At 48.6% G+C, this 220,148-nt stretch overlaps 4 protein-coding genes, 1 long non-coding RNA gene and 2 pseudogenes across 13 annotated transcripts; 5 read left to right on the plus strand and 2 right to left on the minus strand.

Moving 5' to 3' along the window:
• The first annotated feature begins 59,619 nt into the window (after positions 1 to 59,619).
• RNF169 (ring finger protein 169) lies at positions 59,620 to 109,466 on the plus strand. 3 transcript variants are annotated; one of them, XM_073334204.1, is made up of 7 exons: positions 65,766 to 65,845; positions 71,822 to 71,970; positions 79,201 to 79,277; positions 95,690 to 95,836; positions 97,677 to 97,789; positions 98,982 to 99,081; positions 102,625 to 109,466. In XM_073334204.1, the coding sequence occupies exons 1-7, from the start codon at positions 65,781 to 65,783 to the stop codon at positions 103,834 to 103,836; spliced, it is 1,863 nt and encodes a 620-aa protein (XP_073190305.1). In that variant the 5' UTR covers positions 65,766 to 65,780; the 3' UTR covers positions 103,837 to 109,466. The 3 variants fall into 3 exon arrangements, with proteins under 3 accessions (XP_073190296.1, XP_073190305.1, XP_073190315.1); XM_073334195.1 differs by lacking the exons at positions 65,766 to 65,845; positions 71,822 to 71,970 and adding an exon at positions 59,620 to 59,964; XM_073334214.1 differs by lacking the exons at positions 65,766 to 65,845; positions 71,822 to 71,970; positions 79,201 to 79,277 and adding an exon at positions 87,347 to 87,927.
• On the plus strand, positions 89,511 to 89,626 carry LOC140905637 (5S ribosomal RNA; annotated as a pseudogene).
• Positions 109,467 to 111,730: 2,264 nt separating the features above from the next.
• Positions 111,731 to 166,485, minus strand: XRRA1 (X-ray radiation resistance associated 1). 4 transcript variants are annotated; one of them, XM_073334151.1, is made up of 18 exons: positions 166,277 to 166,485; positions 159,723 to 159,832; positions 156,306 to 156,484; positions 143,528 to 143,599; positions 142,435 to 142,507; positions 138,869 to 138,966; positions 136,725 to 136,858; positions 130,566 to 130,667; positions 128,084 to 128,343; positions 126,764 to 126,804; positions 123,724 to 123,861; positions 122,288 to 122,381; positions 121,191 to 121,309; positions 118,523 to 118,834; positions 116,919 to 117,096; positions 115,141 to 115,256; positions 113,869 to 113,974; positions 111,731 to 112,751 (listed from the first exon to the last, which is right to left on the minus strand). In XM_073334151.1, exons 1-18 carry the CDS (start codon positions 166,387 to 166,389, stop codon positions 112,480 to 112,482), a joined length of 2,517 nt encoding a protein of 838 aa, XP_073190252.1. In that variant the 5' UTR covers positions 166,390 to 166,485; the 3' UTR covers positions 111,731 to 112,479. The 4 variants fall into 4 exon arrangements, with proteins under 4 accessions (XP_073190252.1, XP_073190261.1, XP_073190271.1 ...); XM_073334160.1 differs by having other exon boundaries at positions 166,308 to 166,398; XM_073334170.1 differs by lacking the exon at positions 156,306 to 156,484 and having other exon boundaries at positions 166,308 to 166,398.
• Positions 166,486 to 166,559: 74 nt separating this feature from the next.
• SPCS2 (signal peptidase complex subunit 2) lies at positions 166,560 to 181,957 on the plus strand. Of its 2 annotated transcripts, XM_073334270.1 has the most exons (5): positions 166,562 to 166,694; positions 173,719 to 173,802; positions 176,910 to 177,069; positions 178,265 to 178,400; positions 180,967 to 181,957. In XM_073334270.1, exons 1-5 carry the CDS (start codon positions 166,656 to 166,658, stop codon positions 181,151 to 181,153), a joined length of 606 nt encoding a protein of 201 aa, XP_073190371.1. In that variant the 5' UTR covers positions 166,562 to 166,655; the 3' UTR covers positions 181,154 to 181,957. The 2 variants fall into 2 exon arrangements, with proteins under 2 accessions (XP_073190380.1, XP_073190371.1); XM_073334279.1 differs by lacking the exon at positions 173,719 to 173,802 and having other exon boundaries at positions 166,560 to 166,694.
• Positions 179,919 to 203,707, minus strand: LOC140907713 (uncharacterized). The gene is made up of 5 exons (XR_012157589.1): positions 202,616 to 203,707; positions 193,048 to 193,109; positions 192,841 to 192,920; positions 180,523 to 180,579; positions 179,919 to 180,376 (listed from the first exon to the last, which is right to left on the minus strand). It is a non-coding gene; the product is annotated as an uncharacterized lncRNA (long non-coding RNA).
• LOC140907703 (sialidase-3-like) lies at positions 194,691 to 200,728 on the plus strand (annotated as a pseudogene).
• Positions 203,234 to 213,892, plus strand: LOC140907693 (sialidase-3-like). Of its 3 annotated transcripts, none has more exons than XM_073334227.1 (4): positions 203,234 to 203,914; positions 206,772 to 206,904; positions 207,335 to 207,565; positions 208,399 to 213,892. In XM_073334227.1, exons 3-4 carry the CDS (start codon positions 207,362 to 207,364, stop codon positions 209,485 to 209,487), a joined length of 1,293 nt encoding a protein of 430 aa, XP_073190328.1. In that variant the 5' UTR covers positions 203,234 to 203,914; positions 206,772 to 206,904; positions 207,335 to 207,361; the 3' UTR covers positions 209,488 to 213,892. The 3 variants fall into 3 exon arrangements, with proteins under 3 accessions (XP_073190328.1, XP_073190337.1, XP_073190345.1); XM_073334236.1 differs by having other exon boundaries at positions 203,234 to 203,891; XM_073334244.1 differs by having other exon boundaries at positions 203,234 to 203,647.
• The last annotated feature ends 6,256 nt before the right edge of the window (positions 213,893 to 220,148 follow it).

Here is a 220,148-nt window from a genome sequence, read left to right on the forward strand (position 1 = left end):
CCCACGCTGTGTTGCCAGCAGCACTGCCAGGATAAGTTGTCAGGCAGAGAGATCTGAGACGGCTTTAGTGTTACAGTCTGGGAAACACGTGGCCAGAACAGAGTCAACTTCAGAGGGTCACAGCTTGCAGGACATGCAAGGGTTAATCCAGACAGTGAGTGAGACGCAGTGTTGCCAACTCTCATGATTTTGTCATGAGACTCAGGATAATTATTGTTTTCCTTAAAGCCCCAGCTCCTGGAGTCAAGTGATAAGTGATGATTTCAGCCTTCATTCTTAAAGAAAAAGTAAGTTTCTAGCCCTCGCAGCTGTGGAGAAAGCTTCAAAATGTGACCCAGTGCACCCTGAAGTGTCAAAAAGCAGAAGGCAAATAAAAAGAACCCAAATCAATTATTTTCACATAATCTCATGATTTCAAAGCCAATGTCATGATATTTGATGAGCCTGACTCATGATTTTTGAACATTTGGGGTTGGCAATCCTGTGAGAGAAAGAAAGGGACGGAGGGCAGATGAAGAAGCAAGACAGGAACGGACGAGCCAGCTGAAAAAAAAATTGAGGGGTTTTTTTTGCAAGAAATGTAGACAAAAATGAAAATGGTTTTGTTTTCATTGAAATTTTTCCTCCAAAAAATTCAGGTTTTCCTTGAAGGAAAAAAAATCAAAAACTGAACATTTTTCAGGTTTTTTTGGTTCTGAACATTTTGGGGGTTGGGGGGATTTTTTTTATTCTTTATTTTTGTGGTTTCCTTTTTAGGGTTTTTTGGTCAAAAATCAGAAAATGTCGAGGACACAATGTTTTTCAGAACGTTTTTCACTTTTTTAAAAAAGCCACTTTTTGAAAGAAAAACTTCAGCTGCCCCAGCCTCCACTAAGAACGGGTGCTGTGCCGCTACGAAGCGCTGGACAAGCAGTTAAGGTCTCCAGACACACCCTCTGAGGTAGGTGGATATAATCGCTGACACACTGGGAACAAAAGAGTCCTGACTTGTAGCCCCCTGCTCTAAACTCAAGAGAATTCTCCCAGCCCCTTTTCAGTAGCAGTCGCAAACCACTGGGACCGTCTCAGGACGGTGTACAGTGCAGACCTTTGTCTGATCCTTTCCACCATACGCGCCCCCAGCAGAGACAGGCCTTACCAGGGATCAGACTGGCTCTTCAGTCAGGAGAGATTTGTTCCATCCCCCCAAGCATTCCTAAACAGAGCCAGCCAGTCTCTGCCACTGTGGACGTCTGTGGGAGCGTGAGCTGCTGAGATTGGGAAACTGCTTTCTCGCTCCATCCCATAACATGCTGTGAAGTCGCTGTAGATTTAAATGTAGTGAGCCAGACCCATCCCTGGCATCACTCTAATGACTTCACTGGAGTTGGACCAAATTCATCCCTGACGTCACTGAGTGCAGGTGAATCTGGCCCAGCACTTGTCTCCGTGTAAAGAGAATTCCGTGTTGTGGGATGGTAAAAGGAGCCTTGCAGCTCGTGGGACCGTTACTCAGCATAGCCTTCTAGCTCGTGACTGCTTCACATCAGTAGGGCTATCTGAAACCATTTTTAGCTGAAGGTTGTTACGTTTCAGCTGTGTCTTGTCTCTTTCGATGGGCTCTGCCTGGGAGGTCATACAGTAGCGAGCACAATGGGGCCCTGATCTTAGCGAGGGCATCTAGCCGCTGCTGTGACGCAAATAATAATCATCGTAGTAATGCACAAGGCTAAATGGTGTTAGCGCTCCAGGATACCACAAGCGGCAATGGTTCATTTACTGTCCCCTGACATTTTCAGGGAAGCATTTTCCCTTATCAGTGTTTTTTTAGAAAGGGGCTATATTCCGACCCCCTTGTGCGTGTGGATTTCCTTGGGACTAGTAAGGTTTAATGTCAGCAACAAACAGGCGTCACTTTCGAGTAGCTGCAGTGACTCAAACTGGGCTCCTGCAAATTGAGACACTCACAAGTAAAGGCCCCTTTTGAACAAGTGGGCCTGAGTCTCTGTGTTCCTCGGTTTCCATGGGCCTGGTTTTCAGAGACGCGGAGCCCACACCGCTGCCACAGACCTCAAGCAAAGTCACGAGTCCCCCAGTACGAGGGGAAATCAGGGAAAGCTGGCCTAAGAGATAGTGAGTCAGTGGCAGAGCTGGGACCCCAGGACAGGCTGCCCAAGGGCCACGCTGTCATTGCCTTTTTCACATGCTAAGGACTCTACTGAGGCTTTTCCTGCTAGCCATGCTGCAAGGGGCTCCGGGGAGAGGGGGGACCACAGCAGCAGCTGCTCCCAGAGTCCCGGTGCGCTTTGGAGGGCCAGCAAGCGTTTCCTCCTTCCCAGCCCTGACCCCCGAGCCTGGGTGGCAGGGGCATAGCCATGGTCCGACATCCCCCATGTCCGTTGGCTGCGCAGCCCCACTCGCAGTGCTGATCCCTGCTGCTTGGGCGCAAGGCGCTGGGCCTCTTCCCTGCAGGTGCACAGGAAGGGGGAGGTGGCGTCCTTTCTGCTCAGGAGCATCCCAAATCTGGGTTTAACCCCTTAACAGCTGCCGTAGGGAACCAGCCAATGGATAAGGGAAAAGAGCTGCACTCACCACCTGGCACAGTCAGACCTTGGACTGAGGCGCCCTCTGGATTCACTCCAGACTTCTAGACCCAGCACTGCAGCCTCCCTCGTGCAGGGGGAGCACACTGGAGGGGGCTCCCCACATTGCACCTCAGCCTCGCTCCAGCGTTGGCTAGCGGGATGACCATTGAACAGCGCAGCACACTGAGACCCACTCCCACAGCGCTCCTGAGCTCTGCCAGCTTGGGAAGGGAGGAGGCCAAGGGATCAGACACTCGACTGAGCTCAGTGCTGCCACTAAGTCACAGGCCGGGAGCCTCGTCCCCTCATCTTTACGGTGCCACCAAGGACGCTTTGTCAGCAGTTACAGCAGCTACATTTGGGACAGGATAACCTGAAGGATACGTGCAATGGGCCCGATTCACTGACATGTGATGGCACCTCCTTGCACCACATGGCTCCCCGCACCCTTTCCACTATTACCCTCGGTTCCCACTGCAGAGGGGCCTTTCTAACTCCATAGGACTTCTTCAGCGGGACGCCGAGTCCTGAATAAGCACATCCACAGACTTCTTTCCCTGTTTGATGTTCTGCCACCAGGGCCCTCTGCCACGACCGAGGCTGATGGGGTGTTTTCCTGGGTGGATCCACCCAGCCCGGAACTGTCTGGCCTCTAGGAAAGCAGCACTGAAGATTCCATTTTGATAGATCCCAGCGACTTGAATGGGATTCTCTTTCTTGTACCCTGAGCCGCTGCCCTGTTTGAGCCCAGCTGACAACAGACATGAACAGTTGCTCGCAGAAGAATTCAGCAGGGCTGATAAGACTGTGCGGGCCAATTGCAAGCAAGGCTGGCCATGATCCTGGAGAAGAACTTGGCTACAGAACAAGCTGAGTTCGGACACACATGTAAGATGGAGACTAACCTCAGGAGGAGAAGACAGCTAAACAGGCTAAGAGACAGTGCCAGCAAAGAGTGACCTTTGGTCCATCTTGGCCCAATCCTGCAAGGTGCTTAGCTGACTTCAACTGAGGCTGAGGAGGCTCGGCCCTTTGCAGGAATCACTCTGCATCGAGCCCTACGGGACAAAGCTGGATTATAAAAGACATATGTGGAAGCGATGAGTGAAACTGAATGAGATAAAGCAAAGGATGGAAAGGACATGGAAGGGAAAACAGAAAGGACCTAAACTAGGAGTAACTCCACTGAAGTCAAGGGAGCTAGATTGATATAAATGGGATCAGAATCAGGCCCAAAACGTACACAGGTAAAATTACTGTATTCCAAAAGAGTTACAGTCATAGAACCATAGACATGTAGGGCTGCAAGGGACCTCGAGAGATCATCTAATCCATCCCTCCACAGTGAGTCAGGACCCAGTATACCCAGACCATCCCTGGCAGCTGTTTGTCCAACCTGTTCTTAAAAACCTCCAGTGAAGGGGATTCCACAACCTTCCGGGGAAGCCTGGTCCAGAACTTAATTATCCTCATAGTTAGAAAGTTTTTCCTAATATCTAACCTAAATCTCCCTGGCTGCAGATTAAGCCCATTACGTCTTGTCCTCCCTTCCGTGCACATGGAGAACAATCCATCACCATCCTTTTTAGAACAGCCCTTAACAGATTTGAAGACTGTTATGAAGTCCCCCTCTCAGTCTTCTTTTCTCAAGACTAAATATGCCCAGTTTTTTCAACCTTTCTTCATAGATCAGGTTTTCTAAACCTTTTATTATTTGTTGCTCTCCTCTGGACTCTCTCCAGTTTATCCATGTCTTTCCTAAAGCCTGGCACCTAAAACGGGACACAGTATTCCAGCTGAGGCCTCAACAATGCCAAGTAGAGTGGGACAATTACTTCCTGTATCTTATATATGTAACCCTTCTGCCAGGTGGAGCCGGCAGCAACCAGGTTCGGGTTCAATACCTAGGGGTTCCTTTTCAACATTACAACACAGAACCGGCTCAAGCCCCACGCCGTAACCTGGGAAAATTACACACCATTCCAGGGCGCCTCTGAGAGGCCATACTTCCCCACTCGCAAGCACAGAGACTGAGTGTAGAAAAGAAACTTTTAATGAAAGGCGGGAAGTCACCCGACGTTAATTAGGGGAAATGCCACAAGCAGGATTCATAAACATAGAACTGTGAGCAGGACGCCCACCCCAGAGTGCGTGGGGCAGAGCCTTACGCCTCGTGTTCTTGAGTCCTACAACCAAAAGTTCCTTTTCAGTGCCCCTCTCTGCTCCCTCACCACACCCCACTCACAGTGGTTGTCCGTGGTCAATGAGGATTCAGGGTTCAGAGGTGCATTTGTGTGAGTTCACCTCTCGCCCGGGAAGAAGGCACCTTGCTCACTCCACTATCTTAGCACTTGCTCTGGCTGGCCGCCCTGTCAGCTGAAGTTCCTCTCCACTAGCTGCCCCACCAGCCACTTGTTCCACTCCCACCGGCCGCTTGTTAACCACTACGGTTAGCTGCTCCTGCCTGCTGCTCATGCCGGCTGATTGTCAGTTACCTTCTGCTACTACCTGCCTCTCTGCTGCGACCTCTGCAGGTCAGTCTTTTAGTGGTTGTCAGCTCCTAGTGATTTTCAGCTTTTAGCCAGCTGGGCAAAAATGCTGTCCCACCGCAAGTGATTTCAGCTCTCATTTGAGCACTTAAAATAACAAAGGCTCCTAATGGAGCCTATTTAGCTCTATCTTTGAACAGTGAGGAATAAGAAACTGGTTAAACCAGACTTAGGGAGATTCCACACCTCCTGGCTGGGACACCTGTCCCCACCCCTCTTACTTTCACAGGACTCTGGCATTTGAGCCCCTGGCTTAACAAGGTCCTTTCAGCTGAGGGTGACCCCCTCATTTGGGACAGGTTAAGCACAGTTCTGCTCCCGTTTATTCATACAATAAAGATAACAACACTGATAACAGCATTTCACTACCCCTGCATTCAGTACTAAAGTGATTTGTAATCCAACACCAGCCAAAGTCGATCACTTTGAGCAACACCACTCTATCTGCTGGATATCTTGGCACAGTAGGTGTGTTCATTTTACTGTACATACAGTAGGTGTGTACAGTTTACTCCTGAAGTCTCTCCCCACTCCCAGCTAGCTGGCAGGGGAGAACTCATTCAGACCCTGCTTACAGATACAACACAATAAACCAAAGTTAAGGGTGTTCTTGGGGTTAGGCATTGGAGTAGGACATAGGTGGGCCCACATGCAATTCCCAGCTCTGCCAAAGAGTTCCTGAGTGACCTTGGCTGAGTCACATATAAGCATCTGCGCTTCAGTTCCCTGTCTGTAGGGCCAGCAATTCTGTCTTGCGTACTTAGATTGTAAAATGATTCTCAAGTACAGGGGGGAATCATCAGCAGTTCTCTCATACCAGGTTTGCAGCCTGTCTGCACTGCTAGAGCGTGGCTTAGAATCTCATCTACTTTTTTCCACCCAGTGTTTCTTCTTAGATTTCAATACAGGAAACAGAGCACAGGAACATCACACTTTTGTGCCAGTGTCTGAAATGCCCACTTTCATACACCCTGAAATAATAATATTCACAGCAGGGCTGGCCAAAAATGTACTGACAGAAAATTGGGTTTTTGACAAAAAAAATTTGGGTGGAAAGTGTCTGTTTTCCTGGAAACTTTTCCTTTTTTAAAAAAAAAAAAACTGAAAATCAAAAATGTTCCAGTTTTGGGCCAAACATTTTTCTGTTTTGGGCAATTTCTGGCTGTAAAATGTAAGCCAAACCCCCTGAAAAATCAAACATTTTTTGACGGAGAATTGCTGAAAACCAAAAACATTTTCAGGTTTTTGACCGAAAGTTGAAATTGTCCTCAGGAAAAAAGCCATTGTCCAACCAGCATTAAAATCACAGGTCTATATATTGCAGAAACCTAAAAGCTAGGGCCCAGATCCTGCTTCCGTTGAAGTCTATGGCAAAACTCTTATTGACTTGAACGGGAATTTTCCCCAAAGACAGACATATTGGTTGGATAATAGTATGTATGAATGACTGAAAACTGACTCTTGCATATAGTGTAGTAAAAGATACTACACATGTGTGTGTGTATGTGTTGTTTGATATGGTCACTTAATCCGAGCCAGACTGATCTCAGTTACACCTGTGTAAACCTGGAGTTTCTCCACCAGAACCAGTGCAGGTGCTCCGGATTCACATTGGCGTAACTGAGATCAGAATCTGGCTGGAAGCATGCCCACTTCAATGCATGCCAACAGGCAGCTAGCAGTCCTAGAGACTGAGTGGCTTATGCTCTGTCATCAATAAGTACACACTTGTCACTGTACGTTATTAGCTGTTTAAAAGTGCTTAAGCCACCCTAAATATTTCAGGTGATTAAACAGATTATGTCATCAGGAGGATTTAAGGTCGCTCAGGTGATGATGTTGCCATAAGGCAGCTGAAATTCTTATGCCACCTTAAGGATTTACAGTGCTTTAAAATCTTACCCCAGTCTGGGGCTGTCCCGTGGTTCCAGGCAGTACTGACTGGTGTCTTCACTTTCAAAGCCGCAGTGCCCAACCCCCATTGACTGTCAGTGGGAGCAAGGTGCCTTTGAGCACTTGGGGTGAAATCCTAGCCCACTGAAGTCAATGGCATTGACTTTGCCAGGATCTCACCCTTATGCTGCAGCAGGGACCTTTGGAGGATAGAAATGGCTCAGCTCTGGTCCCAAAGCCCAGCTGCTCAGAAGCCAGCCTCCCTTTTTGCGAACAGAGGTGAGCTGCCTGGCTGCTTCTTCTTCTAAAACATCCTAGCGGCTGTTCCGCCATGAGGTGCCCTATCGTCTGCTGGAAGCTCCTCTGCTCCACAGCACACGACACACATGCTGATGTAACACCCCAACCGCTCCTTTAACCTCCCTGTGGAACAAACATCCGTGCAGTCCGGAGAGCTGAGCCAGGGTAGCTGCCTTGTACATGGAGGGATGTGTCACATCTTGTAGGCACATTCCCCTACCAGCTGAAAGCAAGATGAGCTCAAATCTTGCCACTTTCAGCATAAAGTGTATAATCATTTCCCTGCTTAGCCATCCCCCTCAAGACCAGTATCTAGAGAAAGGTACCTGCCCGGAAGCTGCTGCCATAGACGCCGACTCAGTGGGTGCTCCGGGGCTGGAGCACTCATGGGGAAAAATTGGTAGGTACTCTGTACCCACCAGCAGCTCCCTGCCCCACCCCACCCTAGCTCACCTCCACCTCCTCCCCTGAGCGCACCGCGTCCCCACTTCTCCTCCCAGGGCTTGCTGCCATGAAACAGCTGTCTGGGCCCCCCCGCCCCATTACTGCACAGTTGGCTCAGCATGGGAGCATGAGCTGAAGGCGGAGCTTGGGGCAGAACTGGGGAGGGCGAGGGAACTGGAGCAAGAGGCAGAGCTGACCTGGGGGTGGAGAGGGAATGAGGGCAGAGCTGGGCTGTGAGCGGAGTAGAGGACAGAGTGGGACTGGGTAGTGCTCCTACCCTGCCTCCTGTGGGGCTGGCTCAGGCCCCACTACACGCCCTCCCCCCCGAAATGTTCCTCCATGCCCCCCTGGGGGGCATGCCCCACAGTTTGAGGACCACTGGTCTAGATGATACTTAGTCCTGCCATGAGTGCAGGGCGCTGGATTAGATGACCTCTCAAGGTCCCTTCCAGTCCTATGATTCCGTCAGTCTATGAATTTCACTTTGGCAGCGGAAGGCCAGGTAATGTGGTGGAGAGGCTGCTGGTCTGGTACTTGGAAGGACTTGGTTCATGTGCCAGCTCTGCCCATGACCTTGGCCAACTCACTTTACCTCTGCTTCTCTTCTAACCCTTTGTCTGGTGGTCTATTTGGAGCATAAGCTCTTCAGGCCAGGACAGTCTCTCATCATATCTTTGGCAACTGCATCATAATGGGGGCTCCAGACACTTCTGTGACACGTAATAACAACCAGTTAGTAAAGCAGTCGAAGTCCATTCTGACTGAATCTTGCTGTTCTAGGTATAGCATTTGGCATCTTGGTACCGATGGGTAAAAGTGGATGGATGACATCTATCCATTGCACTGAACCTTAAAAATAGAGGCAGATATTGAGCCACAGTTGCCCTTAATTCCTTGAACTGAACTGGGCCATGGAGATACCTGGTCTATACAGCACTGTAATTACACAGGCAGGAGTAGAACCAAACAGAGTTGCAATTCAGTGTGGTGAAAGAGGGTTACGCTGTGCTTGTAGTCCATTTTAAAACCCCACTTCTGTCTCTATTTCCATCTGAATGCGTCTCCGCAGGAGCCATAGATTTTAGAGCTTCCTGAGGATTAAACCCACCTCTGTGTTAAGACCACCTTTTGTTAGTCCCTTAAGTGACTGCACAAAAAACAGGCTTTACGTTCCATGTTTAATGTGATACAATGGCTGCATTGTCAATTACAGCAGAAAATTCCATTACAAACAGAATGGCATTCAGTGTTGATGTAGACGTTTGCATTGCATTCTGGGTGGATCCATGGGGGTCTCCATTCTCTCCAAGTCTGTGGTCATTCAGTTCCCAAAACCACTCACGTAACTCACGCCAAACCAGATAAATCAACAAACTCATCTTTCCCACCCCGATGGTTCGGAGCGACGAGGTCTTAGAGCAAATGACCAACGGCACAAGGACTGTGTTTATCTACGCAACTGCAGGAAACTAGTAAAAAAATAATAATTTTCAAAAGGGTGAATAATGACTTCATTTTTCCCTGCTTGCAGCATCTTAATGAATTATGCCGAAGATGAAGAAATATAGTTACCTTAATATGACATAGCTTTGCTAAGCTAGCAGACTCCCCATGCCAGTTGGCTGGATGGTTTAAATGTTTAATCACTCGTCTTTCACAAGTGGAACTCTGGTTTGAATCCAGCCCTAGAAAGCAAGCCTGATTAATGTCTGCAAAGGTCCTGCCATTAAAATTACAAAGAACTGGTAGTTTCAGGCACCCGTAGACACTTGTCCGCATCTCAGCAGCACTCCAGTGCATAGTTGGCACCAAGCGTATGGTTGTTTGGTTAAAGGTGATCCAGAGATGTAATGAAGGAGGAGGCTTAGAAGCTTCAGGGTTCAGATCATTTTTTCCCATGCCAGTATAATAATTTCATTTTCATAGGTCAAATGTTGGACATCTTCCCAATTTGCTCTGAGCGAAAAGCCATTTGGGGCTGTAAATTGCCACTTGGGCTCCAGTCTCCTTATTTATTGCCGTCTTCAGCAATAACATGCTCACAAATGTCATGTTGTTTTATAAAAAGAGGATTTTCACGGTGAAGACTTTCAAATATTAAGTACCAAATGAAAAACCATACCCTGGCTTCCCATTCCAATGGCTTTCACTGGTTTTCCTTACGGCGGCCCACATGTCCCCCTCTGAAGGAGGAGAAAACAAGACAGCCTTCACCCCTTAAATCTGCACAACTGGGAGCGCCACTATGGGCCTCCCTCTGATGATCTGTGGAGCTGCAGAGGTTTGGAGGTGGCACTTCAGGGTCTGGAGCTGGAGAGCAATGGTTGGACGGGCAAGCTCCCCTTTGCAGCTGAGGACGTCTCCCCTCTATGCTCACAGCCCAGCTGGGAGAGAGGGTAGAATGATAAGGTCCTGGCAGCTAAAGCCAATAGGACTGTGCAGCAAGGGGAACAAGAATAATACTTAGCAATTATCCTCCACAGATCTCAAAGCACTTTGCAAAGGAACATCATTAGTCCCATTTTACAGATGAGGAAACTGAGACTCAGAAGAGTTAAATGACTTGCCCAAGCTCACACACTGAGCTCTCACGATTCCCAGTCTCCCTAATCCCAAGACCTCGCGGTGAAGTGAGGGTCAGAGACCCATCAGGGGTACACCAGGGTCCACATTGTTCTGTGTGGATTTCTCAGCAGATTCACTGGTGTAACTGGCACAAAATCCTCCCTCCTCACAAGCAAGGAGAACCTGTGTCTTTATGTGATACCTGCTACCTTACTGCATTTGGGGTGCTTGTTTTATGCTTCCGCGGGAGGGTAGCATGTGGTTGAAGGGATGCTAATTCCCAGTGTGGCTAATGTTTAAACAAGGTCTTACTCCAGCATCCTCCTGCAAGGAAGTCCCAATGCTAAATCTGCGATGTGCCCAGATCAGTGTCCATTTGCTGACACTAGAAGGCAGGATTATGATAACAGGGCAGGATCCAGCAGAAAGAGAGCTTGAGTTGCGAGGATGACAACTCTTCATGAAAAACAAATAGTTTGGGCCAGATTCTCATCCCCGTGCTCATGTCAAGTAGCACCATGGATAGCCACAGAGTAGCCACATTATGTGAGGGAGCATTTTACTCCTACTTTGTGCCAGTGTAAACAACTCCACAAGGTTTAAAGCAATGGCCGTTCAAGCCCCTTCGTCTTTGCAGGCAGTGATAACAGCAACGGTGACTCTCTTCCTTCCATTTTCATCAGCTTTACTTGGTGTTGTTCAGTGGAGTTACTCCAGATTTACACCAGTGTAAGAGACAGCAGAATCAGGCCTTTAGCATTTACAGATCACCTTACGAGCAACAGGTCCCTTCCCTACCGCTGCTCCCATTGGCTCCAATGGACATGCCTTGCATAGACTAGCAAGACTCAGCCAGTGATTCCCCACCAAGCCCCTCAGTCCATCAGAGATGAGATTTGTTAATCTTACAGAATCATAGAATTTCAGGCCTAGAAGGGACCTCAAGAGGTCATCGAGTCCAGTCCCCTGCACTCATGGCAGGACTAAGTATTATCTAGTCCAGTGGTTCTCAAACTGTGGGTTGGGACCCCAAAGTGGGTCATCACCTCATTTTAATGGGGTCGCCAGGGCTGACTTGGACTTGCTGGGGCCCAGGGCCAAAGCCCAAGCCCAAGCCCCATCACCTGAGGCTGAAGCCTGAGGGTTTCAGCCCTGCCTGTTGGGACTCAAGTTACAGGCCCCTCTGCCCAGAGCTGAAGCCCTTGGGCTTCAGCTTTGTTCCCCACCCCGCATCAGATCAATAAAGCTCAGGCTTCGGTCCCCCCTCCTGGGATCATGTAGTAATATTTATTGTCAGAAGGGGGTTGCAGTGCAATGAAGTTTGAGAACCCCTGATCTAGACCATGCCTGACAGGTGTTTGTCTAACCTGTTCTTAAAAATCTCCAAGAATCTCCAATCTTCCACTCGTCTTACAAACCCCAGGCATTTTGGGCATGGAGGGGGGTTTGTTCACTGTTGGATCCTGAGGGGAGGTGGTGGTAGCTATTTATTTACTATGGATGGAGCGGCCTGCTATTCGTGCCATGGGACAATGATTCCAGGTGGTTCGCTTTACCTATTGTCCGGATGCCCAGTAGAGGGTGTGCTAGGTAGAATACATTTTTCAGTCCATGTTGAAAGGATAATGTAATAAATAAGCAATGTCACAGCCCTGCAAGGCAGATAAGTACTGGCAGCCCCACCTTACTGCTGGGAAGACCAGAGGCAGGAGGAAGCCAAGGCACCTGTGGAAGCCAACACAGAAAGGGGCTATGTCTGCTCCAGGTAACACACTCAAGGAGCTGAGAAGCTTCAAGAAGAGCTGTAGTGGTCAGGTTACCTCCCAGAGCCTCACACGAGGCTTCCTTGTTGCAGATGATAGAAATGAAACAAAAGAATTAAAGTGGCACTCGCACCTGTTCCCCATCATAGAGGCCTGGACTCGATGACCCAGGAGGCCACTTCCAGTCCTATGTCCTTCAACCATCTTCTTAATCAGATCATGTGGTTTTTTGAGAATGATCCTTTGGGGCCACATAAAGGCCTGTACCATCCCTGCATGCCACCTTGATTTACCCAGATTGGGCAGCAATGGGTTCACTTTAACAGCCTGTGGGAAGGAGAAGCCACCACACACTAACAAAACGGCATGGCCCCTTTTAATGGAGGCTCAGGACAGGAGCAATCACAATACACAGTCATGAGGGCTTCACCTAAGGGCCCTGGTTCAGAGCTCTCACACTAAACGTCCACCAAACAAAGTCTCTGAGTTGGATCAGGCTGGTCTCTGGGAGCCGGAGAGAGAACCCACCACCCACTTCTACTGCCCTCTCTCTCTCGCTCAGCTGCCTCTTTAAATAGCCCAGCCGTAGGGCAGGGCGGGGCCTCCTTCGTTCCACACCAGGCTGTCGTGGTGGTAAGCTCCAGCCTGTCCCTAAAGGGGCAGTGCGCTCCTTCACCAGCCCATTGATGATCCCAGTGAAGTCAATGGCAGTTTTGTTACTGATTTCCCTGGGAGCAGGTTAGAGCTCCTTGTGCTGGGAACAGCACACAGAAGTTGGACCTTTTTAGTCATCCTGTGGTAGCTTGTGAGATGAGTGTCTGACTCCATCAAAGGCCTTTGCCGCTCTCCCAAGATGAAAGTCTATCCGCTACAAGACGGAAAAAGTTCTTCAAAACATAGTGCTCACTGACTGCATCATAGAATCATAGAATCATAGAATATCAGGGTTGGAAGGGACCTCAGGAGGTCATCTAGTCCAACCCCCTGCTCAAAGCAGGACCAATCCCCAATTAAATCATCCCAGCCAGGGCTTTGTCAAGCCTGACCTTAAAAACTTCTAAGGAAGGAGATTCTACCACCTCCCTAGGTAACGCATTCCAGTGTTTCACCACCCTCCTAGTGAAAAAGTTTTTCCTAATATCCAACCTAAACCTCCCCCACTGCAACTTGAGACCATTACTCCTTGTCCTGTCCTCATCTACCACTGAGAATAGTCTAGAACCATCCTCTCTGGAACCACCTCTCAGGGGTAGTTGAAAGCAGCTATCAAATCCCCCCTCATTCTTCTCTTCTGCAGACTAAACAATCCCAGTTCCCTCAGCCTCTCCTCATAAGTCATGTGTTCCAGACCCCTAATCATTTTTGTTGCCCTTCGCTGGACTCTCTCCAGTTTATCCACATCCTTCTTGTAGTGTGAGGCCCAAAACTGGACACAGTACTCCAGATGAGGCCTCACCAATGTCGAATAGAGGGGGACGATCACGTCACTCGATCTGCTCGCTATGCCCCTACTTATACATCCCAAAATGCCATTGGCCTTCTTGGCAACAAGGGCACACTGCTGACTCATATCCAGCTTCTCGTCCACTGTCACCCCTAGGTCCTTTTCCGCAGAACTCCTGCCTAGCCATTCAGTCCCTAGTCTGTAGCTGTGCATTGGGTTCTTCCGTCCTAAGTGCAGGACCCTGCACTTATCCTTATTGAACCTCATCAGATTTCTTTTGGCCCAATCCTCCAATTTGTCTAGGTCCCTCTGTATCCTATCCCTGCCCTCCAGCGTATCTACCACTCCTCCCAGTTTAGTATCATCTGCAAATTTGCTGAGAGTGCAATCCACACCATCCTCCAGATAATTTATGAAGATATTGAACAAAACCGGCCCCAGGACCGACCCCTGGAGCACTCCACTTGACACCGGCTGCCAACTAGACATGGAGCCATTGATCACTACCCGTTGAGCCCGACAATCTAGCCAACTTTCTACCCACCTTATAGTGCATTCATCCAACCCATACTTCTTTAACTTGCTGACAAGAATACTGTGGGAGACTGTGTCAAAAGCTTTGCTAAAGTCAAGAAACAATACATCCACTGCTTTCCCTTCATCCACAGAACCAGTAATCTCATCATAGAAGGTGATTAGATTAGTCAGGCATGACCTTCCCTTGGTGAATCCATGCTGACTGTTCCTGATCACTTTCCTCTCGTGTAAGTGCTTCAGGATTGATTCTTTGAGGACCTGAATGGCAAGCCTGGGGAGAGCACTGTTTTCTGATTCTGACCAATGCACTGTGCTGGATGGAAACCTCTTTCAGACCTTGAGAACTGCCACCAATGTGATCCCATGTATCCCCATGTTTTAGACGTCCTACGTACACACAGGCCATCCCAGATCTCAGTCATGCCTGTGCTTGTCCCTGTGCCCTTCAATGAATAATAATTAACCATAGGGGAAAAACAAAGACAGCATAACCACAGTCTATTTCAGACCCTGGCTTCCTGGATAGATCTCTGATTAGAAACCAATTCTGGAGTTAGACTGTAGGCAATGGCTAATCAAAGTCATTTAGACATTGTTGCTGCTTTCTAGGGGAGGAAGGCTGATCTTGTGGTTCAAGCCCAGCCCTACAAGTGAAGAGCCCTGTGTTCTAATCCCAGTTCTACCAGAGGCTTTCTGCGTGACCTCACACAAATAACAGCCTTGGTCCCCCATCTCTAAATTAGGGGAGTTACAAATCCTAATTCCTTAGCGTTGGTAAAGTGGTTTTGATCTTCAAATAGAAGGCACTAGAGAACTGCAGAGTAAACAATGGCCTCCCTAGACCCAGATAAAGCTGTCAGGAAAATACCTCTACATATTCAGTGCTGACTAGCCCCTGCAAGGTACATAACAATAGCCTATGAGGTCTGAAACGGAAATATCAAAAGAGGGGAAGCTCTCCCTGCTGTTTCCCATGTCCATGACAGACAATACAGCAAGCAGAAATCAGCACTGACATTGAAGACGATCCTGTACTATGTGAATGTTCAGATCAACGTGTCTGGTCAATACTTGCTATTCTAGCCATTCAGGGTGCGTCTACACAGCAAGCGGCTGCGAGTCTCAGAGCTTGGGTCAACAGACTTAGGCTACGGTGTTAAAAATAGCTGTGTGGACATTTGGGCTGGGGCTGGAGATCAGACTCTAAAGCCCACGCCTCTCCCTAGGCTTCCAAGCCAAAACATCTACAGCTGGTTTTAGCACCATAGAGCAAATCTGTCCACCCAGGCTCTGAGACTCACTCGCTGAGTGGGTGCTTCTGTCAGCATAGCTAACGTCATTCAGGGACATGATGTTATGACACCGGTTGAGCTATTGCTGTTGGCATACATTGTATCTACCCCCGGCGGATCTGTCTCTAGAACTATACCCATAAAGCTGGATCCGCAGAGCCCATGTAGCGTAATCACGGCCTGTGTTGGGAAAGACTGCCTAATTCAGTAAGGGATGTTCTCAGTGACAAACCATTCAAATACGGGGGTGGAAAAGAGCCTTCTCTAAGCTTAACCTGGTCGTCAGTCACAGATATGATGCTCATATTTCTAATAAGGAAAGAATCTGATTTGCTTTTTTCCTCTCTGTCTAGTGCAGACCTGAGTTCTACGTGCTGCTTTCTTAGGTTGCTGGAGGTCATACATTCATCAGGTCTACAGCTGATGCAATTTGGCATGATTCATTGACTTCACCAGAGCTGAAGATCTGGCCCTCAGTATTGCCTCTCTTTCAGGGGCAACAATCTCTTGATCTAAGCTGAACCTACAAAGCAAATAATCCTCTTCATTTCATCCCCTAAATCGTCATCTGCAGTTAAATGTGAACCTAGCTTTCGCCTGTGAAATATGAGCAGATCCCAAAAAGCTCAGTGTTGCTGACCGAGCTGTGGTGGGCAGGCCTAGTGGTTGAAGTGAGAGTTCGGCCTCCCAGTTAGTGTTCAGGAAATAAGCCAAGGGTCAGTACCAGAGCAACAGGAGCCAAATGCCAGAGCTGGGGGTTAAACCAGTCATAAGGCAGAGGTGGAGCCAGGGATCACTACTGGCGTGACAGAAGCCAAATGCCAGAAGCAGAGGGTCAAGTACAGTCATAAGCCAGAGGCAGAGACAGGGATCAAAGCTAGCAGTCTGAGGCTGGAGGGGAGCAGGGGCTGGAGGGACTGGAACAAGGGCAATCACAGGTAAAGGCATGGTACTGATCTGGTGTGGACGCCCGGCTTATAAGCAGGACTGCTAAACCAGCAGCCAGTCAGGGGCTGGGCCATTCTGTCAATTCCAAGGCAGTGCAGCAAGCAGGGGAGTTAGTGGAAACAGGCCAGCAGCTGGTCCTGGCTGGTCTGGTCCCTGACACTAGGTAAATCTGTAGTAAAGCTTTTGATACTATCTCACATGACCGTCTCATAAACAAACTAGGGAAATATAACCTAGATGAACCTACTATAAGATGAGTGCATAACTGGTTGAAAAAGCATTCCCACAGAGTAGTTATCAACGGTTCACAGTCAAGCTGGAAGGGCATATTGAGTGGGGTCCTGCAGGTATTGCTCCTGGGCCCATTTCTATTCAGTATCTTCATAAATGATTTGGATAATGGCACAGGGAATACACTTATAAAGTTTGCGGATGATACCAAGATAGGAGGGGTTGCAAGCATTTTAAAGGATAGGATTATAATTCAAACTGGACAAACTGGACAAACGGTCTGAAATAAACAGGATGAAATTCAGGAAGGACAAATGCAAAGTACTCCACTTAGGAAGGACCAATCAATTGCGCAAATACAAAATGGGAAACAACTGCCTAGGAAGGAGCACTGCAGAGAAGGATCTGGGGATGATGGTGGATCACAAACTAAATATGAGTCAACAATATAACACTGTTGCAAAAAAAAGTGAACAACGTTCTGGGATGTATTAGCCGGAGAGTTGTAAGCAAGGCACAAGAAGCAATTCTTTAATTCTACTCAGCACTGATAAGGCCTCAACTGGAGTATTGTGCTCAGTTCTGGGCACCACATTTCAGGAAAGATGGGGACAAATCGGAGAAAGTCCAGAGAAGAACAGCAAAAATGATTAAAGGTCTAGAAAACATGACCTACGAGGAAAGACTGAATAATTGGGTTTGTTTAGGCTGGAGAAGAGAAGACTGAGGTGGCACATGATAACAGTCTTCAAGTAGGTAAAAGATTGTTATGAAGAGGAGGGAAATAAATTGTTCTCCTTAACCACTGAGGACAGGATAAGAAGCAATGGGCTTAAATTGCAGTAAGGGAGACTTAGGTTAGGCAATAGAAAAATCTTCCTAACTGTCAGGGTGGTTAAGCACCCGGACAAATTGCCTAGGGAGGCTGTGGAATCTCCATCACTGGATGTTTTTAAGAACAGGTTAGACAAATGCCTGTCAAGGGGGGTCTAGATAATACTTAGTTTTGCCTCAGTACAGGGGACTGAGTTTATGACCTATCGAAGTCCCTTCCAGTCCTACATTTCTGCGAGTCAGACCCTAAACATTTTGTAGCGTCAGGATCCAGCTAATGCTGGGGCAGCAATCCAACAATCCTACATAATGGACCAGATCTTCAGCTAGTGTAAATGGCATTGCTCCATTGATTTCAACGGATCTTCATCAGTTTACATCAGCTCAGGCTATGACCCAAAGCATGTACAATGCAGTGCATCCATTTCCAATACTGCTTCTGTATTCAGCGAGTTCTGGACTGGGCCAGCCAAATGAAAGAGACTGTCTAAGAATGTGCATTTATTGGTCAGCTTGTCAGTCACTGTAGCAAGTGCTGAGTTGACAGTGGCATTGTTGGACTGAAAGTCCTTAGACACGGCCAGGCAGTTAGGGGAGAGGCCTGTTGGGCAGGTTCCCAAGCCCACATGTGTGCGTAGCTGTTATTGAAACATAATGTTATGGCTATAAAAAGAGTCAACCTACTCAGGGTGAGCTATGTTTTCATTTTACTTCTGTCGGGGCATATTAAATGATCAAGGATAAAATTTACTGAAGGTCCACATCACCCACACATACACGCACAACCCCTTGATTCTGGTTCCTCCAAACACGAGCAAGGGGATTGGCTGGGACACGTGAAATTCTATATTACACTCCCAGCCCCTCCTGTATCAGATTGCGGAGAAGTCTCGTGCTCACTCGCAGGTAAGTAGGCCTGAGTCTCCTCTCACGCCGGGGTCACGTTGGTGTGACCCTGTGGGGTTACCCCAGGGTGAGGGAGAGGATAACTGGGCTCATTAAACCCATCATCCACACAAAGGGCACCAAAAGAACAGACTTTTTTCTTGCTCTTGCAAAGGGATTAGACCTATCAGAATACAAGGGAGCTCCTGACTTGGGCGGGGGAGCCCTTCTTAGCCAACAGGTCCATAAATTCTACATGGAGATCAGCTCTTCCCTCTTCCACTCATGTGGCTGAAAATGTTTCACTGGGCAGCTGTTCCCCCCCTCACCCATGTCCAAAATATCCCACGGGATTACCCCACCTCCACCCCCAATTTCTGAAATAGAATGTAGTAATAATCTCTTACATTTTTCTTGTCCCTGTTCATCCTGAAGTGCTTTACAATCTATTGTAGCTACAAGGTTCATTTTCCCCACCACATGCAGCCACTTCTGGGGAGAATCACAGCAGCCTTTAAACAGTGGGCAGCTACCCCACACTAATGTGTAGCTGAGGGACTGAAGAAAAATACTGTATCCAATGGAAAAGAGATGGGGAATTTTAGGTAAGCAGGCTATTAGAATTTAGCTGGGGTTCATACTCTTGTGAAAAGTGCTATGGAATCTCTAAGGACCATAAAATTAATATTTCATCTGAAATCAATGGAGTTCAGCGGCAGTACGCTGGGGCAAACCCAGAGTAACTGTGAACCAGATCCTGCTCCCGTTAAAATCAATGGACACATTTCAACTGACTGCACTGGATCGGGCCTTATATTCATGTATATTTCAATATTCACAAAGAATCCATCCTCCTCTGGGCCTTTTCAGGCTTTTGTGTCAATCCTTGTTATGCCCATAGATTGTAGATTCATGTAGATTTCAGATTAGGGTACAAATGAGCAGGGGTTTAGTTGCCATAGGCTTTGATCAGGGTCATGCCCCTCACCAGCTAACCTTGTTCTGCGTGTGTGTTAATCAGCATCAGTGTTTCAAGCACAGTTGTAAATAAAAAGTAAAAAACGACACCTGGTATAGAAAGTCCAGGAGCTGATCTGGCAGCCCTGTGTTTATGAAGGGCTTTGAAGGAAGAGTATAGAAAAAGCTGTGAAGGGGACTTGTTAAAACAGGCGGGGTTCTTGGCCTGTTGCATCTTAGCCACTCTTGTATCAGTGCTGACTTCTACACGTGCACCAAGTCCTGGTGCTAAACAGCACCATTGGGCTTCTAGGGGGTTGTAGCTACTGCACATACATGGAAATAATTTCCCTTTGCACTTGTACACAGCACGTCTCATTTGAGGATCTCAAAGCACGTTAATGAGGCCTCATGACCTGCTCCCCACCAGACATGGAGGCGTTAGTGTAAAGTGAAATCTTCTTAACTGGAGCACTCCTTGGACAGCCCCATTAAAGGGTCATTCCCAGCTGATGGCCTAACCCGGTATCCAAGGCAGTCATTGGGAGTTTTGTTGTTGACTTTAATGGAAGCTGGATCAGGTCTAATGGAAAGCGGTCTCTAAAAAAACATGTCAAGATGACTTCAAGGCTCACTGGTCAAATAATTGTTCCTGGATTCTCCAGTGACACTGATGTTTCCCTCTACATTAGCAAAGTGCATGCGACCACAATCACATTCTTGTTGAGTTCATGGTCTCAATGATATCCCAGGGCAGTGGGTTCCACAGGTTAATTGTGCATTGTGTCAAACAGTACATCCTTTTATCAGATTTATCATCCTTTTATCATCCTTTTATCAAAAAACTGGGTGCCTCCTTGTTTTTGTGGATTGAGGAAGGATAAATCCATGTTCCTCATTGACCTCCGCTAGACCAGACATCAGGAGCAGCGGAAGCACCCTAAAAGGGGGGAGGCACAGGCATCCGAACCGTGGCCCCGCCCCGCTGTGCCATGCCCCCAAGGCCCCGCCCCCACACCACCCCTTCCCCCCAAGCACCTTCCCTCCCGCTACCCATTCCCCCAAGACCCTGCCCTTGCACTGCCCATTTTCCCCAAGCCCCCGCCCTCACACCACTCCTTCATGCAAGACCCCACCCCCGCACTACCTCTTCCTCCCAAGACCCTGTCCCCCACTCACCACCCCCTCCCCCTGTCACTCGGCCTTACGGCGGGTAAAAAGTGACAGAGTCATGGCCCCTGGCTCCCCCTGGTCTGGTGCCCCTGCCAGCATTACAGTAGCATTTAGAAGCCCCAGCTCTAGGCGCGCTGTACAAACACACCGTACCGGACAGTCCCTGCCCGGCAGACCTTACAATGTAACTAGACCAGACAAAGGGAAACAGAGGGGAAGTAACTTACTCAGGGTCAGGTTACTGCAGGTCTGTGACAGAGTCGACAATACAACCTGCTAACTCCCAATCTAGTTGTCACTGGACCACTCTGCCTCTCTGATTTCATACACCTCTTTCACATCAGCTTTTATTTCTCTCCTTGGTATTCTGAACTGCCCTAACCATTACTGCCTCTCCCCCCCGGGGGGACTCTTTCCATGTCTTTTATTGCTTTTCACTGGACCATATCTAGGTTTGCTACGTGTTCCATTAAAGACTTGTGCCAGCACAGATTACAATTCTTGCACCAGGCCATAGTTAACTACAGTGGTGTGAGCAATACTTCGATGACAATGCGCGTGGACATGTGATCTTGTCAGTTCTGATAGTTTGGCCTGGATCTGGACCAACCGGAAGACGACTAAAGAAACCCAGAGCACTGCAGGAAGCAACGCTAGAGTTTCATTAGTTGGTCCGTTCCTCCTTGAGTCAACACTGAAGCAATATCCTGGCAGGGTGTTGGGGGCACTGTGTTTCTGGGGAGGTGTCACCCTTCAAAGGAGGACTAAAACTGTGATCATGACCACATGAGGTCATTATAAATCTCGTGGCACTTTCTGGAACAACACGGATACAAATCCTGGTGGCCTGCGCTAACTTCATAGAATCACAGAAGATCAGGGTTGGAAGGGACCTCAGGAGGTCATCTAGCCCAACCCCCTGCTCAAAGCAGGACCAATCCCCAACTAAAACTTCTCTGCAGGTAACTGCATTCTGCTCAGCTGCCGGTCCTCATTTCTAATGAATAAGTTACTCTGCACCTCTTGCCTTAAACGGCTGTGAACTGTTTGTGATGTATTGATAAATAATTACCATGCTTGAACCCTGTTTCAGTAATGAGTGCTCACCATCTGGAATGCCTTCCGTCAACCTGCGGTGTCTATCATGGGGCTTTGGTTGGCTTAATTAGTCTCTCGGGATTTTTCACACCCTGAGCCACATAGCTAGGTCAACCTACATTTGAGGTGTAGCCCAGGCTAAGGGCACATCTACACTTGGAGCCAGAGGTGTAAATTCCAGCTTTGAAGCTAGTTCTGACTGATTTATGACCTCAGAGGCAGGCTACCCCAAGTAGGTACCCCTCTGAAATCCTAGCTACCTCCACAGGGCAGCCAGCCCCTCCCACCTCTGCAGTGACTCTGTAGTGCATAGGAAATTGCACCCACTTGGCCTGAGTCCCAGGCCAGCACCCTAACACCTGGCCCATCCCTCCCGTTCTGTACACATCCCCAGGTTATTTGTGCAAACTCTGAGGGGTTTCATTTCCCACTACAAACCTCCATTCCAGTCAATCTAATATTTCCCAGTTTGGAGAAATCTACAAATGCCAGCTCAAGGAGCCACAGACATGCTCCCTCTGATTGAGCACGCGCACTAAAAACGGGTCTCTGCAAGATCAGTTTCCACCAGGATCTTTATAGAGTCGCTAGCTACTAACCGTATGTATTTGACTGATTTTGTTATTATTGGGTTTGTGCTAGCGTGGAGTTTACATTATATAAGGGGGTGCAATGCTTTGGGCTGGGCTCTTGAGTCATCACACTAACAGCCAGACCCACCACCCTTACACTGAGTAATACCTCACTTTTCATGCCATCCCATTGTTCTAGATCATCCCAGCTAGATCCATGCACTGATCCTCCTTCCTTCACGAGGAATTGATCTAGCTAAGGTGCTTATATGGCCCCCAACACTGCAGTATCTGAGCCCGTCTCAATCTTCAGTGTATTTATCCTCCCACCAGCACCCCTGTGAGGCAGGGCAATGTTGTTCTCTACATTGTACAGATAAGGAACTAAGAGGCTAAGTGACACAATCTGTGGCAGGTCAGGGACTTGATGCCTGGTCACCTGGACCCCAGACTAGTGCCTTAACCACTGGACCATCCCTCCTCTCAGAAGAGGGGCTCAGGGACTCAATGCACTGTACTCACACTCAGAGACCTCTCTGTGCTGTCTGCGATCCTTACTGGAGAGGAGATGGAGTCAGGGTGGGCCTGGGAGCAGGGGGTGGGCCAGGGACAGGATTCGCAGAGGATGTGCTCTGTCCACATTCCAACCCCACGGATCTACACTCTGAAGTTAATAAACTGCCAGGTTTGCTCTGGATAATCACCGGTAGCAAAGCTCCAGTAGTGCCAAATTGGTGGGGTGGAGGTCAGGAGGGGACAAAGCTGCTGCAGAGGTACAAGGCTTCATGCAGATCCCAGGGACAGCTTCTCCGCAGGGGAGCAAATCTCTACTACCCCATAAGAGGATGATTCAGGGAAATCTCAGCTAGGAAATTCCCATGTAGGCTTCCTCCCAAGCAATCCCCTCCGACTGCTTTTCCCCCGGGAAGGAACAATCTAAGCCACCGATTTCACTGGGATAAGGGTGGCAGAATCCGGACCTACACGAGTGAATCCACAGCACACATAGCCACAGTAAGGTCTGGCACACACAGGGTGTCTATACGCTCAGACTAAAATCTACCAGCCTCTGCTGCCACTGAATCACTTTTGAAGCCCTTGGCTAGAACAACATCGAACCCTTTGGAACTTGCTCGCTGCCCGACAGCTGAAAGCAGACAAGTTAACAGGTGCAGGAGCTGGAGTAGCCGCTGTCTAGCTGTGTAAAAGAGAGACCTCTTCTGGTCGAAGAGGGGAGAGTTATGTCTACAGTCAGCCCTGCTTTCTTTTAGCTCACCAGCTAAAGGCTCCTACTTCTACCTTTTAAGATCCCCAGCTAGCATCGCCCCTCCATCTTCCCAGCCCTGTTAAATCATTGCTCCCTGGGACAGCCCTCAGCTGAGTTAGCACTGATCTCAGAGATGTAGTTTTGAATTGCCATGTGCCTTGCAAAATCAGCTGTAAAGCATGTGTGAAGTGGCTCAGCTGATTTGAGCAACATCTACTCACACAACTCAGATCAGGATTAAGCCCTAACACTTTTATGTGCTGGGGAATAGGAAGACGAAGAAGCAGATGACGCCATAAACTTTGGCCACAACACTCTATTGTTTCAATATGATAAACTGCATTACCAATAGTTTACCAGTTTCCAAATCGCATGTTGGGATGTTATTGCATCTGGTGAATAAAAACCTGTGAATGAAATAATCTCCTGACTCCCTAGCCAGAAACATCCCCTACCAGCAATATCGCCTGTCTCACTGAAACTCAGAGGTAAAGCGAGGAGCTGCTGGGGTTGGAGGATAGGGCTTTCCCATGTCAGTGGACCAGATGCCAAAGAAGGAACTCCTGCATCATGGCCAGCAGAAAGATGTCCATGCTTATGTCCCACTGCAAAACAACCTCCCTGATAGGTTTATGAAGGCACAAAATAGGCTTGCTGTATAGCATGAGCAGAGAGGAAAGGTGAAGAGAGCAGACTAGAAAAAGAAGCCAACCATGCCCTTGTTCTTAAATCAGGTTGTTAGTAGTGAAGGACAGCCAGGCAATTGACCAGGCTGAGATATATACTTCCAGTCAGAACTATTGCTCCGAAAAAATATCTTCTTTGGGGGAGCTGGTGGGAACAGGAAGTTCTGCAAGGTAAGTAACAGAATCGTATATGTGCCTGGTACCATTGTTTCTAAAGGATATTCCCCAGTCAGTGGAAATCTGCAGCTCCTACCTGCCACTGAGAAGCAAGAACAAGGTAGGGATTGCCAGACTGGATCAGTTCCGAGTTCTAGCTAGACCAGATCCTGCCTCTGACAATGGCCAGCACCTGATGCGTCGGAGGAAGGTGCAAGAAACCCCACAGTGAGCAGATGTGGGAGAACCTGCCTCCCGTGAAAATCTCATCCTAATCCCTAATAGGTAGGGAATGTCTTAAACCCTGAAGCATGGGGCTTCAAATACCTTCCCAATCCCTTTGGTTAGTATCAACTATCACAATACTAGGAATTGGTTCTGTTAGTGATACGTTTGCCTTCTGATTAGCTCTCTCAGAAAGTGGAACGATTCTCAGTTATCTGGGCTTGCCTTGGAAAACTTTTCTTACAGCCTTGTCTGCCATGAGAGGAAGACCCAGGCATGGAGGATATTCAGCATAAGCAGCGAGGGTGAGCATGAGGCTATTGCTAGGGGAGATATCAGAAACGCTTGCAGGTGGACCAGAAGCATGTGGGTTCTCAAAACAAGACTGTCTAGAAAAGGAGCATCCATAGCTCACTGCACTTAAAGAGAGCCTGCACTGTACTCACTTCGGACGGGAGGGAGAGAGAAGAAATTATAAACAAAAGCTTTACTGGTAACAACTCCCTTAGAAGCTAGGCAGAAGAGCATGCATCCACACCAGTTTTCAATGCAAATACTTCTATCTGTTTATTAACAAACCTTTCAACTTTGTTAGCACTTCTGTTATAATCACTGATGCCTGCATGCAAGGCACTTTATGGTCAAGTATGAAGCCAATACCCTAAAGACAGGATCTCTAAGCATTTTAGAGACTGTAATGACTTATACCTCAAACACTGAACACCACAGTGTTATTGGCCCCATTTTACATATGGGGAAACAGAGGGGTTAAGAGACTTGCCCAAGGCCACATACAGCAAGCCTGTGGCAGTGCTGGGAACAGAGGTCAGATCTCCTGCATTCTAGGAATGCAATCTAATCAGAAGAGCATCTTTTTTTCTCTGTAGCTGAAAGGACAAGCCTCCCAGCGTCAATCCATTGGAACACCGGGCTCTGCGTTCCTTACTACAGACTTGCCACAAGCAGGGCTGCTGAAGCATTGCTCGTTTCTCTTTGGAACACCACTGGAGCAAAAAGCAGATTGCTCAAAAATCATAACTCCCCGCACCTGAGAGTCTCTTCTGGGGCAAGAGGTTCACTGACATGTTACTGACACTGCATTCTGTCACCTGAGTACGGATGTCTGGTTAGTACAATCCGGAGCATCAATCAGTAGCTTGCGCTCTTTAAGGCAAAGCTGTCTCTAGCAACTGAGCTGTTCACAACCTCGTGACTCAGGTTCAGTTCTCGGCTACACCAGTGGAAAGCAGTAATAGAGCCAGTGAAGAGAATTTACACAGGTGGGACCCAGGTTAGAATCTGACCCTATGTTTTCATACCTGGTACCCACTGCTGTCAGCATAAGGGAGACCACATGCTAGCGATACATGCATCTCTGCACTTATTCCTGCCAAATGCAGCCTTTCCTAATTATCATTAATTATCCATTATGATCGTTCCTTCCAGACACAGAATCTCTTGAGGAAAAATTCCCCAGCAGACAACTGCACAGTCCTGGTCCCCATCATTCAATTCCTTCCCTCCCCTACTTCTCATCCTTAATCATTCCTTTATATCTTATTTTTTAATCGCTCTTTACTTACGAGCTCTGGCTTCAATCTCAGAGGCAATAAAAAGCAGCAAAAATCCCAGGAAAAAGGAAAGCTCTCTGATTTCAGGAATCATTCTTCCTTTCAAGGGGAGGAGGGGGGGAAAAACCAAAACCCCAAACACTTTCTTTGCAGAGTGCTTAAAAAGGACTCAATATCCAAAAAGCTACTTAAGAGAAGGCAGCAAGCAGCCACAGAGTCAGCATATGAGACACACGCACGACACAGCTAATTCCTTCTTTACACAGAGCTCCCGCCAGCAGTTTGTTTTAGTCTCATCAAAGGCGCCTCCTTTGGGGGAAAGCGAGGAACTCTGTTAGTTGTTATTTAAAAAGAAAAAAAAAACAGCACTTTTTATTTTTTTTATTCCCCCCCCCCTTTTTTTTTAAGTTTTGTAAAATTCCTCTGCTTCTTGGCTGCACTAGGGGAGGGGCTTCAGTGAGGAGGATTTGGAAAGAGTGGAAACATATTAACCCCTCCCTGTCTGCAGCCTTCCCAGGAATATTCTCTCCCCCCGCCCCCCCCCCAACCCCGTCACGGTGAATAACATTCCTTGGATTTTTTCCCCCACCCTGCAGTTTTCTCCCTTCCCCCCAAATACCTTATCCCTTCTGTAGAAAAAAAAACCATACTGAGGGATTCTTACAACACATCAAAGGCTGTATCGTCAGTTTCACATCTGATATGTCCCCAGTCGGGGAAACATATCCTGCTCCCAGGGTATGTCTTCACTGCACTTTACCCAAGTCCAGGCAGCCAGGTGAGCCAACCCTGGGTGTGAATGTACACCCTGCTAAGCCAAGCTCAGGTCATACCCATGTAGCTGCGTCCAAGCTGGCGCTGCATTAACCTGGGTCAGGTGCTAGGATTTCTGAGGCGTAGCCCATGGTTCTTAGTGCTGTATAGAGCTGTGCCGTGTTTTGTGGGAGAACTTGTCTGTCTTTCCCAGGCCCTTGTGCGGAAGTGTTCTTAGCCTGCCAACACAGCAAACTAAAGTACTTGTGGCTCAAAGATTCAAAGCCAGAAGGGACCATTAACACTATCTAGTCTGATGTTCAAAGCCAGACAGGACCATTCTGGCTATCTAGTCTATCCTAGGCCATAATTTTACCCACTAGCTCCTGTATCGAGCCCAAAGATTCAGGTTGAGCTAGAGCATATTGTTATGATGGAGGTTGGGCAATCACAATAAGCGCTGACTTCCCCTCTGCCTGGTGGGTGCCTGCCCCGCCCTGCCCCTGGCCCCGCCCCTGCACCGCCTCTTCTCCACCTCCTCCCCTGAGCATGTCGCATCCCTGCTCCTCCCCCTCCCTCCCAGAGAGTCCTAAGCACCACCAAACAGCTGTTAGGCGGCGGGGGGCGGGAAGGGCTGGGAGGAGCAGGGATGTAGCGCACTTGGGGGGGGGGAAGGAGGCAAGGAGAGGGGAGCTTGGCTGCTGGTGGGTGCGGAGCACCTGCTAATTTTTCCCAGTGGGTGCTCCAGCCCTGGAGCGCCCACGGTGTTGGCACCTATGGCAATCACACCACCACCTTGTTGGAACTGCTGAGCAGGATAGCTGCCTTCCATTCATGCTAAATGCGGGAGCAATTAAATGCCTGTGTGTTTAGTGATAGCTGAAACAATGCAAAACCACTGCCCATGGACTAGACCACATATAAACCAGGGCAATGGCTGAGCCATGCAGTCCAAGTGTTTTTCTGGGAGTCTGTTAACAAATGATAGGATGGAGGATTGATTTAATTACAACTGTGTGATTGTGCATGTGAGAGAGAAGCAGCAGAAATCCAAGAGGACAGCCAGAACAAGCATAGGAAATGGGGTCTAAGAAAAAGCCTAGAGACAGAGAGAACTTTTTGGGTGGAGTGCTGGCTGAAAGAGGCTTGGAACTGTGAGCAAAAAAACTGTCTCCTGCTGTTTGATTCCTATTGTGCTCAGGGAAACAAAACTTTGTACATTCTTTGTAAATATTCAGGATTTCATCAAAGAAATACCTGACTCCATCATCAGTTTCTCCACTTCACTGAAATAACCTGCAAGACTCCTAATATTGGCTAAACACTCAGGTCAAAAGAGGTAATATCTTTTAGAAAGACATCCAGTCATGCTTTAAACACTTCAGGTGATGGAAGTGATTGTACGAAAATACACCATATCTCTAGGTAAGTTGTTCCAATGGTTAATTACCTTTGCTTAAAATAATGCTCCTTATTTCTAGTCTGATTTTGTCTAGCTTCAGCTTATAGAATCATAGAATCATAGAATATCAGGGTTGGAAGGGACCTCAGGAGATCATCTAGTCCAGTGGTTCTCAAAGCCGGTCCGCCGCTTGTTCAGGGAAAGCCCCTGGCACACCAGACTGGTTTGTTTACCTGCCACGTCCGCAGGTTCAGCCGATCGTGGCTCCCACTGGGCACGGTTTGCTGCTTCAGGCCAATGGGGGCTGTGGGAAGGGCGGCCAGCACGTCCCTTGACCTTTGCCGCTTCCCGCAGCCCCAACTGGCCTGGAGCGGTGAACTGCGGCCAGTGGGAGCCGCGATCGGCAGAACCTGCCGACGTGGCAGGTAAAGAAACGGGTCTGGCGCGCCAGGGGCTTTCCCTGAACAAGCGGCAGACCAGCTTTGAGAACCACTGATCTAATCCAACCCCCTGCTCAAAGCAGGACCAATCCCCAACTAAATCATCCCTGCCAGGGCTTTGTCAAGCCTGATCTTAAAAACTTCAAAGGAAGGAGATTCCACCACCTCCCTAGGTAATGCATTGGATCTTCTTATGCGTTTGTCTGCTAGATTAAGGAGCCCTTAAAGCATTTTTGTAGGTCTTTTCTGAACCCTCTCCAATTTTTCAATAGCCTTTCTGAAGTACAGACACCAGAAATCCAGTATTACATTAATAATCTTATTAATGTCATATACTAAGGTAATACCACCTCCTTAACCTTACTCAATATTCTCTTGCTTATATATCCAAAGATAGCAAGATAGCATTCGCCATCTTCAAAACACCATTGCACTGGGAGTTCATGTTCAGTTGGTTATTCACCATGAACCCTATGTCTTTTTCAGAGTCCCTCATCCTGTAAGTGTGACCTACATTCTTTGTTCATATATATAGGCTTTGCAATTGACTGTATAAAAACATATATTGTTCAAGTGAGCCTAGCTTACCAATGATCCAGATCGCTCTGTATAACTGAACTGTCATTATTATTTACCGCTCCACCAATTTTTGTGTCATCTGCAAGCTTTCCCAGAAATGATTTGATATTTCTTCCAGATCGTTGACAAAGCTATTGAATAGCTTTGGGTCAAGAAAAGATCCACTAGAGACACCCTCTGCCTTATCCTCTGAACTGTTTTCCTGAAGACGGCAGCACTGACGTTTGAAAACATCTCTAATGTGTGTCTGCTGACAAGGTTATGAAAATACGTATCTTAGAGAGAAGAGAACTGATCATATACAAAGTCTGAGACAATGCAGTTATTCTGGTTCTCCACTGCAACGATAGCCCCTGATGTCAAGGGATACTGACCCTGGCCATGTGACAAAGGTATAACCTGATGTCAGGTGACAGAGGCAGGAAATAAAAGTCAGTCTGGCATCAAGCACAGGTGTTATTCCAGGGTGTGGAGACGGTTGGGTGCTGAACTGAATTAAAGTTAGTTTATGTTAGTTTAGGGGTTGTGGGAAGTAAAACCTGCAGCTGGATGTGAGATGCTGATGTGACTTCTGAGGACTCTGAAGTCCATTGGGCTGCAAAGAGTAACCATGGCAGGGGCGACGGACTCTTCCCACACGTGGGGAGGCTACGAGGTCCCACCCCCTCCGTGGCTCCATCCCTGTCCCTCCGCTTCCCCCCGAGGCCCCACCCCCTAGCCAAGCCAGAGCCAGTCTGGGGAGCTCGGGCCCCTCCGCCTGCTCAGGGTGCAGGGACCCGAGAGCAGCCCCCAGCCTGTGTCCCCGCCCCCTGGACCTCCCGCCCAGGCAAGTTAGAGGGTCTGCAGCTCCCCACAGCTGCCCAGGCTCCCCGGGCTGCTTTTACCGAGGCCAGGCTCCAGCTTCCCCTGGCCCCTGACAAAAAATGGATGGGAGAATCATGGCCCTTTCAAAAGTGGGAGAGCCATGGCCCTCGGCCACCCCCCTCTCCCCGTTCCAGTGCCCCTACACCATGGGATGCTCATTCAAATGCTGGCAGTTGGGCAACGACTGTTAGAAGAGAGAGCTGAGACTTGCCGGATAGAGATGGGTTGTTCCAGGACCTGGCTGAAGGTGCCAGGAATGGACTCTCAAGACACCAGAGACTAGTTTCATTGGGGACTGTGTGGGTCCAGGTTACTGAGAAGGAGGCAGGAAGACCAAGTCTGGAGGATGTAGGACCCAGCAGCTTTTGAGAACGATGTCTGAACTGGGATCTGTAATAAGACTTCACTGTGCTTGGGAGGATAAAGAGAGCACCTCTAGAGGAACATTCATGGGTTTACTTGTAATTAATAAAGACAGAATTTGTTAACTAAATCTGGATTGGAGCTAGGGTTGCCGAACCTCCAGGATTGTCCTGGAGTCCCCAGAATTAAAGTTTATGTCACGTGACGAAACCTCCAGGAATAAGTCCAACCAAAACTGACAACCCTAAGTGGAGCTGTGGTGACTGGGATTTCCTGCAGTGGCCTTTGAAAAGCACTCACCATATTTATCAGTGACCACCCGGTTCCTGTGACGAGCCGGGCAGAGTGAGGGGTGACATGACAGAAATTTTATAAGTGCAAAGCTCAGAGATGGCAGCAATTATCCACGCTCAGGGCGTAGGATGAGTTTTCTACGTGCTGCTCCTTTACCAAAATAAATAAATAAATCCTGCTTTTCCCTCCATTCAGCCAGGCAGGGAGGTGCGTCACTATCGCAACTTGACACAAATACTGAACTGGAAAAATTCTTATGGAGGCTGCCTGAAAACCCATTAAAATAACATGACAATTTGTTGTTACACAAACGTTCAATCCTCCATATACTCTTCTTTAAGGAAAGAAACCGCATCCCTGCTTTAGCGGAATAGTTCTTAAAATTCAGGGTCCTGGCAGTAGCATTGGCAACAAGAGAGACTCTGCACTCACCCGCCATCCTGCCCTCCTAAAGTAAGCACCCAAAGTGCCACACCCTGCCCAGGTGACCCATGCGGAGGGCACTGTTCACAATCTACATGTTCAGCAGATGTTTCCTCTCTGTGACAGGAATGCACCTCAGGATTTAAAAGCTCCCTCATTCTGCTTCCACAAAGAGATGCAGGCTAGGAAGGGATCTACTCCCAAGACCATTTTAAATGCAAGGCAGTTTATTCCGTTTCTAAAGCCTACAAACTGCTAAACCCACATCACTGGCAGGCTACCAGCATCATTCACTGTAATGAAGACGTGCTATTTCATGGGGGAAAACATCAAATTCAGGGCACCACTGAGACCCCTTTTTTCCCCCGGGGGGCTCATTTCAGCCATGTACTGTCTTCCATGACCTGATCTCTTGCACCAATACTGGAGAAATTCCTCCGACTCCATTTTGTGTCCCTGGCTTCGATTTTGAACAAGCAAAAGTCACTCCACCATTGGAAGCTGCAGGTCACATGATATTTCTGAGCATGTGCAGTACAAAAATAGGCTAAAGGTCACATAGCCACTGAATGCAGGTAAAAGGTCACAGCATGCTGTGTGCAAAGGTCACAGAAAGTAGTAAACAATGATGATTGACCGACAACGGCCCTCGAGGGCTGACGGTTAGTCAATAGGATGTGAACAAGTAGGATGATGTAACAATTAGCCAATGGAATGCTTGGAATGTTGGAATACGAATATGTATAGAAAGATCTGATAGCTGACAGGACAGTATAACGGACAGGGAGGTTAAGAGCTGCCGAGAAGGAAGAGAGCAGAGAGGAGAGGAACAGCTGGAGAAACAGGAGCTGAGGAAAACAGAAAAGACGCAGACCTGGAAAAGCAGCAGCAACAGAAATCAGTGGACAGAGTAAACCTGCGAGATTTAATTATAGCATAGCACAGTATGTCTGTGTATAGGTTAATAAAGATGCATGAGTGGGTGTTAATCGTAACTTATATATGTTAAACTTAAAGTACAATTTAAGAACTGCTGTCAGTGATCTGTAACAGACTGGCCACCTGTTCCAGAGCGCATCCACTTAGAATCATTTGAACTGTACGTTATTACAGCTTGAAAATGCTCTTTAACTGGCAATAAGGGATTTGTGTTCTCTTTAGATTTTTCAGGTATTACCATATTAGGGATTATTAGTTACATTCATAAAAAGGTGTCTTGTTTTTGGAAAGAATCCTGATTCTTTCAATGTGTCAATCATTTATCCGTGTCCTTCAAGTATATCCTTAACTACCCTGGAGACCCATATCTTAGGAAGACAGATTAAGGGGGCAATAGGTAGGTTATTCTAGGGGTGCTCTGAAACCTGTTTTTTGGGCTAATCGTTTGACCTGCATTCATGGACCCAGCTCTGCTTTAGGCCTCATTAGAGCAGTCTGATTGTAAAAGACATGTCACTGAGCTATGAGATTCCCCCAGAAAACCACCCCCAAAGTGCATCAGCAACAAGCTTCTTTGGAAGCTGAGCATGGAGCTGAAGGAAACTCCTTGTCTCAAGGCAATCAGCACCTGTATGTGGATCAGCAACACAGAAGCTTGAGGGAGGGCACCCCAGGCTGTAAGTTTTAGTACACATTGCTCTGCCACCTTCTTTCCTGTTTCCAGTTCCATTTTGATGAGTGGCCAAATGCAGGTAAGAGCAGAGCAGTCCATTGAGGGTGACTCTCTACGGAATACTGGATGAAAATCAGTGTCTGAGCATCGCATCGCACATGTTCACAGGGAAACGATCACTGAGGACATTCCCTCTCTATTGTGATAGATCACACCCAATGGAAGATCCCAATAGCTGTGTGAAGGCATGTATCTTAGTCTCAGAGGAGAACCTCAGTAGGGTCTTCCAGCCAGACACCCAACCTGATAAATTACTCTATCCCATTGCTCCCAACTGATATGTTTCACTGACATCAGAGACTCGGGAAGGATGGTATGTCAGTCATACTTACTCTAGTACAGTGCTAGATCACTGAGAAACAGGGAATGATGTACTGTGTGTAACATTATTTATAACAACTTCTTTAATGCAAAGTGTATGCCGAAGTGCTTTATAAAGTTACACATGGTACATCATTCCCTCTTTCACAGTAAATTAAAGCCAAAGTTGGGGAATGTCTGTTCCTCGTAAAAACAGCCATAATCTCTTGCAATCAAAAGTATCTATGTGTGAACATGAATCTTAGAGAGGATTTCTTTTTAACTAAAAAGGGCTATAAACCCTCACTTTTCAGATCATGAGGCAGCCATTAGCTGATGAGGGTTAAACAGAAACTTTTCCTATGGAAAGGTTATTTCATAATTGTCCATTATCAGGTTTTTGGCATGTTCTTCTGATGAATCTGGTGCTGGCCACTGTCAGACATAGGACTGCGGACTGGATGGACTACAGGTCTGATCCAGTCTGGGAATTCCTGTTATTTGTCAATGTCCTGTTTCAGAATTTCATCCATTCCAACCAGGAAGCAGAAACAAATCTATTAACATTATTTTTTGTATTGTGGTAGCACCTAGGAGCCCCAGTCATGGACCATGGCTCCGTTGTGCTAGGCACTGCACAAACAGATCATAAAAAGACAGTCCCTGTTTCAAAGAGCTTACAATCTAAGTATAAGATTTAGGTGGATCCAGACAAACAGATGGAGGAGCACAAGGAAACAATGAGATGATAGTGGTTAACACAACAGGCAGAGATCACAGCACACCAGCTGTTGAGCTTTCTGTAGGCATCACAGCAAAGGAGAGTTTGAAGGAGGAATTTCAAAGGGGACAACGAGGTGGTTTTTGGGATGTTTACAAGTGGGAGAGGCAGCATGGGAGAAAGTGCAAAGATGCTTGTTTGACAATGTAACAAGCAAGCAATGAAATCTAAGTGGGCTAGGTGGCCAGTCACAATAGTTAGGAGGATCTAATACTTTTTCAGAAATCAGGATCAGTTTGCTAAGGATTCATGAGCAGAAAAAGGGCTAAGTTCCCAACCAATATAATTCACCACAAATAATTTAACCACCTCTAGTTACAGTGTTGAAGTCAAATAATCTGTGGGAGATGGAGGTAAGGCAGGAACACTGTGTTTCAGATGATCCACCAAAATAAATGGGGAGTCTGAATGATTTAATCTGCGTCTGATTTAGAAGTGAAGACCTTGAAGAAGGGACTCTTATCTTCCTATGCCTGAATATGTTGCCAAGCACAATGTCAATACTCAAATAATCTATAATCACAATGAGTCAGTGGCATGGAGAGGCACAGGTGGGATGTTCCAGACGACAGGAGCTTCAAGAAGAGAGATGAGGTTCTCTGAAGGGAGAGAGGAGGACAGCATTGGATGAGCAGGGAGGGAAGGAGAGATAAAGGCCTGTTAAATCACGTAGAACAAGTCTAGGGAGGACTTTAAAACCAAAATGAGCAGTCTTCTAATGGATCCTGAAATAAGATGAGAATCCAGTGGCGTGGGCTAAGCGTGGGAATGACATGGTTGTGTTTATTTGTGCAAAGGTGGGCAGCAGCATTACACACATGCAGGAAATTGGAGAGGTGGGAATTGCAATGCAAGAGGAGATGAAGGTATGGATAGGCTTTCAGCTGGAGTCCAGGCAGTGGCATTACACAGAAAATGATAGGGAGGTGGTGATAGGCAGACGGCAGACATGGGAGGTCCAGGGGAGGAAAAGTCAGGGACAAGGAGGACACCAGCATTATGGACAGAGGAAACAAATTGAGTATATTACAGTACAATGCCTGCATAGTGACCAGGGTGGGGTTGATGCCTGATGCAGTACAATGTTCATGTCAAACATCCAAGCCGTACTGTGAATCATCTACACAAGCCCCCTGAGTGGGACTATTGTGATCCAGTAACCCATCTCTTGATCTGAATTTAGGTCTGCAGATGTTGCTGTGAAGGTTGAAGAGCTTCAGAAGTGAAATAATGTTACCTTCTATAGAGAGGGGAAGAGGTAAGGGCTTCTCACATGCTGGAAGTGTTCTTCTACTGATTCAGTAAGTAAACAAGTTCAGTACATTTGGCTGCACAGGGCAGCATGAGTTCAGTATAGAGTGCTCTCCAGTCTTAGGATGTCATCTGTAGCCTAGTGCTGTGCTATATAACTTCCTTTATCTCAGGTAACCGGGTATCTCTAAATATGATTATATAGACATAGTGCTCGTGACACTGAAATAAAGTCCAATCCAGGTTCTGACAGAAGGGTTCAATCAGTGTGGGCAGTATATGTTGGAGAGGCCCACAAAATCCTGTTCTCAATTCATTGGAATGATACGGGTTAAATAACTGTATGTAAGTTTCCCTCATATGTGCACACTTGGTGGGTAGCAATTGCTGACACCCCCGCCCCGCCCAGCATGCCCTCCAATGCAATGCAATGCACCACCACTACCAGTCTTCTCTCTCTGCTCCAGGGGCAAGGTTTAAAAAGCAGAATCAGTGAGTGAAAGACAAGAGGAGAGAGTGCAAGCTATCAAACTGCAGCAAACAGAAGCTCTGAGCCACAGCAATGGAAATGTCCTAGTAACTCTACTTGGAATAGAGGCCAGGTTTTGATCACAGTGACTTTGGTGGATTTCTCCAGATTCCCACTAGTGTAGCAGATCCAGATCTGGCCCACCACGGCTTTGTAAATGTGAAATGTTTTGCTTTTTGGGAACACGTTACCATCTGCAGTAATAACTAGAGCAAAGCCTGGCTCTGTATAACAGAGACATCTACTGGAGACTTTCTTTGAATGCATGTACTGCAGCTCTGGCTTTTGGATTGAGTACATACCAAGTATTAATCCTAAAATTTCTTCTAATTTAATTTTACCATTGTGCATAGTAAAAGTCATAATTATGGTCCTTTTTTTTTTAGCAAGTTCTATTTTTTTAACCTGAGTGGCATTCTGTGAAACAACAGAGGCTAAAACAAACTCAATGTAACAGTATAAAATTACAAAAACAACAAGGAGTCCAGTGGCACCTGAAAGACTAAAAGATTTGGGCATAAGCTTTCGTGCATAAAAACCCCTCTTCTTTGAAGCTTATGCCCAAATAAATCTGTTAGTCTTTAAGGTGCCACTGGACTCCTTGTTGTTTTTGTGGATACAGACTAACACGGTTACCCCCTGATATAAAATTACAATCACTCAGATCACACAATTAGGATGCAAAGAGGACAACTGGGGGGCGGGGAATGTGAATAAGCCAGTGGGCAGCGCACACTGAGCAAGGCTTCAGACCACAGAAATGGGCATAGACTTCTCTATCCACACCCTTCTGAGGGAGCTGCACTCCATGGGGACACCAGGGGGTGAAACCAATGACATCCCTTGCAGGGACTGACATGGAGCATTCACAGAAAAGGGCCCTTCTTGGCTATGGAATTTCCATTTCCTTCAACATTCCAATATCCAGATTGCCAAGCGTGGTCTTTCAGGTGACACGGATGTCATGGCAACTTCCATAAGAGCAGGGATTTACTTGCAAGGCTTGAACGCTAAGCACTGAACAGGAGGAGCTGCCCCCTTCCTTTTCTTTTCCATCCTCTCAATCTAGTATCTTATTTTAACCTCTCTAGTGCTAGTGGTTAGCTAAGCGCCTGGTAATCACCGCTGGGGGCTTGTGTGTACACAAGCTGTACTGCTTGACCTATACCAGTATAGCTAATGCAGTACAACCCTCCCCCCATGTGGTTAGGTTTTGTACAGGCATAACGGTATCGGTAAACAATCACACCCCTAACTGGCGCAGCTGTTGGAGTACAAAAACTGTGTGTGCTCCTCCTCTTTTCTAAGGACCTTCTCTTGGTGGGGGATAGAATAAGCACAGCTTTGGCGGTAGAAGTTGCGTCCACACTAGGAATGCTTTGCCGGTATAGTTTATCTATGCCGGCAAAGTGCTCCTAATGTAGACGCGGCCTCAGCTGGAACACTGAGGCCATGTCTCTGCTAGAGAGCTTACAACAGCACAGCTGTACGAATGCAGCTGCGCCGCAGTAAGATTTCCCATGGAGCCACTCTATTCTGATGGGAGAGACCTCTCTCATCGATATAATTAAATCACCCCCAATGAGTGGCGGTAGCTATGTTGGCGGGAGAGCGTCTTCCGCTGACAGAGCGCTGTGCACACCAGGGCTTCTGTCAGGGTAACTTGCGTTGCTCAAGGGGGTGTTCTTTCACACCCCTGAGCGACATCAGTTATGCCAACAAAAGTGCTCGTGTAGACATAGCCTGAGTAACTCTTTGCCTGTTTCAAAGCATTATTATAGGCTCGTATAGGCTTTTTAGAGCAATTTCATCGGTGTGTTGAACCATGCCAATGATGAGCTTGTCCTGGCACTGATCTTCAATCAGATAAATTCAGGGGATTGTTTAAGCTTAAAAAACAAACAAACAGGCTGTATCATAAAGGATGCAAATGCTTCGCTATTTCTCCACTGGACCTGTACTAAGGATCTAAGCTACATTTTGACTTTCTTTGTTCGAGTTGGGGGGGCGGGGGGGGGGTTAAGCCATTTCAGGATGTGGATGGAACAAACCCTTCGCAAGTGAATAGAAAACATGAGGGTTAGAGTGAATTCAGTGACCAGATCACCTACTTTTCCTCTGTTTCTCTCGAACCACCCTGAACTTGCAAACCAGTAGGTGCCCCTTTAATCAGGTTCTCCAGAGCTGAGGTCATACCTCATACATACAGCTGTGATGACAGAAGCTGAATTGACCAAGACATTGGTGAGAAAATATTAAAACTCCTTCGACTCTGTAAACTGACTTCTGGCACTCTTGGACCGACAGTTCGAATTCTAGCTTAATTTTGCCTGTTAATGTTTCTGAAGATTGTTTGATACTTTTTTACTATTCTGCAAGAAACCCTTTTTTTACTTGTGGTACTACAGTATCTTTGGCCAGAATTTCCCCTTACTTGTGTCCGGTGCACTGGTGTTGGCGGACACCTTCCATCAGTGGGGAAATATGTAGCCAGCTAACAAGGCATATTAAAATAAAGTTGGTTTAGACACTCTGTTTTCAGGTATTTAGATTAAAAGCATCAATGTTTCTCTTATGCTATTTCTCAGTCATAGGCTGGGTCCTAGGGTCTGCCACCCCCTCGTGGCCAGTAGTAGCTCTGCAGTGGCCTGCCTCAGGTTTCCCCAGGTTTTCCTACATAAACAGAAGGGTTTTCACGAGACCAATAATAGCCCTTCTTGGGGCCTGGTTTTATTAATGCTAAATTCAAAATAAACACAGCCTTCCAACCTAGCCTTAAGCTGAGCACAATCCCTCCTCCCAGAGGTATTGTATCTTTGTGATCTCTGAGCCGCGGGAGACACAAGGCCAGACCTGCCTTCTTTGCCTTCTCCCCAAAAGGAAAATAAACCCCCCAGCCAGGGCTTTCTATCCAGCCACAACTCCCTACATCTGGGACTGTGCAGAAGACTCTCATCCTGCCAGCTTCACTCTGCAGTCCCCCCTTTGGCTGTCCACTAGGGTGACCAGGTGTCCAGTTTTCAAAGATACAAAAAGGGACCCTGGCGGCTCCGGTCAGCACCACCAACCAGGCTGTTAAAAGTCCAGTCGGCGGTGCTGTGGAGTTAAGGCAGGCTAGTCCCTACCTGACCTGGCTCCGCACTGAGCCCCAGAAGCAGACAGCAGGTCCAGCTCCTAGGTGCGGGGGCCCCAAGCACCAGCTCCGCAACTCCCATTGGCCAGGAACTGCAGCCAATGGGAGGTGCGGCGGCAGTGCCTACTGAACCTGCTGGCTGCTTCCGGGGCGTACCGCGGAGTCAGGTCGGACAGGAAGCCTGCCTGAGCTCCCCTGCTGACCAAGAGCTGGCGGAGGTAAGCCCATGCCCCAACACCCTGCCCCAGCCATGACCCCCCCCCAAACCTGAAACCCCCTCCTGCACCCCAACCCCCTCATCCCCAGCCCCACCTTAGAGCCTGCAACCCCAGATGGAGCCCTCACCCCCACGGCATCCCAACCCCCTGCCCCAACTTTGAGCCACCCCCCACACCCTGAACCCCTCTGCCCCACCCCCCAGCCTGGAGCCCTCTCCTGCACCCCAACCCCCTCATCCCCAGCCCCAGCCCAGAGACCACACCCCCAGACAGAGCCCTCACCCTCTCCTGCACCCCAACCCCGTGCCCCAGCCCAGAGCCCTCTCCCACACCCTGAACCCCTCTGCCCCACCCCCCAGCCTGGAGCCCTCTCCTGCACCCCAACCCCCTCATCCCCAGCCCCAGCCCAGAGACCACACCCCCAGACAGAGCCCTCACCCTCTCCTGCACCCCAACCCCGTGCCCCAGCCCAGAGCCCCCTCCCATACCCTGAACGCCTCTGCCCCACCCCCCAGCCTGGAGCCCTCTCCTGCACCCCAACCCCCTCATCCCCAGCCCCAGCCCAGAGACCACACCCCCAGACAGAGCCCTCACCCTCTCCTGCACCCCAACCCCGTGCCCCAGCCCAGAGCCCCCTCCCATACCCTGAACGCCTCTGCCCCACCCCCCAGCCTGGAGCCCTCTCCTGCACCCCAACCCCCTCATCCCCAGCCCCAGCCCAGAGACCACACCCCCAGACAGAGCCCTCACCCTCTCCTGCACCCCAACCCCGTGCCCCAGCCCAGAGCCCTCTCCCACACCCTGAACCCCTCTGCCTCACCCCCCAGCCTGGAGCCCCCTCCTGCATCCCCAGAATTTCTAAGATGGCGACTTGGCAAAAGGCCAAATGTGTGTGTACAGACTGGCAGAATCATAACTCTGCGGTAATCAACAGCAGTGAGCATGTGCAAAGTTAATAGCTACTTTGCATGTGTGGTACGGGGTAGAGAGAGAGGTCAGCTAGCTGGCTGGTCATTGTCCACTCATAACTTGTTCTAAAGGTCAGAGCTGTCAATCATAGCTCTGAGGTAAGCGTTGATATTGAGCATGTGCAAATGAGGTAATTGCTTCTAAGAACGGAAAGTTATTGCAGGAGAGAGAGTCAGAGTGCAGCTGCCAGGAGGCAGAATTTAATTTGGAGAGAGAGAATGCAATCGGGAAAGGACGGGTAAGGGGGAGCTGTTGCAGAGAAAAATAAAGAAGACTGGAGCAGAGCAAAACCGAAGGACAAGAGCGAAGCTGACTGATCAGAGCTGAGGAGCAGTGGCAGGCAGCAACTGTGATTTAAAGGGATACCAACAGATTGATAATTAAGCCTGCTATTTTTAATTGTAGTATAAATATAGTGGAGGATAGTATATAGGATTAGCATGTGTGTGTGTGCTGATAAGAATGCATAAAATTCTGTTATTAATTGCAACTTAATGTAAACTTTATAGCAAATTTAAGAACTGCTGTCAGCGACTTGTTGCAAACTGGACATTTGTAATAAAGCGCTTTGGTTAGAATCATTTAAATTATATGCTGTTGTGAACGCTCTTTAAACTCGCAGTAAGGGGTTTGTATAAGGGATTTTGTGCCGCCTTTTGGGTTTTTAGACCATACCGTATTAGGGATTACTAGCTACATTAATAAAAAGATCCTCTGTTCTGGGAAAGAATACTGCCTGTGTCAATTACTTTATCAGAACGTTATATCTGTGTCCTTTAGGGTTTTCCTTAACAACCCTGGAAATGTATATCTCGGAAAGGACAGATTAAAGGGGGCGAGAGGCAGGTCATCCTAGGTGCACCCAAAACCCATTATTCGGAGTATCACTACAGTCTCTCGGGGAGGTGGACTACTTGCATAGCCAAGAGAACCTCTTGCGTTGGCCTAGGTAGCTTCTTCACTGAAGCGGTACAGCAGCACAGCTGCAGCGTTTTAAGTGTAGACAAGCCCTAAGGGGGCAAACGCTGTGGAGATCAAGGCTGCTATGATAGGGTGGTAGCTTTCCTAGGGCTGCCAAGTCAGGAAAACCAAGGCTGCCATCTCACAGGGCACAGGGAGGTTGTACTCCTTCCCCTTTGCTTCTGTTTAACTTTGCCCCCGCTCTTTTCCCTCCCCTAATCATTCTCTAACCCAGTTGTCCGTTGAAACCTTCTCAACCTGCCCTCCCTTTTCTTCTGAAACTCCCTGTCCAAAAGCAACTGCTAGGGAAACAGACTGACATTCCCAGCCACCCAGGTCCAAGCCCTGCCTGCAGCAGCAGACTAAACTTCACCAGGCTAGCAGCCATTTTAACTTCATCTGGCTGTTTATCTACAGATTTGTGATTAGGCTTGTTCCTGTGTGTCAATATAAATGGTATTTGATACACTACGCACAGAAGATTAGGCCGCTCAGTTGTTGGCAAGTGCCCCAGAGCTATGGATCAATCAGGCAATCCTATGCACGAATCCTATGCATAGGATCAGGCAATCCTATGCTGTAGCTCACGAAAGCTTATGCTCTAATAAATTGGTTAGTCTCTAAGGTGCCACAAGTACTCCTTTTCTTTTTGCGAATACAGACTAACAGGGCTGTTACTCTGAAACCTGTCATTAGAACTTTTAGTAAGTAATCTAGCTAGGCATCTGTTAGATTATGATTTCTTTAAATGGCTGAGAAAAGAACTGTGCTGAATAGAATAACTATTTCTGTCTGTGTATCTTTTTTGTAACTTAAGGTTTTGCCTAGAGGGGTTCTCTATGTTTTTGAATCTAATTACCCTGTAAGATATCTACCATCCTGATTTTACAGGGGGGATTTCTTTATTTCTATTTACTTCTATTTTTATTAAAAGTCGTCTTGTAAGAAAACTGAATGCTTTTTCATTGTTCTCAGATCCAAGGGTTTGGGTCTGTGGTCACCTATGCAAATTGGTGAGGCTTTTTATCCAACATTTCCCAGGAAAGGGGGGGTGCAAGTGTTGGGAGGATTGTTCATTGTTCTTAAGATCCAAGGGTCTGGGTCTGTAGTCACCTAGGCAAATTGGTGAGGCTTTTTACCAAACCTTGTCCAGGAAGTGGGGTGCAAGGTTTTGGGAAGTATTTTGGGGGGAAAGACGCGTCCAAACAGGTCTTCCCCAGTAACCAGTATTAGTTTGGTGGTGGTAGCGGCCAATCCAAGGACAACGGGTGGAATATTTTGTACCTTGGGGAAGTTTTGACCTAAGCTGGTAAAGATAAGCTTAGGAGGTTTTTCATGCAGGTCCCCACATCTGTACCCTAGAGTTCAGAGTGGGGGAGGAACCTTGACAGGAACCTACGCAGAACACCTACAAGACAATCCCAAAACCAAGAGTTGAGACACCTGGTTATAAACTGGAGAAGATCAAGGAGGAGACTTCAGATGTGCAAGGAATCTTTGCACAACTCATCCAGTTGTACATTTTTGCAGGGTGATCCTGACCCAGGCAGGTGATTGTGCTGAACTTGAGCAGTGCCCAGCTGTTCTGAGAAAACATGATCAAATATGGTATGTTGGTGGATCCAATACAAGACAGAAAAAAAAGGGAAAGGATTGAGTTTCCTGCCCCAAATGGCACTTTCCCAACTCTAGCTGCTTTTCTGGACACAGGAGTGGTCGGTTTTATACCTCACTATTCAGAAACATAACAACTGGCCCTTTTCATGACAGCTTTTTTGTCCTAGAGGAGAAACAGCAGCATAAGCTGGGCCTCTTGGTTTGGGAGATGACTGGTCATATCTCCTTTCTCCAGCACACAGTTTAGAAGCGCTGTTGGTGAAAGTAAAATGCTTTTGTGTTCTTGGCTGAAATAGAGGTGTATGTGACAGCGATGGAAGATGCACTGGTAAAAGATGTGCCCTTGAAGAAGACCATGATATCTTTGTTGATACAGGTTTTGAGACCCAGTTAAATCAAATGGTAAATTTGCCACCTGATTACATTGTGATGTCTCAGGACATTTTTTCTGCCTCCTTTTCCTCCTGGCAACCCCTTCGTTTAAGCCAAAGAAGTGGAAATCCCCTCTTGATTCGCTGTTGAATGCGTAAGAACAGTCATAAGAAAACTGAAGACCACCCATCCACTAGCAGACATTAAGTAAAAGTATTTGGAGATGTGCGCTTTCTAGCATAAACTGTCATCAATAATGACAGGTTTCAGAGTAACAGCCGTGTTAGTCTGTATTCGCAAAAAGAAAAGGAGTACTTGTGGCACCTTATGAGCTTTCGTGAGCTACAGCTCACTTCATCGGATCCGTAGCTCACGAAAGCTCATGCTCAAATAAATTGGTTAGTCTCTAAGGTGCCACAAGTACTCCTTTTCTTTTTGTCATCAATAAATGCATGTAGAAAGGCAATACATATTTTTTAACTTGTACAATACAGAATAAACACACACATACAGTTTTATTCCCTAATCTAACCACACATTTATAAATCTATTAGGAATAAATATACTCAAACCAAATTAACTGCAATAAATAATGCTAAAAGGTCAAGTTCATTATGTTTAAGGATAACTACCAATTAATGTTTTAGGGCTGATTGGTTTGTAATGATATTAACATTTTGAAACTCTGGGTCCTTTCAAGACAGAGTTGGTAATGGATGGATGTGACAGAATTGACCCCTACAGTGTTCACCCCCTACACACTACTGTAATTATGTTTACACAAAGTATGCCTTCTGAGGTATCATTTAAAAACTCATAATTTGCTGATCAATCATATCATGGCAAATGCACATAGCAGCATTCTATGTGAAGTTATAATCTGAAATCATGACCAAAAGTATGTTTTTCAGATACATCTGGGGAGTGGCCAGACTAGTTCCTCAGAGATGAAGGGCACACTGATGCCTCAGCCAGGTGTAAGCAAGGCTGGTGGACCATTACCAGCTAAGTGGCCATTCTTTGGCAGGGGCAAAAAATCTACATCTTGGCAAAGAAACAACATGGACTTCCACACAGACTGCCTGTCGCCATGCTCCCAGCTGGAAATGTTTTTCAAAAGGGGAACTGAAACTATAAAAAGTAGGGGCAAACACCCCAAGACACCCATTTCTCTCTCCCTGCCCATCACATTCAATGCACCTGGAGAGACAAAGGAAGCACCACTGGACTCTGGGTCAGAGGTCCTGACCTAAAGAGTTGGTCAGTAGGATTGCTGAAAGCATGTGGTGAGAAAACTTTGCTTTGAATCTAATATAGTTTGATAGGTGCTAGTAAGCATTTTACCTTAATTTTTCTTATAACTATTTCTGACTTTTATAGCTCATTATTTGTACTCACTTAAAATCTCTTTGTGGTTAATAAACTTGCTTTATTGTTTTATCTAATCCTGTGTGTTCAAGAGTCTGGGTAACCCCATTTGGGGTAACAAGTTGTGTGCATATTATTCCCTTAAAGGAATAACTGACTTCATATAATTGTACTGTCAAGGAGAGGGCTGGGCAGGAGAGAACATATGTTTCTGGGGGAAAATCTGAGACTGGGAGTGTGTTGGGGTGACCCTTTGGTAATCACCAAGGCTGGTAGAAGCCAAGGTATGACTGACACACACACACACACACACACACACCGCTGAGAGTGACTTTACATGCTGGAGGCTACAGCAGCAAGGCATTGTGAAGGGCACCCCAGGGTAGAGGGCAGGGATGACACAGCTACTCAGTTAGTCTGGATTGTACTCTGATATTTCACCATAGTGTCTTTTTTAAAGTAGGTGTTTATAATGATTATTTATATTACAGTAGCACCAAGGGGCACCAATCAGGGACTAGGTGCTATATGGAGACAACCCCTGCCCTAATGTGCTTACAGCTTCATAGATATGTTTTGTATTTGTTTGCCATAAAGAAAAGTTAATTTTTTTCTATTACCATTTATGCCAAAAATATATTTTATCAGCTCTTCCATATGGGAATTAAATCATGTGAATTCTAATAATTATATAAGGGATCTTCCCAAATCTGTGAATAGCCCCTAGAGAGAGGGATTTATGTAACTTTGCGCAATGCTCAGATTCTACAGGGATAAGTGCCGCATCGATAGATTGGATTGATTCCTACTGTGTGTTTGAAAACTAATCCTGGAATCGGTCAGCCTAAATATAGGAATAAATGAGTGAATTTGGCAAATCATCACAAAATAGTTCTGTCTTGAAAAAACAGTCCATGATTATGTCCCCAACAGCCGCTGATGGGACAGTAGATGGGGAAGGCTCTGAGTTAGTACAGAGAATTCTCTTGCAGGTATCTCCCTGGTGGGTCTTGCCCACGTGCACCGGGTCTAATTGACTGCCATATCTGTGGTCGGGAATGAATTTTCCCCAAGGTCAGATTGACAGAGACCCGGGGGTGGGGGGACATTGCCTTTGTCTGCTGCATGTGGCATGGGTCATTTGCAGGTTTAACCTAATGTAAATGGTGGATTCTCTGTAACTTGAAGTCTTTAATTCATGATCTGAGAACTTCAGTAACTCAGCCAGAGGTTCTGAGTCTATTACAGGAGTGGGTGGGCAAGATTCTGTGGCCTGCAATGTGCAAGAGGTCAGACTAGATGCTCATGATGATCCCCTCTAGCCTTAAAGACTGTGAGTCTATGATTACACTCAATTCACTAAGACCTGGTGAGAATAGGGCATCTTCCTACTGAGTTCATTGCTTGTGTCTAAAATAGCTGATACTATCCTATCCCTGCTCCCATGTTCTCCACAGACAGGCAGGTTAGCACATCACACAGGTAGACTCGGGTAAACAGGCAACGTCTGTAGTGGCTAGTTACAGCAGGCTAAATTGTAGCTAGGCCCAGGAGCCAGCAGGGTTCCTATCTCCTCCCCCCTTGACCCTCCACCCCTGCTGGCCATTCCCACAACTGCCATTCCCAAATGTCATGGAGCCTTCTGGTCCTCTATGTTCCAGCTCTCCCAGTAACCGTTCAAACTAGCCCCTTGCACCTGAGCTCTACGCCCCCTGCTGCGCTCACCAGCAATCCTCCCGTGGATCTTAAAACCCGATCCTCACAGAACTTAACCTTTCTGGAGGTGTATGGACCAGCTGACCTATGTGAGATTGTCTCCCTCTGGAACAGTCCTAGGGGGGTATATGAGACAGCACTTCTTTGTCTGTAGATCTCCCTCCCTACAAAGCATGCCCCTATACTCCTCCTAGTTCAAGTCCAGTTTCCTCCTCAGGCTTCAGGGGAGTTGTTTGATGTAAGATTTAGCTAGAGACGGTGCAATGGCCATAAAGAGTTTTGGGCAGACAGAGGCTGAGGAAAAGGCATCCTTGACGGAGTTATTGCCTTCCCATGAAAAACGTCGTGTCTGTGGCTATAACGACAATACCCAAGAGCAGAGACCGTTCAGTAAAGTTTTGCTTATTATTTGTTACCAGGGCTGGAGTAACTCAGCGCTCCTAAAGCAATGCTCTCCTTAATGCAAGAGCGAGTTTCTTTATGCTCTCTGTCCAGCTCAACAACTTTTGAACCTTGCACCAAAAACAACTCTGCTAGGGGATGTCCCATAAGCACGTGTGGGATGATGGCTAAAGTAAATGAGAGCACAGATACAAAATGAGTTCAATTCTGCATGGGGGCTTGTTTATCCCAAACCACTTAAGAGACTACACCATACACCCTGCTGGGGGAAGGAGCTGCTCCATGCTCTAACCTAGCAGCTGCTGGTTGCAGGTCCAGAACATGAAGTGTTTATGGGTTAGAGACAATCTGTTTCTCTTGCTATATTTAACTGGGTTTTTTTTAAAAAAAAAAATCTTGATAGCAATATTGAGATTCTGTTGGGGGAGAAAAGTCAAACCTATGCTTTAAAGCAAACCAGTTTTAGGTTCAACTGGGAGAAGAAATGGAACCAATTTATACAATTAACAGTTTTGCTGAAATACATCTGAGGACATACTCAGCTGGATTGTCAAAGCATGTTCCGTCCTACTGTTCCATTCAGGGGTTTGTACTTGATGGAAATGAGCTCCTTCTATATGACTTATTGGAGCAGCCAGGAGATGTAGAGCTCCCTAGAGCAACCAGGGACAAATAGATTCATTTTAGGAACCTCACGTGCTGAGGTTTGTTAGTCTCTAAGGTGCCACAAGTATTCCTTTTCTTTTTGCGGATACAGACTAACACGGCTGCTACTCTGAAACCTGAGGAGGATGTGGAATTCAAACAGATAATGGGTGCAATTTTGAGATTTATAATAATAATCCCTAGGTTCTGTATAGCACTTTGCATCAGCAGATCTCAATGCACTTTACAAAAGAGGCAGTATCATCCCCAATCTGTGCCTCAGTTTCCACATCTACAAAATGAGGAAGTAACTTGCCCAAGGTCACCCAGCAGTCAGTGACAGAGCCATGAATGGAACTAGGTCTCCAGAGTCCCATTCCAGTGCTCTATGGACTAAGCCATACTGACCCAATTTGCACTAGAAGGGCAGAAATTAGGCTTAACCCTAAAAAACCGCTATTTTTCACAACTTGTTCAGATATCCCTTTGCTTTCTTCCCATCATTTATGTAAAATTCCCACTCCCACTGGTTTTGGGGCTTGCATTACAGCTGCCAGTGTTTCTGACTGTGGGGCTATATCTCTGCTCCCCCCATACTACATATGAATGAAAAGGCCCAGATAGTTCAGTAAGGGGATTTATTAACCCTCAGCCCTTCCCTTCAGACTGGGGTGAAGGCAGTGGTGCAAGCAGAATTTATTTCTTACTGGTACGCTGCGCATAGGCGACTCATGGGAGGGACACAAAGGGGGGGCAGCAGCTAAACGGGGGGCACGTGACCCCCCCACATGACTCCTTCCCACCCCACCCCCAGCCTGGGCCCCCAATGCTCTCTCTGTCTCCTCCCCATCCCATGTTACCTGGGGGTGGGGCTCTGTCCTCCCACTGCGCCAGATACAGACTTCTGTACCGCAGGGCTCTCTGGAACTGCAGCGGCAAAAGGAGCAGAATGTGGGGCCGCCTGGCTCACAGTTCCTCTGGTGTGGCTGTACCACCCCCAGCCCTGTCTTCGGGCAAGGCTGTACAGACCCCAGATAGGAGATGCAGCTGCATGGAAGGGCGGGGCTGGGGGTGGTACAGCAGCGCCAGAGGAGCTGGGCGGCCCCACCTTCTGCTCCGGTGTCTTTCTGGTACGGCGTATCGGCAATAAATATCTTAATGGTACGGCGTACAGGACCGCCCTACTTGCACCCCTGGGTGAAGGCAGCCATTGCATTTTTCAGCTGAGCGGGCGTATCTCTCCCCATTAACAAAAGGTTAAGTAATGTATAAGCCCCGCTATGCTCTGTAGCACTTGATCCATAGGCCTTTCAGAACTGGCCACAATGCTGGCCTTTCTTTATAATAATCAAACATATTGTACCAACTGTGTACAAGTGTGGGGCATCATCTACAACCCGGGTTCCCTTCGTGTCTGAGCAGCTCACAGGCTTTAATTTATTTATCCTCACAACTGCCCATGAGATAGGGCAAGGCTGTTATCCCCATTGTAGAGATGGGGAACTGAGGCCCAGGGAGGCTAGGTGACTTGCCCAAGGTCACACAGGAAGTTGGTGGTGGAGCAGGGAACTGAAGCTTGGTCTCCCAAGTTCTAGGCTAGTGCCCTGATCACTGGACCGTCCAGTAGTTTGATGGGCCATCACAGAGATTCAATGAGCAACTAGTGTGGCCATACAGCCCAAAGAGGGGAAAGTCCCAGATAACTCCCCAAAGCAGCAGTTTACTGCTATATTAATCCTCCCTGAGTCTTCACTGGTAGATTAATTAGCACCCATCCAGAAGCACAGGAAGTCTATGTCGGGCATTTACTGTGTGATTCATTTAGGCAGATCTGGTAGCCAGCAGGGCCCCTCTTCCCCCCCCCCCCCCCCGCCCCACATTGGCTACATCCATAACCTACCTGGAACCTTCTGTCCCCATGTAAACTAGTCAGAACAGCCCCTCCCACCTGAGCTCACAGTTTTCACCCACATTCACCCCATTGGTAGAGCCCTGTAAATAACACTTCTGTGAAGTAAGGAACTATTATCTTCATTATTTGGCAGAGAAAGAAACTGAGGCAGAGGGCTTCAGATGCATACCCAAAGTGGCAGAGGGAATTAGTCAGAGCTGGGGTTAGAATTCAGGAGGTCGTGGTTGCTAAACCCGCACTCAAGCCTACTGCTCTTTGCCTACTGCTTAGATACTTGAAACAAATCACTGTATATTTTTCTGGACTGACCACTGCCAAGGCTCCGAAATATCCAAAATTGCCACTCCACCCACAATTTATATTTAGACATTATGCAAAACCTTCCTAAAAGGGAAGGGGTGTGGGTAGAATTGTAGCTAACTGCCTAAATGTTAGGACTGTATTCAAGGGCAGACAAGCAATTAATTAGTCAGTAAACACTTATTATTTTACTGAGCACTTGGTGCGCTCGGTCCTGTACAAACATCGCGGTGGAGACAGTTTTGCTCTGATCTTATGATTTAGCCTAAATTCAGCTTTGAAAAGGCCATCAGAGCACCTGGCTGTTACTGCTGATCACTAGTAAAATGCAACAGCTGATGTAGTTATTCTGCGGAACTTCTCAATGGGCCAGCTCCGTCTGCAGGAAACGAATACCAGGCCAGACAGAGGGATAAATAGGCCCTTTTGATTTCGTGCATAAGGCAACAAACGATCTCCTTAGGGGCGTACAATATCAATAGCCTGTAACCAAAGTAGTGTCGTGAATTAGAGTGCCCTCTGCGATCCAGACCCCTGTACTTATCCCTCTCTGGCCAGAAACAGACTCCTTGTCTCAGATACAGGAAGAGGGAGGCAGGTCAACATTTCATGGAGCAGTTCTGGCCCCTGCTGGCCATGGGGATGAACCACTAAACACTTGTTCAAGCTGAACTAGCGTCAGTTACAACAGGGGAGCAAGTGAGCATGTGGTGGTAGTTCAGAGCACAGGTATTAGGATTCCCTCTGTTCTATAAATGGGTCTCCACTGGTTGTATCAACCTGCGAGCTTCATAACCTCCCTGTGACTCAGTTTCCTTTTCTGTAAAATAAGGCTAATGATGCTATTCTCACCTAGTGTTTCAGATTCTTCAGTGCACATCACATTATAAAGGCATAGCATTAATATTAGTAATTTACACACGGCCTGAGACTGCTGTGTCCTCACTGACAAAGGAAAGTCACAGCTGGATTTCACACTTCCATGATGAATGTGATGTGTTGCTCTGTTCAAAAGTGCTACCTCAAGCCAAGAGTCCTCATAGCACAGACCCACCAAATTTTCATAATAGCCACATCATACAGGCATTTATAATCAGTAACTTTTTTCTTTTCTTCCACCATTGCACTGAGCTACAGGAGTCCATTTTCCCCCAGTTAGGGCCTGATCCTGAGGGGAATGGAGGACACACAAGTCCCTCTGAAGTCAATAATTATTATTATTATTTATTACTTGTATTATTGTGGTACCTAAACATACCAGTATTGGACCAGGATCCCACTGTACTACGTGCTGACCAAACAAACCAAAGAGATGGTTCCCCACCGCAAAGAGTTTATTAGATCAATGAATAAGTAACCATACTCAGCACTTGTATGGGGAAAGGACTCAGAGTGGACCCCATGTGATGGGATTAATGCAAGGAAGAAGACGACAATACTTCCACAGTGCTTTACACTGTAGATCTCAAGGTGCTTTACAAAGCACCAGGGGCATGTGCAGGAATTTAAACTGGACCCCTTTTGAAAGGGCACATTCTGTGACCCCCGCACCCATGAGCTTGCTCTACCCCCTCCCCACCCGGACCTGGGAGGAGTTCGCTGCCCCCCACTACTCCTGAAACCTGCTTGCGGCCCCACAGGGGTCTCAGACCCCCCCCCGCCCCAGCTGAGAACTGCTGATTTAGAAGGCTCTGCCCCTTTAAGGGCACCCTACTATGCTTAGAGCATCAAAATATCCAGAGCCAACCCTGGGATTGAGTTGGGAAGTGTTCTCTTTCTACAACTAACGCTACCCTGCCAGGACAGCTCGGGGGTATTTTTGCAGTTAGGCAGACTGGCAAATGAATGCCCCTCACTAGCCACTAAGAACCAGAGTTTTAAAGGAATCAATCAATCAATGGAAGTGCAATCAATGGAAGTCGGACACTTAGGTGCTTTTGAAAATCTCACTAGGCACCTACCTGCATGTTTGGGTTCCTAAATACCTTTCCAAATCTGGCCCTAACATCTTCTCATCCCAGGCCATTTGCTGTTCTGACGGCATGGCAAAGCCAGCCACATGGCCTCCATGGACTGAGCCTTAAAAATGCAAACTAGTCAGTGCAGCCCTAATGATGCCTAGAGTTCCAAGGTGCCAGGAGAGATTTGCCTCCCCAGCTTGTCCTTCGGGGGGAGGAAATCAGGTTCTGAGCTGTCATAATCAGCCCATCCAAGTGATCTAACCACAAGTTCCTTTTCCAAAGTGTGACAGGCAGAGACATCAGGTTGCAAGCTGTTTGCTTCCCCCTGTAGTTCCAGTTTCAGGGAGATTAGGCCAGACCTGTTCTTTTGGGTACCCTGTATCCAGTACAGATTGTTACTCACCAGCTGACCTTATATCAGTCATGAATGGGACCTGAGAGAAGGAAGCATTCTGATCCTCCCAGCCCTTCCAGTAACAGGCCAGATGGGAAGGCAATTCACAGGCTGATTCCTCCTCTTCCAATACCTTAGGGTCCCTATAAATCATTAGGCCAGTTCTTGGCTGGCCCATGATTTGTGCCGGGGCAGGGTCCCTTTGTACCTTGCTTGTGTTTTACACCACATGGATCTGAAGCTACAAACAGTGTTCGTGTAGGTAACCAATTGTCTAGCTTCTTTTCTCCAAGCTACTAGTCCCGAGAGATTAGACAAGGCCTACATGTCCCTGATTCCTGGGAAAGGCATGTGAATCTGGATTTCACAGACTGTCTCCTTTAACCTTCTCTCATTCAAAACCACCTGCTCTTACCCTGGAGCTGATTTTTAAACACCTCTTCAAATCCTGCACAGTGCGGAAACGTTTCTACTGCAATGTCCCCAAAGATCTGCTCTCGGGCAGCTGGAAGCAGCGGCAACACTGAATTGCAGGGGCTTGTGTGGCAGCGGCAGGGCACGCACCCGCGCTCTGCTGCACACGCCCACTCCCAGATGCCTGAGCCGGAGTTGTTTACTTTCCAAGCTATTGGCTGTGCTCTTCTCCCTACCCAGCAGGCTGGCACTTGCAGCATCCGCAGAGTTCTGCTAGCAGGAGGGGTCTTTGCACGAACACTCACTGCTCCTCAGCCATTATTCTGCAACCCCCGCCTAAAAGTATCTGAAAAGCATTTTGCTTTCCTCATCCCAACAAACCCCTTTAATTTCACACCTTCCATGATTAAAATACTTAAAAGCTAGCCCCCCCCATTAACTTTTGTTTGTTTAACCAATGAGCAAGGAAGGCCCATCTGCCCCGTTTTCTTTTTACTTTGCTTCTAGAGGCCAAATCTTGCTTGCCTTATTCACACAAGGATTATTATTGTTAAACATCTGTTAATTATTTCTATTAGTATTAATACAGCTAAATATCTAATACTCAACACTGATCTCAAGAGGCACACAGCATTGCACCCTCCCCCCCCCCTCCGAGTCACTTGCAAGACTGGGAACTTATCCAACAGTAAAAAGAAAAGGAGTACTTGTGGCACCTTAGAGACTAACCAATTTATTTGAGCATGAGCTTTCGTGAGCTACAGCTCACTTCATCGGATGCATACCGTGGAAACAGTGTAACTAAGCCTGTTGCCTTGCAGATTTTTAAAATGACAAGATCCCTGCCTCCACCCCCTGATCTTAGACTCTAAATTAGTTAATTTTAGAGCCTCATTCTCCACCATCTTGCGTCCTCACTGAGGAGAAAGTTTTGGGGCTGTGGATGAAAAAGGGGTGGGAATCCCTGGGTGAAACCAGTGGGGAAAGATTGCCTTTTGGAAATGCTTGAACTTCATGGGACCCAAGAGTGGAGCTCTGAGCAGCCCAAGCTCTGTGGTGGGTTATTGTGATGCTGGGAGACTGAGGTTTCGAGCAGTCTTCCTAACTCTTTGGTAGTGTTGGAAGCATATAGTGATCCCTGGAAAGAAAATTCACTACCCCGCTATTTACTGCAGGGGTATATCCAGCTCCAGCAAGAGTTAAATCATAGGGTTTGATTACCATTTGGCCCTTTTTGCCTGGCCAGTTAATCCAGCAGGAAGTTTATAACCTACTAATCTTACCTATGGAGCTCCCCTGAGTTTATAGACACAAGCCAGAGAGTTTGGAGTGAGAACATAGATAGTTGGGAGAGTGGGTTATCTAGGGCTTAGCACAGTGGTTCTCAAACATTTTTTTTTCCATGGACCACTTGAACATTGCTGAGGGTCTCGGCAGATCATTTAATGATCTTTCCAAATGTTGTTTGTACCGCTAGCTAACTATTGTAAAGCACTTTGGATAAAAGCGCTATATTTTTAAAAAAAAACCTTAATAATTAACATTTTTTATTCTACAAATAAAAGCACACCACTCATATTTTAATACCAGTAGTCTTACCTTTCTAATGCAATGGGTATGCCCTCTCTCCCGCACTGCAGCAGCCCCTGAGGTGGGGCTGGGAAGGAGGGGGAGGGTCTGTCCCCTGCCACAGCACTGGGGCTGGGGAGTAGGGCCGTCTCTCCCTGGCAGCCAGCCACAGCCCTGAAGCTGGGGAAAGTCACCTCCTCTGGCCACCGCAGAACTGCATGTTCCAAATTCCCCCGCCCCCTTTTCACCTCACTGCCCCTTCCCACCTACCCCCTATTCCCCCAAAGCCACCACCTCACCCTTATATGTGTATCTTCTCCAGGGTCCAGGCAAGGCGTGGCTCCACTAATTGGGTGGATGGCCCTTCATTCTCTCAAGTGCAGCTGCCCAGGCATGCACCTCAGAGGGAACTATCCACGGACCACCTGAATGGAGCTCGCGGACCACAGTGTGAAAACCTCTGACTTAGCCTGTTTCTGTTTAATCAGAATTGTATTTAATTGTTGCTATTTAAAGACTTTAAAAGAAGTCAGAAGCTTCAGATCCATGTGGCTTTAAAAGAAGCATCTGGCTGGATCCTAGAAAGAGAATTTGTAAATAACCACAATAGCCTTGGCAAATAGAGAAGAGTCTTGTTAATAACAAAGTATCTGGCATCTTTTTAAAGAGAAGGAAACATGAGCTTTGTTGGGGGGGGGGGATTAATAATGATGTGAAGAATGGGTTTTGGGGTAGCTCAAGTTTTGTGGTGGGTTAATGTGGGCCGGGAGTGGGGGAAGACGGTGCTGTAAGAGAGGCCTGAGCTGTATGGTTTAGATGGAGGCAGCTTGAGTTCTATGGTAGATGAGAGCAAGAGGAGGCTCTTAAGGACCCTAAAGAGCCTTGGGAATTTAAAGCAGATGGTTAGCTGACAACAATAGAACGTTATACTGTCTGCTCACTGTGGTATCTGCAAAGGGAGGAGGATTGTTACCCTCAGCCTGTGATTTTGTTGCTGTCCATTCCAGACTTGGTGGTGATGTTGTCCCTCTGTGTCCCTAGTTTTATTCATCCATGTTTTGTTTTTCTCATCATTTACTAATGGAAAGTCCCTTTACATTTCAGCTACTGTGAGGTAATTTCTTTCACGCTCCCTCCTATTCTGGACACACGAATAGAAAGTGTCTTTCAATTGCTCCTCTCACCCCATGGCTGCCACGCTCACCTCTCTGGATTTATACAGTGGTTTCTCACTCCATCTCTACCTCTTGTTTATGGTCCCTGAGTCTGTATTTGAGAGCAAGCTGTAGCCGTGTAGCGTGACAGTCTGTTAACCTGCCAGTTCTGGGCAGGGATTTGTAAGCCTAGCTTCTTTTTCATCTGGTTATCCTAGTGATCTGTCTAGTGGTGGCTCAGCCTTTGGTTTAGTGTCTTAAGCATCAACTGGCAGTGGGTAAAATTGTTTGCTGTTGGTCTTGAGCAGGTGGGAGCAAGGCCCAGAGGCGGCAATGAGGGTTGGCCTGGCTCTTGGGGTGTACTGAGGTGACGGCCTGAGAGTGTGGACATGAAAGGGGCAGAAGCGGAAGAGACAGTGGTGCCTGATGTCATGTGCCGCGTTAGGCATTGACCAGACCTGCTGCATCTGCAACAGGGATCATGCTAAGGTCTGGTCTACAGTATGCAATTATGTCGAATTTAGCTGCATTAGATCGAATTCAAACTAAAACCGTCCACACAACCAACCCGGTTTTGTCGACTTAAAGGGCTCTTAAAACCGGTTTCTGTACTCCACCTCGGCAAGGGGAGTAGCGCTAAAATCATAGAATCATAGAATATCAGGGCTGGAAGGGACCCCAGAAGGTCATCTAGTCCAACCCCCTGCTCAAAGCAGGACCAATTCCCAGTTAAATCATCCCAGCCAGGGCTTTGTCAAGCCTGACCTTAAAAACCTCTAAGGAAGGAGATTCTACCACCTCCCTAGGTAACGCATTCCAGTGTTTCACCACCCTCTTAGTGAAAAAGTTTTTCCTAATATCCAATCTAAACCTCCCCCACTGCAACTTGAGACCATTACTCCTCGTTCTGTCATCTGCTACCATTGAGAACAGTCTAGAGCCATCCTCTTTGGAACCCCCTTTCAGGTAGTTGAAAGCAGCTATCAAATCCCCCCTCATTCTTCTCTTCTGCAGGCTAAACAATCCCAGCTCCCTCAGCCTCTCCTCATAACTCATGTGTTCCAGTCCCCTAATCATTTTTGTTGCCCTTTGCTGGACTCTCTCCAATTTATCCACATCCTTCTTGAAGTGTGGGGCCCAAAACTGGACACAGTACTCCAGATGAGGCCTCACCAATGTCGAATAGAGGGGAACGATCACGTCCCTCGATCTGCTTGCTATGCCCCTACTTATACATCAACATCGCTGTTCCAGATTTGAGGTACAGTGGACGCAATTTGATGGTATTGGCCTCCGGGAGCTATCCCAGAATGCTCCATTGTGACCGCTCTGGACAACACTTTCAACTCAGATGCACTAGCCAGGTAGTCAGGAAAAGCTCCGGGAACTTTTGAATTTCATTTCCTGTTTGGCCAGCGTGGCGAGCTCATCAGCATGGATGGAACAGGAGGTACTGGATCTGATCGCTGTATGGGGAGAAGAATCCGCCCAGGCAGAACTCCGTTCCAAAAGATGAAATCCCAATATATATGCCAAAATCTCCAAGGACATGGATGGAACCCCAGGCTGGGCTGAGCGGGGCCAGCGCCCGGGACCCCAGCTGGCAGGAGGCGGTGGCCGGAACCCCAGACCAGCAGCAGCAGGCTGAGCCGCTGAGCCCGCTGCCGGTCTGGGGTTCTAGCTGCTTGCTCCACTCAGCCCGCTGCCGGCCTGAGTGAACGGAACAAAAATCGGCACGCGTGCCGCCGGTTGCCAACCCCTGTGTTAAATGAGCGCGATGAGGGGAGGCAGGATGCAATGCTGAGGCTAATGGGGGAGCAAACTGACATGCTCAGGAGTCTGGTGGAGCTTCAGGAAAGGCAGCAGGAGCACAGACCGCCGCTGCGGCCCCTGTGTGACCGCCCGCCCTCCTCCCCAAGTTCCATAGCCTCCTCACCCTGACGCCCAAGAACGTGGCGGGGGGCCCCCCTCCGGGCACCCAGCCACTCCACCCCAGAGGATTGCCCAAGCAACAGAAGGCTGGCATTCAATAAGTTTTGAAGTGCAGTGTGGCCTTGTCCTTCCCTCCTCCCCTCATCCCCCACCCCAACCAGTGCTTCCCTCCTCCCCCACCCCTCCCAGGCTACCTTGTGAGTTTTCCCCCTATTTGTGTGATGAATTAATAAAGAAGGCATGATTTTGAAACAACAATGACTTTCTTGCCTCTGCAAGCGGTGATCGAAGGGGGAAGGCCGGTTGGCTTACAGGAAAGTAGAGTGAACCAAGGGGGGCGGGTTTTCATCAAGGAGAAACAAATAGAAGGTTACACCATAGCCTGGCCAGTCATGAAACTGGTTTTCAAAGCTTCTCTGATGCACAGTGCACCCTGCTGTGCTCTTCTAATCGCCCTGGTGTCTGGCTGTGCATAACCAGCCGCTGGGCGATTTTCCTCAACCTCCCACCCCACCTTAAACGTCTCCCCCTTACTCTCACAGATATAGTGGAGCACACAGCAAGCAGGAATAACAATTGGAATATTAGTTTCGCTGACTTTTCCTTTCACTGTTTAACCATGGTCCTTGTATGATTCTTACAGAGAGTAAGAGATGGGGAGAAGGGAGGTAAAGAAAGTGTGGGAAGGGGACAGAGGGGAAAAGGGAATGGGAAACCACCTGAAGCTTCTTGTATAGCACTAGGGGCTCAGAGTGAAACTTCCCTAGGAGTGGAGGGCTCTCAGCCTGCCCCTGCTGAATCCTTGGTCTAGGACTTGCTATGACAGTGTCCAGCTCTTTGAGACCTAACTCTTTCTGCAGCCCCTGAGATTGGGGATTGCGATTCCTGCCCCCTACTGCAGGCTTTAGATCCTGCTCTGCTGTCCTCTGATCACTGCTACACCATCCCCAGCGGCTTCTCGCAATAAACAGCTGCTGGGTCTGTGCTTTGAGAGAAGTCTGCATCCATGTCCTCATCACTATCGTGATCGCGCTATCGTCTCCTCCTTGCCTGCTTTTGCAGGTTCTGCACATACTGCAGGATAATGCATGAGGTGTTTACAATGCTCACAACTGCAGCAGTGATCTGAGCAGGCTCCATGCTTGCAGTGCTATGGCATCTGTGCAGGCAATCCAGGAAAAAGGATGCAAAATGATTGTCTGCCATTGCTTTCACGGAGGGAGAGAGGGAGGGGTGACTGACGACGTGTACCCAGAACCACCGTTGACAATGTTTTTGCCCCATCAGGCATTGGGAGCTCAACCCAGAATTCCAATGGGCAGCAGAGACTGCGGGAACTCTGGGATAGCTACCCACGGTGCACCGCTCCAAAAGTCGACGCTAGCCACGGTACTGTGGATGCACTCCGACAACTTAATGTACTTAGTGGGGACACACACAATCGACTGTATAAAATCGCTTCCTAAAAATCGACTTCTATAAAATTGACCTAATTTCATAGTGTAGACGTACCCCTTCCTAGGGAGTTTCCCCTTCCTAGGGAGCACTGTAGTATTGGGGTTTGGCAGCCCAGAAGCGGAGCGCAGAGGTGAAAGCTGGCTGAGGGGTGAGATGGGGAAGAGTGGGGGCTTAGAGAGGATGAGAAGTGGGCTGCTAAAGGGGAGGGAGGTGGGATTGGTGAAAGCTTCCTGCATTTCTCCCCAAGCTCACCAAGGCGCTCACTCCCACCCTCATCACAACAACCCTCATAGGCATGGCTTCCCCTCACCCCAGCCCTCCTCTGGGCTCTCTCCTCAGGCTGTCCCCTACATGCTTCACTAACCCCCTTGCTCCAGCTCTCCCCCAACCCTTTGCTTCTGAGGTAAATGAGGAACAGGGCTCCTGCTTCCCCTACACCTGCACTCTAGGCTGGGGCAGAGACCCTGTGGTGGAATAGGGAGAACCCAATGGGGGGGTTGGGAGAGCACACGAGGGGGGCAGTGGGGTAGGGCAGACTGGTGTAACCATAGTACAGGTGGGAGAAGTCAGGAGAGCAGGGGGGTGCTGGGGGGTAGGGCAAGCTGGGGTAACCCTGGCCTGGGTGGGATAGGACAGGGGGCCAGTAGGGGGCTGGGGGGGCAGGACAGGCTGGGGTAACCCTGACCCAGGTATGGATGGTGGGGGGGGGGACGGGACAGTGAGGTGCTTGGGAGCAGGGCAAACTGGGATATCCCTGGCCCAGGTGGGGGAGGTCAGGAGGCAGTGGGGTGCTGGGGGGGGCAGGACAGGCTGTGGTATCCCTGGCCCAAGTGGGTGGGGGGCCTTGGGGAGCAGTGGCATGTTTGGGGACAGAACAGGCTGTAGTATCCCTGGCCCAGGTGGGGGGAGGTCAGGGGCAGTGGGGTGCTGGGGGGGGAAGGCAGAGCAAGCCGGGGTATCCCTGGCCCAGGTGGGGGGAGGTGCTGGGGCAGTGGGGTGCTGGGGGAGGGGGGCAGAGCAAGCCAGGGTATCCCTGGCCCAGGTGGGGGGAGGTGCTGGGGCAGTGAGGTGCTGGGGGAGGGGGGCAGAGCAAGCCGGGGTATCCCTGGCCCAGGTGGGGGGAGGTGCTGGAGCAGTGGGGTGCTGGGGGAGGGGGGCAGAGCAAGCCGGGGTATCCCTGGCCCAGGTGGGGGGAGATGCTGGAGCAGTGGGGTGCTGGGGGAGGGGGGCAGAGCAAGCCGGGGTATCCCTGGCCCAGGTGGGGGGGGGGTGCTCGAGGAGCAGACCAGGCTGGCCCGGGTGGGGGAGGGGCATGGAGGCCAGCTGCGCACCCCGCCCCCTGCGGGACCAGCCTGGAACGTCAGGGATCTTCACGCGAGGGGGCGGGGCACGGCGGCCCCGCCCCTGGGGACGATTCCCGAGGGGGCGGGGACACTCTGCGGGGCCGCGCGGGCTCATGAATATTACCCGCCCTGCCCTGCTGAATATGGATGAGGTGGGCGGCGCCGCGGCCTAACGCTCCGCTCCAGTCCCTGCCAAGGCTGAGAAGATGGCGGCGGCGGCGGCGGGCCCTGGCGGCCGGGCCGCGGCCCCGGGGCGGCGGGGCCGGCGGCGGCGGGCGCCGGCCGAGGAGGAGGCGGCGGCGGCGGCGGCGCGGGCGGAGTGCCCGCTGTGCCGGGAGGCGCTGGTGGAGGCGGTGACGCCGCCCTGCCGCCACTCGCTCTGCCGCTCCTGCTTCCAGCGCTGCCTGCAGGGCCCGGGCCTCTGCTGCCCGCTCTGCCGCAGCCGCCTCTCCACCTGGGCCCGCCGGCAGCAGAGCGGGGCCGCCGCGGGAGGAGGCGGGGAGCAGCGAGCGCCGGACGAAGGTGCGGCCGCCTCCGGAACCTCGCCTCAGCCGGGGGGGGGCGGGTTACATGCCCTGAGTGCGCGGGGCTCAGCCGGGGGGCGGGGCGCTGGGCTATGGGAAACACCCCCCCCCCCCGGGATCGGTGACACACAGTGCGGGGGGGGGTTACATGCCCTGAGTGCGCGGGGCTCAGCCGGGGGGGGGTTACATGCCCTGAGTGCGCGGGGCTCAGCCGGGGGGGGGTTACATGCCCTGAGTGCGCGGGGCTCAGCCGGGGGGGGGGGCGCTGGGCTATGGGAAACACCCCCCCCCCGGGATCGGTGACACACAGTGCGGGGGGGGGTTACATGCCCTGAGTGCGCGGGGCTCAGCCGGGGGGGGGTTACATGCCCTGAGTGCGCGGGGCTCAGCTGGGGGGGGGGGTTACATGCCCTGAGTGCGCGGGGCTCAGCCGGGGGGCGGGGCGCTGGGCTATGGGAAACACCCCCCCCCCCGGGATCGGTGACACACAGTGCGGGGGGGGGTTACATGCCCTGAGTGCGCGGGGCTCAGCCGGGGGGGGGGGGGTTACATGCCCTGAGTGCGCGGGGCTCAGCCGGGGGGCGGGGCGCTGGGCTATGGGAAACACCCCCCCCCGGGATCGGTGACACACAGTGCGGGGGGGTTACATGCCCTGAGTGCGCGGGGCTCAGCCGGGGGGGGGGGGTTACATGCCCTGAGTGCGCGGGGCTCAGCCGGGGGGGGGGGTTACATGCCCTGAGTGCGCGGGGCTCAGCCGGGGGGGGGGGGTTACATGCCCTGAGTGCGCGGGGCTCAGCCGGGGGGCGGGGCGCTGGGCTATGGGAAACACCCCCCCCCCCGGGATCGGTGACACACAGTGCGGGGGGGGGTTACATGCCCTGAGTGCGCGGGGCTCAGCCGGGGGGGGGGGTTACATGCCCTGAGTGCGCGGGGCTCAGCCGGGGGGGGGGGGGTTACATGCCCTGAGTGCGCGGGGCTCAGCCGGGGGGCGGGGCGCTGGGCTATGGGACCCCCCCGGGATCGGTGACACACAGTGCGGGGGGGGTTACATGCCCTGAGTGCGCGGGGCTCAGCTGGGGGGAGGGGCGCTGGGCTATGGGAACAACCCACCCCCCCACACCCGGGATTGGTGACGTACAGTGCTGGGGGGGGGGGTTACATGCCCTGAGTGCATGGGGCTCAGCACTGGGGGAGTGGTGCTGTGCTGTGGAGTGGCCCCCCTAGGATCAGTGAGACATTGGGATGCAGGGGTTACATGCACTGAGTGCATGGGACTCAGCCTGGGGCAGGGTGCTAGGCTGTGGAGGGTGTGCCCCCCCCAGGATCAGTGACACAGTGTGGTGTGTGGGTTACATGTATTGAGTATTGTAGGGCTGAATCCAGGGGGCTGTGAAGGGGCTGTTTTCACCACGATCACACAGTGGGGGATGAGGGGATTACATGCACTAAATCTCCAGGGGCTCAGCTCATTTCTTAGAGTGGTGGCACTCAGCTCATGGGGGACACTGGGTTCTTTCTCCCTCTATGATATTCTGCTGAATGGGGGTACAGGAAAGGGGCTGGAGTGACTGAGTTTTGGGCTCAGTATAGATATATGCTCAGATTGTGCAAATTCTGCACAGCCTTTCAAAATTATTCTAGCCTTCATAGCTGCATAGTGAACTTTCCAAATAAATAATCCATAAAAGGCTGTCTGCCTCAGTCTACAGAAAGCCTGAAATATTGACTCAGTGATGTGTGAACTCTCTTGCCCCCATCCTTCTAATTTGGGTGGATTAAGACCTTGTTGTCATAATGTATTGTGATTATTTTCTTGGTGTTAGCATTGCCTCCTTGTTACTGCTTCTCAGCCTAAGTCATGCCATTGTCCGATAGAACTGACTTTCTAAAAATGGTAGGTCTGCATTGAGGGAGGATATGTTATCCAGGGTTACATATCCTGTCACATCAGTAATTAACCATTACGCTGAAGGCCACACAAGCTTTCAGTAAACTAGAACAGATTGCAAACTCTCTTTCTGTAACATACAGCTTCTTACATCTCATCTTGAAGCTGGTCGCTTTACAGGAGCTGGTAGCTTCTCAGACTGTCTGGGTTGGCCATGCAACTGTAGTCAAGAGACAAGATCAAATAAAGTCCAAAAACTCAGTTTTTCTTGAGCTGACTTGCTCATGTTAGAATAACTTCTTAAAATGGTGAATTGAAAGAGTAGAGGGAAAGGTGGCATTGCCACTTCTCTCATTTCTACATTTAACTACATCATATAGTTAATCAGTTGTACCTGTGTCCTCTAAATAGGTAATCAGTTTTTCACTTTATTTGTGTGCGTCATACCAACATGGAAGAGAAAAACATGAATCGCTAACGCACTGTGATTCGAATACCACAGACGTTGACAGGTGGGCTCTGGGTCAAGGGGAGTACCTAGAATTACTTTAACTCCTTGAAATTGACTGGACTCCTGTTGACAAGAACAGCCGGACTAGGTCAGACCAATGGGCCATCTAGCCCAGTGTCCTGTCTCTGACAGTGGCAGATGCTTCAGAGGGAATGAACAGAACAAGGCAATTTTGAGTGATCCATTCTCTGTGGCCCAGGCCCAGCTTCTCGCAGTTGGGAGTTTAGGGATACCCAAGGCATGAGGTGGTGTTCCTGTCAATCTTGGCTAATAGCCTGTAATGGATCTGTCCTCCATAAATTTATCTAGTTCTTTTTTGAACCCAGTTATGAGGTTCTTTTAAATAGAAAAGTTGGTGTCAACCATAGGTATCATTTATAATGCTTGAGCTGCATTTGCCCTCATGCTGTACTTTTTTTACCCATCACCCTAAATGTTGTTTGACTGGGGTGTGTGCTGAGGGGAACCAGAGCAAAAAAACTAGATGGAAGGTCCTTAAGCACCCCAACGTAGGTTACTTTATGAATGTAAGCAGGCAGTAGAGACAGAGACTAGTGGTTCTTACTGTTGAAGTGAATGCAGGGTTATTGTGTGAGATATTGATAAGTGATATCTCAAGACAAAATACTTTAGAATTAAGCTTGTAAGTACATGGCAGTTGCCTTAAACCAACTTTATTACAATGTTGAGCTTTTAACCAGTTTCTCTGTAGTGAGTTGTAATAGGTCTGTTCTTAGGGGAGAAGAGTGAAAGGAAATAAAATAACTACTGTATTAAAATATCTTTTGGCTATTTTAGTCAACAAATAGTGACAACATGAATTTATTTTAGAAAAGTCAATAAAGGGCAGACTGAGGTCTCGGGGTGTGGATAATGTATTATTCCTCTTCTCTGTATATGCTTAGCTTCAGATTAATAGTGCAAAGTCTTTAAAACTCATTACCATAATTTTGGGTGTAGAATTGAAAATTTTCCTATAGACTGAGATGGCAGATTGGGAATTATTTTGTAACTGGCAAAATATATAGTCCAGAAGTAAATGATTACTGAGGTATTTTCTTTGGCATCAGGTTAGTCAGCTGGTAAAAGTAAGGTCAGTTCATCTGTATGGTGTTAGGAAAAGAGAAAAGTTTTGTGCCAAAGGGAGTCTCTTCTTGGCAAAATATTTACTAGCACTAAATTAATCACTTCTTTTGGCTAATTCCTTGTCTATCTGTAAAGCAGGCAACACAGTTGAGGGAACACTCACTACAAACAACTTTCTTCTAAAAGTTGTAGCTATAACACTTGATCATTTAAAAAATTAACTCTTCACCACTGATGCTTTTTCATTAGCCATGCACCATTAATACTGATGTTTACCCTCTGGAGACTGGACAGTGTAAACAGATTAGCTAGTTTCACTTTCTCATTCTCAAACATTAACATAAGGTTTGTCTTCATTGCAGCAGTTATTCTGAGTTAGTACACTCTGCTGTGAAACAACACATGACAAGTGATTGCTAATCCGTTCATTCTGCTAATCCAGTTGATGAGTTTGGCTAACTCTAGTTGTAGCCTGTAGCTGCATATCTCCACTGCTTGAGCATCAGCAGTAGAGCTTCAGTCCATGTCCCCTGAGTTAAAGGCGTGGACGAACCTGTAGACTGTTCTTAAATCTCTTCTACCCTTCCCCCCCCCCCCCCCAAAGATAAGTAAATTGTTAGCTGTCTTGGTTGTGTAGAAAACATTCAAAATGAAACCCAAGAGTAGTTGTTGCAGTGTTGTCTGCAATGTACCTGAAAGGGTAGCTCTCAGGTGTGAACTGCCCTCTGCTTTGCAGGGGGTGTTAACTCAGTGATATGTCACTATTGTTAGAGTAGATTGTGTAGATCTTCATCATATGATATTCCACCTTGAGTGTCTACAGGTTGTGGGTAGGTCTTTAACAAATGGCAGTGTTGAAAGGGAACTGGGCTTAGCTTTAAAAATTTGAGGAAACTCTGTGTAGGGGAAGTGTTAAAACAGTGGTGGTCCTCTTCTACACTTAGCACTATTACTGTACATTAGCACAAAAGTGATTTTTCCTTCCTTGGTATTCACCCCTTCTTGTCAACTGTTGAGAATAGCCCACTTCCATCTTAATTGAATTGGTTCATTAGCGGTAAGGCAACTCCCATCTTTTCGTGTGCTGTGTATTTATACCGGCCTCTGTAATTTCCGCTCCATGCATCTGATGAGGTGGGTTTTAGCCCATGAAAGCTTATGCCCAAATAACTTTGTTAGTCTCTAAGGTGCCACAAGAACTCCTCGTTGTTTTTGCTGATACAAACTAACACGGCTACCACTCTTAAACCATTTAAAATAATGACAGGTTTCAGACTAACAACCGTGTTAGTCTGTATTCGCAAAAAGAAAAGGAGGACTTGTGGCACCTTAGAGACTAACCAATTTATTTGAGCATAAGCTTTCGTGAGCTACAGCTCAAAGCTTATGCTCAAATAAATTGGTTAGTCTCTAAGGTGCCACAAGTACTCCTTTTCTTTTTATTTAAAATAATGTAGACAGGACTTTGGGGTGGGATTCACAAGGGAAACTAAGTGCCTAACTGCCACTTTAGATGTCTACATCCAAAATTTAGATTTTCATAACCCCTGCTCAGCTGCTGCCTAACCTGGTAGGTGACTAAATTTCTGCTACTGGGAATGTACACAGCCACCTCAGTCCTGAAATTCCTGAGCACTCAGTGCTGAACTCAAGCCTAAGCCTCTGTAGGATTCACAAACTAGGATCAGGTCCTACAGGCAAGAGGCAGTAGATGTGGTCTGAGGCCATGTCATGGTATGTCTACCAGATTGAGTCCTGCATAAAACACAGAAGAAGGAGATGATGCTCCCCTGAGGATGGGGAGCAATTGTTCCATGAAAAATATTCACCCACAGGTGATATGGTGCTCCTATCATTTTTCTGTGTACGTTCATTTGAGAGCATAGTGATTGACTGGTTTCAGTCATGTTATTATTGGGACATTTAGTGTGCTGGCTGAGATATACCACATGTTGTGATAGATATGAGTAGGACCCATGGATTTGAAAGGTGTGTTGGGGGAATATTGACCACTGTAGCAGTGGAATTTTGTCTGCCGGTTTTGCATCAGTTGTTGTAGCAGGGCCTAGTGCCACTGTGAACTGGTGGGTCCTGATCTGTGGGGAGCTTGCTTCTGATGATGAGATTTGGGGTGTTGTTTTTAGGCCAGAAGAGGGGGTTCAGGAAAGATGTCTTTCAGGGTGGAGTCCTCATTGATGATACCTTGTATGGATTCCAGTGTGGGGTGGCATGTGACCATTAAGGATGTGCAGTCAGAGGGTTTTGTTTTGGGTTTTTTTTTTCCCCATATTGAAGCAGCTTCTCTCTGGATATTTAGGTAGCCCGTTCCATGGTGCAATCTATTTCTCTGGTGGAGTGTCCTTGTTTGATGAAGTCAGTTTTAAGTGTGTTAAGGTGTGTATACCAGACTTTCTCTATGGATCATATCCTGTGGTATCTGAGTGCCTGGCTGTAGATAACTGATTTCTTGGTGTGTTTGGGGTGGTGAGTGTGAGCAGGTCTACACTTAAAACACTGCATCGACGCAGTTGCACTGATGCAGCTGTAGCGCTTTAGGGAAGACGCTGTACCCCAATGGGAGCTCTCCTGTCAGCGTAATTAATCCACCTCGGCAAGAGGCAGTAGCTATGTCAGCGGGAGAGCTTCTCTTGTCAACGTAGCGCTGTCTACACCATGCTTAGGTCAGTATAACTACATCGCTCGGGGTATGAATTTTTCACACCCCTGAGCGACATAGTTGTACTGAAATAATTCTGTACTGTAGACCTGGCCTGTGTCTGTGAAGATAAGTATGGTGATCCATGGGTTTCTTGTATATAGTCTGTAGGGTTCCATTGTTGAATCTGATAATAGTATCCAGGAGGCTCATGCTGGTGAGGGAGTGTTCTGTTGTTGTTGAAACTAAAACTAAGTTTTGTAGACTCCCTTTTAACAAAACTTAATTTTGGGCATGTACTAAAATAAAATAGAACTTTTACCATTGGACAAAAGATAAATTCCTTAAGAGTCTGGCGGAGGGAATGGGAGTGCATAACCCAAGGCTGACTGTCAACAGAAGAAATCCAGACAAAAAACCCTCTGTACAGTGAAATGTATGAGGATCATGTCAGTTTCACTGTGCTTCTGCTTTTGTGAGAGCACTGAAGGTGGCAGTGGGGATGGCGGAAAAGAAACATATGATCCTGTGTAAGAAGGGAGACAAGTGAGAGGCAAAAACACAGATCTTGTCTATGCTGGGCAAGTGCATCCTGTTAGAAAGTGTGTTAATAAGAATGATGTTAAACACAGTTTTGCCCTTAGTGTCCTTGTATAGACTAGAAAAATAGGTAGCTTGAAAACATTTTACCTCAATTACCCTGTCCAGTTAATGTGCTTTAAACATGAATGGTATTGTTCATACAAAGGCCAAATAATATTTGATTTGTTAGTATGGCTTCTGTCTACCGCAGTGCTTTTCAACCTAGGGGTCTGCAGACTATGTCTTAGGGGTCTGCAAAAGGTTGTTGTTACCATAGAACAGCGGTTTTCAACCTGTGGTCCGTGGACCCCTGAATGGCTACGCAGGTGGTGTCAGAGAGAAGGCTTTGGATTCTTTGACCATGGGATGGTGTTCCAAGAAGGAGGAGTGCTAGGCAGAGACGGGCTCCACCTAATGAGGAGAGGGAAAAGCATCTTCGCAAGCAGGCTGGCTAACCTAGTGAGAAGGGCTTTAAACTAGGTTCACCGGGGGAAGGAGATCAAAGCCCTGAGGTAAGTGGGGACGTGGGATACCAGGAGGAAACACGAGCAGGAGAGTGCAAGAGGGGAGGGCTCCTGCCTCATACTGAGAAAGAGGGACGATCAGCGAGTTATCTCAAGTGCCTATACACAAATGCAAGAAGCCTGGGAAACAAGCAGGGAGAACTGGAAGTCCTGGCACAGTCAAGGAATTATGATGTAATTGAAATAACAGAGACTTGGTGGGATAACTCACATGACTGGAGTACTGTCATGGATGGATATAAACTGTTAAGGAAAGACAGGCAGGGCAGAAAAGGTGGCAGAGTTTCACTGTATGTAAGGGAGCAGTATGACTGCTCAGAGCTCCAGTATGAAACTGCAGAAAAACCTGAGAGTCTCTGGATTAAATTTAGAAGTGTGAGCAACAAAGGTGATGTCGTGGTGGGAGTCTGCTATAGACCACCGGACCAGGGGGATGAGGTGGATGAGGCTTTTTTCTGGCAACTCACGGAAGTTACTAGATCACAGGCCCTGGTTCTCATGGGAGACTTCAGTCATCCTGATATCTGCTGGGAGAGCAATACAGCAGTGCACAGACAATCCAGGAAGTTTTTGGAAAGTGTAGGGGACAATTTCCTGGTGGAAGTGCTGGAGGAACCAACTGGGGCAGAGCTCTTCTTGACCTGCTTCTCACAAACCGGGAAGAATTAGTAGGGGAAGCAAAAGTGGATGGGAACCTGGGAGGCAGTGACCATGAGATGGTCGAGTTCAAGATCCTGACACAAGGAAGAAAAGAGAGCAGCAGAATACGGACCCTGGACTTCAGAAAAGCAGACTTTGACTCCCTCAGGGAACTGATGGGAGAATAACATGAGGGGAAAAGGAGTCCAGGAGAGCTGGCTGTATTTTAAAGAATCCTTATTGAGGTTACAGGGAGAAACCATCCTCATGTGTAGAAAGAATAGTAAATATGGCAGGCAACCAGCTTGGCTAAACAGTGAAATCCTTGCTGATCTTAAACACAAAAAAAGAAACTTACAAGAAGTGGAAGATTGGACAAATGACCAGGGAAGAGTATAAAAATATTGCTCAGGCATGCAGGAGTGAAATCAGGACGGCCAAATCACACTTGGAGTTACAGCTAGCAAGAGATGTTCCGAATAACAAGAAGGGTTTTTTCAGGTATGTTAGCAACAAGAAGAATGTCAAGGAAAGTGTGGGCCCCTTACTAAATGAGGGAGGCAACCTAGTGACAGAGGATGTGGAAAAAGCTAATGTACACAATGCTTTTTTTGCCTCTGTTTTCACGAACAAGGTCAGCTCCCAGACTACTGCACTGGGCAGCACAGTATGGGGAGGAGGTGACCAGCTCTCTGTGGAGAAAGAAGTGGTTCGGGACTATTTAGAAAAGCTGGACGAGCACAAGTCCATGGGGCCAGATGTGCTGCATCCGAGAGTGCTAAAGGAGTTCGCAGATGTGATTACAGAGTCATTGGCCGTTATCTCTGAAAACTCATGGCGATTGGGGGAGGACCCGGACAACTGGAAAAAGGCTAATGTAGTGCCCACCTTTAAAAAAGGGAAGAAGGAGGATCCGGGGAACTACAGGTCAGTCGGCCTCACCTCAGTCCCTGGAAAAATCATGGAGCAGGTCCTCAAGGAATCAATTCTGAAGCACTTACAGGAGAGGAAAGTGATCAGGAACAGTCAGCCTGGATTCACCAAGGGCAAGTCATGCCTGACTAATCTAATTGCCTTCTATGATGAGATAACTAGCTCTGTGGATGAGGGGAAAGCAGACATGTTATTCCTTGACTTTAGCAAAGCTTTTGACATGGTCTTCCACAGTATTCTTGCCAGCAAGTTAAAGAAGTATGGGCTGGATGAATGGACTATAAGGTGGATAGAAAGCTGGGTAGTGATCAATGGCTCCATGTCTAGTTGGCAGCCAGTATCAAGTGGAGTGCCCCAAGGGTCGGTCCTGCGGCCGGTTTTGTTCAATATCTTCATTAATGATCTGGAGGATGGCGTGGATTGCACCCTCAGCAAGTTTGCAGATGACACTAAACTGGGAGGAGAGGTAGATACGCTGGAGGGTAGGGATAGGATACAGAGGGGCCTAGACAAATTAGAGAAATGGGCCAAAAGAAATCTGATGAGGTTCAACAAGGACAAATGCAGAGTCTTGCATTTAGGATGGAAGAAACCCATGCACCGCTACAGACTAGGGACCGAATGGCTAGGCAGCAGTTCTGCAGAAAAGGGCCTAGGGGTTGCAGTGGATAAGAATCTGGATATGAGTCAATAGTGTGCCCTTGTTGCCAAGAATGCTAACGGCATTTTGGGCTGTATAAGTAGGGGCATTGCCAGCAGATTGAGGGATGTGATCGTTCCCCTCTATTCGACATTGGTGAGGCTTCATCTGGAATACTGTGTCCAGTTTTGGGCCCCACACTACAAGAAGGATGTGAAAAAATTGGAAAGAATCCAGCGGAGGGCAACAAAAATGATTAGGGGATTGGAACACATGAGTTATGAGGAGAGGCTGAGGGAACTGGGATTGTTTAGTCTGCAGAAGAGAAGAATGAGGGGGGATTTGATAGCTGCTTTCAACTACCTGAAAGGGGGTTCCAAAGAGGATGGATCGAGACTGTTCTGAGTGATAGCAGATGACAGAACGAGGAGTAATGGTCTCAAGTTGCAGTGGGGGAGGTTTAGGTTGGATACTAGGAAAAACTTTTTCACTAGGAGGGTGGTAAAACACTGGAATGCATTACCGAGGGAGGTGGTGGAATCTCCTTCTTTTGAAGTTTTTAAGGTCAGGCTTGACAAAGCCCTTGCTGGGATGATTTAGTCGGGGATCGGTCCTGCTTTGAGCAGGGGGTTGGACTAGATGACCTCCTGAGGTCCCTTCCAGCCCTGGTATTCTATGATCCACAGACTATGCCTAAGATTTCCAAAGGGGTCTGCAGCTCCATTTAAAATTTTTTAGGGGGTCTGCAAATGAAAAAAGGTTGAAAACCACTGCTCTAAACAGTCCATTTCCCAGGATAGACAAGGACCCAGTGGGAGAAACAGCTCAAACAATGTGAAGCGGGGGATAGAGCCATAGTAGAGGGGTAGGAGACTGACAGAAGGAGGGAGTTGCTGTACGAGTGGCAATGACTCCTAGCTGAAGACAGCATTTGGTACCTCATTCTGTTGACCAGCAGAGATTGGGACAGCTGAAGCTAGAACACTTAGCAGCAAAAATGTATGAGAATGAAAATAGTTATCTATAACTCAAACTATAGTTTTAGCCATCCACCCCCCCACACACACACTGAATTAAACCCCTTCCTTTCCGTCTCCACACAAGCACTTGAGAATTGCTCAGGGCTCTGTGTGTCTTTTATAAGGTGGGGGCCCATTTTATTCCCACTGCATTCAAAAAATGAAACAAAGCCGCTCTAGGTCGGAGGAATATCTCTTTACAAATTGAAGCTTACCCCCAGTTCTAGTAGGCCTTCATGAATCTGGCAGCTTGTTTGTATTCAGTGCATTGCTGTCATTCATAAAATGGCATGTTAATTATGAAAGAGCTTCAAGAAGCAGGAAGTTTGTGACTTCCCTGTCCTAGCATGGGGGTAATTGAATTGGGGAAATCTTTATCTCACTCTCTGCTAGCCATAACCTGCAGAGATAATGTTATTATGCTGTCTAATATTTGCCATAGTAAAATGAATAACAATAAATTTAGATACAGTTTAGGCCTGCATCTAGCATGGCAATTTAAGGGCACTTGTTTGTTAACTCACTGGTGGTAATGCAAATATTAAATTATGTGGCAGCACCCTAATGCCCCAGTGAGGATTGAGGCCCCTTTATGTGAGATGCTGTACCCACACATAAAACAAGGTCCCTACCCTGAAGAATTTATAATCTAAAAACACAAGCCAGACAAATCCTAATACGCAGATGTGAGCAAAACATAAAGGTACCAATCTTATTAGTTACATTTGTTTCCCCCATGAACCATCCCTTCTACCATCATCTCCCTAATTAACTATAGGAACAGATTACCAAGGCATGTGGTAAATTCTTCAGCACTTGCAGTCGTTAAATGAAGATAGGAAGTCTTTCTAAAATGCATGATCTTGTTAAGCTGCAAGTTATTAGGCTGGAAGCAGGAACCACTAAGTGAAATTCTGTGGTTCATGTTTTGCAGGAGGTCGGAGTAGATTATTTGTATTTCAGTAGCACCTATGAACCCTACGTACAGACCAGGACCCCACTCTGCCCGCCACTGTACAAACAGAACAAAGAGACATAGTACCTGCCACAAAGAGTTTGCAATCAGAAAACAGACAACAGGTGGATACTGACAGATGAGGCAGCAGAAGGAAACAGACAGTATTGGTCAGCATGATAGGCAGCAGTCTCACCATACTTGCTGCCTAGCTATTGTTAAGTTTTAGCAGGCCGATGATTTTGGAGATTATTACAAAGTCCCATTTGGCCTTGAAATATATGAATCCTTCTGTTTGGATGCCTTGGCTAATATGCTCCTCCACTGCTGACTCAAAGTGCTTCCGCTTTATATTATATTGTATTTTATTGCTTGCCTGTTGCCTCACCTTTCTGTACGTCTCCTTCCCAAATCTGTTTCAGCTCTAATCCGCATCTACACCTTCCCTTATTCCTCTTCTGTGAATTTTCAGTATACTTCACAGTTTTGCTGCCAGGGGTTCTGAAAGCATCCTACGTCTCTGATGGCCTGCTTCCTCTGTCCCAGTGCTGCTCTGGTTGCTGCTGCTCAGGTCTGACTCCTGGGAATTAGTATATTCTACTGCCTGCATGTTTTGGGACGGCTGTGGGGATATTACAAAATTTATGACATAAATTGTCCAAACCTTAAGATAGTATAAGTGTTTGCTAAGGTTTGAGAAATGAATTCCACTCTCGAAGACCATCTTTACTATCATAGGGATGGAAAAGACTTAGTAGGTCATCTAGTCTCTCTCTTTCTGGCATTGCAGGATTCTTCCCTGCAGTGCATTCTCTAGTGCTTTGCCCAGTCTAGTTAAATAATGGAATTTCCACCACTTTCTTTGAGAGAGCAGGCTACTTACTAGATCTCACTTTCAGGAAGAAATTACTGCTCTTTTTTTTTTTTTTTCAGCCTAAATTTTCTTAATTTCTGTCCTTAGCTTCTAGTTATAGTCCTTGGATTGTTCTAAGGAATTCCTTTCCCTACTCAGTGTTCACATCCTTAAATCTTTTGAAGGTTGTGAAAAACTTCTTCTTTTTCTGAAGATAAAAGAATAAATAGGTTTTATCAGGGCTTCCTTCCTTCCTGCCCCCATTTCTGCACCTCTGTATCACTGAAATATTTACATAAACATAATTTATATTTAAAAGCACTAGCCTCTGTCTGTGAATGAAAACATTTTCTACTTTAAAATGTAAAAAGGGAAGCAGGGAGACCCTCAAAGTTTTTATGATGTCTACCAGGAAACCAAGAGTGACAGTGGTCTAAGGGCTTGTCTACACTGGCACTTTACAGCACTGCAACTTTCTCGCTCAGGGGTGTGAAAACACACACACACACGAGCACTGCAAGTTTCAGCGCTGTAAAGTGCCAATGTAGACAGTGCATCAGCGCTGGGAGCTATTCCCCTACTGGAGGTAGGTTTTTTTTATAGTGCTGGGAGAGCTCTAATGTTGCTAGTGAAGACATGCTCTAAATGCTCAAAGAGAGAGGAGCGTGCCCAGGGGGCGGGATTAACTGTTGAGAGTGGATGGAGTTATGAACTTGTAGGATGGAATTGGTTTAGCAGAATGTAGGAGCTTCTGGAAGATGAACAGGGCATCTGATGATGTTTCCATATAAAGCTAGCTAGTTCATCTTATTTTTCAGTCTTCATATTTTTGAATGTACTAAGTGAGAATTTAAAGAAACATTTGAAGGACATCATCCTGGATGCACATCCAGACAGATTTAAACTTCCACTGCCCCATACTGAAAGTGAGGGAATAAAGGAAAAATTAAAGAAGTTAAAGAATCAATATTGACAGTAATGCAAGATGATTGGCTAAAGATAAGAAATTATCTGATAATGTCTACAAACATCTGTACAGGAAAGAATGCTTTCCTTCTTAATATTGATTCTGTGTCTGAAAAAATAGCCACAGAATACAGAGTCCAAATGGTTGAAGCTGTCATCCAAGAATGTAGAGAAGAGTGCGACATGGAGGTCTTTACCATTTTTCATACAACAAAAGTAAAGTGGGAGGGGGGACCAGTCTTCCTAAATAACGTATGGTGGTTCAGCACACTAAGCCTTATTATGTAAGTAGTAATCTAATAGAGTTCTAAAGCACATTCTGAAAGTTTAAAAATGAATTCTTCCCTGATCAGTCTCATTTAAGGGGGGGAGAAGATTATTGCCCAACTTCCCAACACAGTGGAGTCTCATCTTACATGGGGGTTAGGTTCTAAAGTCAGCGCGTAAAGCAAAAATCACGTATAGTCAAAATTACCCTTGAAAATCCCTTAAATCACCCGTAAAGTACAGTCTACTGCACATGGTTTTGTATATACTGTACAACCCTGTACAGTAATATGTATAATGTATACAGTAATGTACAGTATATAATAGAGTACATATGCTAAATATAATTTTACAATACTGTATTTTTAATTACGGGGGGTAATTACAGGGGATCATCAGGGCTTGATGTCGATCCAGGAGATGGAGGTAACAGAGAGCGAGTCGTAGATGAAGGGGGCGGCTCTGGTTCAGCTCAAGAAGTTGATTGCGTAGGCTAATCTGCTGCTGGTTGTTTTTCCTTGAAGTGATCAGCAACTGTCGCTGTTGTCTCTTGAGCCGCTCAAACATTTCTTGATATGGTCTCAAATAGTCCATACTACTACGTGTGATTTTGAGGCTTCGTTCCACAGAGGGATCGTATTCAGAAATCATTCAAGTGTTTTCGCTGCTTGTAACACTTCAGCAAGATTCTCCTAACAGATGTGCAGAGCAGCTGTAAGTTGTGAAAGAGGCAGAAGCTGCCCCCCCCAAACAGCCCCAGGACAAGGTGTGGATGGACATAATACTGGCATAGTCACTTTTGCCATCCCTACATACACACCCCACTTGGTTCCAAGCACAGCTCAGACAAAGCCACTAATTTAGTTCTCAGTCTCACAAAGTATCTACAGCTGAGTTGCATCATACGCGCATTTAACTTACGCAAATTCAACTGTGTGTGCTTGGCCGAAAAAAAAAAAAAAAGATACTTGTAAATAGTGCGGGCGATTCCGCCCACCATTACACTCAATGAGCGTGAGATGGGAGATGTGAATCTGCTGTTCCCTCAGTCGGTCTCAGTTCCCATGTGCCTCTCACAGTGTGAGCATCTTGCCCTGCTGAGTGTGATTCTAGTGTTTAAAGAGACTTATTTTTTGTACATGGCCCCTAAACGCAAGCCAACTACTTCATCTGGTGCTCAACTGAAGAAACAGCGATCTGTTGGAAAAACTGGAAAAACGCTGGAGGAAAAACTGATTCCAACTTGCTGGCTCTTCCTTTTTGTCGTCGTCATCTTCATCTTCTATAGACTATTTTATCAGTTCCCCTAACTCTTCATTAGTCAATGCGTCTCTATGGCTCTCAATTAATTCTTCAATTTCTTCCTCAAGGATGTCGACGAAGCCATCACCGTCCACCTGCCTGGCCACCTGAACAATGCGTTTCACTTTGTCAATGGTCGGGAAACCCTTAAAATCATTCACACATTCTTTCCATAGGTTTCGCCAACATGCATTGACTGTTTCAGGCTTGATTGCATCCATTGCCTGTTTAATATAAGTGATGCAATCAGCAATGGTGAAGGACTTCCGGCACTCCATCACATTAAGACTGGGATCAGCATCCATAGCGCTATGTATCTGTGAGAATGTAAGCCTCGTGTACATGGCCTTAAAACAGCGAATCACGCCTTGGTTGAGAGGTTGGAGGATGGACGTGGTATTGGGGGGGGAGAAAGACGACTTCAACATCATTATGCGCAAACCGGAGTGCCTCAGGGTGGCCAGGAGCATTGTCTATGATCAGCAACACTTTAAAGTCAAGTCCTTTCTCTCCGAGGTACCTCTTGGCCTCTGGAATGAAACACTTGTGGAACCAACCCAGAAATAATCCAGAAAATCCAGAAATGCTCCCGTCACCCAAGCCTTTTTATTTATTTGCCAGAACACAGACAGATTTTTGTTCTTGCCTTTTAGGGCACGGGGATTTGCAGCCCTGTAGAGCAAGCCCAGCTTTATTAAATGCCCAGCCACATTGCCATAAAACAACACAATCACATGGTCTTTAGCTGCTTTAAAGCCAGGGGCTTGTCTTTCTGATTTTGAAATGTAAGTGCGGTTGGGCATTTTTTTTCTAGATGAGCCCAATCTCGTCAGCATTAAAAACTTGTTCCAGAAGATAGCTCTTTTCTTCTATGATTTTCTTCAATTGTTCGGGGTAGGCTTTTGCTGCCTCTTCATTGGCAAATGGAGCTTCACCAGTAGTCTGCACGTTTTTGAGGTTGAAGCGGTTCCTAAAACTGTTAAGCTCCCTGTGGCTGGCTTTGAATTCCTTCTCATCAGAAGGCTGTCCCTCTTTGGGAAGTTTGAACAGTGCGTAGAGGCTAAGAGCCTTTTCTCGCAATGTGTTGCCATCAATAAGCACACGTTTACAGTTTGTCTTCCAGCCATAAGTTTAATGCCTTTTCACTCTTCACTAAAGTCTTATCATGCATCTGGCTTGTCGCCTTAACAGTTATTGGAGCACTTGATGCCACAGCTTGACGAATTTCTCTCTCTCAAATCTTGATGGCATGGATGCTAGGTTCGTTGTGGCCATTTTTACGCACCACTTTGGAGACCGACATACCGTCTCTCAATAAATCCAACACAGCCAGTTTTTCCTCCAGCGTTTTTCCAGTTTTTCCAACAGATCGCTGTTTCTTCAGTTGAGCACCAGATGAAGTAGTTGGCTTGCGTTTAGGGGCCATGTACAAAAAATAAGTCTCTTTAAACACTAGAATCACACTCAGCAGGGCAAGATGCTCACACTGTGAGAGGCACATGGGAACTGAGACCGACTGAGGGAACAGCAGATTCACGTCTCCCATCTCACGCTCATTGAGTGTAATGGTGGGCGGAATCGCCCGCACTATTTACAAGTATCTTTTTTTTTTTTCGGCCAAGCACACACAGTTGAATTTGCGTAAGTTAAATGCGCGTATGATGCAACTCAGCTGTAGATACTTTGTGAGACTGAGAACTAAATTAGTGGCTTTGTCTGAGCTGTGCTTGGAACCAAGTGGGGTGTGTATGTAGGGATGGCAAAAGTGACTATGCCAGTATTATGTCCATCCACACCTTGTCCTGGGGCTGTTTGGGGGGGCAGCTTCTGCCTCTTTCACAACTTACAGCTGCTCTGCACATCTGTTAGGAGACCCAAAGAGCCGCCAGGTATAGCTGTGCCCCTACACAGGAACCAATGACAGAGGGTGAAAACCTGATTATACTGGCTCTGCACCATAGTGCCGGGGAATTCTTAGCTGGCTAGTTAAACTGGCTTTACAGCTACTTGTGGCTAAGAGTCTGGCCCCATGTCTGTCTGTATTTGACTCCAGATATTGTAAGTGTGGTGAATACATTAGGTATAAGGACTTCGTTCATAACACATAATGTGTTTTACATAGTAAGGGATCTACAGAGCCCATATGCACACAAAGTTTCAGCCGTTTGATGTTAAACCAACTTACTAAACCAGTGTAACTTTGTGTGGATATTCTTATGTCAGTTTAAACCTCACTTATATTGGGTTGCTAAACCAGTGTAAGAAGATTATAAGATGGTGTAAGAATGTCTATACCCAGAGTTGTACCAGTTTAGTTGAAATGGTTTAGCATCACGGTTTTAGTTATACTGGTGCAACTCATGGTTTTTTAATTTCTTTTTTTTTTTTTTTTAAAGACAAGTCCTAAATGTTGAAATGCAACTGAAGGTTGTTTTAGGCATATTATAGGTTCCACTGTTGCAACACCATCTCAGCAGAAATCTGGCTTTATTAAAATTAACAACGAAGAACTGGAGCTGCTCAAGGACACAATTGAAAAACGGTTTGGAGCAGCTCTGGAACTTTTCCGTTACTTTAGCCCATGTGACTGGTCCCAAATACAAAACTGTTAGGTTGAGAAGAGGATGAAACTTAGGGGATGGAATTGTCAATGCTAGTGAAGCTATCATAAGTCTCATATTTTTCTAGCGTCGTAACTCTTGAAGTCATGGGACTAAGAAGAAATTTCAGCTTTAATTTAAAAAAGCAAAGTAAATTTATACAATTAATGGTTGACCAGAAAAGCTTGACAGTTTGCTCCCTAAAGGCAGAAAGACCAGAAGGACAAATAAAAATGAACCCAACATTTATTTCTGAAATTCTCATCTCATGCTTTATGAACCTTTTGGTGCTGGCAATACTGGTTCCTTCTTTCTAGTATTTAAAATTGAAGCTCCAAATGTATACCCCAAATTCACCCTTCTGAAGGAGGTCGTCTTGTGTTTTTGTTGTATCAGAATGTTGGAAAATCATGAAAGCTAAGTCATGGAAGACGACGAGTTGAATTCAAAATTTTTCAACTTTTACAATGCCTGTACTGTCCAGCCAGCTCTCTGTCAGTTGAGTGTGTGTTTTTAGCATGGCTGAAATTTTGTGATAGGCAAGTGACTCTAAAAGCAAGTAGGTTGATGTAGATATTGATACTGAAAAGCAGGCACAAAAGAGTGGTAGGACCTCGCTAGTTAGTAAGCTGGAGACTCTGTTGTTGTGTTCTTTTAAGTTAGTTACACAGTTGTGAACTTTTCCTTTTGGACTATAAGTATGCCCTCTTACGTTTGAGGAATAAATCTGTTTAAAAACTGACTTACATGGTTTGTGGTTTTGTTTCATTTCATAAAACCTTTTACTCTCTCTCCCCTCCCCCCCCCTTTTTTTTTTTGGTGGAGGTTGGGGATGGTTGAGTAAAATTATAGAACAAAAAAAACGAACCCCATAAATTTTATATAAAATAGGCCTAGCTTGCCTGTATTAATGCTGCATCATGGGTATGAAACATGTTTTTTTTAGGTTTTTCGCTCTTTTGAATTCCTCTTAAAAATTTCTCTGACTCTAGAGTGTAACTGGTTCAGACTTGTGCTGTATAAAAGTGGGTGGGGACTTTTAAGCTGACATTAGGAGCTTAATAGAGTAACAAAACCTACTGCTGTGGAACCTTAAAAGTGACTGTTCACCAAGATGATAAACTTGGTTTTGTTTCTACTTCTTTAGTTTTGTTTTAGTGTACTCAGGAAAGAGTTGAATAAATTGTGTGAGACTTAAGAATGCTGAAGTTACTCAGTGCATTGCAAACAAAATACAAGCTCTGTTTTCTAATTATAGTTAATAAGACAGCTAATTGAGAAGTTCACACTGCAAAATGTTTGTGTAGGTGAATGGAATGTAGATCTCATAGGTATATTGATAAATGTAACAGATCATTTAAACAAAATTTAGAAATTATGTTTCGATTAATAGCTTTGTTTAAATGGAAGCAAGAGACGTATAGGAATAAGGATATTGTACTGCCTTTGTAAGTAAAGACTTGTAGATGGTCTTGCTAGTTTAGTTTAGTATAGCATAGCGCTGGTTTCTATTTCTGCCTGTGCCACTGACACACTGTGACACTTCAAGCAAGTTGCTTAAGTACTGTTTGTTTACATGCATGTAAAATGGAGATAACACCTCCGTTGGGGGTTATGACGCTTAATTGCTTGTAAAACGTTTGGAGAACATTAGAAGTACTATAGAACAGGGAAGTGTTATTGCTTGGCACTTAGCTCTCAGAACACTTTTGTGTATTGAGTTGGGAGAGCAAGACAGTGTAACAAGGGCAGCTTAGGAATATCGTCAATTATCATACATTAAAGTATGTTCCCTTTTTTCTTTTCTTTCTAGACTTTATATTCAGAGCACCCATCAAGTTAAGCAAACCTGGGGAACTACGTGAGGAATATGAAAGCCAGCTGAAGAAGGTATAGTATTTTGTTTAATTGTGACTTTCTTCCAGAGTAACTTGGAATCCTTACAGATATGCCTGCTTACCTATATGGAGAATTCAAAGCGTTCTTTTCTTTTCTAAAACAAAGGTCATTTATCCCTTCATACCATTCAGTCAATTCAGGAAAATGTTGGCAGTTGTCAGTAGTTCTGGAACCAGCAAACTGCTATCTTAGGCCATGTCTACACTACAAACTTTGGTTGACACAAGTTACGTTAGGGTACAACCTCCAAAGTTTGTATACCACTCATGCGCATGCATACTTGGCTATTTGCATCAGCGCTGCGCGTGTTCACTAGGAGTGCTTGTGTTGATGAATAAGGCTGTGTGCCATGCACTACCATCTGGTGTGATGCCTTTTGGGAACTCTTTGCAGTGGATTGTGGAGTAGAAATGAGTATCCCAGGATCTCTAGGAGCTAGGGGTCAAATTCCCAGAATGCAGCTTTCTCTGTCCCATAATGCCATCATGTCCCATAACTTTCTCACCCTTTTTTTTAAAATTATTTTTAAATCTCACAAACTTGGGCAGCACTTTTCAGTGTTCACCATCTTTGACAGAAGCATGGAGCCCGCAGACCTCTCTACTATTCTCACGAATGCAGCAAATACAGGACACACAATCCTCTTGTGTTTGCAGACCTGCTGGAAATACACCTCTACCCTGGTATAACGCGGTCCTCGGGAGACAAAAAATCTCACTGCGTTATAGGTGAGATCGCGTGATATCGAACTTGCTTTTCGAACCTTTTCCTTGTTCCCTGACCCCCCCCCAAGACCCTCCCGTCCCTAATCACCCCCAGGACCTCACTCCCTACCCAACCCCCCTGCTCCCTGTCCCCTGACTGCTCCAATCCCTATCCACACCCCTCGCCCGCTGGCAGGCACTCATCAGCAGCGGTGGGAAGTTGAGCAATGCGGCCCCAGCTCACTCCACTCTGCCAGCTCCCAGCCGCGGTGCTCCGCTTCTTGCCGCCAGTGAGTGCGGGGAGGTTGGAGAAAGGACGCTGCCCGTACTCCCCTGCGGCGGGAAGCAGAGCGCAGCGGCTGGGAGCTGGCGGAGTGGAGCGGACTAGGGCTGGGCTGTTCCCCTTCCGCCGCTGCTGGTGAGTGCAGGGGGATCCCTTCCCCCAAGGCCTTACCGCGAGCGACACGGCTGGGGCCGGGGCAAGGGAAGCAGAGCAGGCTGCTCCCGCCCCTCCTCCCCTGCTAATTCCCCGGGCCAGTCTGGGACTGCAGGGCCCCCAAAAGTGCCCCCCCAGCTCCTGCCTCCCAGACCTGGGGGGGGAGAAGCCCCTGACTGCCTCCATGACCCTCTGCCCCTTATCCAACCCCTTGGCCCCGGCCCAGCCCTGCACCCTTAACACGCTGCACAGAGCAGCGTGTTGGAGCTTTACTGTGTTGTATGCAAACCCGCGTTCTATCGGGTCACGTTATATTGGGGTAGAGGTGTACTGCAACAATGGTGGACGTGATGATTTCTTGGAGGACAGTTTGCTGGAGGACATAGTGAAAAACAGTTCAAGGTTGTTGGTGACATTCACGGAGCAGCTTCAGATGGTGGAGTGCTGCTTCTGGGCCAGAGAAACAAACACTGTGGGATCACATCATAATGCAAGTTTGAACAATGAATAGTGGCTACAGACCGTTCAGATGCGAAAAGCCACATTCTTGATCTATGTACTGAGCTCACTGCAGCACATGGATACCCGAATGAGAGCTGGATTGATAAATGAGAAGCTAATGGTAGTTGTACTGTGGAAGCTTGAAATACTTGTTTTCTACTAGTCAGTAGGAAATAATTTTGGAGTAGGAAAATCAACAGTTGGGGCCATTGTCATAAAAATGGGTAGGGCCATTAATTGTCTCCTGCTATGTAAGGCTCTAACTCTCAGCAATGTGTAGGCCATAGTGGATGGATTTACAGCAGTGGGGCGATAGATGTACGCACATCCCTTTTGTAGCACCTTGGACAGAGTATGTCATTCAAAAAGGCTACTCTTCTGTGGTTCTGCCAGCATTGGTGGATTACCAGTGATGCTTCACCAATATCCATGTGGGCTGCTCCAGGAAGGTGCAAGACTCTTGCATCTTTAAGGACACAGGACTGTTCAGAAAGCTACAAGTAGGGACATAAATTCCCAGCCATCAGATTACCATTTGTGATACTGAAATCCAGGAGTGATTCTGGGGTACCCAGAGTAGCCCTTGCTCTCCTGGCTCAGGAAGCTGTATGCTGTCCATCTCAACCGTATCGAGGAACTATTCAGCTACCCGCTCAATAGGTGCGGAATGACAGTTGAATATGCTTTTGGTAGATTGAAGGGACATTGGCAGTGTTTACTCACTAGATGGGATATTTTTCTCACTGAGATCCAAATGGTTATAGCTGCCTGTTGTGTCCTGCATAATATCTGTGAGGCAAAGTGGGAAAAGGCTGCCGTGGAGGTGGAGCTGGAGCGGCTGCCTGCTGACTTTGAGCAGCCAGACACAAGGGCCATTAAAAGGATTCAGTGTGGAGCTATGCCGTGGAGGGGGGGGGCTTTGAAAGAGCACATGAACAGTCAGCAGCAGTAACGTTCTGTGCTGCAGTCTTCTCTGGCCTGGTGCTCTGGGTGCTGCTAAGAACTGTATAGTGCTTGCTGTACATTTTATAAATGACTGTATGTTTTCCTGAATCTCTGATTTATGTGGTCCTTCCTGTTTGTTTACAAGTACTGCATGTTTTGAGTACTGCTTTGCATTCTGCAGCATGCGTTGTGAACTAATAAAGATAACTGTATTCTCCTCAAATAGAACGTCATTGAGTGGCAAAAATGCAAGAAACGGGTAAACTTTTAACATAAATTCAGAGAATAGAAATTTGAAATTGGAAAGGCAGCGAACAAACATTTCAGTCCATTTCAGTGCACAAATGTAGTCCATCATGGCTACATACACTGACCTGTGAGAACCTGTGTGCTGGTGTGTATGTGAAGCTGTAGTTTTCCTTCTTGTTCCCCGGTGTGGCGTGAGAGGGATAAGGATCCTGGCCCATGATGCCAGGTGGAATGTTGGGGGGTATAGGGATCTGCTAATATGGAGTTCTCCAAGGACAGCAAAGGGTGGGAAGTTCTGGGATTTTTTTTGTTTGTTTTTTTGTTTGACCTGTAGGTTCACCAAGGTGTGCATCATTTGTGTTTGCTGCCTGGGAAGACCCATTATGTGCGGGTGCATCTCCCTATTCTTTTCCTGCTGAGATTCCTGGACCTTTCTCCTGTCTGCCCTTTCCTTCTCCATGCTGTCTGCTATGGTATCCCTCCAGGCCCTTTTCTTGCAGGCCAGTGCACTACTGGCTTGCAGGATCTCACTGAACATGGCTGCTCTAATCCTCTTCTTTTCCTCCTCATCAGAGTCAGGCATTCTGCAAGTGTGAAGGGGGCATCTCAAGGCTGCCAGAGCAGCAGCTACAGCCAAAACAGACACATGTACCATTGGATTTACAATCATCGTGGAAAGGGAAAGATAAGTGTCAGAACTCACTTTTCTTATTCCCATAAACACTTTTAAGAAGACTGCTTATTGATCCTTCATCTTTGGAATGCCTTAAGACAGCACTGGTCGCCAGCCCCAGCCATGGTGAATATGGCCCACCGGGGACGAGGGTGCGGAAGAGAAGAATAGGGTGATGGCAGTCAACATTGGCACTATTTTCCACAGGTAGTGGTGTGGTTAGCTGATACCTCACTTCTGAGGGTGACAAAGGCACGGAGAGCACAGCTGGCACCCTGAAGACTTGAGGCCTGTATGCTGCTAGCTTGTTTACTGCAATGATGCTAGCTGAACACATCGTGGGGTGGGGTGGGAAAGTACCCTACCTCAGAGGAAGAAATAAGGCAGCCATCTCTAGAGACCTTTGGGAGAGGATTGCACAATATCTCCATGAAAGTTTCTCAGGGATATGTCTCAGGAGATACAAGAGACACTCCTGTGTATGTAAACTGCTCTGCCCTGCCCCCCCCCCCCCTTCTCACTTGCCTAAACCAACAGGGGAATGAATAGCAGGTGCCAGTTCTACATCTGTTTGTTGTACCTCTACCTCTTCTCATACGAGTAAAACCGTGAAAAGTTGATACCTGTGTCTTGTTAATTTGGGGCTGGGTGCCATTTTTAAATTTAAACATTGTAAGGGAAAGTGGATGCACACACTTACCTGAGGTTCCTTCCCCTTCCTTGCGCTCAGCTGGTGGAACTGGCTATACTCAAACAGGTCCTGGCTCGCAGCATAGCCGGACCACCCCATCGCATCTCTCCTCTCCTCTTGGCTGTTCACAGCAGAGGTCTCTGGCTTTCCTGAGTTATCCATGGTGGCCTGCAAGGTACTCGTGGAGTCTCTACCATGTATGGCATGCAGCTTGTCGTAAAAGCAGCAGGTCTGCAGCTCATGACCAGATCAGTTGTTGGCCTCCCTGGCCTTCTGGTTTACTTGGCGCAGTTCCATCACTTTCATGCTGCATTTCTGCTGATCCTGTCGTACCCCTTTGCCTGCCTTCCCTGTGCAATCTGCTCTTAAATATCCATGTTGCTGTGGCTGGTCCACAGCTCTGCTTGCATAACCTCTTCTCCCCAATGGCCCAGGAGATCCCATACCTCCTATCTGCGCTTAGCCAGAGGACATCTAGTACATGGAGCTGGCATGGTTGGTTGGACAATTGCTAGGGAGAGTTGCTAGGTGTGCCTGCCAAGGTGGGCAATCAGGAAAAAGCATTTCAAAAATACTCAGGGGGATGTAAAGCAGGGATGGCTTCAGGTCTCTGTGACCCCTGGGCAGTGGAGTGTACAACTGTGACCAGAACAGTCACTGTCACAAGGAATGCGACATTGTTGGGTAGCTGCTGGAGAACTGTTAGGGTTGCCCTTGCACTGATTGGCCCCAGTAGCTCAATCATGGCTCCATAAGGGAGGTGGTTTTATTATATAACAATAACAAGGCACTTACATTTTGTCGATCTAACTTTGTAGTGTAGATCAGCCTTCGGTTGCCTTCCAAAAGGTGAAAATGTACCTGCTTGGTGCAGTTCCACCATCTTTGTTATACAGGGTTTATAGAAGAATGAGCAATAGTGAATGTAGTAGGTTTGCAAAGCCAGTTGCAGTAAAATCTCCCCTTTCCTTACTATAACTCTTTCAGAATCTTAATCTGTCAAACTGAAGCTTTCAATGCTTGGTATTAGCCAAAAGATGAACTCGGAAATATTTGAGGAGAATCCATTCAGCCCTTTTGGACTTAAACTGTTTGGGTGTTTTCCCCTTTTTTAAAAAAGAAGCATTTTTTACACACACACCACTGAAATGATTGAACTCTAACCCTTAACTATCTCGTGTGGCTAGTCATCATTCTAGAAATGTCATAATGGGGCAGTGACTGCTGTAGTTAAGCTACGATAATAGTTTCCATTCTAACACCCCGCCCCCCAGTTCTGAGTTATTCATAACTTTCTGAAAGGTTCATTTTTTTCCAGGCATAAGCGCTGATCATGTAATCAGATCTGCTTGTGTGGACGCATGCAGAACCCTGTTTATTTCAACAGGGCTCCACACAAGAGCAAGGGCCTCTGACAGCAGATCCATTTGCTGGATTGGGGCTGTGCGAAGGTGGGATTTTGGGGTGTTTTGTATTTTTTTGTTTTTGTTTTTTGTGAAGCTTGACCAAAAGTGGTTGAGCTCTTTTTGATAAGGATAGTATATATGCATATCTGCATAGGGAAGGAAATAATTTTTTCTAATGAAATAATCTTTGCAGTCTTCATTTGAAGAATTCAGCAGCCTCTGAAGACCAGCATAATGCATATAACAAAGGGGCAGATTTAAGGTTAAGAGTGACATCTGGAAGAGTTGATTGCACTGATTTTAGCAGTGAGTTGCAGCACTGACATACAGTCAATAGAGCTTCAGTTGATGGAGGCTTTGTCCCTAGGAGTTATTGATTGTGGTCTTTTCAATTGATTTAAAACACATTTGCAAGTGGATGGAAGGTGTGAATCAGTCAACTGAGGGATGCTACAATTAATTGATTTCTCTATCTTAGACAAACCTCTAGTGTAAACCAAGCACAATGGCTTCGGACATTTTTTACCACTGTCGGGAATGTGGTAAAAGATTAGGTGCATAGAGATTTTATTCATGTAAATATCTAATTTATCAGTTAACTTAAATGGACACCACTATAGTTAGGAAATTACAACTTTAAAAAAAATTAATTTAAAGAGGAATATTTTTATAACTGAGCCTCTTGGCTTAAAAAAAATGAGTGTAACTTTAGACCTCTACCAAATGTATCAGCCATGCCAGGATTTTATAAATTTACTTCCTAATGGTGAGGAGGAGACCTTCCCTGGTGAGATACAGGGCTTATTCATCATTTCTGCAGAATTTAATTTTTGTATGTCTGTCTGTCTGTCTCCAAGGAGATGTGACTAGTTGCAGTTTTTCTTTCTGAATTGTGTGAACTGCAAATAGCTCAAGTCCTGGTCTCAGCACACAGCCCAACCAATTAGGATGTGTACCTGGGATTTCTGCTGGGCTTGAGGGAATATCTTTCTTCTATCAGCTGCTGGCAACTTTGTGTGATGGCTGCTATTCCACCCTCAGCTACAGTGGCCTCTGGTAACTACAGGGGTTTGAAGTGCCTTAGTGCATTTCAATGGGGTGTTAATTCTGACATCTGATTTTGCTCCTCCAAACCACTAGATGCCTGGAACTTCAGGGGGGACTCACCCATCCTCCTCCCAATGTTCCACAAACCTTTTATATGAGCACTGTGCAGGATACATCTTCTGGTTAGTGAACTTGTAGTTGATTTGTAGTCCTTTGCATAGCTCTGGTCAGTCAACAAGTATTGAGTATACAGCAGTCCTAATCTAAGTGCTGCTGAGTCTGTTTGGGTGTCGGAGTTTTGATTTATATATATATATATAATTTGAAGTTCAGTGTAATAAGCCCACTTTTAATCACAGTAATGTTGTAGCAGCTATAGATCATTCTGAGATCTTTTTGTAACTATTTCTTGACCTGAAAAAAATTGATAGCAATCCTTCTCATTTCCATTCCAGCAAAAAGGAAAAGTATTTTAATGTGCTTCTGGCATTTTGACTATTCCACTTGTGTATTTTGAGGATGGAATTTTTTGTCTATCTTCCTCTTTTCAATCTTTGTTCCCCATTGCCAGACTGGAACCCTGTTTCCTTCCCTTCACAATGTGTACATACCCTTTCTGAACCTCATCTGAAAAAGGAGGGGATTGGGGATATTCCCCAAATCTCATCCTGTGAGCAAAGAACAACTTAATCCTTCTGACATGTTGTCAGTTGAGAAAATTCTCTATCACTTATCACCAAACCTTATGTAACTAATACACAACTTAAAAAAAAACCCAAAATTTTTACGCTAAGTAAAATTTTGAGGGCTAAATACTGTCCCACTTAACTCTTGTAATGAGAGTTTCATAATATCGCTTTGTATCATTATTTGGATAGAGTCCTAAACACTAGGGGAACATAGCATGAAACTGAGGGTGGTTCCTTATTTTCAGTTCCTTATTTGTAGTACAGCTCCTTATTCGTGGTCCCTAGTTCCTTTTTCGATGGCCAAAATTATTTAAAAATATAAGTGGGAGCCCGGACTCTTGAGTTCAGATCCCATATCTAACATTGGCCTTGTCTACACTGGCAAGCTTCTGCGTAGTAAAGCAGCTTTCTGCGCTGTAACTCCTGTGGTGCACACATGGCCAAGCCACCTAGTGCGCAGAAACTGCACAGTTGCAGCATTGTAAAAAACCCAGCCCGACGAGAGGTGGAGAGCTTTCTGCGCTGGGCCTACGGCACCGTGGTTCTACTGTAAACACCCTGGTCGATTACAGCGCTGCAGTTGGCCTCCAGGAGGTGTCCCACAATGCCTGTTCTGCCCTCTCTGGACATCAGTTTGAACTCTACTGCCCTGCCCTCAGGTGACCAACCGTGAGCCCCACCCCTTAAATTCCTTGAGTTTTGAAAGTCCCCTTCCTGTTTGCTCAGTGACGAGTGCAGTGGTCTCAGGGCATCTTTCCAAGTGGCCGCGCCTGCTCTATGCACCAGGCGATCCCCCGCTTGGAGCAATGCCGAGCTGCTGGACCTTATCAGCATTTGGGGAGATGAGACTGTCCAGTCCCAGCTGCGCTCCAGCCATAGGAATTATACCTACGGACAGATTTAACGATGCATGACTGAAAGGGGCCATGACTGGGACACAGTGCACTGCAGGGTCAAAGGGAAGGAGCTGTAGAATGCCTACCACAAGGGGCAGGAGGGAAACCACTGCTCCAGTGCTGTGCCTACAAGCTGCCAGTTCTACAAAGAGCTGGACGCGATGCTCGATGGCAATCCCACCTCCGCTGAGAAGACCACTGTGGGTTCTTCTGTGGTACGCGTGCCAGTCGACAGTGGACCGAGCCAGGAGGAGGAAAACTTGGACAAGGATGCGGAGGGAGACCCAGAGGCAGAGGATGACTCGGAGGTCAGAGATGTCAGGAGCTCTCCTCTACCCCAGAGGAGACTAGTCAGTCACAGCTGTCGGATCTTGGCAAAGCACAAACAGGAGAGGAGGCCCCTGGTAAGTGGCTTTGATTTTGGGAATCGCTGAAGCGAGTTGTTGGGGACAGGAGGGTTGCAGAAAGCAGGCTTGTATCTGTATGATGTGCATACACCACATGCCTAGTCTGAGCGGTGGAAGAGGGTGTTGATTGACTCCCTCATTTCACGGGAGTCTGCCTCAGAGATCTCCCGGAAACTCTCATGGAGATACTGGGCAATCCGCTGCCGCAGGTTCTTTGGCAGACCTGCTTTGTTTCTTGCCCCATTAAGGGTAACTTTCCCATGCCACTCTGCCATCACTGGGGGGACTATTGCCGCACACAGGCAAGCTGCATAAGGGCCAGAGCAGAAGTCTTAGAGAAGACCCTCCCTTGATTCCCTGCTCACCCTCAGCAGCAAGATATCTTCCCTAATGAACACAGCCTGTGGAAAATGTGGGGACAGGAATGATTATGAGGCCCTCTCTACAGCACTGGCTCTCCCCAAGAACCACGTGTACAGTACGGTTCTGAAACATTGATTTCCCCTTCCCCTGAGGTTACTCACCATTTTGGGGGGCTTGTGGCTCATGTGCGCTTGCCTAGGATGAGCCAGTTAGTGACAGATATGTGAATAGTGGCTGTGTTTTTAATCACTGAATCAGTGGTCTGTGTATTGCAAACAATGCTGCTTCTGTAAAATGTTCCATTTTGGCTTCTCATATATGACCTTGGGAGCCCAGCCTCCCTCTTTGTTGTTGCCAGCTGAACGGCTGCGCAGAATTAGAAAGCAGCCACGAAGAACTAAAGAGGACTTTCTGCGTGATGTCATGATGCGCTCTGCGGCCGAAAAACAAGAATTGAAGGAGTGGCAGGCCAGTGAGAAGAGGAACCGAAAGGAGAACGTGGTGCACCAGGATGATGCCACGGAGCAGCTCTTAAACGTTATGAAGCACCAAGCGGACGTGGTCCGGGCACTACTAACGCTGCAAACCGAGCAGCTCCATGCCTGCCCTCCCCTGCAGCCGCTATCTCAAAACTCTTTCCCAGGTGCCTCCCAGACACCACCAACACACTCTTCTCAATCTCCTGGCTCCCGTCTGTACCTGCGGCATTCCACTCCTGCCCCGTCACAGTCCAGCCCTGCGGTCTCCCAGTACCCACTCCACTCAACACCCATCCCTCTGCAGTTTAGCCCTGCTGAAGTACAGTGCCCACTGCACTGTACTCCAAAGGACAAGGTTGGATATGATACCTGGACATACACAAATCTTTAACTGTCCCGGGACCCCGCCTCCTTCTGGGACCCTCCCTTTCCCCCATCCCCCATAGTGCTGATGTGGAGTTTTTTTGTTTTGTTTTTTTTCCTTTGTGTCTGTCCTCCAAAATGTTGGTTTGAAAGCCATCTTTATTCCATTCCTTGAAATCAAACAGAGTCCTGCAAAGCAACAGGCAGTTTCTTATACCTTCATTGTGATTGGTGCAGACGATGAGCTCAATTCTTAAAGAGGCCATTTAGGGATCGGGGCAAAAAAAAATTGGGGATTGGTCGTACTTTGAGCAGGGGGTTGGACTAGATGACCTCCTGAGGTCCCTTCCAACCCTGATACTCTCTCTGGGCTTTGTCTATGGCCATACCACCCTGAACACGCCCAATCTCGTGTGATCTCAGAAGCTAAGCAGGGTTGGGCCTGGTTAGTTGGATGGGAGACCTCCTGAGAATACTGGGTGCTGTAGGCTTAAGGGGATGGGATAGCTCAGTGGTTTGAGCGTTGGCCTGCTAAACCCAGGATTGTGAGTTCAATCCTTGAGGGGGCCATTTGGGATCCGGGGCAAAAATTGGGGATTCGTCCTGCTTTGAGCAGCGGGTTGGACTAAATGACCTCCTGAGGTCCCTTCCAACCGTGGTATTCTATGATATGCCATTATGTCATCTTCACCTCCTAGCATTACAAGCATTGCACTCCTGAGCATAGCAACAAATATTAGTGGCTTTCCGCTTCAAATTGCTGCCTCAAAGCATCCCTGATCCTTACGGCTCCGCACTGCGCCCCTCTAATAGCCCTGGTCTCCGGCTCTTCAAATTCAGCCTCCAGGTGCTGAGCCTCTGCGGTCCAGCCCTGAGTGAAGCTTTCACCCTTCCCTTCACAAATATTATGGAGCGTTCAGCACATGGCTATAAGCATCGGAATATTGTCATCGGCCAGGTCCAGCCCCCATAAAGGCAGCACCAGCAGGTTTTTAAATGGCCAAAATGACACTCAACAGTCATTCTGCATTTGCTCAGCCTGTTGTTGAACCTCTCCTTTCTGCTGTTAAGGTGCTCCGTGCATGGCTTTGTAAGCCACAGTATTAAGGGGTAGGCAGGGTCTCCTAGGATCACAGTAGGCATTTCGGCTTCCCCATGGTGATCTTCGGGACCAAGAAGAAAGTCCCTGCTTGCAGCTTCCTCAACAGGCCAGTGTTCCGAAAGATGTGTGCGTCATGCACCTTTCCGGACCAGCCTGCGTTAATGTCTGGGAAATGCCCACGGTGATCCACAAGTGTCTGGAGAGCCATTGAGAAGTACCCCTTCCGGTTAATGTACTCAGTGACTAGGTGGTCTGGTGCCAGAATTGGAATATGTGTGCCATCTGTCACTCCTCCACAGCTAGGGAAGCCCATTTGTGCAAAGCCATCCACAATGTCGTGCATGTTGCCCAGAGTCATGGTCTTTCAGAGCAAGATGCGATTAATGGCCCTTGCACACTTCCATCAACACGATTCCAACGGTCTACTTTCCCACTCCGAAGTGGTTAGCAACCGATCAGTAGCAGTTTGGAGTAGTCAGCTTCCACAGTGCAATCGCCACGCGCTTCTCCAGTGACAAGGCAGCTCTCATTCTCGTGTCCTTATGCTGCAGGGCTGGGACGAGAGCACACAGTCCCCAAACATGCATGACATTGTGATCCCACCACTCAGTGCTTGTTTCCCGAGCACAAAAGCGGCATTCCACTGTGGTCATCACCTCCGTGAACGCCACAAGCAATCTCATGTTGTAGCTACCTTGAGTGGTGAGATCAGTGTCGAACTCCTCTTGCCTTTGTAGTTTAAGGAGTAACTCCACTGCCACTCGTGACGTGTTAGTGAGAGCGAGCAGCATATTGGTCAACAGCATGGGATGCATCCCTGCAGGCCGAAGAGGCAGAGCACACAGTACACAGGCCGTTGAAAGATGGTGCCAAATGCAGACGGAAGCACAGGGATTGCTGGGATATGAAGCAATGCATCACGGGACATTGGGACAGGACCCAGGATGCCCCGCCACCTCCTCCACCTTCCCACAATTCTTAGTGGCAGAAGAGGAAGAGAAGCTCTGTGGGATAGCGGCCCAGTGTGCACCTCTCCAAATACCGCTGCAAGTGTGAACGCGCTATTGCGCAGGCAGCTCACAGTGTGAACACACAACAGTGGTTTTCAGTCAGCGCTCTGAGCGGCGATAGAACTGCCAGTGGTGTAACTCTGCCAGTGTAGACATACCCTTAGATTTCCTCTGTGATCTAAAGCAAGTCACTTAACCTTTGTCTCAGTTTCCCCACCTGTAAAATGGGGGTGATACTTGCTTACCTTATAAGTGTGAGTAATGATTGTTTAAAGTGTTTACATTTTTCTTTAAGATGTAAGGCACCTTAGAAATTCTAAACATTGACTCTAGTTTAACCCTTTGCAGTCGAATACAATGCAGTCTTTCTGTCTGCCTGTCTTTGTTCCCTCCCTCCTTCCTTCCATTTATTTTACTGAAGAGTGTTGATTAGATTTAGATACTCCAGTAAAATACTCTAAAATACTCTTCTTGTCAGTATGGATGACTTTGTTTCAGAATAAACTAGCACACTGTAGAGTTGGATATTTGTTTTTCCATCTTACTAAGCAAAAAAAAAAGATGGTTTTCTTGTTTTGAGCAACTTGCTTTGGGTACTTGTATTTTGCTGAGGTGAGAAGGCCTTGTAATACTGAGTAAATCCATAGTTGCATCCAGTTCTCTTCACACAGTTTTTTCCTTGGAAACTCTGTAATCAGTAGGGAAACTCCTACCTGTGGCATGTGCTGACATGTCACTTTTCAGCAACAGAGAAGTTTCACCTAAGACGGGGGACACCTTTAAAGATTACATAAACCTGGACTAGTTCAAGGAAGAGAAGATATCAAATGTGAATTTCACAGATTCTGGAAATATATGTTGAGCATATAGGAACAGAATTTCTGATCTCAGGAAATGAGAAAACTGATCACTTTAAAAACCAAACAAATCCTTTTCCTTTAGATTACTTGCAAGGGATTATTCTCTGAAGCTCTGAGAATAGCGATCAGGGCCTCTGGGGTATTAAAAGGACGTAGCCAGGTTAAAATAAGAGCTGTTACTTATAATTACTAATAACATCTGAGATTGTCAAAACTGAAACTTCTAGGAATCTACTCTTTTTACTTCTCACAAGTTGGGTGTTACAAGTAAGAGAGTCTGTTTTGCTTTTGCTTTTCCTCATGCCTTAGCACAGTAATGCAGTGTTCATGTTGCAAATTCTTCCCTGAACTGTTTGCATTCAAACAAAAATTTTGGGCCTAAATTCCTAGGCAGTCTCCCATTGATTAGAACACAGGTTGTTTCTGCTCTGGTGGTGGGTTTTTTGTTTTTGTTTTCCACTGTTTTTCCCCCTCCAGGTTAAAGAAACCTACTTGTTGCAGAAGCTACTGCATCCAAATGGGTATATCTGGGGAAGGGTACATGGAGAGTAACTTCCAAGCCAGATTTGGAGCTGTTGGCTTCCAAACTTTATACTGTAGGGCAAACTTTGCATACTTCTAAGTCAAATGGAAACAAAGCTCTCAGTTGCCTTTGTACAAACATGTTATTGGATGCCAACATTAACCCTTTGGCTTGAGAAAGATCTATATGGTCTCCAAAATAGAGCACAAAAATTCTTTGTCCACAAGAGATGCTTTTTTCTTTTTGTAAGGTTTTTGTAGAATTCTGCTGTTCTTAATATCCAAGGAAGATAGCCCTGAGTGTTTTCTGTTGACGGAGGTTATGTTTGCACCTTCATAGATTCATAGATATTAAGGTCAGAAGGGACCATTATGATCATCTGGTCTGACCTCCTGCACAATGCAGGCCACAGAATCTCACCCACCCACTCCTGCAATAAACCTCTCACCTATGTCTGAATTACTGAAGTGCTCAAATCATGGTTTAAAGACTTCAAGGTGCAGAGAATCCTCCAGCAAGTGACCCATGCCCCATGCTGCAGAGGAAGGCGAAAAACCCCCAGGGCCTCTTCCAATCTGCCCTGGAGGAAAATTCCTTCCCGACCCCAAATATGGCGATCAGCTGACCCCTGAGCATGTGGGCAAGATTCACCAGCCAGATACCTAGGAAAGAATTCTCTGTGGTAACTCGGATCCCACCCCATCTAACATTCCATCACAGGCCATTGGGCCTATTTACCATGAATAGTTAAATGTCAATTAATTGCCAAAATCATGTTATCCCATCATACCTTCTCCTCCATAAACTTATTGAGTTTAATCTTGAAGCCAGATAGGTCTTTTGCCCCCACTGCTTCCCTTGGAAGGCTGTTCCAGAACTTCACTCCTCTGATGGTTAGAAACCTTCATCTAATTTCAAGTCTAAACTTCCTGATGGCCAGTTAGTATCCATATGTTCTTGTGTCCACATGGGTACTGAGCTTAAATAATTCCTCTCCCTCTCTAGTATTTATCCCTCTGATATATTTATAGAGAGCAATCATATCTCCCCTCAGCCTTCTTTTGGTTAGGCTAAACAAGCCAAGCTCCTTGAGTCTCCTTTCATAAGACAGGTTTTCCATTCCTTGGATCATCCTAGTAGCCCTTCTTTGTACCTGTTCCAGTTTGAATTCATCCTTCTTAAACATGGGAGACCAGAACTGCACACAGTATTCCAGATGAGGTCTCACCAGTGCCTTGTATAATGGTACTAACACCTCCTTATCTCTACTGGAAATACCTCTCCTGATGCATCCCAAGACCGCATTAGCTTTTTTTCACGGCCATATCACATTGGTGGCTCATAGTCATCCTGTGGTCAACCAATACTCCAAGGTCTTTCTCCTCCTCCGTTACTTCTAATTGATGCGTCCCCAGTTTATAACTAAAATTCTTGTTCTTGATCCCTAAATGCATGACCTTACACTTCTCACTATTAAATTTCATCCTATTACTATTACTCCAGTTTACAAGGTCATCCAGATCCTCCTGTAGGATATCCCGGTCCTTCTCTACAATACCTCCCAGCTTTGTATCATCCTCAGACTTTATTAGCACACTCCCACTTTTTGTGCCAAGGTCAGTAATAAAAAGATTAAATAAGATTGATTCCAAAACCGAACCCTGAGGAACTCCACTGGTAACCTCCCTCCAGCCTGACAGTTCACCTTTCAGTATGACCTGCTGTAGTCTCCCCTTTAACCAATTCCTTATCCACCTTTCAGTTTTCATATTGATCCCCATCTTTTCCAATTTAACTAATAATTCCCCATGTGGGACCGTATCAAACCCCTTACTGAAATCTCGGTAAATTAGATCCACTGCGTTTCCTGTGTCTAAAAAATCTATTTCTTTCTCCTTTCTCAAAGAAGGAGATCAGGTTGGTTTGACATGATCTACCTTTTGTAAAACCATGTTGTATTTTGTCCCATTTACCATTGACCTCAATGTCCTTAACTACTTTCTTCTTCAAAAATTTTTCCAAGACCTTGCATACTACAGATGTCAAACTAACAGGCCTGTAGTTACCCAGATCACATTTTTTTCCTTTCTTAAAAATAGGAACTATGTTAGCAATTCTCCAGTCATACGGTACAACCCCTGAGTTCACAGATTCATTAAAAATTCTTGCTAATGGGCTTGCAATTTCATGTGCCAATTCCTTTAATATTCTTGGATGAAGATTATCTGGGCCCCCCGATTTAGTCCCATTAAGCTGTTCGAGTTTCGCTTCTACCTCAATTATGGTAATATCTACCTCCATAGCCTCATTCCCATTTGTCATGCTACCATTATCCCTAAGATCCTCATTACTGTCTGATAAATTTTTAAACATTCTTGTATGTCTCACTGTACCTGGACGTTAAAATAAAATCCAAATAGAACCATATAGATTAGAAGACAAATAGATAATTCCATGTGGATTTCTACAAATTCTGGGGGACAAGGGAAAGGAGGGAAGATGTGGGGAGGATTTCAGACAGATTGCCAGAAATAACTTTTTAAAATCCTGGTTTATTTACCTCTATTTAAATCCTGTATACAGGACTCCTTAACCTCTGAGATTGTGTGTCCCATAGTAAAAGAAATAGAGCAGACTCTCTTTAATTCACACTTCCCATTACTGAGTAAAGACTTAATATGAATCCTGTAGCGAGGTTCTGTATTACTCAGACCAATCACTTTAGTCTTCTCCTGAGAAGTATTAATAAACCATGCATCAAAAGAATGTACCCTCAACCCCAACTTCAGCATTTGGTCATACAATTTTTGCTCCTGTTTCTGCCCTCCTTTCTTCACTTTCTCTCCTCCCGCTCCCCTTCTCCCCCCATTTATGGATGGGGAAACTGAGGCATGTGGCGGAATAAGGAACTTTCCTACGGTGAACCATTGTAAGAAACCAGGATTAGAATACAGGATTTTGTGGCTCCCAGTTCCATGTTTAATTCAATAAATGCATAGGCTGTTAATACAGGCAATTTCAAGTATGTTATGTTATCTCCTTTGTTATTTTATTGCTAGTTGAGGGGAGAAAAATTACAAGAGGAAAAAACATCTGAGGATCTGATCCACAAGCTAATTCTAGAAGACATGGAAGTGGGAAAAAGAAAAATGGAAGAACAGCAAAAAAAAGATGAACCACTAATGCTTAAAACGAATCAAGAATGTGTAAGTAAATACGACACTGTTCCCACCCCAGATATAGCATTAAACCTACCCAAGACTAACAGCATTCAGTCCTGGATCAGTAATCACTTTTCTAGACGTAAAAAATGATCTGATGTCTCTGACTCCTGCACAACTGAAACTAGGGGATGTATGTCATTGGAAGGGATAGAGCCAGTCCCTAGCCTGTTCGCCTGAAGCTGGGAATGGGTGATAGGGGGTGGATCAGTTGGTGATTATCTGTTCTGTTCATTCCCTCTGAAGCACCTGGCATTGGCCACTGTCGGAAAACAGGATACTGGGCTAGATGGACCTTTGGTCTGACCCAGTATAGCCGTTCTTATGAAGCTGTAATTTCCCAATAGAACTTGTTTGATTTCTTTCTAGCTCTAGAAGGACCTGAGATACCAGACTGTACAGTTTTGGTATTTTTAGCTATAGGAAACCTACCTTAGGTCATCTTTTTGAGGTTTGAATACTCTTCTATGCATTGTACGTTTGGATTCCATAGTGACTAAGTTTCAGAGTAACAGCCGTGTGTCTGTCTTTGCAAAAAGAAAAGGAGTACTTGTGGCACCTTAGACTAACCAATTCATTTGAGCATGAGCTTTCGTGAGCTACAGCTCACTTCATCAGATGCATCATTGAGCTCATGCTCAAATAAATTGGTTAGTCTCTAAGGTGCCACAAGTACTCCTTTTCTTTTTATAGTGACTAAGGTACCTGGCTCTAGGGGGAAGGAATACAAGAGATAGTCCCAGTAACATTTTAAAAACATTCCTAAAATCATTTATCTGTCAGACATGTGACATTTTCAGAATACAGGATGATGTGGAATGAAGGTTTTATTTCAGAGTAGCAGCCGTGTTAGTCTGTATTCGCAAAAAGAAAGGGAGTACTTGTGGCACCTTAGAGACAAACCAATTTATTTGAGCAAAAGCTTTCGTGAGCTACAGCTCACTTCATCAGATGCATAAGCTATTACCAGCAGGAGAGTGGGGTGGGGGGAGAGAAAACCTTTTGAAGTGATTAAACACCCATTTTTTCATGGTCTGTGTGTATAAAAATATCCTCACTGCATTTTCCACTTTTATGCATCCGATGAAGTGAACTGTAGCTCACGAAAGCTTATGCTCAAATAAATTGGTTAGTCTCTAAGGTGCCACAAGAAGGTTTTATTGGCTCCCATTTGGAGTGATCTGTTTAACTCACTTCTGGCTTCCCCACTTATGAGTAATGTGGCCGTTTCAAACTCTGTGGTGATAAAACCTGTATAGCAAACCATACCATTGCATGTATCCTCTTTCTCACACATGTTCAGACTTGTAGAAATACACATCTACAAATGTGTATAATACGAGTCATCAGGGGAATATATGGCAGCATGGTAAAAGAGTAACTTCTTGTTTAGCTTTGGCTCTTGCCCATATCAGTCATAGACTGTGTGGAAAGTACCATAGAATAGTTTATAGTTGATAAAGGTTACGCTGATATCAAACTGTTGCTCTCTTAGTATTGTTTGCTGAGTGCCTTACTTTGGGCTCTGAATCCTGTAGCATTTGATAATGAAATGCTCATCACTGAACCACAGTTGCACATATAAGTTCATTTTTTTTCCAAGTGGCAAAAACGTTGGGCCAGATCTTCGGCTGACATAAATTGCTCTAGCTTAAGGCAAGTTAATAGATCTATGACACCATTCACCAGCTGGCACTCGCATTCTGTTCTTTACATACTTCAAATGTCGCCACTTTTGGAGACTCGAAGCATTTTCCCGAGGAATATCTATTTCCTGAGTGACTTTTTTGTGTATGCCGGCTGATTCTTCCTTTATTAACTTCAGTTTCCTGAACGCCTCTCGGATTCAGAGAACGAAGAACCATTCCAGAGCAAGCACACACATCGGTCGGCTTTTGTCTCCAAAGGCAGCACCTATTCTTTTGCCTTCCTGACAGGGTAAGAAACAGACTTTAGTTCACACTGGCTGTCTGTTACGAACATAAATATTACTCCTTTCATATTTTTGTTCTAAACATCCCTGAAGTACTTAAATCTAATTCAAACAGTCACCACAGCCCAAAATAAGTTATTACAGTTTTAGAAAATGTAGTATTGAATAATGATCAAATACAATCATAGAATCCATAGAAATGTAGGGCTGGAAGGGACCTCAAGAGGTCATCAAGTCCAGTCCCCTGTGCTGAGGCAGGACCAAGTAAACCTAGACCATCCCTGACAGGAGTTTGTCCAACCTGTTCTAAAAACCTCTGACGGGGATTCCAAACCTCTCTTGGAAGCCTATTCCAGTGCTTAACTATTAACTCTAGTTGATATCTAAAGCCGCCATGCAGCAGATTAAGCCCATTGCTTCTTGTTCTATCTTCAGTGAACGTGAGAACAATCACCATCCTCTTTATAATGGCCCTTAATGTATTTGTAGACATATTGGGTCACCCCTCAGCCTGTTTTTCTCAAGATGAAATGTGACCAGTTTTTTTTAACCTTTTCTCATAGGCTAGTTTTTCTAAACCTTTGATCGAGAATAGGACCTATTTGTCCCACGGTTGCCATAGAATTGAGGAATAATGCATAGGGTATGTGTCCTTTGAAGGATGTATTGTAAAATTCATTACATTTACAGTCTCTGTAGTTTATAAAGATCTACATGGTAGGTTCATATATAGAAATGTTTGTTTATACGGTTCTCAAAAGGGACAGGGCACAAATGCCAAGAGCTGGCCCCAACTCCAAGGAGCTGCTTCTATAACTTTACTCTCATTGGTTGCATCAAGTGTAACAAGTGGGGGCGATTGGGTAGTACAGGACAAGGGTTTCTGTAATGTCATGCATTTATTCAGGGCTAAATTGTGGCTTTGCCATAAGCCCTGGGTGTAGAGCAATATGTTATTGCAGTGGCCCAGGAAACAGATCAGTCATAATCTCCCTCCAAGTTCCCCCTGCTCTGGTAGTTGGGAGGTATCCTGTGCAAGCTAGATTCTGTCTTGGTGGCTACCCCTGCCTCCTGCATGACACAGGTACCTGGTGCACATAAGCTGAACGTGCTATGTGCCCATCTTGATGGTGCCATGAAATGTGCTGTTTTTAAATTAATACACAGTCTAATGTTTTACACATTCCTGATTTTTAGGAACCTAACCTCCAAACTGGAAAGGAGTCAGAGTTGCAATGACACCATTCAAGATCGATCAAAGAGCAGGCAGAGATCAGCCCCAGCCAACAGAACAAAGGTACCAGATGTTTTTGGAAATATATTACATCCAGTGAGGGAGAAGTTTGTACATTTCATAGAAATGCTGTTGAAGGCTATACAGTGACAGTTACTTGGAGACCATCTATCTATCGGTCAAAAAAATTGTGTCAGCAGAGGTTTGATGTTAAATCCATACGGCTAATCAATCCCTTACGATTTACAGCAGGAGCTGACTGCCAGTCCAGGTTGGAAGTAATTGAACAGAAAAATGGACAGCGCACACACTTTTTTGCTAGCATTATGTGATAACAGAGAATTCGAAGGGTACTCCACTTCCTTTTTTGTAAATCAGATTTCTTTTCAAACCTGATTCACTGGTGGTTTAAAAAATAGCTCTCTCACAAGCTTGAAAAACAACTGTCTCCATCTCTCCCCCAAACTACTTTTTAACCTCTGCATTTTAGCAAAAAGTTATTCAATCTCCCCGCCCCTGCCCCACACCCCTTGCAGATCATTTTTAAAATGGAGCAGAAATGATCATTGTTGACCTGGTCTCTGTCTCCTTCCTCGTCCACTGTCACTGATTAACATCGCCTCTCTAGGAACAGTTGGTCTAGTCTTGCTCTTGCTGAAGTCAATGGGGCTCTGTTTGTGAATGAACTGGTGCTACAGGCCCAGCAGAGGGAGAACAGGAGGCCTGATTTCCAGAGGTGCTGAGTGCCTATGGCATGGATGGACTTCAGTAAGAGTTGTGGCTACTAAGCACCTCTGAAAATCCAACCCATGATTTGCTCAGGCAAATGTCCGTCTGCCGTTCCAGCCTAACTACTGGGCTGCTGTTGCGCGTCTGGCAGACTTCTTCCTTTGCACCATTTCTGAGACTCTTAAGGCCTTTGTAGCACCATCAGCCTCAGGATTTGATCTCCCCAGCAGCAGCAATTTGATTGATATCATTGTCTGTGCTTTTACTCCACCACTAATCTCCACGTACTCGGCCATTTTCTGCCTCTCTGGCCTGCAGGCTCCTGGTGCCTGGCAGCAGCACAGTGGATTCAGTCAGTGTTATTTAGTCCAGTCGCACCAAGTATCAGGTGCCTCATGTCCACTCCAGAAGGCCCAGCCCAGTCCAGGTAGGAGATATGGGGGATGTGGTATGCTTCAAAGGGCTTCAGTGGCAGGGGCTTCTTATGAGACCTATGGCCCTTCTCCTACCTTCCCTCCACTCTCTGCTGAGTCTTCTTGCATGGAGATGGGGTGTCCCCTGCAGCCATTGGCTGAGCCCTTGCTCCAGAGCCTTTCTCCCCCCCCACTGCACCTTACATCCATCAGAGCCTTCACCTCCAGTCACTAGAGGGAAGCTCCACTCTTCCTCCACATCTCCCTTTCCAGCGAGAGATCTTCATGACCTCATTCTCCCCAGAACTTCACTTCTTTCAAGAAGGAATAAGGAACCATCCCTCTTCTGCCTGCATCTGTCTCCTTTACTAGGACTGTCCACTTTTTGCACCAAATCCCCTTCTCTTCAGCTTTTGCTTCATCTTCATTCCACAAGGGGCGGGGGGGAATCATGCTAAGCATCCAGTCACTGTCGGAAGCCAAAGGAACCCTTGGGATAGCCATTTGGTGGGGAACCCTGCTTGCAAGATGGGGAGATCCTCGTAGGTCCTGCTCAGGTGACATAAATAGTCTTGGTGACAAAGTACTGTGGACCTCCCTGAGGTGACAGTCATGGGCCATGCTCCTAAAAAAGGACCCTCTTTCTAGTGGTTCTCAAACTATGGATCGGGACCCCAAAGTGGGTCATGATCCCGTTTTAATGGGGTCACCAGGGCTGGCATTAGACTTGCCAGGGCCCGGGGCTGAAACCAAAGCCTGAGGGCTTCAGCTCCGGGTGGCAGGGCTCATGTTACAGGCCCTTGCCTGGGGCTGAAGCCCTTGGCCTTCGGCTTTGACCTCTTCCCCACCCCCCACCCCCACCCCACCTGGGGCAGGGGCGCTAAGGCTTTGGCCCCTCCACCCGGGGCGGCAGGGTTTGGGTGGGCTCAGGCTTCAGTTCCCCCTGCTGGAGTCATGTAGTAATTTTTGTTGTGAGAAGGGGGGTCGTGGTGCAAGAAAGTTTGAGAATCCCTGACCTAATCTAACTCTCATTGAAATTGATGGGAGTTGGATCAAGTCCAGAATGAGGCACTGTAAAAGTAATCTGTCTTCCCAGCTCCCAGATCTTTTTTAAAGTAGACTGTGAGTGGACCTGCCCAGAGAACAAGTGCTCCACGAAAAGGATGTTCCATAACCTGTATTAACTCCAGAGCCATAAGCTTGTTAAAATCCCCTCTCTCTAAACTGAACAAAGAAAAGTCATTCCAGTGCCGGGGCTAACCACCATATAAAATCACCTTGACTTTGAAAAGGAAAACTCATTTGCATTTGTGTATATGTAGTTTTTACTCTGTGTTATTTGTAGCTGTATGACCTCACGCTCCTAAATATGACAGTGTTAGAAATGTCTTTGAACATGGCTGGCCGTGCTGCTCTTAAGGAGTCTCTGCTGCCAGCTCCCTTGTTGTTTAATCACTAGCAAACTGGAAACCATGCTTTGTGTGCTAATAATGTACAGGAGATTTGTTTACCTTACCCTATTCAGTGTCCTCTGGCCAGCCTTTTCCCTTCGTTTGTTGCAGTAAGCGTGTTAAAGCCTGGATCAGCCATTTCTTATACATCAGTTGATGGCAAGAAAATGTCTGAGTTTACTCGCTGTAAACAGCATGCCCCTGGCAGTACAGTCATGCTGCTACTAGGCATGTCGTAGATTCATAGATTGCAAGGCCAGAAGGGATCATTATGATCATCTAGTCTGACCCCCTATATAACACAGGACTCCCCCTCCCCCCCCCCAAAAAAATCCCTAGAGCAGATCATTTAGAAAAACATCCAACCGTGATTTAAAAATTGCCAGTGATGGAGAATCCATCACGACCCTTGGTAAATTTTCTTTGAGTTAGTCTAGTTCCATGGTTATCAACCTCTTTGTTCCTGTGCGTCGAGCTTTTGCCACCGCTCTGGCTAGCTACTCTCCATTCCTTTGATGTCCCAAGCACAGCCCTCATGCTAAGGATGAATTTGGGACCCAGGCTGTGGTGGATTCTGGTGCTCCCTTGTTACCTGTGGGCCATTCAATGTGCTCAAACCAGCCACAGTCACTTAGTCTGACTTGCTGCAGGATCTGGAGCACCCCAGGCTGCATTCCAGATTTGACAGTGCACCGTTGAATGGAAGGCAAGCAGGACTGCAGGGCCTAGCCCCAAGGCTGGACTTAGTGCTCATTATTGACGTGGTGGGATAAGGAAGTTGCTGGCCCAAAGGAAGAAGGTGGCTGAGGCTGCTGGCTGGTACAGCAGACATCGTGGCCTGATAAACAGGTACAGTTGCCTGAAAGATTAGGAACTAGTGGTCTAGTTAGTTGTTTGAGTGATTTGTAGCGTTTCCTATTCTCTTGTGATTCACCCATTTCACTCTTACTCTGGCCCCTCTTTTTAGATCACTACAATGACAAACTTTCTAATCCCAATGACTTGTTTTACAGGTTCTATCTGTGACCAGTGCGTCGACTCCCATCGTTGGAGTTTTGTCATCCACCCAAAACAATCGCTGCCTCTCTGCCCCAGATTTGACAGCAGAAAAGCGTCTGGTTTCCAACTCTGTTTCGTCACTCTCCATCCTGCACAAGCCGGAGCGATCCATCAGCCCTGAGAGCAATGACAGTATCTCAGAAGAGCTCAATCATTTCAAACCTATTGTCTGCTCACCATGCACTCCTCCCAAGAGGCTTCCCGACGGCAAAGTCTTGAGTCCTTTGATTATAAAGTCTACTCCAAGGAACCTGAACCGAAGCCTGCAGAAACCAACCACCTATGAAGCTAGTCCCAGAATCCTGAAAAAATGGGAGCAAATATTTCAGGAGCGCCAGATTAAAAAGACTCTCTGTAAAGCTACCCTTACATCTCTGGCTTCAGAGACCGGAGAGGACTTTCTGGTTCCTGACATTGCTAACTCCAGTAAAGAGCAGCTGCGAATCTTAAATGATCAAATTCTACCTGATACTGCGGCACACACAAACACAGAGTTAGATTATTTCCCTTCGATCAGTGAAGTGAAGCTCGAAAGGGCTGGTAACAAGAAAAACCGTTCACAGGCCTTAACAATGGATGGCAGTTCCTCTGATCTAGATACAAGATCAAATGGAACCTCTCTGAACACTCAAGTTTCAGATGTATCTGAAGTAAAAACAAATTCATATCTGGACAAATCTTGTCTTAGCATTGGGGCAAAAATAATGACCAGAAGAATAATTGGAGTCAACCCAGCACTGCCAGGGAACAGTATGCTAGGAGTTTCTATCAAGACAGCAGGAAAAAAGCAGCTTAAATACCTGAACAATAGTGAATTAATCAACGTACAAAATGGAACCTGCAATTCTGTTGAAAATGTGATTGGCGAACAGCCCCCTTCACTGAGACGAGGACGGAAGAGACACTGTAAAACAAAGCACTTGGAACAGAATGGTTCGGTTAAAAGACTGAGGCAGACCGCTGGCGAGATGGGCTTGGCCACAGGTGATCCTTTAGTGAGGGAGATGGAACAGAAGCTGCAGCAGGAGGAGGAAGACAGGAGGCTAGCCTTACAACTGCAGCGAATTTTTGACAGTGAAAACAGGACAATGGATAGGCGGAAAGCAAGAGTAGATCAATATCTCTTGCGGTCAAAGAGCACTACAGGTGCAAAGCAGCACCTATGAACAATGTTGCCTTTTGTAGAGGACATGAGGTTTATCAAAATACCCCATAGGAGGAGCTATTTTCTTGTCATACAACCACCCACAATTTTTTTTTTTCTTTTTGATGGTAAGACATTTTAGATCCAGTTCACGCTGAAGCCAGGGTCCTTGCAGGCTAAAAACAAAGATTCACCTGTCCCGTTTTGTCCATCACTCTGAAAGACAGCCGATCCTCCCCATGTATACACTGAAATGTACTCATACATAGTAGGTGACATTTCTGAGTTAAATGCTGGTGGTGGCCATCTTACTAATGGGATACCAAGAGTATATGAGCCCAATGATAAAGACCTTGTAAATCCAATGTCCAGCCTGCTGCATCATGTCAGACAGAAATTAGGGATTGAAAACACATTTACATAAATCATCTAGACTGTTTCTCTCCAACCCCCAGTCCTGTGCCTGTTTCACACTCTCCCTTATGCTGCAGCCAGATACTGTGAATGGATCGTAAGTTATACCATAGTGATGTAAACTCCCTGGTTTGTGATAGCCTCTTTATTAAGGGGTCCCACTGTTAAGATTATGAGCCATGCTTTCTCCTTTTTGTCCCAGCAACTAAGGAGCAAATGGATACACCGATAGTGGATACGATTCAGTAACCCCTCCCAGGGGCACAAAAAATGAAATACATTAGACAATGTAGATCAGGGGTTATTTTAATGAGACCATATGCAATGTAGGAAACGTGCAAACCAAGGATTTCACGGAAAATGCATTGCTGAAAACTAGTTAATCGATGTTGGTAATATCGCAGAAAACTTAGCTATAAAGAGAAGGTAAAGTGAATACTACCAACCCACTCTCTTGGGGTGGCACAAAGGTGAGACCAATCAACACGGTTTTACTCATCTTGGACATTTAGGAAGAGAAGCATCAGTAAGGAAAAGAGCCACCCAAATGAATCGGTTGGACATGGGCAGCATGGGAGCCCTGTGTAGTGCTCATTCCCTAGGTACAAACCAGCCACGGTTGGGTCGGGGAATGTGTGCACTGCAGTGATAGTAATACGCTTGCTGCACTGTTTACACAGAGGTTTCAAAGTGTTTGGTAGCAGTAATTATCCATTATCTTCACTTTAGAGATGTATAAACTGGCACACAAAGGTTAAAATTCTCAAAACGGCTGCTAATTTTGGGCACCTCCCATTCCAGTTGAAGTCATTGGGAGCTGGGGGTGCTCAGCACTTTTCAGACTCTTGGTCCTAGATCTCCCAAACGGGGCTCTCCAAAGACAGTAGCATCCAGTCATTTGACTCTATCAGCTTGCCCGGGGTCAGTGGTAGAGTTGGGAATAGAAAACAGGACTCTTGACTAGTCCAGGCCCCTATCCAGTGGAGAGCGTGTTCTCCTCCCCACATGCAGCAATCACCACATGAAGCCCTTTCCAAGTGAGAATTCCCACAAGGCTTTCACTGTTGAGCTTTATGCCACAATCTGACCCAAATCACTCTGATGTTTTAAGCAGCCCGATGAAGTCTGTCTGTCTGTGTCATGGAGGGTGTTCGTTGTTCTCTCTCGGACCAATTACACGGAATATAGATCAGTGCATTAGGTAAGATAAATGTCCATGATCACTGTTTAATGAGTGTGCTTCCTTCCCAAAGAACCTCTGCTTTTCTCCCTTTCATCTCAGGCCTGTCCTCGCAATTGTTTTACTGAGTGAAATAATTTTCTTGATTACCACCAGTAATGGGCTCAAAAATGTCACTCTTGAATCCTGAATTTCTAGACGATGGATCTTCTGTTCTTTCAGTGGAATTTCCCCCCCCCCCCCCCACCTCAGAAACGTGAGTCTGCCAATTTAATATCTTGTTGCTCCTTATACTAGGTGACACTGGCATTTTAAAGAGCTACCTGAAACACACTGAACCAGCAGTACACCAAGCAGCTGGCAAACTTGCAGCTGACCTGTGGAGTGCGGGGAGGTTCTGCTAATGCAGCATACAAATGAGGTTGATGTAAAAGGATTTTAATCATCTATTTCTGCCGTGTCTTTTGCTCTCTCCTTCCATCTTAAATGATGATGAATGGCTTGCCTTCGGCAACGAAGGAATTGGTTTCGTCTCCGGCTTGCCACTTATTCATATAACTACAAGGACCCTGAAGCTTTTTACTGCTTTAAACTGGATTTTTTTTAAAACAAAAGAAATCTTATATTTTAATGGATAAAATTTATATATTTTAAATACTATATTTCAACAGATCGACACTTTCATTTTGAGAAATCTTGTAGTAATGATGACATAATATATATCTCGTATTAACACACAAAAACTACTGGCTATTAAACTAATATGTGAAGCCAGGAAGTTGATGCTGGCTTTCTGCACTCTCTTAGACTGGACTGCTGTGCCTAACTGTTGTAGCTCATGGGTTGTGTATTATTGTATCCTCTTCGGAGAGGAAATTCTGCCCTTAGTTACACACTTGCAACCTTTCTGGGCCAAATGCACAGCTGATTTTAAGCTGATACAACTCCAGTGACTTGACCTGCATTGCACTCACTTAAGCCAGCAGTGAATTTGAAGGAAACTGCCGAGTCGTTGACTTGATTGAAGTCAGTGGGATTGCATGGGTCAGAGTTACTGATGATCAAATTTGGTCTCATCAGTACTTACGAACAGCAGAGTACATTAAGGATGGAGCAGCAGTCTTTAATCCTGAGTTTCTTTTATTTTTGTTCCGAGCAAAAGCTTTTTTTACACTATCCAAGAGTATTCTTGATTCTTCTCGCCCCCCCCCCCCCAAGTCTCTTTCAACGTCCCCCTCGCACCACCCAAGTAAATACCTTGAAACAGGCTTCCTTACTCAATTACCTTGCCTTGTTCTAGGCCTGGGCTGCTGGCTTTTTTTTTTTTTTTTTTTTAAACAAAAGAGCTTTTGAGAAACTCACTTTATGTGGGTTTCACAAGCTGAATGTATCTTTCCTGAGAATGAGATTTTGAGTCCTACCCACCTAGGCCAGCGTCCTTTTGTGTGTTTTTTTTTAAAGGTCACTTAAACACTTGGGTTTTATGTGTTAATTTCTTTTTTTATTTTAAATCTGAGTCTCAATGGAGGTGCAGGAGCCATTGCCTCAATTATGACAGTTCCTCAAGCTAACATAGCTTGATAGAAAAGAACCAGGCTAGAATGTCTGTTATGTACTTTATTATCTATGGGTCGTTCACACAAAGGGCCCTACTCTGCAAACTGTTACAGGATTAATCCAAGGCCCTGATCCCATTGAAATTAATACAAAGCTCCCATTGATTCAGTGGGTGCAGGTCCGGACCATAATAGAAAAGCCCTTACAATGTATGGTCCATTGTATCAGTATTTATTTAAGGAGGCCTTTGATTTTGGGATCCTCGTGAGGAATAACTGTGGATCCTAAAAATCTTTGTCACTTTTTTTATGAGACATTATTACTCGTATGCAGTAGCATCTTTAAATAATGTGGCAGGGTTGGTTTTAATATTTCCAAGGGGTATTTGTCCACAAAATATGGTGTAGGATTTTAGTCCATTAATTTCAACCTTTCTTAAAAGAACTAGTTTATATTTATAATTTTATCCTCCATCTAGTTGCTTAAAGATCAAGAAAGAGTTTCCAGTTTGCTAGAATAGGTGAGTCCTACTCCCTTTGAAGTCGGTGAGAGCAGGCTTGGGCCCATACTGCCTGGTCCAAAGTCCAGTGAAGTCAGTCCACTGAGTCTTTCCACTAACTCTGGGCTTTGGATCAGACACCTGGTTTGTGCACCTCTGTGTGCACTGAGCCTGGGAGGCTGGAGACTCGAGTTGATGGAATGTTGATGACTCTGTTGGAATGTTTTACTACTTTAACATGAACAGTGCTTTTATTCGTTCCTAGAAAAGCTTGGGTAAAAAATAGGGTACTGTATACAACTGCACTTCAAACAACGGAAGTTCCCAGCCCCTCGTGCATTCAGAGGTCCAGTTTACACTTCCTTTGTCACAACTAATGCCATGTGAGAAGTATCAGTAAGCCAGCAGCTCTGGTGGAAACACCAGAACCATGGATGGAGTCAAAGATCTCCACATGTCTGGAGACACTAAAACAACAAAAGATTTTTATTAAAAATCTCTATTTTGGCAATTGTTTTGCATCCTACTCCTTTCTGATCTCACATTCTCTAAGGAATTGAACCAATCCCTGCAGTTTGCGTGAAGGTGAAGGCATGTACAAATTTTTCCAAAATGTGAAAGTTTCTCACCTTACTGCCCTCCTGTAAGATCAAATGGGGCTCAGCTGTGGCAGCCCTGTTGCTGGTGAAGTAATTGCACTGCTTATTGCACTTCTGTGTGACCAGAAGGGGTGGGGTTAGGGATTTCATTTAGTAGGTGAATGACTGAATCTGCCAAAGATGCCACAGGACTTTAAACCAACTCTGACTCTACGTAGATTTCTAGATGGAAAAAAATGTATTAAGGTTCTTTTTGTGGGGGGTTAGTGACTACAGACATCAGTAAAAAAATGAAGGAAAAGTGCCAAAAGAATGGATTGTGCAGAAGATGATTGTGTAACACTGTCCTATATTGTCAGTATTTTTCTTCAAATGGTATTGTACATGCAGTATGGATTAGTCTTGAAGTACAGCTTAAACAAGTGCTTCTTTGTCTTTTGTCAGTGAAAGCAAAGGGGAGATAGAAGCCTTAAAGACTATAACTGATTTTAAAACCAGGCCTTTAGCCATGCATCAAGGAGATAGCCCTGCAGTGCTCTCTGCTGGACTTTCCGGACCTCTTTGCCATCTTATAGTTTTCAAGTGAAAGGTTGGTAAGGAGCTTGTTCTGTGAGAAGGGAAAATATTTCATACAAACTCATCCTCCCCAATTTTTAAAGGGGACGAGAAATGAAAACTAAAGACCAGTCCTTATTCAACTTGTGCATGTGGACATGAAGGTCCAGAAAGTCACTGATCGAGCTCCAGGGGATCTTTGGTGGATCTTCACAATGAGCTCAAAGCTGTGCCAGGTCCGCTGATTGAACTGCAGCTCGGAAGCCGGAACGGTCGCTCTCCGTGTTGTACGTGAGTTTGATGCAAACTTTTTTCTTCCCTGTATCTTTAAAACACTGCGATGCATCAAACAGAGAATTAGCTATTCACTATGCAAAGAAAAAAATGGTTTAACTGATGGGATCATGTGTACGCCTGGTTTTCTGGTGTTTACTGTCAAACTGTTTAAAACCAAGATAGATGTTGCTACATTTTTCCCAATATGCTTTAAATTATTGTGCTGTGGTGTATCCTCAACTTGCTGTTCAAAACCCAGTGCAGTAAAAGACAAAAGGTCATTTAGGGTCTCAGCTGAATCACTGTGGCTTCATCAGCACATTATAAAACACAGTGGAGTTTGCTGAAAGCTTATTTACTTGCATGTGTGTAATGTGTGGGTAAAATAACATGTGGGGACATGGTTCTATGGGACTGTGGCTTCTGTTATTTCAAGCAGAGTAAAAAATTCCCAAACTAGACCTGTGTCAGCCATACAGATACCTTGTACATTTTAACAGCAGCGAAGAGGGCTCTAATCCCAGGACAAAGGCAGAAGTTAAAATAGAATAAAACAAGGTTCTTGTAGTGAATTACCTGTTTGGCCTGAAGTTGCTGAATGTGAAAACGAGCAAGTCCGTCCCTGTGTCTTTTCTAACCTGTTACAGCCCCAGCTAGGTGGGGACTGGTCCTGCTTTGAGCAGGGGGTTGGACTAGATGACCTCCTGATATTCTATAAATGGTATGCAAAAAAACAGCTGCTGAAACTTCCAGTTTGCCATAATAAAACACATTCTTCGTGTAGCGAAGTAACCATCTGGCCAGTGCTGCTAGAAAAGGCCGGGCTGGGGCTGGGTGGCCTGCAGGTGGTAAGTGGCAGTTGAGAGCTCCGAGGGTAGGACTGGTACTGGGCTGAGACAATGACACCATGAGTCCAAACAGCGCAAAGTTTTGCCTGTGTTGGTGAGGGCCCCCTCCCCTTGCTAACCGCAGGAGACCTGAACTGCTGTTTTTGTAGTGCAGCCAAGGCTTGGGGCTTCCACGTATCACAGGGCTGGCATTTGCCATAGTCTTACTCTGTTCCCATTGCAGTCAGTGGGAGCAGAGGCAGGGCTAGGGTACAATCACCAGTAGCAATACAGCTGAGAACAAGAACCTCTGCTGTATAGTCAAGGATAACTTCAGCGAGGTGGAAGGAGAATGAAAGACGGCCTCCACCATGGTCCTTCTAATGCCCAGCTGCCGTCCCACACAGGAGCCAACCCTGGCTGCAGAAATGAGATGGAGAGGAGGGTTTTGGAGTTGGGCCATTGGGACACTTCCTATGCTAAGGTGTAGATTCATAGAGTCCAAGCCCAGAAGAGACCTTTAGATCATCTGGACTGGCCGCCTGCTTAACACAGGCCACAGAATTTCACCCTGGCTTGAGCCCTGTAATTTGACTAAAGCATCTCTTCCAGAAAGGTATCCCGTCTGTAACAGGCAACTAGCATCCTCCCAGAAAAGTTCAGAAACCTGGTGCTCTGATCCCAAGCATGGGGGGAGTTTATCTCTACAGAATGCTGCCCCCAGGCATGGTGGCAGGCTTCAAAACCCTTCCCTTGCTACTGAGGGAGCAGTCATGTTCTGTCCAGCCAGCACCAGAGTGCCCCCCAGCCCACAAGGAGGTGAGGGGAGCAGTCCTTAAAGGGGCCAAGGTTTTCTTTCTCCTGCTGGCCCAGATAGATAGACAGACATTCACACACACACTCTCTCTCTCTCTCTTCCCCCCCCCCCTCTGGCTCTCAACTGCAGGGGGGGCACTGGGAGTTGTTACACCTTTCTCTGCTAAATGAAAAGAGCCCTTAGTAGCTGCTGTCCTCTCTGTGAAGGTGTTTATATGCTCTGATTAAATTCCCCTCTCGTTCTTTTTGATAAACAGGTGGTGCTCTTTCAGTCTCTCACATCCACACCTCAGATCAGTTTTAACGGCTCTTCTGTGCCCTCTCCAACTTTTCAACATCCCCTTTAAAATGTGGCCACCAGCCCTGGATGCAGTCTTGCCATCTCAGCTTGCCGAGCAAAAATAGTATCTTCCCCCTTCCATGGTGTTTACCATCTTCCCCCCCTGCATATGCTGAGCATTATCACTGGTTTAGATTTGGTTTAGGTAAATTAGCCCAAGTACCGTGGAATCCCTTCAGGGCTGAATTTGGCCCACACTAGTTCTTTTAATCATTCCTCCCAGGTCACTTCCCCCCAAGCCCTGTGATTGTTTCTGTCAAACATCTGCCTCTTACAGGAAAATTAGTCTTTGCATTGATGAGTGCTGCACGAAGTACTTCAGTACAAACATGAACACAGCCCATTCAGACAGTCAAACTGCTGCCACACGGCCTAGAGCAACCGGGTCTGTAACAACTCCGCAGCCACTGTAGCAACGGGTGTTACAATGGTGCTCCTTCGCCCTGCCGCTGCACCTCTAGAGTTGAGGGGAGGGGCTTTAATTTTAAATACAACTCAGCCCACACATTGTTTTCCTAACTCAATTCTGAGCCATGTAGAACTTTTTAAAATCTCTCTGGGCTATTGCTGTACTCCAAGCAAGGTGAGCTCAGCAGCAGCTGGTCTTGCAGGGTAGGAGTGAATGGTTAGTAACTTGTTTTAAAAGCTGAACGCTGGATAAGTTTCCAGCAGTCACCTGAGTTAGTGCACTTGCCTTAGAAACAAAGAGTGTATCAGCTTCACACGTTTCACAAATCCAGCCCCCCTGCTGCTCTGGGAAAGACACCACTGCGATACACAACCACCAGGCAGGTGCCTGATTGCGGGGTTATGCTACAGGTGTGACTCGCAAAAATGCATGCGCTGGAGTATATTTTGCTTAGAAAATGTTTTAATATTTTGTCTTGAGTTCTTACCTATTCCTAGCTCAGAATGATTCAGTTACGTGGAGTGGAATCCTCACCTTGCTTATCTATGCTCGAAATACAAGTACTTTAATGCGTTAGTTTCCTAGGTCCGCAATCCATGTGGAGTAGGTGTGAGGGGCATGGAAGAGAACTCGTCGTCCATGTAAATTTAACCAGGCAGGGTTAATGAATGTTCTGCTAAGATGAGCTGAAGTTAGTATGGCAACATGTGAAACCAGCTCCATTTGTTGCCCTTCCCTCTGTTTTCACTACTTTATGAAGCCGTCGCTGGCATCGGGCGAGTGCCTTTAGCCACCCTTGTTGTCACCCATCTACAGACACTGCACTGCACCCTGGGTGATGAAAGGAGTTCTACACTCGCCCCCATCCACACCTGGAGCAGCACGTTAGCCAGCTGGATTCCTTACTTCAGAATTACCACGTTATAGCGGCAGACGCCTTGCTGGTGGCAGCAGCAGGGCAATAACTGACTGGGTGTTTTGTGAGCTATTTGTTTATTTCACTGATTGCAGTTGTAACTATGTGGACTCAAGTGAGAACAATTGTCCTGGCATGTTACACACAAACCTTTTCACTGTGCTGCATTTTCAACCCTCGCTCCGAAAAGCGCACTAACCTCGTTATAAAACTAACTCAAAAATATATCTAGAAAGAAACACAAAAGTTAGGAAGCTCCTGTTCTCCACAGACCCGTTTACAAAGCAAATGTCACTAAGCTCCTCTTACGAGATGAGCTTTTCTCCAAATCCGTATCCTGAGGCAGAGAGTCTGGTTTACTTTCCTCTATCTTGACAAAAGTTTCCTGAGTGGGGCTTTGCCCCGGCTCTGGGCTATTCACACTCTCCTTGCAAATCACCTTATTGGAAGTTGCCAAAGCAGCCTTGTACTTCTTGTGGAATTCCTTCATCAACCTCAGAGCCTCCTGATACTCCTTCCGGTTGGATTTCTTCTTTCGCAAAACAGATGCTAGGGAAGATCAGAAACATGATCTCACTATGTTTCCCCTGGAATTGGTCTTTTAAAATCTCACTGTGACTTTGATCTTTACTGCTTCCCTCCCACTTCTGATACAGAAAACATTGTCAGGTCAGATCCTATGCTCTGAACTCAGCCGCAGCTCTTACTGTAGGCAACTGGGACTGCACAGATTGGGTCCATACAGTAAAATGGTTTAGTCCATAGATAGCTGGACTCCAGCTACCTTGTTTGAAGAACCTCACTCACTAAACTACTTCCAAACGGGACTGCTTCTTCCCACGCTAGGTTTTGATGCGTCGGGAGCACAAACAGTAGAGTTTGGGATGAAAGGTTCTGCTCTGGAGCTAGAGAGGTTTAAATGGCCTAGGTATTGGATTGGGCCCCTGGCATTCTTGAGTTCAACTCCAACTCGTCTGGCCTTGGACAAGTCACTTCCCTTTGCCTCTGTTTCCCTTCTCTGTCAAATGGGGCTGACTGCAGTACAAGAGTGGGGTGAAGGTCAGTTACAGGGCTTGATGCTGTGGCCCCTGTTCTCAGGATTATTCTGTTATAAAACCTGAAAATACGGACTTTAGAATGGAAATTTGAACACGGTGCCTCCACTTGGTTAGTGGTCTGTTTAACCTGCAGCGGAAGGTACTCGGTTAGCCCGGAAGCTACACTCTGGTTTTGTACTTTTCCACTTTAGGAAGCCATTTTTCCATTTAGTTTGAGGAAACAGATGGCAGCAGGGTCCAGTTCATGATTCGTTCCTGGTTCACATCACGGAGTACCATGCGCGCCCTGGCTGTTGCGGGTCTGAGACTATAACATGCTGCCTACTGCCTAACTTGTACAGGCTACTCAGCACCTCCTAGAGGGATGGGGAAACTGAGGCACAGAGAAGGGACATTTCCAAGGTCACCCATAAGTCCCTGTCAAAAAATCACGAGTGGAACATAGGTAACTTGTCTTCCAAATCTAGTGCCCTTAGTCACTGGACCACACACATTTAATTTCAAATACTTCAGAATGCAGATGTTTCCAACATTTGCACAGGTCTGTCCTATCACAATCTTTGCATGCAAGTGAACAGTAGTGAGCAGAAATACAGAGGGGAAAATACCTAGTGGAACTTCTGTGATGTTCATGTTGCCTCTCATGGCTAGGAAGACTTCTTCCAGCAGCTCAGCTTTAGTCTTTTGAGACGGAGGGCCAGATGGCTTCCCCATCTACAAGGAAAGCAGACAATGACGAGTAGGTGTGATGGTCCATGTCCCTGGTCATCTTCCACTATTCTCCTACCCTGCCCTGCAATGTTCGGCGCACTGCGCTTTCACTGGAAACACGGCCTATCCGTTCTAAGTGCTCGGCTCAGTTTGCCCTGAGCAAAGCTGGTCATAGACGTGTCTCAGATGTGCCAATCTACATCAGGTCCATGTTTCTCAGCTGTCCTTCGTACCTAAAATGCTGCATGATGTGCAATTACAGAGTAGCATGGCTCTTACATCATTCTACGGCAATGTAAGAATTTACTCCATAGCATCGACCCATCCTGGTGGGCTACTGTCAACATTTTGGAGATGGACAGTTCCTCACTAAACCATAGACCAATGGTTGCCAATCTTTTTGGGCAACTGTGCCCAGGTACCAGATTAAGCAGGGGTGAGCCCATGCCCAAAAGTTCCCATTCAAACTGCACACAACATGCCATGATTAAGCTTGGAATGATCGTGTAATGGCAAGGTGGGGGTCTGGAGCATGCCATGGTCCTAATATCCAACGAAAGGTTGGATATTAGGAAAAACTTTTTCACTAGGAGGGTGGTGAAGCACTGGAATGGGTTACCTAGGGAGGTGGTGGAATCTCCTTAGAGGTTTTTAAGATCAGGCTTGACAAAGCCCTGGCTGGAATGATTTCGTTGGGGATTGGTCCTGCTTTGAGCAGGGGGTTGGACTAGATGACTTCCTGAGGTCCCTTCCAACCCTGATATTCTATGAAAGGCAAGGATGAGCAATAGCCTGGGGCCCTGAACAGAAACTCTTCACTCAGGAATAAGGGAAGCTTATTGTACCAGCCTTGGAAGCCTGACACGCGACATATCAGGAGATGGGACCCACTTGCTTAGACTAGAAGGTATCTGATAGCACTGGGCCAAAACTTTGGAGCCTGACATGAAAAGAGATGAAGGATTTAATAAGAGATGACTCAGGGATACAAAATTCTGACCCAGATCTGACTGGGGGACATTCAGATCTAGGGCTTCCATTTGAGTCCATTACCAAGTTCTGAGCGCAGTTTGGCAGGGGTTGGATCCAAAGTTCTGGCTTGGACCCAGTTCCAGATATAGACAGAGAACAAAAATAACTATTCTGCCATCAAAGCCTAAATGTTTTACCTTCTTTTTTCTGGGCACATATGGCTTCTGCACGCTGTCGAGCCTCGCCTTCGAGTCACGATACACCAGGGGCTGTTTCAGAGCACGCCTCAGCGCCTGGATGTTTTGCTGCATTCCTAGAACAAAGGGAAATCGGTGTGTCTGAAGAAACCCCCTGCTGCGGCTGACAATTACAGTAACACTTAGCACTTACAGATCTCTTCAAAAAGCCTTCCCCTATTTAATCAGATAAGAAATCATCTTTAGCTGCTTTCATCATAGAATCATAGAATATCAGGGTTGGAAGGGACCTCAGGAGGTCATCTAGTCCAATCCCCTGCTCAAAGCAGGACCGATCCCCAACTAAATCATCCCAGCCAGGGCTTTGTCAAGCCTGACGTTAACCTCAAAGGAAGGAGATTCCACCACCTCCCTAGGGAACCCATTCCTGTGCTTCACCACCCTCCTAGAGAAAAAGTTTTTCCTAATATCCAACCTAAACCTCCCCCACTGCAACTTGAGACCATTGCTCCTCGTTCTGTCATTTGCTACCACTGAGAACAGTTTAGATCCATCCTCTTTGGAACCCCCTTTCAGGTAGTTGAAAGCAGCTATCAAATCCCCCCTCATCACACTGCCATTAACCAATGGATCTACCAGCTATGTACACAAGACATTGGAGGACTATACACCTCATTCACCACTAAAAGATGGCCCATTGTGGAGTAGGACTCGGCCCCTATTTAAAATCCACACTATACACCAGGTTCAACACAGGCTAGAGAATGGTTGTTCACAAGGGTAACATTCCCAAGGGAAAGCTGGATCTCAGCTTTGGCTAGCCAATGAGAAAACGGCATTGCTCCAATTGCTTTGTAGCCTGCAGTGCGGCATGGGGTCAAGGCAGCCACTGGAGACCTGGCTGGGCTGGGAAGAATACAGACCATTTCTTCTGCTGTTCACTGGCACATGACAAGCAAACTGAGACAGGGCTTCAGCTCGCACATGCCAGTCAGACACCCAGCTCAGCATGCAGTTGGCAATGAACAAATACTTCACTTGCATGGATCAGAACCGCAGTCAGCCCAGCCTGGGGGAGAACAGGATTTTTCACAGGAAGTGGAGAATATCAGCCAGCTGAAAGTGCAGGGGAACCTGGGGAGCAGGAATTTAGCCAGGACACCGAGGCTAATGCCCCTCTGCTTGCAAAATAGGTCATTGGTTCTTCAGTGGCTCCACGTGGCCAGGGTCTCAGACTGAGGTATGAAAGGGCAGACCCCGCACCAGCACAGGGCCCTCTAGCTCTGCCAGCACTAACTGCTGTCTTTTCATACTTGGGTGGCTCAGAAGCTGACAGACTGAATCGTACCCAACTACCCCAGGGAAACGGCCTTTCAGAGCAAAGAGATGCATAAGATTCCGGGCCAAAGGATGATCTGGTTCACTCCACTTACCCAGAATGCACCCCTGCATCAGGGCCAGCCTCATAGGGCCGAGAGGGACTTGCGTGACACAAAGACCATGTACTGGCCCCCTGCCCAGAGGTGAACGTTACCCTTATTGTGGAAAACTCCAAAGGCAGCAGTTTAACACCAACATTGCTCAGGGGCAAAGAGAGGCACTTTAGGAACATGGTTCTTTCCACTGACTGTTCAGATTCTGAGTTACACCTGCTAACCTAAAGGTCAACGGCAGGTTCAGATTCAGAGGTTTTAAGGTCAGAAGGACCTTTCCGACCAGCTCATCTGATCTGCAGAACAAGCATTTCTGAGCAAGAGAAATCAGCTTTCTGGACTTACCCACTGGCTCAATGAACTCAGGGTCAGTTTTCACATGGAGCAATTCTTCATAGCCTTTATATTTCATGGGAATATACATGCAGCTGCCCAGTGTCTTGGGCTTGTGTTTCCTTTTCCCTTCTCTTTCCTCCAGTTCATGTCTCCAGACGGAGCTGGGGATGTCATCCGCATGATCCAGCTTCAGACATCCGGGGGAAAGGATTTACAACAGGCACTTTTCATTGCAAAGCAAGTCACCAAAAACCTGCCTTTACCCCACCCAAACTCTAGATCGGACGCAGATCTCTCAGAGCCAAATTCTACCAGCTACATCAACTGCAACTGCATAGCCCCTCGGGGCTACTCGGGCTTAAGTGAGGGTAAAAATGGCCTTTAAACATCCAAATTTGATGCATCGAGATTTCCTAATTGAATGCATTGTAATAATAATATTTAATAATTAAAGTATAGCATCTAATATCATAACACACTCCAAGCGTTAATTTACCTGCAACCCCGCTGGAGAAGCCTATATTATCCCTGCTAAGCTGGGATTTTTCAGACAGGCTAAGACCTGCTTAGTTGTTCTTACCACAGTCCAACCTTAAGGTTAAACACCAGGTAGTAGTGACGCCTGAGCTCATCTCAGCCCTGTCTATGGGATTGTTTCCAGATCAGAAAAATCCTGGTGCAGACCAGACTGAAGACCAACAGGGAGTTTGCTCATTGTCACACAGAGAGTCACTAGAAATGCTGGGAACAGAAGTCAGCAGTGCTGGTGCTTGGCACCCTGCTCTCACCACTAGACCACTATCCCTAGGCCAGGTGCAAAATAGGAAGTGGCCTACAGAGATCGGAAGCTCTTTGGTTGGGGACGGTTTTGTACATGTGCGATGTGTATACAGGGCCGAGCACAATTAGGGCCTGTAGGTGTTACTGCAATCCAAATAACTAACAAGAACTTCACCATTCTGCCCAGCCAATGCACCTCAGTCTGGATCTGGACCAACACCTCAAGAGGAGAGGTGGGAATTCAGTTTCCATGCACAAGTAGTCCCTTGAATGTGGTCACCTCTACTGAGACTTCTAATAAGGGAATCGATTGGTGCCAATGGCTTTTGTGATGTGGTTACTTTCCCAGTGGGAACAGAAAAGCAACAACCAACTTGTTTCACACACATCAGTAAAGAGCCACTAGACGTTAATGATTTTTGATGACAAGGGCTGGATTTGAACCAGTAACTGCAAGGGCAAGGTTCTATAGTCAGTTACCAAGCGCCTAACCATCTACTCCACCTGCAACCATGTTACCTTTGTAAATGCAAGCATGACCAGGAAAGCAGAGAATTGATTTTTGGTTTCTGCTAACACCACAGCTGGGCATGTAGTTGTACTTGTTCCTGCTGGGATTTCTATTTCCAGCTGGCTTGTAAATGGAGAATTGACTCACCACCTTCAGTTACATGCATGCCATGCTTTCTTCTTTTAGAAAACAAAGGTCATTTCCACCGTCTGAGCATGTCTGGACTAGCCTTTGGCTCTCGAAAGCTAGATACCTCCCTCATGAATTCACAAGTGAAGCTGGCTTAATACTAGGCAGACACACACGGTACACGCTCACACACCTGAGTCAGGAAGAACAATTCAGTGTCATCTCCAGCGCTGTCAGGGCCAAGCTTGGAATCACATTTCTCTTTCTCCGGCACCTCCCTATGGCTACCAAGCATTTCGGCGGCGTCATAAGGCTCCTGGTGCTGCTGCTCTGATGATGGTCTGATCGGCGGAAGAGGATCAGACAGGCTCAACCTATGTGATCCTTCCTCAGACTCCTCTAGTTTACCCCCTTCTGTATCCGACCAGAGTTTCCAAAAGGAGGACTCAAGAGGAGCTTCTAGCATCAGCAGCTGCTTTGGAACCTTTGGGACATGTGATGTTACCTGGAAGAGAAGTAAAGGCTGAACCTCCAGAGCTCTCTGAGCCCTGACAAATACTGAGCGCCCTATAGGACTTCTGACCCATGCTGGAAGGGACGGTGGCATTTCTAAATAAACGGTGTGTGTAGGTAGGGCCTGAATGCAGACACAGCCAACATCAGCATCCAGGTATGACTCATATACTTTAAGGCCAGAAGGGACCATTGTAATCATCTAGTCTGACCTCCTGCACATTGCAGGCCACAGAACCTCACCCACCCACTCCTGCAATAGACCCCTAACCTCTGGCTGAGTTACTGAAGTCCTCAAATCATGATTTAAAGACTTCAAGTTACAGAGAACCCACCATTTACACTAGTTTATACCTGCAAGTGACCCAGGCCCCATGCTGCAGAGGAAGGCGAAAACCTCCCAGGGTCTCTGCCAATCTGACCTGGGGGGAAATTCCTTCCTGACTTCAAATATGGCAATCAGTTAGTTAGACCCTGAGCATGTGGGCAAGACCCACCAGCCACACACCTGGGAAGAAATTCTTGTAGTAACTCAGAGCCCTCCCCATGTAGTGTCCCATCACTGGCTGCTGGGGATTTTTGCTACTGGCAGTCACCAATGGGCAACACACCAGTGTAGGCAGTCTCCTCACACCATCCCTCCATAAATTGATCAAGCTCAGTCTTGAAGCCAGTTAGGTTTTTTGCCCCCACTGCTTCCCTTGGAAGGTTGTCCCAGAACTTCACCGCCTCTGATGGTTAGAAACCTTTGCCTAATTTCAAGCCTAAACTTCTTGTTTATATCCATGGGTTCTTGTGCCAACATTGTCGCTTAACTTAAATAAGTCCTCTCCCTCCCTGGTATTTATCCCTCTGGTGTATTTATAGAGATGGATCAACTCTCTCCTCAGCCTTCTCTTGGTTATGTTAAACAAGCCAAGTTCCTTAAGTTTCCACTCATAAGGTAGGTTTTCCATCCCTCAGATCATCCTAGTAGCCCTTCTCTGCACCTTGATCCATTTTTAAGCTGGTTATAATAGTTTAGCCACATCCCCAAAGACCAGAGCAATCCATGTTATACCTTCGCTCAGCCACAACAGAATTTAATTGCCATTGTCGTGGGAATGTTTTTATTCCACAGTTTCCAGGCCAGGTTGTGAGAGCCGAGTGTCAGGAATGTGCTAGGCTCTGCCACATTCTGGGAAGCAACTTGTCTTCAATCAACACCCTAGCGATGCACTTGCTGGACAGCGCAAATCTCAGGGTGAAGCAGCCCTGGCTGGACATCCAGGGGAAGTTTATTCATTATTGCAAGAAATGCAGGCAGGAGTAAATCATGCTTGATGCATCCTTAACTCCTGTAAGCCCCCCACCTTCTACTGAGCAGCCACAGGAAGACTTTGCTAGTGGCAGCTCAGACCCTGCTGGAGCCACAGAGCAGGAATCACTGGAAGAAAGTCTGTGGCCTGCATTACACGCAAGTTGAAACTATGTGATCATAAGGGTCCCTTCTGGCTTTCAAATCTATGAAGCATGTGCCAGGAGGAAAGGAGCCAGCAGAGCAGCAGTCATTCATGCAGAGCAGCTCCTGCCTCCATATATCAGGGGGTGCCCATCTTTACGGATCCCCTGGATCCATGGGATGGAGACGTCTATGCTCCTCCAAAGCCCTCTCACTTGAGGGTCGAGTCCCGCATGCTCTGCGGGGTTCACTACATGGAGGGGCCCCATGTAATTATACTGAAAGTCACATTACGCAGTTGCAGTGCTTAATAGAGCTGGAATTCCGCACCTGCTTAAAATTAAGCATGTGCTTTAGTGCTCTGTTAAACTGGGGCCATGATACGGACTGTATGTTATTTAGACCGTAAAATCGCCAGGGCTAGGAGCCTGTCATATTTCTCTGTGCTGATTGATATCGATATCTTGTCTATACTTGGAATGAACAAACAGCTAATGGGCAACTTCAAACCATCTCGTTAGTGGTTGGTGGGTGAGGATTGTCGCTCCACCGCCCAGAACAACATGCAGTTCGAGCTTTCAGCCAGAGAGAAGCACAATTCTGTCAGTACTGCAACGTTTTGCTGCAGTATTTGGTTTGGGCTGATGTGAACTCCTCCTACACTGTTAAGAGTTGGACATGGATCAGATGTACCACTGGGGAGTCCACAATAATTGGACCATTCTTCATGTACGTGTTCTTTGAATATGTAACACGACTAGCGCTCTGCAGACTGTCTAGTGATTAGAAATGTCGGGTCAGCCAGGTGCTAGGAGCCAGGAGCGGTCAGAATCATGCAAGTCAATGAGAGTTTACCACTGACTTCACTGGGCTCAAGGTTGTGTTTACCACGCTGATCCATTCATACCTTCCTATTCGCCTTGACTGGAATGAAGATGTGTGGTTTCTCCAGTTTTGAAATCTTTCTTCTAATTAGCTTAATCCCTAGTCTGTGCTGAAGGAAACTGGTTAGCAATGGTGGATCACCTGCCAAACAAGGAGACTGTATTAAAATCAGCTGTATCTGTCCTGGCGCTCTAGAAGCAGAAAGCAAGCTCTCTTCTAGATCCCGCGTTTTGCTCAGTTCCAAGACAAGGCTCTCCGGGCTAGCAGGGGCTGGACTGACTCATGCAGTGAGACAATGAGCCAGCACCTCCTCTGGCTTCCAGCGGTTGCTGCTGGATTGAAGCTTTAATCTGTAAAAGCATTGGGGCAGATCCTCAGCTGGTGTAAACTGGCATAGCTCCACTGAGCCACGATGAGACGCAGCAGCTGGGGATGGATCTGTCCCAGTCCTCACTGGTCTATCAGCAACAGGCAGCTGATCGGTCACTGCAATGGGACTCAGCAGCCCGGAGCTCTAGTCATAGCAACCTCAAGGAGTTGGGAACCTAACTCCCAGAAACTCAGTGGAGTCATGCACCTAACTCCCTTAAGCTCCAGCTCCGCACAATTTAGAGTGACAGGGCTTGCTCCCCCCGGCCGGTATGTGGGCATAGGCTAGGCCTTGCCTCCTCCCCGCAGACTTTGGAGTGGCTTAAAGCTACAGAAGGAGTGTCCAGGAGAGCACAAGGGCTGTAACAGGCCCAACCCTTCCCAAGAGACACATCCCTGGCCCAGGACACTGAGAACCTGCGTATTGCCCTGGAGATGTCATGGAGGCTAAGGCCAGTGGGATTTCTCCCAGACCTGAGCAGGCAGCCAGCGGTTTAAAGTAACAGCAGCTCTAACACCTCAACTCCTGTGTCCGGCCAGCTGTCAGAACAACAGGTGCTGGAGCAGCAAAACCGAGGCAATGCGTGGAAATAGCCCCTTTTCAAAATGAGCAGCACCGGGGAGCAATGGATGGATCCTGCACCTCAAGGGGAGTTTTGTTACTGACTCCAGGGGAGCGGGAGCAGGCCCTGCGGGTTTCCCTTCTTCTTAAAGGGCCAGACCCCTCAGGGATCCTGGCTGGTCCCGTACCGCTCCTGAGGGTGGTCAGGGGGTTGCTATGGAATGTCAGCTCCGTCAAAGAGGGAAAGAGCGCCACGGCTAGCAGGTCCTCCTCATTTTTGATCTGCAAGATAAAATACAAAGGCACAGCACTCCCTGCTTGCCTGCGCTGGGGCACTCTCTTGGACTCAGATTTTACTGTCATCATAAAGGTACCCGATGGGCTGAATCCCCGAGGCAGCAGTTTGGGGACAGAGAGGACTGTGCTGTCTAGTGGGTAGAGCACGGCCCTGGGACTGAGGAGACCCTGGGTTCTATTCCCAGCTCCGCCACTGGGTGACGTTAGGAAAGTCACTTCACAGCTCTGTGCCTCAGTTTCCCCATCTGCAAAACAGGAATGATGATTCTGCTCTCCTTTGTAAAGTGCTTGGAGATCTATGGATGGAAAGCACCGTGTAAGGGCCAGGTACGCTCTCTGAGGGGCAAAGCTTGTGTTCTTCCCGAGTAAACACTGACGGCAGGGCTGGGGTGCAGCCACCCTCATCTGTCACATGGACATGCAGTCCAGTAGCTTGAATCAGCATGGAACAATGCATGCTGGGAAGTGTAGTCTCAATGAGCCACACCTCCATAGCAAAGAGGAGGGTGTATCTGCAATCATAATTTATAACAAGATGAACAACAATTCCATTTACATCTAGCTTTCCCCAGGCAGATTCTCTGTGAGCATCAGCCATGCTGCAGTCTGACTAGGAAGACCCAGCACTCAGGTAGCAGCCAGGCGAGAGAGCGGGCTAGACTGGATCACTCTGCCGTCCCTAGTGCTCAAGTGTCTTAGTACTGCTCTGTTACTACAGCTGACTGTGCGTGGGGGTGTGAGGAGGAGGAGGAGGTACCCTCCACTGCACCCACGCACTGGCATAACCCAATCCCACTCTCCGAGCACAGAGTGCCAGGAGCTTCAGAGGAGGCAGGGCAGGGGCAGGCTCTGCTCCCGCCCTTCTGCACCGACGTGCAGCCAGCAACTGGAGCCTACTGATTTCAAAGGTGCAGCAATGACCACTCCTACCTGGGCTGCTCCAGTACACCCAGAGGCAAGCACAGTGCCTCCAGCTCCTGACGCTGGGGCAATGCCCTAGGCCCTACCTCTGCCTCCCAGTGCCTTCTACAGCCTCAATCCTAGAGCCTACCACCAGGCCAGGAGTGGAGTCACTGAGGGGACAGCAAGTGTCTAGGATAGAACAAGGGGACAGAGGTTTCTAAGTTCCTTACAATCCCATGGTACAGCAGAACACGCCTGGCCACAGGAAGTCTCCGGGGTGAGTGTATTTCCAGTTCCCTCAAGAAAGCATACCAACGAGTTGCACGTAGCAGCACAATAATGGCTCCCCTGTCCCCTGACAGGCCCAGATTTCGCCATGACTACTCCGGAAAGCACCAACCTGTAACCACATGGGCTGACTCACCTTGTTGTTGGCCAGGCTCAGATAGCGCAGTTCCGGAAGAGGGGGTGTAAACTCCTGGATCAAGGTGTTCCTGAAACTGGCAGGGAGAGTCCCAGAGTCGGCGAGACATGAACGGTCATTTCCCTCCACGAAAACATCCTTACAGAGCAAGGGAGAATGGTGAGAGAGAGAGAGAGAGAGAGAGAGACAGACAGAGCTGCCACACGGGGATCTCCAGGACATGGTCACATCTAAATCCAGTCCAATTACCATGAAAAATCCACACTCACTGCAGATCAGCAAAGTACTCATGGAATGAAACCAAGTAAGAGAGAATGTATGAAGCCTAATGGTTAACACCAAGGACTAGGCCTCAGGACTCCTGGGTTCCATCCCCATGCCTGCCACTGACTCAATGCGAGATCTTGGGCAAATCACTTAACCGCTCTGTGCCTCGGTTTCCCCATTTGAAACAGGTCAGGTGTGTTGCCGTTATTCTATCTACAATGTTCACATTGGCCTGGCTCCAGGCAGCACAACCAGCGGGTACTTTCCCCCGCTGATTGCATCTTATGCTCCAGAATCTAAGCCTTCATTTAAATAAATTAAAACTCTAACCTTATAGTTGTAATGAAAACCTTCAAGATAGGAACCAAACACACCACTGCTGTGATCTCTGCTTGAGCCTACAGGTAGCCTGAAAACCAAGAGCTATCAGAGATGTGAACGGCCCGGTAACGGGTTTCACTCCCTGCTCTGACACCTCCTCATGGCTAGGCCTGGGGATTAGCTCTTGCCTGGATTGGTGCCCCCTTCTGTCTGTCATTCGCTCGCCCCACAGGCTCTGCAGGACTCGGGGCGCTCTCTGTAACTCAGCCCTCCGACTATGTTACGATACAGTTTTCCCCTTCCAGGGAGCCAAGTCCCACCAGACAATCTGCCCATGGGCCATCTCAGGCAGTGTTCTAGAATTCCCAGTCGGTGCCACTTCCCCAGTCGCGGGTAGGAAAACCGAGCCCACCTGCTACTCCATGTTCCAGCTCAGGGACCCTAAAATCAGCAGCCATGGTCTGCACAGTATCAGTCCTCACTGCTCTTTCCTCCTCTGCCTCCCACAGGCTATTTCTCCCCACAACTCCTCGAGATAAACCCCTTCCGTCAGGGACAGAATACCAGGGTTTTTGCTCCTCACTGGGTCTCCTACTACCTCTCTGTGCCCAGAGAGTGACTGTAGAGTCTTCCTGATGCCCCCTTCTGCTCTCAGCATCTGGCTTTACACAAGCCCAGCCTGCTCCTGCACCTCAATTAGAGCTTATCAGTCAAGCCAGACTCTCCCACAGGTGCTGCCTATAAGGTTAATTGGGCCCTTCTGAGCCACCTGAACCCCTTCAGTGCTGCTGCAGGGTGAACACCCCATCACAGACCCTTCTCAGTCTCAAGGGGGTGTTAACTCTGAAGTCTAATGGTGATGGGTCACCCTCCTCAGGGGGTGAGGGATAGTTCAGTGGTTTGAGCATTGGCCTGCTAAACCCAGTGTTGTGAGTTCAATCCCTGAGGGGACCATTTAGGGATCTGGGGCAAAAATTGGGGATTGGTCCTGCTTTGAGCAGGGGGTTGGACTAGATGACCTCCTGAGATCCCTTCCAACCGTGATATTCTGTGATTCAATATTTTATCACCGTTGATGAGAGCTTGCCTGAAAGGAGAGTGGAATGATCATTTTAGGAAAATCTGCCCCAACCAGTGAATGGCACAACTGGTTTGGTGACAACCCTACCTTTTTTCCCCTCACTCACCGCTGTGTGTTTGTAAAGCCCATTGAGACCTTTGCATGCAAGGCACTGTGTAAGTGCCTGGGAGTAGTAGAAATGAACAGAGTCTTCCTCAGAAAATGCTCCCACTGGGATAGTTCATAGGACCAACTGTGTTATTTAAACAGCAACAGAAATGTGCATTAAATCTGCTTTAAACAAAGACTAATCCATCAGAGCCAGGGAGCCTTGAGAGAACTTGCTTTTGCTTGTTGCATTAATGCTGGAGTTCTGCGTGGAATTTTCTAGAATTTTTAAATACATCAAACTTTGTTGTTTAATATTTGAAATGGGTAATGAACTGCCCCCTACTGGATGGAATCAGAACTACTCTCTCTCCTCCGGGTGTGCGTGCACACATGCTTCTAAGTGAGCTAGCATGCAAAATATAGCAGCACTGCGAGTGGCAGGAAGGGCTAGCCATCCCACATACATACCTGTCTGTGATGCTAGGTATGTACGCAGGGCAGCTAGCCCCTCCCACTGCTCACACCACCGCAGCTACATTCTTTTTAGCGCGCTCGCTTGATCAGAGCTAGCGCGGGTATGTCTTCTCCAGATGGGAATTTCACCCCTCGCTTGAAGCACAGATATAAACCGAGAGAGAGCGAAGCTGAGGTGCTTAGCATCTCTGAAAATCTGGCCACTTATTTAAGTGCCTAAATATGGATTTCAGAGCCTAACTTCAGGCACCCAATTGCCAAATTATGGCCTATGTCACCTGACCATGATCCCAGATTAAGAAACTGGCAGTGGTGGGACAGAACTCTGGACTCCTGTCAGCCTGACCCAGAAACCGTTAGAACGCACTTTCCCTCTGTGTGGGGAGCACCACACAGCAACATGGTATACAGCTTTAGTTTGAACGCACACCGCAGATTGAAGAGCTGAAACCTTCAATCCAACAGGGTATGTGAAAATTAGCTGAACAAGACTCCAGGTTATGGCAAGCGATTGATCAGAAATCATTCCGGCTGCTAAGGCCTTGGCATTCCCAGAAGGGTTTCTAAAGAATAAGGCAGAAAGAGGCTAATGCTCCTAAAGAGAAGAACCCGAGGAGGAGGAGAACTTTGGAATGCACATCCTATACCATAATCTCATTGGAGAGTTTGAAGAGCGGTTAGACAAACCCTTGTCAGGAATGGTCTCGATAATACTTAGTCCTGCCATGAGTGCAGGGGACTGGACTAGGTGACCTCTTGAGGTCCCTTCCAGTCCTATGATTCTATAAGCCAGCAGACAATTCTTACCAGCAATGGTGGTTCTCGAGAGACAGAAGTGACAACGACCTCTGTAATAAAACACAGACAAATCATGGTCTTCTAAATACAACTCCATGGGACTTAGCTGGTCATCTCTTTGGGGCAGGACCATCTTTTTGTTCTACTGTGATAATATAATTGATAAATAAATCATAATGGAGCTGTGTTTTGTGTTGGCCCATCCCGTAACTAGGGGAATCGGAAACATATATGCAGTGTCGGTCTGAGGCTGGACGAGACCGTCTTCATGGTGAACAAAGCCTCTGGCTGAGTCTGCCAACAAGTATAGCAACTAGTACTGCTCACGGCCTACTGGCGAAACATCCATGGATGTCAAGGGCGCAGGATGAGGGCCTCAACATACTGGGCGTGTTGGTTGCACTGTAATCCACAGGTGAAATCCTGGCCATAAGCGCCGACTCCGTGAGTGCTCTGGGGCTGGAGCACCCACAGGGAAAAATTGGTAGGTGCTCTGCACCCACCACCAGCCAAGCTCCCCGGCCCCAGCTCAGCTCCGCTTCCTCCCCTGAGCGCACCGCGTACCCACTTCTCCCCCTAGCTCCCAGCACTTCCCCAAATCCCCGTCCTGGCCCCGCCTCTTCCCTGAGCGCGCCGCGTTTCCCCTCCTCCCCCCTCACTCCCAGCGCTTGCCACTGCAAAACAGCTGTTTCGCAGCGGGAAGTGCTGGGAGGGAGGGGGGAGGAGGGGAAACGCGGCGCACTTGGGGAAGGGGCAGGGCCAGGACGGGGATTTGGGGAAGGAGTCCAATAGGGGCAGGGAGGGAGCGGAGTTGGGGCAGGGACTTTGGGGAAGGGGTTGGAATGGGGGGGGGCAGGGCGGGGAGGGGCGGGGCAGGGGTGGAGTCGCGGTGGGCCAGGAGGGGGGGAGATCGAGCACCCACCGGCACTGGGAAAAGTTGGCGCCTATGATCCTGGCCCCACTGAAGTCAATGGGAGTTTTGCTGTTGATTTCAATGGGGCCAGGATTTCACCCCATATAGATGTTTAAGGCCAGAAGGGACCATTAAGATCACCTTGTCTGACCTCATAATGAACGGCACTCTCTGAGTTACCTGTCTCCTCCACCCACCCCCACACCCCCCATAACACACACACACACGTTATCCTCCACAGTATTGCTGTTTTAATCATGGCATGCAGTCTCTCTGATACATGGTTCTGGAAAGGCTCAGCCGTGGATTAAGAAACCTGATCCTTCTCCCACTAAAATCAATGGCAATGTTCCCATTGATTTCAACAGGAACAGGAGCAGGCCCTGAGAGCCGGGAATGAAAGGCAGCGCTGTTACCTGTCCTGTCTGGATCCTGGTTGTTTTGTAAAATTAAGTATTCTAGTTGCTCTTTCTCCGTCACCAGCTGGCTTTGCAACCCTGCCCCAGCTTGCAGCAGCTGCTCATGCTTCTTTCCAAATCTAGGCGGAAAGCTGTATGACTCTGCCTTGGTGCCCATCTTTGCCGATGGTGGGTGGAGGGAGAACTGGGAATTCTCCATTTGATGCAGGTAAGGGACCTCTGCAATCCCATTCTTGTCCAGATTTAACTGCTTCAGGCTGATCAGAAGAGGAAGTGACCGTGAAGCCTAATGAAAGGTACCATTGCACAATATGCAACAAAGCCCTGTTACTAGCACCCGGAGTGGGAAACCGTGCCTGAACCTCTGTGGACGCTGTACTTCTCCATAACAACGCAAGAGGAAGATTTCGGAGAGAGCTGCTTCTCCCTCAGATCTTCCTCTATGCTGCAATACGCTAAGGTAACAATCACAGGCCTGCTCGAGTAAGGTGCTGAGGGTCCTTCCCTCCCATGGAAGCCGATGGGAGTACTCAGCTCACAGGAAAGACTCAGCGTCTTGCAGGATTGGGCTCTGTAGCCTGAGTGACCCCAGGTTTGCTCAGCTATCTGGGCTCTAACAGACAGGAAGACTAGCTGGCAGTTGGTTAAAGCAGGAGGTGCTGATCCTGGGGTTTGGGTAAGTGGGATCCTGCTGTAAGAACAGAACGACACTTTGTACCTCCACAGCAGCTAAAAATCATTGATGAATTTAACCTGTGTGGAAGGTAAGCATGGTTATCCCCAGCTGACAGATGGGGAAGCTGAGGCCCAGAGAGATTAACTGACTGGTTCAGGGTCACAAAGGAAATTTATTGAAGAAACAGAAACAAAATCAAGGGCTCCTGATACCTAGTCCCATATCCCCACCCAATCTGTCCGTCCTCCTCTCTTCAGAACTTCACAGACAATGAAATTCTACTCCAGGAAGTCTACACTGAGGAAGAACAATAACATATAGAGCCTCTCTTTGAATTCAGACCAAACCACCACCTCCAGGCCACTTACAGTTCCAAAATGCTTGCAAAAAAATACAATCTAGTGATTAATGTCAGCACTAGAAGTCAGAGGAGAACATAAGAATGGCATACAGGATCAGACCAAAGGTCTGTCTAGCCCAGTATCTTCCCACAGTGGCTATATTCTAGTCCCAATTCTGCCACTGACTGCCTGAGTGATCTTGCATGAGACACTTCACCGCTTTGTGACTCAGTTTCCCTTCCTGTAAAATGGGGATAACAACACTTAGCCAACTCACAGGGTGCTGTGGTGTCTGACTCGTGAATGTTTACAAAGGGCTTTCAGATCATTTAGTGTGATAGAAGTGCAGGGTATTATTATAAAATGCTCTCCTGCCAGTTCCCCGTGGCTTGTTCACACACTCCTCACGAGAGCTGGGAGAGTTTTCAGGTTGATGGCAATTCCGAAAAATTGAAAAAAATTATTTCAGGTTGAACCAAAAACATTTTTTCAAATTTGAAGCAAATAAAAAAGGGAGAAAAACTGCTTCAGGTCTAACCGAACGTTTCATTTCAAACCCTTCAAAACCAAATCTTTCAGTCTTGACCGTGGTTTAAGGGTTTTGCTTTTTTTAAAAAAAATGAAACTAAAGGAAAGTTGGAAACAAAGTCATTTTGAAGCAAAAAATCAAAATGTTTTGTCTCTAAAATATCAAAGCAAAACATATCCTTTTTTTTTTTTTTTTTGGATTTTACTTTGTTTGGCTACTTACAATTGAAATAATTTGGCAAAACGGACACAAATTTGTGCCCCAAATCTGCTTTTTTTCATCGAAAAAAAGTTTCAGTTGAAAAATTTCACTCGGCTCTCCTCCGCCCGCCTCCAAGCTTTCCCTGCTGCTCCGCTGCATGCCCCCTACAAGACTCCTCCCTCTTCAAAAACCTTCTCAAATCCTATTGTTCTATAACACACCGCATGTGTAAAGACCACACCACTGTGTTCATGATTCTATTGCAGCAGGTGGCTCCCTCCTGGCGAGAGCTTGGGGCCTGATTCTCCACCTACTGATCTCCTCGACTCAGATGCCTCTAAAATGCAGCGCAAACCACCAGTGGGCTGTATGAATAGCTAATACTGATAATAAATCAAAGGGACTTTTCCCACTGGCTTCCGTAACTCAGCTGGACTGAAATAACCTACTGGGTCTACCTGAGCCTTGGGACATGAGCAAAAGCATTTGGCATGATTCCGAATTACTTCCCACCCATTTATTTTAGGGCAGCCAGAGGGTCATTGTCACTTTGCTGCTGTTTTCATTTGATCTACAGTTCCCAAGATGGAACAAAGTGGAAAGGAAAATACCCTAAATGAGTTAAAAGACTCATTTATTTTTAAGTTTCAATGTGTTGCTAAGGGCAGCGAGCAGAGACGGGCCGTGTGCCAAGAGAAGTCAGAAACATCTGCAGCAGGATGGTTTCTTTACCTGCGGAGATTAGCCAGGCTTACAAAGATGCTCGGGTGAGAAAGATCATTGTCATCCAGCAACAAGACTTCTAGAGATGGAAACCTTAAACGTGGGCTGTCACTGCAAGTACAAAAGGGATCTCATTAATAAATCAAACAGGTGGAGAGAAGTCAAAAAACACATTTTTGGCTGCTGTGCAAGAAACAGGTCTTCACTGGTTCAACCAGAGACATAAGCCTTGGACTTTACATGTTACCTTTTTAAAATACAGGCTCCATTAAGACTTCATTTGTAAATGGTTTATAAAGGGTTAATAACTTATTAATAGCTGTTTAAGTATGTTATGGGCAAGATTAGATGGTTCTAAGAATGTTACTGACATTTAGATGCATGAAGCATGTTTCTGGCATGGGTTAGATATGTTATAGGTAGTTCTAAGCATGTTACTGGCACGATTTAGAGGCGTTAGGTATATTTCTGGCATGGTTTAGCGATGTTAAAGATGGTTCTAAGCATAGTATTGGCAACAGTCCTTAAGAAGCAGATCCTGCTCCTATAGAAGACAATGGGAGTTTTGACATTGGCATCAAAGGAGCAGGACTGGGCCTAAGGGCCATACTCAGTCAAATTCCCATAGTCAAGATCACTGACTTCAATGGGAGTGCTGTCTGAGCAAGGACTGAAGGCCTGATCCTGGGAGGAGCTGATCACCCTGCCTCCCATGACGCCTCTGAGGTCAATGGGAGTTGGTGGTGCTTAGTACCCCCTAACAATTAGGCCTTCAGGTCTGGGCTCAGTAAGGGTCTGAAACCCTTATGGGAGGGAGTCACGCTCACCAGGAGAGCAGTCCCACTGATTTCAATGGCATTGTTCATGTGAGTGAGGTCTACCCCCAGGAGCAAAGGCCTATGGGGGATCGGAATCTAAATTATTATGGTCAGTTACATGAAGTTCTCCCTGTGTGTTTGCTTTTTAAATCCAACCCTTCATTTTTATGTATTTATTCTTTGCTTTTCCTTGTTCTGGACAGTGACGCTGACTACCTCTCCACCGAACAGGTAGCGCACTGCAGCAACGCAAGCTTCCCTCTCACCACCCACTAATGTGCCTCACCCCCGACCTCAGGACCCCCTCCAGGGGCAAGAGCGGGGTCAGCAGGACGGATTGATTTCAACCACTGGTTTCAATCACAGTTTAAATTAGCAAGCAGAAACCCTGGATTTAAACAACTGATTTCCAAGAGTATGTTTAGATATTTTCCCAAGGAAAAGCTCATTCTCATTGGTTGTGATAACCATTCAAACATGTTAATTTGATTACTTACAGCTAAATAGAACCTTTGCAATACATATTGTACTTTTCTTTTGCTAACGCGAAGGATACACTACGACTGTACATATCTCTTTAAGCAATCCTACAGCTCAGTGTAACATTTATTGACGTTGGAATGTCTCCATTTTTTGTCAGCAGTATTGCCAACCCCAAACATTCAAAAATAATGAGTCAGCCCCCCCACCCCAACCCTACCCCCCATCACAAGATTATCTTAAAAATCAAGAGATTTTAAAAATAAAGTACAGGTTGGGTTCTGGGTTTTAAGCTTTCACTTGGGTCACATTTTCATTCTCTGCAACCAGGGGGGCTAGCAACTTCTTATTTTTTCAGATGAAAGCTGAGATCCTCATATAATCACCTCTCTCCAAGAGCCCAGAGCTTTAAGTGAGACATCATGAGAGTAGGCAAAAGTATGCTAGAAAATGGTGAATGATGTGTTTCTTATTTACTAGATAATTCACTTTTTACTTGTATCAAGCTTCGTCTGGATGAAAATTGAAACTCAATTTCAAATATGCACAAAAAACACATTTTTCAAGTTTCTACAAAATGGAATTTGGAAACTAAAAGTAACTAGGTAAAAGACTTTCTGCATACACACACACAGAGAAAGAGGAAAATACTGACATTTAGAAAAAAGAAGTAATCAACGATCATTCCTTTGTAAAGACTGAAAATGATCCTGATACTTAACTTAAAGAGGTACAGAATATTGTGCCATATTTATAATGCTTTACCTAAAAAGTTAAAGAAGTTTCCCCCCGACTGAGTATATCAAACAGCAGCCTTTAACTTTTTAGTCAAAGTTTATGAGGTGTGCTCAGTATATTTGTTACATTTATTTCATAGAATCATAGAATATCAGGGTTGGAAGGAACCTCAGGAGGTCATCTAGTCCAACCCCCTGCTCAAAGAATGATTTACATGATATATGAATAGACTGAAGCAAGTTTAGGCCTTTATGTAGTTTATCATAAATTCAGATTTAATTGTAAACAGAAAATGTTAAATGTCTTAGCTTTTAAAAAGACAAAAATGATCACTTTATTTTTAAATCCAACTTAAATGAAAAGAATCTGATTTTCCCTAATTTTTAAACAATCGTTGATTTTTATCCCCCGGTGAGTAAATAGTTATACAAAACCTTAAGGCTTTCTGCCTTCTAAGCACTATGCAAGCACTAACTAATAAATATCAGCCTTGGCCCTTTCATTCCAACTGTCAACAAGGGGGTTGTCATAGGGTGGCTGGCCCCTCTAAATGAAGCAGGTCCAGCTCCCCTATACCCAAACAGGAGCTCCCAGTTTGGCCTACTAAGAGGGCAGGGCGAATCATCGGCTTATGGAAAATAGAGCTGATCTAACTTGATATCGTTTTCTGATGAGATGACAAGTTAGGTTGATAAAGCTAATGGTGCTGATGTAATATACTTAGACTTCTGTAAGGCGTTTGACTTGGTACCGCACGAAATTTTGATTTAAAAACTAGAACTATATAATTTTAACAAGGCACCACATTCAATGGATTACAAACTGGCTGATAGGTCTCAAAATGTGTTTGTAAACAGGCCGTTGTCATCGAGCGAGTGTGTGTCCAGTGGAGTCCCACACATATTGGTTCTAGACCCTATGCTATTTAATATTTTTACTGATGACCTGAAAGAAAACATAAAATCCTCACTGATAAAAATTTGCAGATGCCACAAAAATTCAGGGACTGGTAAATAATGAAGAGCAGGTCACTGATTCAGCACCATCTGATCGCTTCGTAAACTGGGCACAAGCAAACAACATGCATTTTAATATGGCTAAATGTAATGTATACAACCAGGAACAAAGAATGTAGGCTATGCTTGCACAACAGGGGACTCTATCCTGGGAAGCAGAGACTCAAAAAAAGATTTGGGGGCGTGCTGGATAATCAGCTGAACATGAGCTCCCCATGTGATATTGTGGCCAAAAGAGCTAATGTGATCCTGGGATGCATAAACAGGGGAATCTTGAGTAGGAGTAGAGAGGTTACTCTACCAGTATTTGGCACTAGTATGACTGCTGCTGGAATACTGTGTCCAGTTCTGGTGACCACAATTCAAGAAGGATGCTGATAGACTGGAGAGGGCTCAAAGAAGAGCCAGGAAAATGATTAGAAAACATGACATAGCAGTAGACTCAAAGAGCTCAATCTATTTAGATGAAGAAAGAGAAGGTTAAGGGGTGACTTGATTACCTACATGGAAAACAAATATTTACTAATGGGCTCTCCAATCTGGCAGAGAAAGGTATAACACGCTCCAATGGCTGGAAATTGAAGCTAGATAAATTAAGAGTGGAAATAAGATGTACATTTTTTAACAGGGAGGGTAATTAGAACGATTTACCAAGGGTCGTGGTGGATTCTCCATCACTGGCAACTTTTAGATGAAGACTGGATGTTTTTCTAAAAGCTTTGCTCTAGGAATTATTTTGGGGAAACTCTATGGCCTGTGTTATACAGGAGGTCAGATTAGATGATCCCAATGATACCTTCTGACCTTGGAAGGCAGGAATAGAGAGGGAAAAGGCCCCTGAAGGAGGCTGTCGGAGGTTCTGGGCAGGCGGGCGAGTGAGTGAGTGGTTTGCTGGCTGACTTCCCCAAACTGGAGAAGGCTCAAGGCAGCAGCAGAGGGAGGTGCCTCCTGACTTCCAAGTTGGGGCCAAGGGCTAGATAGCGCTGAAGGCAGGGGAGTATCCACTGATCCACTGAAGGGGGGGCTTACCCACTGGTGTCTGCACATTGGAACCAGAGAGAACTGAGGGCCAGGGGAGCAGGCCCAGCTGACAGCCTTTCTGAGATGAGAGGTTAATGGAACTGGGGGAGTGATGAGTGGTCCCCTGGTGAGGATGAACCCATGCCAGAGGATGAACTCCCAGCAGAGAGGCTGGGGAAGGGCCTGCTGGGAAGAGCAGGGCTACACTTCATCTGGAAGGGTTGCAGTAACTGTCCAGGCAAAAGGACAGGTGAGGACCAAAGAAGAGCATGGATGTAGTGGAAGATGCCAGACTGTGGTATATGCTACATTGATGTCCCAGATGCTGTGTGAATTTAAGGACTGGGGACAATAAATGGTCCATGTTTGGGGAGTTTTCTTACAGATTGTTTGCACGATGTTTTGGTAACAACGGTCCCAAGGAGGGGTATTATTGAGCCTGTTGTAGAGTCTGAAGGAGCTCAAGGGGGTAAGTGGATGGTAATCACAGCATCAGAGTGCCCAGCCACAAGGGGGCACTCAGGAATGAGGGGGAATTGTTCACAGGGGCCAATTATTGCAAAGACTCCTCTGATCACTTCAAACTGGAATGACATCACCAATCCATTTCACACATAAGAACCCCTAGCTCTTACATAGCACTTTTCATCAGTACATCGCAAAGCACTATACAAAGGAGGTCAGTATCATCATCCCCATTTAACAGAGGGAAAAACTGAGGCACAGAAAGGGGATGTGACTTGTCCCAAGGTCACTCAGCAGCAGAGGTGGGAACAGAACCAAGGACTCCCAAGTCCCACTCCAGTGCTCTTTCCATTAGGCCACCATGCTTTCCTCTCACAGGCAATCAAATAGGTAACAACTTGGGATAATTACCAACCTGGGCTGGATTCAAACCAGAAGACACACAGATGACAGGCTCCTCTTAAAAGGTGTGGAGGACCTTTGACTTCAATGGGAATTTAAGTGCTCAGAACTTCCCAGAAGACACCCAATAGTTTGGATGGTTGGGCCCCTTTAAGTTACAGAGGAACGGGCTGACACAGGAGGAGCTGTTGGAGTGCACAAATAAGATTCTGCAATACAAAGGTTCCCAGCTTGGCCCTCTTCTTCTGCTCTGGGATGGGAGGCAGCAGCTGGGCGTGCAGTGGTAGGGGAGACGGATGGGAGCAGGGCCTAGATTTCTAGGGGAGGCAGCTGTTAAAAAAAAAACCCAACACTTGGGTGTTGGGGTGGATGGGAGGTTCTTCTCCCACCTTGATCACGGGACAGGTGCTGTCATAGTCCCCATGGGGCTGAAGTCAACAGGACTGATCACATGCTTATAGCTAAGCACATGCTTAAGTGCTTTGCTGAACTGTATCCAGAGTCTTCAGCACCTTGTGTGCAAGCCTTTAGTAAGGGGGGCTCTGTCCTGCCCAATCACCCATGAGAGTAGGGTGACCAGATAGGAAGTGTGAAAAATCAGGACAGGGAAGTGAGGGTAAATCACCTATACGAAAAAAAGCCCTGAATATTGGGAATGTCCCCATAAAATTGGGACATCTGGTCACCATACGTGGGAGGGGAAGGGGAATATTTGGTCTCATGGGCATCTGTTGCCAGTGAAGCTCCATTTCAGAGCTGACTGACAGAGAGAAGTCTGCAGCTCACACAGTTCTTCTTCAGCTAACTGATCGAGCTGGATTTTCCACGGTAAACCTGTGTGCTTTTGGAATCTAACCTGCTGGCCAACTCCGTATTTCCTGGGGGGCAGGAGAGTCACACTCACTCTGCCATCAGCCACGAGGCTCTTTCACTGATGGATTTTTTTCACCCAGAAAAAAAAAAACAGGTTTCAGTTTTCCAGGTAAGAAGTGATTGCTGTCAAGACAAGCTCAATCCTTGGCCTGCCAGCCATGACAACAGCCATCCAACAGTCATGTTAACAACGTAACCTGCTACATGATCCTCACCTTACCTACAACAGCATGTCTTTTAAACAGCACAGTGCCGTGGTTACATTTCAGAAAGACTGATAATACACAGTGAGAGTCTGTCTTTTTATTCAGCTCAAATGAATAATGCTTCACGAGTCTCTCTCTTTCTGGACTTACTTCTCTGAGACTACCAGGTCAGAAGGAAGAGATCTAAGTCCATTGGCTGTTAGGTGAAGAACCTTAAGTTGAGACAAAACTCCCAATGTCCGAACATCCTCAGGAGACAAATTGTTATAAGAAAGATCCAGTATCTAGGGGAAAGGTAAAATAAATTCCCAATGTAGCAAAAAACAAACACATTGGCCTCTGCTGGAATTATTTATGGCTTCCTATATATATAGGATATTAATAAATAATAATAAGTAAGTAATATTCAGTGAGGCCCGATCCTATGAGATGATGGGGACACGCAACTTCCAGTGACTTCGGTGGGGGTGGAGGATGCTCAGCCTTTTGCAGGAAGAGCTCAGCATTGAGCCCTTGCTTAGATGCATCTGATACCTGTGACAACAGTTCAGGTGTGAGCAGGGAAACAGAAATTGTCAGGGAAGTGCCTGAAAAAGGAAGATTTTGTGACAGAAGAGTTTTCAAGTCATCATTAGTGGAAATATTTTTATAATACCTTGCACTTCTGATGCACCTTCCACTGGAGCTTTTCAAAGCACTTTCAAAATGATTCTGAGTGTGTGCAGTGTAAGCCTAGCTTGGCTTGCAAATGGAAGAGGTCTCGGGGGATTGGGAAACTGAGGCACAGAGCGGTTCCTTGACTCACCCAAGGTCACACAGTATCCCTCTGGCAGGGGCGGGAATAAAACCTGGTCTCCATGCTCCCAGTCCTGCGCTCTAAAGACTACACTTTGCTCCTTCCTCTAATCACGAACATAACTGGTTTAAAAGAACAGCTCTAAAGAATGTAGGAATTGGCTTTAGTTAAAACACTGAAAAATTGTATCTAAAAATGACATTTTCCCATAAAAGTAGCAGAAAAATCTTTTCAATGTTCCTTATTCAGTGTCTGAATGAAAGATGCCCCAAAATAGCCAGCCTGGGAATTTAAAGCAATTCTGAAGGCATCACCATCTCATCCCACCAATTTCCAACATGGGTATCACATGAAATACTGAGTAACAACCAGCCTATACGACAGGTTTCAGAGTAACAGCCGTGTTAGTCTGTATTCGCAAAAAGAAAAGGAGTACTTGTGGCACCTTAGAGACTAACCAATTTATTAGAGCATAAGCTTTCGTGAGCTACAGCTCACTTCCTCAGATGCATATCGTGGAAACTGCAGCAGGCTTTATATATACACAGAGAATATGAAACAATACCTCCTCCCACCCCACTGTCCTGCTGGTAATAGCTTATCTAAAGTGATCATCAGGTGGGCCATTTCCAGCACAAATCCAGGTTTTCTCACCCTCCACCCCCCCACACAAATTCACTCTCCTGCTGGTGATAGCCCATCCAAAGTGACAACTCTTTACACAATGTGCATGACAATCAAGTTGGGCTATTTCCTGCACAAATCCAGGTTTTCTCACATCCCCCCCACCCCCATACACACACAAACTCACTCTCCTGCTGGTAATAGTGTGTGTGTATGGGGGTGGGGGGGATGTGAGAAAACCTGGATTTGTGCAGGAAATAGCCCAACTTGATTGTCATGCACATTGTGTAAAGAGTTGTCACTTTGGATGGGCTATCACCAGCAGGAGAGTGAATTTGTGTGGGGGGGTGGAGGGTGAGAAAACCTGGATTTGTGCTGGAAATGGCCCACCTGATGATCACTTTAGATAAGCTATTACCAGCAGGACAGTGGGGTGGGAGGAGGTATTGTTTCATATTCTCTGTGTATATATAAAGCCTGCTGCAGTTTCCACGATATGCATCTGAGGAAGTGAGCTGTAGCTCACGAAAGCTTATGCTCTAATAAATTGGTTAGTCTCTAAGGTGCCACAAGTACTCCTTTTCTTTCAACCAGCCTATAGTTACATTCACTCTTGTCACCAATGGAGTATGTGAATCACATCTGTGCCCAAGGTGAAAAGATAAAAATCTCCTTATTGAATTCCTCATTATATATTCTGCCCACATCTTCACCATTTTGCTCAGGTTTCCTTTACAATATCCACAATGAAATCCAAATACCCTGCTAAATAATGTTAATAACAAATATTCAATAATGTTACACCTGGTTATGACAACTCTAAATGTGGGTGGGTAGAAGATGAGTTTGGTTTCCACCTTCCCTCTGAGCTTACTTCCAAGTGCAGAAAGTCTCCAGCGCTGATTTTAAGATTTCTTAGTCCATTCAAGGAAAGTTCTAGTTCCCTTAGCCCAGAAAACTTACGAAATGCTTCTAAATAGATAAAAAGAGAAAAAAGTTGTATGAGAAATTGAAAGCACAATTGACATCTTGCTGTGGAACCAGCCAAGGTGCCCAGCTGGCAGGAGAGAGTGGGACCATGTTTTTCTGGGAGAGAAAAACAAAGGAGATTTTATTTCTAATGATCATTTATATGGTTTTGTTTTTAAATTCTAGCCTTTAAAAAAAAGGGGAGGGCTAACAGTGAGGGGCCTAGCTCTCACTGAAAGTCAATGGAAAATGGACAGCTAACTCCCTTATGCTGCCTTGAAAATCTCTCATAAGTGAATTTAGTGTTGGTGAAAAGCACTGGCCCCTAAAGCCTGAGAGATGGGCAGAACCCACACAGCAAGAGAAGGCCTGCCCCCTCAGGTGAGTGATGGGGCAGCATTTAGCACTTAACTGAATATGGGGGATAAAAACATGAACAAACAGGGATGGGGTGAAGAGGTACAACATGAGGGAACCACAAGGAACACCAAGCAGAGAATCCTGTGTGACAACCCTGGAGACCAAAGTCCCTTATTTATATAAACATCAGGTGCATCATGGGTAATGGCAGTGAAAGCTACTGTGGCCTCAAGCCTGCCCTAGAGGGACCGACCACCTCTATGAGCTCAGTCTCCATTGCCATTTATTCTCTGGTCTCAGTACCAATTCTAGTGATTGTTTAGTGGTGTGTATCCATGTCCATTAGGAACTGGACTGAGGCCATCAAAGTCACCATTGAAGGGCCAGTGAACAGCCATCAGACAATAACAACTTTTAGTCATTACTAACCTGGGCGGCAGTCAAAGTGAAAGACTCTATATCCTATTACGTACCCCTTGGGCTATCCAGAGCTCCTTTTTGTAAAATGCTCAATGTTAATTTTCAGCATCGCTTCCCAGTCTTGAGCAAAACAAACTGAAACAAAACACTGGCCAACACGGAAGCTAACTGCTAGCCCCTTTAAACAATCAAGAGCGGGAGTTTGGGAACCCAAAACAATCTGTCCCACCAAGGATTAGGAGAGTCACTGGAGTGCAGAGGTGGGAGTTAACAATGTCCTTTTTTGTTAAGTAAAGAACTGAGTCTGCAATTTGATTTTATGGTGGGTCCTGGGAATTTGGAATGGCCTCCACATGGATCACAACTAGGACCCCAATCCTGCAATTAATAACACATGGAGTGTCACAGGCAGTCCTCCAGGTGCTATCAATGACCGGATTGGAGCCAAAAGTGTTCAGGAACATTGGTCCACTTCCAACAAAATAATGCCAGCCATTGCTTCTCTTCCGATCCCCTCTCCTACTGGCTGTGTCAGGAGCAATCCTGCATATCCCTAAATATGCCTCCAAATGCAGCTCTCACCCCCTCGGTAATATTGACCATGTATGGACCTGTTTCAGCTGCAGTCTTCATCCATGCCTCAAGGTTGCTTCTTATCTTGATGGCTGCAACTCCCTTCCCCGTAGCATCTCCAACCCCTACATTCCAGAATGTACAGAATACTGCTTCTTCTCTTCCCATGTTAATAAGAAAGCATGACATCATCCCATCCTCAGATCATTCCAGTGGCTCCCAATATATTTCAGGATCCGGTTCACAACTGCTGCCATCTTTGTTTTTAAAACCCTGCGTGAACTCCTATCATGCTGAGTGTTTAAACTCTTCTAGTGTGCTCCTTCACAGACCCCACCCATAAACTGACATCTTCGATCCCTCAATGTTTTTGCCTGACCATCACTGTTTTCAGTTTCCCAGTTTTGTCTCATTTAAGGGTATGTCTACACTGCAGAGACTATGTCAGCATAGCTAGGTTGGCACTGCTATGCCAACATCGCCCCATAGCAGCCTATACCTACAGAAGGGTTGTTTCTTTTTTGTCAAGGCAGGAACACCACCTCCCCAAATTACATTAGCTATGTCAACGGAAGCACTCTTCCATCAACATAACCCGCAGTGTAGGAGCAGTTATGTCAGCATTGCTACGCTGGGCAGGGGTGGGTTTTTTCACACCCCTGATTGAGGTAGCTATGCTAATATATCTTTCAAGTGTAGACCAAGCCTTAGTCTTCCTCTGCATGGCCAACCATCCATACTTCAATCCTTCCTGGCCTATCCTAGATATCTCCCCATAAAGATGACCCACCAGCTGGATTACATGCCCCAGTGTTCTCTTATGCTCATGCTGTCGTAAAGCTAGTAAAGGTTAAACAGGTACAATGGAAGATGGTCAGCTTATGGATCAGACCCAAGGCCCATCCAGTCCAATAGCCTGTCTCGGACAGTGGCCAGTGCCAGATGGTTCAGAGGAAGGTGTAAGAGCCCTGTAGTAGGCAGATGTGGGGCAATCTGTTCCCCACATTAGGTCTCATCCTGATCTCCAAGAGCAGAGACACAAGCTTAAATCTTGTAGCATGATGTTTAATATCCCTTCAAAAATGTTGTAATTAATTATTACAACTCTGGAAATTCTTGATATTACTGACAAACACGTTTGAAAGAAAATATAAACCACACCTCAACTCAACACGATCTCTACAGTACATGAGTATAATTTGCTCTTTTTCAAAGATGTAAGTCAGTTTCACACGTTTCCTCCCCTCTGATCTGGGTGTATCCTTGAACCACTGAAGGAAACATTTAGCTTAACTTTTTTATTCTCGACTGAAATTAGTTTCTTTTATTTTCTCCAAAGTAATAACTGATCATACAGCACTAGGCTTGTGTTGGCTTGAAATACACCACTCTGCAAGTGGGTCTACAAATCTGTATAAAGACAAAGCGCGAACAAGCAGTGATCAGTTACTTACAAGTGGGAAAACACATCAGGATGATCTCACCACTGTCAAGTCCAGCACCAAACAATTCACAGCTTCAACTTCCCTTCGTTAGGCTGATATATATATAACTTTTTGTTATCTTTTCTCATACCTATTTATTAGTCTCTCCCTATCAATCCTCCACCCCTGCCAGTACAAGTTTTGTGCTAACTCAGACCAGTTTCTTCCAGTGCTGTAGTTGCTTGCATCTTCTGATTTTCCTCACAAACGTGATTACGTTGCATCTTTCTTACTTATGTGCAACACTGAACAAGATTACTCTGCAATTTCTGTTAAATCAGAGCAGGTGTCTGTCAGACCTGTGCTCCCAACACTTGGGACTAAGGAGACCTGGTTTCTATTCCTTGTTTCTGCCACTGGCCTGCTGGGAGGCCTTGAACAAGTCAATTCACCTGTTGGTGCCTCAGTTTCCCCATCTGTAAAATGGGAATAGTGATACTGGCCTCCTTCTTACAGTGCTTTGAGATCTTCTGAATGCTGGGGAGCAATTCTCCTGCCTAGAGGCGCCACATGTGTCTTCTTGTTTAAACCTATTTGTGAGATTCTAGCCATAATCTCAGAGATGTTTAGCTTCTCTGTATTATGCGCCTCTGTCTAAGAGATATGTCTACATTTCAGCAATGTCTCTTCTTACCTAAAGTCAATAGGTTTTCTGTAGCATTGATATAAGCAACAGAATCAAACTGCTCAAAGTCATCTTCTTTAGCCTGAAAGAAGAGAAAGAAAAACAAGTGTTCGTACCCATTTTGAAATAGCTGGATCTTTTTTTCTCACAACTTCTAAGCTGTAGCACTTCTTAGTATTTGTTTCCTACTGTGCATTCTGAAAATGGACAGCAATTGTCTGAGGGTCTGTCTTCACTGCAGAGTTACTAACTTGGGTGATCAATTGCTCCAGTCTCTTATGGCTCAGCCAGGAACTCCACTTTAGCCCCTCACTGGGCCCCTCACCCCTCTAACCCCAGCATCAGCATCCCATCTTCACAAAAGGACTGGTGACCTTTTCACCTCTTCTTTCCCTTTCCCCTCTTGTCTTCTTGGGGTGGGCAGATGGCTTAGACTCCCTCCCCTGTTCAGAGGAGCCTGACACCGAAAATCTGCAAGTGGCGAGAGCCAATGGGACAGAGCGGGGAGCCAGTCCCAATCCCATGGACAGGAGCAGCTACTGCAGGGTGAGTGCAGGGCACACTCACTCTCCAACACAGTACGTGTACCCGCTGACTCTCCGAGGCCTCCCCTCCGCACTGGACTGGGATAGAGACAGGGACACCCCTGTACCCTGCCGTCCACACACATGGGAGTGTGGGACCTGACAGTTTTACTCAGCCACGCACACCCCAAGAACATTTTCACCAGTCATCTATCCACAGGAGCCACCACTTCAGTATGTCCAGGGTACTTATTTAATATTTAGTATGGGAACATGTATATTACGTATCATGGGTAAGAAATATTTAATAAGCCAGATATTTTTGCACTAAAGCTATTTATTGAGTCACAGCAGGCCATCAAGGTTTACAGATGGGTCCTGTCCCCAGAAATGTCGAGGACCACTGAGTTATACTAGAAGTGCACAGTTGCCTGGCCTGGCTGCAGAGAGGAAGTAGGCGTCCGCATTTTCACACGTTGTTTGCCTGCAGCATGGACACTCACGAGCTAACACAGTGGATCTCTCTCAGGATTTGAGGTGGTTCTGCACATTTATTTTAGAGAATATCTCCTACTTACCGAGACCAGATTTTTGTTGCTTATATCCACAGAGCATAGATCTGAAGGGATCTTCACACAGTGGAGCTTAATCTGGGAACACAAACCAAAGGGTTAGCCCTGCAGCCTAGCCAGGCAATTCCAGGTTCAGCCGTTGGGTATCGGGACACAGGAAGGCGCAGGACCAGGACCAGGACCAGGACCAGGACTGCCAGGGGTTTACTATCTGGATGATGCCTTGGGGCCACGTGCCCTGCTCTCAGAGGAGCTGCACCAGCGTATGTGTAAGCAGTGTCAGGATGAGCTCCACCCTGACATCTGGTGGTGAGGTGTGGCAAGTTGTGGAAAAGAACTTCAGGGGCTGATCTCATTTGCATAGGCACACCCACCCAGCCTAGAATGAGGCCATAGCTGCCCAAATGGTCACTTTGGCTGCTGTGGGATCCCCAGTGTTTCCGTTATTGGGGCAGGAAGAATAAATTGTTATTACCCAGATTATGGGAACTGTGCTTGGAACTGTACTTGGCCTTTTGTTATGATGGAGGGACTCACCATCAACTAAGTAGCACTTGCTAGGCAAGGGTCATGGGTTCCAAAACTCTGTGAATTGAGAGAGGTTGGGGACAAGTAGTAATACTTGGTGGTATTGGCTCCTGGGTGAGGGCCTTACATGCTAGTTGCACTTCCTCCTCTCTCCACTGTGGAATATCAGAGCTAATTTTGATTCTATTAGGAGTCTAGTTACAGGCTGCTGAGCTCACTTGGGGCTAATGGTGCACCAGCACTGAGGCTCCCCTACTACAAGCTGAATTCACCTAAGAGCTGAAATGATTAAGAGAAATCACTGAGTGTTGTGTTAAGTAGTGGGGGAGCCTGAAGTTATATTGTGGAGCAGTTTGTGGGACGGCTGGAGTGCCTTGTGGACAGGCTGGTGGAGCAGTTCATAGGGATGGCGGGAGCTGCTTGTGGGATGCAGAGTGGAGCAGTTTGTGGGCCACGGAGCCGAGCGAAGCAGTTTGTGGGGCGGCTGGCGGAGCGGAGCGCCGCTATGGAGCTATGGGGCGGTCAGCTTCAGATCACGTAAGGTGCCCCTTACCTCTCTTCCCCCCCATCTCCACCCAGGTTGGGAGGTAAAGCTCTGCAGATAAACTTTCGAACTCTGGGGCTGCCCTGACCAGGGACAGAGACTTTTGGGTCATTGGACTTTTGGGACTTTGGGTGATTTGGGGCTGCTGGACTCAAGAACCAAAGGGAAAGAGCACGCCCCAATTTGCTTGGGGTGTTTTTTTTGCTCATGGGTTGTGTTATGAATCCTGTTGGTGGTGTTTCCCCAACATAATGCCACATTATTTCTCTCTGTTATTAAAAGGCTTTTTGCTACACTCAGACTAGGTGCTTGCGAGAGGGGAAGTATTGCCTCTTGGAGGCGCCCAGCGGGGGTGGTACATATTTGTCCCAGGTCACTGGGTTGGGGCTCGAGCCAGTTTGCATTGTGTTATTGGAATGAATCCCCTACATATTCAACCCGGCCTTTGTTGCTGCCAACTCTGACGGGCAGAAGGGTTACATATGTAACACGTGCCGCCCGCTGCCGCAGGACACGCCGTGCAGAGGTGCAAGGGACCCGGTTCTGCCGGCCTGAGCCCAGCTGACAGCGTGCGGGGCGCTCGCTGTGCGGGGAGCCAGAACCACGTGCTGGCTGGGGAGCGACCGGCACCCCGCAGGCTGGGCTCAGGATCAGGCGAAGGCGGCAGGTGCTGCCCCCTCCTGCAGCCTCAGCCCAGCAGCGCCCCCTGTCGGCGGGGCCCGGGTCCTGGCAGGGCGGGGCGCGCCGCAAGGGGTGAGGCCCGCCCCTGCCAGACTCCAGCCCGCACGCACCGCACCGCACCCTCGAGGCCTCAACGGAAACAGCATCCGGCGCCGGCCAGGCCTGGGGTGCGGGCGGAGGGGAGGCCGTGGGGCGATGGGTGGGGAGGCCGCTGGGGCCAGAGGCACCAAACTACACATGGGCCCGTGGCCACGTTTCCCTACGGCCGGCCCTGAGCTCCTCCTCGCCCCGCCAACTCCTGCCCCACGCTCCCCCTCCCTTTGCCCCCGCCCCCTCGGCTCCTCACCCCATTGACCCCTCGCCCCCCCCAGCCCTCATCCTTCCATCCCAGCTCCTCGCCCCGCCATCCCCACAGCGCCCCTCTGCCCCTGACACTCTCCCCCCTTCCCTTCACCCCCCACCCCACTGACCCCCCTCAGAGCTCCTCCCCAGCACCCGCACACTCCCTGGGGATGCCCCCTTCTGTCTTCGCCGGCCAGTGCCCGGGGCTCGCCGTGCTGCCCCTCTGACCTCCTGCCCCATGGCACTAACAACAGTGGAGGGGTAAAGCCGATGGGAGACTTCTGCCCCGATCCTCCCTGGTGGGGGAGGGGGGGCTCTACACCACTGCAACAGCGCCCCACTGCATCAAAGCCACTGCCTAGGGGAACCTTTGGGGGGTACAGGACTGTCCCGTCCCCCCCCCCCGCCCCTCATGGCAGGAGAGTAGTCAGGTAAAAAAGGACATAGCCAATGCCGCCCAGTGATGGCTGGCTGCCAGGCTGGGGTTTTGAGGCCTTTGGCAACTAGCACCAAGAAATGTGCAAGGGACCTTAAAACTACCTGTGCGCGCACACTGGGAGCTGGGGACACACTGGGGACACAGAGTTTGAGTCCATGCCAGTAGATTCTGTTAACATAAACATGGATGCCAGTAGCTCTGATGGGACCCAAATGAGCTTGTGGAGTCAATGCAGCTCCAGTTGCTGTTAATAGTACTTGGGTAACTCTCTCCAGAAGAGCCCAGGGTTAATTTTCACATCCGAGATTTAGTTTTATATATTTATTGTTTTTTATTTTCTGTCAAGATCACCCCTCTGTACTCCAACAGGGATCCCAGTGACACCTGATAGGAAAAAATTCAGAGCCATAGTAGACCATCATGGTAGACCAGAATAGAATAATGAAACTCATGGATGATCTGGCCAGAACCAGAAGAGAGTTCAGAGCGGCTGGACATTTTGGGAGCCAGGAAGCTGCCCTGGGAGAAAAGCTCCATCGGGCATTCCCTAGAATACCGCAAGGGTTCCTCACCAAATTCATCCAATGCCACAGGATGTGCCAGTTGCCTCCTACTCACTTTGAGAAGAAAATTCAAAAGACCTCCCAAGACAAAACCAAACTGTTCTATATCGGCTGCAACCATGAAATATCTCACTATCTGTGGGAAGCTGAACCACAGTCAAGAAGGTGGCTGGAAATCAAGATGAAGTACAGGAAAGCCTGCACATATTATTGCCATGCAGGAAAGTGGGATGAGACCTGCACTGTAGAGCGACTTATCAGGCAGTACTATGGCATCAATCCCCGGTGCTTCAATGTCAAATGTACCAGAGCAAACCACTCTGGTATCATTTTTCTGTTGATCTACAAATTGAACAGACATTGGGGGGAACCTTGCAGTTACTTTCCACCAGTGACATTGAGTGAGCGTGAAGAAAATGTTTGGGTACTAGAGAGAGAAATCATCTTTAGGTTCTGCCAAATGGAAGACAAGAATGAGCTAGTGCAGTTTTTGAAGACTGATTTCTTCCAGGTGATGGGGAAATACCCACATTACCTGCAGTGCCGAGCCATGACTGAGTTTCATCCCTCTCTATTCCTGCAAAATGTGGAAATGATCCTCTATGGGCTAAAGAAATCGGAAGGTTTTCTGGTGGGGATACTGGATGCTGAATTAATATCCCTGCGACCTTACCTGTGGGAGATGGGATCTACCAAACATGAGCTGGAGGCTTGTAAGAAAGTGCACACCTACTTCACTAAGGTAGATGGTACTATTGATGTGAGGAGATTCCTGGAGAAGAAGTGGTGGGATCCTTGCTGCCTTAACAATCGTACCCATTGGTACCAAGGTGAGAGGGTACCCATAGGGTCCTTCTTGTACCTGGTGAAATTTTACATTGGTCGTCCGCCTCTTATGGAAGCTTGCTCACACTGTAAGCATAGGAAATTACAGAAAGAACCCTATGTCTTAGGGCAGAGGAAGGGCCACAGATGAACCAATACGGAAAAGAAGAAACGTCGGAGGAAATACCTGTAATTAAAAATTCGGAATGAATATTCATTGTATATTCTGGACTCCCACCATTGCCTTTGCATACCTTGCCCACTCCTCTGTGACTAACCTAAAGAACTCTGAATGCTATTTTTCAGCTCTTCTGCTTTAGAGGACCAACATTCTGAAGATTCTTCCTACCCTCTCTTGCCAAGAGCCTAAGAGATCCTCACAACCACTTTGAACAAAGGTGCATGAGTCCTGCCATATTCTCTGCTGCTGAACTAGAGTGAACTGAGCTGAACTAGTCCTGCCTGTAATGTCTTGTTGCATCTTACACCCATTTTCCGATACAGGGATCTCTGGTTAACATTTGTCATTCAGCCATACTTCTAATTGCGAGGCCTCAAAGGCATTTAGGCACCTAATTCCCATTAAAATCAATCAGAGTTAGGTGCCTAAATATCTTTGAGGATCTGTGCCAAAGTGCTCAAACAGGATGTTGCTGAAGAGCCCATAACAAAAGAATGCACTTCTTTGCATTTATTGTCCTTTTTCAAATTTAATAAAATAAGCGTTCAGAGTGTGACTTGTTGACGCACTGGTCTATGAGTTTATACACACTGTGTACCCAATAAACAGAGCAACATCAACAGTTTTTATGCTGCCATTTCATATTGGGTGCAGACTAAACATGGAAACTGAATCAGAACTGGCATAGTGAGATGGCTCTACATTGTAAAGGGAGGTCTGTTCTGGGAAATTCTCAGTGGAGGGTTGGGTAGCAACAGTATGGAGCAGCTGGGAAGTGAGGACTGGAAGCAGTATCAGAGGATTCCCTAGGCATTCAGGTCCCTAAGCTTTCATTTTAAAAATAAATTCAGCATGTAGCACTTACAAGGGCAAAGAAAATCAACCTTAAGTAACCAGATACTGTGTAGTGAATCTGCAAACAGCTTGACACTATATCTCTAGTATAAATTTTCCTCATTCACCTCAGTATCAGTGGTAGATAGTTTAAATGTCGGCATTATTAACTGGTACACCACAGCCATTTTCAATCTGCAGCCCTCTCTCCCTCTTTCACACATTCCAGAGTTAAAACAGTTTTTCCAACAAAGGAGACATCGCTTTTAATGATAGAAGCGGGGCTTGAACCTTTTGCCAGTAATAAACTTGTTCCAGGATACAAATGTCTGTGGCTTATCCTAGGGATCAGGCTATGGCAAATCATAGAATCATAGAATATCAGGGTTGGAAGGGACCCCAGAAGGTCATCTAGTCCAAATCACAAACGTTTGTTTCTTGGAATGAATGTTTGACGAGTGTCCATACTAGCAGATACAAATGTGATAACTACCTCAAATTAATTAGCAGTCAGTTAACTCAAAACTGATGAAACAAGAAATCTTTGGGTAAGGGGAGGGAAGGAGGGCTCAGCCTATGGTATAAAGCACAAACATTTGTAGTGTCCAGATTAGCACGTACAAACTAACTGGCAATCAATTAACGCTCCAGTCAGTTAAACACTTTAGTATAGATAAATCAGTTGGTTGCACCAGCAATAGTCAACAATGCCATGGTGAGAACCCCACTTCTGTCCCGCAAATGCTGAGAATAGGGAGGTTGTTGGGATTCCTATCAGGGTGCTTGGTCCTGAACTCTGCTCAGGGGTTCCACTGTTTGTCAGCCGTTGAGTACTTGATGTCTTCATAAATTAGAATCTCCATCCATTCTGTTGCTGGAAAAGAAACAGCTTTTGCTTCCCCATCCCAGAACCAGCTAATTGTTTGGGATTTCCACAACTCTCTTTTCACAGCCTCTTGGGGGCTGCTGTGAAGGGGGTAGGTGGGAAGAGTCTGTTTCATTGCTGTCCAAAGTGAGTTCTGAATCCTAGCCATGAAACTGACCAGAGTCTTGTTAACGTCCCCCTACTGATGCTTGGGAAAGCCAGGAGCTGCAACAGAGACATTTGAGCTGTCTGTCTGCAGTATCAGAAAGAAAGCACTGCATCTGGTCATGTTTGGAAGCTTATTTTATATTCTTAAGGACAAGAAACGTTTTTTTTTCCAAATTAAAGCATAAATTCTGCAGAAATTGCTGATTTTTAAGTCTCATCCCCAATTACCAGGACGAGTTTCTGCTCACCAGGGGTGAGTGAATTTTTAAGCCTTAAACTAAAGAATCATACATTTAATGAGAAAAACATTGCTGTATCCAGCCTGATGCCAATTCCCCCCCAGCAAAGGGGGCATCCTGGGGGTATGCCAGGGGCAGTGACACCAGAGTGGCCTCTTGAGGGTCATTATCCATCAGCACAAGTTAGACCAGTCCCAGAGCTGCTCTGATATGCAATGGAGGCCAGTTGACCCCTATGAGCCCCTAGGATCAGAGTAGGAGGAAAGTGGTGTAAAGCCAGTTTTACCTCCCTCTAGCACACTTGGGGATCCATCCCTTTGCATTTAGATTCAATAATTTTAAGCTTCATATAACTGTGTTTAGTGTACAAACTGTTGATTTTTACACTACTATTTTCTTTAAAATCTGTTTTATGTGAACAGTAAAGTGCCCTAATTTGTTACCATTTAATATTTAATGCTAAGATTGTATAATTATGATTGAGTATTTTTTAGAAACTTACAATTTGAGAGAACAATGTTCAAACAGGAAGACATTATTTGAGTTTGGACTCTCTAGAAAGAGAACTTGCCATGTTCTCTGCTGCTGAACTAGAAATAACATTTGATAAAACCAGCCTAAGAGTCTGATTTAAAAGAAATTGGAAAAGTTTCCAAGCATACGCGCTTCGTCAGTAGAGACCATCTCCCAGAACAAAGGAGATCTCACATGCCTTGCCAATATTAGAGAACATCAAATAACCTAGGAATTTTTTTCAGAGTAGCAGCCGTGTTAGTCTGTATTCGCAAAAAGAAAAGGAGGACTTGTGGCACCTTAGAGACTAACCAATTTATTTGAGCATGAGCTTTCGTGAGCTACAGCTCACTTCATCGGATGCATCGGATGAAGTGAGCTGTAGCTCACGAAAGCTCATGCTCAAATAAATTGATTAGTCTCTAAGGTGCCACAAGTCCTCCTGTTCTTCTAGAAATTTTTAGTCACTGTCTATATCCACACACGCATTAGTGTTTCTATCAAGCCGATGAGAACAGTATGAACTCTGAAAAGTCAGTCTCAGGAAGACTGAGTTGTGTCTCTATGGAGAGAGAAAAGTGCAAGCAAGGCCATATTTAGAGCAATGACCAACTGGTGGTAGCAGCACAGACTAGGAATGGCTTCACAGAGGCACTAAGGAGTGCCACAGATACTGAAGACTTTAAGCAGCTTATGCTACAGAAGACCAAGCCAAAGAAAACATATGGTGAGTACATGAAACTTTTCATAAACACTATCCAAGGGATAGGTAAACTCACAACCTGAACTGAACTGATTTTAATGAAGGATCTAGAATATTTCCTATAACTGTTTCCTGTCTGCATCTATCAAAGGTAATGCAAAAAGTCTTGCTCCTACATGCAGCCTGGTTTAGGCAGGTTGAAAATCACCCCGTGAAATATAATTAAAATAAAAAGAGGAAGAATGGTCCCATTTGGGTCTGCACAGGCACAGGGGCCCACCCACATGGAGTAACTTGAAGGATCAGGGTCTAAATAAGGACAAAGGGATGTCAGGGGTGTGTGTAACGTCATTTTGAGGTATATACGGGATCAGATGCTTAGCCGTAGAGACTTGTGCTCATGTGGACAGGGCTGCGCTGATCATCAGGATCAGGGAGGAATTTCCCTCCTGCAGATCACACTGGCAGGAACCCTAAACATTTTTGGCTCTCCGGAGTATCCAGCAGGGAACCACCATTAAGAGGAAGTGGGCATATCTCACGCAGTCTAATTCCTGCAACAAATGCACACACCTATATATTTCCATTCTTTTTTAAAAAATCTGTTTTTGATAAGGAATAGCCTATGTTTGGAGACCCATTTAATATGTAGGTCCAACCAGGGAAGGTAAGAAATTAGAAGTTTTGTCATGACTCTGATTGTCCCTGAAGTTACAGGTTTAATCAGACCCCAGATATTAAGGGCCTGTCAACACATAGAGTTATTCTGGAAGAGCTCTTCTGTTTTCAAGTCACAGCCTACCTTATTCTTGAATACTTTTCATGTGTAGACAAGCCCTAATTCAACTTTTGTGTGTACGTATATATACAATATGTAATGCAACCTTTTGGGGGGAATGAAGGGGAGAGGGAATAAGACATTGATACACAGTCTGAGGTCCTTTAAATTTGATATTCTGTAACATAATACTGCTGTTCAGTAATATCCTAGGAAAAAGGAGGGAGCGTGGTCTGGTCACTGGACAAGGAGTCAGCGACTACGGATTCTATTGTCATATCAGCGATTGACTTGCTGTACACTCTCCGGGGCAGGATCTATCTCTTACTATGTGTACATATAGTGCCTAGCCCAGTGGCGTCCCAAGCTCAGCTGGCGTCTCCAGGAGTGCCTGTAATCCAAATAATTTATAATAGCAATAAAGCAGATGCCGGGGGAGGGCGTGGATTAAGGGTAACTTTAACAGGAAAACAAGATGTGCAGAACCCAGACCGCTCTCTTCTCTCCTGTCTCTCTCTCTCTTTGATATAAGAAAAGGAGGACTTGTGGCACCTTAGAGACTAACCAATTTATAGTCTCTAAGGCGCCACAAGTCCTCCTTTTCTTTTTGCGAATACAGACTAACACGGCTGCTACTCTGAAACCTCTCTTTGATATGTACACATACAGACCATGCACATAGCATGTTTTCCTCTCTCCCTGAACTACTGTAATACCAAAAAGAAAAGGAGGACTTGTGGCACCTTAGAGACTAACCAATTTATTTGAGCATGAGCTTTCGTGAGCTACAGCGCACTTCATCGGATGCATACTGTGGAAAGTGTAGAAGATCTTATTATATACACACAAAGCATGAAAAAATACCTCCTCCCACCCCACTCTCCTGCTGCTAATAGCTTATCTAAAGTGATCACTCTCCTTACAATGTGAATGATAATCAAGTTGGGCCATTTCCAGCACAAATCCAGGGTTTAACAAGAACGTCTGGCGGGGGGGAGTGGGGTAGGAAAGAACAAGGGGAAATAGGCTTGAATAGAGACTGGGAGTGGCTAAGTCATTATGCAAGATAGCCTAAGTTAATTGTATCCAATTTGCAAATGAATTCCAATTCAGCAGTTTCTCGCTGGAGTCTGGATTTGAAGTTTTTTTGTTGTAATATGTCAACTTTCATGTCTGTAATCGCGTGACCAGAGAGATTGAAGTGTTCTCTGACTGGTTTATGAATGTTATAATTCTTGACATCTGATTTGTGTCCATTTACTCTTTTATGTAGAGACTGTCCAGTTTGACCAATGTCCATGGCAGAGGGGCATTGCTGGCACATGATGGCATATATCACATTGGTGGATGTGCACGTGAACGAGCCTCTGATAGTGTGGCTGATGTTATTAGGCCCTGTGATGGTGTCCCCTGAATAGATATGTGGGCACAGTTGGGAACGGGCTTTGTTGCAAGGATAGGTTCCTGGGTTAGTGGTTCTGTTGTGTGGTATGTGGTTGCTGGTGAGTATTTGCTTCAGGTTGGGGGGCTGTCTGTAGGCCAGCACTGGCCTGTCTCCCAAGATTTGTGAGAGTGTTGGGTCATCCTTCAGGATAGGTTGTAGATCCTTAATAATGCGTTGGAGGGGTTTTAGTTGGGGGCTGAAGGTGACGGCTAGTGGCGTTCTGTTATTTTCTTTGTTAGGCCTGTCCTGTAGTAGGTGACTTCTGGGAACTCTTCTGGCTCTATCAATCTGTTTCTTCACTTCCGCAGGTGGGTATTGTAGTTGTAAGAATGCTTGATAGAGATCTTGTAGGTGTTTGTCTCTGTCTGAGGGGTTGGAGCAAATGCGGTTGTAACTTAGAGCTTGGCTGTAGACAATGGATCATGTGGTGTGGTCAGGGTGAAAGCTGGAGGCATGTAGGTAGGAACAGCGGTCAGTAGGTTTCCGGTATAGGGTGGTGTTTATGTGACCATCGTTTATTAGCACTGTAGTGTCCAGGAAGTGGATCTCTTGTGTGGACTGGACCAGGCTGATGGTGGGATGGAAATTGTTGAAATCATGGTGGAATTCCTCAAGGGCTTTCCATCCCACCATCAATCTCAGCCTGGTCTAGTCCACACAGGAGAGTGGGTTGGTGGGGGGGGAGAAAACCTGGATTTGTGCTGGAAATGGCCCAACTTGATTATCATACACATTGTAAGGAGAGTGATCACTTTAGATAAGCTATTACCAGCAGGAGAGTGGGGTGGGAGGAGGTATTTTTTCATGCTTTGTGCGTATATAATAAGATCTTCTACACTTTCCACAGTATGCATCCGATGAAGTGAGCTGTAGCTCACGAAAGCTTATGCTCAAATAAATTGGTTAGTCTCTACGGTGCCACAAGTACTCCTTTTCTTTTTGCGAATACAGACTAACACGGCTGTTACTCTGAAATACTGCAATACCATACCTCTTCCATACATAAACATTAACATGAACGTAGGCAGTGCCAATAACTTAGCTGAGGCTCCAGCAGGTTTATGTGGGGGGCAGCATCAGCAAGGTTCTCCCATGTGTTTGAGGAAATACAGCATCTCTCTACAGAAAACTCATGGTTTTAGTTTAATTCCCATCACATATATGTTGTTTTAATAGATTTATTATTTTCTCCCATTCAGAATTTCTGCAGTATACTCCAGCCAGGATTCCTCAGACAGCAGATCACAGGAATCTATTCAGAGTCAAGACCATGCACTGTTTCCCAGATAGGACAGTGAACCAGGAAACTTGTGTATTGTCTGGCCAGAATCACAAAGAAATTCAAGGCACACGGGCCCTTTGAAAGATGCCTTGAGAGAGCAGCTCCCTTAGGCTACCCCCAGAATACTGCAAGCATTCCTCACTGAATTCAACTAGTGCTTGGGATGTGTCAGTTGTCACCTAGCCAGTTTGAGGAGAAAATACAGAGGACATCCCAGGACAAAACTGAATTTTTATATTGGCTGCATCTGTGAGATAACTCCCTACCTGTGCAAAGCTGAACCAAAGTAAAAAAGGTGGCTGGAAATCAAGATGAAGAGTAGAAAAGTCTGCACATATTGCCACACGGGAGGGTGGGATGAGACCTGCACTGCAGAGTGACTTATCAGGCAGTACTGTAGCATCAATCCCCAGTGCCTCAGTGTCAAACATACCAGAGCAAACTCCACTTGTGTCACCTTTATTTGAATCTCTGAATTAAACGGGCAGCAGAGACATAGGGAATGGCGTTGGGTCGATTTTCCAGGCATACGTTAACGTCTGTCTTGACTTTTGTTCACATGGATTCTGCAGCGCTTCCAGCAGTAGAGAATTCAAAATTTTATTTATTAGCTGCATTGCACTAGTGTCAGTACCCCACTGTGCTGGACAGAACAAAGAGAGAGTCCCTAGCCCAAAAAGTTTACAATCTAATGTGACAAAGCTCTGTCCTTGCCTCTGTGGGTCCCACGTTTCCTGGCGGATTTCACTAGCCTCAGGGGCTCACTGTGACCCTCCACGTAACCCTTCTCTCTCTCGAGACAAGGGTCACAGTCTTATAAGCCAGCAAGAGAGGTGAGGAGAAGTTATCCTTCCTTGCACAGTCTCTGTTGTCTCCCAGTCTCAGTGATTAATCAGGGGGCAAGGGTGAGGGGGGGAGCCCGGGCCCACCCTCTACTCCAGGCTCCAGCCCAGGGACCCTAATAGTATCAGCTATGGTAGCTGACCTTTTAGAAACATGACATGTACAATTCCCTGGGCTACTTCCCCCACAGCAGCCCCCACTTCCTCAAGCTCCACTTCACCCTTACCTCAGGGCCTCCTTCCTTGTGCCTGATATGGTGTGTACTACTCAGCCTCTCCAACAGCACAACTTCCTCCCACAGCTCCTGACATGCACACCCACCTGACTGGCTGGGAGGCTTTTAACTAGTTTCAGCCAGCCCCTGATTGGCTCCAGGTGTCCCAATCAATCTAGCCTTCTCCCTGCCTTCTGGAAAGTTCTTAATTGACCCCAGGTGTCTTAATTGACCTGGAGCAGCTTCCATTTCACTTAACCTGGTACCAGGGATTTGTTTAGCCTGGAGCTAATATATCTATCTCCCACTACTTTTCTATAGCCTTCTGGCCTTGCCCCATCACACTAAGTAATATTTGACCTGTGCCTGCAGGTACAGTATTGTCACTGAAATGAAATTACCTATTGCATGGAAGATGGCAGCCAAGCAGACCACTACTGAATAACTTGGCTATAGATGCAGCAGCAAGTCCCTAACTCTTTCAAAAACTGCCACGGGGTCCAAACAGAAGGAAGAGAACCTCAGCTTTTAAGGTATCACCTGTGTGACCCACACAGCCTGAACAGTATAGACCCCAGGATAAAAGCATAAGTTGACTCCAATACTATGGAAACTGTAGTAACAAGATCACCAAGGTATATTAAACCAGATGCTTAGATGCGCCCTCCCAAGACTGTTGTGATGCTTCCTCAGTTAGCTGGGAAAGCACTTTGAGAGCGAGGGATTAAAAGTGCTATATAACTGCCAAGTATAATTTACAAGTATTTTGCCTCCTCATTTAGTTAGGTTGGCACTCACCAGAAATGGCCCATCTAGGATATTCTCTTGAACCATTTCATCTGTGTATCCATGGTGTTGGAGCTCTGCCAGGTACTGTGGAGTCCCCCCTACTTTCTCTTGAAGGGATTTCGCACAGATCACTGCTTCAAATTTGGTCTTCTGGGCAGCTCTGTGAGCCACCAGCCAGTGACCGGCCCCTGGCATAAGGAAGTACAAGATTGGAATAGACATCAAAGTAAGCAAACAACCCTTAGAATGTGTTTGTGCAGCACCAACAGTGTGCTAGGCACTTCGGCATTTGATCTGATGTAAAACATGGCTAAATCACTGTTTTTTAAAAATGACCTCTCTGTAAAATATTTGTGTATAAAATAATTAATCGGGGGCAACTCGATCATCAGTTAAGGACAGAAATATCAAGCCTGTTGCCAGAGACACAGAAAAGCAGAATTTTACCACTGTTTTTAAGTAAATCCTGGATTTTTTCTGTAATTTCTAAGTTTTTCATGGATATCAACTCAGCCAAAACAATCCCACAAAATATATAGGACATAGCTAAAGACAATGACAGGGGACAGATGCTGCTCCCTGGATCTCTGGCTGCAGCAGTACTGTTCCTGTCCTACCCGGTCATCAGGCTGTGATTCCTATTGAAATTCTCATTAAAATGAAGCCCTAGAGATTATACAACTGTCCACTTTGTATCAGGTGAAGTTTTGGAACATTTTCAGGTACATTTAAACATAGTTTTAGAATGTACTTGTTTACATTACAAATTCTGATTATTATTGTGTGTCTTCCTATAGCATCTGGAGCTCCAGTCCTGGACCAGGACTCTGTTGTGCTAGAAGCTGTAGAAATGCAAAACAAAAAGATGGCCCCTGCCCAAAATACTTTACAGTCCAGGGGCTAGAACAGGGGTGGGAAAACTACAGCCCGTGGGCTGGATCCGGCCCCTGAGTGCTTTGGATCCGGGCTGCGGGATTGCCACCCTCTGTGGCGCTGCGGGCCCTGCACCACGTCCCTGCGGCCCCTGAGGGAGGGGGGGCAGAGGGCTCCACGCACTACTCTTGCCTGTGGATACCTCCCTCGAAGCTCCCATTAGCCAGGAACAGGGAACCGTGGCCAATGGGAGCTTCGGGGGAGGTACCCACAGGTGAGGACAGTGCACGGAGCCCTCTGCCCCACCCCTACCCCAGGGCCGCAAGGACGTGATGCCAGCCGCTTCCCGGAGTGGTGCGGGGCTGGGGCAGGAAGGCAGGGAGCCTGCCCTAGCCCCAGTGCGTGCCGCTGCCACCCCAGAGCTGCTACAGGTAAGCAGCGCCAGCCCAGAGCCCACATCCCGAACCCCTCCTGCACCCCAACGCCCTGCCCTGAGCCCCCTCCCGCACCCCCTCCTGCACCCCAACCCACTGCCCTGAGCCCCCGACCCTCCCCACACTCCTCCTGCACCCCAACCCCCTGCCCCAAGCTCCCGACCCTCCCCACACTCCTCCTGTACCCCAACCCCCTGCCCTGAGCTCCCTCCCGCACCCCTCCTACACCCCAACCCCCTGCCCTGAGCCCCCTCCCGCACTCCGGCCCCTCCCTGCACCACTGCCGGAGCCCTCTCTCGCACTGTACACTCCTCCTGAACCCCAACCCCCTTCCCTGAGCCCCCTCGTAAAGCCCGCACCCCTCCTCTGCCCCAACCCCTTGCCCTGAGCCCCTTCCTGCACACCGCACCCCCTCCCACACCCTGCACTCCCTCCTGCACTCCAACCCCCTGCCCAAGCCCTACATTCATGGACCTGCATGCAACTTCCCCACCCAGATGTGGCCCTCAGACCAAAATGTTTGCCCACCGCTGGGCTAGTATGTGTTATGAAGGTACAGCCCTTAGTAGCAGGAGGTGCAGATTTGCACCACCCCAAAGAGAGCTGGAGTAGAGCTTTTGACTCAATGGTTGCATCTGCGCTACAGAATTGAACAATTAGTAAATGAATGTGCAAGCCAGTGCCTGTACCAATGGTGCAATGTTTAACTAACCACTCTGCTTCAGGTGCAGCTTTTCCCTGCACATATATACGAGTGCTGTTCTGCACCATTGTAGCTGCATTGTCACCTGGATACTTAACAATAGCCAGCACACTTCCCTGAGGTAGTGGCTCATGGGAGATTTCAAAAGGTGTCAAGGAGGAAAATTAAGGAAGAACCAGTGCCATTTCCAAGTCCTTTTCCCAGCATCACAATTACTTTTCAAAAGCTCCAGCAGAAACCCTTCTGGTTGAGCAAGAAGCAAAAGGTGAGCGTTGTTCTTGGCCTCCATTTGGCTAAAAGGACTTGGAAATGGCTCCATGTCTTGGAACCTTCTGGGACTTTCCCAGGAAATAGAATCATAGAATATCAGGGCTGGAAGGGACCTCAGGAGGTCATCTAGTGCAACCCCTTGCTCAAAGCAGGACCAATCCCCAATTTTTTCCCCAGATCCCCTAAATGGCCCCCTCAAGGATTAACTCACAACCCTGGGTTTAGCAGGCCAATGCTCAACCCACTGAGCTATCCCTCCCTCAACTTCTACAATTTTCTGGGCTCCCACAAGGCCTTTTGAAATCTCCCGGAAGCCACTGCTTCAGGGAGCTGTGCTGGGAGCTGTGAAGAAGAACGAGAAGACAATGCAACTGAGATGGCATAGTCTTATGCAAGTGTCGGTGCAAGGCAAAACTTAAAAGTGCATGAATAGTGTGTACACAATACACCATTAGTACTTACCCTTATGATGTCCCATCTGTTCATTACCAATGATCAGTTCCCTGGTGCAGACATAGTCTTAATTTGTTGTGTTCACACATGACTCTACACTAAGTTTGTAAGGGCAGGGGCTCTTATTCATCTGGCATAAATGTACAGCATTGTGTACATTTATGACATGCACATGACAGCAAATACATGTGTCATGAAAAATGAGTTATTTTCTTTGGTTTTCCCCTCCCCAGATCATTATAGTGACAGTTACACTTGAGTTACTGTCTGTGATGATAATCTAATTAAAAGTATCACATTTAACCAAATTTAGCCGTGGTGTAAAAGGGTGCAGTTCCCATAAAAGCCATTTATGCCAAGGCTAAATTTGGCCCAGTGACTTTTCGTACATTAAGTGCATGCAGATGTAAGAACTCTTGCACACAAACTGAAGTAAGTGTCTAGAGTTTCTAGTCTGAATGAGACTCATCTCTTAACGCATATATTTTAACATATGGGTGATGGAGACAAATCAAAAGTCCAATTGCCAGATTCCGAGGTGGCGTAAGTCAGCATAACTTCACTGAAAATAATGGAGCCACATTGCTTTATACCAGCTTAGGATCTGGCCCCAAGCCTTTAACAGTTCTATGAAATCTGACATGGTATTATACAGCGGGGTGACAAAGTTATTAGCAGTCAAAAAAATGTTACCTTCTTCACTTGTCCGCAAAATGTTTCTGGCAGGGAAGCAGTTGGTTGCATAACTGTTTACATTGTCCAGTTTATACAGCTTTGTTGTAGCCATCTTGTCTGCAGAGTTACTAAGAAGATCAAGTTTCAGAGGAACAGCCGTGTTAGTCTGTATTCGCAAAAAGAAAAGGAGTACTTGTGGCACCTTAGAGACTAACCAATTTATTTGAGCATGAGCTTTCGTGAGCTACAGCTCACTTCATCTGATGAAGTGAGCTGTAGCTCACGAAAGCTCATGCTCAAATAAATTGGTTAGTCTCTAAGGTGCCACAAGTACTCCTTTTCTTTTTAAGAAGATCAAGGCACAAATAAACCAGTTTACACTTTCACTGGTACTTTTACTTTCACAGCTAATAATATTACTCAAACCACTGTACAAAGATTAGCTAGTAAATCCTCAAAACAATCCTGTGAGTGTACATGGTAGGCATTCCCGACTTTTATATACAAGAGAAAACTGAGATGGAGAGATTACAGCCAAAATTTTCAAACTTGAGTTCCCAAATATAGGCAGCTAAATCCATCTTTAAAATATCAGAACATGTTTGCTTGAGTCAGTATAGAATATGACTCCAATTATTTTTCTGCTTTAACCCTCATCCTCCCTTTTCTTACCCCTTTCAGAGAATCACAGAATCTCAGAGTTGGAAGGGACCTCAGGAGGTATCTAGTCCATCCCCCTGCTCAAAGCAGGACCAGTCCCCCAGTAAATCATCCCAGGCAGGGCTTTGTCAAGCCTGACCTTAAAAACCTCAAAGGAAGGAGATTCCACCACCTCCCTAGGTAACGCATTCCAGTGCTTCACCACCCTCCTACTGAAAAAGTTTTTCCTAATATCCAACCTAAACCTCCCCCACTGCAACTTGAGACCATTACTCCTCGTTCTGTCATCTGCTACCACTAAGAACAGTCTCGATCCATCCTCTTTGGAACCCTCTTTCAGGTAGTTGAAAACAGCTATCAAATCCCCCCTCATTCTTCTCTTCCACAGACTAAACGATCCCAGTTCCCTCAGCCTCTCCTCATAAGTCATGTGTTCCAGACCCCTAATCATTTTTGTTGCCCTCTGCTGGATGCTTTCCAATTTTTCCACATCCTTCTTGTAGTGTGGGGCCCAACACTGGACCCAGGACTCCAGATGAGGCCTCACCAATGTTGAATAGAGGGGAACGATCACATCCCTCGATCTGCTGGCAATGCTCCTACTTATACATCCCAAAATACGATTGGCCTTCTTGGCAACAAGGGCACACTGTTGACTCATATCCAGCTTCTTGTCCATTGTAACCCCTATGTCCTTTTCTGCAGAACTGCTGCCTAGCCACTCGGTCCCTAGTCTGTAGCAGTGCATGGGATTCTTCTGTCCTAAATGCAGGACTCTGCACTTGTCCTTGTTGAACCTCATCAGATTTCTTTTGGCCCAATCCTCTAATTTGTCTAGGTCCCTCTGTATCCTATCCCTACCCTCCAGCATATCTACCACTCCTCCCAGTTTAGTGTCATCTGCAACCTTGCTGAGGGTGCAATCCACGCCATCCTCCAGATCATTAATGATTAATCACTAATCATTTCCTTTGTTATCTTCATGTTCTGAGGCCTTGAGCAAGTCACACAGGCCAACGTTTGAAAATCTGGATGTCAAATATTAAACACCTAAACAAGTGATTTGATGGAGGAATGATGATGGTCAGTGTGGCATTGGCATGACAGGGTAAAGTGGTGAGGTAGTGGCATGGGTTACCAATGAAGGACACAAGGAAGTGGTGAGGTTGGCACCTGGTTGGTGTGGAGGTGCTGACAGGGAACGCGGTGCGAAGCAGTCAGCACGTGGTTGGGGTTGGGGTGCCAACGGGGGACAAAGCATGAAAGAGTTGGCATGGGGCACCAGTGGGGAGATGTGGCATGATGGTGTTGGTGTGGGCTATGAAGGGGGGATGCGACATGATGGAGTCGGCGCGTGGTTGGTTTGGGGTACTGACGGGGAACACAGAGCAACAGGATCGGCAGGTGGTTGGCATGGGGTACCGGTGGGGGACGTGACACGGCGGAGTGGCACAGCACAGTGGAGTCGGGGAGTGTTTGGCCTGGGATACAAGAGGGGGATGTGGATCAGTAAAGTCTGTGCACGGTTGGTGTGGGGTACCAGAGGGGAACGCGGCGCGTGAGTGGGATGGGAGACCAGTGGGAGAGGAGGCGCAGGGGAGTTGGCGCGCGGTTGGCGTGGGGTACCAGAGGGGGACGCGGCGCGTGAGTGGGATGGGAGATCAGTGGGAGAGGAGGCGCGGGGGAGTTGGCGCGTGGTTGGCGTGGGGTACCAGAGGGGGACCCGGCGCGTGAGTGGGAGGGGAGACCAGTGGGAGAGGAGGGGCGGGGGAGTCGGCGCGCGGTTGGCGTGGGGTACTAGAGAGGAACATGGCGCGTGAGTGGGAAGGGAGACCAGTGGGAGAGGAGGGGCGGGGGAGTTGGCGGTTGGCGTGGGGTACCAGAGGGGGACCCGGCGCGTGAGTGGGAGGGGAGACCAGTGGGAGAGGAGGGGCGGGGGAGTCGGCGCGCGGTTGGCGTGGGGTACTAGAGAGGAACATGGCGCGTGAGTGGGAAGGGAGACCAGTGGGAGAGGAGGGGCGGGGGAGTTGGCGGTTGGCGTGGGGTACCAGAGGGGGACGCGGCGCGTGAGTGGGATGGGAGACCAGTGGGAGAGGAGGGACGGGAGAGTCAGCGCGTGGTTGGCGTGGGGTACCAGAGGGGGACGCGGCGCGTGAGTGGGAGGGGAGACCAGTGGGAGAGGAGGGGCGGGGGAGTTGGCGCGTGGTTGGCGTGGGATACCAGAGGGGGACGCGGCGCGTGAGTGGGATGGGAGACCAGTGGCAGAGGAGGGGCGGGGGAGTTGGCGCGTGGTTGGCGTGGGGTACCAGACGGGGACGCGGCGCGTGAGTGGGATGGGAGACCAGTGGGAGAGGAGGGGCGGGGGAGTCGGCGCGTGGTTGGCGTGGGGTACCAGAGAGGAACATGGCGTGTGAGTGGGATGGGAGACCAGTGGGAGAGGAGGGGCGGGGGAGTTGGCGCGCGGTTGGCGTGGGGTACCAGAGAGGAACATGGCGCGTGAGTGGGATGGCAGACCAGTGGGAGAGGAGGGGCGGGGGAGTTGGCGCGTGGTTGGCGTGGGGTACCAGAGAGGAACATGGCGCGTGAGTGGGATGGCAGACCAGTGGGAGAGGAGGGGCGGGGGAGTTGGCGCGTGGTTGGCGTGGGGTACCAGAGGGGGACGCGGCGCGTGAGTGGGATGGGAGACCAGTGGGAGAGGAGGGGCGGGGGAGTCGGCGCGCGGTTGGCGTGGGGTACCAGAGGGGGACATGGCGCGTGAGTGGGATGGGAGACCAGTGGGAGAGGAGGGGCGGGGGAGTCGGCGCGTGGTTGGCGTGGGGTACCAGAGGGGGACGCGGCGCGTGAGTGGGATGGGAGACCAGTGGGAGAGGAGGGGCGGGGGAGTCGGCGCGTGGTTGGCGTGGGGTACCAGAGGGGGACGCGGCGCGTGAGTGGGATGGGAGACCAGTGGGAGAGGAGGGGCGGGGGAGTCGGCGCGCGGTTGGCGTGGGGTACCAGAGGGGGACGCGGCGCATAAGTGGGATGGGAGACCAGTGGGAGAGGAGGGGCGGGGGAGTCGGCGCGCGGTTGGCGTGGGGTGCCAGAGGGGGACGCGGCGCGTGAGTGGGATGGGAGACCAGTGGGAGAGGAGGGGCGGGGGAATTGGCGCGTGGTTGGCGTGGGGTACCAGAGGGGGACGCGGCGCGTGAGTGGGATGGGAGACCAGTGGGAGAGGAGGGGCGGGGGAGTTGGCGGTTGGCGTGGGGTACCAGAGGGGGACGCGGCACGTGAGTGGGATGGGAGACCACTGGGAGAGGAGGGGCGGGGGGAGTCGGCGCGCGGTTGGCGTGGGGTACCAGAGGGGGACGCGGCGCGTGAGTGGGATGGGAGACCAGTGGGAGAGGAGGGGCGGTGGAGTCGGCGCGCGGTTGGCCTGGGGTACCAGAGAGGAACGTGGCGCGTGAGTGGGATGGGAGACCAGTGGGAGAGGAGGGGCGGGGGAGTCGGCACGTGGTTGGCGTGGGGTACCAGAGAGGAACATGCCGTGTGAGTGGGATGGGAGACCAGTGGGAGAGGAGGGGCGGTGGAGTCGGCGCGCGGTTGGCCTGGGGTACCAGAGAGGAACGTGGCGCGTGAGTGGGATGGGAGACCAGTGGGAGAGGAGGGGTGGGGGAGTCGGCACGTGGTTGGCGTGGGGTACCAGAGGGGGACGCGGCGCGTGAGTGGGATGGGAGACCAGTGGGAGAGGAGGGGCGGGGGAGTCGGCGCGTGGTTGGCGTGGGGTACCAGAGAGGAACATGGTGCGTGAGTGGGATGGGAGACCAGTGGGAGAGGAGGGGCGGGGGAGTTGGCGCGTGGTTGGCGTGGGGTACCAGAGAGGAACATGGCGCGTGAGTGGGATGGGAGACCAGTGGGAGAGGAGGGGCGGGGGAGTCGGCGGTTGGCGCGGGGTACCAGAGGGGGACATGGCGCATGAGTGGGATGGGAGACCAGTGGGAGAGGAGGGGCGGGGGAGTTGGCGGTTGGCGTGGGGTACCAGAGGGGGACGCGGCGCGTGAGTGGGATGGGAGACCAGTGGGAGAGGAGGGGTGGGGGAGTGGGCGCGCGGTTGGCGTGGGGTACCAGAGGGGGACGCGGCGCGTGAGTGGGATGGGAGACCAGTGGGAGAGGAGGCGCGGGGGAGTCGGCGCGCGGTTGGCGTGGGGTACCAGAGGGGGACACGGCGCGTGAGGGGGATGGGAGACCAGTGGGAGAGGAGGGGCGGGGGAGTCAGCGCGCGGTTGGCGTGGGGTACCAGAGGGGGACGCGGCGCGTGAGGGGGATGGGAGACCAGTGGGAGAGGAGGGGCGGGGGAGTCGGCGGTTGGCGTGGGGTACCAGAGGGGGACGCGGCACGTGAGTGGGATGGGAGACCAGTGGGAGAGGAGGGGCGGGGGAGTCGGCGGTTGGCGTGGGGTACCAGAGGGGGACGCGGCGCGTGAGTGGGATGGGAGACCAGTGGGAGAGGAGAGGCGGGGGAGTCGGCGCGCGGTTGGCGTGGGGTACCAGAGGGGGACGCGGCGCGTGAGGGGGATGGGAGACCAGTGGGAGAGGAGGGGCGGGGGAGTCGGCGGTTGGCGTGGGGTACCAGAGGGGGACGCGGCGCGTGAGGGGGATGGGAGACCAGTGGGAGAGGAGGGGCGGGGGAGTCGGCGGTTGGCGTGGGGTACCAGAGGGGGACGCGGCACGTGAGTGGGATGGGAGACCAGTGGGAGAGGAGGGGCGGGGGAGTCGGCGGTTGGCGTGGGGTACCAGAGGGGGACGCGGCGCGTGAGTGGGATGGGAGACCAGTGGGAGAGGAGAGGCGGGGGAGTCGGCGCGCGGTTGGCGTGGGGTACCAGAGGGGGACGCGGCGCGTGAGGGGGATGGGAGACCAGTGGGAGAGGAGGGGCGGGGGAGTCGGCGGTTGGCGCGGGGTACCAGAGGGGGACGCGGCGCGTGAGGGGGATGGGAGACCAGTGGGAGAGGAGGCGCGGGGGAGTCGGCGCGCGGTTGGCGTGGGGTACCAGAGGGGGACGCGGCGCGTGAGGGGGATGGGAGACCAGTGGGAGAGGAGGGGCGGTGGAGTCGGCGCGCGGTTGGTGTGGGGTACCAGAGGGGGACGCGGCGCGTGAGGGGGATGGGAGACCAGTGGGAGAGGAGGGGCGGGGGAGTTGGCGCATGGTTGGCGTGGGGTACCAGACGGGGACGCGGCGCGTGAGGGGGATGGGAGACCAGTGGGAGAGGAGGGGCGGGGGAGTTGGCGGTTGGTGTGGGGTACCAGAGGGGGACGCGGCACGTGAGTGGGATGGGAGACCAGTGGGAGAGGAGGGGCGGGGGAGTTGGCGCGTGGTTGGTGTGGGGTACCAGAGGGGGACGCGGCGCGTGAGGGGGATGGGAGACCAGTGGGAGAGGAGGGGCGGGGGAGTCGGCGGTTGGCGCGGGGTACCAGAGGGGGACGCGGCGCGTGAGGGGGATGGGAGACCAGTGGGAGAGGAGGCGCGGGGGAGTCGGCGCGCGGTTGGCGTGGGGTACCAGAGGGGGACGCGGCGCGTGAGGGGGATGGGAGACCAGTGGGAGAGGAGGGGCGGGGGAGTCGGCGCGCGGTTGGCGCGGGGTACCAGAGGGGGACGCGGCGCGTGAGGGGGATGGGAGACCAGTGGGAGAGGAGGGGCGGGGGAGTTGGCGGTTGGCGCGGGGTACCAGAGGGGGACGCGGCGCGTGAGGGGGATGGGAGACCAGTGGGAGAGGAGGGGCGGGGGAGTGGGCGCGCGGTTGGCGCGGGGGACGCGGCCTGACGTAGTTGGGAGTCCCCCATGGGGGGTGAGGCTAAAATCATAGAGTTCTTGGTCCTCCAGTTCCTGGAGAGGCCTTTAGCCTCACTCCCGGGAAGACGCTGCGCGGGGCACCTCTCACCCCGTCTCTGTCCTGTGGGTGCCGCTGGTACCTGTGCTTCCCTCGTCATCGCCCTGGGCAGCGTCAGCCCCTGGCGGAGTCTCCGCGCGCCGCCTGTCAGGGCCACCAGGCATCCGCCATGTTGCCTTCTCCCCGTGCCGTCCCCATAACAACGGGGACGCTCCCGAGGGCTCGCGCACATCGGGCCACGCAAAAAACTACGTGTCCCGTTGCGCCCCGGGGCGCGCGCTTCCGGCCACGTGCCCCAAGCGGCGGAAGCGGTAATATTCTGTCGAGGTGGACGCGCTAGCAATCCCGTCAGCCCCCGCGCGGCTGCCCTGCGCAGCCAATCGCCGGCGCACAGCTCGCCCCGAGCCGCGGGGTGGAGGGAGGAGAGAAGATGGCGGCGAAGGGCGGCAAGAACGGGCTGCTGGAGAAGGTAGCGGGCTGGGGGAGGGCACGGCGGGCTCGGGGCGCCCCGCGGCTGGGGCCTCGGGCTCAGGCGCTGCAGCCCGGGGCTAGGCCCCTCCCCTCGGGGGGCACCCGGGACTGATGCCTGCCCCCCTTTCCCCAGAGCCGCCTCCTCTTCCCCTCCCCCCCCGGCATCCCCCCTCCCACTGGGTGCGGGCTGCTCCCTTCCCCCCCAGAGCCGCCTCCTCTCCCCCGGGTATCCCCCCCCCACTGGGTGCAGGCCCCTCCCCTTGGGGGGCCTCTGTGGGAATGGGCGGGGGCACCCGGGCCTGATCCCTGCCCCACCTTCCCCAGAGCCGCCTCCTCTCCCCCCGGGCATCCCTCTCACTGGGTGCGGGCTGCTCCCTGTCCCACCAGAGCCGCCTCCTCTCCCCCTCCCCCCCCAGCATCGCCCTCACTGGGTGCAGGCTGCTCCCTGTCTCTCCCTTCCCCCCCCCCCCCGGCCAGCCATCTTCTGTGCGCCCCCAGGGGTCACCCTCACTGGGCACAGGCTGATCCTGGCACACACACTCCCTTTTGAACCCTGAGGTGGGGGCCCCGGCCCCTTAGAGCATTATCTCCAGAAGACCTGGTACAGGGGCACAGGCATCCATCTGGGGCTGGTCCTGTGACCCTCAGCACAGGAGTCCTGGCACCCATGCCCCCCCCCCCCCCGAAGAGCATCCCTCACACCCTTTATCTGAGTGTCGAGAGACCTCTACATGGCTCCCTCCCCATGAGTATTGAAGCAGGGCTTTTGAGCCCATATGTGGTCCCCTTTCCCCACCCTGAATGTAGGAGGGGGACTCTTTGGTTCCATAAGGCTTCCTCACCTATGTACATTGAAATGGTGCTCTTAGCATGTATGTGCTATGTGTGAGCATTGAAACAGGGCTCTTGGCGCAAGCAAGCCCTCTTCTGCCAACATCCCATTTTGCAATTAACGTGCTCCTCTACAGGCACTCCTTAGTACCCAACCCTGCTTCATGGAGCATTTTGCTATCGGAATTTACTCAGCACAGAGGTGTGGTTCTGTAAATGCACATTTGAAATAATGGACAGCTGTAACTGGTCCCTCTGCTTTGTCCCTTTTCAACGTTGTCTGTTTGCCTGGCATGTGCAGCATATGATAGGAAGTAAAATGCAGAAGTAACGAAACAAAGGAAACTAAGGCCAGGTCTACGCTAAGAGCATATTGCTGGTACAGCTATACAAGATCAGCAAAGCACTCCTAGTATGACTTCAGCTTATGTTAACATTCCTTATTCCAAATGCTCACCACCACCACCTTACTCTGAGCAAAATAAGCTCCACTGGCAAAAGTGTGAGTTTTGCTGGTATAAGCTGTGTCCACATGAGGGGCTTTTACTGGCACAGTTTTGTCAATTAGAGATTGTACCTCATTGTACTCCTGACAGACATAGCTATACTGGGAAAAGTTTGTAGTGTAGATCTGGCCTAATCCCTATGGTTATTAATATGAAGTGAGTTTGGTAATCTCAGCCCAGTTTTGAAGGGCCAGGTGTTTGCATCTTTATTTCTCCCTTTCTCTGCACCAGCCTTGACTTTGGCCTGGAATGGGACAATCGAGTTTGAGATCAAAATATACTGTAGGCAATATGTTTTTAGAGCTGCAGTCATCTCTTAAAAACACTTGCGTTAACTGTTGCTATAAACGATGGGGTTTTTTAAAAATTAAATACTTCCAGGTTTCTTGCTGCAAGCAAATGTGTTTAATTTTCGGATTTCAAATGGTAGCAGTTTGTGGTTTTAGTGTGATGCCTTCTGGAAGTATCCTCGTTATTTTTCAATGTGCTTGGTAAGCCTTCAATTGTGGTTATGTAAAGTGCAACCAAAGCAAATGTGTGCTGGGGAATATAAATATCTTTATCTTCTGAAATGGCGGCTGTCCAGTTGGTGCAGAAACTGAGTCATTCAGTAACAGTGCATTGAATCTGTTGGAAACCCTAACTATAATCTGATGTATTCTTCTCAGGATTTCTGTTTGCATGCATGCACACACTCTTACTTGAGAGCTGTTCTTTCTCACTCATGTTGATTCTTGGATGCTTTGGATGGCTTTGATGAAACCTGGTGATCTCAGGGAGCAGAGCAGTTGGGGCACATGTTGGTGAAGTGATATCTGGAGAACTGCTGGTGTCTGAATATCTTTGGTTACAAGGGTTTGTGTTCAGCTTTACAGAAGAGCTAAGACTAAGGCCAGGAGGTATGCCATGGCAAGGGACAAATATTTAGCACACTTCTCGTGTTTTATAAATATACTGTCAGGTAGAACTTTTCTGGGTACTATGCATACTGACTACTCCATACTGTCTTGCTCCATTAGTAGGGCTTGCAGTTCATCTTTGACCATAAGCTAGATCAGGTGCAGCCCTTTTGATTTTGATAGCCACAACCTGACAGACTGTCTTTCTAGTTGAGTTTAAATAGATTTATTACAACCATAGTCTACATAGGCTGCTGACTTGTTCCTCTTGGCTACTTAACCTCATGTGGAGGAGAGGGTGCCAACCATCCTTAAACATGCAGATGTTCGCTCCATCCTCAAGGTCTGAAACCCTCTCTTTTGGTGTTGTAGTGTAAGATGGGAATCAATTAGTAGTGATGACAGGGATTTGACTTGTACTGTCTTTTGAGGGCTGATCTGAGCTCCCTTGTTGCTCCACGTAGTAGAGGCCCATTGGTGAAATTACTTGCAAATATAAGAGAGAATATCATTTATGCCCCTTGCTTATTGAGGAGACTTGCTTCCAGGCAGTGAGGTGGTTTAAGAACTCGGGTGTCACTTTCACTCAGTCCTTGTCATACAAGGCTGTGGGTTGGATGTAGTATACGAGTGCGTTTTTACTGGAGCAACTTGTGCAGACTATATCCTTGCTTATCCTCGGATGACCTTGCAAGACATCTGCTTATTTATGTCTACAGCACCCTAACATGTGCTGTGTGCCTTCTAGAAATATGTGAAAAGACAAGTTCACGCTCCTAAAAATGCCACAGTCTAATAAAATGAGAATAACAGGGTGAAAGGGGTGAGGAAGGACCAAGGTAAAGATCATGCAATGACTTGTGAACATGTTGAATTCCTTCCATAATGGGGTGGGGTTGGGTTTGGGGGGGTGGGGAGGGTTGGTGTGTGTTAACTTGCTGAGATGCAGGAGTGAGCTTTAAGGAAGTATTAACATGGTGGTAGCTTAACAAATGAGTCTTGGCGTTATCGTAAGCACATGGTTACTGGGAGGGGTGGAAGCCTATAAGTACAGTAGAACCTCAGAGTTACGAACACTAGAGTTATGAAGTGACCAGTAAACCATACACCTCATTTGGCACCAGAAGTATGCAATCAGGCAGCAGTAGAGACCAAAAAGAACGCAAGTACAGTACAGTGTTAAATGTACACTACTAAAAAATAAAGGGAAAGCAGCATTTTTCTTCTTCATAGTAAAGTTTCATAGCTGTGTTAAGTCAATGTTCAGTTGTGAACTTTAGAAAGAATAATCATAAAGTTTTATTCAGAGTTACGAACAGCCTCCATTCCCAAGGTGTTTGTAACTCTGAGATTCTACTGTACTTAGCCTCTAGAAGAGATTATTACCTGTCAGCAGGGCTTCTCCTTTGCTGCTGCATCCTGAACAAGCTGCTGTGCATTTTCTAGGGTTGGCATGAGGGTAGCTACGCTGAGGCAAAAAAAGGAAGATGGGGCAAATCCTAACACACTGGGTTGAGGCAAAATTCGTTAATGTGAGGCACTCAGTTACTAAAGCAGTGAACATTATTGACCAACATGTCAATAAACTTTTTTAAAGAATCACTTTCATCTCCATATTTATCATCTATCCCTAATTGCCCTATAATGGACACCTTTGAATTCTTACACATTTCTCATTTTATGAGAGGGATTCTTTTATTATAACACAGACATTTTATTCAGTGGCTCAAATGTTCAGAGATCACTTTTAACATAAGTTAGTATTAAATGTTTAATCATGGAACATGAAGACAACTTCCCTTTAAATATTTTTGGATTCCAAGTCACTTTTTCCCTTCATTTCCTATTTTAGGAACAAGCCCAAGAATACAGTAATGACTTTGTGAAGAGAACTAGTTATTGTCGCTTCAGAAATGGGAAGCAATTCGGTAGCTAACGTGTGTTCTGGTAATTTAATAAAGGGCACACAGAAATAATTGAGAATTTCTTTGATTTTTCACAGTTCATCTCAAATGGGGCAGGTCAGTTCCAAAAAAGAGACTTTTAAATGGCTTGTTGAACTTACCTGTTATATCAGTAAGTCCAGATCAAATTTGTTCAATTTCACAAGTAAAAAGCTAGTTTTTCTAAAAAGAAAAGGAGTACTTGTGGCACCTTAGAGACTAACCAATTTATTTGAGCATAAGCTTTCGTGAGCTCACGAAAGCTTATGCTCAAATAAATTGGTTAGTCTCTAAGGTGCCACAAGTACTCCTTTTCTTTTTGCGAATACAGACTAACACGACTGTTACTCTGAAACCTAGTTTTTCTATCAGCCCTGAAAATCCAGCCTCTCCTTGTACTTCATCACCAGTAACGAAGATTCTACAGGTCAAATGACGCTTTTGCTTCTTTGTAACACTGTTGGTTTCATTGGGTTCTACCGGTGTAATAGAGGACAGAACATGGTCCTGCAATTGACAGTTCACAGTTCTAGTCTGTACATCAGCAACAGAATAGGATCAAGCTATTCTATGTGGACTCTGACTCAACAGTAGTAACTTGTTTTTGACACTTGAGTGACACACACAGCAGATCTGTAGCATAAGAAGCTGCCATTTTTACGTCATTTCTTTTTGGAACAGTAATACGTGTTAAGGCTCTAGTAATCAAAATACAATCACCTGTAGGCAATTATTTTCCCATAAAACTCCCTCTCCCCCGCCCCCCATCTTCCCCTCTCACCCCAGTTGAGAAATGGAGCCTAGATATTTTGGCGAAGGATGCCTAGGAAATGCTCGTGTGCAGTCATGACATTTGAATTATTTTCTTCAACTTCCTTTTGGTTTCTTTCTGCCAACAGATAAGGAGGGACTGAGGGACTCAGAGGTGGTGTGGGGATGTAAAGCTTACTTGACCTTTGGGTACCAGTCTAGTTATTAGAAAGAAACTCAAAAATCCTTCCCCCTCAACCTTTTTCACTTTCCCTTCTCTCCCCCCACCCACCGACTCCAAACACACATGTTCAACTAAACCCCTGTGGGTGATCTAATGTGGAGGGTGGAAAAAAATCTAAAAATCATTGACTTGTATGCCGTTATAATCTGTGGGAAAGGGTTTTCTCAGCTATGATTCATTCTATACTAACCTTAGTATTGCTGTAAAAATCGGGGTCCAGTGATCTTCCATAAATATCTTCTATTTTAAACTTACACAAAAACAAGGGCTATATTAACTACTGGCAAAGGGCCTGTTACTACTCTGCCTTGTAAAATCAGCTCCTGCACTTGCACACGTGCTGAAGTTTCCTAGGCATTCAGCAATTCATGCCTGTGTCTCTCGGAGCAGAATTGTGTGATTATTTTTCAGCGCCTATAGAAGTAAATCAGGGCAAACATCTTATTTTAAAATAGTTTATTTTAACCAGAGAGAGAAGTGTGCTCTTCTGGCACTAAGTCAGTAAGTCATCTTGTCAACTTCACTTAGGGGAACTAATGCAAGTTCAGAATATCTCCTACCAGGATCTAACGTGTGGTTCAAGTTCTACTGAAATATCGGGCCATTTAAAATACACACAGCTCAAAGCAGTACTGCAAAGTCCTGCCAAATGAATTTAAGACAGATATTGCTATGAGTTTTATGGACTTTAGGGAGGGAGTTAACTCTTGTATTACACATGTGAAGTTATACTTGGTCCATCATAAGCAATAGGGTCGCATCTCTGGGCGACAACTTGTGGAAAATTTGAATGTAATAATAATACCCAACTCGTACATATCACTTTTTATCAGTAGATCTCAAAGCGCTTTACATAGGAGTTCAGAGTCGTCATCCCCATGTTACATATGGGGAAACTGAGGCACAGAGAGGCTAAGTAATTTGCCTAAGGCCACTCAGCACACAAGTGGCAAAGCTGAGAATAGCACCCAGGTCTCCAGAGTTCCAGTGCAGTGCTCTTTCCACTAGCTCACACTGCCAAGTGGCTAGATGGCCAGTGTATAGCTGGGTTAAAAGAGTGGGGATTATTTTTGTTCTTGTTTTCTTTAAAAATCTCTCATTCGTCTAGGACAGGGGTTCTAAAACTTCATTGTACCGTGACATCCTCCTGACAACAAAAATTACTATACAACCCCAGGAGGCGGGACCGAAGTCTGAGCCCAGCCAAGCCCCACTGCCCTGGGTTGGGGGTGGGAGGGCAAAGCCAGAGGGCTTCAGACCCGGGTGGGGGGCCTGTAACCTGAGAGAGAGAGAGAAAGACAGTTTTCATAGCAAATGTAAGTACTTTGGAAGATTTGATGGAAAAGAATTAACAAATCATCCAGCATCATTAACATTCCTATCACTGGCAGTGGCATCTGTTGGCAAAGGCAAGCATAGAACTGAAATTACAATCACTCCATTTTAAATTGTCACTTTATGAGATCATTTCTACAGCACTGCTTATAAGACTCATCAGATTAAACCTTTTCAAAACTTGGTATATCATGGCCACAACAATAAAATCTACTAAACCTGAGGTTTGCTTTGAAAAAAGCATGGTTGGAAGGTCTAACATCATGCTGAATTGCGGTACAAACCACTTACAGTACTGCAGCACAATTGTGTAATAGGTACTAGATTTCATTAATCTTTGGGCAGTTGTTCATATACAAATAATACTTGCTATGGAGCACTTCCTTTGAGTGTGGTTTTGAGTTACCATTTGCTCTTCTCTTCCTATTCAGTGTGGAAACACGTGTTTTACAAATAAAATGTTTACTCATGCCAAGTTCTTGGAAGTGACTTGATTTCTCAATTTGCATTGCAGTGGAGGATTGATGACAAACCAGTAAAAATTGACAAGTGGGATGGATCAGCTGTGAAAAATTCTTTGGATGATTCTGCCAAAAAGGTATATTCTGACTGACTGACCTATGCTAGCCTCCCGATGGGCCTTTTGAAATCACTGCCGTGGGAGCCACAAAGGTACTTAAGTGCCTACATTTCATTTTTAGGCACTACTGTGAGGCACAAAACTCCCACTCGGCTGCTGCCTAACCCAGTAGGTGCTTAAACTCACTTGGCATCTAAGTATTTTCCTCTGGGCGTGCTCGTTGCAGCTTCACTCTAGGCACCTGAGCGCCTGTTTCCTTCCTGAACATAAGCACTACTGCGTCATGATAGGTATTTGGAGGCTTATCTACTACCTCAGCCCCAGAGTGATTCACAAACCAGGAAAGACAGGTGTTTGGTCCCCTAAGTCATGTGCGCGGGCCCAATCCAGTTGGCACCCTCTGAGCACACCTTCCAGATCAAACTCACCCAAGGGGCCCACACAGAACAGCCAGGGGCGGGAAAGACCTCCCTTCTAACCTTTAGCCTTGTGTTCAAGAAGGACAAGTGCAGAGTCCTGCACTTAGGACGGAAGAACCCAATGCACCACTACAGACTAGGGACCGAGTGGCTAGGCAGCAGTTCTGCAGAAAAGGACATAGGGGTGACAGTGGACGAGAAGCTGGATATGAGTCAACAGTGTGCCCTTGTTGCCAAGAAGGCTAACGGCATTTTAGGCTGTATAAGTAGGAACGTTGCCAGCAGTTCGAGGGACATGATCATTCTCCTCTATTCAGCATTGGTGAGGCCTCATCTGGAGTACTGTGTCCAGTTTTGGGCCCCATACTACAAGAAGGATGTGGAAAAATTGGAAAGAGTCCAATGGAGGGCAACAAAAATGATTAGGGGGTCGGAGCACGTGATTTATGAGGAGAGGCTGAAGGAACTGGGATTATTTAGTCTGCAGAAGAGAAGAATGAGGGGGGATTTGATAGCTGCTTTCAACTACAAAAGAATGGCCATACTGGGTGAGACCAAAGGTCCATCCAGCCCGGTATCCTGTCTACAGACAGTGGCCAATGCCAGGTGCCCCAGAGGGAGTGAACCTAACAGGTAAGATCAAGTGATCTCTCTCCTGCCATCCATCTCCACCCTCTGACAAACAGAGGCTAGGGACACCATTCCTTACCCATCTTGGCTAATAGCCATTAATGGACTTAACCTCCATGAATTTATCCAGTTCTCTCTTAAACCCTGTTATAGTCCTAGCCTTCACAACCTCCTCAGGCAAGGAGTTCCACAGGTTGACACTGCAGTGTGTGAAGAAGAACTTCCTTTTATTTGTTTTAACCCTACTGCCCATTAATTTCATTTGGTGGCCCCTAGTTCTTGTATTATGGGAACAACTAAATAACTTTTCCTTATTCACTTTCTCCACCACTCACGATTTTATATACCTCTATCATATCCCCTGTTTGTCTCCTCTTTTCCAAGCTGAAAAGTTGTGTCTTTATTCTCTCCTCATATGAGACCTGTTCCAAACCCCTAATCATTTTCGTTGCCCTTTTCTGAACCTTTTCTAATGCCAGTATATCTTTTTGAAGATGAGTGCACTACATCTGTACCCAGTATTCACCTGAAAGGGGGTTCCAAAGAGGATGTTCTCAGTGGCACCAGGTGACAGAACGAGGAGTAATGGTCTCAAGTTGCTGTGGGGGAGGTTTAGGTTGGATATTAGGAAAAACTTTTTCAGTAGGAGGGTGGTGAAGCACTGGAATGCGTTACCTAGGGAGGTGGTGGAATCTCCTTCCTTTGAGGTTTTTACGGTCAGGCTTGACAAAGCCCTGGCTGGGATGATTTAGTTGGGGGATTGATCCTGCTTTGAGCAGGGGGTTGGGCTAGATGACCTCCTGAGGTCCCTTCCAACCCTGATTTTCTATTATAGGGTACACACCCAGGATGTGGGGGACCCCTAGTTCAAGTCCCCTATTCCCCCCCCTTCCCCTCCCAGCAGGAGAAGGGATTTGAACAGGGAGCAACAACCTCTCAGGTGAGTGCCCTAGCTACCAGGCTATGGGATATTCTGTTGTGATTTCCTCAATGTCTCCTTCTGAAGTTGTTCCACTTGAATTCAGCAATGGAATACTTCAGTGCTAATTGGGCCAGTGACCAAATTAGAATGCCTGTGTAGCCTAGTAGTTAATGGCACTCAACAGAGAGGTGGCAGATCAGGAGGAGGAATGACATGATCCAGGAGTCTCTATCCTGGGGGAGTACCCTAGCCACTAGGCTAATGAGTTGTATGGGAGGTCCTCGCCCTCCCCTCGGCCATTTTGTTTTAGGCTCTGCACACAATTTAGGCCTATCGTCTCCTGGTTCATGAATCACAAGCAGAGCTGGGCGACTCCCTGGAGCCCAGACTTAGGCGCCTGTGTCTATGAGAGGGGCAGGGCTTAACACCCCCACCCCACCCCGGTCAGCATCTCCCATAGGCTGATTTAGGTGGCTCCGCACCTAGCAGGCTGGCTTTGGTGGAGTGCTTTCTTAGGCGCCTGTCTCTCCCTGTTCATCGTATAGGGAGCCTAGGTGCCTAACCCGGTTTGGGGGAGGGGAAAAGGGGGGTGTTGCACTGTTGCTTCTGTGATTTTTCTAGGTGCCCTCAGTGTTGCAACACTTGAGTCCCTTCACGGATTCCACGTTGGAGCCTCACTCTGTACAGAACTCTCATGAAAGCCAGTGACAGATCTGTGTGCAGACGTTTCCAGGATCAGACTCCTATTGAGTGTCTCCTCCTAGAGCTGTGAACGACTCAGAAATCACTTGCTTTCTTAGATGTTTCCAACTCAATTACCATGTCATTTTCCATTAATAAAATTGGCTAGTTAGCCTTAAAATGGCTTTTACTCGTGTTAGGAAAAGTTTAAAGAACTTATGTACATTTAAAGACTATTTAAATTAGATATAAAATATATCTAAAGTTGCAGCACTCTCACCACATTTATTGCTGTTTCTTTGATGCTCCTGGAGTTGAATTGGTTTTTCCCTTTCGGATGCTTTAATTAAAATCATCTGGATTATGCAGTTAAAATTAGTGCATCTATAGAGAATTAATTTAACTCTTCTTTGGAAGCCATCTGTAAAAGTAGCCAAGTATGCAATAAACTGGGCTCTTTGCTTTCCCATCAGGTTCTCCTGGAAAAGTACAAGTATGTGGAGAATTTCTGTTTGATTGATGGTCGCCTCATCATCTGCACAGTCTCCTGTCTCTTTGCCGTCGTGGCTTTGATTTGGGATTATCTGCATCCCTTTCCTGAATCTAAACCTGTTCTCGCTTTCTGCGTGGTATCATATCCTTTCCTGTGTGCTGCAGGTTTAAGGTGTCTGTCTTTCCCCAACAAGTAAAAAAAAAATTTAAATATCCATAATTGTCTTTCCCCCTTTTAGAAGACACAGAAGTAAAACTGGTAGGTCCTGTCTGAATTTCACAGGCAGTGGGGCTTGCCAGGTTTCTATTTTAGTATTTTATTTTAACATCCAAGTCCTCTTCCACATTATTTTAGTGGAAGAAACTTGTATTTCTGCAAAGGGACTCATATAGCACCAGCTGCTTCCTGTGATACTACAGATCAGGTGCTGGGAGTGAAATGGCAAGCAAGAGCAATTGTCTGAGGCTGCCATCAAGGAATAACAGGTACATAAAAATTGGGAAGAGGACAGCAGTATAAATGTAAGTTACATTTAGAGAACAGTTAGTAAATGTGAAGTATTGAGTAACTTTTATCATTCAGGTTTTTTTCAGCAATGTTCTCTGCCATTCTGAATACTGACTTTGTTTCTGCTGTTTGGCTATAGGAGTTAGTCTCCTGAATTGTCTGCACTAACCATGTCCAGAGTGATGGCTAAAGGGTGCAACATTTCTCTGTATATACAGCAATCTCTCTGAATTGTGCAGATAGTCTCAGGGGGGCAGTGTGAGCTGGTAAATTGAGCACAAAGCTGAGAGTCAGGAGCTTTGGGCTTCTAACCCCTACTATTCCACTGACCTGCTGTGTGACCCTAGACACACGGATTATTTCCACTGCTTATTCTACCTCAGGCTTTCATGAGGCCTCCTTTAGATGTAGCCAGTGAAATTTCAGTCAAGTAACTGAAAACACCATTTATTCTTTTCTATTCACGCTTAATTGTCTTTTAATCTTTTGATTTTTCTGTCTGACTCCTTGGTAAGTCTCGTTCAAGAGAGGTTCTGATAAACTTTTGCCCACCATTCATGTTACTTCAGGCATTGATCTGTGGTCTTGTGGTAGTGGGAAGATTTCTAAGAGCTAGAGATTGACACATTATATTTGCATTTAACTTGTTCATACTAATAAAAATGTCAACCAAAAACCAAGCTCTAAATGATCTTGTCAGAAGCAATTAAATCCCCAGCCGCTGTGTGGAGATGAATCATTTACTTGTATGCATTCCACTGTTCACATGTCCTCCTTGTTACTGTTGCATGGCTCTCGTATTCCCTTAATTTCTTTAACTTTCCCGAACTTATTTTGTGATGATGGGAATCCTGACCATCTATACCTCATACAAGGAGAAGAGCATTTTCCTGGTAGCACATCGAAAAGATCCTGCAGGGATGGACCCTGATGACATCTGGCAACTTTCCTCCAGTCTAAAAAGGTATTTTTGCTTCTAGAACCACATTTACCAAAGGACCATAATGACAGAACATCCACACCCTGCTGAGGCCTGGGATTTGCCTACTTACTAGTTACTGTGGGGCAGGAATGTCATTTCCGCTTCCTGTTAGTTCTGTCATCTTTCTCTGTACAGATTTACTCAGAGCAGCGCAGGAGCCAAATGGCTGGTGTCTGTGTTTATTTGCAGCACTGTGGCATAAGCCTTATACAAAGTGTTCTATATTACATCTGTGTCATGTACTGCATTGCCTCCCAGTTGGCTTCTGGGCAATATTCAAAGTGTTGGTTCTATCAAAAGCCCTGAATGACCTGAGACCTGCTTCCTTAGAGCCTGTCTTTCTTCCTGTGCTCTATTGCCGTTAATACCCACGTGGAATCACCCCACATGTTTTCTGCTCTCTGTATCAGGGTTTCTCAACCCGTTGGTAGAGCCCTATAGTGGGCATGGTATTGCCACCCTTACTTCTGCACTGCTGCTGACCGCAGCGCTACCTTCAGAGCTGGATGCCTGGCCAGCAGTCGCCACTGTTCAGCCGCCCAGCTCTGAAGGCCAGATTTGAGTCAGTGGCATTGCAACCCCAAGAACCAGGTCACAACTCCACGCAAACAAATTTGGTCCAGTCATGGGGGTGGGGCCAAACCTGAGTGGTGCTGCAACCCTGGAGGTTGCAGTGCCCGAAGCGGAGAGCCACGCCCAGCCAGCCTCACAGCACTGGATTTGCCACTGTGGGGTGAGTGCTGGGCAGGACCCAACCGAAACCACCCCAGGGCCTCCACCTCCAGACTATTTACTGAGTCGCAACAGGCCATAAACATTTGCAAATGGGTCCTGAGCCCAAAAAGGTTGAGAAGCAGGATCTCTATATTGCACCCTTTTTGCGTCCGTATTTGTCTGGTGTTACATCCCCTTTTAGTCATTACTTAGCCAAGTTAAGTCTCTTTTCTCTTTAAGTCAACTCCTTCTGTCCTTTAGTCGCTTAGGCCTGATCCTTCAGCCCTTAGAAAAGTAGACCCATTAACTCTATTTGCATGAATGCAGATTGCAGTATTGGACATTTAGTTGCTTTTATTTGAGCTCCTATCATGATTTCTAGTTTTGAGATGGCTAAACTTTTTATGCAGTATTCAATTTTCTGTCCCCTATTATAACTAATATATATAACTTGATGCCACAAGATATTGGAGTCCCCAGAGTTTAGCATGATTCAAAAAAGAAACTTTTTAAATGGGGAGAGTGTTAGCTTAGATAGGTTAAAAGAATAAGGGTTACAAACCCTCATGCTTCCAGCATAAACCAATCACTGACTGATGGGTTAGGAAGGAATCCTGTACCTTTAAAACATCTGGTACTGGTTGCTGTAAGATATGACACCAGAAGAGATGGGACACACATCTCTCCCTATATGAATAGCTGGTTGCCTCCCTGTTTGTGATTTAATTGTGCTTTCTATTCCTGGCCTGTAAAATATATTTTAATTAAAGTGTAAAACAGTCAGACTTTTGGAGACACAAGCATTTTATTAACTGAAACAATGAAAGCAGAGCAGGAAGGAAGTAGGTGGGGGAGGGAGCGGGAGTAATGTTAGTTCGCTTTTAAGGGCAGAGGAATTGCTTACATGGAATTGGTTCATGTCATTTAAAACAGGGAGGCATTACCCCAAAGTGTGGCTTCTAAAATGTGGCCCAATTAACCTCATCTTTGACTTAAAAACACAGTTTTCCTTAAAAGATCATATAGATACATATTAATACACACACGGTGGAAATCTTCCATGGCTGTTGAACTGATCTCACGGCATGGAAACTGTCATTTTCAGGAAGTCAGGTCCACTGTGACACGGAGAGACTGATCTTTACTGACATGTGAAGAAAGCACTTCATTTTGTCTGTTTGCAGACTCAGGAATGGATGGGCCTTTCTGCCTAGGTTTTTATTATCGCTATGTCATTTGAGCACCTTAACAGAAAAAGAAATGAGGTTAGTGCTAGTCGCTTGGGGAGACGAGAATCTCTCCTGCAAATTCAGGACTCCTCTGTCTGAAGGAAACAAAAAACAAGATAATTTCAAGCAAAACTGCCTCTTAAATGCATATTGATGCTTACCAAAAAGCAGGGTTACAATTCATGAGCTTGCCCATTAACATCTACATCAGTTTCACCCTGTTAGAATTAAAATAGCAGTAAGGTCAGAGCAATCAACAGCCATGGAGAAGTTTGAATTTTACTAGTTATTTTAACTCTAATGTTAATTTAAGAAAGTGCTAACCCCAAAAAGAGCAGTAAAAAAATCCTTTAATATCGAGTTATTTACTGATACTGCATGTTGCAGCATCTTTGTGCATAGACGGTGGAGCATTGCATGCTGGGACCTGGGCCGTACACCTGTGGTGAAGATGTGGGATTGCTGCAGCATGTGTCACTTGTTCAAATTCGGGGTGTTCTTTTGGCTACTAGGCTCTCAGCCCAATGTAGCCACACAGCTGTGCCAAATCTGAGTAGCCCCCTCTCTAAACTGTGACTCACGTTCTCTTTCTGTGTCCCTTCAAGGTTTGATGACAAATACACCCTGAAATTGACTTTCATCAGCGGGAAAACCAAACAGCCGAGAGAAGCAGAGTTCACCAAATCTATTGCTAAATTCTTTGATAACAATGGAACATTAGTCATGGAGGCCTACGAACCGGAAATCTCCAAGCTTCATGACAGTTTGGCCACGGAAAGAAAAACAAAATAATGATTCCAAGGGCCATCTTCCTGCGTGGATCATGCTAAATTAATACTAATAAATAAAGTGAAATAGCAAAGAATGTTACTTGCCTCTGTTTTTGTCCTGAAATCCTATTTAATTCTGGATAAAGCAGGATTTTTAAACTTGGATCTGAAATCTTGAAGCTAATGCAGTCAGATTAAAGCTACAGACGGTCTTGACCTGTGTGGTTGCAGTGTTTAACCTGCCTTTCAGGTTGCTCTGTCACTTTTGAGATGATGTTGGATGACATTTGACCTATCAAAGACCTTTAGGAGAGAGGTTTTTGCTCAATGCTGTATTGACTTCCTCCTTTTTACCTGGCACTGCTTTATAGTATGTAGCTCTGTGCCATGCAGTGTTTGGGGGATTTTAGCATTCACATTTTGCTGACTTCATTTTATCTTTTTCTTAGTGAATCTTTATGTTAGGAATTCAGGACAAAACCTTCATGTAAAACAACTCTGTCCATTCACAAACAAGTGTTTTCTTTATTTTTATATTTATCTGATTGGGGAGTGGGTGGGTGGGATCGATTTTTATATCAAATCCTTTTATCTGTTGGAAGAGAAAAATATCGAGACTGCAAATATGCTACTTCTGTATGTTAGAGCACGAAATTTATTGACAAGGTGAAAAAAGCAATGGCATTTTTAGAGCTGTAAATGTCCTTCATGTTTGTCCAACTGGCATATTTCGTATTGAGATTCTGTTCAGTTGTGTCCCTGATATAAACTGTCATTTTTCTAAATGATTTTTTTTTTCAATAAAAGGAAAGAACAGATGTGAAAACGGTGTTGCGGTCTTCATGGGGGAGAGATTACCGGAGCCCAGTTGTCTTAAAATCACATTCCTGTCTAGAAAACCCTGGTACCCACTACCACATTACATACATACCTGAGACCACTAACACTGAAGAGTTAGACCCAGATCCCCAAAGGAATTTATGTGCTTATAGCCCTTCCTTTGCCATTTTGTGTGGAGTTAAGTGCACCACTGCTGTTCTTGCGAGAAACTGCTTAGGCACCTGCCTCCAGAAGAGGGGTTTCCATCTGTGAATCACAAGCACAGCTAGGTACCTCCATCCATCTCGGACATAGGTTCCTAACTCTTGAGAGGTGTGAGACTTAGGACACACCCTAAGTTAGTTTAGAAGACAACCCACCTAGGGTGCTGGTTTTTGTGGGTCTCATTCTCAGGGCCGAAACTCTCCCCATGCATAGCCTAGGCATCCAAGCTAAGGTCTGGGGATGTCCCAGTCCCTTTGTGGATCTGGGCCTTTGACTCCCTTCAGTTTGTGCATTTGACAGCACTTTCTCGGGAGTCCATTTCACTGTTTCTTGGAAACTTCAAGGGAGAAACTGCCCAACTGAAAACACCTTTATAACCATCAGCAGGAGAGTAAAAGTACTCTTTGTCTCTCAATGATTTGAAAAAAAAAAAAATTCAATTTCAAAACAATTAGGTTGTCACCCTTTAAAGAACAGCAATGGGCCAAGACAGCCCATCTTGTCTTTCAAAACGAGTTGTCCTCGCTGTGATGTCATTTGGTTGGAAGGAACTTCGCTTTCTTCATGTTAAAAAGTGAGATTACATGACCTGTTTGTATTGTGCTTATTTGCATTGCCTCCAGGGTCCCAGTCAAGGATCAGGAGTGCACAGTGGTAGACACTGTACAAAAAACAGCAAAAATTTACAAATTTTGTCACCGTCTTTGTTGAATAATACATAAAAGGGGAAGCAATGGAATGTGCTGGAAGTAGTGGAGAACAATTTGTTCCTGTTCTGGGGAGTGAAGAGAGGTTAGCAGTGCAGGGGGCTGCTATGGGGACCAGTGTCATGAAGGGAGGAATTTTCACAAGCACGGGGCCTTGGCCAAAGTAATGGCAGCCTCCTTCAATGAGAGCTGTGATTGGCCAAGCCTGAGTGCTCTTGAAACCTCCCACCCTGACTTCTTATTTTTTTGAGGGGAGGAAGTAGAAGAGAAGCAGCTGTGTTTGCTCAGGGTGCTCTCTGAATTGAATGAGAATTGGAGGATGGTGAGGAACTTCTGAGAGCAGCCATTCCCACACCCACTGTGCCCTCTTGCCAGGTGCAGCTCAGCTAGAGGAAGAGCATGAACGTGACAACATTCGTCTAAATACCTTGCACGTTTGGAGGGCTCTGTGTCTCCGAAACCTCTCAGGAAACCATATCCATCTGTTTTGGACAGAATAATGAAGTTGAGAAATCAACTCATACAGCCTAGCCTCCAGCTGTAGGTCTGTTTACTGCAGCTGGTTCCTTCCAGAAGGGGTTTTACAGGGATAGGAATCACCGGAGAGGGATATAAAGTCAAACTTCAGACCTTGTTATGGGGCTCCCTGTCTAAGCGCCGTCCCTGGAAACCAAGCACATAGTGACAAATGCTCTTCCCCTACCCCTCCTGCTGTTGGGTCCCAGTGACCTTGTTCCATTCATGCTTAGCATGGTTGCAATTCACCCACCACTGACTCAGTTTACCATCATTGTGATAGCTCCGGCCAAGCCAGCATTAGCCTGGCAGTGCCACACTGTTCTCTGCAGGTCATCAGCCGCCTAGGCTTGTCAATCACCTAAGGAAGTAGCAGGCTGATGAGCATATGTCTACACTGCAGAGAAAACCCTGGGGCTCTGAGTCTCCAAGCCCAGGTCAACTGACTCAGGGTCACGGGGCTTTAGCTGCAGGTCTAAAAATAGCAGTGTAGACATTCCCGCTCGGGCTGGAGCCCAGGCTCTGAAACTCAACAAGGTGGGAGGCCAAAATTCTAAGGAGGAGTACAAAAAAGCAGCACAGAAAGGCTAAGGCACAAAATGAGTTACACCTAGCAAGGGATGTAAAAGACAAGAAGAAGAGGTTCTTTAAATACATTAGGAGAAAGATAGATAGGTCTTCTACTTAGGGGAGGAGGACAGCTAATAACTGATGACATCAAGAAGGCTGAGGTGTTTAATGCCTATTTTGCTTCAGTCTTCACTAAAAAGATTAGTGATGACCAGATACTCAGCACAATTCATATTAACAACCAGGGGGAAAGGAAGGCAAGTCAAAATAGGAAAAGAACAGGTTAAAGACTATTTAGATAACTTGGATGTATTCAAGTTGGCACGGCCTGATAAAATTCATGCTAGAGTTAAGGAACTTAAGGAACTAGCTGAAGCAATCTGAGAGCCATTAGCAATTATCTTTGAGAACTCCTGGAAGACAGGAGAGATCCTAGAAGACTGGAGAAGGGCAAATATAGTACTTAACTTTAAAAAGGGGAACAAGAAGGCCCTGGGGAATTATAGACAGTCAGCCTAACTTCAATTCCTGGAAAGATACAGGAGCAAATTACTAAACAATCAGTTTGTAAGCACCTGGAGGATAACAGGGTGAATAGCCAGCATGGATTTGTCAAGAGCAGATCAGACCAAACCAGACTAATTTCTTTCTTTGACAGGGTTACTGTCCAGTGGATGGGAGGAAGCAATAGATGTGATATACCTTGGTTTTAGTAAGGCTTTTGACACAGTGCTGCATGATATTCTCGTAAGCAAAGTAGGGAAATGTGGTCTAGAGGAAATTACTATAAGGTAGGGACACTACTCAAAGAGTAGTTATCAATGGTTTGCTGTCAGTTTGGGAGGGTGTATCTAGTGGGTTCCCACAGGGGTCAGTCCTGGATCCGGTACTATTCAACATTTTCATTAATGTCTTGCATAATGGATTTATGGGCAGCACGTGAGCCCCCCTTCGGGGACGCTAGCTATGCAACTCCGTCCCTTCTGCCCAAGTCCCCCCTACTGCCTGCTGGAGCCCCAAGGGCCCCCCCCACACCCAATGAGGCCCACCCCCTCCCCACATCCGAAGGAGCCCCAGCCGAGCAGCCCCGGGCCGCCAGCTGGCCTCAACGCTGGCCCCAGCACCCGGCTGCCACCCTATCATTGGGTTGCGCACTGGCCCCAGAACTGGGTCACCGGCCAGCCCCAGTCACCTGCTGGCCTCTGGCTGGAGCTAAGCTGCTGCCGGCTTGGAGGAGAGGATGTAGGGTGCGCAGGGCCGTGGCTTGGCTTGGCCTATTCTACCTGTCCCCCATGAATGGAACAGAGAATGTGCTTATAAAATTTTCAGATGACACCATGCTGGGAGGGTGTTGCAAGCACTTTGGAGGGCACATTTAAATTCAAAATGTCTTTGACAAATTGAAGAATTGGTCTGAATTCAGCCAGTTGCAATTCAATAAAGAAAAGTGCAAAGTACTTCACTTAGGAAGGAAAAAGCAAATGCCCAACTACAAAGTTGGAAATAACGGTCTTGGTGGCAGGACTGCTGAAAAGGATGTGGGGGTTATAGTAGACCATAAACTGAAATGAGTTGTCCATGTGATGCAGCTGCAAAAAGGCTGATCTGATTCTGGGGTGTTTTAACAGGAGTGTTGTACGTAAGACACAGGAGGTAATTGTCCTGTTCTACTTGACACTGGTGAGGCCCCAGCTGGAGTACTGTGTCCAGTTCTGGGCACCACAATTTAGGAAGGCTGTGGACAAATTGGAAAGAGTCCAGAGGAGAGCAACAAAAATGTTAAAAGCCTTAGAAACCCTGATCTGTGACGAAAGGTTGAAAAAACAAGGTATGTTTAGTCTTCAAAAAAGAAGACTGAGGGGGGCCTAATAACGGTCTTCCAATACTTTGAGGGCTTTTATAAAAAGGACAGTGATCAAATTGTTCTCCATGTCCACTGAAGGTAGGACAATTAACAGGCTTAATCTGCAGCAAGGAAGATTTTAAATGAGATGTTAGGAAAAACTTCCTATCTATAAGGATAGTTGAGCTCTGGAATAGGCTTCCAAAGCAGGGCATGGAGTCCCCATCATTGGAAGCTTTTAAAAACCAGTTGGACAAACACCTGTCAGGGATGGTCTAGGTTTACTTGGTCCTGTATAGCACAGGTGACTGGACTTGACAACTTCTCGAGGTCTCTTCCAGGCCTACATTTCTATGATTCTATGAAATCCCAAAGGGACATGGTCTTCTTGCAGACCATCCTCTTAGATAGGTCCTTAAGGTGGTCTGGCTGGATATTCAGTTTATGTGCCCCACTGGCAATCTTATTGTGCCATCGCAGTTTTTGGTGCCCACATGATGGCTGGCTGGGTAGCGGCATTCCTGGGCACAGGCACGTAGAATTTTCTGATTTTCATGACAATATGTCTGTACCGAGACAGCCTCCAAAACTGAACCAGTGCAGGTGGGAGGCAGCTGCTGGGTTCAGCTTCAGGCATCCCATTTCTGGTCTTATCCTGCCACTTAATATGGAGCAACTGAGAAAGTCTCCAAAACACAAATCCCATGTTCCTCAGCCTTCCTCAGCACCCATGTTTCACTGCCCTGCAATAGAGTTGCTATGACCATGTTTCCATCGATCCACAGCTCCGTGGCAAGTCTGATGCCATGCCCGCAATGTGGCAACTGCTGCTGCTATACAAGCGCCCACATCTTTTGAGCATCCTCCAGCGCTGTAACACTGCCCAAGTATTCGACCCTTGCCACCTGCTCGATGTCCCATCTGGACAGATTAATAGGGAGCTGTTTGTAATGTGGGGCTGGAGATGGCTTGGTGGTAAGAGCCAGAGACTTAGTTTTATCCAGATTAATAACCTTTCCATCGAGGCAGGTTCTGTATGAGCTTCTGGCCCTCGGTTAGGCATGTTGTGAAAAGGAGAAGCCCTGAACTGTCACTGCCCATTCCTAGTTCTGTGGATAAACCAGGGCTCCTACCCGGAGTCAGGCCCTGAATTAGGGTTGCCAGTTTTGGTTGGATGTATTCCTGGAGATTTCATCACATGATATAATCTTTTATTAAAGATTAATCTTTAATTCCTGGAGACTCCAGGCCAATCCTGGAGGCTTGGCAACCTGAATTTATGCAAGCCTCTTTAAAAAGGGTGAAAAGCAGCCAAAGCAGCCAGAGGACAGCTGGGCTGTGTTACAGAAGGAATCATAGAAGATTAGGGTTGGAAGAGACCTCAGGAGGTCATCTAGTCCAACCCCCTGCTCAAAGCAGGACCAACATCAACTAAATCATCCCAGCCAGGGCTTTGTCAAGCCGGGACTTAAAAACCTCTAAGGAACCCATTCCAGTGCTTCACCACCCTCCCAGTGAAATAGTGTTTCCTAATATCCAACCTAGACCTCCCCCACTGCAACTTGAGACCATTGCTCCTTGTCCTGTCATCTGCCACCACTGAGAACAGCCGAGCTCCATCCTCTTTGGAACCCCCCTTCAGGTAGTTGAAGGCTACTATCAAATCCCCCCTCACTCTTCTCTTCTGCACACTAAATAACCCCAGTTCCCTCAGCCTCTCCTCATAAGTCATGTGCCCCAGCCCCCTAATCATTTTCGTTGCCCTCCGCTGGACTCTCTCCAATTTTTCCACATCCTTTCTGTAGTCCCAAAACTGGACGCAGTACTCCAGATGTGGCCTCACCAGTGCCGAATAGAGGGGAAAAACAGTTACTCACCTTCTTGTAAGTGTTGTTCTTCAAGATGTGTTGCTCATATCCATTCCAATCAGGTGTGTGTGCGCCGTGTGCACAGCTGTCGGAGAGTTTTTCTCCTAGCAGCACCCGTCAGGTTGGCCGCGGAGCCCCCTGGAGTGGCGCCTCCACGGCACTCAATATATGACCCTGATGACCCGGCCCCTCCTTGGTTCCTTCTTGTGGTTACTCCAACAGAGGGCAAGGCGGGTGGGTTTGGAATGGACATGAGCAACACATCTCGAAGAACAAGTTATTAGAGGTGAGTAACCGTTTTTCTTCTTCGAGTGATTGCTCATATCAATTCTAATTAGGTGACTCCCGAGCCTTACCTAGGTGGTGGGGTGGAGTTATGGAATTCCTGATTGAATTCGCTCTGTTGAAAGCTGCATCATCTCTGGCTTGCTGGACGATGGCATAATGAGAGGTGAACAAATACACTGAGGACCAACTCACTGCCCTGCAGATTTCTTGGTTCGGGACCTGGGCCAGGAATGCCACCGATGAGGCCTGTGCCCTTAATGGAGTGTGTTGTAACTGCCGGGACTGGTGTCTTGGCCAGCTCATAGCACATGCAGATGTAGGACGTGATCCAGGACAATATTCTTTGAGATGAGACCAGGAGTCCTTTCATGCAGTCAGCCACCGCTATGAACAACCGGTTTGATTTCCTGAATGGCTTAGTGCATTCAAAATAGAAGGATAATGCTAGCTGAACATCCAAGGAGTGCAACCCCTGCTCACAGCTACCGGCATTCGACTTTGGATAAAAGACAGACAGGAATATGTCTTGGCTGGTATGGAAATGAGAGACCACCTTAGGCAGGAAAGCAGGGTGAGGTCTGAGCTGCACCATGTCTTTGTGGAAAACTGTATGAGGTGGGTCGGAGGTAAGAGCCTTTAACTCAGACACTCTTCTTGCCGATGTGATGGCAATTAGGAAGGATACCTTCCATGAGAGGTAGAGAAGGGAGCAAGTCATCAGCGGTTCGAATGGGGGCCCCATTAACTTGGAGAGGACCAAATTAAGGTCCCATGCAGGGACAGGCTGTCTAATCTGAGGATGTAGCCATTCCAGACCCTTGAGGAACTGTCCCACTATGGGGCTGGTGAAGACAGAGCGCCCAGTGATTCTGGGGTGGAAAGCTGAGATAGCCACTCGGTGTACCTTTATGGATACTGCCAGGCTTTGCTGTTTCAGGTGCAGAAGGTACTCCAGAATAAGAGGTAACAGTGCCTGAAATGGGGGTGTATGACGCTGGTCCCACCAGCAAGTGAACCTCTTCCACTTTGCCAGATATGTGGCCCTCCTGGAGGGCTTTCTGCTGCTGAGTAAGACCTCCCTTACCTGCTGTGAGCACAGAAGTTCATGAGTTTCAGCCATGAAGCTTCCAGGCCGTGAGATGGAGGGGCCGTAGGTCTGGGCGATGAAGCTGACCGTGGTCCTGAGTGGTAACGTCGGGGAGGAGCGGCAACATGACCATGGCATCAACCGACAGATCCAGAAGCTTGGTGTAAAGTGTTGTCAAGGCCATACTGGTACCCCCAGAATTATTTCTGCCCCGTCTCTGCAGACCTTGAGCAGGACCTTGTGCACGAGAGGGATCGGGGGAAAGGCACAGAGGAGACAGCCTCCCTAGGGTAGCGGGAATGTGTCCGCGATTGAGCCCGGGCTGCTTTTCTGGAAGGAGAAGAATGTTGGATACTTCCTGTTGCTCCGAGCGGCGAACAGGAAACCCCCACCTCTGGAAAATGGAGTGAATGACGTCCGGCCAGATGGACCACTTGTGGCTGTGAAAGGACCTGCTGAGGTGGTCCGCCAGTACGTTCTGGACTCCTGGCAGATATGATGCTTCCAGGTGAATGGAGTGGACTATACAGAATTCCCACAGTCTGAGGGCCTCCTGACAGAGGGACAAGGACCGCGTTCCACCGTGCTTGTTGATGTAAAACATTGCAGTGGTGTTGTCCGTCGTGACTGCCACATACTGGCCTTGCAGTTGAGGCTGAAAGGCCTGGCATGCAAGATGCACAGCTCTCAGCTCCTTGATATTGATATGGAGAGAGAGCTTGTCCTGTGACCACAGGTCCTGCATTCGGAGATCTCCCAGATGTGAGCCCCAACCTAGACCTGACGCGTCCGTCACCAGAGACAAGGAGAGTTGAGGGCTGCTGAAGGGGACTCCCCCGCAGACCATCGGAGCATTGAGCCACCACTGGAGTGACTCTAGGTCCTTCTGTGGTACCGTAACCACTAAGCCCAGGCTGTTGCGCCCCAGGCAGCATGTCGAAGCAAGTCATGTCTGTAGATGCCTGAGCCCCAGCCTAGCATGCCGGACCACGTACGTGCAGGTGGCCATGTGACCGAGGAGACTGAGGCAATTCCTCGCTGTTATAGTCGGGTACTCGCTCATGCATCGAATCACGCATGACATGGCTTGGAATTGGGACTCAGGCAGACATGCTCTTGCCTGGACCGAGTCCAACACTGCCCTGATAAATGCTATTCTGTGGGTCGGTGACAAGGTTGACATCTTCACGTTGAGGAGGAGACCGAGTCTCTCAAACGTGGATGTGACCAGACTGACCTGCGACTCCACCTGCTCCCTGGTGCGCCCCCTGAGTAGCCAGTCATCTAGGTAAGGGTATACCTGCACCTGCCTCCTTCGGAGGAAGGCTGCTACCACTGACATGCACTTGGCGAACACTCATGGGGCTGTCAACAGGCCGCAGGGAAGAGCCATGAACTGATAATGTTTTCGGTAGATCACGAACCTCAAGAAGCGTCTGTGAGCAGGGCGAATCACTATCTGAAAGTACGTGTCTTTCATGTCGAGGGCAGCGAACTCATCTCCCGGATTCAGGGAAGGGATAATTGTATTGAGGGAGACCATGTGGAACTTCAACTTTGCCATGAACTTGTTGAGTCCTCGCAGGTCTAGAATGGGTCTGAGACACCGCCCCCCACCCGCCCCACTGGCTTTGCGGATTAGGAAGTATCGGTAATAGAATCCCTTGCCCCTTAGCTCCTGAGGAACCTCCTCCACTGCTCCTATGGCAAGGGGCGCCTGCACCTCCTGGATAAGGAGTTGTTCATGAGAAGAGTCCCTGAAGAGGGTTGGGGAAGGGGGGTGGCAGGGACGGTAGGAGCCGAATTGGAGAGAATATCCCATTTCCACCGTGCGAAGAACACAGCAGTCTGATGTTATTTGGGACTATGAATGGTAGAAGTGGGATAGATGGTTCAAAAACCACGGGGAAGGATCCGGTGTTGACACAGGTGCTCCGTCCTCAGGTGCACCTTCGAAATATCTATTTTGAGCCCAAGGAAGACTTAGTCGTACCCTGGACCTGTCAGATGGGGGATGAGAAGGCTTACACCTGCCATTCCTACCCTTGCACCTGTAGAATTCCTGCCTCGGCCGAGGAGGATACGGGTGCTGTTGCGGCGGTTGGGGCTTAAAGGGCTTTTGTTGGGTTGCCGGGGTGTGTGCATAGCCAAAGATTTCATTGTCACCCTGGAGTCTATGCCGTCTGGAGTCAGTCTGCTCGGCAAACAGACCCACCCCGTCAAAGGGTAGGTCTTGCATAGTTTGCTGAACCTTGGGCGAGAGCCCCGAGGCCTGCAGCCAGGAAGTACGCCGCATAGCTATCCCTGAGGACAAGGTGCAGGCTGCTGAGTCCGCAGCATCCAGTGTGGCCTGTAAAGAGGTCCATGGCACTGCCTTGCTGTTAGGGGCAAATTCCTAAAGCTGTGTTTGTAAGGTTATTGGTATTATGATTTATGATGTTTGTATGAAACCCATTTTGTTATCTAAAATGGAGGACTTGGTCATGTGATCAGGAGGGTTGTGCAGTTGGAGTGTTTTCCCGCCCTTTCCAACGGTCAGCAGTGGCCCAAGTAATAAACAAGTTCCAGTTTTAACTGGATTTTCCCGCGGATTCTATGGGGTTTCCCAATGCAGGGGTCTCAAACTCGTGGCCATGGGCCATCTGCGGCCCACGAACCTCCCCCGTGTGGCCCGCAGGACTCCAGGAGTTTTGGGGCCGGGTCTCTCCCTTGGCCTCACCTGCCACCCCCGGGTGCTCCCCCCACACACACCCCAGGTGATTTACAATGGCCCGGGGTCCCGGCAGCGCAGCGGAGCTGAGTGGCGTCTGCCAGCTCGCTCCACGTGTCTGCTGGCCCCTTCCTGCGGCCCCGTGGTGGGGTGGGGCTGTGCCTCCATGCGCTGCCCCCACCCCAAGTGCCCCTGCGGCCCATGGGAAGCTGCGGGGTCGGTGCCTGGGGGCAGCAGTGCACAGAGGCCCCCCGGCCCGCCCCACCTTGGAGCCCCAGGTAAGCGCCGCACCCCCCTGAACCCCTCCCAGAGCCTGGACCCCCATCCCCTCCACACATACCCCCTCCTGCCCCCAAAATCCCTCCCAGAGCCTGCACCCCCTTCCCACACACCCCCTCCTGCCCCCAAACTCCCTCCCAGAGCCTTCACACCCTCCCCACACACCCCAGCCCCCAAACTCCCTCCCAGAGCCTGCACCCCCTTCCCACATACCCCCTCATGCCCCCAAACTCCCTCCCAGAGCCTGTACCCTCTCCCCACACACCCCAGCCCCCAAACTCCCTCCCAGAGTCTGCAACCCCACCCCCTCCTCCTGCACGCCCCAGCCCAGAGCCTGCACCCAGCACCCAAACTCCATCCCAGAGCCTGGACCCCAGACTCTCTCCCCCACCCAAACTCCCTCCCAGAGCCCAACCTCTCACTCCTTCTGCACCCAAACTCCCTCCCAGAGCCTGCACCCCAATCCCCTACCCCAGACCTCCTCCCCTACCCAAACTCCCTCCCAGAGCCTTAGGCAAGTGGGGAGTGGAGTTTTTTGGGGGGCAGAGTTTTGGGGAGCAGGTTCTGGGTGACATGAGTGACATTATTGGCCCGCTGGAAGGATTTGAGGACTGGCACTGACCATAAAGTAAATTGAGTTTGAGACCCCTGCCCTAAGGGATTTTGTGCTATATAGTCTATATAAGAGCGGCAGTTACCTCAGTTCGGAGCTGCCCATCTGAGTGGCAGGTGCACGCAGGTTTGCTTCCACAAGTGATCAAAACTCTGGACAAGTGCCATCTCCAGCTATTGCTTACCATCTGCAGCAGTTAACGTCCACCGTTGTCATTCGCCTGTGAACACCCAGCTGTCATCCGTGAGCCTGCCGCCGTGTCATCTGGAGCCAGTGAGAAGGACGAGTCATCAAGGGATCTCCTCAGAGTTCCTCTCCTGAGGCTCTGTACAAGCCAAAGGATCGAAGTCCTGAGCAACCATCAGAAGGGTGACATTGTATGTTTACTTACCTTTTGTACTCCACGGGTGTCTAGTTTGGGTCTTGGCTTCAGGCCACAGATGTTCTGAGTTACTGTACCAATAGAATAAGTTTCTGTTATTGTTTTATGCATTTTTCCCGTTCCCATTTATGTTCCTCAGTTTCCCCAAAATAAACACAATGTGTTTGGTTTATATATACCTGATTCCACTTGCCTCATTCCAGCAGAGGAAGGGGAAGAGAGGTTACCTAAGGAGGACTAGCTTGGCTACCAACAGGTGATAGATACTGGAGCTCGCAGTAAAGGACTGTGGGCCTATATTTTTGTTGGGGAGTTCCCTGCAGCCTTTCCAAATTTTATTCCTTGACCTAACATTGCCCTCCTCGACAACTGCCCCAAACTCCTCCCTGGACTCTGCTGGTACCAGCTCCCTAAACTTCAGCACTGACTTCTAGGAGTTAAAGGTACCTGCTCAGGATTGCCTGTTGGTTGGCAATCCTGAGTTGCAAACCTCCCAAGGAGTAAATTTTGTGTTAGAATAAATCCAGGCGCTTGGCGTCGTTAGGTTTAGGCACTGGGGCTTGCTGACCCTGCCTCTCCTCTCCCTCTCCTTTACTGCCAACACTACCAACGAGCAAGGCTGTGGGTGTGTGAACAGGTAGTCAAACCCCTTGGAGGGCACGGAGTACTTCCTCTCCACACCCTTAGCGGTGGGAGGGATGGAGGCTGGGGTCTTCCAAATGGTCTTTGCACTGGCTTGTATAGTTTTTATGAGGGGTAGAGGGACCCTGGATGGTCCTTCTGATGCCTGGATGTCCACCATAGGGTCCTTCAGCTCTATCACCTCCTCAGCCTGCAGGTTCATATTCCGTGCCACCCTGCGCAGGAGTTCCTGGTGGGCACGGCTATCTATAGGGGGCGGTCCCAAGACGGAGGTGCCTGCCACCGCCTCATCTGGAACCCAGCCCAGTTCCTGAGCCAGACCCTGGAGTGGCTGGCACGGAGCTAGAGGTGGGGCAGGAGGTCCCCAAGGACAAAGGGGGTGGAGGAACTGGGTCCGCCAGACCCACTTTGTCCTCGGGGACCTCCTGCCCCACCTCTAGGGCCATGCCAGCCACTCCAGGGTCTGGCTCAGGAACTGGGCTGGGTTCCAGGGGAGGTGGTGCAACCGCCGAATCCTCTGCACCCTTAGGGGTGGGGCGACTGGCTGCTGCCTTCAGCACCCTAGGCTCGGACGCCACTAAGCATGAGGCCTTGGGCTGGGCACCCTGGGCCTAGTGGTATGCCCATGGGGTCCAAAATGGCCACGGTGCTGGCCCGTGACACTGCGCAGGCCATGGCCCTGCACCGACGTCAGGTATGTTCCATGCCGGCGCGGCTGCGAATATTTGGACCCGGTCTCCAAGTCCGAATCGGTGCAATTTGGGGTGGGGGGGACTCAGTGCAATGAGGGCTCGCGGGGGCCAGGTCTGTTGGGGGGACTCGCCATGACTGGGGACAGTGTGGAGGCCTTTTTTGGGGTTGGGGCACTGTAGCACGTCTCTTTAGCAGTAATCTTGGGCCAAGCAGTGTCTGCGGGAGGGGAGGGACAGGCCAGTCGCGTGGGGACGGGCTGAGCTCGGCTCAGTAGGGCTTGAATCCCTGCCAGGGTTAGAGCTTCTACTTTCACTTCTCTTGCTGTTTCTAGGCTCCTTGGTCTAGTTTGCCCCCTTCGCCGTTGGAAAGAGCAGAAAGACAGGCCAGGAGGGAGACTCCAGAGCCGGTCTGCATTGGAGACAGCACTGCAGAGATCACCTCCAGCGGGGCAGGCACCTGCTGACGGTAAATTACTGCACTGGGCTGGTGCTGGGAAAGTCTGGGCTTGGAGGAAGGCCCCTGTTTGTCACTTGGAGGCAGTGGGGGCCGGGTTCTGATCTCTGTCACGCTCATGTAAACCCAGAGCCAGAAATTACTTTGGCATAATTGAGCAGAATTTGGCCCTAACTCAGTGTCCTAGCCCCCCCTCACTGATCAGAACTGGATCCTGCTCTCATTGAAATCAGTAGGAGCTAAGCTTGCACCCTTGCAGCACTGATCTCTGAGCTGGTTGCCTGATGCAGTGAATCTATGGCAGGGATGGGGAAAGAAGCCAGATCTCCTGACTTGTGGCTTAACCACAGGGCCATCCTGCCTTCGTCCACATTTCGCTGTGGCCAGCGTTTGTTCTTTTTTTAACTAAGGTGAAATGTCCCTTTTCTAATCTAGGTTGATCCCTTGGGGTTTCTCTTTCTGTTTCTTTCACTTCCTGGCTCTGCCCTCCCTCCCTCCGAGCTGTTGTTTGTGGCATGGTTTGAAAGACAGGCCAAAGTTTTTCATTGACACTTTAATTAAAAATGTTATGATCACATTTCTCCCGACGTTATCTACAAAACCTCAAGGTGGGGCTTAAACTGCCCCATCTCCCTTTGAAGTGTGAGGGAAACTCTGGGCGGCGTCAGAGCATGGAGGAAACAAAGTCCATTTTGGGGAGTTGGGAGCCAAAGAAATAGCAGCAAAAGGAAAATGAAATACAATTGTGCATAGCTGGAGGTGGGCTGTAACCATGTATGGCTGAGCTCTGCAGCAGGCCATTAATGCACTCCTACCTCTGTGGCTCAGGCTTATTGCTTGTTCTGTCTGAGGAGCCCAATAATGTTTCCTGTCTGAGCAGGTGGATGCAGCTCTGCAGCTGAGAGAAGCTCCAGAGCTAGCATTGGTTTAACCCCCTTGATGCCTTTTCTCTCCCAGCTGACGTGTCTGGTACGTCGAGACATCATGATCAAGGCTTCGATGAGCTCTGGGAAGGTGACTCTCTTCCACCAGGATCCGCAGAGTGAGGTCACCTGTCGGGTCCCCGCACTGCTGTATATCCTCACAGACACGCTCCTGGCGTTCACGGAGAAACGCTCCTCTGCCAGGGACGAGGACGCTGAGTACCTGGTGCTGAGACGAAGTCGGAAGACAGGGACTTCGGTCGAGGTAATTCCTTGTGCGTTGTTTCCCTGCAGACCCCCCCCCCTTGCTTGCTGCCGCTCTCAGCCCGAGGTGTCTCAGCATTAGCGCTTCCCATGTTACCCGGGGTTCTTTCAACCCAAAGCTCTTGGTAACTTTTACTCTGTGCAAGGTGGACGGTCACATACCTGCTTCTGCGTTCCTACGATCTGTGCTGCTTGCGTCAGAGACATAGCTCTGACAGCATCAGATTCTGCCTTCAAATTAATTACTTCACCTTCCTTTTCTGCTCTGATTCTTTCCAGTTCCTGCACCTGGTCTTTTAACCAATCTATCTCCTGATCCAGTGTTGTCGCAACCATCCACAACCCCAGCAAAGCAGCCCTTTTCTTTGCCCTACCATTCGGACCTCCCCACCTTCCTGCATTAACCCAGATATCCCATTGCTTGTGGAGCTGCAGGAAGGCTCCGGGGCCAGTGAAGGCACCAGGCTTCCAGGGTCCATTACCCCCATACTCTTGTACAAAATCTGTCAAGCTGTTTCCCAACATAATGTTCAACTGTTCATTCTTTCCAGTTGTTCCCCTGTCTCTGGACATAATTTCTCAACTCGAACAGGCAATCAGCCTGAGTTCTGAGTCCCAGTAACGGAATGTATACATAAATTAACTCGCAAACTGCGACACGGGAACTTGTAGGGAGCGACCCCACTTCGCCGTCTTTTACCTCCTATTGCAATGGACAAACTACAAACTGTTTGTACCATCCGTCTCCTTCCTCTCTACCACATCCTTGCTGGGTCCTCCAAATTCTGTTACCCAGGGTTCTTTCAATCCATAGCTCTTGGTAACTTTTACTCTGTGCAAGGTGGTGTCAGGAAACAAATCAGTGGAGACACGGCCGTCCGACCGATAGATGGCTGGCACAAAGAGGACAACACAAGAGTGCTTTCACTTAAAGCCAAACTTTATTTAGTCTCAAGCACTAACACACGTCCGCAAAAGGTTAGTAAAACACCCCCAACCCTTGATAATTACCAAAGCTGAGTGTGGCTCTCGAGTGGCACAGCGGCAGGCTTCCAGTGGCCAAATCTTCCGTCTGCCAGTGGGGACTACAAGATGTATCCAGAGGGAGAGTCCAAAAAAAAGTCCAACTACCTCAAACTTTTCCCCCTTATTTCTACATTAGTAATAGAATGACATGTCCCTTAAAGAAAACTTGTTAAGTAAGCAGTTTCAATAGTCAAGCAAGAGGTTTCTTCTGATTATCGATTAACCAGGTGTGGGTTTTTCCAGAGTTTGCAGCCTTGAGGCCCCAATAGACATTCCTGTGGCATATCCTGCTCTTCAAAAATGCATGTATCAGCCACTTCAACACAATTCTTATCAGGAAGGACGGGGTCAAGCTGCCCTCTCTGTGGCACCCAAAACTCCCCCACCCCCTGCCTTCGTCAAACTGAGAGTGCTGAATGGCCAATTTACAGCCTGCTGACTTCGCTGCTTTTAGCAATAAGCCATAGTGGTTTCAGGCACTTTACTGGTTTGCCAAAGTCTCCCCGTACACCCGCGGTGCTGCCGTTCCCTCTCCAGGCTATTCACCCCCCAGTAACTAATGGTACTGGCAGGTTTCGAGTAACAGCCGTGTTAGTCTGTATTCACAAAAAGAAAAGGAGTACTTGTGGCACCTTAGAGACTAACCAATTTATTTGAGCATAAGCTTTTGTGAGCTACAGCTCACTTCATCGGATGCAACTGGGCAGGGCTAGATTCTGTGAGGGGCAGAGCGCTCCGATGAGGTGCCGGGGGCCTTTACCTGCCTTTTGAAGTGAGGAGGGAGTTGATGCTGCTCAGCACCTTGCAGGATCACACCACTAAGGAATATGACGGGGGAAGACACCTGGCAACCCTACTGCTGACCTGGGCTGGAAGGCTCATTCCTAATGCAGTGTAAATGTCCAAGAGAGGAGCTCAGGAGAGGGAGGCCAGACCTGGAAACTGGCTGGGATTGCAACAGTTCCTGTCCCACGGAGTGACTGAATGATTGGCATGTGTCTTGTCTCTAATTTCAGGCCTGGATCCATGTAGGGAGGAAAAGCAGAGCCAAGCCACTAGAGCAGAAGCCAGCACAGCCCTCAGGGGAGCTACTGCAGCCCAGCCCCTGCTCTCTTAGGGGAAGGCAGAACCAACAGCCTAAAATGAGGCTCTGAGAGCCCCGTTTTGGCACCTGCTTGGTTTTCAGAAGTGCTGAGGACTCATCAGCTCCCCCTGGCGGTGGGGCGAAGTGTGAGCTCCATGGCCCATCCAGTCCTGAGGCGGCAGTACAGAATGGTCATCCTGATGTACTGAGGAGTGGACCCTGCTCACTTACCCCTCTGACCTACCTGTTCTTGCCCCCTCTCTCCCGCTGCAGTGAGGGCCCACGGAGCCCTTGACGAGCGCAGTGTTACCGGCTCACCGCCCGATGAACCCCTGCCCGGTGTACGAGCAGAAGAGTCAGACCGTCTTCCTGTTCTTCATCTGCGTGAGGCAGCGCATCTCAGAGCAACGGCAGATCCGCACTGGACAGAACGCCGCCCGGCTGTGCTACGTCTGCAGCGGAGACGCCGGCCGGACCTGGAGCTCGGTAACGGACCTGACGGAGCAGGTGATTGGGGAAGACTTGAAGGACTGGGCCACGTTTGCGGTGGGGCCGGGGCACAGCGTGCAGCTCCGCTCCGGGCGGCTGGTGATCCCTGCTTACGTCTACCACATTACCGCTCGCTGCTGCCGCCTGCCGCTGCCCTGCTGGACCCAGCCCCGGTCCTTGGTCTTTTATAGTGATGACGGCGGGCAGTTGTGGCACAAGGGCGAGCTGATTAAGGGCATGAAGACGTTGGAGTGCCAGGTGGCCGAGGTGGCAGGCCAGGCCTGTGACCCCGTCCTGTACTGCAACGCCCGCGCCGATGCCGGGCGGCTGCGCTCAGCACAGACCAGGGGCTGACATTTGAGAGCCCCTCCTCATGCAAGAAGCTGTGCGAGCCGCCTCACAGCTGCCAGGACAGCATGGTGAGCTTCCCGCCGACAATGGGGCTTCTGGACGCAGATGACGTGGAAGAGCCAGACGCCCCAGCCCACGAGATGACTTGCCTGTTGAACAGCGGGAATGCCGCCTCCGCCCTCCACAGAAGCACCACGTCATGGCTGCTTTACTCCCACCCGATGGATAAACGCAAGCAGGTCAACCTGAGCATCTACCTCAACCGCTCCCCATTGAATGAGGCCAAGTGGGGACACCCCTGGCTCCTGTACCAAGGGCCGTGTGGTTACTTGGACCTGGCCATGTTACAGTAGGCACCAGCGCTGCTCTTGTTTGGCTGCTTGTTTGAGTGCGGGGTGAGTTACGCGTGTGAGGAGATCGCCCTCCAGTTCTTCTGCTTTGATGATCTCCAGAAGAGCAGAGGCTCCTTCCCCTCCTTGGAGCAGGAGCCCGAACCAAAGCTAAAATCTGACTAGCAGTGTCCTCCAGGGGAGTAAGTGAGGCAACCCCTCCCGAAGATCCCCACCCTCATGAGGCCTGGGCTTCCAAAAGCAGCCTCTTCTTTTGGGTGTCTCTGGTTCAGGGCCTGAGACTTCCTAGGGCATGGGTGGGCAAACTATGGCCCGTGGAATGAGTGTAATAATTTCTGTGGAGTTATGACAACTGTTTTGTCAGAGTTGATGTGCCACAGCCCTGTGCTAAAATTCTTATGCCCTTCCAATGGAAATTCTTAATGACCACCACTGCCCCCAGCTGGTTAGAATCACATCAACTCATAGGCGCAGGAACTAGGGGTCTGGGGGGTGCTGCAGCAACCCCAGGTTTTATGTGGGGCTCTGCTTCTGGCCCCGCACCTGGGGTCCCGGCTGCTGGCCCTGCACCCAGAGTCCTGGCTTCTGGCCCTGTGCCCAGGGTCCCGGCTGCCAGCCTCAGGGCTCTGCTCCCGGCCCCACATGCGGGGTCCTCTCCTGGCCCTGAGCCTGGGGCTCTGCCCCCACCCCCAGCTGTGGCCCCAGCTTCAGTCCCCTTACCATGTCCATGTTCCCGCTCCTAGAGCCACGGCCCTGCTCCCAGCCTCAGCTCTAAGGGATGGCAGGGAGAGCGGACATGGGTAAGGGGGGGTGCAGCGTCCCCACTATAAAAATGATACTGGAATCCATCTTAAACCTGGTGCTTTTTCATTTAGAAGGAGGGGTGAGAACCCAGAGAAAGACAAAGGATTCTCGCCTTGTGCCAAAGATATAAAAGGGGGTGGGACAGAACAAAGGGATCTTCCAGAGAATACCCCGGCTTTCCATCTAAGGTTTTGGCTACAGTTGCACGTTATACCACAATAAAGCCTCCCAGAGCGCTCTACCTTACTCCCCATCCACACTGGCAAGGCACAGAGAGCGCTCTGACTCCCTGGCTGGAGTGCTCCTGGTACTCCACCTCCCCGAGAGGATTAACAGCTGTTGCGCACTGGCTGAGATGCTCCAGCTCCAGTGTAAATGGGCAGTAAGGTTATTACGCACGGATTGACCTCCGGAAAGTCCCTATAATCCTTTTAACTGAAGCATCCTCTTTTGTTTTGTTGTGAACTCCGGGTGCGGAAGTGCCGTTTCAAAGCTCCGTTTCGGGGGCTGCTTATCAAAAAACCAAACACAGCCACTGTTGGCTTTGAATGAGTGAGAGGCAGGCAGGGGGCTCCGTTTGGAGCACCGACAGCCAATGTTTACTTGAAGAGAGAGGCGGGGAGGGGAGTTGGGGACCCTTTCGGGGAGCAGCTGCTTATCTCGTCTATGAGAAAAAAAGAAACAGCTGCCGTTTGCTTTCGGTGAGTGAGAGCAAGTGGGGGAGGGAGGGGAGGGTCTGTACTTACAAGGCAACACGCTGACACTCTCTCAGCCCCCCAAACATCCACTCTCTCTCCCGCCACGCTCCCTGTCACACTCCACCCCCGCCCCCACTGGAAAAGCACGTTGCAGCCACTTGAATGCTGGGATAGCTGCCCATAACGCACCGCTCCCATTGCCGCTGCAAATGCGGCCACGATAGTGCGCTGGCAGCTGACAGTGTGGACAGGCTGCAGCACTTTCCCTACTCAGCTGTACGAAGGCGGGTTTAACTCACAGCGCTGTACATCTGTAAGTGGAGCCAAGGCCAAAGATGTCTGCTGGAACTGACAAGGACTGTACCAGGGGAAAGGATTGAGCCCAGACTAGGAAGGAGTCTAGTCTGTGAAAGAAGATTATTGGAACATCTCTGAGGGTGAGATATTACCTGTAATCAGTTTCTTAATGTATTAGGTTTATACTTGTGTGTTTTGTTTCATTTTGCTTGGTGACTTACTTTGTTCTGTCTGTTATTACTTGGAACCACTTAAATCCTACTTTTTATACTTAATAAAATCACTTTTGTTTATTAGTAAACCCAGAGTAAGTGATTAATACCTGGGAAAGCAAACAGCTGTGCATATCTCTCGATCAGTGATATAGAAGGCGGACAATTTATGAGTTTACCCTGCATAAGCTTTATACAGAGTAAAACAGATTTATTTGGGGTTTGGATCCCATTGGGAACTGGGTGTCTGGGTGCTGGAGATAGGTGACTTGCTGAGCAGTTTTTCATAGAATCATAGAATAACAGAGTTGGAAGGGACCTCTGGAGGCCATCTAGTCCAACCCTCTGCCCAGAGCAGGACCAAATCATCCCAGCCAGGGCTTTGTCAAGCCTGACCTTAAAAACTTCTATGGAAGGAGATTCCACCACCTCCCTAGGTAACCGATTCCAGTGTTTCACCACCCTCCTAGTGAAAAAGTTTTTCCTAATATCCAACCTAAACCTCCCCCACTGCAACTTGAGACCATTACTCCTTGTCCTGTCATCTGCTATCACTGAGAATAGTCTAGATCCATCCTCTTTGGATCCACCCTTTCAGGTAGTTAAAAGCAGCTATCAAATCCCCCCTCATTCTTCTCTTCCGTAGACTAAACAATCCCAGTTCCCTCAGCCTCTCTTCATAACTCATGTGTTCCAGTCCCCTAATAATTTTTGTTGCCCTTCGCTGGACTCTCCAATTTCTCCACATCCTTCTTGTAGTGTGGGACTCAAAACTGGATACAGTACTCCAGATGAGGCCTCACCAATGTTGAATAGAGGGGAACGATCACGTCCCTCGATCTGCTGGCAATGCCCCTACTTATACACCCCAAAATGCCATTGGCCTTCTTGGCAACAAGGGCACACTGTTGACTCATATCCAGCTTCTTGTCCACTGTCACCCCTAGGTCCTTCTCTGCAGAACTGCTGCCGAGCCATTCGGTCCCTAGTCTGTAGTGGTGCATGGGATTCTTCCGTCCTAAGTGCAGGACTCTGCACTTGTCCTTGTTGAACCTCATCAGATTTCTTTTGGCCCAATCCTCCAATTTGTCTAGGTCCCTCTGTATCCTATCCCTACCCGTTTGTGGAGCGCCAGCTTTTTTTAAACAGCCAGGCTCACCTGAAACAAACACTCCCAATTCCCGCCCTTTTCAGCCAACCAATCAAGCACTCACTCAAACTTTCAAGCTGCCCTCACTACAAACACTCCGATCCTCTCACCAAACACACACTCAGATACCCAGATACTCACCAGCACAGATCCCAGGCAAACTCCTGCTGTTTGCTGCTCTGCTGTCCCCCACTGCTCAGCTGGTTCCCCGTCGCTTTTGGTTAAAGCCTGCAGCTTTGGGAGTGTGGACCAGACCTGGGTCTGTGTTTTGGACTGTGTTCCGGTTGTCTAATAAACCTTCTGTTTTACTGGTTGGCTGAGAGTCACATCTGACTGCAGAGTTGAGGTGCAGGGCCCACACGGGCTTCCCCGGGAGCCCCGCCTGTGCGGACTCGCTGTGGGAAGTGTACAGTGTGGAAGGGGATGCTGAATGCTCCGAGGTCAGACTCAGGAAGGTCAAAGCTGTGTAAGCTTCTTGCCCTGGAGACAGTCTGCTCCCAGAGGAAACACGTTCCCCCAGAGTCCTTACTGGCTTCGTATGGAGCAGTTCCAGAGCATTGCCCGGTGACTCCGTGACAGAAGGCAATCAGGATGGTCAGGCATGACTTGCCCTTGGTGAATCCATGTTGACTGTTCCTGATCACCTTCCTCTCCTCCAAGTGCTTCAACATGAAGAAGGTCCACTAGGTGGCGGAGCAAGACTGCCAGATGCCGGGGAATCAGGGAGGGACAGACTGAGGGGTGGAAATGAGAGGTGCTACAGGATAATGGGGGGAAGAGAAGTGGTGGCCTGCCGGTGGGAGCCTGCCTGTCTGGGGAGAGCAGCGCTGGGGCTTTCTCTGTGCAGCTGAGAGGCCAAGTGCATGCGGTGAAAATCCAGCACACGGGATTGGAAACAGTATGGGCTAATGGTTAGAGCACAAGCCCCAGGACTGAGTTCTATTCCGGGCTCTGCCCCTGACTCACTGCCAGACCTGGGGCAGGTCACGGTTCCGCTCCCTGCTTCCGTTTTCCTATCGATCTCCCAGGGAAGGGCCAGGAGATTGACCCCTGCTGTGAAGCCCCGTGAGAGCTGGAAATATCGAATAGGGAGGGTAACGGGCCGACGGCGGAGGCCATGCTCCATGATCACAGCGGTCCTTGCTGGCCTGGGACCGGGCTGGGGCTCGCTGGGTGAGAAGGGCTGAGCCCGAGCACTGGCCCGGGGTCACCCCTGGGACCGCGCGGTTCACGGGGCTTTACACCAGCCAGGATCTGGGCAGTTAGCGGGAGCACCTTAGGTTTTACCTCCGGTGCCGAGGGAAGCGATTCAGCTGCACACCGGCCGTGGGAGGAGGGAGCCGGAGGGAGCCGGGGACAGGCAGGGACCGAGCCCTGCTGCTCCCCGCGCCCTGCGGTGCCCGAGCCCCGCGGAGCCGTGAGTGCGGAGCAGAGTCTGCGGTGAGGGGCGGCGGGGGCAGGTCTGATGGGGCGGGGGGGGACTCGGCGCAATGGAGGAATGGGGGGCAGGTCTGATGGGGCGGGGGGGGACGCGGCGCAATGGAGGAGTGGGGGGCAGGTCTGATGGGGCGGGGGGGGACGCGGCGCAATGGAGGAGTGGGGGGGCAGGTCTGATGGGGCGGGGGGGGACTCGGCGCAATGGAGGAATGGGGGGCAGGTCTGATGGGGCGGGGGGACTCGGCGCAATGGAGGAGTGGGGGGGCAGGTCTGATGGGGCGGGGGGGACTCGGCGCAGTGGAGGAATGGGGGGCAGGTCTGATGGGGCGGGGGGGACGCGGCGCAATGGAGGAGTGGGGGGGCAGGTCTGATGGGGCGGGGGGGGACTCGGCGCAATGGAGGAATGGGGGGCAGGTCTGATGGGGCGGGGGGACTCGGCGCAATGGAGGAGTGGGGGGGCAGGTCTGATGGGGCGGGGGGGACTCGGCGCAGTGGAGGAATGGGGGGCAGGTCTGATGGGGCGGGGGGGACTCGGCGCAATGGAGGAATGGGGGGCAGGTCTGATGGGGCGGGGGGGGACTCGGCGCAATGGAGGAGTGGGGGGCAGGTCTGATGGGGCGGGGGGGGACTCGGCGCAATGGAGGAGTGGGGGGCAGGTCTGATGGGGCGGGAGGGGACTCGGCGCAATGGAGGAATGGGGGGCAGGTCTGATGGGGCGGGGGGGACGCGGCGCAGTGGAGGAGTGGGGGGGCAGGTCTGATGGGGCGGGGCGGGACTCCGCGCAATGGAGGAGTGGGGGGCAGGTCTGATGGGGCGGGGGGGGAGGCGGCGCAATGGAGGAGTGGGGGGGCAGGTCTGATGGGGCGGGGGGGGACTCGGCGCAATGGAGGAGTGGGGGGCAGATCTGATGGGGCGGGGGGGGACTCGGCGCAATGGAGGAGTGGGGGGCAGGTCTGATGGGGCGGGAGGGGACTCGGCGCAATGGAGGAATGGGAGGCAGGTCTGATGGGGCGGGGGGGACGCGGCGCAGTGGAGGAGTGGGGGGCAGGTCTGATGGGGCGGGGGGGGACTCGGCGCAATGGAGGAGTGGGGGGCAGGTCTGATGGGGCGGGAGGGGACTCGGCGCAATGGAGGAGTGGGGGGCAGGTCTGATGGGGCGGGAGGGGACTCGGCGCAATGGAGGAATGGGGGGCAGGTCTGATGGGGCGGGGGGGACGCGGCGCAATGGAGGAGTGGGGGGCAGGTCTGATGGGGCGGGGGGGACGCGGCGCAATGGAGGAGTGGGGGGGCAGGTCTGATGGGGCGGGGGGGGACTCGGCGCAATGGAGGAATGGGGGGCAGGTCTGATGGGGCGGGGGGACTCGGCGCAATGGAGGAGTGGGGGGGCAGGTCTGATGGGGCGGGGGGGACTCGGCGCAGTGGAGGAATGGGGGGCAGGTCTGATGGGGCGGGGGGGACTCGGCGCAATGGAGGAATGGGGGGCAGGTCTGATGGGGCGGGGGGGGACTCGGCGCAATGGAGGAGTGGGGGGCAGGTCTGATGGGGCGGGGGGGGACTCGGCGCAATGGAGGAGTGGGGGGCAGGTCTGATGGGGCGGGAGGGGACTCGGCGCAATGGAGGAGTGGGGGGCAGGTCTGATGGGGCGGGGGGGACGCGGCGCAGTGGAGGAGTGGGGGGGCAGGTCTGATGGGGCGGGGCGGGACTCCGCGCAATGGAGGAGTGGGGGGCAGGTCTGATGGGGCGGGGGGGGAGGCGGCGCAATGGAGGAGTGGGGGGGCAGGTCTGATGGGGCGGGGGGGGACTCGGCGCAATGGAGGAGTGGGGGGCAGATCTGATGGGGCGGGGGGGGACTCGGCGCAATGGAGGAGTGGGGGGCAGGTCTGATGGGGCGGGAGGGGACTCGGCGCAATGGAGGAATGGGAGGCAGGTCTGATGGGGCGGGGGGGACTCGGCGCAATGGAGGAATGGGGGGCAGGTCTGATGGGGCGGGGGGGACACGGCGCAATGGAGGAGTGGGGGGCAGGTCTGATGGGGCGGGGGGGGACTCGGCGCAATGGAGGAGTGGAGGGCAGGTCTGATGGGGCGGGAGGGGACTCGGCGCAATGGAGGAATGGGGGGCAGGTCTGATGGGGCGGGGGGGACGCGGCGCAATGGAGGAGTGGGGGGGCAGGTCTGATGGGGCGGGGGGGGACTCGGCGCAGTGGAGGAATGGGGGGCAGGTCTGATGGGGCGGGGGGGACTCGGCGCAATGGAGGAATGGGGGGCAGGTCTGATGGGGCGGGGGGGACTCGGCGCAATGGAGGAGTGGGGGGCAGGTCTGATGGGGCGGGGGGGGACTCGGCGCAATGGAGGAGTGGGGGGCAGGTCTGATGGGGCGGGAGGGGACTCGGCGCAATGGAGGAATGGGGGGCAGGTCTGATGGGGCGGGGGGGACGCGGCGCAGTGGAGGAGTGGGGGGGCAGGTCTGATGGGGCGGGGCGGGACTCCGCGCAATAGAGGAGTGGGGGGCAGGTCTGATGGGGCGGGGGGGGAGGCGGCGCAATGGAGGAGTGGGGGGGCAGGTCTGATGGGGCGGGGGGGACGCGGCGCAATGGAGGAGTGGGGGGGCAGGTCTGATGGGGCGGGGCGGGACTCCGCGCAATGGGGACTGGCGGGGGGCCAGGTCTGTTGGGGGGACTCGCCATGACTGGGGACAGTGTGGAGGCCTTTTGGGGGTTGGGGCACTGTAGCACGTCTCTTTAGCAGTAATCCTGGGCCAAGCAGTGTCTGCAGGGGTGGGGCTGGGCTGGGCTCGGCTCAGTAGGGCTTGAATCCCTGTCAGGGTTAGAGCTTCTACTTTCACTTCTCTTGCTGTTTCTAGTTCCTTGGTCTAGTTTGCCCCCTTCGCCGTTGGAAAGAGCAGAAAGCCAGGCCAGGAGGGAGACTCCAGAGCCGGTCTGCATTGGAGACAGCGCTGCGGGGATCCCCTCCAGCGGGGCAGGCACCTGCTGACGGTAAATTACTGCACTGCATTACTGCTGGGCTGGTGCTGGGAAAATCTGGGCTTGGAGGAAGGCCCCTGTTTGTCACTTGGAGGCAATGGGGGCCGAGTTCTGATCTCTGTCACGCTCATGTAAACCCAGAGCCAGAAATTTCTCTGGCATAAATGAGCAGAATTTGGCCCTAACTCAGTGTCCTAGCCCCCCCTCGCGGATCAGGACCGGATCTGGTTCTCATTGAAATCATTAGGAGCTAAGTCTGCACTGAGCCCCTTGCAGCATTGATCCCTGAGCTGGTTGCCTGATGCAGTGAGTCTATGGCAGGGATGGGGAAAGAAGGAGCCCAGTAATGTTTCCTATCTGAGCAGGTGGGTGTAGCTCTGCGGCCGAGAGACACTCTGGAGCTAGCATTGGTTTAACCCCCTTGATGCCTTTTCTCTCCCAGCTGAGGTGTCTGGTACGTCGAGACATCATGATCAAGGCTTCGATGAGCTCTGGGAAGGTGACTCTCTTCCAGCGGGATCCGCAGAGTGGGGTCACCTATCGGATCCCCGCACTGCTGTATATCCCCACAGACACGCTCCTGGCGTTCACGGAGAAGCGCTCCTCTGCCAAGGATGAGGACACTGAGTACCTGGTGCTGAGACGAGGTCGGAAGACAGGGACTTCGGTCGAGGTAATTCCTTGTGCGTTGTTTCCCTGGAGACCCCCCTTGCTTGCTGCCGCTCTCAGCCCGAGGTGTCTCAGCATTAGCGCTTCCCGGGGTGCTGCCTCTCCCTGGATATCTGCACTCCAGGCTATTCACCCACCAGTATCTAATGATACCGGGCAGGGCTAGGTCCTGTGAGGGGCAGAGCGCTCCGATGAGGTACCGGGGGCCTTTACCTGCATTTTGAAGTGAGGAGGGAGTTGAGGCTGCTCACCACCTTGCAGGATCGCACCCCTAAGGAATATGATTGGGGAAGATGCCTGGCAACCCTACTGCTGACCTGGGCTGGGAGGCTTGCTCCAAATGGAGTGTAAACGTCCAAGAGAGCAGCTCAGGAGAGGGAGGGTGGGCCGGGCCAGCCCGGGGAACTGGCTGGGATTGTGACAGTCCCTGTCCCACGGAGCTAGCAACTGTGTGTTTGGCATGTGTCTTGTCTCTAATTGCAGCCAGCTTGTGTCTGGCTGGATCCACACAGGGAGGAAAAGCAGAGCCAAGCCACTAAAGCAGAAGCCAGTGCAGCCCTCAGGGGAGCTGCTGCAGCCCAGCCCCTGCTCCCTTAGGGGAAGGCAGAACCAACAGCCTAAAATGAGGCTCTGAGAGCCCCTTTTTGGCACCTGCTTGGTTTTCAGAAGTGCTGAGGACTCATCAGCTCCCCGTGGCGGTGGGGCGAAGTGTGAGCTCCATGGCCCATCCAGTCCTGAGGCGGCAGTACAGAATGGTCATCCTGATGTACTGAGGAGTGGACCCTGCTCACTTACCCCTCTGACCTACCTGTTCTTGCCCCCTCTCTCCCGCTGCAGTGGGGGCCCACGGAGCCCTTGAAGAGCGCAGCGTTACCGGCTCACCGCCCGATGAACCCCTGCCCGGTGTATGAGCAGAAGAGTCAGACCGTCTTCCTGTTCTTCATCTGCGTGAGGCAGCGCATCTCAGAGCAACGGCAGATCCGCACTGGGCAGAACGCCGCCCGGCTGTGCTACGTCTGCAGCGGAGACGCCGGCCGGACCTGGAGCTCGGTAACGGACCTGACGGAGCAGGTGATTGGGGAAGACTTGAAGGACTGGGCCACGTTTGCGGTGGGGCCGGGGCACGGGGTGCAGCTCCGCTCTGGGCGGCTGGTGATCCCGGCTTACGTCTACCACATTACCGCTCGCTGCTGCCGCCTGCCGCTGCCCTGCTGGACCCAGCCCCGGTCCTTGGTCTTTTATAGTGATGACGGCGGGCAGTTGTGGCACAAGGGCGAGCTGATTAAGGGCATGAAGACGTTGGAGTGCCAGGTGGCCGAGGTGGCAGGCCAGGCCTGTGACCCCGTCCTGTACTGCAACGCCCGCACCCCGTGCCGATGCCGGGTGGCTGCGCTCAGCACAGACCAGGGGCTGACATTCGAGAGCCCCTCCTCATGCAAGAAGCTGTGTGAGCCGCCTGACGGCTGCCAGGGCAGCGTAGTGAGCTTCACACCGACACCGGGGCTTCTGGAGGCGGATGGCGCAGAAGGGCTAGACGCCCCAGCCCACGAGATGACCTGCCCGTTGAACAGCGGGAATGCCGCCTCCGATATCTGCAGACGGACCATGTCATGGCTGCTTTACTCCCACCCGACGGGTAAATGCAAGCGGGTTGACCTGGGCATCTACCTCAACCGCTCCCCATTGAATGAGGCCAAGTGGGGACACCCCTGGCTCCTGTACCAAGGGCCGTGTGGTTACTCGGACCTGGCCGTGTGCCAGGAGGTCCCAGCAGTGCTCTTGTTTGGCTGCTTGTTTGAGTGCGGGTTGAATTACGCATGTGAGGAGATCGCCTTCCAGCTCTTCTGCTTTGAGGATCTCCAGAAGGGCAGAGGCTCCCCCCGCTCCCTAGAGCAGCAGCCTAACACAAAGCAAAAATCCAGCTAGCGGTGTCCTCCGGGGGAGTAAGCGAGAGAGACACATGCTCACTCCCCCCGGAAGATCCCCACCCCATGAGGCGTGGGCTTCCGAAAGCAGCCTCTTCTTTCGGGTGTCTCTGGTTCAAGGTCCAGGACTTCAAGGTCCGGGGCCTGGTTTGTAGAGGAGCAAAGCATCCGTCGCTCCATCTGAGATTGAGAACTTGGCCACAGCCCGGGCAGCCCTGCCAGCCTCTCCGGTGCCGTCCTACTGATGTACCAGCACCCTGAGCCAGATGCACCACCGCCAGGGGCCAGAACGCCTGCTGGTGTAAATCAGCTCCACAGGTTACACCAACTGAGGGTCTGGCCCAGAGAGAGGACTGCTCAGTCCGTACTCCACAGACCTGTCGATCCTTGGTCCCTCTGCTGAGACTGCCCGTCCATTAAGAATTGTACTACAACAAAAGAGAACTCACTCTGGGTGCAGGGAAGGGGAGGGAGAAATGTGCTTTGCTGCTGGGGGTGCTGTCCTAAGTTCCCCGTAAGCTGCGCAGCCGTGCAGCAGCCTGTTGAGTGTCCCACAGGCACTCGTGGATCTCGCCCGGCTGGGACCTGCCGTGGCCGGGCCACCCCTCCTCTGGCCCCAACTCAGCCCGGACTTGCCGTGGCTGGTGGGAGGGATGCCCTTCTCCCAGACCCAACCCAGCCCCAGACCTGCTGCAGTGGGGAGAGGCACCTCTCTCCCCAGCCCAGGTGCTGCTGTGAGGAGAGAGAGCTAGGGGGAGTCCTCTCTCCCCACTGTAGCCCCGGGGCAGCCTGTACCCCAAACCCCTCACCCCTGGCCCCATCCCAGAAGCCGCACCCCCATCTGGCGTCCCTGCACCCCGACCCTCTGCCCCAGCCCTGAGCCCCGTTCTACACTCTGAACCCCTCGGCCCACCTCCACCACATGAATTTTGTTATGTGCACCAATATGGAGGTGATGTGTGACACATGACAAAATTCATTCCACACATGGGTGGGAAAAGTTAGAGAGAACACCGGTGCTGTCTTATTAAAGGAGATACTAAGAACGTGACCACACATGGTCACTGAAGATCCCATGTTTGCAGGAGTAGTAGTTTAGCATCTTGGCCATTTCTCAGTTCAGGGAACAATCCAAGCAGCTTCCTTAAAGCATGCTTTGCAGTGTCAGCTGGAGAAGTTGTTCAAGTATTTCCTCTCCTTGGGCGAGTCCCGATGTACCTGGTGTGTGGGCGAGTGAGCTGTTTGTTCATTTGCTCTGTAAACTGCTCCAGGAGCATGCACATCCCTCCCTTCATAAATCAACACCACAGTGTCGCTTCTGCCCTGGGGAGCAAGCAGGCACCAGCTTGGAGGCAGACGCCAACGCTACTCCCCATCATGTCTGTGCACGTCAGCCCCAAGCTGTGCAGCATCTCTGCTGTGTTACTGGTGTGCCAGAGACCCCAGGTTAGCCTGTGGCTCTCCCTCCTGAAAATAGTTATAGAAAGCCCTGTGGTGTAGCATCTATGGTGCTGGACTGAGACTTGGGGGACCTGAAGTCTGTTCCTGGCTCTGCTGCTGAACTCCTGGGTGACCTTGGTCAGGTCACTTTGCTTCTCTTTGACTCAGTTTCCCTCCCACCCTTTGTCATGTCTGTTTAAACTGTCAGCTCTTTGGAGCACAGCCTGTCTCTTACCATGTGTCTGTATAACAAATGGGGCCCTGATCTTAGTTAGGGCCTCTTGATGCTACTGGAAAATCAGTAAGTAATAGTATTACATATTTATAAGCAGCTACCTTATTTCTTCTCCCCCCCCCCACCCTTAGTCAGCACTTAGCCAAGCAGTACATATCTAGCCTTTACAGAGGCAGAACCTGCAAACACTCATCCACCTGCTTAACTCTACTCACATGAGTAAGTGCCATTGACTTCAATGGGACTCCTCACACAAGTAAAGCTACCTGTATTTCTAGGATCTAGCCCCAAATCTTTCTTGGTGAGCTAGCAGGCCTGATTCTGATCTCACTTGCTCTGGTGTAAATGACAGTTTCATAGAAGCTGATGGAAATCCCAGGCATAAGCGAGATGAAAATCAGGCCAATTATTTTGAAATCCGTCCCTGCAGGATCTTTGCTGCCCTGTGAAAATCCCTTTAATCACCTGATGATGAATTGGCTTTTGTTTCTTATTTTTTTTTATCGGTTCTCTGTTTGTAGCAACTGCCACCAGTTCTGTAATGGCACTGATCACTCACTGCATTGTCTGGGTCCCTTGCCATGAAACACCTTCAGCAAGAGAGTGACTACGGAATGTAAAGGGCTAGATTCACTCATTCCCCACTGGCCAATTTGCATGTCTCCGGCAGCCCAGGACAGCTGGAGAGTGTCGGTGAATCTGGCCCCCGAGTCTGCTTGACCCAGTGATGTCTGGTGTTAAGGAAAAGTTAGCACATGTGACTCCATTTTGGTTTGGGGCCCACCATTGTTTAAATGCCAGCACATCATACACCAGGAGGAGTAATCCTTAAATACTGAATCCCTGTGAAAATCCTCCTCCTTGTCTCCAGCCTGCCTTGACTCCCAGTATCTGGTTTTTGTCAGTCTCTAACTCCCTGTCTCTTGGCCTTGATGTGAGGCCTCCCATCCTGATAATAAAAGTTACTGATGCATGGCTTTAGGACCATGCTGTGTAATTAACATAACTGGTATAGCACGAGGAATGCACCAAGCAGGGATAGGTGGTAGATAAGACAAGGGTTTGTTTATTGGCTAAGGTTCCGGATGCATGAGGGCAACATGCTTTGCTAAAAGGTATATAACCTTTGTATAATCTGCATTCAGGGTCCCCTCCTGGCTAGCAGGGGGGCACCACGCTCGAGCGTAATAAGTTTAGTGTTTTTTGGGAACTCTGCAGTTGTGGACTTTATTTCTGTGCCTCAGCCTAGATTCGGACTGTGCGTGACCTACCAGGTGTAATTCGCAGCACTTGTGTGCGTGTCCTACCAGGTGTAATTCATAGCACTTGTGTGCGTGTCCTACCAGGTGTAATTCATAACACTGGTTAAGTCAGTAATGAGCAGATGCTGGCTCAACGACCGAGTGTAATAATTTCCGCGGCGTTGTGACAACTGTTTTGTCAGGGTGGGTGCGCCATGGGCCTGTGCTAAAATTCTTATGCCCTTCCAATGGAAATGCTTAATGGCCACCACTGCCCCCAGCTGGTTAGAATCACATCAATTCATAGGTGCAGGAACTAGGGGGTGCTGTAGCACCCCCAAGTTTTACATGGAGCTCCACTTCTGGCCCTGCGCCCGGCGTCCTGGCTGCCAGCCCCGTGCCTCGGGGCTCTGCTTCCAGCCCCACATTCGGGGTCCTCTCCGGGCCCCGAGCCTGGGGCTTCACCCCCAGCTGTGGTTCAGCCTCCTTACCCCGTCCATGTCCCCCCACCCAGAGCCATGGCCCTGCTCCCAGCCTCAGCTGTTCCTGTGCTGGGTAGCAGCACGCAAAACCTATTTGTATACATTGAATGGAGCTTTAATTTTAGAAACTCAAACTGCTGACTGTCCATCCACTGGCTGAGAGGATGTAACCATGTCTCCCTCCAGTGGTTGGTCCCAGCAACTATCACAGCTATTCACCTAGAGTCACAAGGCGTTAAATCCTCTCTGCTGATGAGGCCAGGGTGCGTGGTTGCTGCTGGTGCATCCAGATCTGATGCACAATGGTAGCCCCTGGCGCCTCTATCTGTACATGGCCATGGTTCATTAGTAAGGATCTTTCTCTGCATGGGTCTGTGTTGGCTGTGCTTGTTTTATTTATTCCTCGTCTCCTTTAACAAACGGAATGTGCAGCCTCTTTGCACCTAAAGTGAGAACAAGGCCCATATTTTATATTCGTCTCCACAAAGAGGGCTGTTGGCGTCAGGCCCCTGGTGCTTTGAATGCCTGCTCGAGCGAATGCAGGGTCGAGCCCTCCCTTGCAAAAGAGGAGGAGGGATGGTGTAATCTGAGCTGGATGTTAGCAGATGAAAGCAACACATGATTCCCAACCCCACTGAACACAGCGGCTGCAGGCTGGGGCTGCACAGCCGTATTAACAGATGTTCTTCTATTAAAGCACGCCTTGATTTGTGCCAAAAACTGGCCTCTCTCTCAAATGAGGGCTCGGGGTCTGTCTGAATGCTTTTCTGCGTCATGCAAAGATATTGCTTGAGCCTGTAACTGTCTAAAACAAAAGGCCTTACATACGATACAGTTACACCACTGATCTCCGAAAGAGTGGGTATTAATAAAGCTCTCCACTAATGCCTGTATCCCTCATGGGGTGGTCCTGCTTGTGTAACTGCTGCAGGGTGGCAGCAGCTACGTTCAGTTCGGAGGCTGAGTTGTCCTGGGGTCAGAGCGTGGGATGGCAAGGCAGGAGGCCTGGGCTCTAATTCTGGCTCTTCAGCTGATTCGCTGCGGAAGTTGGGCTGCGTGGAACTGAGAACGGGCTGTGATGATTGCACCTGGAGCAAGGCGTCTCGAGCTGGAGCTGCTGGTTGGGTGAGCCAACTGTGCTGGTTTCTCAGTCCTTCTGCTTGTCTCCTGTTCCCAACACGGCAGAGCAGAGGGACGGGGAGACTCAGCCAGACCACCCAGGGGATGAAATCAGATGTACCCTACCAGAAATGGGGCCTTAGCAGGTATGTATTTAAGGGCTGAAACTTACAACCTCTAACCCAGCAGTAGATGATTAAGGACTAAGTACAGAAACTCCTCATTTAACCGTGTCCTGGTTAACCTTACGTTGCTGAACAATTAGGGAACATGCTCGTTTAAAGTTGCGCAATGCTCCCTTCTAACGTGTGACGTGGCGGAGGCAGGGGACTATGAACTGTTCAAACAGGCCCTGCTCCGTGAGTTTGGGCTGGCCCCCGAGATGTACACCACCATTTGCCCACTGAGGTTTTGATGGGGGGAGACCTAGAGGACTGGCCAAGCAAGCCCCAGACTGCCCTGGTTGTGACCCGCAGCCAGAGCCGGCGATGGGCACTGCGCCCTGACCTTGGGGAGGGTACCACACCGGAGGCGCAGGATGCTATCCTGGTGGGGAGGGAGAGCCGAGGGGCACGGCTCAGAGAGGCGGAGGCCTCAGACCTGGCCACTGCGGGGGAACCGGGCCCCATCCCTTCCCCAGCCGCTGAGTTCCAGGCCGAGTTGAGGAAAGATCCCTCCTTGCGGAAGCTCAGGGACCTGGCCAACCTCAGTGTGGGACGGACCATGAGGAGAGGCTGCCAGGAGAGGTTCCTGTGGGAGAAGGGGTTCCTGTACCGAGAATGGGCTCCCCCAGGGGAAGTGGAGTCCTGTGGGATCAGGAGGCAGCTGGTGGTCCCCCAGAAGTATCGCCGCAAGCTACTGTACCTGGCCCATGACATCCCCCTCTCAGGGCACCAGGGAATCTGGCACACCTGGCAGAGGTTGCTACAGAACTTTTACTGGCCCGGGGTCTTTACCACGGTCCAGCAGTATTGCCGATCCAGTGACCCCTGTCAGAGGGTGGGGAAGGCCTGGGACAAGGGGAAAGCGGCTTTGAGACCTTTGCCCATCATAGAGGAGCCTTTCCAGAAGGTGGCCATGGACATTGTGGGGCCTCTCAGCAAGACGACCCGGTCGGGGAAGAAATACATTCTGGTGGTGGTAGATTTCGCCACCCGCTACCCCGAGGCAGTGCCCTTAGCTTCCATTGAAGCAGACACCGTGGCAGATGCGCTCGTGACCATTTTCAGCCGAGTGGGGTTCCCCAAGGAAGCCTTGACAGACCAAGGGTCCAACTTCATGTCGGCCCTGCTCCGGTGCTTGTGGGAGAAATGTGGGGTCTGGCACAACTAGGCCTCAGCTTATCACCCCCAGTCCAATGGGCTGGTGGAGAGGTTTAACGGGACGCTAAAGATGATGCTGAAAACCTTTATGAACCAGCACCCGCAGGATTGGGACAAGTACTTACCTCACCTGCTGTTCGCGTACAGGGAGGTGCCCCAGGAGTCTACCGGATTTTCGCCTTTCGAACTGTTATATGGAAGGAGGGTGAGGGGCCCCCTGGACCTGATGAGAGACGAGTGGGAGGGGAAGGCCACTCCCGATGGAGAGTCAGTGGTGGAGTATGTCCTGATCTTCCGAGAGAGACTGGCTGAACTCATGGGCCTGGCCAGGGAGAATCTGGCCAGAGCCCAGAGGAAGCAGAAGGTCTGGTATGACCGCACGGCGAGGGCCCGTGCCTACGCCACCGGGGATCAGGTGATGGTTCTCATCCCCGTGAGAAAGAACAAACTACAGGCCACCTGGGAGGGCCCTTTCAAGGTTGTCAAGCAGCTCAATGAGGTAAACTATGTGGTGGAGCTGTCGAACCGGGCGCACCACTGCTGGGTGTACCATGTGAATATGATGAAGCCATATTATGCCAGGGGGAATGTGTTGGCCGTGTGTGGACAGTGGGAGGAGCAGGGAGATGACCCTTTAGTAGATCTATTCCCTGGGACCAGAGCTGGTTGCCCCCTGGAAACAATTCCCCTCTCGGATCGGCTAACCCCTGCCCAGCAAGCTGAGGTCAGGGGGGTGCTGCATCCGTACCGACAGCTGTTTTCCAGCCAGCCTGGACGCACTAATCTGACTGTCCACCGGGTGCAGACAGGGTCGCACCCGCCGATAAGATGCTCCCCCTTCTGAGTCACAGGGAAAACTGCTCAGGACCTGGAAAGAGAGGTCCGGGACATGCTGGCTTTGGGGGTGATCCAGCTATCTGCCAGCCCTTGGGCCTCGCCGGTGGTGCTGGTCCCCAAAAAGGATGGGTCGGTCCGGTTCTGTGTGGACTATCGGAAGCTCAATGCCATCACTGTATCTGATGCCTACCCCATGCCCAGGCTGGACGAGCTCCTAGGCAAGCTGGGAGGAGCTCGGTACCTTACCACCATGGACCTTACAAAGGGCTACTGGCAAGTGCCGCTGGGTGCAGATGCCCGGCTGAAATCGACCTTTATCACCCCTCTGGGGCTCTATGAGTTCCTGACCCTGCCTTTCGGCCCCAAGGGAGCGCCAGCCACCTTCCAGCGCCTAGTGGACCAGCTACTGAGGGGGATGGAGAGTTTTGCCGGGGCGTATATTGATGACATCTGTGTCTTTAGCCAGACCTGGGAGGACCATGTGTCCCAGGTTAGACAAGTGCTGAACCGACTACAGGGGGCTGGGCTGACTGTAAAAGTGGAGAAGTGCAAGGTGGGGATGGCTGAAGTATCTTACCTGGGCCATCGGGTGGGGAGCGGCTGCCTAAAGCCGGAACCAGCCAAGGTGGAAGTGATCAGAGACTGGCCCGCTCCCCACACCAAAAAGCAGGTCCAAGCCTTTTTTGGGATGGCTGGATACTACCGAAGATTTGTGCCCCACTTTAGCGCCATAGCCACGCCCATCACTGAGCTATGCAAGAAGGGGAAGCCAGACAAGGTGGTCTGGACCGAGCAGTGCCAGGAGGCTTTCCGGGCGCTGAAGGAGGCTCTGATCAGTGGCCCAGTTCTGGCAAACCCAGACTTTGACAAGCCCTTTGTGGTGTTCACCGACGCCTCCGACACGGGACTGGGGGCGGTGTTAATGCAGGAGGATGAAAAGGGGGAGAGACACCCCATCATGTACCTGAGCCTGGGAGCAACACTACGTGGCCATCGAGAAAGAGTGCCTGGCCAAGGTGAGGGCCCTCAAGAAACTAGAGCCCTATCTCTTCGGGCGACACTTCACCATGTACACCGACCACTCTCCCCTGACCTGGCTGCACCAGATGAAAGGAGCCAACACCAAACTCCTGAGATGGAGCCTGCTCCTGCAGGATTACGACATGGACGTGGTCCACGTGAAGGGACGTGCCAACATGATAACGGACGCGCTGTCCCGGAGAGGGGGCCCCGAACGTCCCCAGGTCACTGGTCAGTGTGACCCCACTCAGTTCAGTCTCGAAGGGGGAAGAGATGTGACGCAGCAGGGAGAGGGGAGTGTTGACCTGGGAATGTGCCCTGGGGATGGGAGACCTGAGAGCCTGTCACCTGAGCCGGGGGGGGGAAGAAGAGGTAACACCTTGGCCCAGGAATGTGAAGACAGGCTGCAGCAGGGAGCCTGCTGCGGGGGTTTAGTTTCAGTTTGGGGCTGGGTGGAGGAATGCAGGGAACCTCAGGGCTGGGGTCTAAGCTCCCTGCTCCCCCAGAAGCACTTGACTGAGGGGTCCTGGTTGTACCCACAACCTCTGTTTTGGACTGTGTTCCTGTTGTCCAATAAACCTTCTGCTTCACTGGCTGGCTGAGAGTCTCAGTGAATCCCAGGAAGAGGGGTGCAGGGCCTGGACTCCCCCACATGCCGTGACAACTGGTCATTTGGCAGCCACCTGCTTTGTCCACTGCTTGCAGGAAGAGCAACCCATTAGCTGGTGGGGGCTTGGAACCAGAGTGGGCCGGCAGCCCCCCTATCAGCTGCCCGCTCCCCTAAGTTCCCTGTGCGGTAGCCACCCAGCAGGCTATCAAGTGCCAGGCAGTTCAGGCTGCTCCCCGAGACTCCTGCTGGCTGGGCAAGGTGGGGGTGGGTGGGCGGAGAGGGGTGCTAATGACAGAGTGTTCCCCTCCTGCCCCCCCATCGCCACAGAGCAGGGGAGGACACGACAGGGCTCAGGACGGAGGGAGCTTGTTGGCAGCAGGGCCAGTGCAACCACTAGGTGAACTAGGTGGCTGCCTAGGGCGGCAAGTGGTTGGGGGCCGCCAAAAGCACGCTCCGGGGAGGTGGTGGAGCGGAGGTGAGCTGGGGCAGCGGGGTGTGGGGAGGGCCGCCTGCAGCAAGTAACGGGGGGGAGGGGGCTGTGCACAGGGGAGCCGCTCCCTGCCCCAGCTCACCTCTGCTCCGCCGCCTCCTCTGAGCACGCCGCCCCGTTCTGCTCTCTCCCTCCCAGGCTTGCGGCACCAAACTGCTGATTGGCGCCACAAGCCTGGGAGGCGGGAGAAGCGGTGGCAGCGGCATGCTCAGGGAGGAGGCGGAGCAGAAGTGAGCTGGGGTGGGGAGTTGCCGCAGGGCTCCCCGGGCCGAGGGGAGTTGCCTCATGGCTCCCCGAGGGGAGAGGGGGCTGCTGCAGAGGGGGCGGCTCAGGGAGGCTGGGAGCTGCTTTGGGGGGCGCCTCAGGGCTGTGGGGGAGTGCAAGGTGGAAGTTTCGCCCTAGGGCGCAAAGCATCCTTGCACCGGCCCTGGTTGGCAGCACCTGCTGTCTCAACTTGCTGATCTACTTAAAAAGGCAATGTACTTAGAGTGAGGTCAGTGTACTTAAAGGGGCAATGCGTGTCTCTCTCTCTCACACACAGTGTGTATCTCTGTCTATCTCTGCCATGCTGTCTCCCCTTCCTCCGTTCATGCTGCCTTGCAGAGCGTGAGGCTACATTAACAATGTGTTAACCCTTGAGGGCTCAGCCAAGTGCTAGTTCATCATTTAGCAGTAAGGCATTCGCTGGGAAATATCCCCCCCTCTTCCATTCTCTGACTTCACCACCTCAACCAAGCTTCACAGTCATCATAGCTGTCTACAGTATTAAATTGTTTGTTTAAAACGTATACTGTGTGTGTGTGTGTGTGTGTGTGTGTGTGTGTGTGTGTGTGTGTGTGTGTGTGTAAAATATAGTCTTTTGTCTGGTGAAATTTTTCCCCTGGAACCTAACCCCCCCATTTACATTAATTTTTATGGGGAAATTGGATTTGCTTAACATAATTTCACTTAAAGTCGCATTTTTCAGGAACATAACTACAACGTTAAGCGAGGAGTTACTGTAAGTACTTCAGGGTGGTTCAAATAAATTTGATGACCCCCTCCCCACACTGAGTCAGACATTTGGGCCTTCCAGCTGAACAGCTACAATCTCGCTGTCTCCATCCAACCCAAACTCCCCAGACCATCCTAGCTATGGTGGGGTAAACTACTATGGACAACTGGAGAACCTACTAGGTTCCTGCCATCACAGTGACATAAAAGAGATTGAGAGGGGCAATGATTTTTATTCAGCCTGTTTGGTTTTGTTAATAACCAGTTAACTCAAATGCCCGAGATCCATGGAGGAGAAAAGTTCTCTTTGTTAAAGATTCAGCACTCTGCCCTTTCAGTTAAGGACTTGGGAAGATCTCAGTCCACATCTCAGACCTCCAAAGAGTTCTCCAGCAAAAGCAGCATCCTGATATTTCTAATCCTTTCTGCCTTATCTGTAAAATAAGGCTAATACTACTTACCTGCTGCATTCTGGGGGTGGTAGGTGTGAGATTGAATTCATTCAAGCTTGTAAATTGCTATGAGCGCCTCAGATGGGAGATGTTACGTGCAAGGTATTAGGAGTGTAGTGAGCTGGATAGTATGTGTGTGTATATCACTATTGCCTGCTAATGGATGGAATAGGAATTGTTCAACTATGTCAGTCTGTGTTGTTAACAGGTTTTTCTTTAGCTTGATGGTAGGGTGTTGAGCTTTTGGAGCAGGAGGCTGTGAGTTCTAGTCCCCACTTAACTTCATTTAATGCTCTAACTCTTTGTCCCCACATCTTTAACTCCGTTGCTACAAAAAACAAACAAAAAAAAGTGCTGATTTTTGAAAGCTCATTTCCAGGCCTAATTTCCCTCTGAAATGGAAATCATGCCACATACTTAC

Source organism: Lepidochelys kempii, chromosome 1, assembly GCF_965140265.1.
Source record: "Lepidochelys kempii isolate rLepKem1 chromosome 1, rLepKem1.hap2, whole genome shotgun sequence".
Lineage (NCBI taxonomy): Eukaryota > Metazoa > Chordata > Testudines > Cheloniidae > Lepidochelys > Lepidochelys kempii.

Excerpts from the sequence above, each read along its gene's own strand:
- RNF169 (XM_073334195.1), top strand. The coding sequence starts at position 59,649 with ATGGCGGCGGCGGCGGCGGGCCCTGGCGGCCGGGCCGCGGCCCCGGGG. Across the intron at positions 59,965-79,200 it reads GCAGCGAGCGCCGGACGAAG|ACTTTATATTCAGAGCACCC; the intron begins GTGCGGCCGCCT and ends TTTTCTTTCTAG. Across the intron at positions 79,278-95,689 it reads ATGAAAGCCAGCTGAAGAAG|TTGAGGGGAGAAAAATTACA; the intron begins GTATAGTATTTT and ends TTTTATTGCTAG.
- XRRA1 (XM_073334151.1), bottom strand. The coding sequence starts at position 166,389 with ATGCCTGGTGGCCCTGACAGGCGGCGCGCGGAGACTCCGCCAGGGGCT. Across the intron at positions 118,835-121,190 it reads CAGTCAAGGCGAATAGGAAG|GTAACATCACATGTCCCAAA; the intron begins GTATGAATGGAT and ends CTTCTCTTCCAG. Across the intron at positions 112,752-113,868 it reads CATCACAGAAGTTCCACTAG|CATCTGTTTTGCGAAAGAAG; the intron begins GTATTTTCCCCT and ends GATCTTCCCTAG.
- SPCS2 (XM_073334270.1), top strand. The coding sequence starts at position 166,656 with ATGGCGGCGAAGGGCGGCAAGAACGGGCTGCTGGAGAAG. Across the intron at positions 173,803-176,909 it reads TGGATGATTCTGCCAAAAAG|GTTCTCCTGGAAAAGTACAA; the intron begins GTATATTCTGAC and ends CTTTCCCATCAG. Across the intron at positions 177,070-178,264 it reads TCTCGCTTTCTGCGTGGTAT|CTTATTTTGTGATGATGGGA; the intron begins CATATCCTTTCC and ends AACTTTCCCGAA.
- LOC140907693 (XM_073334227.1), top strand. The coding sequence starts at position 207,362 with ATGATCAAGGCTTCGATGAGCTCTGGGAAGGTGACTCTCTTCCAGCGG. Across the intron at positions 207,566-208,398 it reads AGACAGGGACTTCGGTCGAG|TGGGGGCCCACGGAGCCCTT; the intron begins GTAATTCCTTGT and ends CTCCCGCTGCAG.